Source organism: Bos indicus x Bos taurus, chromosome 14 (genome assembly GCF_003369695.1).
Source record: "Bos indicus x Bos taurus breed Angus x Brahman F1 hybrid chromosome 14, Bos_hybrid_MaternalHap_v2.0, whole genome shotgun sequence".
NCBI lineage: Eukaryota > Metazoa > Chordata > Mammalia > Artiodactyla > Bovidae > Bos > Bos indicus x Bos taurus.
The window spans coordinates 24,548,234-24,836,591 of NC_040089.1; the positions used below are offsets into that span (position 1 = coordinate 24,548,234).

At 43.4% G+C, this 288,358-nt stretch overlaps 2 protein-coding genes across 4 annotated transcripts; both read left to right on the forward strand.

Moving 5' to 3' along the window:
• Nucleotides 1-4,442: 4,442 nt before the first annotated feature.
• LOC113904189 (non-histone chromosomal protein HMG-14) lies at nt 4,443-5,674 on the forward strand. Its single transcript, XM_027561021.1, has one exon. It carries the CDS (start codon nt 4,567-4,569, stop codon nt 4,870-4,872), a length of 306 nt encoding a protein of 101 aa, XP_027416822.1. The 5' UTR covers nt 4,443-4,566; the 3' UTR covers nt 4,873-5,674.
• Nucleotides 5,675-56,002: 50,328 nt separating this feature from the next.
• FAM110B (family with sequence similarity 110 member B) lies at nt 56,003-198,216 on the forward strand. 3 transcript variants are annotated; one of them, XM_027561022.1, is made up of 5 exons: nt 72,029-72,135; nt 74,618-74,759; nt 88,500-88,595; nt 130,131-130,219; nt 195,342-198,216. In XM_027561022.1, exons 2-5 carry the CDS (start codon nt 74,753-74,755, stop codon nt 196,794-196,796), a joined length of 1,647 nt encoding a protein of 548 aa, XP_027416823.1. In that variant the 5' UTR covers nt 72,029-72,135; nt 74,618-74,752; the 3' UTR covers nt 196,797-198,216. The 3 variants fall into 3 exon arrangements, with proteins under 3 accessions (XP_027416824.1, XP_027416823.1, XP_027416825.1); XM_027561023.1 differs by lacking the exons at nt 72,029-72,135; nt 74,618-74,759 and adding an exon at nt 56,003-56,263; XM_027561024.1 differs by lacking the exons at nt 72,029-72,135; nt 74,618-74,759; nt 88,500-88,595 and adding an exon at nt 125,673-125,874.
• The last annotated feature ends 90,142 nt before the right edge of the window (nt 198,217-288,358 follow it).

Here is a 288,358-nt window from a genome sequence, read left to right on the forward strand (position 1 = left end):
AATTTTCTCAGGAAAATGGTAATGTAAGAATTTTGTTTACTTGCTTTTCAAACTTTAAACTTTTTATTTTGTATCAGGGTAGAGTCAATTAACAATGTTGTGATAGTTTCAGGTGAACAGTGGAAGGACACAGCCATACGTATACTCATATCCATTTTCCCCAAGCCCCCCTCGCATCCAGGCTGGCACCTAACATTGAGCACAGTGCCACGTGCCATAGAGTAACTTTCTGTTAGTTATCCATTTTGAATATAGCAGTGTGTACATGATCTTCCCAAAGCCCCTAACTCTCCCTTCCCTCCGGCAACCATAAGTTCATTTCCTAAATCTTTTAAAAAATTAGGATTCTTTAAGGGACTTCCCTGGTGGTCCAGTGGCTAACACCCCATGCTCCCAATGCTGGGGGGGGGGGCCAGGTTCAATCCCTGGTCAGGAAACTAGATCCCATATGCCACAACTAAGACTGGTTCAGCCAAATAAACAAATAATTACTTTTAAAAGTAAAAACTAGGATTCTTTAAAATGAGAATTAATTAGCACACAATGCTTTGTGTGCATGTGGACCAGGAGCGGGACCATTAGTGAGCAGAGCTTCCTGGAGGAGGCCAATCGTTAGCCAATTCTTGAATCGGCAGAAGCATTTATGAAAATAATATATATGGTTTTTGTTTAGTTGCTAAGTTATGTCCAACTCTTTTTCGACCCCATGGACTGTAGACCACCAGGCTCCTCTATCCATCGGATTTCCCAGGCAAGAATACTGGAGCGGGTTGCCATTCCCTTCTCCAGGGGATCTTTCCTAGAGTATGCTAAATAAATCACCTGCCCACTGCTACTTAACTTGACTGCAAATTTCAAGCTGTACTTCCTGCCACTATCCAACTATGAGCCTAATTCAGTCTGTAAATGGGACTCTAAAAAAGAAATTAGTTCAGAATTCAGCATTGCATCAGCCCAACTGCCATGCCTCAGGAAATAATTTGTCGTATATCCTTCTAAAAGTGCTTCTAAAGCAATTTTTCTTTCCTTCTTCTGCTGCTATAAAAATGAAAATAAGAAATTTCCTATATGCCAGGTGTTAGAAAGATAAGAGTAAATTAAGCAACGTGAACACATACACACTCAACACCCATCTTAATTCTTGCAATAGTATTCGCATTTTAGCACAGTTGAGTGGGTAAGAGGTATGGTTCATGTGTAATTTCTGTCTCAGTCTGCTGCCTCTAGTTATGACTGTCAACTAAGTCACATGCTTGGAGGTCAGTCTCCCGGAGAGAAGGGAAAGGCTTTCTTTCTGGCTCCTGGGCTACACTTTCTAGGGAAGGAAAAATGCCTTCTCGTTTAAGTCCATGTCAGGCAGTCACCTCTTTCTGTGTTGGTCTTGCCCACACTAGACGATGAACCTCTCCAGGGCAGGGCTGAATTCCCCACAGAGAGATAAAGGAGAGACTGTCTCTGGGACTTCCATGGTGGTCCAGTGGCTAAGAATCTGTGCTTCCAATGCAAGGGACCCAGGTTTCAGCCCTGGTTGGGGGAACTAAGATCCCACATGGCATGCAGTGTGGCCAAAGAAACCAAAACAAACAAGCCAAAATAAGAGAGAGAGAGAGAGAAAAAGAGAGTGGATCGGGGGGCTAACACCCCTACACAGTTTATTTGCCTGCTTATATCACTTTCTTTCCTTGGCAAAGTCAAACCTTTAACTTTAAAGCTTTTGGCTTTAAGGCAGCCATAGTGGCATAGAGCATAGAGAGCATTGCTCTCTAGTCTAACATCAGCTTCGTTTGCTTCACTCCTGAAATCAGCGAAACAGCCCCAGCACTCTCCTGTTGTGTGTCTGTGTGGTTACTGAACACAATACACTCAGTGCATGATCTTCAAAACTCACTAAATCTGATATCTCCAGTTTACCAGCATTTGGGGAATAAATACCCTTGACAGCTGTGTTTGAGCTGGGTTTTGATGATGAACTAGGCCAGAATGAGCCTGCCTTTGAGGTAGGACATGTGGTCCCATCTGTTTAAGGCTGATGTTGAAAAACTGATAATGAGTGACCAGACTTGAGTAATGCACTGATAACAAGACTGTTTGGAACAGCAAATACCACTTTAAAAAAACATATTGAGATAAATGATATCTCCTTGAATGCCTGGTCTAGTACTTAGGGGCTTGTTTACATTTTTCCAATTAGAGTGATTCATTCTCGGTTATGGCTTCCCTGGTATCTCAGCAGTAAAGAATCTGCCTGCAATCTAAGAGACATGGGTTCAATCCTTGGGTTGGGAAGATCATCTGGAGAAGGAAATGGCAACCCATGCCAATATTCTTCCCTGGGAAATCCCATGGACAGAGAAGCCTGGTGGGCTACACTCCATGGGGTCTCAAAGAGACTTAGCAAATGAACAACAATATTTCTTGGTTATATTAGTGGCAAGAAAAAAAGGGACAACACTTTAGAAAGAAGAGCTAATCTTCCAGGGTAAAGATATTTTAAGTATAAACAATGATTTGGGGGGCAAGAGTAAATACATAATCACTTTCTCTCTAACTTCAATGTTGAAATACTGATGATCATGAAATACAGTTCAAGTACAGAGAAAAAGGAAGGTTGGAAGGACAAAGGAGCTTTGCAATCTTTCAGCTTTACTAGGCAGTCTTTTATTCCTCAACACTATAGCTGTATTGGAGAAGGCAATGGCACCCCACTCCAGTACTCTTGCCTGGAAAATCCCATGGATGGCGCAGCCTGGTGTGCTGCAGTCCATGGGGTCTCGAAAAGTCGGACACAACTCAGGGACTTCATTTTCACTTTTCACTTTCATGCATTGGAGAAGGAAATGGCAACCCACTCCAGTTTTCTTGCCTGGAGAATCCCACGGACGGGGGAGCCTGGTGGGCTGCCATCTATGGGGTCGCATAGAGTCGGACACGACTGAAGCGACTTAGCAGCAGCAGCATAGCTGTATTATTAAAAATGTAGAATAAAAACCCACATGTACTAAGACATGCTCATTATTGCACACAGCAACCCAGATCTGAAGAGAAAAATTAATAAAAACTAGTTATGACACAGAAATAGAATGATAATTAGAACTTGTTTCTCTCGGTAGTCAATTATATTTTTACCAGCCTTAGAAACTAAAAGGGAAAAATCCAAAATCAACTAAACCAAGTAATTGATGGGAATGTCTTTTAAAGATCAGTTTAGATCAGTCACTCAGTCGTGTCTGACTCTTTGCGACCCCATGGACTTCAGCATGCCAGGCTTCCCTGTCTATCACCAACTCCCAGAGCTTACTCAAACTCATGTCCTTTGAGTTGATGATGCCATCCAATCATCTCATCCTCTGTCATCCCCTTCTTCTCCTGCCTTAAATCTTTCCCAACATCAGGGTCTTTTCTAATGAGTCAGTTCTTCGCCTCAGGTGGCCAAAGTATTGGCGTTTCAGCTACAGCAGTGAATTTAAACTTTCTGCACACAGTTTTAACTGTAGTGTTGTTTCTCCCCAACATTTCCAAAATCTGTGGCTTTGAGCCTGGCCCCTTTTTGTCAGTCTACCTTAGCACAACTTGATGAAGGGAAGATGGGAACCACTGCTCCCTGAACTATATTATAGGGGTTTCTAATACAGTGCCTGTTATTTTATTTAGTCATGTCTGACTCTTCCACCACCCCATGGACTGTAGTTCCTCTGTCAAGCAAGGATATTGGAGCAGGTTGCCATTTCCTTCTCCAGGACTGGGGCTTCCTAGTAGAGAATGGCTCAGTGATAAAGAATCTGCCTGACAATGCAGGAGACACAAGAGATGCAGTTTCCAACCCTGGGTTGGGAAGGTCCCCTGGAGAAGGAAATAGCAGCCCACTCCAGTATTCTTGCCTGGGAAATCCTATGGACAGAGGACTCTGGTGGGCTCCAGGCCATGGGGTTGCAAAGAGCTGGACATGATTCAGTGACTAAACAACAACGAAACGCAGTGCCTGAGTATGGGCTCAGTATCTTAGTATTAACACTCAATTTAGAAACCTCTTTGAAGCTTTGCGTTAGGACCATCAATATAATAATTTGGCAGCACTTTTACCCCTTGGTAATAAAATGTGATTCTTTTTTTGGTAATTCTTAGCATTAACCCCCACAAAAAACAAAACACACACAAGGGGATTCAAATATCTCCAACATAAGTTTTAGTTCAAAGATACTTGTTTTCTTATACATATTTAAAAATGTGAATATCCATTAGCCTCATAAATGTCACCATTATCATTTCATTTATCATTAATCTCATATGAATACTGAGGATGAAGGAATTGAAGTATAAATCACTTTGAAATCATCTGTGTCAACAGACTCTAGCTAAAACCAGTTAAATGTAATTTTTGGTTTCTGAAGAGTCCATGGACTATGAAAAATAAATTAGTCATTAAGACATCCAAGATGGACCCCCGCCGCGGGTCCCAGCAGCTCGGGCGGCGGGAGGAGCGGCAGCGGTCAGGCTACTCAGCTTCGCGAAGGCTCTCGGCGCGCCGCGGCCCTCAGGCACCCGGCTCTCGCCCGCCCCGTCGCCACGATGCCCAAGAGGAAGGTCAGCTCCGCCGAGGGGGCGGCGAAGGAGGAGCCCAAGAGGAGGTCGGCGAGGTTGTCAGCTAAACCGGCTCCTGCAAAAGTGGAAACGAAGCCAAAAAAGGCGGCGGGAAAGGATAAATCTTCAGACAAAAAAGTGCAAACAAAAGGGAAAAGAGGAGCAAAGGGAAAACAGGCGGAAGTGGCCAACCAGGAGACTAAAGAAGACTTACCTGCAGAAAATGGAGAGACTAAAAACGAGGAGAGCCCAGCCTCTGATGAAGCAGAAGAGAAAGAAGCCAAGTCTGATTAATAACCACATACCGAGTCCTGTCAGTGGTCCCTGTTTCCCTTCTTGTACAATCCAGAGGAATATTTTTATCAACTATTTTGTAAATGCAAGTTTTTTAGTAGCTCTAGAAACATTTTTAAAAAGGAGGGAATCCCACCTCATCCCATTTTTTAAGTGTAAATGCTTTTTTTTAAGAGGTGAAATCATTTGCTGGTTGTTTATTTTTTGGTACAACCAGAAAATAGTGGGATATTGGATACGGGAGGCTTTGATTGTCTTGGGTGTCAGCTTAACATTCCATAGATGGGGGGTAGCTTTTATATCCTGTAACACAAAAGCATACTAAATGGCAGTTTGGAGTCAGTTGTGCATTTAATGTCTTGAACACTTTAAATTACTTCTCTTCCCATATCGTTTTGGTAGAATTATTTCATACAGCAAACCACTTTTTGATCTTGGCTCTCCTGGTCAGAATTTTGTGCACTATACTATAACATCTTTGGTCGTGGTAGTCCAGTTTTCCTAGTAACTTGGTTAATGTGCTGTGAACGATTGACAGTTTGGGTATGTAGTGTATATGATATTAAATTGTGAATCAGTGGGACTTATGATGTAACAACATATCAATATTTGAAGATATTGGTACTTGATATCCTGTTAAGGAAAGTTTGCTCCAAATTTTAAGCTGGAAAGTCACTGGAATAACTGTTATGAATCACAACTACATATTTTAGATTTCTGGTACATATGTGAAGAATTGTGTACAAATTGAAATGTCTGTGTAGTGATCCTCAAAACAACCAATAAAATCTCAGTTATAAAAGAAAAAAAAAAAAAAAAAAAAAAGACATCCAAGATGTTGTGGGTGAGAGAAAACTTTCCAACCAAAAACACTCTGATCAAACAAACCTAGCGAACAAATTCACCATTTCCAAAGGGGAGAGGAGAGGGAGGGATAAATTAGAAGTTTGGAATGAATAGATATACACTATTGTATATATAAATAAGCAAGGACTTACTGTACAGCACAGGGTACTATCTCCAAACTCATGTAAAAACCTAATGGAAAAGAATCTGAAAAACCTGAATCATTTTGCTGCACATCTGAAAGCAGCACAGCATTGTAAATCAATACTTCAGTTTAAAAAAAAAAAAAGATAAATTAAGAATTAAATAATGACAGGGGCTGTGACATAGTGTAGAGAAGAGCAAGATGACAACAGCGACCCGCCACCCAGATCCATGACGACGAGCCAAAACAGAAGAGAAAAAAAATTGCACAATTAAAGCATCCATGACTACATACTGACATTCATGTCCACAATAGCATCTATGGTACAGAAGGCACAACCCAAATTTTTCTATTTGCTTCTTAAAATAGGTGCATTGTTAAAACTTTGCTCAGAATTGAGTTCATTTAGTAAAGCAAAAAGTCCACTTGACTGTTGAAACAGGTGCAGGCAATTGCCCAGACTAATAAAATTAGTCAGCTGTAAAAACTACAGCAAGTGTTAAATGATCACTTAAAGCTCTAATATTGTCATGGAATAATAATGATGCCATTGGAAGTCAACACAAGGGCTGTGCACTGATGTAGGTTACTGAGAAAGCACGCTTTGTTGTTCATAACTTGCTTAAACTTAAGTGAAATCAGCAATTGGAGGCTCAGTGCCAGAGTCCAGGAAGCCCAGAGGTCTGTGTTACGCTTAATGACCCCTCTTTTCAGCCATGCCTTCCATTTATTTGAGAATCCTGGGGATATCTAGCTAAATGTCACTTCCTCCAGGAAGACTTCCCTGAATTCCAGCTCTGAAAGTTCACTCTTGCCTCTCTTTCCCGTGCTTTGTTGCACAAATCCCAGCAGCTTTGGCATGCGAGACAAAGACTGACTCTTCCTATTTGAATTCTCAGCCTTTCAGAAATTAACCATAACAGTGTGTGTTAGTTGCTCAGTCCTTACATTTGACCAACCACCCAAAAGCAGTCATGGAGAGTTCCCTAAAGTCTGCTCCACGTCCTTAACAATTTATTCTTTTAGGGTGTCTGTGTGTGTGTGTATAAAAATTTAAACCTATGTAGCCTCATAAAATGCAAAGTTATTTTGAATGTTAAGACTTAGTACCAGGGACTTCCCTGGTGGTCCAGTGGTAAGAATCTGCCTTGCAATGCAGAGGATGTGGGGTTCCAAACCTGGTTGGGCAACTTAAGATCCCACGTGCCACCGAGCAACTAAGCCTGCATTCTACAACAAGAGAATCCCTGGACTGCAACGAAAGATCCCACATGACATGACAAAGATCTTGTGTGCTACAACTAATACCTGATGCAGTCAAATAAATAAGTAAATATATATATATTTTAAAAAGACTTAATATCATATTAATTCCATTCTAGGAATCTCCTGTAGCCTGGAATAAACACTCTGGGCAACCTGCCTTTTGCCAGCAAATGCAGGGCTGAGACCAATCCAAGATGTTAGTTGCTCAGTCGTGTTCAACTCTTTGCGACCCCATGGACTGTAGCCCGCCAGGCTCCTCTGTCCATGGGATTCTCCAGGCAAGAAAACTGGAGTGGGTAGCCATTTCCTTCTCCTGGGGATCTACCCAACCCAGGGACCTAACCCAGGTCTCCCAAGTTGCAGGCAGATTCCTTACTGTCTGAGCCACCAGGGAAATCTAGGGACTGAACCAGATTTCTGGTTTACTGTAGTCCCGACAGAAAAGTTGCCACTCCAGGTGGCTGTGGATATGTGTTCTCAGAAAAAAAGTAATATTCTTAGTTTCTTTTCTTTTCATTTTTTTTTTCCTTTTTGTGTCTTGGTTCTTATTTACAGGGTTGAAATGTTGTTAAATTTCTATGCAATTCTTTATCTTAGTTTTCTCTTGCTGTCTGAACAAATCACCCGAATTTAAAGGATACACATTTATCATCTCTCTGTGGGTAGGTCACAAGGCCCAGTGGGCTTAGTTGGTGTCTCAGCTCCAGGTTTCACAGAGCAGAAGTCAAGGTGTCCAGGGGCTGTGTTACTTTTCAGAGGTTCAAGAGAGAAATCTGCTCCCAGGCTCACTCGGGTGTTGGCTGTAGCACTGAGGTCTGTGGGTGTCTAGGGGCCTCCCCACACTCTGAAGCTCACAGCCCCCTTCCTCCATCTGAAAGCCCTCAAAGGTCCCTCACCCACTTGAAATCTCTCTCATCTGCCCCCTGCCCTCAACTCTGACCCTCTGCCTTCCTCTTTGTCATTTAAGATTTCATGGGATTACACTTAGTCCAAACCCATAAACCCAGATAATCTCCCTATTTTAAGGTTAGCTGATTAGTAACCTTAACTCCATCTGAAAAGTCCTTTCATAGGAGTAACTAAATTAACATTTGACTGAATGACCAGAGGACTGGAATTGTTGACCCTCAAAGTGTAAACATGAAAATGGTTCCTTGACCAGAAGTTAACCAGCAATTCAGAATGCTTGTAGGACTTCCCTGGTGGTTCAGTGGTCAGGGCTCTGCACTTCCACTGCAGGGGGCACGGGTTCGAGACCTGGTCAGGGAAATAGGATCCCACGTGCCACACGGCACAGCCAAAAATATTAAAAAAGAAAAGAAAAACCTAGTAACTCTTTAAAAGAAAAAAGAATGCTTGTATGTTTTCATTTTTTTACATGACATTCTGCATTTTCCAGCTTACTAGCTGTGGTACCTATTAGCAATAAATACATTGAAACTAGGAATTTTGTTATAATTCTAATAAAAAGATGCTTTGACCAGAGAGTAGGTTACTTCCTACAACTTCCCTTTATGATAAGCAAATGTACCAATTGAATTGAATGATATGAAGTACATGAATATGTATATTAATTTCTGGAATTTTTTACTCTCAGTAAAACTGGCTATTAAAATAATTTCAACATCAGAATTGAATTTTGCTTCAGATTTTTAAAATTTATTTCTTTTTACTTGGAGGATACTTGCTTTACAATATTTTATCGGTTTCTGCCATACATCAACATGAGCCAGCCATAAGTATACATGTGTCCCCTCCCTCTTGAACCTTCCTCACACCTCCCACTTCACCCCACCTCTAGAGGTTATCACAGACCACCGGATTTGAACTCCCTGCGTCATGCAGCAAATTTCCACTGGCTATCTTACATATGGTAATCTATATGTTTCAGTGCTACTTTCAATTCGTCCCATCTTCTTCCCACTGTTTCACATTCTATGTGCAATGGGGAAGGATCTTGGTACATAGCCTCTAGGTGTCTAATGCCTAAAGTATTCCAGAAAGACAATGTCGATCTTTCTCAAAAACCTCCCCAATTCCTCTGTTGCGTCAGACTCTCAGGGTTCACGTTTCCGCTCCTCCGACATTTCCACTGCAGCAACCAAAGGCCATTTCCTCTTGGTCTGTCAACAGTGGAAATTGAAAACAGCTGCTCTCCGGTGCTTCGGATAGTAGGTGCTCTCTGTGCGCTGGGTCACCAGGTCTTCAGGGTCACCTCCAGTACCTGGAGAGGTCACAGAGGAGGAGAGTTTTGAAGTTGCAAGGGGCCTTCATCGTTGTCTAATCCAATTTCCACCCAAGGCAGGGGTTCCATCTGTAACTTCCATCTTCCAGCCATCCTGGGCCTCTGCACAAACACTTCCAGAACAGGAAATTCACCACCCCCAAAGCCACATATTTCTAGTTTCGATTACTTGAATTGTTAGAAACGTGATTTTTATATTTAAGTGGAATCTGACTGCGGTTTCTACAGGACCTGATGAGAATTCATTCACACCTTTTCTTTTCTGCGGTAGCTCACCTATATGAGGATCTCCCCTGGTGGCTCAGTGGGAAAGAATCTGCCTGCAATGTGGGAGACCCAGGTTCGATCCCTGGGTTGGAAAGACCCCCTGGAAAAGGAAATGGCTACCCACTCCAGTATTCTTGCCTGAAGAATCCCATGGACAGAGGAGCCTAATGGGCTGCAGTCCATGGGTCACAAAGAGTAGTACAAGATTGAGCGACTAACACTTTCACACTTTCATCTGTATGAAGTGACTTCTCCTGTTCCCCTAAATGGTTTATCTGAGTTTAAACTTTATCATTTCTTTATGTGAAGCAGTTTATATTCATCTTCTCATCCATTTCATTAATTTCTGCATGCTATTTTGTGAATGCCTCTCTTTTAAAAAATTATTCAAATAGTAAAATAAGTAACCTACAATTCTAGGCAAAAATATATTTGAAACTTACAAAAAGAATACTTGGTAAAATAAGTAAGATATATTTCCATTCTTATAAATTCTTGTTGATTCAAAATCTATCTCGTTTAGGGTTGCATATATAGATAGTATAATTATAAGGAAAAGCCAGTAAACGGTTATTATAAAAGTCATCATAGCACTTACTTCTTGAGAAAAAATGGAGGTGTGATTCAGCAGGCCTTGGGCTGGGTTTATGGGACATTTTGGAGTATCAGCAGTGTTCTATTTCTCTTTTTTTTTTTTTTCATTTTTTTTAATGTGAATCATTTTTAAAGTCTTTATTGAATATGTTACAATATTGTTTCTGGGGTTTTTTATGTTTTGGTTTTTTGGCCAAGAGGCATATGGAATCTTAAACTCCCCAACCAGAGATCGAACCTGAACCCCCTGCATTGGAAGGTGAAGTCTTAAACCCTTTCATGTAATAATGATATAATAGGTAAAAAATAAAATAAAATATCCAAGTAAATTAAATATGCAAAGTTAGACTGAGTTGTTTATGATGTATGTATGTATTGATAGAAAATAAATCATTATTTTTTTCTTAATATAAAAAAATAAGATTCAAATCTGTCTGATTACATTTTTAGAAAATCTGAGAAGGCTTTTAATGAACTATTAAGATCATTTCCAGAGGTCTGAAGTGAAGGGAAGTGAAAGTCACTCAGTTGTGTCCAACTCTTTGCGACACCATGGATTGTAGCCTGCCAGGCTCCTCTGTCCATGGGATTCTCTAGGAAAGAATACTGGAGTGGGTTGTCATTTCCTTCTCCAAGTCATCTTGCCAACCCAGGAATCAAACCTGGTTCTCCTCCATCGAAGGCAGATTCTTTACCATCTGAACCACCAGGGAAATCCAGAGTTTAATATGGTTTATTTTTATTTTCTTCCTCTTTGTCATCTCTGCATTTTTTCTATAATGATATGTGCATTGTACTATTTTGAATTTAAATATTATTAAAAATAAAAATATAATGGACCTCATGGGTATAATACTCTATGTGTGCTGTGGATTCTGGGGACTCAAACTCTACACGGAGTCTGTGTGCAGCCAGTTTTGCACAGACTTTGTAGAAGCAACCATAGGACTCTGTGTGAAAAAAGAAATGGGAGGGATTTCCTTGGTAGCTCAATGGCTAAGACGTGCTCCTGATGCAGGGAACCCGGGCTCAATTCCTGGTCAGGGAACTAGATCTGACATGCTGCAACCAAGAGTTCACATGCTGCAACTAAGACCTGGCAGAGTCAAGTAAATAAATAAACATTTTTTAAAAAGAAGAAGAAGAAATGAGAATGGTCAAGTGAAATACAAGAGCAGCTGAATTCAAACCACATCTTTTTAAACTTAGGCTTTTAAAATCAAAGTCATTGAACAGCATAAAGAGTCAAGAAGACTTGTGAAAGCCGTTAGAAGAAAAGCAAGTACCAGGCTCCTTCATTCCCCTATTTTCCAGTCGCCAGATGTAACAACTCCAGCGCTTTCTGCTGACTCTTACGGTACGTGCCTCCCTATTCTAAACAGCAGGTGCGTGTGGCTTCGTCTTGTCATTTGAAGGTTTGTCTATCAACTTCCCACCACCAAAGGGAAAGATGTACCTCTTTGCACTATGACACACTGCACATTCCTGTCCTCCCGACCACACAAGATCACAGTTTGGGTTTATAAACATTTCATGTTCACATCACCATGACAAGCACACAACACAGCTGAGTCGTGTAGTATTCATCACTGAGAAAGCCTTCTTGTTGACCTTGGAGTTAATCATTGTTTTTGTTTGTTTGCTTGGTTTTCTATGTTCTTATCTTCCCCAGTCGCATAAACCCCAAACTCATCCCCCATTGTATAAACCTCCTCTCGATTCATTCGATTCATTCTCTATTGATCGGGTTAACAATTTTTTTTTTTTAAAAGGAATCTTTCTCAGAGCTCCTAACCCCCTCTTCTCAGACCTAGCTCCTCGCGCAAACATCTTTTGTCATATTGGGTATTCCTTTTATTTCTCTTTTGTGTTGATCTGTGTCCTGGATCCCATGACATTCTCTTTCTTGAAATGTTTCCTCCCATATTTTGGTGGAACACATCCCTGTGTAGCTTGCTAAACAGAGCTGCATGGAAAGTCATTTCTTTTGAGATTTCAAATGTCCCCATAGTCTTTATTCCACCTTTTCACTTAATTGATGGTTTCTGTAAGTATAGAAGCTGAAATTATTTCCCTACAGAGTTTGGAAAGCATTGCTCTGCTCTTTCCCCATTCCAGTGCTGCAATGAATAAGTCTGATATCAGTTAGATTCCTGAATTTTTGCATGTCGTCTTGAGTTCTTCAGTTTTGGAAGAGTCTTGAATCCCTTCTTTAGTAATGTTTCTGCCTCTATTTTCATATGTCTTTTTCCCTGAGACCTCTCTTACTGAAATGCTGAAATTTTCAAAAGAGGCTTAATTTCCTTATCTTTTCTATACAAAACTTTGTCTTTTGCTCTGCTTTTTGAGAATTTTGTTCATCTTCATCTCCCAAACATTCTATTGAGGTTTCCATTTCTGCTATTATAATTTTAATTTCCAAGAGCACTTATTGTGATCTGCAAATGCTCTTTTTTTTGGTAACATCCCATTCTTAGCTCATCAGTGAAATGGCTACCCTTATCTCTCTGATAATTCAGTTTCGTTTCATTTTACTTTTTTAACATTTGACATTTTCCTTCTTTTTGTATTGTCTTTGTTTCTTCCAAACTGCTTTTCTTTCCCTGCTCTTGTTTTGATCTCTTATTTTCTGTGATTCTTGGCTGGGTATCAAAAAGCTGATTGGAAGCTCTACAAAAGTGGACAGGGCTTGTCAATTATGGGTGTCACTGTAGGGCCATCTGAATGAACCAACTAGTTGGAGAAGCTCCAATGTTCATACCTTTAGACCTTTTTTCCTAGGGTTATTTGGCTTGACAGAGAAGAATTTTGTAATCTCTGCCTAAAACCAAGTGAGACCCTGCGGGGCTCCTGGGCATGGAAGCTTCACCAAGTCCCCCATTTCTTGTTTGTAGGGAACTGATTCTAGTCTCCATCACCTTCCCTGAGTTCCAAAGGGAAGATTTGGGAGAGGATGCAGAGACAAGAAAGGAACAGCCAAGGAACAAGACAGCCTTGGGGCAGGTCCTAGTCCTACATCAAGGGATACACAGAACAGTATCTTTGAGCTCTTTGTGAGAATGTGAGCTCAGTCGTGTCCAACTTTTTTAACCCTATGGACTGCAGCCTGCCAGGCTCCTCTGTCCATGGAATTCTCCAGGCAAGAATACTGGAATGGGTTGCCATTTCCTCCTCCAGGAGATCTTCTCAACCCAGGGACCTACACTGTATCTCATGCAACTCCTGCCTTGGCAGGCAGATTCTTTACCACTGTACCACATGGGAAGCCCATTGTTATAAAACTTCTCACCAGTCTTTCCAGGTTAGGATACACAGTTTTTGAGGGCATAAGTCCTCTGTGTTCCCCTTTGCCTGGCAAAGCAATAAAGCTTTTCTTTTCTACTTCTCCCAAAACTTCTAAGATTCTATTGGGCACTGGTACACAGAGGCCAAGTTTTTAGCATCATGCCTAGAATGAATAGGCCAGCATCCTAGGTCTAGCTAGGGGAAGAAGACTTGGTGGTAAGGGGATCTCCCTGTCAATATGTGCACACTGTCACATAATCCTCCTGTTTTCAATAGAGAATCCCAGCTTTCAGCTCTATCAAGAGTCCTCCGGGTCAGCCAGAGATTCAGGAGTTTACCTGCCCCAGAGACTAACATCCAGCCTTTCCCAAAGGAGGACAGAACTGGGAGCACCAATTTCTTAAAAATCTGTCTTTCAGATTCTAGCTCCCCTTTCATCCATCTTCCAGGGGCACTTGGTGCTTCCAACTCTCAGCCCTGAGGATTTTATCCAGCCAGGATCAGAGGCTTCCCAGGTTTCCCAAGACCAGCTGAGATTCAGCTTTCTTAAGTCAAGTCCACTGAGCCAGTAACCATTCATCCATCTGCTTTCTAGCTTTCCAGCTGTCCTCTTCTGTCCCTTTTCCTTGCTCCTGACGGAATATACATACATATATATATATGCTTAAATATGTACATATATATTTAAATAATCCAATAATTGTGGACTTGACATGTGCATGGATTAATAAGTGTGTCTAATTTGCCATCTTTTTTAAGGGGGATAACCTTTTTTAAACTTTTTTATTATTTATTTATTTTTGGCTGCACTGGGTCTTCATTGCTGCCCACGGGTTTTCTCTAGTTGCAGCGAGTGGGGCTTCTTTCTAGTTGCAGAGCACAGGCTCTAAGGTATGGGTTTCAGCATTTGCAGCATGTGAGCTAAGCTGCCCCTGGGCATGTAGAATCTTCTAGGACCAGGGATGAAACCTGTGTCCTCTGCATTGGCAGGCAGATTCTTAATCACTGGACCACCAAGGAAGACCTCTAAATTTGCCATCTTAATTGAAACTACTCATAGGCTTTGTCATATGAACTTCTCTCATGGCAAGTGTTTCCATATTTTATACATTCTGATATATTTCTTGAAAAAAAAAAGTAGCCTTGCATACATTCATATTTTAGTCTTGTGCTTTTTGCTCACTTTTCATGCTTTCAAGGTAATTTAAAAACTCAATCATGCAGTAGAAATGATGATAACAATGAGAGCGACTATTTTATATGTGTCCAGCACTCCACTCAATCATAGTATAGATCCCTCATAGCTCCGTGTTCTCTGCACATCTGATAACCACATTCTTTGTCTTCATTTAAGTCACGCGTTTGGAAACTACAGCCATGGCCCCAACCTGGCCCACTGCCTGTTTTTGTAGATTGTTTTATGGGAGCTCATCTGTCTACATATTGTTTGAGTTGAATAGTTGCAACTGAGAGCATATGATCTGTAAAGCGTAAAACACTTACTTCTTGGCTCTTATAGATCAAGTTTGCCAACCCCTGCTTCAGGTTATTGAGAACACATATTAAATGTGTGTGTGTGTGTGCATGCGCACACACTTTCAATTATGTCCACCTCTTTGCCAGCCTCCTCTGTCCATGGGATTTCCCAGCAAGAATACTGGACTGGGTTGCCATTTTCTCCTCCAGGGGATCTTCCTGACCCAGGGAGCCAACCCAAGTCTCCGGCATTGGCAGACGGCTTCTTTACCACTAGTGCTACCTGGAAAGCCCAAAAGTATACATACAGAAGAAAAAAAAGTTAGAAGTATGTATATACCTAGGTGGAGGAATTATGGGTGATTTTTACTCCCTTTATTTTGCTCTTCTGTATCATCTCATATTTCTATTACTACATGTAATGTCAGTGATAAAAAAGCTTGAAAGTATCTATTCATTAAAAAAGGAAAATGGCCATGTATATACTTTTCTCCTACAACAGAGTAATTTTCTTATCTTTGCATGAGAGCAAGGACAGGCTCATTCATCTCTTAACTCCCTTAATCCAGCTCTCTCCTGAGCCCAGCACGGCCTCATACCTGGTGAACTGAATTGAAATGTTACATTCACTTTGGTTTCCATCCATACCTATTGCCTGGCCTGATGTCTCTTTGAGAATCATTTAGAGCTTTCTCTGTCAATGTTCATTTTCTTAACTACTGTCCTCCACCTAGTTTTTCTAGCTCAATGAAAAATCAGAGAGGGGGAAAACTAAAATGATAAAAAAAAAAAAGATTTTACACAAGAATTATTGCAAGGGAGGAAAAGAAATCTCAGTTTAGAACTAGGCTCAACTCCAGTGGCAACAAGGAAAAGTGGGGATTTACAGCCAAGAAGCAGGGTGAGAATGACTAAGACGAAACATCCAGAGTGAAGGGGCCTCTAGCTAAACCTTCCTGACGGTATTGCTGCAGAAGGCAGACCCAGGGGATCAAATATCACCGGAATTTGATCAGATACAAGGGTAGTGGATTCTTACTCTACTGACTTAGCCAGATTCTTACTCTTGGTCTCAAGACAGCCTAGAGGAAAAAGAGTTCAGAGGAGCTTGATTCAGGTGTGGTCTTTCCCAGGTGTCTTTTCTCCTCCCACTCCAAGTTTCAAATGTTTGACCCTAGCTGGCAGGCCCTCCTTCCCTGTAGGGCATCCCTGGTGGCTCAGTGGTAAAGAATCCACTTGCTAATGCAGGAGACTCAGGTTCGATCCCTGGGTCAGGAAGATCCCCTGGAGAAGGAAATGGAAATCCCGAGGACAGAGGACCTTGGCTGCCTACAGTCCATGGGGTCACAAAGAGTCAGACACGACTTAGCGACTAAACCACTACCACCGCTATAATTCCCTGTAAGATCCATGCAGGTAACAATCCCTGGAGGAGGTCCCTGGTTGCCATGACAACCTCCTCCCAGAGCAGGGCCATTGCTCTTCCTGGGCCCTGAGCCTGCTTCCCACTGATAAGAGGACCACCCCACCCCCTGCACAAGGAGCATCACTTGTGCAGCTCCCTCCTCCTGGTCCCTTCACTTTGTGAAATCTTTTTGTTTTTTCCTCCTTAGCTGTTGCTATTGCTGTTTGATCCTTAGAGACATTCCTTCCCCTGTCTAGAAAGTTCGGTGATACTTAATCCTCGTACTTCCCCATTCCTCGGGCAGGCAGAGCAGCCTGTAATTGCAGCACAGGCCTCTGGCGTGTGCCTCCTCCAAGAGAAGATAAAGGAAGTATCTAGTCCATCCTGCACAGCACAGGAGGCTCCCCTGGGCCAGGGTGATAGTTCTGATAGATTGCATCAAGGACAATGGGTGGATTCCCAGGCAGAGGAAGTGAACCTCTAACACATCAGGAAGCCAGCCAGACACAAGGCAGCAAGCTGGCAGAGATTCCTATGTGTCTTACCATCTCGTTTCCCAGGGCTTCCTCTAGTGTGTGTGTGTGTGTGTGTGTGTGTGTATGTGTGTTTAATCACAATCTTTTAAGCATGATTTCAGCAAATCATATCAGAGAATTGCTGAAAAGGTGCCACTTTCAGAGAATGTAATCAACAGATGTGCACCCCTGCCCAGGTGTACTTCTGCTCCCGGGATGGTGTAGGGAACACCACAGAGGGAAAAAAATCCTGGTGGTGCTGAGCCCCTGATGCAGACAGGACTGAGAGCTGTAATGAGCCCTGGGCTGTGGCAACTCCTGTTCCAGTGCCTGAGAAGCGACCCAGACACATGCTTCACTGGTGGGCATGGTTGTATTGATTCTGTGTCTCCTCTAACATAATGCTCCACCTTCTGGATTCTGAATGTTTACTTTTGTGTAGAAGGAAGACAAGGAAATACAGAGTCATCTCTGTAAGGACTCCTATCCTTGCATATATAGATCACTTGCTAAATCATTTTCAATTCCTTTAGTTCTTATAGAAAAGGATGAAACTGATTTCATTTTAATGGGAAAATGCCATGGTGTTGGAAATGCTGCAGACCTCAAAAGGTCAGTGTCATGTTCAGTATTTGAAAAGAGCATCGATAAAGGAGGAAGGGGTCTTTGATGGGGAAATAAACCCTTGAATCCTGTTGTGCATGAGCATTCAGTTGTGTCCGACACTTTGGGACTGTGGCCCACCTGGCTCCTCTGTCCATGGGATTCTCCAGGCAAGAATACTGGAGTGGGTTGCCATGCCCTCCTCCAGGGGATCTTCCTGACCCAGGGATTGAACCCACATCTTCTGCACTGCAGACAGAATCTGTACTGTCTGAGTCACCAGGGTAGTCCCTGTGAATGAGTCTTCAGGGCTGAACAGAAGGTTAATGGGAGAGAGATATAGCACAATTCAAAGGTTTGAAAAATACAAGTCTCCTTTCATTCCATTGTTTGTCCTGTTTCACTTAAAGGGCAGGCTTTTTAACACACCCTTTCTATTATCAGCAAAACAGGCAAGAGCAGGAGTAGGTAAGTTAAACAGTGCTAACCAGGACTCTTTGAGACTTGGTGTGAGTCCTTCCCTTTTCAGCTCAGTGCTCCTTTGTCTGCATTGAAGGAACATGAGGTCATTAAGTGTGATCAGTGAGATTACCCTCATCAATTCTTAATTAAGTAAGAGACTGAAGGCTCTATTCCTTCTTCTGAAAACTGCCATTTTGCCTGCAATCTATGGCTTTATTAATTAAATATTTTCTAATCAGGATCTTCATTTACACAAGAACAGGAAATTCATTTATTCTAAAAAAGGAGAGAAATACAAACTCATAAATTTTAATATGAAAAAAAATGTTTAACTGCATTTTTGCTGACCAAAATGTTTCCTTGGTAGTTCTGTAAAGCAGGTTCACAATAAGGCTAGTTCTCAAGATGGATTAGGATGTCATTACATGAAAGTAAAATTTAAAAAATATATTCATTATTTACCAACTTTTATATTTTGGTCTGAACCTATTTATTGGCAGTAGAATGTGAAACAAGTTGTTCTTTAACAGTCTTTCTTGTGAAATAAAAATAAAATTATGCTTTTGAAATACTATAATTCATGTATTCCTGAAAAAACTAAAGAATATCTGAGTTTTTTCATTAAAAGTAATGAGACAAATAGGCTTGATAAGTTGACAGCTTAAATGTGCCATTTTCATTTTCATCAAATTGATGCCTTCATCCTGAGTGTATAATAAGTAGTTATTCTGGGGTTGATTGGCACCTGTTACTGGGACAGGAAAGCTTGGATACAGCTGAAGAGCCTCTGGGCTCTGGTGACAATCTGTCTAAGGGTCTAGCTTTTGGAAACAGCCAGTGACCCTGCTCACTGAGAATTTCTTGGTTCTGCTTGCAGACCAGTCAACCCACTTGAAAAACTTTTTCGGTAGGCACTGCATGAATTCAGGTGCTGCCAAATGTCCTCTAAGTGCTGCATGGAGTCGACACATAGTGGGTGTCTGGCTGAGGTGAGGTCCACCCCAAGTTCACAGCACCTTCTAGAAGGTCAGAAATGTCTGCTGAGCAAGTAGTACCTCAATTCAGTCCAACTCTTTGCGACCCCATGGACTGCAGCACACAAGGATTCCCTGTCCTTTACCAACTCCCAGAGCTTGCTCAAACTCATGTCCATTGAGTCGGTGATGCCATCAAACCATCTCATCCTCTGTCATCCCCTTCCCCTCCTGCCTTCAATATTTCCCAGCATCAGGGTCTTTTGCAGTGAGTCAGCTCTTTGTATTAGGTGGCCAAAGTATTGGAGCTTCAGCTTCAGCATCAGTCTTTCCAGTGAATATTCAGGACCGATTTCCTTTAGGGTTGACTGATTTGATCTCCCTGTAGTCCAAGGAACTCTCAAGAGTCTTCTACAATACCACAGTTCAAAAGCATCAATTCTTCAGTGCTGAGCTTTCTTTATGGTCCAACTCTCACATCCATACATGACTACTGGAAAAACCATAGCTTTGACTAGACAGGCCTCTGTAAGCAAAGTAATGTCTCTACTTCTTAATATGCTGTCTAGGTTGGTCATAGCTTCTTTTCTAATTTCATGGCTGCAGTCACCATCTGAAGTGATTTTGGAACCCACCAAAATAAAATCTATCACTGTTTCCATTTTTCCTCATCTATTTGCCATGAAGTGATGGGACTTGATGCCATGATCTTCGTTTTTTGAATGTTGATTTTTTTTTTTACCTGAATGTTGATTTTTAAGCCAACTTTTCACTCTCCTCTTTCACTTTCATCAAGAGGCTCTTTAGTTCTTCTTCACTTTCTGCCATAAGGGTGGTGTCATCTGCATATCTGAGGGTACTGATATTTCTCCTGGCAATCTTGATTCCAACTGAGCTTCATCCAGCCCAGCATTTCACATGATATACTCTGCATAGAAGTTAAAAAAACAAGGTGACAATATATAGCCTTGATGTATTCCTTTCCCAATTTGGAACCAGTCCATTGTTCCATGTCTGATTCTAACTGTTGCTTCTTGACCTGCATACAGATTTCTCAGACGGTAGGTAAGGTGGTCTGGTATTCCCATCTCTTTCAGAATTTCCCACAGTTTGTTGTGATGCACACAGTCAAAGGCTTTGGTGTAGGCAATAAACCAGAAGTAGATGTTTCTCTGGAACTCTCTTGCCTTTTCTGTGATCTAACAGATCTTGGCAACTTGATCTCTAGTTCCTCTCTCTTTTCTAAATCCAGCATGAACATTTGGAAGTTCTTGGTTCACATACTGTTGAAGCATGGCTTGGAGAATTTTGAGCATTACTTTGCTAGCATGTGAGATGAGTGCCATTGTGCAGTAGTTTGAACAGTCTTTGGCATTGCCTTTTTTTGGGATTGCAATGAAAACTGACATTTTCCAATCTTGTGACCACTGCTGAGTCTTTCAAATTTGCTGGCATATTGAGTGCAGCCCTTTCACAGCATCATCTTTTAGGATTTGAAATAGCTTACCTGGAATTCCATCACCTCCACTAGCTTTGTTCATAGTGATGCTTTCTACGGCCCACTTGACTTTGCATACCAAGATGCCTGGCTCTAGGTGAGTGATCACACCATTGTGGTCATCTGGATCATGAAGATCTTTTTCTTCTGTGTATAATTCTGTGTATAGTTCTTCTGTGTATTCTTGCCACCTCTTCTTAATATGTTCTGCTTCTGTTATGTCCATACTATTTCTGTTCTTTTGTGCCCATCTTTGCATGAAATGTTCCCTTGGTATCTCTAATTTTCTTGAAGAGATATCTAATCTTTCCCATTCTATTGTTTTCCTCTATTTCTTTGCACCGATCACTGAGGAAGGCTTTCTTATCTCTCCTTACTATTCTTTGGAACTCTGCATTCAGATGGGTATGAATCTTTCCTTTTCTCCTTTGCCTTTAGTTTCTCTTTTCTCAGCTCTTTGTAAGACCTCCTCAGACAACCATTTTGCCTTCTTGCATTTCTTTTTCTTGGGGATGATCTTGATCACGGACTCCTGTACAATGTCATGAACCTCCGTTCATAGTTCTTCAGTCACTTTGTCTATCAGATCTAATACACTTTCACTGTATAATCATAAAGGATTTGATATAGATCAAACCTGAATAGTCTAGTGGTTTTCCTTACTTTTCTTCAATTTAAACAAGTACCTACTATGGTTCAAAGATGCAATTTCTTTCTTAACTTTTTATTTTATATTGAGGTATAGCCAATTAACAAACAATGTTTTGATAGTTTCTGGTGAACAGGGAAGGGCCTCAGCCATACATGTACAAGTATGTGGACACAATTTTTAACACAGGAAGAAAGGAAACCATTATTTACCCAGGTTTCCACCTATTTTGAAAATACAAAAAATTTCCAGGCTGGTCCTTTGCTGCAGGTGTCCCCAACCTCCAGGATCTAATGCCTGATGATCTGAGGTGGGGATGATGTAATAATTCTAGACATAAAGTACACAATAAATGTAATGCACTTGAATTACCCTGAAACCATCCTCTGCCTCCTTCAGTCCATGAAAAATTGTCTTCCAAGACGCCAGCTCCTGGTGCCAAAAAGGCTGGGGACCACTGTTGTACTGGAGTTCTTCCTCTATACATCTTCTCAAAACTTGATCTATAAAAGCAGAAATTAAGTTATGGGAGGGAGCTTTAATCTGCCCTTTCCACCTGCCCCCCAACTCTCTAAGATTTCCTATGTTGTACAAACTGAGAAGAATTCATGGAAAAACTCTTACTATTATGCTTTGCACCTTTTTAAACAGGATCCAAACTGAAAAATGGAAGACAGTTTTTTGTGAAAACTTCAAAACAAAGAAAAACCCTACTTTCTTAGATCTCCGGTTGATGAATCCCAGACCTTTGCAACTCTCTTTAATCTACCATTTTTTAAAGTACTTAATTCTGGAAAAAATCATCAAGGAAAGGTTGCATTCCTCTTGAATTTAAGATAAAGGCTAGGGGTGGGGAGGAGGAAGGTACATAAATTTGAAACTTGACTGAAATTTTTCGAGAGATTCTCAGATTTTTTCCTTCCTTTTACTTCTTTATTTGAAGTGAAATTTTTTGAGACTCAAGGCTTAGTTTGTACCAGCATGTGCTGAAATGGCCATTCAGGGTTTTCTCCATTTCTCTTTCTCTTTTCCTTCTTCTTGTCCTTTGGTTCCTCCTCTGACCAACTCCATTCCAAGTCTACATCACAATAAGTTCCCTACATACAAATAAGTTCCTTTTCCAGAGCATGTTCGTAAGTCCAATTTGTTCATAAGTTCAACAAATTTAGCCTACGTATCCAAATAACACAATCAGCTATACGATATTATACTGTAATAGGTTTACTTTTCATGCAAATAATACAGAAAAAACAAACACACACACCAAAAATATTTTTAATGTTACAGTACAGTACTTTGAATAGTACATCTGTATAGTACAATAGCTGGCATACAGGAGCTGGCATTGAGTAAATAGGCAAGAATAGTAAATGACTGGAGGAGGGAGAGGAGGCAGGAGATGGTAGAGCTGAAGGGTCTTCAGCAATAGGAGATGGAGGACAAGCTGAAATATCACACGTGCCTGACCTTGATGGCACAGGTTCTGGCTCTTTACTGGTTTCAATTCTACCTACCCTTCTGAAAAAATGATCCAGTGATGCTTGGGTCCCTCCTGGGCTTGAAGTAAAGATACTGTACTACTGCACTAAAGTGTATAAAAGCACAACCCTTTGTCAAGAATGCACACACGTGACAATGTATGCCAGGCACATGAACTTACACGATTGGACACGCAAGCACATGTTCACGTTTTTTAAACTTTGCAACTTCAAAGTTCATTTGTAGGGGACTTACTGTATTTTGTTGCTAAACTATTTAGTCATTATAAATTTCCATCAGGGCCTCAGCGTTGCTTTCTCATAAGAACCCCGAGGAGCTCACCCTGCCTTCCCCAGACTCGGTGAGGAGAGTTCAGAGGACTCCTCCCGCTTCTTCTCTCATCCTCACTTTTTCTCTAGTCTGCCCCGTGAACAGAGAGACCATTGCTCCCACCCTCTTTCCAGGAAACAGAGCTGCTTCTGCAGCTCATTCTGCTGCGAGGAACTTACTCTCAGTGAAAAATGGTGGAACACACTCAAACTTGTCACCGGGCAAAACTGGTAGCTTCTGCAGATGTTTATCTGCACACAGAATCATCCCCTCCACACAAGCACCCTTGGCCACTTCCCAACTCCCACACAGACTCATAACTTAGGACTTGGAGAGTTCTGAGGGAATATCATTTACCCCACATCTTCAGGAATGCATCTAGCAATAACTTCCTCACCCCAAGGAACCAGGTCAGGCATGGTTGAACTTGGAAAATGTTCAAATCAGAACTCTCTTATTCTTAGCGGGTCTCCAAAATGGCATTGAATCAAATTTATGAATTCTCACTGACAGAAAATTCTTGTGTCCCAAATTCTGCCTTTTAAAAAAATTATTTGGATTTAATTAGATCGAGGAGGTAATACAATAATTTGCTTTCTCACAAAGTTGATGCCATTTTGTCTAATGATGTTAATAATTACTCTTCACTAGAAGTATCCATAAGTTAAACATATGTTCTGTTTTCATTCCAGTCGTTTAGTAAAAAAGAAAAATAAGTTGAGAGAGCTTGAGTTACACTCAAATAACAGAAAAAAAAATATTTTCAAGGGATTTCTTTGTAGAAATGTTGATGTACTAGTTCTTAGCTAAGAAGAATCCACTTATGAAAATACTCTTAGTGTCTATGAAACATCATTAAATTCAGGAGAACACTCCTGGGTAAAAATGAATGTATCAGATTGCAATGCTTAACTTCATTTCTATAATTGTTACTGTTCTTACCTTCAAGTCAATATTTCTATGTAAAGAAGAAAGTTGAGAGTTTATTCTATAAAGAATATAGACTATAAAGACTATAAAGAAAGCTGAGCGCCAAAGAATTGATGCTTTTGAACTGTGGTGTTGGAGAAGACTCTTGAGAGTCCCTTGGACTGCAAGGAGATCAAACCAGTCAATCCTAAAGGAAATTAGTCCTGAATATTCATTGGAAGGACTAATGCTGAAGCTGAAACTCCAATACTTGGGCCACCTGATATGAAGAACTGACTCCTTGGAAAAGACCCTGATGCTCAGAAGGATTGAAAGCAGGAAGAGAAGGGGATGACAGAGGATGAGATGGTTGGATGGCATCACCAACTCAATGGACATGAGTTTGAGCAAGCTCTGGGAGTTGGTGATAGACAGGGAATCCTGGCGTGCTACAGTCCTTGGGATCGCAAGTCAGATATGACTGAGCGACTAAACTGAACTGGACTGAACTGAAAGAAGAAAGAAGTTTCCCTGGATTATAATGCATTCTTAGGACTTAATCTTGATTATCATATCTGAATGTTATTTCCAAACCTACTGAAAGTAGATAATGACAAAGTCGTCATGACACTTCCTCTTACAGACTAAGCATTTTGTGGTGAGGTTAAAGTTTAAAATTCCTCTCCAGAGTTGTTTTTCATGGATCTTGAATCTAATGCATTTAAATGCATTTAAAGATGATGCAATTTTTTAAAGAATGGATACCAACAATACAGCCTGATTGCATGTGTGTGTGCTAAGTTGCTTCAGTCATGTCCAACTCTTTGTGACTCTAGGCTGTAGCCCACCAGGCTCCTCTGTCCATGGGATTCCCCAGGCAAGAATACTGGAGTGGGTTGCTGTGCTCTCATCCAGGGGATCTTCCTGACCCAGGGATCAAACTCGTGTCTTTTATTTCCTGCATTGGGTTCTTTACCCACTAGTGCTACCTGGGAAGCCAACAGCCTGATTAATGTCTACAAAATAATATTTTCAACTTGAAGAGTCATTAATATAGTCTGGTGAAAACTTGGAATTCAAATATAGGGATATGTCCTAAATGTGATCTCATATAAGGATGCCATGAACATACTCTGTAAATGTGAACTTAGAAATCTTTCTCAGAAAACTTTGTGCAGCTCAGTGCAATTTTGGAGCTTCTGTGATTCCCTGATTATAGCTAAAGTTCCACTTGAGCAGGGTCCTTACAAATTTCTCCATTTTGAAACTGTCTCTAGGAAATAAGGGAATGATGAATGACCTCCAAGTGGGCTGACTGACCTCCATTATGGGCCCCATCATAATCAGAATTCAGACATAGTTGTAGGGTTAATGAAATAGTTTCTTATAACTCCACCACCATGCAGATCCAATAGTGTCAGGTTAAATCAAGAGCAACAGTAACCACAAGCATGCACTTGTGAATGTCTATTCTCATTTATGGCCTGAGAAACAAACAGTAACTTGTTTTTGTGGGGCATTATTGTTTGATGTCCATTCTTTAACAGCATATTCATGATTCCTTAATACTTTGATAAAGTTACTGCACTTAAGGGCAAGGTAGTACAAGCACGTGTGTATGCTGTGTAAATTTGTAGAAATTTCTCTGGTTAATAAGTTCTAAGACTAGCAAACTAATAAACCTTGTTCTGTTCAGTCATATCAGCATCAAGGACATATATTGAAAAGCTTTATTCTATAAAGTTAAGGACCTTGAGAACTTAGTCTTTAAAACCACATTAGGGGCTACAAAAACAAACTAAATACATTGTACTAATACTATGGTCCTCAGTCATGTCCTACTCTTTGGGATCTCATGGACTGTAGCCCTCCAGGCTCCTCTGTCCATGGGATTCTCCAGGCAAGAATACTGGAGTGGGTTGCCATTTCCTACTCCAGGGGATCTTCCTGACCCAGGGATCGAATTCACAATCTCCAGCATTGACAGTTGTGTTCTTTACCACTGCGCCACTTGGGTATTCTGAGACAAATTAGAATGGTGAGCATGGTGACACACCCTCAGTTCAGTCTGGGGACAATGGAACTTTTTTCCTTCTCTGATAGGTCTTGCCATAATCTTCCCACTTCTGTTTGAGCTAGTCAAAACCCTATTCATTCACCCAACATGATATAGATATAGATAAAGATAAAGATACAGATATAGACTGCTGCTATACTGATGTGTTTCCAAATGTAGGTCTTTCTTGCCTGGAAACTGTAATAAACTGAGTTTTCTCTTTTGGCTGTTTTGTATTCTTAATATCACTTATTCAAACTAGTTAATACTAGAGGAAATCAGCCCTGGATATTCATTGCAAGAACTGTTACCGAAGCTCCAATCCCCTGGCCACCTGATGTGAAAGCCCGACTCATAGGAAAAGACTTTGATGCGGGGAAAGATTGAAGGCAAAAGGAGAAGAGGGCAGCAGAGGATAAGATGATTGGATGGCATCATCAACTCAATGGACATGAGTTTGAGCAACTTCCAGGAGATAGTGAAGGACAGGGAAGCCTGGTGTGTTGCAGCCCATGGGGTCACAAAGAGTCAGACACAACTGAGTGACTGGACAAAAAACAATGCCTGTGTCTCTGTTCATCTATGCTCTGTGTGCTTCTTCACATTCACTAATGGCTTGGGTTTGAATGGCTACTAACTCCATTCATCTCTGAATAGCTTTTGGAAATTTCTTTCCCAGTGGCTTACTCCAAGACACAAAAGTCTGATTGCCCCATCTTATTTTTTTGAAGCAGAGCTACAGTCAGAGATTATAGATTGGCTGCCCTTGAGGTTCTTGTCAGTTCCCTCCCCAGAACAGAAGAGAAAGGGTTAAGAAATGATCCTGTGGTGGGGGAAAAAATGCACCACCTGGAATGGAGATGCTGTGTGAGGAATCTCTCCCCAGGAGTGCACATGGGTGGTGGGTGATGCCCTAAACCATGTCAACCACAATCCTCAATCGGAAATCTGAGTCACTAAAAGTCAAATAACTCCTCATAAAACCAGCAGGAATGTAAATGTTAAAAATCATAAAAAGCAAAATATACCATCTGGTTGTTACATTCTAAGCATTTTACTGAGGAATGGATTTTTTAAATATAATTAATGCTCAAAATCTAATGTCATTCACAGCATATCACTCTTCTCTCTTCATCTCTATTCTCCCCAAACCTTCAATAAATTTGTTAAAAGTTCTCTTTATTTTTAGTCTTACCTTCCAGCTTCTTTTCCCGTCCACCCCATTCTCACCGATTTCCTGGATTCCAAGGACAACTGGACTCCATGGGCCTGGGAGTCCAGAGAAGGGACACATGGCTTCTTCTCTCCTACCAGGCAAGTCCTAAACAAGCTCGGTCTGAAAAAGGGACCAGATGTCCCTCTTTCTGCCTAATGGGAAAAATATTCTTAAATATTGAAGAAATGAGAAAAGGGAATTTCCAGGCAGTCCAGTAGTCAGGACTCTGTACTCTTCTTGCTGAGGGCACATGTTTGATCCCTGGTTGGGGGACTAAGGTCCCACAAGCCATGTTGCACAGCCAGAAGGAAAAAAAACTGGTGAGAAATCAGCATAGAGATAAAAATTCCAAACCAGATCAGTACCGAAGATGTCACCTGGCCAGTTTCTAAAAAAATGTGACACTGATTTTTTTTTTTGGCCCTGCAGCATGTAGGATCTTAGTTCCCTGAGTGTGTGTGTGTGAAAGTCACTCAGTCATGTCTGACTATTTGCAACCCGATGGACTGTACCCAGGCTCCTCTGTCCACGGAATTCTCCAGGCAAAAATGCTGGGAGTAGGTTGTCATTCCCTTCTCCAGGCCATCTTCCCAACCCAGGGATCGAACTCAAGTCTCCCATACTGCAGACAGATTCTTTACCATCTGGGCCACCAGTGAAGCCTTAATTCCCTGACCTGGGATCAAACTCATGCCCCCAGCATTGGAAACATGGAGTCTTAACCACTGGACCTCCAGGGAAATCACTGTGACATCGACTGTACTGAAGATGACCTTGAAGAGAATACTGACTTTCATTCACTCAGCATCACATATCAAGCCTTTCCATGAATTCAGAATAGCAGGACCTACTGAGTTAGACAGGGCAGTCCCTGGTCTTAAAGAACTTCCCCCAGCAGTTGAAAGAGCTTATTGCAGTTTAACATCCACACAGAAAAAGAAGTTTTTGCAGAGTGCAGTAGCAGCTTGGGACATCTGAGCACACAGTCCTGAGTATTCAGGAAAGGTTTCACCAAGCTGGTATCATGTTTGGTGTATGGAGGATATGGAAGAATTCCCCAGGCAGGGAACAGAGAAAAGAGAGGAAAGGAGTAATCTTGGTGCAAAGATAAATATGTATAAGAGAGCCCATGTACCTAAATACACTGATGCCTTGTAGTTTAGAAGCGTGGTGGAAATTTTAGAATGGATGACCAGGAAAGGGGTAGGAACTGCAATGGGAAGTGTGGACTGAAGCCAGATGGTAAAGGTCCCAGGTAAGCAGCAAGTGTCTACACTGACCTCGTAGTTGCTGAGAGACACAAGAGAAAGATGAACAGATTTGGGCTCAGGGAGTCCAGGACATGAGTCAATGAAAGCTGGGAAGGGTCTACCAGTGGAAAATCACATGGCAGCCTTCACATCAGTTCATGTGAGAATTCAGGGAGGCCTGAAACATGGCTCCGACCTGAGTGGGTTTCAAGGGAGAGAACTGAGACTTTGGAGGCAGAATTGAGAAACACTTTGGAGGAAGAATAAACTGGATTTTTCTCACTGGGCAAGAAGAGAAGCATGCCATCTACTTAACCTGGGTCTCCTTGCTTGATTGAACAAGCGTTAATGATGCTATTAAGTGAGTTACTTGAAGGAGAAAAAAACAGAGTTGGAAGAGGTTTGGAGAATTTGGGTTAAAGAAAGGAGCTGAGTGGGATGTGGGGGTGAAAAATCAGGCCAGACCACCTTGCGACACCACTAAAAACTTTCCTTGAGTTATACCCATAAAATGCATTAATGGTATGGTGTGCAAATTACCTCTCAATAAAGCTGAACTTCCCTGGTGGTTCAGTGATAAAGAATCCACCTGCCAATGCAGGAGACCCAGGTTTGATCCCTGGATGGAGAAGATCTCCTGGAGGAGGAAATGGCAACCCATTCCAGTATTCTTGCCTGGAGAATTCTATGGACAAAGGACTCTGGCGGGCTACAGTCCAGGGGATTGGACATGACTGAATGACTGAGCACAAAGCTGTTAAAAAAAAAAATTTAGTCAAGCCAGGAAGAATCCACAGGAGTGATAGAGCAGGGGTACCTGAGCTGGAGGCAAATACCCTGCAGATGTTTCCTTACTTTTCTTGTTTTATGATTCCTATTATTCCTTATTCTATTTCCCAGCTCTAGCTTCCTAGAGCTTTTTTAATTCCCACCAGAAAGGGCCCAAAACCCATTTTTAACAGACCTTAAATTCTGACGACTCTGAGTCAGTAATAAATCCACGTACACACATTTCTCATAAAGGGAACTTGTGCCTGGAAAGAAATGCTAATTTGTGCTTGATGGAGCCCATGCAGAATGTCACAGAGTGTAATGCACTGCAATGAAGTGCAATGTTTCATTTGCTTGATTTTTGTAAAGGATTGTGAACAGGCATATCAAGGAGTCTTCAGAGTGAAGCTTTTAATCTGATGCAGCACAAATGTATGTAAGTATTAAAATATTTGTTGATAAAAGATTCTTTATGTTGGAATTTTGTATTTTTACACCAGTAGTTGGAGAAGGAAATGGCAACCCACTCCAGTGTTCTTGCCTGGAGAATCCCAGGGACAGGGGAGCCTGGTGGGCTGCCATCTATGGGGTCGCACAGAGTCAGACACGACTGAAGCCACTTAGCAGCAGCAGCAGGTAATAAAGTACTGGTATACTAACTGATGGGCTTCGCTGATCACTCAGAAGGTAGAATCTGCCTGCAATGCAGGAGACCTGGGTTCGATCCCTGGGTTGGGGATCTTCACTTCAGTATTTTTGCCTGGAGAATCGCCATGGACATATATATATATATGTACATATACACACACATTTGACGACAGTAAGTTTTCTTCAAAAAAAAAAAAGAGTGATATTAGCACCAAAACAGTCTATTTAAAAAAAAAAAAGAACACATGGAATCAACTAATCTTTGATAAAAGTGCCAAAAATACACAAGCAAGAAAAAAAAAATCTTTCTGAGAAATGCTATTGGGAAAACTGGATATCCACATGCAATATAATGAAACTGGACCTCTGTCTTATACCACTTAGAAAAATTAATTTGAAACGAATTAAAGACTTAAATGTAAGACCTGAAACTATAAAACTCCTAAAAAGAAAACATTGGGGAAAAGCTCCTTGACATTGGTCTTAGAAAAGACTGTGTTTTGGATATGACATCAAACGCACAGGCAACAAAAGAAAAATAAACTGGACTGTATTGAAGTAAAAAGTTGCTGCCAGAGCAGAGGAAATCATCAGCAAAATGGAAAGGCTACTTACAGAGTGGCAGAAAGTATTCGCAAACTGAATATTTGATGAAGGATTAATACACAAAATATATAAGGAAATTAATATACAACTCAATAGCAAACAAAAAGCAAATAATCTGAGTGAAAAATGGACAAAAATCCAAATAGAAACATTTCCAAAGAAGCCACACAGAGCCAGCAGGTACATGAAAAGGTGCTTAGCATCACTAATCACCAAGGAAATGCAAATTAAAAAAAATATTCACATAAGTGTCAGTGAGGATGAGAGAAAAGGTAACCCTCATACACTGTTGATAGGAATGTAAATTGGTACAGCCACTAAGGAAAAAGTATGGAATTTCTTCAAAATAATTAAAAGTAAAATTAATATATGATCCAGCAATAAATGCATAATATAACTAATATAAAATACATTAATATTTACTATATAAAATAAATTAATTTAAACTTTTTGATTTAAAATTTAAGGGAAAAAAGAAGTTAATCAGAGTGATTCTATTAAAATACAGGTCAGATCATTGTCGTGACTTTCTCCTGCTGGAAGATTTCCCATCTCATCTAGAATAAAAGCCAAGGGCCTTGACCTGATCTCTGGCCCCTCCCGCCGCATTGACCTTCCTGACATCCAGTTCTCTACCCCTGCATCATCCGCTCCCATGACTCTGCTCTCCACGGACCTTGAAGATGGCACTCCTCCCGTTTGGCCCTGACTCCTGCAGTGCCCCTCCCCAGGAAGCTCTGGGGCTGGGTACCACCTGGGCAGCTCCCTCACTTCCTTCAGGTCTTGATGGCCTCGCCCCTGGTCTTCCCTGTCCTTCTCCCCTGCTCTATGCCTCCTCACAGCAACCATCCCCTCCAAGGACCACATTACTGTTTATTCGGTTTCCTGCCCTCTTTCTCATCCATGAATGATGCACCCTGGAGGCAGAGATGTGTGTTTCGTTCATTTGTGTGGCATTCACACCGAGAAGAATGCCTGTCACATAATAAGCTGTCATAAATATTTTTAAATGAATGAAAGAATTATATTCCTTAAAGTTTGGTTGATACATAGGTATCAGTAAGTATTCTGTAAGTCAATACATTCTGGAGAACTAAAAATGATTTTTCTCATTAACAAAGTTGTTGTTCAGTCGCTCAGTTGTATCTGACTTTTTGTGACCCCATGGACTGCAGCATGCCAAGCTTCCCTATCCTTCACCATCTCCCGGAGCTTGCTCAAACTCATGTCCATTCAAGAAGAGTTACAACGTTATTTTTAATTAAGATTTCATCTCTTTGAAGTGGTGAGACTTCGTTATGAATCTTAAGATTAATACTTAAGATGATATGCACTCTATAAAAGAAATGTGTGTACAAATGTGTTTTGATCCAGCCTGTGGTTCACTGCTATTAACAACCACAAATGTATCTTTAAGGAGGTAACTCAGACAGTGGTTAATACTGATATTTTATGTATATTTCTATATAAAAATAATTTCTAAATACAAATAATCTTAGTGAAGTTTCTTGAATTCTTCTGCATTGGCACATCTTTATTTAAACATTCTTATGGTTTTAGACATGGAACAACAGACTGGTTCCAAGTTGAAAAGGATTAGGCCAAGGCTGTATATTGTCACCCTGCTTATTTAACTTATATGCAGAGTACATAATCATGTGAAATGCCAGCTGTGAAGTACAAGGAGAAATATCAATCACCTCAGACATGCAGATGACACCACCCTTATGGCAGAAAGTGAAGAACTAAAGAGCCTCTTGATGAAAGTGAAAGAAGAGAGTGAAAAAGCTGGCTTAAAATTCAACATTCAAAAAGTGAAGATTATGGCATCTGGTGCCATCACTTCATGGCAAATAGGGAAAAAATGGAAAGCGCGGCAGACTTTATTTTCTTGGGTTTCAAAATCACTGCCAATGGTGACTGCAGCCATGAAATTAAAAGACACTTGCTCCTTGGAAAAAAAGCTATGACCAACCTAGATAGCATCTTAAAAAGCAGAGACATTACTTTGCCAACAAAGGTCCGTATAGTCAAAGCTATAGTTTTATGATGCGAGAGCTGAACCATAAAGAAAGTTGAGCGCCGAAGAATTGATGCATTTGAACTGTGGTGTTGGAGAAGACTCTTGAGAGTCCCTTGGACTGCAAGGAGATCAAAGCAGTCTATCCTAAAGATTAGTCCTGAGTGTTCATTGGAAGGACTGATGTTGAACGTGATGCTCCAATACTTTGGCCACCTGATGTGAAGAATTGACTCATTGAAAAAGACCCTGATGCTGGGAAAGATTGAAGGCAGAAGAGAAGGGCAGGATAGAGGATAAGATGGTTGGATGGCATCAATGACTCGATGGACATGAGTTTGAGCAAGCTCCGGAAGGTTGGTGATGGACGGGGAAGCCCAGCATTCTGACTTCCATGGGGTCGCAAAGAGTTGGACATGACTGAGCAACTGAACCGACTGACTGATGTTTTTCCTCATGTGTTGGACTGTTTGTATTGCTCCATTGTTAACCCTGAATGCAGAGAATATCTTGTTTCCCTTGTAGTATTTTCACAAGTTCTACCAAGTAAATTAAATCCAGCTCATAATGTAGGTTGCTGAATGTTTGAAAGCACATAAGGCCAAGACCGAGAAAGCACCTTTGTTCAACATTATTGGCATAGTCCCCAGATGTGATGAGTTTGACTTGCTCACAGTTATTTTGTCCAGGGCTAACTGCTTAAAGAAATAAATAAATAATAGGCAATCCTTGGCATCTATACTGTTTGAAAAAAATAAATTGCTCTAAATATAGCAGAACACATATACATATGCACATACCCATTTTTTTAAATATAAATTTATTTATTTTAATTGGAGGCTAATTACTTTACAATATTGTATTGATTTTGCCATACATCAACATGAATCTGCCACAGGTGTACTCGTGTTCCCCATCCTGAACCCCACTCCCACCTCCCTCCCCGTACCATCCCTCTGGGTCATCCCAGTGCACCAGCCCCAAGCATCCTGTATCCTGCATCGAACCTGGACTGGCAATTCATTTCATATATGATATTATACATGTTTCAATGCCATTCTCCCAAATCATCCCACCCTCACATACCCATTTTAATGAGATCTTCTATTTCAGACTCTAAAGAACATCTGGTTCATTTGGGAACATATATCATGATCTTAAGAACGTGGAGTGGTCAAGGCCCAAGAGGCTAAAATGCCATGGAAAGTATATTTAGCATTATTGGAAATGCATTTTATTGCAAAAGAGTATAAAGATTTATGACTGAGTCATGAAGATTAGCGGTACAGTTTTCTCACTTTATTTCACAAATAAATCATATCAATATTGGCTCTACAAAACACCAGCAAGATACTGTATAATTTTTAAGTTACATAATAAATAGTGACTGGAAACATTACTAAACCAATTAAAATTCACATTCAAAATTCCCTAGTAAATTTACCTATAATTATTTGAGAGGTCTGAGAAGGTTTCTATCTTGTTGACCTGAATTTAACTACCTCTTAATGTATTTTATGCACCTATGTTCAAAATTTTAAGAAGTTCCACATAGATTATTAATCATTAAGTTTTATTTTCACCCACTAGTTGAAAGGCATATGGAAGCAAGGAGAAGCAACAAAGAGTAAAAGTTTGCTATGCATTCTTCCACATCCTGAATCCAAGAGTGTAAATACTGTTCATTTAGAAATCCACTCTTTCAGGATCATCTTTCTGGGCATAAATAAGAGATGCCTGATATGATACAGACAAAGCGATCCAGCCAGCAGCAGGGCAATTAACTAAATGTCCATTATGAAAAGCAGATTTTTTTCTGACAGAATATAAGGAAGAAATATTGCAGCACTTATCACAACTATTCTGACTTCAAATTTTATTATATAATTTCTTTTTTTTATGAGTTTTAAGATCATGGGTGGAATTCTAGTGTGATTCTCAGAGCCCTGTGGTCAGTGCGGTGTCAGAAAGGTTTTTAGAACCAGTTTTAACTGCACCTTCTGCCCAACTGAGCTCTGCAAACACCATCTGTAGGCTCCTTTGCCCAAAATTAAGTCCATTTGCTCCTTTTAGGGAGGTATATAAGACTTTCAGGTTTCCCAGGTGGCTCAGTATAGAGCATCTGCCTGCAATGCAGGAGACAAGAGTTTAATCCCTGGGTTGGAAAGATCCCCTGGAGGAGGGCATGGAACCCACTCCAGTATTCTTGTCTGGAGAATCCCGTGGACAGAGAAGCCTGGTGGGCTACAGTCTAAAAGGTTGCCAACAGTCAGACATGACTGAAGTGACAAGCACACATGCATGAGACTTGCAGAAATACCATGTAGAACAGGGACAACACGTCTTCAACAATTCTAAATTCAGATAAGAATACTGTCTTACTGTGAGCATCCAATTATAAAGCCAGGACCTTCTCAGGAAAAAATATATTAAGTCCCTAAATATAAATATCCCAGGAGCAAGTTACCTCTTCCATGACTTTTCTGCCAACCTCTCAGCCTCTGTCTGACCACCACTTGGCTCCCTAGCTAGTACTGTCACGGGAAGTCACTGACCAGCAAGAAGCATCTGAGAAGCAAAAACGGAGAGGACCCTCCAAGTCTATTCTGGGAAGGTTTCCATAGGCTTTCTGTTGCTGAGATGGGTGCCCCTACTCCCAGTGAAAGTGAAAGTCGCTCAGCCGTGTCCGATGCTTTGCGACCCCATGGACTACACAGTCCATGGAATTCTCCAGGCCAGAATACGGGAGTGGGTAGTCTTTCCCCTCTCCAGAAGATCTTTCCAACCCAGGGGTCGAACCCAGATCTCCTGCATTGCAGGTGGATTCTTTACCAACTGGCCACAAGGGAAGCCCAAGAATACTGGAATAGGTAGCCTATCCCTTCTCCAGCAGATCTTCTTGACCCAGGAATTGAATCAGGGTCTCCTGCATTGCAGATGGATTCTTTACCAACTGAGCTATCAGGGAATCCCCCACCCCACTCCCAGAGTCTCACCAAATATTATTCCTCTATGTTCTGCCCTCTGACTTTTCAGAAACAAGACCAACACCACAGAGTTGATAGACTGAATACATACGGTCCCTGGGGTGATCCTGGGCTGTTTTTCTTCTCCAGAAATATCTCTCCTCTATCCCCTTAAGGCAATTGACATTTCACCATCAAAGAAAACCTCACTCATTTGTGCTCAGTTGTGTCTGACTCTTTGCAACCCTATGTACTGTAGGACTGTAGCCCGCCAGGCTCCTCTGTCCATGGGATTCTCCAGGCAAGAATACTGGAGTGGGTTACCATTTCCTACACCAGGGGATCTTCCCAATGCCAGGATCGAATCTGCATCTCTTGCATTGCAGGTGGATTCTCTACCACTGAGCCACCAGAGAAGCATTACAAATCCAACAGAGATAGGGAATAACTCATATGTTAAAAGGCCAAGTTGCCAGGCTTCTCATTGAACAAGGAAGGGCCCAAGCACCACTTGGCTCATCTCTTCCCAAATTTCCATGCATATCCCAAGATAATATCCACCAAAAAAAAAAAAAAGCATGAAATTGTATATCTTCATTTTATCAGTTTTTTTTTAATGTGGACCATCTTTTTAAAGTCTTTATCAAATTTGTTACAATATTGCTTCTGTTTTTTTGTTTTGCTTTTTTTGGCCCCAGTGCATGTGGGATCTTAACTCCTTGACCAGGGTTCGAACCCTCAACTCCTGCATTGGAAGGTGAAGTCTTAACCACTGGACCACTAGGGAAGTCCCTGCATCTGCATTTTAAACTAAGAATGACAGAACATGATATGCCAAGATTCTAGGGCAGACTTTTACTCACTACTATTAGGGCTCAGCTAAGAAAATGAATAATTGGTCACCCTACACTCAAACCAGTACAGCATGGTTGGGAGAAGCAAAAATGCGGATTTCCACTGCTTCATTCATTTTAAACGTCCATCCCTCCCACCCACCAGAAACTGAAACTTCAAGTACAAAGTACAGAGGGCATCACAGAAGGCAAACAAACTTTAAGGGGGGAAAAAAGAACATTAAAGACAAGAGAAGAGAGAAAAGACCTCAAAAGAAATGCGTGCTAAGGAAATTTTGTCCTTTGTGTACCCGGCCTGGAACAAAAAGAGATACTTTCTAAACAACAAGAAGGCGGTGGGCAAAAGAGAGTAATACACATCTCACCTCTCACCTCAGTCTAAAAGAAAGGTACTAAATAAATACTGCATCAGTCAGGACTCTTTCTGTTGGCAATGACAGAAACCTGAATCATAGTTAAGCCAGAGGGAAGTTTACTGGCTCAGATGTCTCCAGTCTAGGAAGGGCAGAGGTAAAGCTGGTTCCTGGGGGCCTGATTCCACATCTAAGCATCTCTCCCTCCCTCCCATCCTTCCCTCCTCCTCTCATTCTATCTTTCCTCCCTCCCTCTCTTCCTGTCTCCTTCTCCTCCCGCCCCAGCCCTCTTCTCTCTGCCCCTTTCTTCATCTTTCCTCACTCCACCTCAGCTTTGTCCTAAGTGCAGTCAGAAAACTCCACATACAGTGAAAACAAGCTTCCAGCAGCCCTGGGCTCATCCCAAGGGTTTTAACAGGAGAGAGAAGATGTCTTCCTGGCCAGCTCCATTTTCATCTTGAAGGACACCAAGAGGCTTGGCTTGGTGTACAGGCACATCTCGGTGACAGGGGAGACAGTAACATGACCTGCATGGCTTGGATCACATGTCTCTGTCACCATGGTGGGACTGAGAGAGAAGGAGTCACCTAAGGAGAGGGAAACGCTTTAGAAGAAAGAGTGAAAAAAATCACGCAGTGTTTAGTGCAAATGTCTGCAAAGCATCAGAACTTGTGCTAGCCTCCTCTCCAGGTATAGATTTTTTTTCATAACTTTATTGTCACATCATTGAAATATTAAATATCACATATTAAAATGCACAATTGGATCAATTTTGACATATGTATAACCCTTGAAATCATCACACAATCAAGACAATGAACATTTCTGTCATCCAAGATTTGTCATACAAAAGGGCTGCTTCCTCACTTTTGCATTCCAAATCCTACACAAAAATATCTCTTGTGGCCCACCCAGACTGGAAATATTCAGGGAAGGGAGTTCTGGGAAACAATTCAACCTGGACAAGTTGACACATTATAAAACCACACCTTGTCCACTTGCCATACACATGTCTTTAAGCCACACTTAATTTCCAAATAGAAATGATAGCAAAGTCATATTTCTACTGAACATGCGGCATACAACAAAAGCAGGGTAATCCTTTACCCAAAAATGAATGCAAAAATCCTCCTTTGTCTGATGTCAATCTCTCTTCTTAACCACCTGTCTTCTTCCAGATGACTTCCACTCCTTATTTGCTATGTAAGTAATGTAAATACTGAGCTATAAAGTAAACTACTATTATGTTAGGATATTGGGAAAGGAGAAGAAAAAATTATTGGTTAATACAAATAATTGTATTCAATTAAGGAAAAATGCTCAACTATCACAATACTCAGTTCTCTAAATAGTACATGGTCATAGCTGGCAATTACAATAAGTTCTTCTACTGTGAGTGCTAAGTCGCTTCAGTCACCCCATGGACTGTAGCTCGCCAGGCTCCTCTGTCCATGGGATTCTCCAGACAAGAATACTGGAGCGGGTTGCCATTTCCTTCTCCAGGGGATCTTCCTGACCCAGGGATCCAACCCACGTCTCTTAAGTCTCCTGCGTCGGCAGGTAGGTTCTTTACCACTAGCGCATTGATTATAACAAGTTCTACTATCAGCCAAAGTTCCCTTTGTGCCCAGGTTATGCACCACTGGTGGTGCCTGCACTCCTCTGTGTGACCCAAACCTTCACTCCCAAATGGTCTGGTCACTAGAAATCTTGCCTGAATTGGGTTTCTGTAGTTTCCACTGACTTAACTCTGAGGACAGAAAAATACTAAGAAGTGCCCCAGGGAACTGTCTGCATTACAGACACGTTCCTCCTTACCTCCTCTGTGGAGTAGAACCCAATTATTCCTTTTGGTCATGATTAATCATTCCAGCCAGTGTAGTAACTGCCTTCTTTGCCTGTTGCTTCACTGGCTAGAGCATCACAAAGTGGCCAGGTGACAGACTTGATTTCTGGTTTAGTGGAATTACTTTTGTTTCCCCTGATGCCAGTATTTCTCCCTTTGGAATTTCCATTTCCATATAAAGAGTCTACATTTGAAGAAACAGGAAGTGCATATTTTTCTCATGGATCACCACAAGTCAGACATTTCTAATCTCTGATTCCTGAATGCCCGAATCCTGGGTATGGAAGGAACAACTGATTAGGAATTTATTCTGCATCCTAGAGGAAAGTTCCCCAGCTCCCCAAAGTGCTGCTATAATATATAACTGATGCTGTGAGTTAAGTCTTCAAAAGGCCAGTTCACAAGGTGCTTCAGGATGGTGGGGACATAGTAAAACCAGTGAATTCTGTGAGCCAGGGCCCAGAAGAGCACTGCATTTGCTATGAAGTAAATTCCTTATCAGATGCAGTTGTTATGGAGTCCAATCTCGCTCTGCTCACTCTATGACAGGGCAATGAGTCAGAGAGGAGGTATTGAGGCAAGGAGTACCTCTTTAAGATGATAGCACACTGCTGCCAGAGTCCTTCGTAGATCAGAGCTGAGCAGGCAGGTGAGGAAACAAAGTAAAAAGGCCATTAATCTTGCAAACATCTCCTAGAATGCAAGCCTCAGGCAGGAACCGTGTTCTTTTCTTCCTTCCTGCCATCTACAGGTAGACAGGGTTCTAAACAAAGGCACTTTAGTTTAACAGTCTGGCAGAGGGGCAGGATTCTCTGAGGCAGGCCATTCTGTATGATTAAAACGACAAAGGCAAAGGAAAGCAAGTCAAAGGAACAGCTCCAACATGAAGTCAGAATTGGCTTTTCCCTGCAACACAATGTTATGTGAAACACCATGACGGGGAAAAGGCATTCTGTAGGTTCATGGATAGTGGTTTTGACAGAAGCACTGCACGCAGAGAAGGTAAATCTGTATCCAGAGTAAGTGCCTACTGAAGTGAGAACAAAGCCCTGCCCCTTCTGTGATGGACATACTTCAAGCAATCAAGCTGCCACCAGGTAGCTGGCTGACGACCATGGGGAATGGGCCACGACTGGTCCTCAGGGTTAGTCTCTGCCACAGGTTGGATACTAACAATGGCTGTAGTCACGCCAGTATTGGTGAACAAAAATCCTTGTTACTGAGCCCAGGCAGAACTTCCATCCCTACCACTAGGGCCATTTTGTTCATGAGCCCACTGGGTGATGAAAGTAGGGATTGGAGAATGAGCCTGACTGGTATCTACAGAATGGGTTGTCCTCTTCACCTGATTATTAAACCCCTCTCTAAGATCACCCTTTGTGAGCACTCACATATAGACGCACATTTATGCACCCATTCACAGGCCTATCCTCTCCCCCTTCCCCTTGCGGTTGGCATTTGCACCATCCTGAGAGCCAGAACCTCCCTAAATCTTGTACACCAGGCAACTCACTCACCTTGTCTTACCATCATCCTGACCCAGGCTCACATCTCCAAATTTTTGAAAGACCAAGAAAACCCTATTTTACACCTTCTAGCATATAATTTTTTAGAAATTGAGGAAAAGGGGAAAGATGCCAGAAGACTGAAGAGGAAGAACTATTGACCAATCCTGCCCACAAATTCTAGAAGTTACTGACTCACCATAACCTCTAGAGCATACCAGGCTGGGTAGTTTGGAGATTTTATGCTGAAAATAATAGACAGTCATCAAAGAGGTTTAAATTTATTTAAAAAAAAGGCTGATGTCACTAGAGTAGCCGGACACGGCTCAGTGACTAAACAACAACCACCAAAAATTCGCAGGAGCCTCCCTGATTGCAGTGTGGACCGTGGAACAAAGGGGAAAGGATTGGAAATGGAAAGACACATGCTCTTCCTGAATGAGCTTAGAAGAAGTGGTGGTCACTGTGTCTCAATAAAGTTTATCAGAAGAGAAGTAGTGGTCAGTTCTCATGCTAGCCTAGTCTAGGTTTGGGGGTAGGGGTATTGTTGGAGTAGCTGAAAGAGAAGTTGTAAAGATGAGATAATAATCGCTGAGTCCTAGACAAATATGTAGATAACTAAGAGATGAGAAAAAAGGGAAGGCAAATTCTAGGTAAAGAGTGAGCTGACAATAGATATCTAGCCTAAGAATTATCAGAGTATATACAGCCCTGTTAATATGACCCAGGACAAGATAATCTCAAGGAAAATCGGCCCCTGGGGAAGAAGTAACTCTTTTCATTGAACCCTGGGATATTCTACTGCACACAATGCCGCTCACCTATACAGCTGAGCACTAACTGTTCTATTTCATGTTGTGGGAGGAGGGCACAGCAACCCCCTCCGGTGTTCTCGCCTGGAGAATCCCATGAACAGAGGAGCCTGGTGGGCTGCGGTCCACGGGGTTGCAGAGTCAGACACGACTGAGGGACTGACACATATCGTGTTGTGGTCCCCAAGCAATTAACTCATTGAACTTCTCTGTGGCCCAGGTTTCTCTTATGCACAAAACTTTGGAGATTGTTTAGAGGACTATGTAAAATTTAACCTCATGCCTTTGTGTATTATTAATTGCTCTTAAATGGCAGTTATATTTATTATAATTATTAATAATGGCAACATGAGGAAATATATAGTCATGTAAATCTGTGAATCCCTCCCCAAAATGGATCCACTAATTAACGGATGTTATCCTGAAATAGGATTTTGAATTGATTCTTTCTTTGGGTTATACTTGGTTTGGTCCTATTCGGATTATTAGCAATACCATCAATGAAAATATAATAGAAGTCAATTAAATTTACGAAATGATATCAAGCTGGGAGATAAAGCAGGTTTGATAGTAAACCAGAATTCAAAACAGAAGCAAAAATGGTGGCAGAGTAGACCATTAGATGCAGTTTTTAGAGATTTTATTTTTTAAAAATAAGCCTACATCAATTTTCTTTTTATTCTTCAAACATGCTGACTTGATTCCTATATTATGGCCTTTGCATTGGTTTTCTCCTTGCCAGAAATGTTACACTCACTTGGTTGGCTTCAGTGTGCCATTCAGATCCCTGCTCAAAATCAACTCTTTTCTTTTCTGAACTTTTTATTTTGTATTGGAGTTTAGCCGATTAACAATGTCATGGTAGTTTCAGGTGAACAGCAAAGGGACTCAGCCATACATACACATGTATCCATTCTCCCCCAAACTCCCATCCCATCCAGGCTGCCACACAGCATTGAGCAGAGTTCCTTGTGCTATACAGTAGGTCCTTACTGGTTATGCATTTTAAATATAGCAGAGTGTACATGTCCATCCCAAACTCTGCACTATGCTGTGCGTAGTCACTCAGTCGTGTCCGACTCTTTGTGACATTATGGACCGTAGCCCGGGGGGCTCTTCTGTCCATGGAATTCTCCAGGCAAGAATACTGGAGTGGGTTGCCATGCCCTCCTCCAAGAGATCTTCCTGACCCAGGGATCAAACCCACAGCTCTTACAGTGCAGGTGGATTCTTTACCACTGAGCCACTAGGGAAGCCCCTATATTGTCTTAGGTCTTAGCTCAATTGCCATTTCCCCTTTTAGACCTTCCTGAAGACATGACCAACAACTCCACACCTTCATAGCCACTAGATTTTTCTGCTCTTTGAAACAAACACACTCACCATCATCTGAAATTATCTTACATGTTTATTATCATATTATTTGAAGATTTTTGTTTCCCACAAGAATACAGTACAAAAACTTTGTCTCCTTGCTTCCTGTTGTATTATCAGAGACAGAAACTTTGCCCTCTATGTTGGTTGAACAAACAAATGAATTAATGAATAAATGAATGAGTGAACTCTTTTTATGAAGCACCCAGACTTTCAGCATTTTCCTTGACTGCCTTCCTCCTAATTCTGACTTACTATTGTAAAAACAATATCACGTAATTTATGTTTCTGGTTTGTTGAGTATATAACCACTAAGGTCTCATCTTGCTTGGTGAGTTCTGTAACTCTACTTATATACAATCAGACAACAATTACCTTCAGCACATAAATGTTTTAGATTCTTTCCTCTTTGGTTGGTCATATTGTTATAAATGATTGGAAGGATTTGTTGTTTGAAGAAGCACCAAAGACACTTCATACTTGTTGGCTTCCAAATAACCTTATACATACCTGAAATTTCTCTTGCATAAAATATTATTCTTATCATCTCTTTTAAGAGTTTTGAAGCTTTCCTTATCACTGCAAGGAAAGAAATCCAAGTAAATTAAAAGGAACAGAAGCTGGAAATATGCAGGCATATTTGTGGCTGGAGTCATTCCACTCCTTGTACATTATGTGGTTTACCTCAGCGTGTGGAAAAATACAGTAAGTGCTTCATTGTATGGGGGGTAGTTGTATTGTGTAACTTAGACGGTTTATTCTTTCTTGGAAATATTTTATGATAAACACATAATATGCTGAAATCTTTTCTGAATAATTAATGTCTACTTGCTTAAAGAAACAATTGTTATCTTCAAAAAGTATGTTTCTGCTTGCTCTCCCTTTACTAAAAGCCTTCACTAAAAACGTTCCAATCCCATAAATGTCAGGGGAAAATGCCTTTAGGTTTAGTGAAGTCATTTATGCATAGGAATATATGGAATAAGTAAGACTTGCCCATCGAGAAAGACAAAAGGAAGAAATCTGAGTTATAAATATATTAGACTTGCTTACAACAGGAAATTTTCAACTTTTCTATTCCAGATAACATTTCTCTGCTATTATTGGGTGGGGGTAAATTAATGTGTACAATGTATACAGAGTTTTCTGTTACATGTATCACATTCTTCAATATGAACTATTTAAAAATAAAATCAGGGCCTCTCCCGGCAATCTAGAGGTTAAGACTGCTCATTCCAGTGCAGGGGTGTGGGCTCAATTCCAGGTCGGGGCACTAACATTCCATAGGCTTTGCAGCCAAAAACAGAAGCAATATTATAACAAATTCAATAAAGATTTTTAAAATAGTCCACATCAAAACCAAAAAATCTTTTAAAAAAATGATTAAAATCATGAAAATATTTGGTTTAGTTTCTGACACTCTTACTAGTGTCATCAGCTTCACTAACAAGAAAAAGAAACACTTCTTTTGTATTTAGTCTTGCGATCTACTTCTCTTCAAGATCTACTGCTTTATTTTTCTCTCCAATCTTAAGAATTTATGGGAACTTAAAAAATTCCTATGTCTGTAATATTCTGATTTAGGCATTCTAACTTAATTATAAAATTAAGAGGACTTCAGAAGCATAAACTGAAACTTCTTCTTATTCCAAATGCTCACAGTTGTTTTGTATGTACAATTTCAAAACATCTGTTTTATATAAAAATTTGTTGAATATTAAATCATATAATTATGATTCATAATACTGTATACTTCAACTAATCTTGTCTTTACTTGTACATTATAAAGTCTTATTTTATCATTTAGTCATGTTGATCAATAGAGGTCAAAGATACTCAACAATAATACTCTATATTAAAGTTAGAGATAAAGGAACAGTGCCTCTTATATGAGTATCTAGAATCTTCTGAAACACTGTTTAGAAGCAAGAAACTGTTGGTGTGTTATTTGTCATCCACTAATGATTGTTACTCTCTCACTTCCAAACTCCTTTAATAAATCTCTAATAAATCTATCATAGTCTCTTCAGAGAAGTTATCAGTTTTTTTCTAATTTATGCCTTATTTATATTATAATTGTAATTTCTCGATGAGAAAAACCCTACGCTCCTCTTCGTAATCATCCCATGATATAAAGTCCTATTAAAATTTTACTTCCTTGAAGAAACTTTTATAAACTTCCTCCATCTGATTTCTCTATAAAGCATCTGTTTGAGTTTATTTGAAACTGATCTTGCATTATATTTACTTGACCTTGCTCATCTGCTGAGTTTTTTTCATGGGTGTATTACGCTGCTTAAAGTAGTTGAAAATTACTCATGGATGGAAATCACATCTTATAATTTGCTATGACCCCTCACAGCCTGTCTATATCATATGCACAATGAATATTCTACAGTTTAGTGTGTGATTATTATAAAACTTTGTTACAACAGAACATAACTCTTGACAGGGTGCATATCCATAAGTTACGTAACTGCTTTATTCTAGTGGGACAGGGTAGAAGATGGCAACCTGTACGTACCCATCTAGCCCTCATGCAAAGGTTTATTAAAATGCCCTTTAAAATAAAATAAGTGTCTACATTTAAATAGTTGTGCCCTTGTTTAAAAGATTCTCTCATTAAAAACAGCAAAGACCGAGACTTCTCTTGGTGGTCCAGTGGCTAAGACGCTACACTCCCACTGCAGGGGGCCAGGGTTCTATCCCTGGCCAGGGAACTAGATCCCACAGCCGCAGCTAAAGAGTTCTCATGTCACAACCAGGATTGAAGATCCCATGTGCCATAACTAAGACCTCGTGCAGTCAGATAAATAAAATAAAATTTTTAAAAAGAACAGCAAAGATTTTCTTAGTGAAATTATTAATACACGTACACATAGAGACAGGCAGATAGTGATACATGCTAGTATACACAGAAAACATAAGAAGCTTATGAACAATACGTGTGTGTGTGCTCAGTCACAGTCGTGTCCAGCTCTTTGAGATCCATGGATTGTAACTCCAGGCTCCTCTGTCCATGGGATTCTCCAGACAAGAAAACTGCAGTGCGTTGCCATTTCCTCCTCCAGGGGAAATCTGACTGACCCAGGGGGTCAAACCTGCATCTCCTGCAGCACTTGCATTCATAGAAGATTAACAAGAACATTTTACGATTCATATTCCTAAGTGTGATTTTGTGGATCTTTTTAAGGGTTAGATGCTTCTGGAATGTCCAGTCCTCATTCTCTCCTGGATTCTGGTGGGTGTTACCAGGTGGGAAAGATGCTCTGCTGCTCTTGGTAGCTACACTCAGAGCTAGGACTTCTCCAGCAGGACAGCACTTCCCGTGCTCAGGACCGTGCAGGAAGGGCTGCGGTGTCCAGGCTTTCTGGGGACTGGGAGTTGATGAATATAAAGTGACATCATGATTATGCCACTATCGGAGCATCTATCTGTTTATCTCAGTGAGTGTCTGATGAAGTTCTGTCAGCTGCCTCTGCTTTTGCTAAGCAGTAGGAGAAATTTCACCTAGGGCAGGATGGGAGGACAGCTCCATCCCCTGTTCTCATGTAGCTTACAGTCTGGAGAGGTTAACTAAGGAGGAGCCACTCAACTACCATCAATTGAACAGGACAACTTATGAGCATGTAGTGAGATCTGAGTTCTGAGATATATGCAATCTAATCCAATGTAACTCAGGAAGACCTTCCAAGAACAGCACGCTTAAGATGTTGATTAGGAGCTTAGGAACCCAGCCAATCTAAAATTCATAAGCAATTATTCTGCTTTACGACTGTGAGAAAACTGTGCTGGTATTTAAAGTTTCTGGGCTTCCCTGGTGGCTCAGACTGTAAAGAATCCACCTGCAATGTGGGAGACCTGGGTTTGATCCCTGGGTCAGGAAAATCCCCTGAAGAAGGGCATGGCAACTCACTCCAGTATTCTTGCCTGGAGAATCCCCATGGACAGAGAAGCCTGACAGACTGAAGTCCGTGGGGTTGCAAAGAGTCGGACATGACTGAGCAACTAAGCACTCACACATTTAAAGTTTTCTACCTACTACCTTGAATAGAACTCTCAACTAACTTCCCTGGTGTCTCAGACGGTAAAGAATCTGCCTCTAATGTGGGACACCCGGGTTCGATCCTTGGGTTGGGAAGATCCCCTGGAGAAGGAAATGGCAACCCACTCCAGTATTCTTGCCTGGAAAAGTCCATGGACAATGGAGCCTGGCGGGCTACAGTCCATGGGGTCACAAAGAGTCAGATACAACTGAACGACTAACACAATCAGTCAACATCTAAATAGGGAGTACAGGCTATCAGAGGAAGACAAGTGCAAACTGATAAAACACCGTCATCACACGTGGACATTTTTGTAGCTGATGCTACAAAAATCCATACTTCTACTGCCATTTCCTTCTCTGGGAGATCCTCCCAACCCAAGGATCAAACCCGGGTGTCCCGCATTAGAGGCAGACTATTTACTGTCTGAGACACCAGGGAAGTTAGTTGAGAGTTTTATTCAAGGCAGTAGGTAGAAACTTTAAATGTGTGGATGCTTAGTAGCTCAGTCATGTCCAACTTTTTGCAACCCCATAGACTGCAGTCTGCCAAGCTTCTCTGTCCATGGGGATTCTCCAGGCAAGAATATTGGAGTGCGTTGCCATGCCCTTCTCCAGGATCCATACTTCTATTCTATAAGAAGCACCACAATGGCAACCTATGTTAATTTGTTGTCCCAAAAGCTATCGATAGACTGTTAGTCTTTCTGTAGATGAGTCAGCTGAGTCAGAGCTTGTTTGATTGGGTGGAATGGTGAAATGGGGAAGAGAGACACTCCTTTGGTCATCCCATTTTGTTTTTTCCCAACCTCCCTGCCTCCATGCCTCTACCTCGTCCCTGTCTTGTGACAGACTGGCTGGCGATTTGCAAGTGTTGATGTCCTCCAAAAATACCTACTTCAAAGTCTTGGCCACCGGTGGTGAAATGAGCAGAAAATTAAGGATATGTGGAATTTGTGAGTAAATAAAACAAGTTGGAATCACTGAGCTGCTGCTCAAAAGATTGAGTTTCACCAATTTTGGGAAAGGAAGAAGAGTCACAGAAAAGGTAACAAAGAACACACCTGACTGGTTGTGAAAGTAAACAGGGGAAGTTACTGTGTTGTATTGAGGGCAGGTAAGAAGTGGATGCTTAGGTGCATGAGTGAAAATATTGACAACGAGAGATTCTGTGACAGATGAGTGAGGGAAGGATGAGTGGGCGGAGAAGCTAAAAGGCATTCTGACATTTTGTTAAAACCTCCCGCAACATCCCGATCACTTGCAACTGATTTCTACAAATGTCAGAAATAGCATTGCTCATCCTGTAACACCAGGTAACTGAAAAATAGAACGCCTCCATGAAATTCTGAGTATATCTTTACCAAACACTGAGAAGCCAGAACATCTGCTTTAAAGAGTTCAGGGGAAAAATACACGTTGAACACTAAAGACTCTAGTGTTTTAAAGAGAAGAAATTGGTGATTAAGCATCGTTACCATCTGTGGTTCAGGGACCTCATGTTTCCTGACTTTTCCTTTTCTCCTTATTCTCTCTGGCTTATCTATTTTGCTCGTTAGATGCTCTATGGTATAATGGTAGAAAGGAGGAGAAAAAATCCAAATTAGTTCATTTTTTCTGGCTACTAATGAACTGATTTAATATTTGATTAGGAAGAGGCTGGAATGAAATTAGAGACTCCAGTTATTTGTTTCACCTCTGATTTTTTTATTCTGGGGAAAATAAGAATTCATGAGCTCTATACAAAATAGATGGATGATGTTTCTATTATGGAAGTAGATAAATATTCTAAGCTCACAGTTGTCAGAAATACTTTAAAAACTCTCCTTAGTACATTATTTTACCCAGTCTATGAGAATGCACAGGGCATGTATATTAGTCTAATATTTCACGTACTGCACAAGTAAATTCTGATGGCTTAACCCTTTCGAAATAGTTTAAAATCTTGAAGTAACTGGGAGTTCTGAGCCAGATGAAAATAAGAGTTCATTTATTTCAAAGAAGTGGGCACAACATCTTAGTACTGAAGCCTAGATGTTTCATAGATGGAAAGGACCTGCACAGATTCAAACCCTCTCCATCACTAATTGGTTATAGATGATATTTGGCAATCTAGCCTTCCTCAGGAAATTTTTATATGTGTTCGGTGTGAATAACAGAATAGGAAAATCAATTCAATTCAGTTCAATTAAACTGACAGCATCTGCATGTCCTAAACAGTCTCAGCTCCTGGGGGCAATCCTTGTTATTCCTGGTAATGGATCAGTTCAACAGCTCCAAATCTCAGAGGCCAATGACACCTACTTCTCCTTCATCTGTACCCTTCCCGGGAGAGTTTCCGGCTCCTGCTAAATCTAGATTGACTCACCTTCCCGTGTTTGTCCTTTCAGCTTCTCCAGCATTTTTGTGAGTGGTTCCCTGTATTCACATCCCTGTTTCCTGCCTGCCTGGATCCTGACTCATGCTTGGGGGATAATAATATCATTATTGACAGTGTAGGAAAAGACTGTTAGGGGCCCCAGAGACAACTGAGGGGAGTCAGGTACAGTAGTTGTTTGCTTGAAATGTCCAATCCATGGTAGTCTGGTATTTATGTACATACTATAGCATACAAGGGGGTTCCCTGGTAGCTCAGACAGTAAAGAATCTGCCTGCAATGCAGGAGAACTGGGCTCGAGCCCTGGGTTGAGAAGATCCCCTGGAGAAGGGGATGGCTACCCTTTCCAGCATGCTTGCCTAGAGAATTCCATGAACAGAGGAACCTGGAGGGCTACAGTCCATGGGGTCACAAAGAGTTGGACACAACTGAAGCGACTTAGCAGCAGCACAGAATACAAGATCATGTCCTAGCAATGTCAGATTGCTAGAAATGGGACTTCCCTGGTGATTTGTGGCTAAGACTCCAAGATCGCAATTCAGGGGCCCCGGGTTCCATCCCTGAGAGCTAGATCCCACATGCTGCAACGAAGAGGTCCCATGCCGCAAGCAAAAGACCTGGCACAGCCAAATAAACAACTATTGAAAAAACAAATTGCTAGATGTGTGTAACCACAGACTTCTATCTTCTAAACTCATCTTGTCTTAGAGCAGTAGCAACAATTCACAGATGCTGCCGGTCCAGAGACAAAGCAGTGTGAGTAGTACCAGTCCAGTAAAGGGCTAGAAAGAGAACTTCCCTAAGGATCAGAAAATGGGGTGGGAGTTAGAGATGAAAATTCTGCTGCTGCTGCTGCTCTAATTCGCTTCAGTCGTGTCTAACTCTGTGTGACCCCATAGACGGCAGCCCACCAGGCTCCGCCATCCGTGGGATTCTCCAAGCAAGAATACTGGAGTGGGTTGCCATTTCCTTCTCCAATGCATGAAAGTGAAAAGTGAAAGTGAAGTCGTTCAGTTGTGTCCTACTCTTAGCGACCCCATGGACTGCAGCCTACCAGGCTCCTCCGTCCATGGGCTTTTCCAGGCAAGAGTACTGGAGTGGGGTGCCATTGCCTTCTCTGGAAAATTCTGCAGTTACAGGCAAATTGATGGTAGCTGGAGATATGGAACTGGGGAAACAACCCATAGGAAGAGTGATGAGCACAAGCAGGCTGAGGGCAGAACATCACAGGCACTAGATGTAGCCAAAGGTAAGCAGACAGTCTGAGAAAAACGAGGAGCGAGGGTGGGAGCAGAAGGGCCCGTGGAGACAGAAGTGTGGGCTGGGGGCAGGCCACTTGGGTCCACTGAGGTGGGCGCCCTGCCCAGAATGCCTCAAACAGGCATTGAGTTCCATGTGCTCTGCTAATTAAGTCAGGCTGCAATGTCTGTGTATCCCTCAAATTCATACATTGAAATCATGCTCCCTGCCTTCAAAGTGACGATATTAGTAGGTGAGGCCTTGGAGGTGATCAGGTCATGAGAGTGGGGCTCTCAGGAGTGGGGTTAGTGCCCTCATAAAGGAGACCCCCAAAGAGCTCCTTGTCCCTTCCCCTGCGCCATCTGAGGACATAAGGAGAAGCTGGGCTCACATCAGGGGCTGCCTTTATCTTGGACTTCCTGGCCTCCAACACTGTGAGAAAATAAATTTCTGTGGTTTATAAGCAACTCAGTCTATGGCATTTGTGTTGTAGCAGCCCAAACAAAATAAGACACAGGCACATGAACATATGACATCATTTAGAAAACATCCCATCCAAATAGTTAACATAAAGTTGGAAGAGCTTACTTGAAAAATCTAATCACAGAGAACACTGCCTTCACTGATAAAACAAACATGAAGCGTCAGTACTGACAAGACTTTCTGGGGTGATGAGAGAAATGTTTTTTCTCTGTGCCTCCACCATGTGGCTAATGGCACTTGAAAAGTGGCTAGTGGCACTGAGAAACTGAAGCCTTCATTCAATCTAATTTTGAAATTTTAATAGCTCACATGGTTAAGGACTGTATTATTGGGCAGGTAATTCATATAACTCACAGGCAAGGTTGATTTAGAGTAAAAGATTCGTAGGTTTTGGCACCCTATGAACCAGCCTTTAAATTCCCTAATTACTAACTCCATGACCTTGGATACCTCACTCACCTTCCCTGGGCCTGAGTTTCTTCTTAATAAAATGGGGATCACAATATTTATGTTTAGGGCCATTGTGATGAATGGAAATGAGGCATGTATACCACCTAGCACAGATCTGTGAGTGCATGCTGAGTCATTTCAGTTGTGCCCAACTCTTTGCAACCCGGTGGATTGTAGCCCTCCAGGCTCCTCTGTCCATGGGATTCTCCAGACCAAAACACTGAGTGGGTTGCCCTGCCATCCTCCAGGGGACCTTCCTGACCCAGGGATTGAACCCGCGTCTCTTAAGTCTCCTGCTTTGGCAGGTGGGTTCTTTACCACTAGCACCACCTGGGAAGCACAGACCTGGTACCCAAGAAATGAGAGCTATTACTAGTATTAAATGATGTGAGTCAGTACTCCTTGGACATAACTCAACTGTTTGGATTCATCGATCATTAGCATGAACATGTAATAAACTGTGCAATGTGCAATAAAGATAACCCCTGGCTGTTACCTGTGGTGGAGTCACCTCTTCCTATAGCAACTGGTGGTGCTTTTCTACTTAGAGGTTCTCTTATCTCCGCTTTGCCATGAGCTGTGCTTTTTCAGCCTGATTGCTTCTAGCAAATCTTCCTCCTCCTAAGGAGCATCCCTCAGTGCTTCTTCTATAACCTCGGCTGTTCAGAGGAAAAGAAAAATCAAGCTTGTTCAACAATAACTATAATTTTACATACAATCCTAAATTCAAGGAGTCCTTTCCTGTGGAATGAAGAGCAGGTATTCACAGAACTTATTTACCTTCACCCTGGCTCAATATCACAATCTCCTGGGGGATTTTTTTTAGTACACAAGTCTATCCCTCTTCCCCCGACACCAGAGAGGTGGTGTCTTAGGGGCATTCAAGAGATTCTGTTTTAGGGTCTGAAAAGCAGTGATGTATGCCCTGTTCCTAGAATGGGTTCCGGACAGATGGGGTTGTTGGATCCGTGGTGAACTGAGAGTCACAGTGCTTTTGGGCAGGGAAATGGCACTGACATCACATGGATCTGATGTATGGACGTGGGAAAACTCTGGATGTTTGATTGACATTTTCACTGGGGAATCATAGCCAATCATTTGAATAAATGTCATTCACGGCTGGGCCAGGATTTCAGAACTACTCTTTCCTTTCTTCCTAAGCTACTCTGTCCCGATTCTGGAGATGGTTCACCTCCTTGTACTGTTCTTTTCTGGGGCTCAGATCTGTTTATGATGTATTACTATTTGGCTTACAGGCTTTTATACATGAAATGTCACTGGTTGTCCACACAATTGGGTGCGTACCCATGTGAAGAAAGACTGGTGAAAACTCTGAATAAGGATCAGAATTCCCGTAAGAAAATACCCTTGGAATCAGAGGTTCAAAGCAATGCCTTTGTGTGCATGCAGCCCACTCCCTCACCACCAACACTCCTATCATTCACGGATCTGTGAGTAATGGCTAAGCAACCCGCTGACTGGGGTGTGAATGCTTATAGGGTACTAGTCGAATATTGTTATCTACTTTTAGACACAAGAATCTCTGAGACAAAAGAATTTCAAGCACAGGCCAACAGCCTACTTCTCCTGATGAGTAAAATTCCAGCATGACGAACCAAAGTCAGCAGTCCCCCAGAGTTTGTAGCAGACCCTACAATTGTGATTCCAGAAAGGAAATGTTTTATATCAGCAAATACTGGGGATTATGAAGGCTCCTGTCATTGGAATAATTAAGACAAAGACATTTACTGGGATATTCTAGTTTTGAGGTGTTGTTATCCTCTTTCTCGTTTTCTAACCACATCTTTTATTAATTTTTGCTTTTGGGAAGGACAAAGTGAAAATATGGAATCTACCCTGGGCAACAGTAATGCCCTAAATGACACCCTTAGTCCTGTCTCAAGGCAAGCCTTCCTGATAAGCGACTGTCTTGTCATCTACTTTATTACGAAGGCCATTTAGGTGACAAGGAAGCTGCACTGTTTGGCTACATTCCTGATTTTCAGAGTCTAGGTCTTATGGGAATTGTTTACGGCTTTTTAAGTGAGTATTTTGGAAAGTAACGTAGCTCAAAATAGAATAAGCTAAAAAGACAATTTATTGGTGCATTTCCTCAGATGTCCAGCAGTTCTAACTGGTTTCAGAGATGGCTGCCCATGAAAAGTTAAAGTGTTAGTAGATGATTAAGTGAAGATGTCATTAGTCTGTTAGTCACTCAGTTGTGTCTGACTCTTTACAGTCCCATGTACTGTAGCCTGCAGGCTCCTCTGTCCTTGGGATCCTCCAGGCAAGAATATTGGAGTGGGTTGCCATTTCGTCCTCCAGGGGATCTTGCCGGCCCAGCAATCGAACTCCTATCTGCTGCACTGCAGATGGGTTCTTCGCCGTCTGAGCCATCAGGCTGCCCGGAGGGGCTTGTTACTGTTGTCAGGGCTCTACCTGTTTCCCTGGCTCAGGTGGTTTTCCTCTCTAATAGGTTTCCTCCAGCTGCTGCAGGTTTCCATGGCATGGTCTCAGAAGCTGCCATATCAGTTCAGAAAAAGGATCACCCCCCTCATTAGAACATGTGCCAGCCCCCCTCCACTCTGTGCCAGAGATGAGATGCACTCTGATTGACAGACCTGGGTCATGTGCTCCTGCAATGTCGATGGAGGTGTGTCATACACAAAGGCAGGAAGCAATTCCCAAAAGGAAGAGGTTGGGGTAAAGATATTAATTTTTTTTAATAGACGATTGGAGTGAGAAAGGTTGGTTCCATTTGCTATGGGAGGGATGAAAAATCACTTCATTCCACTGTTACATGACTTTGGGAGTTAATGGAGACCACAGCATAGTCTGTGATCACATGGAATGCATTAGTATGCCAGAGGAAAGTTCCATTGAAAACCCAGTATCATGTCACTTTCTTAAAATGGTTCTCTTGTAAAAAGCCAAAGACTTATTATAGGAGCCTGAGTTTTCTTTATTTGATAATTTCGGAACTTGCATGAAACAAGAGTCACATAATTCAAATATAGATGATCCTTCTGAGAAAACAGGATGAATGTGACTGCATTTCAAATGTGCTAAAGATATAAAATAAAATTTTGCTACATATTTTAGAGAAGTAATTATGTTGTGAACTCATATCTCATTCAAAATCAACCATTTTGATAAATACAGATTTTCTCTTTTAGCATTCCCAATAGTAAACGCTAAACTAGAATGGGTTTAATCTTCCTAAAACAATAAAACCCTCAAAATCCCAAACAAGTTATTAGGCAAATCAAAAGAAAAAGCATTACCAAACCATGCATTATCAGATAAATAAGGATGCACCCGGAAACAATTACTTAATTTCTAACCATCAGTTGGTCCATACTCTAGGGGTGGTACATGGTACCCTAAGATTTTTTTCCTATATTCTCTAAAGTTTTCTTCAAATATTTTTTGGAGTCTCAAAAATACCTTCAGCATGTGTGTGGAACCTAAAAAAATGGTATGGATGATCTTTTTTACAAAGCAGAGACAAAGACGCAGATGTAGAGAACAAAAGTATGGATACCAAGGAGGAAAAGGGTGGGTGGCATGAACTGGGAGACTGGGATTGACATATACACATTACTGATACTCAGTGCTTTGTGGTGACCTATATGGCAAGGAAATACAAAAAAGAGATTTATGTGTACCTTTATTGACTATGACAAAGACTTTGACTGTGTGGATCACAATAAACTGTGGGAAATTCTGAAAGAGATGGGAATATCAGACCACCTGACCTGCCTCTTGAGAAATCTGTATGCAGGTCAGGAAGCAACAGTTAGAACTGGACATGGAACAACAGACTGGTTCCAAATAGGAAAAGGAGTACGTCAAGGCTGTATATTGTCACCCTGTTTATTTAATTCATATGCAAAGTACATCATGAGAAACGCTGGGCTGGAAGAAGCACAAGCTGGAATCAAGATTGCTGGGAGAAATATCAATAACCTCAGATATGCAGATGACACCACCCTTATGGCAGAAAGTGAAGAGGAACTAAAGGGCCTCTTAATGAAAGTGAAAGTGGAGAGTGAAAAAGTTGGCTTAAAGCTCAACATTCAGAAAACGAAGATCATGGCATCTGGTCCCATCACTTCATGGCAAATAGATGGAATTTATTTTTGGGGGCTCCAAAATCACTGCAGATGGTGACTGCAGCCATGAAATTAAAAGACGCTTACTCCTTGGAAGGAAAGTTATGACCAACCTAGATAGCATATTCAAAAGCAGAGACATTACTTTGCCAACAAAGGTTCGTCTAGTCAAGGCTATGGTTTTTCCTGTGGTCATGTATGGATGTGAGAGTTGGACTGTGAAGAACGCTGAGTGCTGAAGAATTGATGCTTTTGAACTGTGGTGTTGGAGAAGACTCTTGAGAGTCCCTTGGACTGCAAGGAGATCCAACCAGTCCATTCTGAAGATCAGCCCTGGGATTTCTTTGGAAGGAATGATGCTAAAGCTGAAACTCCAGTACTTTGGCCACCTCATACGAAGAGTTGACTCATTGGAAAAGACTCTGATGCTGGGAGGGATTGGGGGCAGGAGGAGAAGGGGACGACACAAGATGAGATGGCTGGATGGCATCACTGACTGGATGGATGTGAGTCTGAGTGAACTCCGGGAGTTGGTGATGGACAGGGAGGCCTGGTGTGCTGCGATTCATGGGGTCTCAAAGAGTCGGACACAACTGAGCGACTGAACTGAACTGAACTGATAGCTGATTCACTTTGCTGTAGAGCAGAAACTAATAGAACATTATGAAGAACCTATGTATTGAGATCTTCCCAGGTGGCTCAGTGGGAAAGAATCCGCCTGCCAATGCAGGAGACACAGGAGATGCAACCACACTCAAATAAAAATTAAATAAAAAAATTAAAAAAGCAAAACAAAACCAACCAACAAACCAAAAAAAAAAGCCTCCAGAAATTTAGTTTACAAATATTGAGAGGGTGTATCTGAGTAGATGAAAGTTAGTCAATAGAGAATGTTGTCAGGCACCAACATCTAGGTAGGTGGACTGGCGAGTTCTCACACTCACAGAACAGGCTCCAGGTTTGGGGTTTCCTGGCAGTTAAGATCCAGCGCTTCTCCAACCCGGAGGGAGTGGGGGGCCAATGCAGGAGCGCTTTGGAGGCGGAGCGTGGGGGGGGGGGGGCGCTGAGATGGGAGTGAGGGGTGGGGATGATCTGGGGGAGGTGCTAGAGGGGGGGGTTGCGGGAGGGGTGGGGCCGGGGGCGGGGCGCTCGGGGGCGTGCACACCGGCGGGGACACGCGCTCCCGGCCGCGGCAAGTCGCTCCAAGTTCCCTCCCTCGCTCCCTGGCGCTGGCAGCCGGAGCCCTCCCACTCGGCTCAGACCGAGCCGCCGCGGCCGCCGCCAGCTCGGCCCCCCAACGCCTCGCGCCCCGGACCCCGTGGCCTTCCCAGTCCCTCGCTCTGCCCTCCGGTGGCCCCGGCGGCCCGGCCCCCGTCCCTCGCGGGCCTCGACTCCTTCTCCCCGCCGTCCCCGGAGCCCGGTGCCCGGCTCGAGCCGCACAGGGGAGCGCGGCCGAGGTAAGGCTGGGCCGGGGGCCGAGTTGGGGGGCAGAGCCGCGCCCCGATCGCGCACAACGCCGAAGCTGCGCGCGGCCGCGGAGCAGCTGGGTCCGCCCCTGCAGCTCCCGCCAAGCCTGGGTCTCGGTTCAACGGGGCGCGCGGGCCGCGTGGCCCGGACCGACCCCGGCCGGCGTTCCGGGCCGCGAGCTCGCCGCGCGCCGGGGGTTGGCTGGAGGCCGGAGCCGGGGCCCGGCGAGCTGGGCGCGCGGGTAGGCGCTCCTCCCGGGACCCCCTCGTCCAGGGCCCCCCCGCTCGGCCTCTCATCTCTGGTCCTGAGTACTTTGCGAGTATCGGTCTCTTTTCCTCGTGGGCTGGGAATTCCTGCAAGATATGCAGATTCCGAGGCCCCGAAAGTTTGTTTTGGGGGACCCCCTCGGGCCCCATTCGTGGTCTCAATTGTCTGGACTTTCTTTGAAAGCGTTCAGATCTGAAATAGAATTAAGTGACCCCTGGCGCGCTGGCTCCCCATCACCCGCGGAGCTGGGAGCCCGGCTGCCGAGCGCGCTTCCTAGGGGCTCTGCTGCTGGTGGTGGGGGACCCGGGCGGTGACAGCTCTCCTGCAGGGTGCAGGCTGGGAGGGAAGCGAGGGAACTTCGCCGTGAGCTCAAATCCCTCCGCAGAGCGGAAAGCGAGCACCTGATGCCCGGTTTTTTAACCCTTAAGAGCTGGTGTTCAGCTTTATTGAGCCGCAAAAAGTAAGCAGGCTTTCTTTCCCGCCCGAGATAGGAGCTAACTTTGTGTTTTTCCTGCCGGCCACGTCCTGTTCACAACCTCGCACACAAATGTAACAACACTGCGTGGCTGGTATGGTCAGGGCTGCGCGCTGGTCTGATTTTGAGGAGGCGGATAGTAGAGTAAGCATTTTTTGCAGTATAAATAGTAAATGACTGTAAACGACTTCCATTTTCTTCATTTCCCCTGTTGGAGTTCAAGTTATTTATTTAGCCTTTTCCTTCCAATTTACACTTAGAGTCGTTCCATGGAAAATACCCGAATTAACTTGTACTTATTTTGCGACGTCACCACTCCTAGTCATTCCAATGAGCTATTTCTTAAGTACAGTTATTCTGACATAGGGTTTTATGGTAAGCCAGCCTTCTTCCTTGAGTTAACACTCCATCGACTTGCCCTATGGTATTTAATCTGTACCATTACTATAGATGGTATTTTGACAACCTGATAATCTGTAAAGAGCTTAGCATTGTGCCCTCCGGGACGTGGTGCTAGGGAAGTGTCAGCTGGTTTTATTTATAATTTTTATTATCAGTCGATATGTTTTTTTCTCTATGGAAAATGGTTGTTTTAATTCCCGATCTTTTAATTTATGGTCTGTTTTATGTCTGCGGTTTAGTTTTAGATCAGGATTGAGGTTGGGTTGTTGTTTTGCTTATGACAGGCTGTTGTATGTGTTCTTATACATGAGATATAGCAGATCTCAGAATGAGAACACAGTTCTGCACATGCTCATATACAGGCACACTTCATGAGACCTCATTATCCTTAAGGGCCTCCTTGTCTAGGGAGAAGCCTAGACATTAGGAGAAACCTGGGCTCTGATCCCCATCCTGAACCCCCTTGTTCTGTAGGTTTAGAATCATACTTTCAATTCCTTGTGGCTGCTACCACAGCAGTTAGGTGGTTCGCACTGTGTCAAAAGGTAATAAAGATAAATACGTGTACCCTTTATATCTACATCAGCCAGAATACATAATTCTTATCCGTGCTTTAAAATCTGTGGAGTAAAATCTGCTAGTGTAACTAGCAAAGAAAAATCAAAGTGGCTTAATGATCATGTGTTCATAACAGAAAGATGATGTCTGTTACCTAGATATTTGAAAAGATTGTTAGGAGTTAACCCTCATTTTGGGGTTTCCCCCCCTACTCACCACTTTTAACTTTGAAGTGACATCTTTTTCATTCCTAAATAGTTTTCTTAGCTTAAGCCAAGCTCAATGGGGCCTGCAGAGCTGGGCTGCTGTGGGGACCATGTGGCAGTAGATGGTGCTGTGACTGGTGCTGGTGGGCTGACGTGTGTGATCCAATGCAGTTGGAGGAGGGATTCCTTTCTCAGTTTTGTTTCTCGTCCTCTCCCCAAAATACACTCTTTCTGCACTGATACCTTCTAACAATCTTCTTAGGAATGGACTTTTAAGAAAAGTTTGGTCTTTGCTTTTTCAGCTTTTTACAACTATTGGCCAAATTTTTCTCTCTGAAAAATTCCAGGTGTTAAGAATAATTCTAGGTATTCCAGGTGTTAAGACAAACATTGTCGGCCAAAATTTGATTTAGTTGACTGTACCCTGGACCCCTCTTTTCCCCTAACAGAGGAAGATTGATCATTCTGAGCCTAGAGGATCTCTCAGCAAACCTGGGCTTTTTTCTTTTTCTCCTCAACACTCAACTCCTAGGAGAGAAAAACAAATAAGAAACCTACTCACTTACTGACTTTAAGACAGCCACTTACTAGAGTGAATTCTCGTGTATTCTGGTTTTTACTGTCATTCTGCCACTCCATACAATGCTGCAAGAATTGAAATTCAGGCTGAAGCCTCTGGAGCTCTGCAAAGGCATGACTCATCCACGAAAAATATATTCACTCCACTTAGTACAGCACCGAGCAGAGGAGGTAGCGCAGGTACGAGGGGGTTCTGGATTGTAATGAGGATTATCTCTCTGGCCAGCGTGGGGACTGGCTGAGTTCCAGGCAAATGACGCTGCATCCTCTAAACTCCCGCAGCACAGGGTCCTTGCTGTTATCTCCTTGCTTCAGGTGAGGCTAAGTGACCTGGCTGAGTCATGGAGCTCCGGAGAAGCAAAGCTGCAGTTTTAACCCAGGTGTGCCTGTGTCCTGGTGGCTCAGTGGTAAAGAATCCACCTGCCAATGCAAGTAGGTTCAATCCCTGGGTTGCGAAGATCATCTGGAGAAGGCAATGGCAACCCACTTCAGTATTCTTGCTTGGGAAATATGGACAGAGAGCCTGGCGGGCTACAGTCCATGAGGTCTGAAAGAGTCAGAGACAACTACGCACGCATGCATACACATAAATGTAGTATTGATTCTAAATTTTGTTGGGATAAGCTATGGAGTGATTTGTGTGGAAGATTTTGGTGAACAGTAGTAAGGAAATTTAGCGTTTTGTTGTTCATAGATGTCATGGTCCAAACAATTAGTTCAAGTCATTAGATACCAGCGAGGAAATGTATTGCAGAATACACTTTCGTTGTTTTTAAACCCAGGTTTGTTTCTGGTCTGTCTTTATGTGATACAAAATTCTTGAAGTTAAATCATACATCTTCTCTCTTATTCTGACATGTTTGATTCCCTCCTGCTTGTGAGAAAGGCCTGGGAGTGATTTTCACATTTTTAACTTTTTGCAGTTTGAGTCCCCTAAGGATAATCACGTAAGAACACAGCATTTAAAGACATGAGACTTGTTTTTAATTTTTTTTTAAGGAAACATTAGTAGGTGAAGCAAATTGCTTCCTTTTTCCAGTATGATTAAACAATTCTAAAGTGGAACTGGCACTAAAGATGGAATTTGAACATTATAAACACTTTAGGGAGAAGTTCAAAGGTGAAAACTCAGCCCAAGGAAACAATACGTCATTTGGCAAACAGATTTCTAGAAAAATTATAAGAATTCTGTGCTGTGTTTTATACATCAGAGCAAGATCAGTGGGTTTTGAAATTGTCCATTTCCAGGTAAAGCTTTTAAAATTACAGTTTGGAAGCATATGGGAAATTTTGGAGTAGTTAGGTTGTAATGCAAAGCATTTCCCGCCCCGCTCAGGGCCCTGTTAGAAGTTACTTTCATCTTTTTTGTCTTTTTCAGGAAGAATCACTGATACTTTTCAAAATAGCTCTTCTTGGCAGCATTTTTTTGGTCCCATTGACTGGAAGGTAATGAAAATAAAGTAATTATGTGAAATAATGTAGTTTAGTAATTTCTTCTATTATGATTGCTATATTAAACAGATATTTATAGAGGGTTCTTTGTGTGGCAGGTCCTGGAGATAAGTAGTGCCCAGGAAAGACAAGGTCCCTGCCTCATTGAGGGATTCTGGTGTAAAGTGGGACAAAATAGATGAAGTAAACAAGTAACTGAAAAGCTAATTTGAAGCAGTAATAATTGCAGTCAAGACTGAGAGTGGCATTCATATCTGAGGACCTCATGGAGGCTGATTGAGTGGAGACATTATGTGAGAAAAAGAAGCAACCTCTGGAAGGTCTCTGGGCCGAGAAGACAGACAGCCTGTGCAAAGGCCCCGTGACCTTTGTGAGGAACAGGGGACAGTAGCAGAGGAGGTGAGCAGGGCCTTCCTTGAGGACCCAGGGTGAGGGAGGGGGGGGTTTCTCTGTATTCTGTATGCAGTGGGTCCTGCTGGAGGGTGAGACTCGCTCTCATTCTCAGGTTGGCAGCTCAGTGTGCCCACCTCGTGGTGACCAGTACCAACTGGGCTGCAAGGAAAGCAGAGGAGATACGTTGAATTTCTGCTCACCTGACACACTGTTCCCTGGTGGCTCAGATGGTAATCTGCCTGCAGCATGGGAGACCAGGGTTCAATTCCTGGGTTGGGAAGATCCCCTGGAGAAGGGAATGGCTATCCACTCCAGTATTCTTGCCTGGAGAATCCCACAGACAGAGGAGCCTGGTGGGCTACAGTCCACCAGGTCGCAACGAGTCAGACACGACTGAACGGTTAACACTTTGACACAGTATTGCTCTAAGATGTGTCACTGCTGTGTACACCATTGAGAAAGAAAGCAAACTTCCCATTGAGCTCTGCCTGTAAGGACCCGCTGTGATGTGGATCCTCATTTCAGATGTCAACACTGGAAAATAGAGTTGCCTTAGATTTGGTGAAATCTGGTCTTTTCTGGAGACCAGGCTGAGAGGGCCTGCTGGTTTGTATTTCAGTTTTATTTGCGCCTGCATAATATGAGTTGAATTCTGTTATTTGGAAGGACCTGGGGGGAGGGGCTGTGTAGAGGGATCTCCTACCTCTGGATTGGAAGCTGGTGTAGAAAACTGCATCCCTTGTAAGTGACTTTCTGCTGCTTCACAACCGCGTGAGAAGGCATTTGCAGATAATGTTCCCACAGGTGGACTGCAGACTGTGGATGTCAGAGAATCAAGGGAACTGGGACAGTCAGGATCTGCCAAGCTCAAGGGGACACACAGACACTGTGTGCTCATTCAGAGTGGGCAGCACATCCCCTGGGAGCTCTGAGCTTTGTTTCTCTCTGTCACTGGGAGCAGGGCGGGGCGAGGCTTGGATAACCAGCCAGCAAACCAGTAAGCGGGTCCCGGAGAGGCTGGGAGAGGGCGCCTTGCTCACGGACCCCGTGTGGGTTTAAAGATTGGCTCTATGGGCTGAGCAGGTTCCTCAGGCTTCGGGAACCTCAGTTTCCTGATCTATCAGATGAGAAACTGTGGGACCCACTTCAGAGGATCATTGAGGGGTTTAAGGAGGATGGTGCTGGCAGACTAGCCAGCTGTCCGTGGAGCTTGGTTGGTGTCGGGGGTTACCACCTCTTGGATGTCATCTGTCCCTGCATCCGTCTTGAGGGTTCTCATTACACAAGTCACAGCGTGAGAGTCTCTTTTTGAGAGGCTCACCCCGACTGCTGAAGCTAAGGTCCCTCCTTCTCCAGCCACTCTCTGGCCCCCAGTCTCGTGGTATTTTCTTCAGCTCATTCCTAAGGGAAATTGTGTATGTGTTGTTGTTGTTATTATAAGCGTGTTTCTCCAGGTTGAGCAGGTCACTGTTGCAAGGACTGCTGTGTCCACAGGGCCTGGGACGAGGCTTATTTACCTACTGGCTGTGCAGGTGACACTACTGACAACGGGTCCTTCCTATGGGACCCAAAGGATAGCAGGGCTCTTCTCTGACTGTTTTTTTGGCTGCAATGATGGGCCTTCCAGACCAGGGGTAGAATTCTGGGATCCAGCAAGCAGGCTCCAAGCCAGCCTTCAGAGAGGACTTTGGGGATGGAAGTTGGGGAAGAGGGAAAATTTCTATCTGGAAATACGGGTTTCTTGGAACTGTGGGACTGCTTGTGGTTTTGCATTTCAGAGGGTGTCACCTGCTTCATCTTCCAGTAAATGTCACCAGAGGCTGATTACTTAATACCTGATATACCAGCTTATAGGCACCCTTCTTCTTCTATAAAGCACACCAGGAAATGTGGTGGGGAAGTGTGCCTGCTATACAAGGGACCGGGCTGTCACACGTCACACTGCTCTGCCCCCTGGGAAGCTGGCATTGGAATCAGGGTGGAGCTGGCAGCCTGGTGAACCTGCCCGGTCAGCCCTCTGGATCATGGGTTATTCCTCCCATTTCTAAGTCATATTTTGTTACTGGTGATGCTGTATCCATTATAATGGCTTTTGTTGCTTCACTGATTTTGATGCTATGTTTTTGTATTTTTTTGAAAAGGAAATCATTTTGGAAATAAGAATATTTGTTATTTTCTTCTCTAGGCTTTCATCTTTCCCAGTGTTTGCTTGTTGACTATAGTCTTTGGGTGAAGTTTAGCACATAAAATGCAAGGATATTTTCAAATTCTCGTGCAAACCCTCCAACCATCCTAGATGGGTGAGCCTGTTTACTCACCCACGTGAAAACTATTAATCATCTTCCAATCCCTGGCTCTCAGGGGGCCACCGTTTCCATCAGAAATGGACAGTTGGAAACTGGGAACTCAGTGGTGTTGGGAAATACCAGTGACCCCTGACAGCGCTTCTGTTTTGACTACATAGTTAGAACAAGGTGAGTTGGGAGGTTCTCTGTACACTTGACTATGAGTTGGGGATTTTTAAAATCCTTTTAGTCTATCCCTGGCCAGTGCTCACTCAAATGATCACTGATTGGAACGTTGTGATTTTAAGAATCAGACGTTTTTTCTTCCCGGTGAGTTTTGTTCTTGTTCAGTGACCTTGAAGGAAGAAGAGAAATCATTGTGGTGGTCTGGAATTCAGCTGGGTGCTCTTCCCAGCTCCTGTAGGCTTTGTTTTAACCTACAATAAGACTCGATGTCTAATCAGCCTTCTTACAGTTTTTGGTCAAAGTGGCCACCATCTTTCAGGGGATAGACTGGCTGTCTCATAACTTAGTTCTGTAATTTAACGGAGATTATTTTTCTAATCCTTGTTAGTGAATTTATATTTACAACTTTTGTAGGGGAGAGTATTACAGAGTCATATAAAATCTATCTTTTGGGGGAAGTTGAAATATTCTGTTAGGTCATGCTGGAGGATATGTGCAGTCTACCTGCGTTGTTTGGAATTTTTTTTTTTGGCTGTGGTGGGTCTTTGTTGCTGTACGGGTGCTTTCTCTGGTTGTGGTGTGCAGACTGCTCACTGTGGTGGCTTCTCTCGCTGCAGAGCCTAGAGCCTGCAGTAGTTACAGGCTCAGCAGCTGCAGTTCTCGGGCTCTAGAGCACAGGCTCAGTAGTTGTGGCACACGGGCTTTGCTGCTCACGGCATGTGGAACCTTCCCAGTCTAGGGATCAAACTGGTATCCCTTGCCTTGCAAGGCAGATTCTTATCCCTGGACCGTCAGGGAAGTCCTTGGAATTTGGTTTTAAGCGAATTTTCCATACAAGTGATGGGAGGCCCATGCATGGGTGTGTGCGTGCTCAGTCATGTCTGACTCTTTGTGACCCCATGCACTGTAGCCCACCAGGCTCCTCTGTTGCAGGGATTTCCCAATCAAGACTACTGGAGTGGGTTGCCATTTCCTCCTCCAGGGGATCTTCCTGACTCAGGGCTCAAACCCGTTTCTCCTGTGTCTCCTGCATTGGCAGACAGATTCTTTACCACTGGGCCACCTGGGAAGCCCCCGGAGTCCTATGCATGGCAGGTAGTCTGAGTGGGGTTACACTTCTCCAGCTGTAACCCCCGTGCTCAGCATGAGCTTTGCAGCAGCCACGTTTCCCCAGGTAGGAGCTGCCCTGCCCTCACCGCAGCATGAAGGGTTCCAGCTCACCTGGTCAGGTGTGCTTATTGGATTTCTCCCACAGGAATTTTTCCTTTCAGAATCCACAGACACACATCTGAACCTCTTCGGTTGTTAATCCTCCATTGCTATTTCCGTGTGCCTTTTCCAGTAGAATCTCAGCGCAAAGCATTCAGCTTTTGAAAAGCTCTGTAGTTTCTCTGGCTCTTTTCCAAAAGGTGTTGAAGTGAGTTGAGTTCATGATCAAGAGACCACACCCTAAGGCCTTTTAATTAAGCAAACCAAAACGTTATCACATGTTCTTATACATTTTGTCTCAGGAATACTTAAGGATCTTCATTTTATTTATGTATTTATTTAGATGAGAAAAAGAGCGTCTATTAGCTCGCAATTTAAAATATAAAGCCCTTATCCCTCAGTGGCTTAAAATGGAACAATATCTTATACCTGAGGACAAGAGGAAGGGGTGCTCTCAGTTAGATGAACAGCTCTCCTGCCCCCAAAGTTTTATATTTATCACTGAAATTTACCTTTCTGATTTTATTTAATTTTTAACTTTTTATTTTGCACTGGAATATAGCTGATTAACAAATAATGTTGTGATGCTTTCAGGTGAACAGCATAGGGACTCAGCCATACGTTTACATGTACCCATTCTCCCACAAACTCCCCTTCCATCCAGGCTGCCACATGACATTGAGTGGAGTTCCCTGTGCTGTACATTAGGTCTTAAGGACCTTCACATTACTTTGGATTTTTCATTTTACCAGACAGTACTGACTATTCATGTATACCTTATATTGATCTGGGTTCTCCACAGAAGCAGAACCAATAGGATCTCAATCTTGATCTCAACGAAGTTTATTGTAATAAATTGGCTCTTGGGATTTTGCAGGCTGAGAAGTTTTAGAATGTTTTGTTTGCAGCAGGAACCGTAGCAGAGACAAGGGATCAGCCCCCGTGGGAGGGTGGGGGAGACTGGGTCTCAGCTCAGCCAGGTACAGAGAGATCGCATCCCCTCACCCGCCTTGTGGGATTCAGGTCCTCCACCAATGAGACGAGGCCACCTACATTGGGGGGGGGCAACAACTGATCAGTCGCATATAACCAAAACATACTCATTTCTCCCAGAGCTCACATTTAGATCAACTCATTTAAAATGGTCTGGGCTTCCCTGAGGTTCCTTATCTGCTCCTGTCTGAATCATGAGTTGGTTTGAAACTAGAAATGACCACAGCAGCACTTTGGTACCAAGCCTGGGAACCTTGACTGTGGTGGGTAGCCCTTGCAATCAGGTGGTGCAGCCTTAGCAGATTCCAGTAGGTTGACTTTAGGGTCTTTATGAAACTCCAGAAAAGAGTTTTGTCTAGAATCCTAATCCCCTTAGATGAGACTGGCTGAGGCCAAAGGTAAATAGAGCTAAAATCTTTTCTCCTTCCATGTTCCACCATTAGGACCTGGATGCCAGGCCTTACTGAGCTGTTTTCCAAAACCAGTGCTCAGATTTTGGCTAACTGATACAGTACCGGCGTACCAGGTGGTGCTGGGGTAACAAACCCACCTGCCAATGCAGGAGACGCAAGAGATGTGGGTTCGATCCCAGGGTCAGAAGACCTGGAATCCACTGGAGAAGGAAGCGTAGTGGAGGCAGAAAAGGGAAGAAGGCCCAGGCAGGGATATCAGCTGGAGAGGAAGAGCAGACTAAGACCTGAGCTGCGGTGGAAGGCACACCAGGAGCAGGGGAGATATTCCAGAATCAGATGGAGGGGGAAACCCAGAGAGGATGTCAAAGGGGGCTGGAGTCGTCACTGCAGGATCGGGGTGATGGTGAGCTCCAAGCATCACCTGGCTTGGGTGTATTCTTGCCTGGAAAATCCCATGGATAGAGGAGCCTGGCTGGCGACAGTTCATGGGGTTACAAAGAGTCAGATGCGACTGATGTGGTAACCAGTGGTGTCAATAGTGACGGACACCACTTCATTTCTTTGTAGCCCTTGGAATCCAGTGGTGTGGCACCCATTCTCATGTATGCTTGAGTGCCTGCTGTTTACCAGGGACCATGGATGCTCCCTGGGGGGGTGGATTTCACTTGTCTTGCTTGAAGCTCTAGTGGCTCTGAGCCTCTGGGCCACCTCCTATAGAGCTTCATCTTCATCTCAGCCGTCTCTTAGAACTTCCTTTCCCTAGTTCTGCCTCCAAGTTCCTGCCCATCGTGGGAGAACTGACGTGACCTCTTCCAGCCGTGTCCATCATCTGAAATGCCCCTGTTGTCCTCGTAGAAAGTGTCCATGTGACTGGGGTCACACGCATCACAGTGTTGCTCACTTCGCATGGGGGATGCAGCATCCACAAAGCACAGATTCGTCTTTACAAGAGAAAAAAGTAAAGCTTTGTCCCTTTTTCTTTTCACAGTTACTTTTTGACCCCTCCATCCCCTCTTTGAACAAAAAGTAATACCGAGGGAATATTGTATCAAAAGCTATTTTTTTCTTGCATTTTGAAAAGTAGCAAAACTCCCTTAAGAAACTTCCCTCTGCTGTTAAGAGGGTAAATTCCTCAAACCTAAAATAGCAAACCTAGTAGTAAGCAAGACAGCTTTTGTCTGTGCTCATAGATGTTTAATGCTTTGTGATCTAATGAAGCGACAGTGTGAGAGCCACGAAAAGCTCGCCTTTGGGAAGGGGTGACTTCTCCCCTCCATTTCCTGCCCCCCACTGCATCTGAGCTGAGGCTGCGCCTGACCGGAGTCCCCCGCTCAGCTGAGCGGGAGAGGCCTCCGGACTGAGGGCGGAAGTCTGGCCAGTATTCTTCAGCCCATCCATGTTCCTGCCAGCTGATGCTTGGAGCTCACCATCACCCTGATCCTGCAGTGAGGACCCTAGTCCCCTCTGACATCCTCTCTGGGTTTCCCCCTCCATCTGACTCTGAGATAATCTCCCCTGCTCCTGGTGTGCCTTCCCCCACAGCTTAGACCTTGGTCCTCTTTTCCTCTCTGACTGATGGCCCCGCCTCCACCGTCTTCCCTTTCCTGCCTCCACTGTGCTCCCTCTGAATCAGCTGTGTCACTGGCTTGTCACATTGCCTGGCTACCCTAGGCCCCACTCAAGTGCCTAGGACAAAGTCTTGTTAACCCACCATCCAGGGCTGCCCTGCCTTGGCCCTGGGGCCTCTGCAGCCACTTCCCTGGGCTTTGCCTGGCACTGTATCTGCTGCTTCCTCTCTCTACTTTATGCCTTCCTGATCATCCTAAAAGGCTCTGTTATGTCTCATCTTTAGTTATTTTCCTTGACCTCATGTGGTCTAAATAAAAAAACAGAATAAACAATCACACCTTTTGTGATGTTCAAGTAACTTGAATGCACGCATTCGTACTCAGTCGTGTCTGACTCTCTGCCACTCTATGGACTGCAGCCCGCCAGACTCCTCTGTCTGTGGGATTTCCTGGCAAGAATACTGGAGTGGGTTGCCATTTCCTTCTCCAGGGGATCTTCCCAACCCAGGAACTGAACCCAAATCTCGGGTCTCCTGCCTTAGCAGGCAGGTTATTCACTGCTGAGCCCCCTCGGAAGCCCAAGTAACTTGAATGCAAAGGCGTAAAAGTATGTCTCTGCCTTATCGCTACTGTAGGATTCAGTGGAGGGACAGGAATTGTATCTCACAGCTTTATGTGAGTATCTGCTTGTGTCCGAGTCCACTCTGCTGCCCTGAGGGTGGTTTGCATCTCAAGATCAAGGCCAAGGGCCTCTCCGGTGCAGGGGAAATTTGAACATAGGATGAAGACACCACTATTGATAATATCCTGAGACCTTATGGAGAAGACAAGAGATGCCAGAATTAAATGCCCCGATTCTTCAGAAAATGCCAAGAGATTCTAGCCCTGCACTGTCCAGTGTGTTGACCGCTGGTCGCACGTGACTTCTGGGTACTGGCTTGGTGGCTGGCCTCAATCGTGATATCCTCCAAGCATAAAATATCACATTTTGAAGATTTGCTTGGAAAAAACATGTAAAATAGTTCATGAATAATTTTTATATTACATGTTTATGTGATACTATTTTGGACAGATAATATATTATCGTTAAAATATATTATCAAGCTTATAAATAAAATATATTGTCAAAATAATTTCACCTGTTTTGGATTGCTAATATAGTATTATTAAAATATATTATCAATTTTATAAGTAAAATAGATTATCAAAATGATTTCACCTTTTTTTTTTTTTTTAATTTTTGCTATAGCCACAAGAAGTGGCGCTAGTGGTAAAGAACCTGCCTGCTAATGCAGGAGACATAGGAGACACAGGTTCAATCCCTGGGTCAGAAAGATCCCCTAGAGAAGGAAATGGCAACCCACTCCAGTATTCTTCCCTAGAGAATCCCATGGACAGAGGAGCCTGGAGAGCTACAGTCCATAGGGTCACAGAGTCAGATACGACTGAAACAACTTAGCATGTTACCCACAAGAAAATGTAAAAGGACATACATGGTTAGCGTTTGTGACTTGCATTGCATTTTCCTGGGAGGATGCTGTCTTAGACTCTACGATTCATGGCTTTTCCTTCACATCCTTGGCAGCATTCTACAGCATAGTGTGGAGCAGATGGCTGGGCACTCGTAGGAAAGGAAGTAGTGAGAACTAAAGGCAAGATAGTTTTGCTAAGAACAGATCGTGCCAAGTGAACCTCATTTGGTTTTTTGTAAGGTTACAAGGCTAGAAGATCAGACAAGTTCTCCTCTGATAAGCTTGAGGACAGTTTAGGGAGCATGAAGTTGTTTTAATGGTGTGGCTGCCTCTGTGGCTGGTTGAACTCAGTTCCCAGAATAACTTGTGTTGATGGTTGTGTTGAGAACAGGCTGGGAGATGCTCTTGGGCTTCCCATAGTGCTTGTTTCATAAATGAGAGTCATTTGTTAAGAGGTCGAGTTCGGTCAGGTTTGGGTAGTCTGGAAAAGGTTACCCACGCCAGCCGTGGTTGGCAGCTCATTCATCCATCACATGTGTTGAGGGTGTGTTTGCTCAGGCACCATGCTGACTGGGTGCTGGGCGTGAGGACTAATGATACATTCTCCCTGACCTCTAGAGTGACCTTCAAGCTACTGTTTTTGAAAGATCATTCTGGCTTTGCCCACTGGGTCCCTGTTTGGCTGCATCCATATAGAAGTGGATGATTCTGCATCTGGTCAGCCTTTTTTGAACTTTGGTTGAAAATTATGGACCTTCTGGGCCTTCCCAGGTGGCTCTGGTAAAGAACCCACCTGCCAATGCCTGGAGACATAAGAGACCGATTTGATCTCTGGGTCAGAAAAGTCCCTTGGAGTAAGAAATGGCAACCTGCTCCAGGATTCTTGCCTGGAGAATCCCATGGACTGAGGAGCCTGGTGGGCTGCAGTCCATGGGGTCTCAAAGAGTCTGACATGACTGAGTGACTGAGTATGCACACATGCATGGATCTTCTGAGCTCTTAGCAATCTAAGAGGCTTGTGGGAAATTCTTTTCAGGGTTGATGCAGCCCATCCATAGCCCTGCTTCCCTCACCTTTGATATTCCATGTGTGTGGGAAGCGGGCGCAGGCCACATTCAGGTGGCGTGGAGTTATCTTAGACTCTGCTTAGATCATTTTCCTGAGGCAGCAGTCCCCCTGTCTGTCCTGCTCTTCAGCTGGGTTGCAGGATATTCCAGAAGCAGCCATATGACATCGCTGCCTGTGTTTTGGGGGAGGTGTAGTCAGTATGTCCTGCGTTATTACTCTCTGTACTTGACACTTGACATGCTTACAGATTTGTCAGAAACACAAAAGACAAATAATTTGATGACAATCAATAAACTTTAGGCAGAAATGAAGCTCAACTATAGCAACTTAGAAGAAATTTATGTCTGGTTTCTTCTATATTTTGCCCTGTTTCTATGCTTTAATTTTCTCTAAGTCCTGAAGTTTTTAATTTTCTGTTTGTCTCTGATTTTATTTTCTTTTTCTTAAAGGTATCTCACATCTTTTGGGGAAAGAAGGCCAATTTAAAGTAAAACTAGAGGCTTTCTTAATGTTTGGTTTAGATGTTGGTTTTTTGAACTCTTTACCTTGGGAAGCTAGGAGTTTTATATTTGACCTTAGCAAAGCTTTCATATTAAATACTTAGATCAGCGATGAGCAGCTTTCCGTTTATTTATGTATTTTTTTGTAGATGAGAAAAAAAATTAGAGGTTACTTTTTTTTCTGTTCAAAATTACAAGACTTGTTGAGTCCTATGTAAAGGGGGATGAGGCCGATTTTTACAATTTAGTTATCTCTTGGGTAGAATATCTCAAAGAGGGGTTTGATTAGATTTCTGGGCCATGAACAAGGTGCTCTCTGGGCATATTTGGGTGGTCACGCTACCCGGCAGGCAGGCCTCTGGGCTCCTGTGCCTGTGGAGAGCTGCTCAGGGTCCCCTGGGGTTACCTCATTTCTTTCTCAGAACAGCCTGCAGGGTGGTGTTACTACGGTCCCGTGTAATGTGGTCGTCAGGAGCTGAGATGGCCTCTTTGAGGTGTTGGCAAGGGGAAGAGCTGGTCTGGTGCCTGTACTCAGGGAGCCAGGGTGGCTGCCTCAACTCTGAGCAGTCAGAGAGGCCCCCACTGCCCTCCTGGCCTGGCCTCCCCTTTCTTGGGGTCATGCTGTTCACCACTCCCACACAACCCGGGGGCAGGATGGAGTCAGCCTCCCCATCTTTGTCTTCCCAGCTGGAGATCTCTGCCCATGGCTTCTCCCAAGATGTCCTGGGGTATCCCTCTGGGGTGTCCCTCTGCCCCCCCGCCCCCCCCCAAGCCTCGAGGAGCTGTTGGTGGGTCAGGCAAGCAGAGGTCCAGAAGGGGTTGTGGACACTCAATGCTCTGTCCCCCACGCTGAGCCCAGAGTGTTCCAACCCTGACTTCTGTCCACCTCACCCATAACCTGCCTTTGTGGTTGCCGTTTCCAGTTCCATCTTTTCTTTTCTTTTTTTTTTACTTCTCATCTTGGGTCCGTTGCCTCCTGCTCAGAAGCTCAGAGTCAGCTCCAGCTCCACGGTAGATTTAACAGAATCTATTCAGGGCCCCGTCTCAGCAGCGCATCGTTGTTGGAAAACAAGGTCATACCTCTCTTTAACACCAAAATAAACTGATAAATGCCTGTGAATGGAGAAGGAGTGGAGCGAAGTGGCTGGCCTTCAATCCTGGAGTGTTTGTTACCAGCTGGAAAGGAGGCCAGGCCCTGTGTCTCTTGGGGACGGGCGTATCTGTGAATTGAGATCCTGGCCTCCTGGCTGCAGGGCGACACTTTTGTCTTCTGTCTGGCTTGGCAGAGAGTCAAGCAGAATGGGAGCTCTCAGGGTGAACTTGGTGTCACAGTTCTTCCTTGAAAGGCCCTTCGGGTCACCTGCTCCAGTGGTCCGCACCGTGGAACCCGTTACACACCTGGGATTCTGGAGCATCCGAGTGGAAACTGGGTGGGGGGCTGCCCATGTGGTCTCCGGGGTGACAGTGATGCAGAGGTGGCTTTAGGAGCCCTGTGTCTGGGCCATGATTCTCAGACTCTAGCTCATCAGTCGCCTGAAGGGTTAAATAGTTGCTGGTCTCTTCCCAGAGTTTCTGATTCACTGAGTTTTGGAATGCCTGAGAATTTGCATTAAAAAAAAAAACTATTAATTTTTATTTATTTTGTCTGCACAGGGTCTTAGTTGCAACATGTGGGATCTAGGGCCCTGACTGGGGATTGAACTCAGGCCCTCTGCATTGGGAGCATGGAGTCTTAGCCACTGGACCACCAGAGAAGTCCCTGAGAATTTGCATTTTTAACACAGTCCCTGCTGTTATTAAACCACTGATCTGGGCAAAGTCCTCTTTTTTTCTTTTGTGAGTAAACAAATATCATTGAAAAAAATTTTAATACTACCGTGATATCTTTAGTGAATTAAATTATTTTGCATTGAGTGTTTCCTTAGCAGTTCTTAATCGAGAACCTGTGATAATCACAAGTGACTATTCAAAGGTTTGGGTATTCTATTTTGGCTAATATAATTTCATCACGATTAAGTTCAGTGTACTAAATAATGTCAAAATCTGTTAACTTTTGAAAACCATGATTTACAAAAAATACAAGTAGAAGTATATATATATAAATAGGAAATCCTGCTTGGGCAAATCGAAATGAAGACCTCAGTCCATTCAGTTAATAGTCAGTCAATTGTACAGTTTTCAAAGCCAAATGATGGCTTCCCAGTGTTCATCTCAGTTATAAGAAAGGAAAACATACGATTTCTGGATTCAGTTAACGTGTGTATTTTAGATTCCAAATTCCTTTAACAGTAGCATTTTTGAAAAAATCAAATGATATAATACCTGAGGGCCTTCCCAGGTGGCTCAGTGGTAAAGAATCTGCCTGCCAATGCAAGAGACACTGGAGATTTGGGTTTGATCCCTGGGTTGGGAAGCTCCCCTGGAGGAGGGCATGGCAACCCACTCCAGTATTCTTGGCCGGGAAATCCCATGAACAGAGGAGCCTGGTGGACTACATAGTCCGTGGGGTTGCAAAGAGTTACATATGGCTGAGCGACTGAGCATGCTCACAGACACACAGATACACAGATACATACCACCTGAAGCATTTAATCTAAAGGTTGCCAGTTGCTTCATTTGAGATTCTCTAGGTACCACACACGGAGAAGGCAATGGCACCCCACTCCAGTAATCTTGCCTGGAAAATTCCATGGATGGAGGAGCCTGATAGGCTGCAGTCCATGGTATCACTAAGAGTCAGACACGACTGAGCGACTTCATTTTCACTTTTCACTTTCATACATTGGAGAAGGAAATGGCAACCCACTCCAGTGTTTTTGCCTGGAGAATCCCAGGGACGGGGGAGCCTGGTGGGCTGCCGTTTATGGGGTTGCACAGAGTCGGACACAACTGAAGTGACTTAGTAGTAGTAGGTACCACACAACTTTGTGGGGTCCTGGAGGGTTGGTGATTGAGGTTGGGTGTCTTGTAGGGAAAATGCTGCGAAGACAGAAAGGGTTATAAAAGCTCTCCCTGGGGCAGGGGAGATGACCTGTGTGTCACAGGCTCTAACTTTCTCGCCATGAATCTGAAACAAAGTGGATAACTTTTAATATAACACTGCTGTTTAATAAGCTGTGGACGTGTATGTTCTTCTCTAAGCATTTTGCATTTGTCTTTAGTCTGTGTGCATTTTCATTGTTAAAATATCAATTCAGTTATGATTTGCTTTTGGGGGTGCCATTTAGTAAACGTTTTAAGGCCTTCAAAAGCAAAACTACGATCTTCATATTTTATTTATGATTATAATGAAAATATGTTCTTGAACATATTCAGAGTTCATAAAATATTTTAAAATGTATTCAGTATAAGATGTCTTTGTTAATTAACATCAAGACTCTGGGCCATGAAAATGTACTTATTGCCTTAGATTTAAAAAACGTTTTTCTGAAATAACATCCTTGTCTTGTGTGCTAAGTCAGTCAGTCATGTCCCACTCTTTGCAAACCCATGGACTGTAGCCTGCCAGGCTCCTCTGTCCGTGGGGATTCTCCAGGCAAGAATACTAGAGTGGGTTGCCATTTCTTCCTCCAGGGGATCTTCCTGATCCAGGGATCAAACCCTCGTCTTTTTTGTCTCCTGCATTGGCAGGGGGGTTCTTTACCACTAGCACCACCCGGGAAGCGCCAAATTTGGGGGCTTTTAATTTTTTTAGCTGAGTTAATGCTGTTCCTCCTTTCAGACAGCTTGGCTGTTTTTAAAAACTGTTTTAGGGTACATAAAGTTTACATTCTTGGAACACTTTTTCTTATTTCAACAAAAGTCAGTTAGATGCTATTAAATTGATTAAATTTAAATAAATAGACTGAAGGTAGTTTCTAAATTTAGTCTCAGGTCCTTAAGTAAAATTGCCCTCAGTGAGCTGAAACTTTTTTTTTTTCCAAGTTACAAGGATTTAAAGTGACATCTAGTAAAATGTGTATTCTATAATTAAAATAAGTCCCATTTGGAAATAAATTTGACTCATAGAAAGTTGAACTATTTCTTATTATATCATTCAATTCATTCTATTTTTACGGTTTAATTATATAGTTGACCCATTTAATCTAAATACCTCACAAAATAGAAACTAGGGTATCTTTTAAACAATTTTAGAATCTGAGCTATCCGCCTTCTCTTTGGTGAGTGGGGCCAGAGAGAACCAGAACAGGTATTCTCTGTGCCTTTTTGATGATCTTTTTATCTACGAAATAGATACTTTTAGATAAATGATTGCCCTGGGCACAAAGAACACTGGGAGTTGACATGCAATCTGTTTTGTCTACTGTTGCATAACCAGTGACCCCAAAATGTAGTGGCCCCAAAGGATAAAGGTTTCCCACTGCTGCATTTCTCTGGGAATTCAAGAGTCTTGGAGGCTGCAGTCAATTGTTGCTAGGACCACAGTCACCTGGAGGAACTGCATCCAAGGTGGATGGCAGGTGGGTTGATGCTGCTGTTGGTGGGTTAGGGGGAGCTCAGTTCACCCTCCCCAGGGGCCTTTCCCGATACTCTTTGTTTTGGTTAGAGGTCAGCTTCTTGTCCAGGGAAGCGCCAGAAGGGTGATCCTTCAGTGTCTCAGACTGGCTCACTGCCCAACTCCAGGGAGTTTGTCCTGAGATGCCTCCTGGTGCCAGGATGTGCCAGGTGCCAGCTTCTGGGCCCCCAGGAGATGTGGATGCCATGAGCAGACACACAGGTGCAGGGCATAGGGAGAGGTGACATGCTCAAGGAGGCTTTCCTGAAGAGGGTCCCACCTGAGTGCAGTCCGATCTTCCTTCCTCTTGGGGAAAGGTGGGTGTTGGTAGGCGAAGGGATGGGCTGGCCATGGGGAGCTGGTCAGGGAGAGATTTGGACAGAACTTCTAGCCAGGTGGGCAGGACCAGGTCGAGGGACTGAGTCCTCTACCTTCTTCCCATCTTTTGTAGGCTTGTTATATATTTTACTTCTACATGTATTATTATGTGGGCTTCCCAGGTGGCTCACTGGTAAAGAACCCACCTGTCAGTTCAGGAGATATAAAAGACACACGTTCCATCCCTGGTTGGGCAAGATCCCCTGGAGGAGGGCTTGGCAACCCACTCCGGTATTCTTGCCTGGAGAGTCCTGTGGACAGAGGAACCTGGCATGCTACAGTCCATAGGGTCGCAAAGAGTCAGATGTGACTGAAGCGACTTAGCACACAGGCACGCATGCATATTATTATACATTGCTTTACAGCCAGATACCTTTTTAAATAATATTTTGTTTCACTTGGGAGTGCAAGCTCTTTCTTCCGATGGAGATCAGGGTGGAGTAAGAAGTGGACATTCAGATCTCTCAAAATGGAGCTAAAGTCTGAGTTACACTTGTAACTTTAAAAAAAAAATTTTTTTTAAGATACCTTTAAAAACATTTATCCCCACATTTATCTTTTCTGTGCTCTTCATCCCTTCCTGTATTTTTCAGTTTTTCCATTTGGTACTATTTCCCTTCAACCTCAAGGACTTTCTCTGTCATTTAGTGCAGTGTGGGTCTGCTAGGAACAGAGTGTTCAGCTTTTATTTAACTGGAAACTTCATTCATTTGCCTCCATTTTTGAGGGATACTTCTGCCAGATATAGGATTCTAGATTGGCAGCATTATTTTTCCTCTTAGCACTTCAGCTATGCTATTCCATTCCTTGTTTTTTAAAGATTTTTTTTAATGTGAACAATTTTTGAAGTCTTTATTGAATTTGTTACAATACTGCTTCTGTTTTATCTTTTGTTTTTTTGGCCATGAGGCATGTGGGACCTTATTTCCCTGCTGCTGCTGCTAAGTCACTTCAGTCGTGTCTGACTCTGTGCGACCCCATAGACGGCAGCCCACCAGGCTCCACCGTCCCTGGGATTCTCCAGGCAAGAACACTGGAGTGGGTTGCCATTTCCTTCTCCAATGCATGAAAGTGAAAAGTGAAAGTGAAGTCGCTCAGTCGTGTCCAACTCTTAGCGACCCCATGGACTGCAGCCTACCAGGCTCCTCTGTCCATAGGATTTTTCAGGTAAGAGTACTGGAGTGGGGTGCCATTGCCAGGGGTCAAACCCACAACCTTGCATTGGAAGGTGGAGGCCTAACCATTGGACCAGCTGGCAAGCCCTCTGCTGTTCCACTCTTTCCCTGGGCCCTGATGAGAAGTTGAGCGTCATTATTTTTGTTCTGCTGTGTGTCTTTTTTTTTCCTCCTTGCTTTTTAAAAGTTGTTTCTGTGTTTTATTTTTAGCAGTTAGACTATCCTATAGATGGGTCTAGTTTTCCTGGTATTTACCTGTTTGGGATTTATTGAGCTGCTTGGGTTGGTGGGATGACTTTTGCAAATTTAGTACATTTTATTCATAGTTCTTGAAATATTTTAATCCTATTGTTCTCTTTTCTCTTCCCTAATTACTGTACTTGTTATCTCAGTAAATGATATGAATTCTCAAATCATTGATACTTAGTTCTTTTTCTCCTGTCCTTTTTCTCTGTTTAATTTGGAGAATGTAAGGTTACTGACCTGTTCTTTTGCAGTGTCCAATTAACAAACCCACTCAGTAAATTTATTTCAAATGTTGTATTTTTAGCCCTAGATTTTTATTTAGTTCTATTTTAGAGTTTCTATTCTGTCCTAAAATAACCAATCTCTTCTCCCATTATATATTTATTTTCCTATAAATTCTCTAACATATGTATATTTTATATATATTTATATATATATATATTTATTATAGTTAAAGTCCCCAACTACTCATTTCATTAATGGAGTAGAGATTCTCTTTTTCTTAACTGTTCATTCTTAATTATGGATCACAGTTTCTTATTTCTTTATATATTTTGTAATTTGAAAAATTGTATTCCAGGAGTCATGAATAAAATAGTAGATTGAAGTATAATATTTTGTTTGTTTCACTTCTTGGAGAGTGCAGTCTCCTCCTTTTTTTAATATTAATTTTTATTGGAGTATAGTTGCTTTTCAATGTTGTGTTAGTTTCTGTTGTACAGCAAAGTGACTCAGCCACGCAATACATATATCCCCTCTTCCTTGGATTTCCTTCTTATTTAGATCACTATAGAGCATTTAGTAGAGTTCTCTGTCCTTATAGCAGGTTCTCATTAGTTATCTATTTTATACATAGTATCAATAGTGTGTGTGTGTGTGTGTGTATGTGTTTGTATGCTCAGTCATGTCCAACTTTTGTGGCCCTGTGGACTGTAGCCTGCCAGGCTCTTCTGTCCATTGAATTTTCCGGGCAAAAATACTGGAGTGGGTTGTCATTTCCTTCTTCCAGGGATCTTCCCAACCCAGGGATCAAACTCACATCTCCTGTGTCTTCTGCATTGGCAGGTGGATTCTTTACCACTGAGCTACCAGGGGAACCCATATATATGCATTCTTAAAGTAAATGCCTGAAACTGAGAAGTCAATCAGTGAGTTCCCTTGCCCTCTGGCCCTGGATTGACTGGAAAGCACTGGCAGATGATCAGTGCCCAGTTGAGTGTATGAGTGACATTCTTCTAATTTTTCCTTTTCCCAAGACTGAAATTTGTGATACCTGTGCTATTCAAATGAGCCACCGCTGGTTACTGATACCTGCCAACAGAACAAGATATCTGAAAGTGAATAAAAAGTAAAATGAAGCATTGTTCTCTCAAACTTGCCCTGAGACAAACTCCTTTTCCTTTATGAAACTGACTAATCAAATGTAGGTCAGAGAACAGTAAGAGTTAAAGACTCAGAGATAAAGTGCATTCATAGCTTTGTGGTTGCTTTGAGGGGCTCCTCAGACAGTAAGAAATAGAATAGATCTATTTATCATAGATCTGAGGACTATGAAGTCCAAGGTCAAGGTGTAGGCAGATTCCATGTACCATGAGTGCTAGCTTCTGGTTCATGACAACACTTCTTGTTTCTGAGTTCTTGCTTAGCAGAAGGTGCAAGGAAGCTCTCTAGGGTCTCTTTTATAAGGGCACTAATCCTGTTCCTGAGGGCCCCATCCTCGTGACTTAACCACCTCCCAATATCATCACATTGGGGTTCAGGATTTCAACATATTAATTTTGAGGGAAGACATTCAGTCCATTGCAATGGCATTCCTAGTACTAATGGCTGAAAGGTGTTTTATTATTTACCATCTTTCAGGTTCCAAATCACTGGTGTTAAATGTATTGCCATTTAATTCAGAACAACCCCAAGCAGAACTGAGATCCAAATCTTGATGGTTTGACTATAAAACAGACACCTTTAACCACCAAGCTATAAATACTACCTGATTCAAACACTTCTTTGATGATGAATCAATTTATTTTTTATGTGTTAGATTGTTTTATCAATCACTTCTTGCTCAACCAGTAATATTTTATCTAACATCTACTTTATTGTGGACATTGATTTCAGAGTAGAACATGATAGACATAAAAGAATTCAAAGACTGTTTGTGAAACATGCAATTTAGCTGAAAAGTAAGGCTTACATAAAAGAGCCAAACAGCCAAAAAAATGCTACAAAAGATCATACAGTAAATGCTCTGTTTTATGGAGCAAGCTATATTTCTTACCATGCAATTTAGTATTACCATTAAGAGAGCAGAACTGCCTTAAATGTAATAGAGCCATTAATTTGATGTTTACTCATAGTGTCAATCTTTCCCTGCCAGTCCTTTATACTGACATTAATTTCCCAAAGGTCTAAAGATATTAATAGCCTACAGGAGACATTGAATATAAAAAGTCCTCAAAAAAAAAAAGTTAAGTCCTCTACGAAACTGCACCCTGACTTATTTTAGAGACATGCCACTAGCCTGGCTCAGAGCTCCCCTTGCTCATGTGCTAGGGGGCCAGCATTGACAGTTTCAGGGGTGTACCAGGGAGAGAGGGACTGAGAGCAGCTTTCTGCAGGGCTGGTGATGCTCGTTTTTCTGGAGGTGGCCAGTGCGGTCAGGCTCTTTTTGTTGTAAACACAGTGATGTATATTTTTTTGTTGTTTATTAGTCACTAAGTCATGTCAGACTCCTGTGAACCCGTGATCTGTTGCCTGCCAGGCTCCTCTCTCCATGGGATTTCCCAGGCAAGAATACTGGAGTGGGTTGCCATTTCCTCCTCCATGGAATCTTCCTGACCCAGGGATCAAACCCACATCTTCTGCATCAGCAGATGTATTTTTTACCATTGAGTCACTAGGAAGCCCAATGTATATTCAGCCCCTCCATTTTTGTGGCCTTGCTGAGTGAGAAGCACCTGGCTGTACATTTCCATCCTGAAGGCCATTTTCCTGTGACGTGAAAAGTAAGAAGTGCCCAGTAGACACCTGCTACCCCCTGAATGAACCCAGAGGACATAGTGCTGAGTGGAGTAAGCCAGTCAGAAAAGGAGCTCTACTGCATCCTCCTGCTTACAGGAAGTACTTAGAGGAGTCAGAGTCCTTGAGTAGTGGTTGTTAGGGGCAGGGGAGAGAGGGACTATCCTGCTGGCTCAGATGGTAAAGAACCCTTCTGCACTGCAGGAGACCAGGTTCCATCCCTGGGTCAGGAAGATCTCCTGGAGAAGGAAATGACAACTCAGTCTCGTATTCTTGCCTGGAGAATCCCATGGACAGAGGAGCCTGGCGGGCTATACTGTCCATGGGGTTGCAAAGAGTCAGACACGACTAAGCGCACACACAAGGAGAGAGGGGAATGGACTTTAATACTTAATGGGTACAGAATTTCAGTTTTTTGAGATGAAGCAGTCTGGAAATGTTTGGTGGTGATGGTCACACAACAGTGTGAAGGTACCTAATGTCACTGAACCATATCTTTAAAAACAGTTGCAATTGTAAATTCTGTGTTGTGCATATTTTCCCACAATTAAAAAAGTGTAAAATTATAAAACATGATGCCTCAATAAAGCTTGTGTTTAAGTGTTAACAAAAAAGTGCCCAGTAAATTATATTACATTTTATTAACATCATGCTGAATTGTTGTAGAAGAGCAGAAAATACCAGTGTTCTTGGCACTGTTCTCCACATGCTTATTAATGAGAAGAATAGCTTTTTTTTTTAAGAGGAAGCTGAAAGTAGAGATCCTTTGGCCTGAAATCATTGCCACCTGCTCTGGAAAGTCCTTGAAGGAGACTCCAGTTATATTGCTCACCTAGACCGGAGAGCCCAAACCTCAGGGTTGTGAAACAGGTCTGTTTTCCTAAGGATAAAAAAAAATAATAATAATAATGTGGGAAAACTGAACCCACATTCTCAATGAACATAAGGAGTGTCTGCCTTTCAAACAACTTGTGATTCTTGGAGCTCCTGTAGTCCAACATTGACTATATCGTGTAGACTAATTTTTTTTTTATCATGTAGACTAATTTTTTAAGGAAAAAAAAAGAGATTTAAATCTCATCAACAGTATCTGTTACTTGGTATTTATAGATGCCCAGGAGGATGGAAGTCTGCCAGTTTATAATCAAAGCAGAAAACAGAAATTTGTTGACATAATTTTTTGGCATGATATACTAGGATTATTTAAATAGTATTACATAATTTCTATTTTTGGTTTTCAAGGAACATAGTGACTTATTTAATAGATAGTCATTTAAAAATTAAAATTTATAGAAGTAGAATCATCATATGACCCAGTAATTCCACTTCTGAGTATATACGCAAAAGAATCCAAAGCAAAGTCTAGAAGAGATTTTTGTTTCAATACACCCGTGTTCACAGCAGCAGTATTCACAACTGCTAAAATGCGGAGGCAATTCGTGTCCATCAAACGATGAATGACTACTCAGAATGTGGTTGGTACACAATGCAGTACTATTTAGTCTTAAAAAGGGAAGAAACTCTGACATATGCTACAACATGGATGAACCTCGAGGACATTATGCTAATTGGAATAAGCCCATCACAAAAAGATGTACAGTATGATTCCACTCATATGAAATACCCAGGCAAATCATGGAGACAGAAATTAGAATGGTGGTTGCCAGAGGCTGGGGAAGGGGGAATGGGGAGTTATTGTTTAATGGGTCTGGGCTGCAGTTCTACAAGATAAAAGGTGTTCTGGAGATGGATGGTGGTGATGTGTACAGCATTGCGATGTGTTTAATACCACTGAACTGTACACTTAAAGACAGTTAAGACGGCAAGTTTTATGTATTGTGTATTTTACCATAGTAGAAAAAATGAAAGAAAATTTAAATATCAGCCTCCAGAAAAGATAAATGCTTTCTATCTTAGGTTTTAATGGGTTCCTTATCCCTGTTTTTTTTCTTGATAGAAATATTTTTCACAATGTAGGTTAGCAAGAGATTTTGCACATAAAAATTTGAGTAACTACAAAATACATGTTTTCTACAATAGGTTCTGGCTGGATGAAGAAGTACAGAGTAATTTGTGTTTTTTTCAGTGTTTTGAGGAACCTTCACACTGCTTTCCACAGTGACTGAACCAGTTTAAATTCCCACCAGCAGTGTTCAAGTCTTTCTTTTTCTCTACATCCTCAGCAACTTTTGTTATTTACAGTCTGTTTGACGACAGTCATTCTGACAGGTGTGGGCTAATAGCTTATTGTGGTTTTGCTTTGTTTCTCTCTGATGATTAGTGATGGTGAGCACCTTTACATGTGCCTGTTGGCCATCTGTGTGTCTTCTTTGGAAAAACACTTATTCATTCACATCCTCTGCCCACTGTTTAATTGTGTTGTTTGTTATTTTGATACTGATATTTTGTGTGAACTCCTTATGTATTTTAGATATTAACTCCTTATCAGATGTATCATTTGCAAATATTATCTCCCATTCAGGAAGTTGTCTTTTTGTTTTGTCGATGGTTTCCTTTGCTGTGCAAAAGCTTTTAAATTTAATTAGGCCCCAATTGTTTATTTTTGCTTTTATTTCCTTTGCCGGAGGAGACAGATACAAGAAAATATTGTTACAAGTCATGTCAAAGAGTGTTTTGCTTTCGTTGTCTTCCAGGAGTTTTATGGTTTCCGATCTTTTATTTAGGTCTTTAATCCAATTTGAGTTTATTTTTGTAAATCAAGTGAGATTGTAAATACAGTGACTTTGGAAGAACCGTGTTGACCAAAAAGAAAATCTCTCTTAGTTTATTTTGGATTTGGGAAGTCTCTGGTGTTGTACAAGTTTAAAATTTTTGAAGGAAAGAAGCTCCTCTGTTCCTTCTTTCCAGATTAGCATATTAGCCCCACAGAATATGTCAAGATCATTCTGGTTTATATTCACGTTCATGCGTCTAAATAACCGTCCCACCCATCTCGGCTGGTGCTTAGTCAGGGAACCACTATAAACTCCATTTGTTTTGTTATTTTATTAATCTCTTCTAAATGAGCTATTATTTCCAGCTGTGTGTGTTAGTCGCTCAGTTGTGTCCAACTCTTTGTGTCCCCAAAGACTGTGCCTGCCGGGGTCCTCTGTTCATGGAATTCTCCAGGCAAGAATACTGGAATGGGTACCCATTTCCTTCTCCAGGAGAGCTTCGCAACCCAGGGATAAAAGCTGGGTCTCCCACATTGCACTTTCCATCTGAGTCACCAGGGAAGTCATTTCCAGCTACTGACTCAGAATCATTAAAACCCTGGAAAATGACAATGTATATAATTGGATTGCAAGCAATTAATAACTGTGCTAGGTTTAAAAAATGTATTTGTATAATAAGCTGTGTGTCAGAGTACCATTTTGAAGAGTGTTAAGAATGAACAGTTGAGATGGGCAACATTTGTTTTAATATATTATTTGAAACTAGGTGCATGTATCTTTAAAAATATTTTTGTGACATTGACATTAGAGGAAACATTTTACAGGTTTTCCATTGTGACATTCTTCAGAAAATTCTATCTTGGATATTTATGGGTTTGCTAAGTGTTACTATATGTAGAGAATCAGTGAACAGAACACATCTGAGTGAATTTATTGAAACTTTTCATATGCTTCTTTTTTTGTCAAGTCTAGAGAAATAGATCTATTTCAACTCAGTCCAAAGAAATTAATTGTTGGAACACATGAAAGCCCTCTTTTTAAGGTGAGTTCACAGCATGTGAGGAGCCTGACAGTGAGGTGATTATGGTCTTTTTAGTTTGAATCTCAAGAAGATGTCTCTAGCTGTATGATCCTGCCTTTTGGGAAATACAAGTTAATTTTCCAGAATGTTTAGAAATCAGTGATTCATAATCGAGTCACTCTTGTGTGCCTGGCATCTTCACATGTTTTTACTGAAACATCTAACTCCAAAGTAGGGACTGTTTCCATTTGTTGATTAAAAGTGGGCAGAAGGAGGTGGTTCAGCTATGAGGCCCCATGCAGTGAGTGAACGCGTCTTTAGCTACTTCCTTTGCGATCTGTTGGCATTTAATCTTCAAGATGACCTGTGAGGTCCTGGCTGTAGTTATCTCCATCTCCAGACCAGGAAATCTGGCCTCTGAGAGGTTTACTCACTCAAGGTCACATGGTTAGTTAAGGTGTGAAAGCAGGATTGAACTCAGCTGATGGAAGAATACTCAAGAGTCTCCATCAGGTAAATATTTTGGTTCCAGTGCTGTAGTCCAGCTTCGACTGCCTGGATTACTTAGGGAGTCACCACCTTTATATTCTGTAGCTCCAGGGTGATGGAACATTTGCCCTGACTTAGGGCTTCCCTGGTGGCTCAGATAGTAGAGAATCTGCCTGGGATGCAAAGAGATGCAGGTTCAATCCCTGGGTTGGGAAGATCTCTGGAGAAGGGAATGGCAACCCCCTCCAGTATTCTTGCCTGGAGAATCCCTGTGGACAGAGGAGCCTGGTGGGCTACAGTCCATAGTGTCACAAAAGAGTCAAATACGACTGAGCGACTAACACCCCCATCCCCATACAAACACATTGTATGAAACTCCCAGTTGTTCCGTATCCATGCAAAACACTTGATGTTTTTATGCTTGTAACTTTAGCCATTCTCATGACTATACAGCGGCATCTCATTGAGGTTTTAGTTTGCATTTCCTACTGACTAATTATGTAGCAGAGCTCTTGTGCTCCCTTGGCATTGGTTTTCTTTGTTGAAAATTTGTGTTCCGATCCTGTCTATTTTTTTGGTTGTGCTGGATCTTCGTTGCTACATCTGTGCTTTTTTTGGTTGTGGAGAGGAGCTGTGGGCCTCTCACTGCAGAGCCTTCTCTTGTTGAAGGATCATGGGCTCTAGAGCGTGAGGGCTTCACTAGTGGTGGCTCACAGGCTTAATTGCTCAGAGGCATATGGGATCTTAGTTCCTGACCAGGAATCGAACCCGTGCCCCCTGCACTGGAAGGTGGGTTCTTACCACTGGACCACCAGGAAAGTCCTCTCTCTCTCTCTTTTTTTTTATGTTGTTGTCTTTCTCTGAGTTTTAATACCATTAATGAGGTAATGTGGAGAATTATAAAGAAAGTATTTTATTGCTGACATATTTTCAGGAAAGGAATATCTTTAATGGACATTTTATTTCCTACACCATTTTTTTTTCTTTTTTTGCGGGGCATGTATAGCAGGAACTGCCTGTCATCTCTTGGCTTGTTGTAATTTACCTTGCCTTGCTTTGCTACATGTACTTTTTACTGACTCTGTCAACTCATAATCTCTGGGGAAACCACTTGTGAAGGTACTAATTATGCCTCTAAACACACATGCACACATATCCATCCATCACAGGCAAACCTTGACTCCCCTACCACTGTGAGGGCACCCTAGTGATTCCAGTGGGCACTCTGCAGTGGGCACAACATCCTCTCCTGCTTTCTGGTTCCCCTGCACCCACCGCTGTTCAGTGTAAATTACTGGGGAGTCAACAAGTGACTGTTAGTGATGATAAGCTGCTGACTGGGGTAGGTTTAAGTACTCTTGAATGACTCCAGTTTTAGAGAACAAGAGATCTTCTTTTTTTTTTTTTTAATTTTATTTTATTTTTAAACTTTACATAATTGTATTAGTTTTGCCAAATCTTCTAAACTGATGGATGTAGTTGTAAATTAGTTTGAAATCCTCACTTTAAAAACTGCTTGTGTAAGCTTTAGAATACCGAGATTTTGCCTGATGGCTAGCTATAAAATCTACTTGGAAAAAAGTATTGTAGCAAAACTGTGATTGTGATTTGGCTATGAGTTGTTGTTGTTTGATCGCTTGACCCCATGGACTGCAGCATACCAGGCTGCCCTGTCCTCCACTATCTCCCAGAGCGTATCATCCAAGCATCTCATCCTCTGTTCTCTCTTTCTCCTCCTGCCCTCAATCTTTCCCAGCATCTGGATCTTTTCCAGTGAGTCAGCTCTTCACATCAGGTGGCCAAAGTATTGGAGCTTCAGCTTCAACATCAGTCCTTCTGATGAATAGTCAGGGTTGATTTCCTTAAGAATGGACTGATTTGATCTCCTTGAAGTCCAAGGGGCCTATGAACAAGACAGGGTAATTCTATTTTTATTTTGTAAAATAATTAAATTAATGTAATTACTTTTGACTGTGCTCAGTCTCTGTTGCTGCGTATGGGGTTTCTCTAGTTGGGGTGAGCGGAGGCTACTCTCAAGTTGTGGCCCGCAGGCTTAGTTTCCTTGCGGCATGTGGGGTCTTCCTGGACCACAGATCAAACCTGTGTCTGAGTCCCCTGTATTGCCAGATGGATTCTTAACCTCTGGACCACCAAGGAAGTCCAGTAATTCTGTTTTTAGAGTCGATGTTTCTAGGTTAGGCAACCTAAGAGTATTTCATGGCCTTTAGTGGTTTATTCTAGCTGTGTCTGTGGACCAAAGGCAGAATATGTTCTTGATCATTGTGAGCCGTGTTTTGTATTAATATGGGATTCCCTGGTGGCTCAGACAGTAAGGAATCTGCCTGTTAATGCAGGAGACAGAGGTTTCTATCCCTGGATTGGGAAGATCCCCAGAAAAAGGAAATGGCAACCCACTCCAGTATTCTTGCCTGGGAAATCCTATGAACAGAGGGGCTTGGCAGGCTACAGTCCACGGGGTCTCAAAGAGTCGTACACGACTGAGCAACTAACACTTGTATTAATATACACTTGAGTTGATTCATCAAGAGGTGTCCATGCTGTGTAAGATAATGAATGAGTAGAAAAGCTGATGAAATTGTGAGCTCATGGGGGGTTGCTTTTGAAATTTATGATCTGATAGAGCACTGGATTGGCACCTAGCAGATCTGAGATCTAGGACCAGCTTTGCTGTGTGACTTTGGAGAGGTCACTTGGCCACTCTGGGCTTTCCTCTGCTCTGAAATGAGTCAGTTGAAAGACTTGTGCTGTGAATTATTTTTGTTACGATGGTTTTGAGGTCACATGACAACTTTGAAAATAATTCCAGTCTTGAAGTTCTTCATCTGTGGTGTTATTCCTCATTCCAGTCATAATTGCATGGCTTTTCTGTCTTTATTGCTTTCTCTTTGTTATTCTCTATTACTTTCTCTCTTCCAAAGTAAGAGAAGGAAAAGGTAAAAATAATAGTAAAGATGAAAAGGAATTTTTGATACAATATTAGAACAAAACAAAAGCCTGTTTTCGAAATAGTAAAATGCAAAACTTTTTACTTTGTTATTATGGGTCACAGTCAATTCAAATTGGGCCCAAAGGTGTTTTGGATTAAAATTTCTCTAATGTCCTCATAAATGTTTGTGATTTTATTCATTTAAATTTTTGGTGTCCCTTATATTTCAGCAAGCAAATAAAATCTTAAACTGCAGGTAGTAAGCAATCAAAAAGAGCCCGTAGAACTTGGGGTTTATGTTTCTGTTTTAATTTAGTGCTAATTCTGACTTTATGTTCTTGTTGAGTAGTGAGACAAAGAAAAAGTAGATTATTTTGAAAGTTTTGAATGTGAGAGTGGGAATTATCAGTGTTAGTTATTGAAATAGACATTTTCAGGCTTGCTTTTTACTTTTTCTGAAGCTATTCAAAATCTAGGTCAAGATTTGCAGCCTTACTCATGAACTCCTGGCACACTGTTCACTACATATTGCTCCAGAAAGGAACTAATAATGGTGGGGGAACTGGCGTCCACCTTAATGAAGTGGTTCTCAGGCATCATCTGTTGAAGTCCCAAGTGCCTCCTTAAAAAATCATACTGTTGATTACTCCTGTAGCCGTGCAAAACATGGAATAAATCTCAATAAAAAAAGGTGTCTATGACAGAGCATCTTCCTTCCCTGTTGGCTGGCTCCCACTGTCAAGTAAAGATGTCATTATCTGGGCTGACGGCACCAGACGAAAGCAGATGCTAGAGGAAAAGATGGTTAAGTTTTCCATCACATTTTCTTGAGCTGCTAGCTGTCCTCATAACAACCACTTTCATGATTCATCCAAGTGTCTCCAAATAGAGTAAGAACATTTACAGAAATGGCAACCCACTCCATGTATTCTTGCCTGGGAAATCCCATCGACAGAGGAGCCTGGCGGGCTATAGTCCATGGGGTTGTGAAAGAGTCAGACAAGACTCAGTGACTAAACAACAGACCTAAGAACACGACTTTCCTCCAAAAAGTTTCTTTGCACGTTTCTTTCCACATTTGTAAAGTGGAGTCACATTGTTTCTGGACCTGAGTACGTGCCCAGTCAGTGTTAATTATTTCCTTCCTAAAAATGAAATACTCAAAAACTGGGATAGTGTCGCCTCCAAGAGCTGACCTTGCATCAGGAGAATAAAGAAAACCCAGAACAATGAGGCACATGTTTGTGAGCTCTGGTAGGAACTGCGTTTGGAGGACAAGATAAGAAAAAATGCTGACTTGTAATATTTTATTCCGTTGCAAACATTAACAGAGTTTCTGCAGTACAAACAACATATCTCTCTTCTCCCCAGTTATACAGTTTCTTGTGAGGAGGCGACATCATTTCCTGCTCGGTTTTGTGAATTACAAGGATGCTGTGTCCTGCTGGGGATGCTGGGCTTGGAATGAGGCAGAGGGAGGCTCACAGGGATCTCCAGGCTAGTGGCAGCCCACAGGCTCTTTAAGTTGTTTTCCTTTAAGGGCACAAGCAAAGCCCGCCTTATAGTTGACTTTTGTCTTTTTCCCAAATCGAGCAGCTCTATAAAAAAGAGGCTTTGGACCCAGGTTTTCCCCAGGTAGATTAGTAAATACACACTCTCTGTTACACAGTGAAAATCAGTTTCTCTTGAATGATACTTGAAAAACTCATCACTTTTCTTCTCCAGAATAATCATAATCATCTCTGCTCTTTTATTTTAGCTGTCTCCAACTGGATATCCAGGGCACCTCTCCTGTTCTTTTTGACTCTTGAATTGGAAGCTAACAAGACTCTACAGCCTGGAAAGGAAGTAAAAGGTAATACATGTTAAAAACTGTGGTATTAAATTCATGTGTACATCTGATGATCACAAAGTAATGGCAGCGCCTTATTTGTCGAGCGGAGTTTGGGTGTCCTTCCCTGTTTTCCCACCGTCTTCCTCCTGTCCCTCCCCCCACACCACCCCCTCCCCTGCCCACCACCACCCAAGCCCTCCTTGTCATCTTCTCTCTCTGTCTCCTCCTTCCCTTCTCCTTCCTCTCCCTTCTTCACACATATTCACTCAACAAACGAGTGTGTGGAGTCTGTCCTGTGGGGTCACTGGCAGGAGTGGGAGGGACAGCCTCTGAAAAGGACCTCCCCCCAGCTCTGTGCTGGCAGGTCTGAATGAGAGGCAGTCTTGCTTCTGGCTGTGCCCAGAGCACTCCCTCGCCAGCCACCTGGGCCCTGAAACATGTGCACTTCCCTGGCTCTCTTTGAGGTTCCCCGGGTGTTTGCTTGCTGCTGCTTTTTCTGCAAATTCTGGGGCTCTTCGAGGCTTAGCCCCTCGTGGAGATGCAGAAAGTAGCGTCAGGGGACTGCCACCCGACAGATGAATTTGTGAACACTCTCACTTGCTGTGAGACCTGCTATATTTTCTCCAATCACTAACAGAACATGTAACATGCGAAAAATCTAAATGACCCCGATCCATAACATAGAATGTGACTGGTCTCTCCCAAAGCCTGGAGTTAACACTAGCTAAATTTGGGTGCACATGCTTTAATCGTTTTCTTCTCTGCACAGACTCATGTTGTTAGTAAACGTGCTTAGTCTGTAATAAGAGCCCTAATCCAACAGGGTAGGATTCTATGGGAAAAGGTGGTTTCCTAATTTCTGCTGGTCGTCACGCCTTGTTTCTTCCTTGCGTGTGGCCCTTGCTAATGCAGATGGTGGGTTTTGTGAGCTGGGGACCATGGGTGCTCCCTTGTGCCTGTTCATTTTGGTGGCTTCTGCCCTCATTTAGTAGCCAAACTGAAGTTTACCCACCGCCTCTTGCCTTGATAATACATTAGTCACGCCAAGATTCTGGGGAGAACTGGGACTCAGGTGCTGCAAGCCTGCACATCCTTGTCCCGGATGCTGGGTGGGAACGGTGAGCTCCTCCCTTGGCTGAAATCCTCCTTCGTGGTACACCCCCGCCAGCCTGGCTCTGGAGACACTGTTGCATCTCTGCTTGGCGCCTCTGTCTGTCCTTAAGGAGCCAGCAGTCTCCCTCCTCGTGAGACTGCCCTCACCTGACTTTCTGCCTCCCTCCTGGAGAGCAGGAGCCTCATCTCGCTTCTGAGACACCCAGCTCCTGCCTCCTTCTTCAGCCTTGGTCACCTTCTCAAATACCCTCTGACTCTACCCCATCCCCACCTGATACCTGCCTCAACTGAATATTCGAAAGCAACTGGCCACATTCCACAGCCTTTGGTCCACCGTTCTCCCGGGTGTCTGTCTGTCTCCATGCATTGTCAGCAGCTGAGGGGGTCCTTGGCCTGTTCAGTTCAGTAACCAAGAAAGCCTGTTGTGGTCCAGCACATGGTTGACTGTAGGAACTAAGCGATGGATGAGTGTTGGGTGGACATCGGGCATCGTCCCTACCCGGGCTCTTTATCTTGGGATGTGGGCACTGCCTGTATCCCGTGGGATGCCGTGTATGCTGGTCAGATGCTCCGGGGGCCGTGGAGCAGTGCCAGCTTTGAGGCAAGGCATATTTTCCTGACTGTGAGTTCTTCTAGGAAACTTGAGATGGTCCCCAGTTAGATTTATGAGTTGGCTTATGGGTGGGGGGGCTCCAGCTCTGGGCAGCCCAGCTGTGGTCCCCTCTCATCTGCTGTTGGAGCTCTTCTCATAGGTGGACAGAGCCAGAACTTCCTGGGGCTGGTGGCTTTGGTGAGAGTGGGCTCTGGGTCAGCATCTGGACTCAGCCACGTGCAGTGTGCATGATGTTGGAAAGCTGTTCACTTTCTGTGCCTCAGTTTCTTCACCTGTCACGTCAGGATACAGGCAGTGTCCACATCATAGGCTCCTTGTGAGCATCGAAGGATAAGTTGCTGTGTAGCCTGTGGGTGCACAGGAGGTGTATAATCCATGGTAGAGCTTCTGTTCTATTGTCTTCTGCAGAACAGAGGTGACAATACCTATTTCTCGTGGTTACTGTAAGCATTAAATGAGGTGGTGCCCATAAAATGGGGCCTCTCAGGTGGCTCAGTGGTAAAGAATCTGCCTGCTGAGCAGGAGATGCAGATTTGATCCCTGGGTCAGGAAGATCTCCTGGAGAAGGAAATGGCAACTCATTCCAGTATTCTTGCCTGGAGAATCACATGGACAGAGGGGCCAGGTGGGCTACAGTCCATGGGGTTGCAAAGAGTCGGACATGACTGAGAGACCAATCAACAATTATGCTGGCTTTTTTTTTAATTTGCATAACTTAAAAAATTCGACTTGGTTACATGGTTGCACATGAGTGGTCCTGAGATTAAACAAGTGAAAATAATACAGCTGCTTCTCAAAATTTGTAGCAGTGCCTTTGGAAAGTTTCTGTAAACCACAGAGAAGTTGAGTTGTTGCTCCAAACAGAGAGGTTCATCCCCTGCAGAGGTGACCTTTGGTTTCAACTCTCATTGAGTTTCCTTCCTTATTTGCTTTTGGCATTGATCTGACCTGAGTACCACCTAAGAGCAAAGCAAACCATTTAAGCAGGAATATGTTTCAATATTTAATGATACTCAGTTCTTCAAACCCTTCACTACCTAAGAACTTGTACTGAGTGACCTGTCTCTTTAAGATTCTGTAATATTCACTTAGATTTTCCTAGACTGGATTTCTCTGATTAATATGCAACCATATTTTCCCTTGGGTTTCCCAGGTAGTTCAGTGTTAAAGAATCCGCCTGCCAATACAGGAGCTGCAAGAGACTTGGGTTCAATCTCTGGGTCGGAAAGATCTCCTAGAGAAGGAAATGACGACGCTCACTCCAGTATTCTTGCCTGGGAAGTCCCATGGACAGAGGAGCTTGGTGGGCCACACAGTCTGTGGAGTAGCAAAGAGTCAGACAAGACTGAGCACATACTTTTACTTTTATTTTTTAACCTTGTTTTATTGTTTAGTTAAAGGAGAAAAACAGCCGATGGTAGGTTTTGGGATTTGAGGATTTTTTTGAGATCCTTAAGTTAATTGATAGACCTCCTATGTATTCGTGGCATGAAGGTACAAGTATGTTAAAAAATATTTCCAGTTTGGTCTCTAATCCTAGGCTCTGATTAACCTTCTGCAAAGCCTGTTATCTGCAGTAAATGATTCTAATTGGTACATATGCTACTTTGTAAAAAACAAACAAAACACAATACTTAGCACTTTTTCCGGGTTTTGTACACAAATGTGTAATTTGGCTTTCCTTCTCCAAAGGAAAATTTGGGTCTTTTATGGACTGAAAATGTTTCAAATTCAAGGTGCACACTTCAGTCATAAAGATGAAGTTCCATCTTAAGGAGGAGTGCTGTTTATAGTCTTCTAAATTTTTTTACTAGCATCTCTTTTTCAAGGAGTACTGTCTGGGCTGTGTTTTCTGACTTGTTTTCTGAGTTAATTAGAGTTGGAAAGCAGACGTTTCTTTTTTCTCTTTCTTACCGTCTGGTGTTCAGGGCCACCAAGCCTTGTTATCTTTGGTTATGTCCCCTGTGTCCACCCTGCAGTTTGCATGTCATTTCAGAGAACCTCTTCCTTCTTTGGCCTCTGTCTGAGCAGATAAGCATCACCAGAACTTGACGCAAGCAGTGATGCAGGCTGTAGGGGACCCAGTGAATTCTAGATTGTTCTGACCTAGTAAGTCACCCAATTTGTGTTTCTTAGTCTTCAAAAGGTCCTTGTAGGAGGATAATTGCACCTATTGAAAAAGCATGTCATTCTTCTCTCATGAGTAATTGCTGACGGCGTATAAATGTGTCCTAGCCTTTTCTCACTTAATTTTTTTTCCTTAAATTTATCTTTAATTGGAGGATGATTGAGGTACAATGTTGTGTTAGTTTCTGCTGTACAGCAACACGAATCAGCCTTAAGTATACATATATCCCCTCCCTCTTGGACCTCTCTCCCACCCCTCCCATCCCAGTCCTCTAGCTCATCTCAGAGCTTTGAGCTGAGCTCCCTGTGCTCTACAGCAGCTTCCCACTTGCTATCTGTTTTACATGTGATAATACATATGTTTAAGTGCTACTCTCTGAGTTCATCCTACCCTCTCCTTCCCCACCTGAGTCCACAAGTCCGTTTCCTATGTCTGCGTCTATATCCTCCCTGCAGATAGGTTCAAGAGCACCATTTTTCTAGATTTCAAATATATACATTAATATATGATATTTGTTTTTCTCTCTCTGACCTACTTCACTTTGTGTAACAGGCTTCTGGGTTTATCCACCTCAGTTCAACGGACTCAAATTCATTCTTTTTTATGGCTGAATAATTTTCTATTGGGTATATGTACCACAGCTTCGTCATCCATTCATCTGTCGATGGCCATCTAAGCTGCTTGCATGTCCTGGCTATTGTAAATAATGCTGCAGTGAATCTCAGCATTGCTCCCCCCGGATCCGGTGCCACCAGCACTCCCCATCAACCCTAGGACATCATCGATGTCTGTGCTCTTTTCTCAGAACTGTGCTGTACTTTCCGTATGAAATCCTGAAATGTTTAAGATGGAGATGGTGCAAGTTCAATTCCTTATTTTACAGAGGAGAAAATTGAGACCTTTTGACAGTTACTTTCATTTAATATATTTATAAGAATTCAGCAAAGATATCCTTTTCTATTATTATAAGAATATAGGTATTCTTCATGTAATTAAAATATTTACAGAAAGTACTAATAATTAGTGTATTAAATCATACTGCAAGACTTCTCCAGCGGTTCGGTGATTAAGACTTCACCTTCTAATGCAGCTGAGGCAGGTTCCATCCCTGATCAGGGAAGCTAAGATCCAAAAAGACCAAAACATAAAATAGAAACAATATTGTAAGAAATTCAATGAAGACTTTTAAAAAATCATATTGAACATGGTCAGCCTTTGGTACACTCCCCAGGAAAGGACAGCTGTGCTTCACCTGGGGCTCTGGGGGCAGAACTGGTACCCAGGAGTGTCCTAAGTGGCCACGTGGTTGCATTTGCTCTTTAACAGTTCACTTAACACATATGTCCTGGCATCCATGCTACCATGTGGGAAGGCAGGCCCCCTGCTCTTGAGAAGTGCACAAATTACCGTCCCCAAAGCAAATTCATCTGTGTTCTGAGGTGATTTATTGACTGTCTCGCAAGCAAAAGCAGTTTGTTTTCCCCTGAGCATTTCATTTTACCAGTATCCAAAATAACACTCTTAAAGAGTGACTCATGTGCACACACTTAACAGACCAGACCAGGTGTTCCTGGGCTGTGGGTCCTCGAGGGTCTCCCCCAGATCAAGACCAGCATTTGGTAAGCTCTGTTTTAATGAGGCTATAAATGTCCACTTACAACTTTTCCTTTCTCCATCATCCTTGTTTCAGCAACTTTGTTGGCATAGGGTTTATTAGTAAAATAAATTTTAGTGACAAAAAAGTGAAAGTCGCTCAGTCATGTCTGACTGTTTGAGAACCCATGAACTATACACTCCATGGAGGCCAGAATACTGGAGTAGGTAGCTGTTCCCTTCTCCAGGGGATCTTCCCAACCCAGAGATTGAACCCGGGTCTCCTGCATTGCAGGTGGATCCTTTACCAGCTGAGCCACCAGGGAAACCCTTTAGTGACAAATGCACATGCTTTTTGTTTTGTTTTGTTTTTAAAGAAGGGTTTAGAAAAGGGAAAATCTTTTTTCTAGGGTACAGTATAATGTAAGCACATTAAAAAAATATTAAGTGAAAATGATCATTTTAGTAAAAAAATAGGACTACCCTTTTAATCTGAAACGTGGCACTGTTTCCCACTCTTCTCCTTTTTTATCCTTTCCCCCATACGCAAAACATCCTGTCATGATTAAGGATTTCAGTGTTCCCTATCGCTTCATTGATGGTGACATTTCAACCACATGTTTGCAAGTGTTCTTTCAGGATTTGGTGCCTCCTCTTCCCGCATAGTGACTTGTCATTGTTCTGTTGCTTCTGCCTGTTTGGGGTCTCGGGGGGGCACGATCCGAGGAAGTCCCAGCAGGTGTGCCATTAGCGCCAGGAAGGGGAGCTGAGGGCATTACCCTGGGGGTGAAATTCACTCATCGTAGTGGTCACCGGCTGTCACAAACGTGTGGCGTCAGGGTTTTGGCAGGACAACACTGGCTGAAATGACCCGTCCGGTAAATGAGGACATCCCTAAACCGGTGTATACACCAGCCCCCTCTCAGTTTCAGTTGCAGGACTCCGCAATCCTTTTGTGACTTGACCACATGGTTGACAGCTAGCTTCTGCAGTAAGCCAGGGAACATCACTAAAGATTAAACTTATTTCCTGGTACCTGGTTCCGTCTTGTGTGGAATAAGCAGAGGTCAGCTTGAGTCTTTGGCAGGATTTGGCCTCAGATAAGCTATGAAAAGTCTCCAATCCTTTGTTTCCTCACATTTATCTTAAAGAGAGAGTGCTTCCGATTTCTCTGTTTCCATAAGACATCGTGGGTTTTTTTTTTTTAGTTTTAGATAAATATTGAAAGTTTATTACCAATGTATAAGAAATGTTTATGTAAATACAGTCATTCTTAAGTTAATTTTTATTGGAGTATAACTGCTTTACAGTGTTGTATCAGTTTCTGCTGTACAGCAAAGTGAATCAGCTATGAGGACATCATTTCTGATTGGACTCATAATCAGGCAGTGAGTAAGAACAGGTAATGCTATTAGACTGAAAATAATGTTATTCCTACTTTTCAGGTACTGTACTCTGCTTGATCCAGAATATTACACTAATTACATTTATGATGAAGACATTTGAGAATCATAGATGTTCGTTGATTTAAAAATAGAACATATGCATTTGTATTAAGCTGTTGAAAAACAGGGTTTGGGTGCTTTCCCCTGCTTTTCTATCTCAATGAAACAGTGATGGGAATTGTGGGTGAGATGTTGATGTCACTCAGAGATGATGCCCTGTGACCCTTTTGGGGTTTGGCTGCCTTTTACACAGATTGTCTTATACAGCATACCTGTTCGCTCCTGGCTTCTTCAGACTTTGGTTTACCTGGACTTTTTGATATACAGACTTAAGTTTTGCCCAGTGTAATCTCCCTATATCATTTCATGTTTTGAATTTATTTATTTATTTTTGGCTGTGCTGGGTCTCCATTGCCATGCACAGGCTTTCTCTATTTGCAGTGAGCCAGACGTGAGTCTGGGTGAACTCCGGGAGTTGGAGATGGACAGGGAGGCCTGGCGTGCTGTGATTCATGGGGTCGCAAAGAGTCGGACACGACTGAGCGACTGAACTGAACTGAAGGGTTTCTCTTTGTTGTGGTGTGTGTGCTTCTCACTGCGGCAGTTTTTCTTGTTGCAGAGCACAGGCTCCAGGGTGTGAGGGCTTCGGTGGTTGCAGCTCCCGGGCTGTAGAGCACAGGCTCAGCAGTTGTGGTGCATGGGCTTAGTTGCCCAGCATCATGTGGTATCTTCCCGGACCAGGGATCGAATCTGTGTCCCCTGCATTGGCAGGCGGATTCTTAAGCACTGGACCACCAGGGAAGCCCTCCCCATATCATTTCTTAAGAGAGTGGTACTAGTTGGGTGATGATCACACAGACTCTGGAGGGCAGTCTAAGATGTGGGTGCTCTGGACGACTTTGGAACAGCTGGACTGTGTGCGCAAGGCCTGTGTGCAGTTCTCTAGGCAGAACCACACCTTTCTCCTGCACTAGATGGAGGTTCTGAGGAAGACCTGCTTTCCTGTGGATGTTGTTTTCCATTATCTCAGAGCTGTAATCTACATCCAAATCAGTTATCAACTCTCCCTGGACCCTTGTTGGGAATTTGAAGTAGATAAAAAGCACCTGCTCGTTAACACGTCAGCTCTTTTCTGATTTCTGGCTGTTCCACTTCACACGGTGGAAAAAGCCTGGCTCCCTCAGGGCACTAGGCAGGGACACTGTTTGCACTGAAATGAGTGAGATGATTTTCCAAGGTGGGAGCGGAACACAGTGGGGATTGGTTGATATTTAAAGAGCATGAATGAAAGCAGGAGGCCCCTCACCTGGAAGAGATGCCAGGGCTTTTTGACACTGATTCTCTTCTAAGATTTGAAGTCTTGTCGATGGCTGATGGTGTACACTGGACTTGTTTGTCCACTGGGTATTCCCCTTCCCACAAGGAGAGGCAACTACTCAACGTCAGCTCAGGTGGCCGGTGAGGGATGCCCCATGTCATCATCAGAGCCCTGACGTGCACAGGAATTTGCTTTTCAGACCCACATATGACTTCATGTTGTAGGCTTTACCTTTTCAGAAAGTTGGTCTCAGGGAAACTCTTATAGATTTCATTTTCATTCTGGAATAAATCGCTGACGAATTCTAAAACCCATGACAAGCTATTCGGTCTCTTTTGGCTTTGATTTTCTTACCAAAACGATAATACTGTACAATAGTGCACCACATCTGAATGGTTGAAGAGTGGTTATATTGTCAGGCCCTGTCTAGATACTTTACATGTATCACCTCATTTAATCTTCATCACATCTCTGGGTTGAGTTATCTCCATTTTACAGATGAAGAAACTGAGGCCTAAAGAGGTGAAATAGCTTGTCCAGGGTTACGCAGCTAGGCAGTAGTGAATTCGAACCCAGTCAGACTGGCTCTAGAATTTCATTCTCAAAGACATGTGGCTCTGTCTCTCCAAAAAAGTAACATACTGCCTGATTCCTTCGTATTCTGGTTTGATTGTGTGAACATACACGTGCCCTTTCCTGGGAGGGGTGTGGACCGGTGAATATGACGGCCCTTGGTCTGGTACTGACACAGGTTTGGGGGGCTTGCTTGAAGTCCTGTCTGTGATACTTGGGGGTTACTTCCTGCAGTAACCTATGGAGACTTTCATGCGCTCAGAGACCCCATGTGCGCTTACCAGAGTGAATGGCATGTGGTCCTGAGCACCACTCACAAGGACCACCGTGGTCATGACATCTCCCAGGGTGTGTAGTTCATAGCAGCCTGTCCCACTGGCTGCCCAGCCCTCTGTAAACTGACTGATAGCCTTGTTTATAGAGACGCGGATGTGAACAACAGACTTGTGGATACAGGAGGGGAAAGAGAGGGTAGAGTGAATTGAGCCAGTAGCACTGATGTATGTATACTACCATGTGTAAAACAGCTAGCTAGTGGGAAGCGGCTATATCGAAGCTCGGTGCTCTGTAGTGACGTAGACGGATGGGATGGGAGGGCGGCGGGAGAGAGACTCTAGAGTGAGGACATAGACGTATACATATGGATGGTTCACACTTGCACAGCAGAAACTAACATAACATTGTCAAGCAATTATACTCTTAAAAAAAAAATTTCATGACCATACAGTGAATGAATATACTGTACCTATGATAAGAGTTCATGCTTTATAAGCTCACCTGAGTACATCAAAGCTCCCTTTCAGTTAAACATGTATGAATGAAAAAAATCAATATTTTATGTAGCAAACTTTCATATGCTAAAACTCCTGTATGAAAACAACAGCTACTAGGAGAATAAAACTGCCGGGACTGCACCAGAAGGATCAAAATAAGTCCCTGTGCTCATTTCTAAAGTAGATGGAGTTGGCCAGGCTGTGGATATTATACTTACAAAATAATCGGCTTAGTAATTTTGGAAATTATAGACCTCACGCAATAGAGGCACAAAATAAAAGCCAGTTTGAAATATTTTGGCCGTCGTGTAGCTGCAGGCCAACAAAACTCACTCACGCTTTAGAATTGGGGATTCATGGATACTCTTTAGGAAAGTGCTGGTTCTGGTTAAAATCTGGCAGCACTTGGAAATTCTCGTAAAACAGGGACAAAAGACCGTTTGGATGAATTGAAACAAAGCCTGCAAACTGCTTTATCAATTAAATATGTTCAGCATTAAATAGAATGGATAGCATGTACATTTGGACTGCAAGGAGATCAAACCAGTCAATCCTAAAGGGAATCAACCCTGAATATTCATTGGAAGGACTGATGCTCAAGCTGAAGCTCCAGCACTTTGGCCACCTGATGAGAAGAGTCTACTCATTAGAAAAGACCCTGATGCTGGGAAAGATCAAGGGCAGGAGGAGATGTGGGTGGCAGAGGATGAAATGATTGGATGGCATCACCGACTCGGTGGACGTGAGTTTGAGCAGAGTCTGGGAGATGGTGAAGGACAGGGAAGCCTGGTGTGCCGCAGTCCACAGGGTCACAAGGAATCCGACACGACTTAGCAGTTTACTGAGCAGCAACAAGTTTGTATGTGATTTAGTTTTAGGAAATAATGAGTTAACGGCTAAAATAAAAAGCTTTTTTTTTTTAAAGACAGCTTTAATTCATTGAAAGTCTGAGTTTAATAGTCTGTTGAAGGGTTGCTTTAAAAATCAGTAAAGTGACATTAATCGTCATCTGACAGTAAGTGGGTGAGTACAGGTCCGTGTGCGGTGAGCTGACTGTTGCCATGTTTATTCCAGGAGGAAGCCTATCACTGCGTCTACCACATGTGTGGTTCAGGGCACTAGAACTGCGTTCTCCTTCTCTCTTTTTAATGTGTTCTTTTCCCTTATGTTGGTGGTAATTTTTTAAATTGACAATTAGTTGATTGGGGGCTTCCCAGATAGCGCTAGGAGTAAAGAACCCACTTGCCAATGCAGGAGACGTCAGAGACTCTGGTTCGATCCCTGGGTCAGGAAGATCCCCTGGAGGAGGGCATGGAAACCCACTCCAGTATTCTTGCCTGGAGAATTCCATGGACAGAGGAGCCTGGTGGGCTACAGTCCGTGGGGTCACAAGGAGTTGGACGCGACTGAAGTGACTTAGCACACACACACATATAGTTGATTTAAATGTTGTGTCAGTTTCTGCTATATACAAAGTGATTCAGTTATACATATGTATACATTCTTGTTCATATTCTTTTCCACTGTGGTTTATCACAGGATGTTGAACTGAGTTCCCTGTGTCCCACAGGAGGACCTTGTTTTTTGTCCATGGATTGTGTTCCCTCAGCCACTCTGAGCGACCCTGGGTGTGTCACATCCTCACGGCTGCAGTGTGTCCCTGTGCCTGACGACGTGATCATGCTCTCCCTGGCTGCTGCATCACTCTTCATTTAGAAAGTTGACAGATAGATCTGGGAGGCAGTAAGTTCCAGGCAGGTAGGGAGTTCTGTGTGTCTGTAATAGCTCTGTGCTCAGGGTCTGGAGCAGTGCCCGACCCCAAGTGGGTGCTCCAGTGAATGGACTGACCTGCTTGCTCCCCTGCCCGGGTGCCCTCTATGCTCAGAAGACCAGGGTCTCTCGGGTTTCCATGAACGGCTGTATTTCATGTGAGGCCTTGTAATGCAATTCCAGCTGCTTCTATTGATTACAGTTCACTGGCCACCTGTGCAAACTATCGCAGTAGTTGAACACACAAACCAAGGATTCTTTTCATCTTATTTAAAGGAATTGTATTAAGATTGTCATACCAAGGACTTCCCTGGTGGTCTAGTGGTCATGACTCCATGCTCCCACATTGGCATATACACTAGCATGTGTGAAATTGATAGCTAGTGGAAAGCTGCTCTGTAGCACAGGGAGTTCAGCTTTGTGCTCTGTGATGACCTAGAGGGATGAGACAGGGGTGGGGAGGAAGGCGCAAAAGGGAGGGGATATATGTCTACATATAGATGATTCACATATTTGTACAACAGAAACTAACTTAACATTATAAAGCAATTATACTCCAATAAAAAAACAGACTCTGTGCTTCCAATGCAGGGGGCATGGATTCCATCCTTCACTAGGCATGATGACCAAATTTAGCATTATCAGATGAACTATAGCTGGATTTTCATATTTTCTGCAATGAAATTGTCAGAACTAGTCCCTACTGTGTATAAATACACAACAGCTGGTAAAGCATCTGCCTGCAATGCCGGAGACCTGGGTTTGATCCCTGGGTTGGGAAGATACCCTGGAGAAGGGAAGCGCTACCCACTCCAGTATTCTGGCCTGGAGAATTCCATGGACAGAAGAGCCTGGCAGGCTACAGTCCATAGGGACGCAAAGAGTCGGACACGACTGAGCGACTTTTCACTTCACTTCATAAACTTTAAAATAAAATATAAGTAGCTCAGTCTTCTAGATTCTCAGAAGTGATTTGCTGTTCTGTGGCAGTTCTGGAGTGCCCACTTCATAGGTGAGGAAACTGAAGCACAGTTTGTAGGACCCCAAGCATTAACTGTCAGATATAACCTACAGCCTCATCATCCCATGTATCATGTTCTTCCTGTTGTACTGTATATACCAAAAAACTCTCACTAAGTGCAAGTTACTCTTTAAGGAATCAGAAAACCAGGATGTCTTAGTACCACTTCTACATATGTAATTTCTTCCCTTTTGGTTCATCTTTAGGAACTCCATAGATTTAAGGATTTGAAGAAGGAAATCTTTGTGTACATTTTGCCATTTCTTAGTCTTAAGCCTGTATTACCTAATCACTTTCACTTAAAAAAAAAAAAAAGCTAATTTCTTTATTTATTTGACTGCACTGGGTCTTAGTTGCCCCATGGCTTGTGGGATCTTAGATCCCTGACCAGGGATTGAACCCATGTTCCCTGCTTTGGAAGATGGATTCTTAACCACTGGACTACCAGGGAAGTCCCCACATTCACTTTTGTAGAAGAGTGATTGATGCCAAGTCAGGCAAGCATTAGTTGTGACTTGTAAACTCTCTGTCCACATGCTTATGCTCGACTGTGCCATTCTACCTGAGGATGGCTGTGGGGCACCGTTTCCTGGGTTGATAGTTGAACCAAGGAGCCTGTTCAGATTTCTAGAGCTATTGATGACAGCCATCATGTCAACATACTTTCAAAGCAAAAGAAAGTTGGATGGAAGTTACAAAGAGAAAATACTGGTGATGCAGGGAGCATTTTCAGACAATCCTGAAATAGTGTTCCATGCATGACCTTGATTAGGTGGCAAATGGAGACTCGATAGATTTCCCCTCCTATGAAACTGTGCAAGAAGAATGAGCTACTTTACATTTTGGGGGAGCAGATATGTAAACATTCTGTAGGATTCCAAGTGGTAACATCGCTCTTACGTGACTCTGTAGAGAAGAGGTCAGTGTTAATGACCTGAGTGTTAGCATCATGGTTTCTGTATTCTGTGTTTGGGTAGGTTGCTTATAGTGGTGTGAGGACCAGGGAGTGTATTCATGGGCTCTCACCCTATGTGGCTGGATCTGGAGGCTGCTGTTTTCCCCTCTCCCCATCACCTAGACTTGTAACTGGAAGCTGCAAAGCCTGGGATGTGGTTAACCAGAGAGAGACCTCATGGGACTGTTGTTATTATCCTCTTTTCCTTTCTTTCTCTCTTCTTTCAAAACCAACATTAATCAAGCAAGATGCTTAGTAAGGATTTGAAGAGGTTGTTTCCTATCAAACAGTAATGGAGGAAGTCTGTCTCTGTGAGGTTTATACTTGTTTTGCTGAATGACTGCTCTCTTGTAAAACTTGAGAGACTACTTAATGTGTGTAATGAATATTGAGATTTTAGTGTCTTTAAAAATAGGTTCTTCACGTAGGAGGTTAGTGTGCTAGGCGACCGATTTGAGAATTTTGAACAGAAATCGTTTTAATGTCAAAGGAAGACTTAAACTTCAGTTTCTTTCTTTAACCTCTCTTTCAACTTCTCCTGAACAGTTATTAGCATAAAAGCTTAATGGATTCACATTCCTTGGATTACATCTGCACTGTAGAAATTCAGTGTTGATTCTAAACACTTGCCTAATAATCCTTCAAGCCAGCCTGAGGCTCTCCAGTGCTTGAACCTAGTTCATTATCACAGAGTCAATCAGCAGTGAATTGTTTAATAAACAATATTTTGCAGTAGATTTTCTCTAACTTAGTCTCTTTCAGAAGCACCTGCAAGTTCTTTTCAGGAAAATTTTCTGTTCATAGTTTGAGGATAAAAATAGAAGCCTTGAGTGTTCCTTTAGTGCAGGTTTGGTGGGGATGATTTTGGTAGTGCTGAATATATGTATTTTTTTATTTTAAAGGGGATGTTGGCATTGACTGATGTAAGATTCGGTATTAATTTCACTCTTCTCGCCTTCTGAGCCTGGATGCCCTGACTCTCATGACAGTGTCCCCTTCAGGACCCATCCTGTCTGTGGTCATCCTCCTCCTTCCTCCCCTTCCCGCTTCCCCAGCTCTGCTTCAGTTTTGTCTTCTCTCTCTCTGCTCTTGATTTGATGTATAAATCAGGGACGTGCTTGGTTCATTCCTCCTCCCCTGCCCTCAGGACCTCATGACTGCTTTTCCGTCCTCCCAACTCAGAGTCTCTCATCTTCTCCCTGCCCGCTCTGTCCATCCACGTCCTGTGACTTAAGTGTGCCCCCCACCAGGGTTCAGGCTCAGTCACTGGGTCACCTACACCCAGAACATCACACCCACACCTGTGCTTCTCCACTGATGAGCTCAACCTTTACACCACTTGCTAGACCCGTATCATCAACACTCCACTCCAGGCTCAAGTTCATGATGTCATGAATGACTCCTGATCTTCCTGTTAAGTCAGCATCCTCTTCTGACTGCTCTCCTAGTACCATTGAGCCTCCATCACCAAGGAAGCATCTTTGGAAAACCTCAGAGTATCCTCTCATTAAGTATTTTTGTTCTTTCATGTTTGTCCTTTTCTTTCTGTTTTACCTGTTCCAGTGTTAGTCGCTCAGTTGTGTCCGACTCTTTGTGACCCCCTGGACTATAGCCCACCAGGCTCTTCTGTCTGTGGGATTTTCTAGGCAAGAATACTGGAGTGAGTTGCCATGCCCTTCTCCAGGGGTCTTCCTGATGCAGGGATCGAACCCAGGTCTCTCGCATTGCAGGCGGATTCTTTACCATCTGAGCCATGTCCCAGTTACTACCTGTTGCAAGATAACAGATATTGCTGAAGCCTCCTCTGACCAGTCTCTCTGCCGCCTATCTGCTCCCTTTTCAGTCTTCCTTGAGTGTTGCCTGTTGGTGGATCTCAATGAAATTAGTATCTCTTTTCACCTTCATTCTTTAAAGCCTCGTCCTAACTCTCCTGGGCCATGGGAGTAAAAGTTATGAATGTGGGAGGCTGGCCACTCAGCTACAGCCACATCGAGTTCAGATTTACATCCCAGCCATTCCTGCTGTCCTCCCTGGAATCCCTCCCAGCTGTACTGGTCTACTTGTGATCTGGAAGGCTTTTTACAAACCCTACTCTTTCCTTTGCTTGAAATCCTCTGCCCCCTTTCTCACTCAGCCAAGGAATGACGATACATGCCATCTGTTAAGCACTGTGTGCCTTGTAAAATGCTGATCATCACAGCACACCGTCTTCACGTAATCCTCACAACCACCCTATCATGCTGGCCCCATTCTGTTATTCTTTCTAGATTATTCTCCTGGCTCCTGCTTCAAAAGGTTCTGATAAGAATTATATGAGATGCCCCTGAGGAGCGCTTAGTGCAGTGCTGGGGCCGAGGTGCCCTTCATACAAGCTGTCACTGTCCCTTTCATTGGCCCCCTCGGGCAGATGGGACACCGAGATTCGATGTCCATTGTGAGGCTGTGGGTCTGTGTGACCAAGGCTGCAGGTTTCCCAGAGCTGTGCCAGGATCTCCTCCAAACCTGGCTCTGAGCTCCTTCAGTAGATCTCACCAGAACAGGCTGGTGGCCTTTAGGCTTTTGCTTTTACTCAAGAATAAATTTGTTTGTTCAGTTGCTAAGGCATGTCCAATTGTTTGCAACCCCATGGACTACAGCATGCCAGGCTTCTCTGTCCTTCACCATCTCCTGGAGTTTGCACAAACTTATGTCCACTGAGTCACTGATACTATCCAACCATCTCATCTTTTGCTGCCCACTTCTTCTCCTGCATCAGGGTCTTTTCCAGTGAGTCAGCTCTTCGCATCAGATGGCCAAAGTTTTGGAGCTTCAGCTTCAGCATCAGTCCTTCCAGTGAATATTCAGAGTTGATTTCCTGTAGGATTGACCAGCTCAATGTCCTTGCTGTCCAAGAGACTCGCAAGAATCTTCTCTAGCACCACAGTTGGAAAGCATCAATTCGTTGGTGCTCAGCCTTCTTTATGGTCCAGTTCTCACATCCATCCATGACTACTGGAAAAACTAACTCATTAGCCACTGAGTTAAAGAAAGCAAAATTCAATATTCATAATCCAAGAGGCCTCGTCCCACCCCCAGTGCAACTTTATGCAGCAGGATACCGGGGGACCATGTGGTGGGTGGGCCGATTGCCTTTTGGGATGGAGCCCATCAGCAGGAATCCTCTATTCCAGGTATTCCCCTCCTGGTCCTCTTGTCTTTATGTATTATTGCTTTTTAAAGTCTTGCACGTTTATTAACCAGATCTCCGCAGACAGTGTATAAATGCCTCTATGGCTGGGGTCACGATTTGTCGGTTTCACTGCATCCCACCCCTGCATTATTTATGTGCCTATGATTTCTAAGCACCGTGTTTTGCATCCTTGACTTTGTCTAATGCACAGCAGATGTTAAACATCTGACGGCTGAGCCTAAGAAAGTTCTTTCAGGAATAATTTTAAGTGGTGGAATTTGAAAACAGCTTGTGCGAAAAGTCACAGCTCATCCTTTTAAAAATAAACGCCAAATAAGACAAGCATTATCGCAGGGAAATTTCTCACTTAAGAAAAACCACGGTAGAATGATGGGGATTAAGATTTTCATTTCCTCCCAGCAGGACTGGTAGAATAGATACTGTGTGTGTGTGTTCATAAACTGTAATGTTCAGTATTTTCTACTGTAATCACTCTATCCCTCCCAGAATACAGTTATTGTCATTTTACATTGCTGGGTTAGGGGTGAAATGTTTGGTTTGATTTAGGTCCCAAACTCTCATATGCTCTGTTTCTGGGGAGTCAGCATGATTTTAATATAACTTTCTATTTGGGGAATTTTAGAGGTTAGTGAACAAAATAATGGTCCCTTACTCAGACTGTCATATTAGAGATGTGTACACTTAATTGTGACAGATTAAGAACTATAAGCCATCTTTCATATTAAACAATGGATAGATGCAGCCATGAAATTAAAAGACACTTGCTCCTTGGAAGGAAAGCTTTGACAAACCTGGACAGCATATTAAAGAGCAGAGACATCCCTTTGCTGACAAAGGTCCGTGTAGTCAAAACTATGGTTTTTCCAGTAGTCATGTGTGGATGTGAGAGCTGGACCATAAAGAAGGCTGAGCACTGAAGAATCGATGCTTTCAAATTGTGGTGCTGGAGAAGACTCTTGAGAGTCACTTGGACTACAAGGAGATCAAACCAGTCAATCCTAAAGGAAATCAACCCTGATTCATTGGAAGGACTGATGCTGAAGCTGAAGCTCCGGTACTTTGGCCATCTAATGCAAAGAGCTGACTCATTTGAAAAGACCCTGATGCTAGGAAAAATTGAAGGTAGAGGGAGAAGGAGACGACAGAGGATGAGATGGTTGGATGGCATCACAGGCTCAATGGACATGAATCTGAGCAGACCCCAGGAGAGAGTGAAGGACAAGGAGCCTGGCGTGCTGCAGTCCATGGGGTCTCAAAGAGTTGGACACGACTTAGCGACTGAACAATAACAACAGATGTATTTTATGAAAAGCTAGTTCTCCTTCATTAAAAATACGTAGTTGATCACAGTCCTTAGGCACACAACAAATGTCAGAACAGCCCTTAATTCAGTCAATTGTTTCTGTTTAACTCATGAGCGTCTTGGATGGATGGACAGATGGAAATACACACTGTCTTAATTGACAGCTCAGCATCATTGTGGGCTTCCCCGATGGCTCGGTGGTAAAGAATCTGCCTGCCAGTGCAGGAAATGCAAGAGATACAGCTTAAATCCCTGAGTCAGGGAAGATACCCTGGAGGAGGAAATGGCAACTTGATCCAGTATTCTTGCCTGAGAAATCCCGTGGACAGAGGAGCCGGTGGGCTGCAGTCCATGGGGTCACAAAGAATCAGACTTGACTGAGCAAGCATGCTTGCACAGCACCATTGCACCAAGATTACATAATTCACAGGTAACACTGCATCTTAAGCAGTCCCCATACTACTAATATCCTACTGATTGAAATTGCTTGTTTCAATTCTTTATAGACATGTTTCTCTTAACAGACTCTGGATAACTGGAAATCAGGGACTGACTTACTATCTTATGTTTTTTTTGGTGCCTAGCAGGGAGCCTGGCATGGGGTAGAAATGATACAAATATCTATAAATTAATTAGGATTGCTTATAGAAGCAAAACGAAATGCAGAATATGTGTATTTTAGTGACTACTGGTTACTCTTAAGAAAAGCAGTGGGCAAACATCCTCTAATATTTACTTTTTCGTGTATAATATATAGATGGCATGTATTTCTTAGCCTTTCTTGGAACTAGACAATAAGCACTTACAAAGGATACTGTGTAAAGTAGATAATCAATTATTCTTTTGATGAATAAAAGATGAGCACCTTTCCTATTTATTATGGAAACCTGAATAAATTATAATGTTCATTATGCCATTGGTGATCATGTTTGTAAAATATCACGGAAGGGCTGGTTCCTCTTCTGACATTTCTGAGAAGTCCTACTCATACATGATGATCTTTAGAATAGGCCTGTGTGTGTGTGTGTGTGCGTGCACACGCGTGAGTGTGTGTTAGTCACTCAGTTGTGTCCCACTCTTTGTGACCCCATGGATTATAGCCCGCCAGGCTCCCCTGTCCATGGGATTCTCCAGGGAAGAACACTAGAATAGGTTGTCATTTCCTTTTCTAGGGAATCTTCCCCACCCAGGGTTTGAACCCAGGTCTCCTGCATTGCAGGCAGATTCTTTACCATCTGAGCTACCAGGGAAGCCCCCAGAGTAGGCACGATCATTAAAGATTTGTATATTCTGCTTGGTCCCAAATGTCTTGGTTTTGTAGGAAAGATAAGTGATTTCCTGGAAGAGCTCTTATGCTTTTGTCCTCTTTCACTTGTTGGCTATACATTTCTGCCCATGAGGACAGTTTTCAGTACTGGGAGGTGCTTTTACAATGTTATTTTCTATGAACAGATAGAAGCTGAGCTTAGAAAAAAGAGCGTTGGTTTTCTTTTGCTGCAGGATATTTCCAAAGTTGTTTCTCAGCTTAGGGTCCAGTGATCACAAGTCCTTCCCGGCTGGACTAAATCTGCTCAGGATCTCACACTCAAAGTTTGGCCAGCTGTGTTCTAGATCGAGGCTCTGGGGAGGACTCAGTTTCTAAGCTCATTCAGGTTGTAGCAAGACCGAAGCTGAGGGCTGCCATTAGTTCCTAAAAGTTCCTAGAAACCACTCATAGTTCCTTATCCTGGGCCCTCTCACAGAGCAGCATCCATGTCAGAGCCCCCTCAGCTCACAGTCTCTACAGTCTCTTAATTTTCTCCTCTATGACGAGCCAAGGAAAGCTCTCTGCTTTTAAAGGGTGAAGAGAGTAAAGAGTCCACCCAGTCAGTCCCCATTCCCGAAGTTGTACATGCATACCTGCTCAGTCACTTCAGTCATGTCCAACTCTTTGTGATCCCTTGGATTGTAGCTCACTTCTGTCCATGGGATTCTCCAGGCAAGAATACTGGAGTGGGTTGCCATGCCCTTCTTCAGGGGATCTTCCTGAACCAGGAATTGAACCCACGTCTCCTGCATCAGCTACATTGGCAGGTGGGTTCTTTACCCACAGAGCAACCTGGGAAGTCCTTGCTGAGGTTAATGTGCCTTATAACATTGCTTATCCCAGGAGTGAAATCCATTGTGTTTACCATCCTATGATTGGGCAGAGCTGTGCCCCAAGGTGCTGGGAATTCTGGGGCCACTGTTGGCATTCTGCCTTCACAGAAAGCTCAGTTAAGATGCTTGGGAAATGCCAAATTTACCTCCATATACTTTCCTTTTTTAAAAAATATTTATTTATTTGGCTTCACAGGGTCCTAGTTCTAGCAGGCAGAATATTTAGTTGCAGCATGTGGGATCTAGTTCCCTGATCAAGGATCAAACCCGGACCCCCTGCTTTGGGAATGTGGAGTCTTAACCACTGGACCACCAGGGAAGTCCCCATAATGTCATGCTTTCACTTTGAGATACTGGAGACTGTGTTTCACGGACTTTCTTCTTTCTTAACCTTACTGTGTTTCTAAGAGTCAGAGAAGTCTGTCTTCCATGTGAAGAGATGTTTCTACAGTCAGTAGGACTTAGGGTTTGATATTAGTGATTTTCATTCATTTGATCTGTATTTTTTTAACCAGTCATCCTGAGGCCAGTGGTGGCCAGATCAAGATGGAGTCAAGTGGTCAGAGTCTTGCGGTTAACATAGAAACCAGGCCGATCCAGGCTACATCCTAACCTAGGTGAGGAATTTAACAAGCGAGGTCCTAGGGAGAACCATGAACTTGAGGAGCGAGGCTGTAGGGAGCCACCCTGTATTCATAACCAGAGGAGAGACTTGCCAGAATCACTATTTGGGGCAGATTAAACCATATATATGGTTAGAGGAGAGAAGGCAGAAGAGAAACCAGCCAGGGATGCAGGAGTGAATGCTCATTTATCATTGGCAAGGGAGATTTAAAAATTTATTGTATTCCTTGAATTGCATTAGTAGTAGTAGCGCTAGTAAAATAAACGAGAGTAGGGAAAGTCAAACAAGATGAAAGAGACAATCTACCTGCCTGACCTGTGATCAGCTGAGTGCTCTTCGGTTACTTTTAGTGGAAGCTGTACTTACGTTAAGAGCTTCTCAGTGGTGTTAGTGGTAAAGAACCTGCCTGCCAATGCAGGAGACATAAGAGATGCAGGTTTAATCCCTGGGTTGGGAAGATCCCTTGGAGCAGGAAATGACAACCCACTCCAGGACTCTTGCCTGGAGAATCTCATGGACAGAGGAGCCTGGCAGGCTAGAGTCCATGGGGTCCCAAAGTTGGACATGCCTGAAGTGACTTAGCACACACATCCGTATGTAAGAGGTTTTTAGTCTGGACGTCAGGAAAAGTCTGCAGTCAGATACAGATTTCACAGTTGTGTTCACTGCCTGCAAACACCGTACTTCTGTTTTGTTTCAGTCACGGACTTAGTCACATACTTGTGGTTTTCTTGGAGTCAGTGTTCAAAGGACCTTGGTTTTTACTTCCTATTTTCTCCACTGTTTGACCAAAGATTATTTTTAAGATTAAAAAACAAACAAACAGAAGTCATCTCTGATCCTGGGAACCGGACATTAAACATATCTGTTTTCACACAAGCTTAAAAATGGTGGTTTTTGCATATATTTAGTGTGGCATTCTCACCACATAGTTGGCTGATAAAACTATAAATAAAATACCACTATATAGCTTTGCAGCTGTGGAAAAGATAACGTTTAGCTTGATCTTTTGTGGCTAAAAGTTCTGATGTAAGGCAACTAACTATAGTGGGAAAAGGTTGCAGAAATCTGTGCTTAGGAGTAAAATTGGAGATGTTGAGATGCTGACGTTTCTCAGGCAATCCTAGGTAGTAAACCATTTATTCATGCAATAAATATTTGCTGATAAGTTGCTCTGAGCCAGGTGGTAGTCTTCTGCAAGCTGGGGATATAGTAGTAAAGAAAAACGGACCAAACGTTCTGTCCTCGTGAGGCTTACATTTCAGTGAGATGAAGCTGAAATACGGAAGATAAATATATCAAATATTTGTTATTTCAACTGTTAAGTACTACAGAGGAAAATAAAGCAGGGAGATGAGTAGATGTGTGTGTTGTGGGAGTGGGTGCTGGCATTTTAGGGGGCATGGTTGGCAGAGTTCTGAGATGACCCCTGTGCTGGGTGGGTGGGGCTAATGGCATACAGTGAGAGGATGAATAACACTGCTGTGACTACTGGGTTATCTCATGTAAGACTCTGTCTTGGCAATAGAGATCCTCCTCTTGGTCTTGGAGAAGGGAGCTGTGAGCTGCATCTTGGAGGAAAGGATGGCCCTCCCAGCCAGTAGGAAAGCTGGGGCCTCAGTGCTCCAGCCTCCAGGGACTGAATTCTGCCAGCAACCATGGAACTTGAAGGAGGCCCCTGAGCTTTGCAGAGGAAGGCTGCCCAGACCACACTTTGACGGCAGCCTTGGGAGACGCAGCTAAGCCACGCCTCGACAGAGACTGTGCAATAGGAGGTGGGTGGGTGCTTGTTACACGGCAACAGAAACTGATGCAGACGGGGACCAGGGAGGGCCTCGCCACGGGGGAAGACCTGGAGGTGCTGTACTTGGCAATCCTGAGGTCAGGGGAGGAGGTGAACTGGAGATGGACACGTGGAGCCGGGCACACACATGGGACTTCCACGCGATCCCTAGGACAGCGACCTCAGAGAGGCAGGACAAGGGCTCCCAACAGTGGGCTTGGTGCTCCAGGAAAATATTTTCAATTATTGCATCTCAGGGAGTTTTATGCTTTATTATAAATGTTTGTTCAATATTTGGCCTGACTTAAAATATTTTTCTCTCCCTCTCCAGAACTTCAACTCAGTTTAAAAATATTTCTGTTTGGTTTCAATATACACTATTGGATGTGAGACCTGAGGAGTTGGGGAGTGAAACTGGATGTAAAAGTCATCTTACTACCTCCTGGGTCTTCACTGGTGGCTCAGTGGTAAAGAATCTGTCTACTGTGAGGGAGACACAGGAGACATGGATTCAATCCCTGGGTCAGGAAGATCCCCTGAGAAAGGAATTGGCAACCCTCTCCAGTATTCTTACCTAGAGAATTCCATGGAAGAGGAGCCAGGTGGGCTACAGTCCATGGGATCGCAAAGAGTCAGACATGACTGAGTATACACACAAACAGGTACAATATTAAATGAGTAAACTTTAACTGTCGTTTAAAATCATGAAGAATAGAGTCATCATTATTTTCTCAGTGTATACACAGCATACTATACATACACATAAATGAGATATTGAACGGTTCAAAAGAATTTGAAATGTAATTTCATTAGGATGTCAAGTCAATAATAAACCTTTTTCAAAACTTGGTAGCAAGACTATATTTTTAATACAATATGGGGTTTTGGGAGGTAAATTCTAAACAGATCTCCCTTTTCCACTCTGGGAAAAATTATTATTCTATTTTGTCACCATAAATTAGTCTTCAGTTCAGTTCAGTCACTCATTCGTGTCCAACTCTTTGCAACCCAATGGAAAGCAGCACACCAGGCCTCCCTGTCCATCACCAACTCCCAGAGCTTACTCAGATTCATGTCCATCGAGTTGGTAATGCCACCCAACCATCTCATCCTCTGTGGTCCCCTTCTCCTCCCACCTTTAATCTTTACCACTGTCAGGGTCTTTTCAAATGACTAAGTTCTTCGCATCAGGTGGCCAAAATATTGGAGTTTCAGCTTCAGCATCAGTCCTTCCAGTGCATATTCAGGACTGATTTCCTTTAGAATGACTCGTTGGATCTTCTTGCAGTCCTAGGGACTCTCAAGAGTCTTCTCCAACACCACAGTTCAAAAGCATCAATTCTTCGGCGCTCAGCTTTCTTCACAGTCCAACTCTCACATCCATACATGACCACTGAAAAAACCATAACCTTGACTAGACGAACCTTTGTTGGCAAAGTAATGTCTCTGCTTTTCAATATGCTATCTGGGTTGGTCATAGCTTTTCTTCCAAGGAGCAAGCGTCTTTTAATTTCATGGCTGCAGTCACCATCTGCAGTGATTTTGGAGCCCCAAAAAATAAAGTCTGACACTGTTTCCACTGTTTCCCCATCTATTTCCCATGAAGTGATGGGACCAGATGCCATGATCTTCATTTTCTGAATGTTGAGCTTTAAGCCAAGTACATTAGTCTTATGTGTTTTTAAATTGACGTAGATGGAATCATCCAGTGCATACCCTTCATACTAGTCCCTTTCATCCCAGAACATGTCAAGATTCATCATGTCTTTGAAGTTCATCCTTTTTGTATCAGTAGCTGAGTAATATTTATTTCATTATGTCCTGCAATTTGTTTATCTGTTCTTCTGTTACTGAGCATTTGGATTGTTTCCAGTTGGACGTTTTGAGTAAAGTTACCTGAACATTGTTGAATGAGTCTTTTTATGGATATTTATTTTCTTCTACCTTTGATAATACCCCTGAGTGAAATTGATGGATAATCAGGATCAGTGTTTGGTTAATTCAGACTTTCTTGTTAGCAGTGTGTGACAGTCTGTTTGTTCCATATTCTTGCCAACATTTGCTATTGTCTTTTATTTTTAGTAAGTTAAGTGACTATGGAATAGTGTATTATTATGGGTTTAATTTGTATTTCCCTCATGACTGATGTCTTTGACCAACTTTTCATGTACTCCCAGGTCTTTTGTGTATCTTCTTGGCAAAGAGTTTGTTCAAGTGTTTGCCTTTTTTAAGCATTTTGATTGTCCTTTGTTATTGATTAGTTGTTCTTTAATATTTTTCTGGCTAAAAGTTCTTTTACATTTATGTAAAGGATATATTTTCTCTCATTTTGCCTTTTCATTTTCTTCACATTGTCTTGATGAGATGAGCAGAAGTTGAAAAAACTTTTTAAAGACCATTTGATAAGTTTTTTCTTTTACAGTCAGTGTTTTTTTGTGACTCTAGGAAATTTTTACCTACCCCAAAGTTGCAAAAATATTCCCTTATGTCCTTTTCTAGAGGGGTTATAGTTTTAGTTTTTAACTTTTAGGTCTCTGAGCTATCTTAGGTCAATATTTATGGGTATCTGGCTGTCCCATCATCATTTGTTAAAAGGGCTTTTCATCCTTCATTGAATTGTCTGGGTTCCTTTGTGAAAAGTCAGTTGTAATTTTGTGGGTCTGTTTCTGAGCTCTCTCTCCTTTCTGCCTTGTTGATCTAACTTGTTCATTCTCATTAAATGACACTATTGGAATTTCAGCATCTTTAGTAGCTTCCCATCCTTTTCTGGGAGGATGATCCTTTCTTATCAGTTGGAATTCAGGGCAATTACGCTGTGGGTTCATCACTGTGGCATACATTTCCACCAAATGCAGAATATCACTGATGGATGACTGACAGGAATTTTGCAGGTGGACTGTGTTTTGCAGTTGGATGACTTCAGTTTGTTCAGACATGAGAAATTTGGTGTCATACATTCCATTTCACTGCAATTTAGGTCATAGAGTCATGCTGAAAAGAAACACATATGAAGGCATGAGTGAGCACCGACTACAGAGCAGCCCCAAAACTAGTAAATTGGGAAGAACAGTAGATTGACTGAAATTCCAATTATTTCACACGACTGAGCCTCACTGTTGTTTAAAATAGCAGTGCTTTAGGATTGCTTTTTCTTGGTTCCCCACAGAGGCTTGTTTTGTTTGGTTGTTTGTTTGATCCTCCCGAAAGGTACACAGCATCAGCATCTTTGGGGAAGACAGAAATTAAGTTATTTTTCAAAATGAAAATAATAGAAAAAAATTCTGTATATGTTCCATTGCTGAGAATTAGGACATTTTAAGAAAAGTTGTAATAACACATCAAAAAGATGTTCCTTCTCTCTCCTTCCTCACCTGGCCTGTCCCAGGGCAGGGTTTGGGGCAGAAGGTCTTTCCTTCATCTCTATGGGACCCTGGCTCTCAACCAGAGCATCTCCATAGGCTCAAGTATTGATTCTCCTCAGTTGGACCATCCATCCCACTGATGGAAGAGCAAGGCCTATAAGGTTTCCTGTGTATCTCACCCAGACCAGCCAGGATCCACTCTTTCATGTGGATGAGCCGTGCTCATTGTAGACAAAATAAAATGAACTAAGAACCACCCACTTCTCCTCCACCCCCCACTCTCAGGATAAGGGAACACCAGGTACCATCTTAAAGCCAGGTACTAACTTGCATCACATATTCAAATTATTCTTGTTCTTAAACAACACCGAAAGCAAATTTGAAGATTATGCTTGCCCCTTTGGAGGAAGATGATTAAAACTTCCAAAGTTTCTTTAACCTATACAAGGTGCAAAATACCATCAAGATATCAGGTGGGCAGTTCCTGTTGCTGCCCTGTAGACCCCTATAGTGCTTTCACACTAATCTGTCAGGAGCTTTATGCCATTTATTCCTATGGCAGAACATTTCTGCGATATTCATTTAAAAGCCTTCTATATAATTTAGTACAAGAAAGCCAATTGTGTAGTCTTGACTCAGACTTTGTGTTAAAAAGCATTCATCATGTGCGCTTCCATGTAAGAGGAATTTAAACTCTCCTCTTCGTTAGGAGACCTGCCTGCAGTAGAATTAAAATAGCTTCTCCCTGAATGGGAACACTGACTTGGCAAAGATCAGGAGCAGTCATTCAAGAGGAATGTAATCAGAATACTTGAAATTTAAATTAGCTTGTAATCTGACTTTGAAAATAAAGTGAAAGAAAAGCCCAAGAAAGTTTCCTTTAAGGGGAATTAATGTCCTTCAAATCACTTCCAGTTTCAAAGCTAATAACATACACATGATAAAGGTAGTATGCAGTGAAGCTTATCTTTTCCAGGTGCTTGTTCTACCCGATACACTGATACTGGGCTTAGGAAAGGTGCCCTGCATAGACAGAACCCACACCTGAAGAAATGACTTTCAAGCATCACCAGAAATTTACAGACTCTTCAGTTCTCTTGGGAGGGACAGCAGTTTCCTTTATTGTGTCGATAAAGCGCACACTGTCAACCCAAGCAAGAACCTTAAATAAGTGACACAGATTTTCGATTTTACTTAGAAACTATTCAGATGGTCATATTTTCAAAGGATTCTTTCACTTCAAATAAGTTCTTCCTCATTCTTGAAGAACATAGTATTTTTTCTGCTCAAATCACTGAGTGGTAAACTTTCCAGGAAAATGCATGCGTGCTCAGTTGCTTCAGTCGTATCCAACTCTTTGCGACCCCATGGACCATAGCCCACCAGTCTCCTCTGTCCATGGGATTCTCCAGGCAAGAATACTGAACTGAGTTGCCATTTCCTCTTCCAGGGGATCTTCCCGACCCAGAGATTGAACCAGCATCTCCTGTGTCTCCTGCATTGCAGGTGGATTCTTTACCGCTGAGCCACTGGGGAAGCCTTTCCAGGAGAATAACACTTGTTAAATGAAAAAGCTTCCCTAAGTATTATCCCTGCCTTGAACAGGATTACGTAATGAAAAGTTGATTCTTTGCTGTAAAAGGAAATTTAGAAAAGATCCCTACGTATGAAAATAGAAATAAGAGGAATCTAGGCAATCTAGATTCAGAAAACCAGTCACCATTTATGAAGAACTTCACAGTCAAAAAGAAACTGGGAGGTGATTATTTTCAGTAAGGAAAAAAAAAGTCTTGACTTTTGACATACAGGTAATTACACACTTAACAGTATAGGTAGAACAGAGCTCACTTTGCTTCAAGGCAAATTTCTGTTAAGTAAATCCCATTTGCACTTTAATTTCTATTGTAGAACTTTAAAAATTGGTCCCCAGATATAACAAAATTGCCTGTAAAATCTACACACATAAATGGAAATATCTTTCTAACAAAACCTTGGAACCATTGTCTGTTAATGATACTGAGCTGTGATTTGCAAGACTTTTTAAACTGTGAGGGTAAAAATAGTCAGTTTAGGCACATACTGAAAGGTGACTGCTTTGCTTTCAAAGTGAGTCACTCACTTTGTCCGACTCTGCGACCCCAAGGACTGTAGCCTGCCAGGTTCCTCTGTCCATGGAATTCTCCAGGCAAGAATACTAGAGTGGGTTGCCACGCCCTTCTCCAGGGGATCTTCCCAACCCAGGGACTGAACCCAGGTCTCCTGCATTGCAGGCAGATTCTTGACATTTTGAGCTATCTAAGAGGCCCCTGCTTTGCTCTACCTTATTTTAAACTTAATTCTCACTGGAGGAGTGGCAGTCCATGCTTCCAAAACCTGCCAGAGTTCTGGTCAATCTTCAGTGATGCTAATGTTTCTGCCTTTATATCCAAAGAAATTCTTTTCTTTTTTCTCCATCACTGAACCTTCCTGGCTTCTTTCCAGGCATTTGAACCTGGACATATCTTTTAAGTACATAAGGGTGCCTTTAGGTAAAAGGAGAGAATTATCCAGATGACTTAGGAAAGGAATATCTGAGTCGTAGTGAGCAGTGAGTCCTTGCTCCAGCGTCAGCTGAGGCTCTAATGCCTAATAAGCATCAACAGATTGACAATCCAGGCTGAACCTTTGGTTCCCACTCTACTGGTTTGACTTCTGGCTCAGAACAATTAGCACATCAGAATCATGGTCACTGAAGTTGCTACTTGCTAGCTGGTTAGCAAAGCTGAGTTGTATCCTATATACTGCCAGGAGAACAGAGTCACTGACCCTGGGGAGGCAGCGGGCACCTCAGAGCCTGAGATGTTAGAGGAACCACTCCTTAAAAACTTGTTTCCTGTCATTTTTTCTTTTTCTTGGGTAGGAGTTGGGAAAAATATCAAGTTTTAATTGAAAATTTATGTTCAAAGACTTCCCTGATGGTCCTGTGGTTGAGACTTCGTGCTTCCACTTCAGGGGGCCTGGGTTCCATCCCTGGTCAGGGAACTAAGATCCTACATGCTGTGTGGTACAGCCGAAAAAAAAAAATTAAAATGGTATTTAAATTTAATAAAATTGCAAAAAGAATAAGTTATGTTCAACATTAGTAAGAGCACTGCTCCTGCTGCTGCTGCTAAGTCGCTTCACTAGTGTCTGACTCTGTGCGACCCCATAGACGGCAGCCCACCAGACTCAGCCGTCCCTGGGATTCTCCAGGCAGGAACACTGGAGTGGGTTGCCATTTCCTTCTCTAACACATGAAAGTGAAAAGTGAAAGTGAAGTCACTCAGTCATGTCCGACTCTTAGCGACCTCATGGACTGCAACCTACCAGGTTCCTCCATCCATGGGATTTTCCAGGAAAGAGTACTGAAGTGGGCTGCCATTGCCTTCTCCGAGTAAGAGCACAGTAGAAGCATTTTAAAGTTCAGGCAAGTTGACCATGCAAAGATAAAAACTACTCTCACTCTCACATTTGCCCCTAGACTTTTTCTCCATATATAGTCACAGAAATTTGTGCATATATACACAGAAATAATTTTAACAAAAGTAGGATAATATACATCGATTCAACTTTCACTTAAACTTCAACGATTCACTTTCACTTAGTCAGCTATATTTCCACTTAATAAATATTCCTCTGGAGTATAACTTTGAAATAGCTTTGAAATGAAATATTCCATTCATTTTATTTATACACCATCATTTATGTAATGGCTCTTGTTGAATGATCTTTTCTTTTTGCTCTATAATAAAGGATACTATGATAAATTCTTTACTTGCATTTATTTGCACATATCCTGAATGGTTTGTAATTTAGCACTTGATCCCAACTATTTCTTTAGAATGAGTTTCTCAAAGTGAGTGGCCAGGGGTAAATGTATACACATTTGTAAAATTTTCAAGAAGTTTTTTCAGATTATCCCAGAAAAAAAGTTACGCCTGTATAAGGTTCATAATTTCTAGATGTTATTAATAAACTCTTAACAGTATAGCATTTCCCATCTGTGTTGTATTCAGGGTATATGGTTATTTGTTTTTATTATCTAGTCCTTTTTCTTAAGAGGGTCAGCTTTTCTAATTATGTTAATACCATTTGGCCTGGATGTTTTAATTTTGCCATCAGCCAAGTGGAGAGAACTTAAATAATGTTTGCAATACGCTGAGCATTCCCTACATGTTTTCTGTGTATATTAACTCATTTTATTACACAGCATCATCATACTTACGGTACAGATGAGAAAATTCAAGCCTGAGGGACTTAAGTAACTTATCTAAGGTTGCCAGCTGGAAGGTGGCTGCTGTTGTTTAGTCGATAAGTTATGTCCTACTCTCTTCGCCTCATGTACTGTAGCCCTCCAGGCTCCTCTGTCCGTTTTCCAGGTAAGAATACTGGAGTGAGTTGCCATTTCCTTCTCCAGGGAATCTTCCCAACCCAGGGATTGAAGCCACGTCTCCTGTGTTGGCAGATAGGCTCTTTAGCACTGGTTCCTGGGAAGCCCGGAAGATGGCTAGACTGGGATAAAAAATAATGAGACAAAAGGTGAGAAGCATATGATGGTATTATTCTAGCAATGTAATTCTCCCAAGGAGTATCCTTCAGGATGTAACCTCTGAGATTCTGCTGTGGCCCTTTTCAAGACAGCTACTCTTTGACCTCTGTCGTTATTGTAATTCAGTCGCTCAGTCATATCCAACTGTTTGCAACTCCATGCACTGCAGCACTCCAGGCTTCCTGTCCTTCATTATCTCCTGGAGTTTACTCAAATTCATTCTTTGGTCTCTACTGACTTTAAAAGTTTCATAAAGACCCCAAATGAATTTCATACCAAATTATTTTCTGTAGTTACACTTTTGTTTGGATAAAAGTCTAATCTTTCAAAGTTAGTCATGTTAAAATATATTTATGAACATTCATGCCATGCATACTTGAAGTTCTTCTATGAAGCTCTTGCTTAAAATAGTAAAAGCCTTACTGATGCAAGATTATATGTCTTGATTTTGGACAATACACATAGAATTGAATTCCAGAACTGGTACTGATACTTTATAGAACTGTTTACAACGGTAGAAAACTGCTTTTGACTGAAATGTGTAGGCATTCCACTTCAAGAGACAGAGCTGATATTTAGGACATTAATCCACTTATTGTAATTGAAGGTTTTGTAGGAATTATCCCATGGTCAGTAGAGGGAGTCTAATCTTGGGTCCTTTTGGGAGGATGGAGATTACCAATGAGGAAAACACATTCGAAACCTAAAAATGCCTGGTGGAGTTCAGGAAACTTGGTATGATCTGAGAATGGAAGGGAAGCTTTTAAGCTCAAGACAACTTCTGCCACCTAATTCATAGCTCTTATTAGATAATAATGTCTAAGTATTATTATTATATCTAATTATTGTTTGTTGTTATGTAGTCACTAAGTCATGTCCGACTCTTTTGTGACCCCATGGACTGTAGCCCGCCAGGCTCCTCTGTCCATGGGATTCTCCAGGCAAGAATACTGGAGTGGGTTGCCATTTCTTTCCCATCTAAGTATTAGATTATAATAATTATTGTATATCTAATTATATATCCATGGATTAAAATTAATAATTCATTTTGTGTATGTGTAGGACCAACCATGCTGTTGCTGTTGTTTAGGTTCTAAGGCATGTCCTACTCTCTGTGACCTGATGGATTGCGGCACACCAGGCCTCCCTGTCCTTCACTATCTCTGGTGTTTGCTCAAACTCATGTCCATTGAGTCAGTGATGCCATCCAACCATCTCATTCTCTGTCGTCCCCTTCTCTTGTCCTCAGTCTTTCCCAGCATCAGGGTCTGTTCCAGTGGGTCAGCTCTTTGCATCAAGTGACCAAAGTATTGGAGGTTCAGCTTCAAGCGTCAGTCCTTCCAATGAATATTCAGGGTTGATTTCCTTTAGGTGACTGGTTTGATTTCCTTGCTGTCCATAGGACTCTTAGAGTCTTCTCCAGCACCACAGTTTGAAAGCATCAGTTCTTTGGTGCTAAGCCTTCTTGATGTTACAGCTCTCACATCCATACATGACTACTGGATAAACCATAGCTTTGACATGGTTTTAGTGAAAAGAGGAGCAAAATGGAATCACCAAGCTGTTGGCACTCGGGCTTTCCACACGCTGGCCCCAGGTGCTAGAGGCCAGAAGGAATGAATGAGACACAGCAGATGTGAATTATGTGTGTAAGTCTTTTGAGGACTTCCCTGGTGACTCAGATGGTAAAGAATCTGCCTGCAATGTGGGAGACCTGGATTCAATGCCTGGGTTGGGAAGTTCCCCTGGAGAAGAGAATGGCAACCTACTCCAGTATTCTTGCCTGGGGAATCCCAGGGACTGAGGAGCCTGGCAGGCTACAGTCCACAGGATCCCAAAGAATTGGACACGACTGAGTGACTAACAAATCTTTTTGAGGATTAGTCCTACACTTAAGGGCTTCCCAGGTGGCACTAGTGGTCAAGACCGCCTGGCGATGTAGGAGACAGAAGGGACACAGGTTCGATCTTTGGGTTGAGAAGGTCCCTTGGAGGAGGACATGGCAACCCCCTCCAGTATTCTTGCCTGGAGAATTGCATGGACAGAGGAGCCTGGCGGGCTATAGTCCATGGGGTCGCAAAGTGTCGGACACGACTGAAGCACACACAAATGCACGTGGGCCTCCACATAAAAACTTTTTCATTCTTCTTCCACCATGTGATCCCTTACTCTGAGGCCTGAGAAGCAGGCTCACTCACAGGGAAACAGGCATCCCTGGGCTGATCCAGTGAAAAACTGACCTGTGATAAAGCCATTTCAAAGTCCAGAGTACTGCCCTCTTTGGCCTACTGGGCGGGCTGGAGTGACAAATGGCCCGAGAGGTTGGGACCATGTAAATCTGTACTAGGAGGATACGGCAGACAGGCCCCAGGAAATGGGGAGGGGGTCCTTGGGAGACCACCCACCATCTTGGCACTGTGGTCAGGCATCGCTGACTCATGCCGTCCACCATGCCAGGCCGGTGGGTCCTAGGAAGTCCCTCCCCAAGCAGCTATGAGCTGCCCTAGATCGTCAGCATAGAGACGGTAGAGTGTGTTTCAGATCTTTGTACGGGGGTACCCAAGGCTTCTGTACCTTAATGTGGTGACAGCTACCGCCCAGGCAAAGCAAGCCTCGTGTCAGTATCTCCAGAACTGGCCTCCTTGCAGGACTCCTTCCTGAATCCTTATGTCTCCTTGCTCCCTGCTATTTCATCTCATTTCACCAGTCCTACGAAATGAGGACCATTGGAAGAAAATGCTCTAGGTTCCCCCAGAAGAGTGCTAATAAGAATGATCAGCAGGGCTTCCCTGGTGGTCCACTGGTTAAGAATCTGCCTGCCACTGCAGGGGACCCAGGTTTGACTCGTGGTCTGGGAAGATCCCACATGCCACAGAGCAACACGCACCATGCACCACAACTGCTAAAGCCCAAGGGCCCTGGTGCCTGTGTGCCCCAACAAGAGAAGCCACCGCAGTGAGAAGCCTGTGCCCCACGGCTAGAGAGCAGACCCTGCTCACCGCATCTAGAGAAAAGCCTTCACGCAGCAGCGACGACCCAGCACAGCCAAAAATTAAAGAAAGAATGATCGGCAATTAATTGTTACCCAGTTTAGAACTAATATATGGGCTCTCAGTGTTGAAAGATAAGACCTAAGAAGGGATTATTGCTTCTTTCTCTTACAAAGTGTGTTTAATGTCTTACACCAAACAGGCATGAGACAAATTAATCGAACAGCTTTTTAAAAGTGCCCCTTTTTGAGCCAGCAGTCTGTTCCATGAAGAGGAAGGCAGAGCTGTTGGCATTCCCAGATGAATGCCTGCGAGTGGTACCAGGCTGGATGCTGGCAGCCTCCAGGGATCTGTGCCTTAGGCCAAATCACTGAAGCCAATTCCTCTTGGAGTTTTAGCTCCTGATAATGATGATGGCACTTTGATAATCCATGCAGGCGCTGCTGCAAAGTAGCACCTGGGACAGTCATTTAAAGAAATTTGTGTCTGTCATATTTTCTCACGGTTGGTGTCTATATTTGCATTTCCACAGTTTTTCACTCTTTGATATATAGACCAGGAGTCTCTGTGCTTTGCTCTGACATTTATGGGCCATGCTGTTCCTTCCCTTGGATTATTCTCATACAGTTTGTGGTACCCAAAGAGGGAAGGATGAAGGATGCCCCATAGTAATTTTTTTCCCCCACAGCTACTAATTAATCTCTGGGAGGATTTGGTTCCTCACAGCAAATCATAATGCCAGGTGGCGCTAGTGGTAAAGAACCCGCCTAACAACGCAGAAGATGTAAGAAAAGCAGGTTGGATCATTGGATCGGGAAGATCCCCTGGAGAAGGAAATGGCAACCCACTCCAGTATTCTTACCTGGGAAATCCCATGGACAGAGGAGACTGGCGGGCTACAGTCCAAGGGGTCACAATGAGTCAGACATGACTGAGCACACACGTACTACTGCTACACCTCACAAACATTATGCATGTGCTAAAGGCAGGTGGAGCATGTCAGTGTTTTGTAAAAGTTTTCAAAGAAAAACCAAAACACAGCAAAGTTACAAAAATGAGAAGTTTGCATGTTATCATTGGATTGGAACTTGGATTGGTAGAACATATACCGATTTGGGGGAGTTACAAAAAAGAAGTTTTAAGAGATTTGATTAATATGATTGAAGACTGTTAATTTTGAGGAACATATTGGAAGAAAAAAATGACTTGAAGGGAAAACAAATAAATAAATATATACAAGGATAAAAGTTGCATTTGACTAGCTAACCTCTCCGCTGTGAGCCCTTTTCACATAAATGTGTCATTTAAAATTTAATCAGTCTCCTCATTACAAACCTCAACTTATATTCCATTGAAAATACTTTTTCAGATGTATGTGGCTAGTCATTCAGTCATATCCAACTTTGTGACTTCATGGAGGCCCACGAGCCTCCTCTGTCCATAGGATTCTCTAAGCAGGAATACTGGAGTGGATTGCCATTCCCTTCTCCTGGGGACCTTCCCCACCCAGGGATTGAACCCAGGTCTTCTGCATTGCAGGCAGGTTCCTTACCATCTCAGCCACCCATGAAGCCCTTTTCAGATTTATAATAGCATTTAATCTATATTACAAATCATTCACAAAATGAAATTATAAACCCTCATTTCCCAACAATTCCTTTTGAGATTGGTTCATATAGAGTCAGCTGAGGTTAGTGAATAGTACATATCCAAAAAGAAGTAGGGGAAATAATGTTTGTTAGTACAGTGAATACCAGTAATGGTTCTGTCTGCTATCAAGTCTGCTCTTGGCTTGTCACCATTGATTACTTCTTTTTTAAATTTATTTTTAATTGAAAGATAATTGCTTTAGAATATTGCTTTGGTTTCTGCCATACATCAACATGAATTATACACAGGTATACATATGTCCCCTCTCTTAAACCTCCCTCCCACCCCCTACCCTTCCCACCCCTCTAGATTGTTACAGAGCCTTGGTTTGAGTTCCCCAAGGCATACAGCAAATTTCCGCCGGCTATCTATTTTACATACGGTAGTGTATATGCTTCCATGCTACTCTCGCCATTCGTCCCACCCTCTCCTTCCTCCCCCCACCATGTCTGTAGTCTGTTCTCTGTGTCTGTGTCTCCGTTACTGCCCTGCAAATTGTTTCATCAGTACCATCTTTATAGATTCTGTTCCCATTGATTATTTCTTTTTTTTTTTTTTTTTTTTCCCATTGATTATTTCTAAATGGTGTTTCTGACAAAGCTGTGCCCTGGAGAAGTTTAGATACTTCTTTTTAGAGTAGTCTGGTACCAGGAAAGGAGGGAGACACCGTGGTGTTGTGAAAAGATAGCTGCTATGAATAACAGCTTAATTTATAACTCGCTCTGTGCCAGGGTCCACGCTGAGCGCTGAGTGCTCACAGCTCCCAGCAATGATGCTGAAGATACTTCCCGCTATTGCCTCTGAGACTCAGAGACATCCAGTCACTTGCCCCATGTCACACAGCAGGGAATAGCGGATCCCAATAGCCTGGTTGTTGGAAACCGTGCATTTCTCCTATGCCTCTCACGAGATTCAGTTTCTGAAGCTATTTTTACCAAGAAATTGTGCTGTGGGCAGATTTCTTTAATTTTTTATTTTACAGTGACTTCTGGTCCCCCTTTTCCATATCTTGTGCTTCTGAATTATTATTCATCACTGTAGTCAAATTGATGATTTTTGACACCTTGATTAGTACATTCTCAGGATAGGTGGGAATTTACATGGTATTTCAAGCTATATTGAGAGACTAGTTAGCACTTTAGGACAAATAAATGGCAAATTGCTTATCAAGGTAAATAAAAACTCCAATTTTATACCACTACCACTAATATTGTCGTACTACTGAATTTATTATTTATTCCTCCGTGCTAAAATCTGTGTTTATTTTTTTTTAATTTATTTCACTGAAGTATGGCTCAGATGGTCAAGAATCTGCCTGCAATGCAGGAGACCAGGGTTCAATCCCTGGGTCAGGAAGATCCCCTGGAGAAGAGAATGGCTATCCACTCCAGCATTCTTGCCTGGAGAATCCCATGGACAGAGGAGCCTAGCGGGCTGCAGTCCATGGGGCCGCAGAGAGTCATACATGACTGAGCGACTTAACGCACTTACAGTTGATTTGCAATGTTGTGTTAATTTCTACTGTATAGCAAAGAGATTCAGTTATACATAAATATACACTTAATTTTTCATATCCTTTGGAATCTGTTAAGTTTATTTTTAAATTTTATTTTATTGAAGTATAGCTGATTTACAGTGTCATGTTAATTTCAACTGTACCAAAGTGGTTGTTATACATAAATATACATCTTCTTTTTCATATTGTTTGGAATATAAGTTTTTTTTTAATTTATTTTGTTGAAGTATAGTTGATTTACCGTGTCATGTTAATTTCTACTGTACAGCAAAGCGATTCAGTTATACCTATATATATACACATTCTTTTTCATATTCTCTGAAATCTGTTAAGTTGAAGGAAGCTGGTCATACCATACATTGATTTAACCACTCTTTGTTTCTCTAGATTGGAAGAAAAACAAGAATGCACTTTAAAAACCACTTCTGGTTTATAAGGTGACCCATCAATCCTCACAGTGACAGGAATCAAGATGATTTTGTCTGCAGGGTTTCATTTATTAAAATTTAATTTGCTCCTGCGCTTGGCTCTGGTCGCTCTGTGCTAGCAAACTAGCTATAATTAGATTAGCAGCCTGCTAAACGCTGGTGACAGCTGAGCCTCAGAGAGCATGTGCCGGATTCCGCCCCAGCCGCTCCTCATTGGTTGCCAGCCGTGCTGCTCGCCGGTTTGATAGGTTTCCACAGAACTCTTTATGCTGCATTGGAGACACGGATACAGAAATACTCCGCTGCGTCCTGGCCACGGCCGAGGTGCTTAGCTGGTAACGTTACAGGAGGAATCGGGCACCCAGGAGAAGGCGGTCGTCTTTGTTGTGAGAGCAGGGCAGTCACCGGCTGCTGAAAGGGCTCAGGGAAAAAGTTTCAGCTCATGGTAATTACTTTGCATCTTTATCTCGCCTGCAAAACACGGCCATGCATGAAATGAAGCGTGCTCATCATGTCATCTGCTTAATTTGATCTTGCTTTTGTTAATATCACGCACCCCTCCAGCGTTCCGTCTCAAATATGCTCTCCCGGAGAAGGCTGAACTGGTAAACAACCAGCTTCTTCGTGCGGGAATCTTGTTTTTACCTGGATGCTAGAGTGCAAGTGCTGGGGAGCAAATCTTACTGATTTCTCTGCTGTTTGGGGGAGCCCGACGCTGCATCCATTTAGGTGTCTCTGGAGGTGCGTTTTGGTACCCGGGCGACTTTGTTTGCACGGGTCCGGACTCTCCTGAATAATGAGCCCTGGAGGAGAGTTCGGAGAATCACACTTTAATTAGGACAGAGCCGTGGCCCTCCTGGTGTCAGCGCAGGGTCTCAGCTTCAGAAGTAACCTCTATTGTTTCTTCAAAGATCTGTGCAGCCTTCATTTGGATGGGTTCTCTTTGTTTCCCCTTCTGTAGTTTTCATGAAGCCTCTTTCTTGTAGAGGATGTTTGCATATCCCATTCTTTCAGAGACACTGCAAGGTGTGTATTTGCCCTGTGCCAGACAGAATTTTTGACTCAGGCTTTGTTTAACAGGGATGTTGTTATGGGGAGTTGACATCACAGAAGGTGGGGTTCTTGCCACTTTGATGTTTGACAACATTTAAAAATTTCTGTTTGTGGTTGCCTGGATGATTTTGCAAATCAAACAGTAAATAATCTTGAATTCTGTAATAAAGATGTTGCATTGGGAAGGAGGAAATATTTAAACAGCCAAGGCTGAGCTTAAAGAAACGCAAGCAAATGCACTCCAAGTGTTTGCTTTTCAGCGTATCTAGAGTACAGCTACTCTGTGGAGTTCTATTTTACTGGGAAAGAGCCCCCTTGCCACTGTTTAGCCCCCAGACTTAAAAATTGATGTCCTCACTGTATCAGACGGTGGAGACCACAGAAACTTGTGTATTGAGTCACCAGTCACACGGCTGGCTGACTGCCACCATGCGTCTAGGATCGGTGGAGAACCCTGCTGGTATCTGAAAGCCGTCAAGAATTATCTCCCTACTCCTGAAAAGCCAGACATTGCCATTTAAGAATCTGGTTAAAATAATTGCTTTGAATTGAAGCTGTAATCTGGCTCAAGGCGTTCAGTGTGTTCTTTGGTGGAGGACAACTTCAGAATACTAACTGTGGTTTCCTCCCCACCCATACCTCCCAGCCCCTGCAAATTCCCTCCCTAATCCTTTCCTGGGGCATACTCTTTCTCCCACATAATGGTTTGTAAAAAAGAACAAGGAATATTGGGAAAGTTTGTCGTTTGTGGTGATAGGGTGTTGTCTGTAATAAGTTGGATGCGGTTCCTTGTCATCTGGCACCTCAGTTTTGAGATACTGTGTCTGGTGAGATGGTCAGTGGAGGAGTCCCCCTGCAGCCAGCTCTGACTTCCTCTTCGGACGCCCCGATAATGGAAACCACACCCCTGGTCACATCTCACCAGGTTGCGTAGAGGGGGCAGAGGGCATGGTCCAGTTCCTGGCTTTGCTCTTCCTCGCCTGCCTCTTCATTTTTGCCTGACCTGCTCCCTGTGCAGATGTGGAAAGTAACCTCCTACCCACAGACGGGCTTGGACCGACACTTGGGGAGGAATTAATTGATGTGATCCCATCCTTGTCTCTCCCCTTTCCTTCTCTGAATCTCATAAAACACTTCCTAAATTACCTTGGCCTTAGAGCATTCTAAGAAGTTGACTGTCTTAAAAGTAAATTATTGTTGCCCAACGTACTCCCTGTGAACCTCCCTGCGAGCATCTCGTTAGGCTCTGCATCACAGGAAGCCAAGGGAGGTGGTTCTGGCTGATGCTGACTCTCAGGCTTGGATCCTGAGACTTGCTGTGTCTAGAAGGAACTTATTAAAGATGTAAACATCAATATAACAGTGTGTGAATATTGTGTAGTGATTTACTATGATATCCTAGAAGATCTTTTAACATACACTAAAGGGGCATTTTTCTTTTCTGATAGCACCAAATAAATTGTTATTTGTGTTGTTGCAAAGTAACAAAATCTGCACTTTATCTTCAGATGAATCACATCTTAAGTTTTTTTAACTACAAGAAGGGAAATCTATGTATTTCTGAGATAAAGAAGTAAAAATTAGTGTCTGAGGCACTTGAACATTTTGTTCTTATAATTCTATAGCTCTTTATTGATGATTGACATTTCTGACCTACCAAAAATAGGTCTGTGAGCATGAACTAGAGTATAAAACATATAGTAATTTAAAAGTAAAGCATTATCTTATATAAGTGATGCTTTGTAACTTTTTCTTTTAGAGTTTTATAATCACAGTAGGAAAAATGATAATCAGATTAAAAGTGAAAAGTCCTTCCATGTAAAACTTGATGTTCCACAAAGAAGCTGAGGTGAACAGGGTCTGAAAGTTCTAGTGGAAAGAAAGGAGGAATGGTCAGTCGACACCGTGAAGTGAAGAGCTGCAGAGTTGTACCTGCAGGTGGCTTTCTGGCTGGTTCCCTGGGCAACTCTGGTATCAGAAGCACTGAGGGAGGGACTTCCCTGGTGGTCCTAGGGTTGAGACTGTGTCTTGCAATGCACAGGACTTGGATTCAGTCCCTGGTTGGGGAACTCGGATGCCACGTGCCACAGAGCCACCAAGACCCAACACAGCTAAATTAAATAAATAAATATTTTTTTTAAAAAAAAAGCACTGAAGGGAGTCTGGCATTATATTGCAGGGTTGACACTCCAAAACCTGCCTGGGCTGTGAAAATGATTTTGGAGACATTAGGCCTCTTCTAAGGGCTTCCCAGTTGGCACTAATGGTAAAGAACCTGCCTGCAGATGCAGGAGACAAAAGAGATGTGGGTTCGATCCCTGGGTTGGGAAGATTCTCTGAAGGAGGGCATGGCAACCCACTCCAGTATTCTTGCCTACGAAATCCCATGGACAGAGGAGCCTGGTAGGCTGTGGTCCATAGGGTTGCAAAGAGTCAGACTCGACTGAAGCAACTCAGCACGCATGTGTGCACTCAGTATCACTTGTGGTCTTATTTGTGGTCTGTAATAAATGTCATAAATAGAAAGTATCATGTCTTTTCTTCCTCCTATTTTTGCTTCTCAGAATGCACACTAGATTGTTGCATGAAAGTATTTTTATTTTGATAGATTTATATCATGTGGGATTCTAAAAAAAAGTTTTAATATATCCAGTAATTTAAAAATGCATCCTTGGGAGTTCTGTGGTGGTCCAGTGGTTAAGACTTTGCCTTACAATGGAGGGGGTGTGGGTTCGATCCCTGGTCAGTTAGCTAAGATACCATATGCCTTATGGCCAAAAAAACAAAACATAAAAAACAAGCAATATTGTAACAAACTCAATAAAGACTTTAAAAATAGTCCACATGAAAAAAATCTTTTAGAAAATAAAGAAATAGAAATGCTTCTTAAAGGAATCTCAAAATACCTTCCTAACTGTTGTGCTCTTAGTAATTCAGGGATAGCTTTTGAAACTGCCTGCATTGCCAGGAGTCATCATCTGCTATTGGATGCCTGTTGGTTCTTTTATTTGTTTAATTAGCTCTTTTATATACTTCAATCATTTATTTTGTATGTGGTCATTAAAGAGAAGCCCGTAAAACCTGGGCTTGGAATATAACACTTCTGTTTGACCTTACTATGATTAAGGCCTTCTGCTCTCCTTTTACATTTGACGGAATTTAGACAGATTTTCGGGGCTTCCCTGGTGGCTCAGTGGTAAAGAATCCACCTGCCAGTGCAGGAGATGTGTGTTTGATCTCTGGTCTGGGAAGATCCCCTGAAGAAGAAAATGGCAACCCACTCTATATTCTTGCCTGGAGAATCCCATGGACAGAGGAGACTGGCGGGCTACAGTCCACGGGGTTGCAAAGAGCTGGACACGACTTAGGGACTAAACAACAACCACCACCACCTTTATACTTGCTGTCTGTGGTTAAATATGTCCTTGCAAAAGTTGTCAAAGCAAGAACACTGAGCTTGTAAATGAAATGGTTATAGAAGAACTAGCGCAGTTAGGTTTACCTCCCTGTTTGTTACTGTTTTCTTTCAAGGTTATTGACCAAGTTTTAAAAGAATTGTCGTTTTCTGTTATTGTGTACAGTTAATAGCCTGCTTATTTTTGTCAAATAGAAAAGCAATAGCCGTCTCTTTTTTGCCTCTATTTTTAGCTATTTCGTGCAGTGGAGAGTACTTGAAGGGAGCAAGGATTCCCTGCGATTCCTGCCTGCAACTGGGCAAACACTTATTCCCCTCTCAGGTAAGTCAACTGCTTTGTTTTGATCCATTCTGAGCAGAAGATATTGATTCTCTCTGAAACCCATGTCAGTATGGCACTAAGACAGAGAGACAGAGGTTTCAGATACTTTGCTATCTGGCAAAAAAAAAAAAAAAAAAAAAAGGCATTCCGCTATTGAGGTCCTGCAGGACCAAAAATATTGATAAGAGTAATGATGACTTCCTTTCCCAGGGGTTTCCATGTTGTTGTTGACATGTCTTCTGGCAGTTACAGTCTTTTAAGGGCTGTGTCATATTAATAGTTACTAGTAATCTCCCTCATATCTGGAAGTACATGAATTTGAAGACAAAATGAAATGAATGAACAGTGAGAAGCACTATGTACTTGGGGAATGAGGTGCTGCTTTCTGGCTGGCCTAATGCTGTGGGGCTAGCAGCAAGTACCCTGGGGTTTGGGACACAGAGATCTCTGTGGGACAGCCTCCCACGGGAAGTCACGTCTAGAGGGCAGAACCTCGATGCCAACCAGGGGACAGGCCGAGAGGGTGGGGCAGGTATTGGAGGATGGAATGTTTGTGTCCATCCTGGGAAAGACTGAAACCAAAAGGAGAAGAGGGCGGCAGAGGATGAGATGGTTGGATGGCGTCACTGACTCAATGGACATGAGTTTGAGAAAGCTCCAGGAGATGGTGAAGGACAGGGAAGCCTGGCGTGCTGCAGTCCATTGGGTTGCAGAATCAGACATGACTGAGCAACTGAAGAATAACACAACAACATAAAGGACATTGCTGGGTGCTTTGTCCCACGGCCACACCACTACCAGATTCCTTCCTGATGGTGAGCGTGGAAGCTTCCTATATCCAGACACATCTTCTCATGATGGAGCTGAGGAAGTGGCTGAGCAGAGATCAGTGTCTAGGGGCTTCCTCCGCTTTGACAGAGGGACTGAGATCCCAGCGTCACCAAATGAGGTTGGGGATATTTAGGAAAGAGAGGCAGCTCTCTGGTTAACACAGGTCTGCAGGGACCTGACAGGTGGTGAAAGCAACCCTTATGAAATCACTAAGTTTGAGCCTTGGTGTCCATGTCTCCGAGTGACCACGTGCTTTGGTTTCATTGCCAGCCTTCCTCCAGCCTCTTTGCCAGCATTCATATGTAACACACCTTTTTACCTGGACAGCATACCATGCATTTTATAGTTGTTTATTATTGCATCATGCAGAACTTTATTGGGTAGATGGTGTTGGCCTCCAGCAGTCTCAGCATCTAACTCAGGCTGACAGATAAGAATCAGCTCCTGCCTAGTGGAATTCTACAATGTGTGGAAAGAGAGATTCAAGAAAAAGCCAACAACACGTATCAGTGATCTACCCTGAAATCCATCAATGTTATCACCATGTCACCTTATCCCAGATGTGAGAAGCTCTGACATGAAAGCCTTGGGCTCCTTTTGGCTGGAGGAAACTCAGCGTCTCCTGTTCCCAGCCCCGAGGTCATAGAAAGGCACCTGGTCACAGGTGGGTTTTATGGAGGTTGCCTCCAACAGAACCTGTCTTCCCAACTCCACTTGTTCTAGGAACCCACCCCTCTTGATTTGCACTCAAGTGCAGAGTTTTCTGGAATATGAGACTTTCAAGTGCTAAAAGCAGGACAAGTCCCCAGCAACAAGGGGCGTCTTCATCCCTCTTATGATTCCCTGTACCATCCCTCTCCCCTCCACCCAACAGCTGGCTCCTGACAGTAAGGGAATTGGCTGCCCAGGTGACGCAAGTGGTAAACAACCTGCCTGCCAGTGCAGGAGACAGAAGAGATGTGGATTTGATCCCTGGGTCGGAAGATCCCCTGGAGGAGGAAATGGCCGTACCCTTTAGTATTCTTGCCTGGAGAATCCCATGGAGGAGCCTGGAGGGCTGCAGTCCATAGAGTTGCAAAGAGTCAGACACGACTGAACACACATGCACAGTAACCAGGAAAGTACCGGGCGTGGGAGGCAGAGTAGACACAGGTGTAACAGCTCCTCCGCTTACTGGCCCTGCCAGTGGCTTTCACCTCAAGCCTCAGTTACCCACATCACAAGTAAGAATACAGATACACTCCTAAGGATTTGGAGAAGGTCACATGGCAGCCACGGGAAGTGTCAGGGCACGTGTAGGCCTGGAAGAGTAGGGCCACTCTTCCTGCCTCCTGGGTAGGCTGCCTGGAGGAGATAGTGAGTTACCTTCACAGACATCATTGTCTTTAGCTTTGTCAGTATTACTGTTTGGCCAGATCTTGCATCGGAGAGATGAGAAAGGAGTCAACCCTGTCAGTCATTAACACGGTGTCGCCAGGTTGTAAGCTCTGGCTCTGGGCCCCTGTGTCTAATTCTCAAATAATGCCAAGTCACTGTGTGCTGCTGCTGCTGCTGCTAAGTCGCTTCAGTCGTGTCCGACTCTGTGCGACCCCATAGAAGGCAGCCCACGAGGCTCCCCCGTCCCTGGGATTCTCCAGGCAAGAACACTGGAGTGGGTTGCTATTTCCTTCTCCAATGCATGAAAGTGAAAAGTGAAAGTGAAGTCGCTCAGTCGTGTCTGACTCTTCACAACCCCATGGACTGCAGCCCACCAGGCTCCTCTGTCCATGGGATTTTCCAGGCAAGAGTACTGGAGTGGGGTGCCATTGCCTTCTCCCATTGTGTGCTAGTTACTTTAAATTGTTTTTGTATCAGTTTTCTCTTAGCTAAGCTAGAAACAGACAAAAAGTACTCTAGAGATTGCTATGAAAAGCATAGTTTCTGTCTTATTGTACAAATGTTTTCAGTTGTTTTAGGCTATTGTCACTTGTAAAGTTTGTTAAAACTTTGTTCTTTTCTGAGTTTACAAATGCCAAATAAGTCGCCTTATGAAGAATATGTATTATTATTGTCATTAACATTTCTCACCACTCCTCGATGGGTTCATTTAAGATTATTATGTTTTAAAAGTACAAGATGGGTCTTTTTTTTTTGAAAATGGTCCCTTCTTTAAGGAAACTAAAAGAGAAAAGGCAGGCATAAAATGACCTTATCATGTTCTTTGGGTCAAACTGTTGAGTGTTTTCAGCCTAGAAGCTCAGTGCTCCTGTGTAATGTGTATGTGAGTCACTTTTCTGGGGACACACAGCCACCAACCTTTGTGCGTTATTCATGTGATTGAATTTCAGGAAGTAAGTTATAATGTTCCCTTTGGTTGTAGTTGCTTGTTATCTTAATCAAACTTAAGTAATTGATAAAGTCAGTCTTCTCCCAGAAAGTCACCTTTCTCAAAACCTCTCGGGATGGAGTTTCGTTCCTTTAGAGCGTGAGTGCTGGGGACTTGAGATTGCTGGCAGCAGAAACAACCTTGCACGTTTGTTTGTGTGTTAAATGGCCCTGACCGGGCATACCTGCTAGCTTTCCACATCACTTCTTCTCCATCTCAGTGTCTCACGAAGCTGGTCATCTGCAGAAAGGAATCTAGTTCTTGTCCCTGACTCATCTACCTTTCATGCCCTCATCTCTGACTTCTGCCTTTTCCCACATCAGCTCTCTGCCAGGCGAGTGACTCCGACCGAGCTCAGGTTACACCAGGCCTGTCGGGTGGCTCCTCGAAACTGGCAAGGCTGACCTTGAGCAGGTCTACTGGGGCCAGGGAGAGCCAGCCGCCAACAAGAACCTGACCTGGCTCACTGCCTTTTAGAAAAGAAGAGGGAGATGGGGAGAACCTCTGGAAATAGCAGCTGGGATTTCAGTTGTTTTATTCCTCTCATAAAAATTGTATAGACTTTTGGGAGAATAGAAATAGGGATATTCCCCTCTCCAAAATAAAACTCTAGGACTTCCCTGGTGGCCCAGTGCTTAAGACGTCACCTTCCAATGCAGTGGGTGCAAGTTCCATCCCTGGTCAGGGAGCTAAGATCCCCCATGCCTTGTGGCCAAAATAAAAAACATAAAACACGAGCAATATGGTAACAAATTCAATAACGACTTTAAAAATGGTCCACATAAAAAAATCTTTAAAAAAATATATAAATAAATAAAGTTTATATATATAAAGTTTATTAAAAAATCCTCTATTTGTGAGGATTTAGCACACATTTCGGAGAAGGCAATGGCACCCCACTCCAGTACTCTTGCCTGGAAAATCCCATGGACAGAGGAGCCTGGTGGGCTGCAGTCCATGGGGTCACAAAGAGTCAGACACGACTGAGCGACTTCACTTTCACTTTTCACTTTCATGCCTTGGAGAAGGAAATGGCAATGCACTCCAGTGTTCTTGCCTGGAGAATCCCAGGGAAGGGGGAGCCTGGTGGGCTGCTGTCTGTGGGGTCGCACAGAGTCAGAAATGACTGAAGCGACTTAGCAGCAGCAGCACACATTTATTATGAAATTCAAGAAGCCACTATTGATTGCAATTTAAATTATTAAATTACCAATTAAGTGATTTGGCATACTTAAAATGCTCTTTTCTTAAATGAAAGACATATTCTGTAGGTTGCTGTGTATATAGTTTGTTGTTCATTATTAATGTCTGTTACATTGTAAGTCAGTTCATTGTCAATGTAGTTTTTTTCTGCAAGGAGTAGCAGAAAAGTTAAGGCTGTTGTCTATGGAAGGCCTGCTCTGGAGCGGGGGTCACAGCCCCCCTGCAGTCTTCACATGTCCTGTAGATTAGTCTTTGTGGTTTAGACAATGGCACAAGAATCAAAGAGGTTAACCTCATACAGAGGGTGACCATGTGACCAGACACACGCTGGATATAACACCCAGGTCCACCTTGACTCTTTTGTCAGACCCCAGACCTGAATATCATTGCTTACTGATAGAGTCATAAATGGAATGGGAAGATTGGTTGAGGAAAATTGGGCTATGGGGAAAGGAGTGGGAAAGTTTCCAGAGAACACAGCTGCCTGGTGGAATATTATGAGACCTTAGAAGCCAGAGGCTTCCCTGGAGGCTCAGTGGTAAAGAATTCACCTGCAGTGCAGAAGATGCAGGTTCGATCCCTGGATTGAGAAGATCTCCTGGAGTAGGAAATGGCAACCCACTTCAGTATTCTTACCTGAAAAATTCCATGGACAAAGGACCCTGGCATGGGCTACATTCCATGGGGTTACAAAAGGGTCAGAGATTACTGAATGACTGAGCATACATGCTGGAAACCAGGCCAAGTTCTCAATGAATAACAAAAGGGAAGAGGCCAAAAAGTCAAGTGATAAAGAGGGCGTCAGAGCAGGTGCATGAGAGAGAGAGGAAGACACCTTCAGAGTGATCAGACCCTCCTGTCTGGTCTGTTCTCCAGCCTGCTGGGTGTCTGCTGCATCACTGTGATTGAGAAAGCATTTGTGTGTTTTGAATACTGACATTCAAAACCACATGACACTGCTCAGGACTGTGTGATCCTTGAGCACTGGAGTATCCTCTCCATGCTGGTCTTTCTTCAGTAGCCCAATGCTGTGGTCTCAGTGGGTGTGTGTCCCTCCCCAGATTCCTACGCTGAACTCTGGGTGGCTCCTGTGATGGTGTTAGGAGCTGGGGCCTCCAGGCAGTGCTGGAGTCCTGAGGGTGGGGCCCTCCTGAATGAGATTAGTGCCCTCTACAGAAAACGCTCCAAGGAGAAGCCCCACCACTTCTGCCATGTGAGGACACAGTGGGGAGGCTGCAGCCAAGAAGAGATCCCCACCGGAACACAACCATGCTGGCCCCGTGATCCTGGATGTCCAGCCTCCACAACTATGGGAAATAAACATTTGTTGTTCATAAGCCACCCAGTCTATGGCATTTGATATATATATAATATATACATATTATATATATAGTAGCCAAAACATAAGTAAGACACCTAGGATAAAGGTAGTTGCTATATAATACAGGGAGCCCAGCCTGCCACTCTGATGGCCTAGAGGTGTGGGGTAGGGGGAGGGGAGGGAAGCTTAACAGGGAGGGGATACATATGTATAATTATGTCTCAATCACATTGCTGTACAGCAGAAAACAACACAACACTGTAAAGTAATTTTCCTCCAATTAAAAACTAAATTTAAATGGATAAGAAAGCTATGGTACATATACACAATGGAGTATTACTCAGCCATTAAAAAGAAAACATTTGAATCAGTTCTAATGAGGTGGATGAAACTGGAGCCTATTATACAGAGTGAAGTAAGCCAGAAGGAAAAACACCAATACAGTATACTAACGCGTATATATGGAATTTAGAAAGATGGTAACAATAACCCTATGTACAAGACAGCAAAAGAGACACTGATGTATAGAACAGTCTTATGGACTCTAGGGGAGAGGGAGAGGGTGGGAAGATTTGGGAGAATGGCATTGAAACATGTAAAATATCATGTATGAAATGAGATGCCAGTCCAGGTTCGATGCATGATACTGGATGCTTGGGGCTAGTGCACTGGGACGACCCAGAGGGATGGTATGGGGAGGGAGGAGGGAGGAGGGTTCAGGATGGGGAACACATGTATACCTGTGGCGGATTCATTTTGATATTTGGCAAAACTAATACAATTATGTAAAGCTTAAAAATTAAAAAAAAAAAGATGTAGTTAAATATTCATTTCTGTTATTTTGTTAGGTGCTGGGTTCACAGATAAAACAGAAAACCTGAAAATCCTCCTAATCTGAGTTTCTTCTTTGGGGACTTCCTCCTATTTGGCAGAGGAGGTGAAATTCTTTCTTGCACCTGGTCTTTTTGGGTGTTTGGACAGACTTACTCTTGTAGGTTCATCCGAGCCTAAGATGTTGGATCTCTTGCTTTTACTTGAGTCTCATGGGCCTGATGCTCCGAAAGACAGACTTAGAGCTGGGCTCAGCAACATCCTTTGTCAAAGAGAAGCAGCTTTGACTAGGACAGTCAGTGGAAGGACCCTCCTCTGGACCAACGGAACTCATGGTTCTTTACCCCATGTGCACACAGAGGCATCAAACCTTGCCTCCCTGTGTCCCGAGCATTGGTATTGTCATCTCTTTGTCACCAAACAGCTCCATTCCTAACTTTGCCATTTGCTTGTCAGCTTGCCTTAGTCTTTGCTCTCAGACCAGTCCACTTAGTAAGCAGAAAATTCTGAAGCCCTGTTTTCTTCTTGTTACTTCCTGCTCCAAAATCCTGTTTCTTTCTGGTTGTTGTTGTTTAGTCACTAAGTCATATCTGACTCTTTTGCCACCCCATGGACCCTAACCTGCCGGCTCCCCTGTCCATGGGATTTTCCAGGCAATAATACAGGAGAGGGTTGCCATTTCCTCCTCCAGCGGATCTTCCCAACCCAGAGATCAAACCCAAATCGCCTGCATTGGCAGGTGGATTCTTTGCCGCTGAGTCACCAGGGAAGCCCTTCTTTCTGGTTACCTTTCTGGTTACCTCTGACGTTACCTATAAATGTCAGAGTGAAAGTGAAAATCCCTCAGTCGTGTCCAATTCTTTGTAACCCGATGGACTGTAGCCTGTCAGGCTCCTCTGTCCATGGAATTCTCCAGGCAAGAATACTGGAGTGGGTAGCCTATCCCTTTTCCAGGGGATCTTCCCAACCCAGAAGTCGAACTGGGGTCTCCTGCATTGCAGGCAGATTCTTCACCAGCTGAGCTACCAGGAAGCTTGGTAATTAAAGCCACTTCTCAACCGGGCTACCCACCTTCATCTAAAGTCAATGTCCATCTCTCTCCTCCTGTTCCCCACACATTTTGCTCATCAGAGTTTGTGAGCTTTTCCTTGCCTGGAATTCCTTATCAATTCCTGTCTCCCAGAGTCTGGGAATTACTTTGAGGCCCATTGTAAAACTTACTTTTTCCATTAAAAAAAAAAAAAGAGGCTTTTGAGCAAAATCCAAGAATTTTTGCCAGTCATTCATTCAAATTTTTTCACAATTAAATATATACCAGGTACATTTATGAATAGTCTTGAAATTATTTTTTTGCTTGAAGTATTTATATGATTCTCAAGTTCCATGGCAAATTGATATAAAATTTTATATCAATTTGCCCCTTAATGCAAAGACTTCCCAAGCTGTAAGTAAGAAAGTGAAAAACAAGTAAATCAGAAAGAGAAAAACAAATATCATATATTAACACATATATATGGAATCTATAAAGATAATGCTGATGAAACAATTTGCAGGGCAGCAATGGAGACGCGAACATAGAGAAGAGACTTGTGGACACGGCGGGCAGGGAAGGAGAGGGTGGAACAAATTGAGAGAGTAGCATGGAAACATAGACATTACCATATGTAAAATAGATAGTCAGGGGGAAATCGCTGTGTGACTCGGGGAGCTCAAACCAGTGGCTGAGACAACCTGGAGGGGTGAGATGGGGTGGGAGGTGGAAGGGAGATTCAAGAGCGAGGGGACATAGGTATATCTATGGGTGATTCATGTTGGTATATGGCAGAGAACAACACAATATTGTAAAGCAATTATCCTTCAATTAAAAATAAATAAATAACACTGCCCAGGCTCTCAGTTGTTTGCTGTTTATTAAGAGCAGTGCCATACAAGCCACCCCTGGTGTCCACATGGCACATCGGGAGGACGTGGGCTGGGGCTGAAATCCGAGAAGAGACTGCAGGTTGTTTTTGCTGCATTAGTGGAGTTCTGTGTCCTGATGAACTTCCTGGAGAGGGAAGAAGCTATTTATCAACCCAGGAAGCCTGCCACGAAAATAACAATTTTATTCACCAACACAAAATGGAAAGCAATTGTCAGTTCTTAAATGTCCATAATAGACTGACATCTAAATAGACATGTGGAAACACAATCAAGAGAAAGATTACAGCATCTCCTCTGAGAGGTAAAACAGACCCACTGAAAGCAAGAAGCTCAAGTAGAAACTGGATCAAGATCCCACTCACTGTGGGGCCCGGATCAGCGTTCCTCTCCTGTATGGAGGCCCTTCTTATCCCTAAATCTGCTTCTATTCACAACTTATATTCCGTGTACTCATGGTGCCTCAATCTGTGAGTGCAGGCAGGTCCTTTTCTCATTCTTTGAGGACGTGTTGTTATTGTTGCTTTGCTGTTAAGTCTCGTCTGACTCTTTGCCACCCCTGTAGGCCACCAGGCTCCTGTATCCATGGGATTTCCCAGGTGAGAATACTGGAATGAGTTGCCATTTCTTCCTCCAGGGATCTTCCCAACCCAGGGATCGAACCCATGTCTCTTGCATTGGCAGGCAGATTCTTTTACCATTGAGCCACCAGGGATGCCCACCTGAGGACATAAGAGTGCTTATTGATCTGGTTTGTGTTACAGGAAGTTGCCTCTACTAGTTTCTCATAGATTATAAGAGGTGTAAGGGTGGGAATTCTGTGTTAACTCAGTGTGTCTTTAGAACCCAGCACAGCCTCTAACATGATAGAGGCCTGAGAACAGTTTGTGGGCTTTAACAGAACTAAGGATGTTCTGCACGTGTAGAGGGTGGTTGTAGGTTTCTCGTCTGCTGCTGTGCGAATGTGACGTGTCTACAGATATAGGCCGTGGCCACGTGGGGGTTAGCAGGGCCAGCGGCCCAGGACCTATGTCTGTTATGTAACGTGCCGCATTCTGCTTTTGTGCAGCTGTTTATTCCTCGCTGCATTCCTTGAGCTGCTGCTGGTTTGCACACATGGCGTTGGTGTCCGTCAGTTGTGTACAGGGCTCACTTCACTGCAGGACATGCCGCCCATCTAAGGTGGCCTCCAGGAGTGAGAGTGGAGTCTGGTGCCTCATTTGGGGCCTTGGAGAGCAGCTCTTTTATTCTAAACATTCTGCAGTCACTAAGCATTCGAGGAAGAGATACTCAGTACGATTGAGAAAAACTATATAAACCCGTGACCTTAAATCTCCCATTAAGAAGCAGGAATTGAAGAAGACACTTTATGCCAGCTCTGCAGCATTTTAGGGTTTCTCATTGTACTATATTAATGACACTTGACATTATGTGTGTTTGCAGTGTGTCTTATTAATCTTAAGTACGACTATGTTTCAGAGCACTTTTTGATAATTAGACATTTGCATCCAATCGATCTCTTATTTTTAGTGCTATTGAAACCCACTTTGGAAGTGCTACGTGAAGTGTTCTTAAATTTTAAACTAATAAGTAGTGACTTTATTGGCACTTAGCCATGTCTGTGAGTAGGACGGCCGTGTGGTTCTGAGGGTGTGTCGTGGAGAGTGCGACTTCTGTTTTCTGCTTGTGCCTTGTTGCCGTGATGTATACAAACGGCCTCCAGATTCCAGTCTCCTCCCGGGTCAGTAAGGTGATGACCTTACCAAGGACCAAAGAGAGTGAAGTTCTCGAACGCGTTTTGGAGCCAGAGCATTTCGCAGTGAAGACACGGGCTTGCTAATGGAAGGAAAGCTGCAGAGTGTAAGGAAGTACATGACGTGGCACAAGTAGGAGACTGTGGAGCTGGGGCTGTGCCTGGCATCTACCCAGCACTTCCCAGCGGCCAGGCGTGGTGCTAAGTCCCTCGTATGCATCACCTCCTGAGGTTCTCACAACACATAGTTGTTGAACAAAGCAGGTAGATTCCAACCCTGGTTTGGCTGCAGATCCATCCTTCTCTCTCGATTGTGCTCACTTGTGTCCAACTCTTTGCAACCCCATGGACTGTAGCCCACCAGGCTCCTCTGTCCATTGGATTCTCCAGGCAAGAACACTGGAGTGGGTTGCCGTTTCCTTCTCCAGGGGATCTTCCCAACCCAGTGATCAAACCCACGTCTTCTATATTGGCAGGGGAATTCTTTACCACTGTGCTACCTGAGAAGCCCCATCCTTACCGACGTGCCAAAGTGTGTCACGTGTGATGTTTTTGCTGTGCTCGGTGTTTCTCAGACTTTGGAAGCAAATGTGTTTTTCCTTCTTAGGAAGCATATTCTTTTAGCAGATTAGATGTACTGAAGGCTTCTCTGACCACAGAATCCCCTTCAGGCGAGTTTATCATGTGGTAGCCCTGAAGACACAGTGCTGTCCCTCAGCTCTGTCCTCACTGTAGGGCCAGAATGCCGCTCCTGTCCCCCACCAGGGATACGAGCCATGGGCTTTGTTCCCAGCCCTCTGACTGCAGGCTCCTGATCAGCAGTAGCCATTTGCTTTCTTCATACAGACTTACACATTTTACCAAGCACTTTCACTTCATCCGCTTGGCGATGGGGGAACTGTTATCCTAGCATTTCGAACGAGGAGGCAGACGCCTGAGAGACAGTGACACTTCAGAGTAGCCTGTCTCACTCAGAAAGAGCCAGGATACAAGCCCTTCTGTCTCCTGCTCCATCCTGGCTCCAAGACCAGACCTCAGACCTCTGCTGAGACCAGCACCTCCTGAGTCCATCGTAGAATGACTTCACCTTCGTCAGTGGTTTTCGAACTCTGTTTCTTCAAGTACTGGGAATATGAGGCTCTGCTCCAGCCCAGACCCTCTGCGTCTGCCTGTGTTACATATTGATGCCCCAGTGATCTCAGCTTGAGGAAAGCTGCAGCTGAAAACTGCCTCAAAGACAGCTGAGTCCCAAAGTTCTTACTACACCCAAAGTTCTGGTCTCTAGGAGCCAGTGCCAATTTTTTGAAATATCAATGAAGTTGATATAAACATGAATAAATTATCAATAGTAAAATGTTGGGCTTCCCTGGTGTCTCAGACAGTAAAGAATCTGCCTGCCGGTGCAGGGGACATAAAAGACACAGATTTGATCCCTGGGTCAGGAAGATCCCCTGGAGGAGGACATGGTAACCCACTCTAGTATTCTTGCTTGGAAAATCCCATGGATAGAGGAGCCTGGCAGGCTACAGTCCATGGGGTTGAAAAGGGTGGAACATGACTGAGCAATTAACACTTTCACTTTCACTTGCTTTATACCTGGTAGAGTATGCTAGGATTACAAATAATTTCATAATTAATAGTAAGGGATAATCACAACTTTCTGTTATTCCATTAAAACGTTTTGCCTGCATATGTATGTTCAGAGTCTGTATGAAAGGCCAGATTTTCTCACCTCCCCAGGGTCACTCCATGGCTGTCTTCATTATTTTACTCACTTGCTGTATTCCCAGTCCCTTCAGGACCCAAATGATGCTTTCAAGTCATATATCTAGTTTAGAACTCCTCTAATAAAATGACATTTCCAGACAGAATGTGCCATCCTTCACAGTTCACTTTTGAATTCGATGAAATGGTCCCCTTTCTTTCCATAATGCATTGTGTCCTCTTTAGTCTTAGAAGAGATTTGAGGAGAGGGACTATATATACTTCTTTTTATAGGGCTTCCCTGATGGCTCAGACAATAAAGAATCTGCCTGCAATGAGGAGACCTGGATTTGATCCTTGGGTCAGGAAGATCCCCTGGAGAAGGAAGGCAACTCACTCCAGTATTCTTGCCTGGAGAATTCCTCGGACAGAGGAGCCTGGCAGGCAGGCTACAGTCCATGGAGTCGCAAAGAGTCAGACATGACTGAGCCACTAACATATTCATTTTCATGAATACGAACACTTACTTTAATAAACCAATTTCTATTTCTCCCATTTCTCAGATTTTAGAAAGGTTTAAACATGATTCTCTCTTGATTGCGTGCACTGAAATTTGTGTGGAAGTTTCAAGAACACTGAAGCCAGTTCTGAGTTAGGCCCTCGTCCTTGGCCAGCCCCCTCCTTGGAGTGTGAGGAGGGGCTGCAGGAGGGGAAGTGATATTTTGTCCCCAGAACCATGAAGGACAGATTTTTTGGCCTTCACGCTAGGTCTTGGATCAGAGGGCTCCCAAGGTGAAACCCAGGCACATCCACTCGCTGCCTTGTAAATTTGATTGCTTGTAAATCTGTGACATTTCCCCTTGTAACAACAGTTTTATCTTCTCATGGACATAAATACTGTCTCTGATAGCGGCGGAGTCTGGTGCCATGAATATTCCTTTAGCAATGGTGAAAACTCTGTAATAAAGCTCTGAGGTTTTAGGATGACAATGAAATGCTCCAACAAAGGGCAAGGACAAGCTGAAGTAAAACCTTCACAGACGAGTGGTTTTATTTCACATCAACTCTCTGGTTCCGATGCTGCCATCGGAGGCTGCCTCCCTGCCTTGTCCCCGTGAAGCTGGGGGCTTCAGCAGGCAAGGATCGTGAAGGATTTCATCACTTGAAGGTCATTGGTGGCTAAGCTGTGATTTCTGCAGTTCTGAGAACTTAGAGATCTCTCTCAACCTGGTCCTTTGTGTAGGGCATGTATTTAGTTGTTTAAGGGTTATATTTGACTGCTGCCTCCCTCGGCAGTGGTGCTGAAAACATGGTGTCTTAGATTCACAGTCATTTAGTTTTGTGACTTGATTTACTTTGGGGTGTCTTGATTTTATGGTTTTACCCTTCCTCAAAAAAGACATAGTAGAATCTGAGCTCAAAGCCATAATCTTCTACTACTCAAGATACATTTCTTTCCCTGGTCATTTTTATTTTTATTAGCACTTGTGATCACACTTGGCAGTTATTCTATTTGGTGTGATAAATGGATTACAACCAAAATAAGAACCAAAATAACTGTGTTACCTTGAAAAGACACTCGCTTGGAGCAACACTGTAAACCTGCTAACATTGTAATGATATGACACAGCGTTAGAGAAACAGGTGTAATATGGAGACATTGATAATAACTTTTACTTCTGAATGAAAGTTATTCATTTTAAAAGTCACATGGCCCTTATTTATTTTTAGATCAGGAGATCATCTTTTAGAAAAAAAATATATTTCATAAAAGTAAAATACTATTGAAACAATTTTTTTTTTACTTTAGAAACGTAACATTTCTAAAATTGTGATTGATCTTTTAGAAATTTTTGTTTGTTATACCTGATGTATGATTCTGACCTTTTCCCAAAATGTGTCACAGTTTAGCAAGATTCAGCTGCAGTGAACTTGTTTTGTTCAAAAGAAAGGCTGAGGTCTGTGCACACTCTTAGAAAGTCAGTGTTTTCCTCTCATCATTTATGTAAGGTTGACTTGAGTTCTTCCTCACATGGCCTAGCAGAGGACATGGCCTGATTTGAAAAACATTAACAATACTAACAACAGCTGTGCATTCTGCCTCCTTTTAAGGCTCTACCTGGATTTTCTCACTTGATCCACACCATGTGGTTCAGATCCCTGTATCAGGAGGAAAATGAGACACACAGGTCCTGTCCCCATGGGACTGCTTTCCCCTTGGGTCCATGACTGTAGGTCTGGTTGGACCCTTGTCCCGCAAGTAAACACTGCTTTTGGGTGGACCTCTGCAGAGGGTTAGAGCAGCGCCCGTCTAGAAGTGAGCTCCAGAAGAGAAGAGAGGGGTATTTTCATACTCACCTCTTTCATACTCACCTCTCCAGCCAGAACTGCCAGTGAAACAAAGCAAGTGGAGGCCTTTCTTTCTAGCACCATCCCTCATGGAGACGCCCTAGGTCAGGGATTGCTGATGGCCTACGTCAGGTCACGGGCATCCATACATCTTTTGGCAGTCGGGGTGTAAGCGGACCCTCATCCTCTCTGCTCCCTCCTTCTCATGACCACTTGGCCGTTTGTCATGGCTCAGTTGTCCAGCTGGTGTGCATGGAGCCCCTGCTGGACAGTGGCCACCCATGCACTTGGTCTCCTTGAAGGCTGTTGGAAGGTCCTTCCTTTCAGCTCAGCCTGTCCTATCTCTGGGGACTCAGCATCAAGACTGGATAAGCAGGTGCTGTAAATCATAGCAGGAAGCAAAGGGAAATCTGTGGGTGACTTTGTCACCCCCACTGACCATCAGAGCACCCTCTCACGTTGTGTTATCCACACCCTGGAGAAGAGGAGCAGTTGAAGCCTCGGCAGCTTCTAAGTATGAATGCTGTATGCATCCTCATAAGGATAAAAATCCTGCCAAAGTTACCATGGATGGTGACCCTGAAAAGCCAAAATGCAGATCTCTGTCTTGCCCTTGAGCTCGCTAGGTTTTAGGGATGTGTGATCTCTCCACAGCGAAGCGGTCTGTTACCATGGAAACGCACTTACTAGTCTCTAAGCCCTTCCGGGTAGTTCCAGGAACATTAACTCTCTACTAGTATTTTTAAAAATGTATCCAAGATTACTATCTGACTTTTGAATAGTTATAATGATTGAAAGTAAAGCATTCCTTTCAAATTACAGATAGACACGTCTCATCTGAGAAGTATTACATTCGATGTGATTAATAATCATACTTCATTCAGGCAGAGTAACCCCTGCCAGGACACTCACCTTCTCTTTGAAATCTCAACTTCCTAATGGAGGGGCTGTCCCTACTCAGACAGGATGATTAATTGTTCAAAATCTTCTCTGTGCAATGTCTGTATTCCTGCAAATTTCTTGGTTTAAACTGGGAATAGCATCTAAAGGAATGTGCAGAACTATTCAAGGTTATACATTAATAGTAGTGTTAATTGTGATATACTTAAATATTTTAATATAGCTTTTAAAATGAATATTTAATAAGTTTAAAAAATTAAACACAAATAATTTTGAGTATTTAAATGTTTTTCAAACTCTGAGAAAAGTGTGTATTTTTATCATATTTATTTATATGTGATTTTTCTATCATGTAGTATATGGTATTACATGGAGGAGGGACTAATGAAGGCTGTGTGTTTTACATGGTTATTTTCATTTTTAAAAATTTTGTTGATTTCTGTCCACCCCTTCATTCTCTTTCCTGCTTGCTGATCGTTCAAAAATGCCACTCCTTTGTTCAGTGTCCCAGTCATGTTTTGTGAATTTGTCCAGGCTTTCTGCCTCTACAGCGTGCTCCCACGATGCTGTCTGGCTAAACCTTTCCCTGCCCTAACCTCTGTCCCTTTCTCCCTTCTCTTCTCTTGTAACTCAGAGTCTAGGAAAATCTTTTGGAATTCAGGGAAGGTAAAAAGCCTCTCTCCTGGTTCTGTGTAGTACTCAATCACATACACATTCACAGACAGCATATTCCGAACCGACACTTCTTAATCTGGTGTTTTCTTAGTAACTTTGGAAAAAATAGTCACTAGTTCAATTGATGGGTACGGGTTGTAGTTTAGTTTCGTAAGATTGTCATTCCCTGTGAAGGTAGGTAGACGCCTTCACAGAGGGCAGTATGTAGGTGTCATATATTGATTCTGTTCTCTGTTGAGTGTATTTCACGTATTGTATTCATTTCCTAGGGCTGCCTAATGTAGTATGCAAGCGTGCCAAGTCACTTTAGTCATGTAACTCTGTGACCCCATAGCCTGTAGTCTGCCAGGCTCCTGTGTCTATGGGATTTTTCAGGCAAGAATACTGGAGTGAGTTGCCATTTCCTCCTCCAGGAGATCTTCCCAGCCTAGAAATTCAACTGTGTCTCTTACATCTCCTGCATTGGCTGGTGGGGTCTTTACCACTGGTGCCACCTGGGAAGCCCAATCAGTGTGGCTGCATTTAAAGTGGAGTCCTGAGCATTCCTGACGCAGCAGCTCCACTGAACACTCTGCTTGTTCATGACCTTGCGGGTCCACTTATTCCTAATTATACCAGCTTAACCTTGTTTAAAGAATAAATTAATTGTATCTAAACTTGTGCCAGCAATTGTTACTCCCAAATGGCAATGAAATCACTATAAACATCTTTCTAACCTTTTCACCAAGTGATAATTTCATTTTAATCCCAAAGTAGCCATGACTATAATGAGTATTTAGTCAGAATAAACCACAAGATATTATTAATTAGAGCTATATTGATTTCCAATCTAGGTATACTGACTTCCTCCAAAATCTAATATTTTCCATATTTTAGGAGTTGATTTCTCGATGGTGTGCTGCTGAACTTCAATTTAATCATGGTGGATTTATATTACCAGCAGCAAGATAGCCAGGTTCTAAATGGTATCTGGAGGTTCACCAGCGTTTGTATCTCTTGGTACCCATTTCCTTGATCCTGCAAGTCTGGGCCCACCAGCCAGGAGGCGAAGTAACTGTCTTAACAATCCCAGGCCACGTGTTTTATTTCCCCAGGGCAGACGCTACAGCAAAAAGCTGGAGTTTGCTAACTCAAATATATTCCATTTAAGTGGTCTTAGGCCCTGTATCTAAAACATGAAAGGAAAGGAAACCTTTTGTATTAACATTGCTTAGTTATTTTCTAGACCAGCTCATCTTACTTTTCCTTTCTCTCAACAATGCTGGCTTCTTCACCAACGCTTTTCAAGAATGTGTTTACATGGAAGCAGAGTGAGAATAACAGAAGCAGATGGCAGATGACTTTGCCACTGCTTCAGTGGAACTCAGAGTGAGTTCCTCTGCCTCTGATCCACAGAACTGGGAAAAGATGACACAGAGCTGCAAAGGATATTCCCACAAATCCATTCACTTCTGTTTTAGAGTGAGTCTACAGCCTGCATGCTGCTAAGTGACTTCAGTCATGTCTGACCCTATGGACTGTGGCCCGCCAGGCTCCTCTGTTCATGGGATTCTCCATGTAAGAATACCGGAATGAGTTGCTATGCCCTCCTCCAGGGGATCCAACCCAAGGATCAAACCCACTTCTCTCAAACCTCCTGCGTTGGCAAGCAGGTTCTTTACTACTAGTACCACCTGGGAAGCCTGTATCTACAGTGTGTGTGTGTGTGTGTGTGTGTGTGTGTGTGTGTACTTAGTCATTCAGTCGTGTCCAACTCTTTGAGGCACTATGGACTGTAGCCCGCCAGCCTCCTCTGTTCATGGGGATTCTCCAGGCAAGAAAACTGGAGTGGGTTGCCATGCCCTCCTCCAGGGGATCTTCCCAACCCAAAGATCAAACCCAGTCTCCCGCATCGCAGGCGGATTCTTTACCATCTGACCAAGCCAGTTTCTTATTGTATAATTTGATTATAATACTAGAGGCTTACCATGGTTTACATAATTTGATCTTCTATAAAATTATATATACTTCATGTCTGATTTTTGCTTCTGATTGTGTCTAAATTAACTAATTAACTAGTTTTATTTAAATTAAACTAGTTTAATAAATTTAATTTATTTAATTAAACTAGTTTTATTCCATAACTGAAACCATGTATTCTGGTTTAAAGCAGTTGGCTACTTTAAACCAGAATACATGGTTTCAGTTATGGAAAGAAATTTGGGCAAAGATGACTGTCATATTATCGACTGGATTTCTGTACTAGCAAGTGCGTACAGAAAGAGAAGTCTGCCTTTGCTTTGCCTTTCCTGGGAGATGAGAGCCTCCTCGGATGGGTGCAGCCCAGAGCTGTAACCTGCAGAACCAGGTGCCCTGGGACAGGGAGGAGGGGATGGTTTCAAAGACTTTGGCCATTTTCATAAAATCGCTTCGGGCTGCATGTTACCTAAAGTTGGAAAACAAGTTTTGGTGCTGGATACACCTGGGTTTCATCACAGCTCTACTGCCTGATGGGTGGTTACTTTTCAGAATGTTTCATTTTTCCTAGATTCAGATGTCTTTTTCACCTCTGAATGTTCATGCAAACCTTAGGAACTTGACAGCTGCCCCAGCTTAAACAAATAGGAAATACTCTGTCGTAGCCCATGGAGTTGGAAGAAAGCTGATGCATTTGAATTCTACCCCCATGTACATGGTTCCACTCTGCATGAATTTCCGTTACATGTTTTAGCTGAATAAAACCAGTTGCTTAAAGCCACAGCCCACATTTCAGTTACTGCAGTATATTAGCTGTAGTTACATGAACTATAAACCTCATAGCTAGCTCTTCAGTCTGTAAATCTCTAAGTAAATAGCAGGGGGTCAGCTTGACCTATGACCAGTCACATCGCTTTATTTGGAGTCTGCCATTGATAAGTCACTGCGCAGGTACTGGTCAGTTCACCCACAGACAGGAAGCATGGAGCTGTGCTTCCTCCTTGTTTTGAGGTGGTAACTTACGACATTTTATAAACATGGATACTTCCAAGAGAATTGGTCCAGACAGATGGACATGCAGCAGAGCCGTGAACATGATGATGCTGAAGTGAGAATCCCATCAGACGTCAGTAGAAGATGCTCTGACTGTAGGGAAGGTAATGCTGCCGCCAGCCCAGATGCCCCAGAGGTGCAGACAAAAGCCAAGCAAAGAGAGATGAGGAAAGTGACCGAGACAACAAGAATGAAGACGTCCCAGAGGAAATGACTTCACCAGAAATGTCACTTGAAAGGAATTCTCAGAGATATGCCGACTTTGGAGGCACAAAGGACTAAAGATTGGAAGCCCATCCAAACTTAGAAGAGTGACAGTTCTCCAGGTATGGAAAAGATGCTCACCCCTTTCATAAGCAGTGGGGTGAAATAAGGAAGGCAGGCCTGGATTATGCAAACTTCTCTAGATAAACTTACAAAGAAAGAAAAAGTTCTCAATGTGATTATGTTGCCAATTCAAATATGTTAAGTTACAGCATTCATTTCCCTGTACATTTATAACCAACAACAAAAGTTTTAAAGTTTTGGCCAAAAATTGTTAAAAGGGCAGAGAACCATCATTTTTGCTGTTGATTATTGAGTACACATGCCTGGTTTCAGCCCTTTTGGTTCTTTTGACAGTCCTAACCTTGCAAATGAGTCTTTTCCAATGAGTCAGCTCTTCGCATGAGGTGGCCAAAGTACTGGAGTTTCAGCTTCAGCATCATTCCCTCCAAAGAAATCCCAGGGCTGATCTCCTTCAGAATGGACTGGCAGGATCTCCTTGCAGTCCAAGGGACTCTCAAGAGTCTTCTCCAACACCACAGTTCAAAAGCATCAATTCTTTGGCGCTCAGCCTTCTTCACAGTCCAACTCTCTGATGCTGGGGGGTATTGGGGGCAGGAGGAGAAGGGGACGCCAGAGGATGAGATGGCTGGATGGCATCACTGACTCAATAGACTTGAGTCTGAGTGAACTCCGGGAGTTTGTGATGGACAGGGAGGCCTGGTGTGCTGCGATTCACGGGGTCGTAAAGAGTCGGACACAACTGAGCGACTGAACTGAACTGAACTGAACTGAACCTTGCAAAGCAAGGGACTATCTGTAGTGACAACTAGTCAAACCAACCCTGTTGCCATTTGGATTGCCTGTTACTGAAGATTGGTTCACACATTCATTTTAATATCATCAGTATCTGCAAGTATTTTCCTAGCCTTTTGAAGGCAGTTCATATCGTCAAAGACACCGTAGTGCTGCTAGAACTTCTCTGACTTTCTGTTATTTGTGACTTTTAATTTTCAAAGAGTCCAAAAGTTCATATTCAGAGACTTACATTTTAGTGATAATTTTAGCGAAATATTTTTGTACCATAAAATTTCTTTAGTGAAATATTTAGTAGTTTTAGGAAATATTTTTGTACTAAAAAAGTTTGTTTGTTTTCATTGTACAGGAGGGCCCCACTGGTATGCCCCATGGGCCAACGGCCAAGTCACTGGATCACACATAGTGCGTTGTACTGTCAGTTCCAGACTGATCACTAGATTTACGGTTTATATTTGCCATCTCTTGGGGGGTGAGAAGCAGTCTTGTTTGCTCATTAAATCAACAAGCAGTGGGGCTTCATTGTGTACTTTGTGGTATGCAGGCAGAATGTTTTGACTTTAAAATGTCTCAAATAATTAAAACTGTCTTGCATCATTCAACCTTGTAAAAAATACCTATAATTTAAAGGCTCCAAATTGTTTGCTTTTGAAAGATGTTAGTATCATGAATAATAGCAAGAGCCTCTGGGTTGTGTGAATGCGTCAGATCCAGTGCTATGGTCTGTGGAGGAGAAAGCACCCTTGATTACAGTTTTGGAGAAGGTCCCCTGTGCCCCCAGCATGCCTGTGATGTTGTGCCCGTCCTCACGGGGCCTCACACTGACAGCCTGCTGGGCCACATATGGGCACCAAAAGCCTTGGGCGGGGATGGTTTGTGCTTTAAACATTGGTTTAATAGTGTTTAGGAAATTAAGCTGATTTAAACACAGAGTAAATCTGTGGGTGGAAAGAGTGACTTCTTTGTTGTCTTTTGCAACTTATAGCAAAGTGGTCATACAGCAAGGTGACTCATTGATTTTGTTCCTTTATGGATCTGTCCTTCTTATATACAAGTCTCCCTGGCGGCTCAGATGGTAAAGAATCCGCCTGTAATGCAGGAGACCTGGGTTTGATCCCTGGGTTGGGAAGGTCCCATGGAGTAGGAAGTAACAACCCACTCCAGTATTCTTGCCTGGAAAACAGGGACAGAGGATCCTGGTGGGCTACAGTCCATAGGGGTTGCAAAGAGTTGGACATGACTGAGCAACTAACACTTTCTCCATTTCTTATATACATAGATTTTCATATAGTTTTTCATGTGATTTATTTCATAATATTCATCACCTTTATAAAGAAAAAAAATTAAAATTTTTACTCCAAAACACTTTGGTCTGAACCTGAGGTGAAGATTCGCTCGAGAAGCAGCAAGAAGCTGCTGTTACGGGACTTCCCTGGTGGTCCACTGGCTAAGACTCCACGGCCCCGATACAGTGGGCCCAAGGTCATGCGGGAACTAGATCCCACATGCCACGACTAAGACCCGGCACAGCCAAATAACTATTTAATAATAAGAAAAGTTGCTGGTGACAGTAAAGAATTAGAAGTGATAATTTTGTATATAAGCAGCTCCTACAGCTAAATTCCAAAAAAATAAATGACCCAATCAAAAAATGGGCCAAAGAACTTAACAGACATTTCTCCAAAGAAGACATATAAATGGGTAACAAACACATGAAAAGATGCTCAACATCACTCATTATCAGAGAAATGCAAATCAAAACCACAGTGAGGTACCATCTCACACCAGTCAGAATTGCTGCTATCAAAAAGTCTACAAACAAATGCTGGAGAGGGTGTGGAGAAAAAGGAATGCTCTTACACTGTTGGTGGGAATGCAAACTAGTACAGCCACTATGGAGAACAGTGTGGTGATTCCTTAAAACACTGGAAATAGAACTGCCATATCACCCAGCAGTCCCACTGCTGGGCATACACACCGAGGAAACCAGAATTGAAAGAGGCATGTGTACCCCAGTGTTCATTGCAGCACTGTTTACAATAACCGGGACATGGAAGCAACCTAGATGTCCATCAGCAGATGAATGGATAAGAAAGCTGTGGTACATATACACAATGGAGTATTACTCAGCCTTTAAAAAGAATGCATTTGAATCAGTTCTAATGAAGTGGATGAAACTGGAGCCTATTATACAGAGTGAAATAAGCCAGAAAGAAAAACACCAATACAGTATACTAATGCATATATGCGGAATTTAGAAAGATGGTAACGAAGACCCTATATGCGAGACAGCAGAAGAGACACAGATGTAAAGAACAGTCTTTTGGGCTCTGTGGGAGAAGGCAAGGGTGGGATGATTTGAGAGGGTAATGTTGAAACGTGTATATTATCATATGTGAAGTGGATCGCCGGTCCAGGTTCCATGCATGAGACAGGGTGCTCAGGGCTGGAGCACTGCAATGACCCCGGGGGATGGGATGGGGAGGGAGACAGGAGGCGGGTTCTGGATGGGGGATACATGTGTGCCAGTGGCTGATTCATGTCGATGTATGGCAAAAACCACTACAATATTGTAAAGTAATTAGCCTCCAATTAAATAGATTAATTTTTTTTAAAGTGGTGATTTTGAAAACCCTTTCCTACTTCTCAGATTGTGGATGTTTATTTATTTACTAAAATCTGTAAACAAAGGCAATTTCAGGAATAGGGAAATGTGGACTATTCGACCCTGAACCAGCGCCATCGAGGGGAAACCTTCAGAGTAGGTGCAGGACCCCCGAGGCAACCCCAGGGCCCCCTCTAGGCAGGCCCTCACTTCAGGCTTGATGAGAAAAATTCTATGAAGCCTCTGCTCTGCTGTAGTCCTGTGTGAGCTTTCTGGCACTTTCAGGAAAACAGGTGACTTGAAATTGGCCGCTGGTCCTCTTCAGCCCCCTGGCCTATAGTGTCCCCTCCTGGGGACGCCAGCTGCCCCGGGAAGCCGCCAGCTCCTACCAGGCCCTTCGTCACCACCTACATCAGCAGTGAATGCCCACCCTCCTTGGTTTGGCTTTTGATGGGTCACGACTTGACTCAGACTCTTCCTTCTGTGGAGGGTGCCTGCCCCTTCTCCTGCTTTGTGGTTCGGTGAACTGCAGTGAAAACACAGAGCAATTTTTCCTCACCCTTCCCGGGAACTACACACCTCCTTCACCTGGGTCCATCCGGAAGTAATTTATTCTTCCCACCCTTTCATTTTGTTTTGTTGCTAAGTCATGTCTGACTCTTTGCGAGCCCCTTGGACTGTACCCCCAGGCTCCTCTGTCTGTGGATTTTCAGAATACTGGAGTGGGGGCTGCATCTTCTTCTCCATGGGATCTTCTGGACCCAGGGATCGAACGTGCATCTCCTGCATTGGCAGGCGGATTCTTTACTTCTGAGCCACCAGGGAAGCCCTCTGCCGACCCTGTACCTCCTTTTTATCAGGTACCTGTTTTGCTCCAAGGCACCTGACGTGCAGGATCTCAGTCCCTCAGCGACCCTCTCTAACCCTGTTACAGACACTGCAGGAGGTGGAAGTGGCCACCTGGTTCAGGAAGTTGCCAGGAAAGAGCAGCATTTGGGTACAGCACTGTCCTCTTGTATAGCACATCACACTCCACACATCACAGGACCGTGGTCCGCCTACTTCGTTTCTATCTTCCCCACTAGACTGTGAGGTCCTCTGCCTTATCTGTTTATCATCACTTCTGTCTCCACCCTACACATCCAGCCCCACGGTTGGCTCATTCTATAAATGAAGTTTATCAAAGGACCAGATGAGAGATTGAATGGAAGCTTGATCAGTTCCCAAGGAGCCTCACAGTCAGAACAGAATCAGCAAGAAAGACTAAAATCCAGTTTCATGAAATTAACATAAAATGTGCAGGAATCATTTTCTGCTATTCAGGTTTGGCGCTGGTGAGAGGCTTTGTAAATAGAACTCTCCCAAGCCCCAGGGCTAAATTTACTTATTGGTCTCAAACAAAGACACAGTAGCTGTTTCTGTGAAGGGTGCTTACAAAAATGATGATTGTAGTGTTTTCTGCAGTACTGAGCCTGGGCAGGCCCCTTTTCTGGTCACTGGCCAGGCAGTACATGAGGGCAATTCGGGGACAAGCGTTTGTCAGTGTCTCGAGTGGCTTCTCCCCCCTTCCCCAGCTTTGTGCCCCACTGCCACGGTTGAAGGACAGTCAGGAAAATGAGGTCAGCTATCCTGGACAGTGGCAAGGTGCCCAGACACTGATGGGGAAGCCAGAGGGCCAGCCCGCTGGCCTCAGAAGCAGAAGGTTGTGGGGTTGCCAGAGTGGCCTTTTGAGCCGGTGCAGTCCAGCCGACCGTGGCAGTTGACCTTAGATTAATAACACCCTGCTGCCCTTCTGTGCAACTAATTTATTATGGGAGTGAGTCAGGCCAGAAGAAAAAATTCTACTGTAATGTATTCAGTTTACTCATTCAAAGGCTGTAGTAGTGAGAGGCTCAGAGTCAGGGACAAATAAAAAATTCAGGACATCATACTTCTGTGTTTATTCTGTTGCTTTTTCTCTTCCATGACTAGTGATCAAATGGCACAAGAAAACAGAATTCTCTGAGAAACGGACATACAAGACAGCACAAAGGTCTGAAGCGTCCATGCAAAAGAAGTAATCTTTTTCAGGCTAACAGAAATTAAATTTGCTATCTTCCTAATATGGGCTTCCCCAGTGGTTCAGACCATTAAAAAGTCAGCCTGCAATGCAGGAGATCCAGGTTTGATCCCTGGGTCAGGAAGATACTCTGGAGGAGGGAATGGCAGTCCACTCCAGTATAGTAACCTGGAAAATTCCATGGAGAGAGGTGCCTGGTGGGCTACAGTCCATGGAGTTGCAAGGAGCTGGACACAACTGAGTACACACATCTCCTTACATTTTTTACATTTGGACTGTTCAGAGTTATTTATCCAAGAAAGTCTTCTGTGCAGGTATTATCATACTTGTCTAGAAGAGGAATTGTTCTTATTAGAATCATTTGCCCCAAACCAGAAAGTAGTATTAAATGCATGATTAGAAAAAAGAAAAAGAAACTTATGTTTATTTATTTATGAAATGTATTTATGACATTATTATGCACTTTAATTTGCAGAGGACAAAAAGGAAAGGAGCTGTTAAGACAGTTAAAATTTAAATTTCTCCATCAGAGAATCAATGAAGAAATAAATAATAAACGGTCACTTGGAAAGATTACATTGATACATATATAATAAAAATGTAATTCAGTTTTAAGTTAAGGTAACAGTATTTCAAGTGTATTTTGCCTGCTGGCATTATTTTTCTTATTTCTTTTTTTATTGGTGTATAATCGCTTTACAACGTCAAGTTAGTTTCTGCTGTACAGCTAAATGAATCTGTTATATGTATACATATATCCACTCCCTCTTGAACCTCACATCCCACCCCCATTCCAGCTTATCATTTCTTTCTTTACCATAAATCAGAGCTCCTGACCAAGGATCCTTTTTATTCTGGAAAAATTACATCAAAACTTGATCTGGACTGTGTTACGGGCTAAGTGTTAAATGTCCGTTTTTATTTCAAATACAGACCAACAGAGGGAAGAAAATCTGATTAAAACAAGTGCTTTTCTTTTTCAGTTTTTGAGAAAATTTCCACAGAAAGTCAATTATGTATTAAGTGTTTGAGTGTGTCACTTCAACAATACCGTGAAATAGTGCCAAGCGCTGTGAGGAATGACACAGGAGGAAAACACTAGTGGTGATTGTTCCGCAAATGAAAGGTTCCTCTTTAAACAACTGGACAAGATGCTCCAGGAAAATCAGTTCCAAATTATAATAGGCCAAATAGAAAATCTCTTCTAAATGTTATTTTGGAACTTTACTTTCCTGAAGGTAGCTTTACTTCTAATTCGATAAAATAGATTTGATTGGATATTGTTACTTGATAATAGCAATTCATAAATTTTAGGTTAGGAAAAATACTGGACTTCTGAATTATGTGAATTTGTTAATCTTTGTAAAACTGATTTTATGTTTTGTATTTACTTGCCATTCTCTGTATCTCTTTTTGCAAACAGAAAGCAACAGTCTAAATACACATGTTGAGATTGTACCAGACCCATCCCTCATCTACCCATAAATTAATTTAAAAATAATTCTATGTTCAGAAAATGGCTCTATCAGTATAATGCCATGAAAATACACTCACCACTCCTAAACTGTCCCTCCAGTGCCTGATTGACTTATAGTTAATGTAGATTTTTAAAATTTGAATTCAAGTAGATCAGAAGAAGGAATTGTGAAGAGGTTGGGAGACTTCCGGACACAAAAATGATGACAAGACAGTTCATAACTAACGGCCTGGTTCTGGGGAGAGCACCAGAAATCTGGAAAAGCTAACACCTACAGACCCTGCTTACATGTACTGTAGTCATGTGATAGCCGTGAATTAGCAATAAACCGGTATGCATGCATGCGTGCTAAGTCAGTTCAGTTGTGTCTGACTCTGTGCGACCCTATGGACAGAAGCCTACCAGACTCCTCCGTCCACAGGATTCTCTAGGCAAGAATACTGGAGTGGGTTGCCATTGCCTTCTCCAATAAACAGGTATAGAAGTTCATAAACTACTTTTGAAGGGTCCCATCACAAATGCTTCTTTAAATAAAATGTTTCAATTCAGTTCAGTTCAGTTGCTCAGTCATGTCCAACTCTTTGTGACCCCATGAATCACGGCACGCCAGGCCTCCCTGTCCATCACCAACTCCCAGAGTTCACTCAAACTCATGTCCATCGAGTCAATGATGCCATCCAGCCATCTCATCCTCTGTCGTCCACTTCTCCTCCTGCCCCAAATCCCTCCCAGCATCAGGGTCTTTTCTAATGAGTCAACTCTTCACATGAGGTAGCCAAAGTATTGGAGTTTCAGCTTCAGCATCAGTCCTTCCAATGAACACCCAGGACTGATCTCCTTTAGGATGGACTGGTTGGATCTCCTTGGAGTCCAAGGGACTCTCAAGAGTCTTCTCCAACACCACAGTTCAAAAGCATCAATTCTTCGGCGCTCAGCTTTCTTCACAGACCAACTCTCACATCCGTACTTGACCACTGGAAAAACCATAGCCTTGACTAGACGGACCTTTGTTGGCAAAGTAATATCTCCACTTTTCAATATGCTATCTAGGTTGGTCATAACTTTCCTTCCAAGGAGTAAGCATCTTTTAATTTCATGGCTGCAGTCACCATCTGCAGTGATTTTGGAGCCCAGAAAAATAAAGTCTGACACTGTTTCCACTGTTTCCCCATCTATTTCCCATGAAGTGATGGGACCAGATGCCATGATCTTCATTTTCTGAATGTTGAGCTCTAAGCCAACTTTTTCACTCTCCTCTTTCACTTTCATCAAGAGGCTCTTTAGTTCTCCTTCACTTTCTGCCATAAGGGTGGTGTCATCTGCATATCTGAGGTTATTGATATTTCTCCCAGCAATCTTGATTCCAGCTTGTGCTTCTTCCAGCCCAGCGTTTCTCATGATGTACTCTGTATATAAGTTAAATAAGCAAGGTGACAATATACAGCCTTGACGTACTCCTTTTCCTATTTAGAGCCATAAATATGGGGAGAGTCAGTAGAAGGGCTTCTCTTCTCTGTGACCCCCAAGTGTGCACAGGCCCCTCATTCCCTGACTCTAGGAGCTAATTGAGGAATTAATACCACATTCTCTCAGCCCTTCATTAAGGCCAGGCTCATCCCTAGCCTCATGCTAGGCACTTTGTGTCTTATTTAACTAAGAATCAAATTTAGCCATGGATATCAGATAGCCATCACTTGGATTAGTTACACTGGCAAAAGGCCAGTGTAGTTATGTGGCACAAGGCCATGAGTAAAAGATATAACTCTCTTTTGGGTTGTTTTTTAGTACAATTTAAAATTATAACAATATTAAAATTTAAGATTAGTATCTTCACTTCAGGGGCTCCCCCTGTGGCTTAGTGATAAAGAATATGCCTGCAATGCAGGAGACACAGGATTGATCCTTGGGTCTGGAAGATCAACTGGAGAAGAAACTGGCAACCTACTCCAGTATTCTTGCCTGGAAAATCTGATGGACAGAGGAGCCTGGCAGGCTATAGTCCATGGGATCACAAAGAGTCAGACACAACTGACTGACTGAGCACATGCACACACATGAATCTTTACTTCAGTAGCTTACTTAGTCATTTTTATAAGTTCTAATTCATTTTTGCCTGGAAAATCCTGACTGTCCTCGGGTGTAAGCTAGGCTTGCAAGGTCTGATTGTCACAGTCTGTCCTCGAGCATTTGTTTGTGTCGTTCATAACACCCCCCCAGGCATCCTGCGGGTTCACCTTACTGCCAGGACCGCACTGTGCGGAGCAGGTGGTGCTGAGAACCCCCTGGCCTGAGCCCGGGCTCCTGCTGGGGTTGTAGCCCCAACTCCTGGTCACCCAGCCCCCTCCTGGTCCCACCTGCTTCCAGATGAGCGCTGATTCCCATCAAACCAGGAAACAATTTCTAGCAGTGTGTTCCCAAGAACGTTCCCGAAGGAACTATCATCTGGTTTTATGGCTTTCAGGGATCTTTTAAAGTTTCCTGCAAAAGAAGGAAACAGATCTCTGATGGAGAGTGATTCATAAATACAGCAGGGCCTCTGGGTACAAATCTTTCCCCATGTTTCATAGGCATTTGTATCCACAGCCGCTTTGGACTCGGGTCTTGGCTAAAACTCAGCAAGCAAAGGAAGAAGGTAGATGTCAGAGGAGACTCCCAGTGACTCTCCATCATTTCTTAAAGGCTCACGCTCACTCCTGGGCTTCCCAGGTGACACTAACGATAAAGAATCCACCTGCCAGCTAGATGCAAGAGACTGCAGGTTCGGTCCCTGGGTCAGGAAGAGCCCCTAGAGAAGGAAATGACAACCACTCCAGTGTTCTTGCCTGGAAAACTCTATGGGCTGAGGACCCCAGTGGGCTACAGTCCATGGGGTCACAAAGAGTCGGACACGACTGAGCACATTACACATTTACGCACTCACTCCTAGCCTCTTTATTTGGATATTCTATGTTTTAAAAGTAACTGACATCCTGCCCGGCTTTTAAAGTAATCTATGAACTTAATAAGTTTGCTCTCGCCTGCCCTCTGGGTCTTTAATAAGCCATCCCTGCCCCTTCAGAAGGGAAGGACTGACTAATAACTCCAAGGCTAATATTTGTACAGGGAGACACCATTTTCCCAGATTATTGCCGTGATGTGAGGTGGCCTCAGAAGTCCTGATAGATTCTGTCTGAGATTTGGTCACCTTTCCACGATAAGGGATATTATCAGTCTGGGAGGATTCTCCCAGAAGTCACAGTGGCTGGGCCTAGAGTCATACAGATTTGTATTTAATAATCATTTATTATGATAAGATGAGAGTAAATTACCTATTTCTAAGAATTCTCAGGACTTTCCTTGAATGCTGTAATTAAGCATAATAGTCAGAAGAGATACTGGCACTGTCCCCACGTGTGTCCATACCCGGCCCCAGGGTCCCCTCGTCCTCGCCAGCCTCACACTGGCCTCATGGTTTCTGTTCTTCATCATGAATCTCCAGGGACTTCCCTGATGGCCCAGTGGTTAAGACTTTGCCTTCCAGCGCAGGGGTCGAGGGTTCAATCCCTGATGGGGGAACTAGCATCCCACATGTCACCAGGTGTGGCCGAAATTTTTTTTTTTTTAAATAACAATAGTAAAGATAATGAGACTCCTCTTTCATCTCTCTTGAACCCCAGGAGGGGGACGCCAGGCTTCTCTTCCTAGACTCACACATCAAAGGCAGTTTCTTTTCTTAGTTACCTGGAGGGGTGGGGAAGGTGTTAGATGCATTGCTGGCAATGAGGTGAGAGATAGACCTCCAGAAAGGGTTAATTATCCAGGTGAGCAACGCTGTCTTCTAGACACTTTGCATATGTTAGTTTATTTCCCCCTGATTTCATGGCCTTAGGAGATGGGTCATATCTCTTTACTGATGAGCAGATTGAGACACAGGGAATTGAAGCACTGATCTGTTGCCAAAGGATGGTTAGCTGGTGAGGTGGAGGCCTTATCTAAACCTCGCAGGTGCCTCTCCAGACTCGATGCTGTGCTGTCCTCAGACTTCAGGCAGCAGGAAAAATGGTCTTAAGTGGCATCAGGGGCTTTCCTGGTGGCTCAGTGGTTGAGAATCCACCTGCCAATGCAGGGCACACAGGTTCAATAGCCAGTCCGGGAAGATTCCACATGCCACAGAGCAACTAAGCCTGTGGGCCATGACTACTGAGCCTGGGCTCTAGAACAAAAGAAGCCCCCACAATGAGAGAAGCCTGAGCACCACAACTCGCCACAATTAGAGAAAATACATCACAGCTACAAAGACCCAGAACAGCCAGAAATAAATAAAAATAATTTAAAAAAAAGAAGTGACATCAGACTCTGGAGTGGCCGAGTGCTCTGGGGTCACCTGTGCCTCTTGCGGAATGCTCGCTGTTGTTGTTTTCATCTGTGAGTTGTATCACTGTAAATTCTGGGGACATCCGTCTTCCTAAGAACGTGTGAGTCATGTGGATGAACACTACTGTTTTCTGAACTATTCCGTTGCTCACTTACTCGTGTCCATTCCTGTGCCCCACTCCAGCCAGTCTCTTAAAGTGACTTTCCTGCCTCATTTTCCATTTTCTCTACAACTCCAGAAAGGAATTCCCCCGCATGTCCTCGTAATGTTCTGCCTGCAGTGCTAGCAGAAGCAGAATAACACAGTGATTATGAGCTGGGGCTTGGAAGTGAGACAGACCTGGGCTGGGATCCTAGTGCAGCCACTCAGCAGCACTTGGAACTTGGGCAGGTTCAGGTTCATTCACTGGTTGAACGGGTTTCTGTGGGCTCCTGTGTGCCAGGCACTGTTCTGGGCTCCAGAGATGCAGAGAACAAAGGCTGCTCCAGTGAACTGCACACGAGTGTGGGAGACAGACAGTGAATAAAGGAAGCTACAGTATTCTTGTTGGCTCCATCTTTAATGAATATCCAGAAATGGACCAGTTCTCCCCACCCCACTACTGTCTCCAAGCTCCAGAACCCTGGGATCATTGTGCCATCCTGCTTGCCCCTACTTCTGTCCTGGCCCCTGAAGCCTCTTCTCAGCAGAGCATCAGAGAGCCCCCCACCTCCTGAGTCCAGGCCCTCACTCCGGTGGCACCTGCTCTGCACAGGGAGCATCGTGGTCCTGCTGCAGCCCCCATCACCTGTCTTCTTCCTCCCTTCTCCCTCCCAGCCACACAGGTACCTCCAGGCCTCTGCTCTAGTCTCCCCAGCATCTCTGTGGTCTCTCCCTCACCACCTTCAAGCTTTGCTGAGACATCCCCTTTCCAGTGAGTCTCTCTTTGTCTGGCACATAGAACCTTGCCGGGATGTCTTAAAAGGAGGAGGTGATTCAGTCACTGGACATGCGAATATGCCCGTCCTAAAATTCAGACCACATCAGATGTGTTCTGTCCCATTTCCGGTTGTTCTGTGACCCGTCCGTAGAACACATCAGCCCATTTCAAAGATCTGGAAAGTCCTCCTTCTCCAAGACACAGAGATTTGGATGTGCCATGACATTTAATGCAGAGATGTTGAATGAATGAACATTCAGCCTGTTTGGAAGAGATCAGGAAGAAAACAAGTAAATGATCATATTCTTGGGCAGAACTGAATTGATTGCATTTCAGGCTTGTGATTCTGGATTCCAGAGGCTGGAGGATAGAATGAACTGGAATGCATCTGGAATGGTTTGTTCACCCCAGACCATGCTGAGATTCTCCTTACTGTGCTGCATGTGGCATTTGGGGACTGCCTCTAGGATTCGAAGCCTAGCAGCTCCTCACGACCTAAAGAAAGACAACTAAGAAGGCCAGAAAGCATGCATCTGAGGACCCCAGGGGATGGCTTAATGCACAGAGCCTCTTTTATAGCAGGTTTATTTTCTAGCATTTTTGTGCAGCTCCATCCAGAATCCTTTAAGAAGAAAAATAAAATCAATTGTAGGTACACCAATTAGGGAATCAGTGCAGCCATTTCTCTGAGTCTAACAAAGCAGAAGGCAAGCCAACTCCAGGAGCAGATTTGATAGGATGCTGTGTGGCACTTTCCTGGTGGCAACCGGATTCGGAGTCAGGAGCAAAGAGCGATTTGGTCAAGTTCACCCCTGAAGCCGGACAACCCATGGACCAACGTTCAGGAAAAGAGTGGGGGAAACTTAGAGAGGGGAAAGGCACAGAGGCCTCAGAAGCTCAGAGAGAGCTATTGCAGAGAGTAGGGGGCAGGTTTGGGGGTGTCCTTAAGCTCTCAGCACCTTGGTTTCTTCATCAGGCAGATGTGATCATGGCCCCATGTGGTCCCGTTCATGTTCCAGTTCCATTTTTTCTAGTTGAAGGGAGAGTGAGTATTTTCTTGGACAAATTATCGAGCATCTTGACATCCTGGGGCCTTGGTTTCTTCATTTATAAAAGGAAGGCTCATACTAGCTCCTGCCTAACAGAGATGTTGTGGGAGTTGATGTCTGAGTATCTGTGAAGCCCTTTCCTGCAGGCTTGGTGCAGTAACACCAGCCAGGGTGGTATCTCTCATCACTGCTGCAGGCAGTATGTTACCAGTGTATATGTCTTGTTAATAAACACAGTCCTCAGCTTCGTGGTGGCTCAGTGGTAATCCACCTGCCAATGCAGGAGACACGGGTTCAATCCCTGGTCCAGGAGGATTCCACAGGCCATGGAGCAACTAAGCTTGGGTGCCACAGCTTTTGAGCCTGTGCTCTGGAGCACAGAAGCTACAACTACTGAAGCCCACGTGCCTAGAGCCCTTGCTCCAAGACAGGAGGAGCCACCATAGTAAGAATCTCAACCGGAGAGTAGCCCCTGCTTGGCAGAGCTAGAGAAAGCCGGCACAGCAGCAAAGACACAGCACAGGCCAAAATAAATAAATATATAAAATTTAAAAATAAACACAGTCCATCTTTATAACCAGAAGGCATTTTTGCAGTTTCCTTATTTAATCTGCATTAAAGAGACTCGGGTTTCCTGTTTCATTTGAAAACAAAAGGAGGTTAAATTCAGGACAGCCTTTTAAAAATCAAAAAGTATCTGTCTTTATAAATACTTATCTGTATTGTGAAATCTCTCGTCCTCCAGATACGTGAGTATCAGGAAGATTCTGGAGTGGGCTCCTTAGATATACAAAGTATATATCCTGTGTGCACAAGTGTCATTAAGTTTTCAAAATGTTTCCCAGTTATCACCAATCTCTTTACTGATAATAATGTCGTTTCCATAATCCCAAGGGACTTAGCTGGACATATTCCTTTTCTCTTTCCTCCTCTCTGCACTGACCTCGTTCTGTGGCATCATTTCCACGTCTTTGATGAATGAGCTCATTCTCTTGTGGAAATGCTGATCCCACTAGCGGGGGCTGTGTGGGTTTGATAAAACCAAAAAGCAGGTATCAGTATCTGGAGACTCACTGACGATGAGAAGGGAAAGCGGCCTCACACTCCAGGGCGTTCAGGTTTCAAACGCTCTTCCCATCCAGAAACTGGCCATCTCGTTTTTCAGGACTGAGTGGCTTATCAGGGTGCTGTATCAGAAGGTCCGCACTGGGAGGTTCAGTAGGCGGCTGGCTGGGGTGGAAAGCTTCATCACAAATGATTACTTCTAAGCAGGGGATCTTCAAGGAGGAGGTACAGCCGTGGTACAGGAGCCCAGAAGCTTCTAGAGAGGCTGCACTGAGGAGGTATTGATTCAGCATGCTCTTATTTCCAGCTGCAAACCAGCAGACTCTGCATCAGCTTCAGTTGTGAATGTCTTCCAGACACTGAGGTTAAAAACTCTGAAAGTTCACTCTTGAACCCTAAAAGTGTAGTTTGAAAAGTGCCTTTTTAAATAGCTGTATCTGCAAACGTGAATTTGGCCCATCCAGGGAATACCATCTCCCTTTGCTATTCTAAAACAAGTAACAATAATAGTAATAATGATACATTTTAAAAACCACTCAACTGTATTTGCACTTCTAGCCTTACAGTAATCTCATCTTTCGATTCTCATTTTAACATTGCCTATAGACATTATTCTTATATATTACTTTAAACATTCAGAGGTAATGTTATTCATGATTTTTCTGAACAAGTAGGATAATGGTATCCTCTAGTCAACAAAAACCACAACATTTCCTTCCACATGGCTGCTGAACTACACCCGAGATGGAGGAATAAAGATCAGACAGCATTGTTGAAGAAAGTTCTGTTGTTGTTTAGTCGCTAAGTCGTGTCTGACTCTTTGTGACCTTGTGGACTGTAGCCTGTCCTCTGTCCATGGGATTTCCCAGGCAAGAATCATGGAGTAGGTACCCATTGTTTTCTCCAGGGGATCCTCCTGACCCAGGAATCAAACCTGCGTCTCCTACATAGCAGGTGGATTCTTTTCAGCCACCAGGGAAGCCCAAAGAAAGTTAATGTTTCTATTAATTTGAGTTTGAGTGGGAAATATAGAATGTCAGTTTCTCATTGGGATAGAAGAGCTAACACACCAAACGACTTGCTTCTCATTTGGCAAGGTTTTGAAAAATTGGCTGAAATAGACTCCTTACTTTTCTTGTGGGTCCTTGTAGCCTTCTTGTGGCACTGCCCATAGAAAGTGTTCAGACAACTCTGAAGGCCCTGGTCCCTCCTGATAACCTGTCCATAGACCCTTCAGGCTGCCCTTGGGTAAGCGGGTGGCCACAGCTCTGATCCCCAAGGCTCTGGTGTGGACTGTGCCCAGCATTCTGCTGAGTGCTCTGTACCTGTCACCTTATTTTCAGCCCATAGGCATCTGGTAAGGCATCTTAAGTGTCCCATTCTTTCACTGTCAAGAAAGTCGAGGCTCAGTGTAGGTTAATAACCTGCTTCGGGGACGTGTGGCCAATAAGCAGTGGAGCCCAAGGTTAAGCCAAGTTCATATATACATTGAGTCAGCATTTGTCCTGTCACCGAACACAGGAGCAAAACATCCTGCCTCCCACACTTGCGTCCCTGACTCCAAGGGCACCTTCTGCCAGAGCATGTGGTTTCTGATAGGATGAGGATGGAGGAAAGGCGTGTGGCCTGAGAGCATTTACAGAAGATAACCAAACTCTGTGCACCTGTAAATATGTTCTCATTATGCAGGCCACCCTGAACGTAGCATGCTGCCTTCCTTCCCGGATGGCTTTGGGAAATCTTGATTAGGTGTCACTTTTTCTGGGTGCTTCCCTTTTGTTCTTTCTGATCTAGGTCTCCTGGTCTGAATTATCCTGTTAACTGTTTAATAGTGAAGAGTGATGGAAAATGTAGGAAAAAGAGAATGGCCCACTGAATTATCCTGTTAACTGTTTAATGGTGGAGAGTGATGGGGATGTAAGAAAAAGAGAATAACCCACTGATACTCATCTGGCAGCAGAAATCCCAGGCCAGATGCCTCAGGAAGGGCACTGATATTTCCACAGGTAACTTCTTTCTCTGTCATTTCTGAATCAGAACATGTGCTTACAGATGACCGGATTGCATCCAAAAGTAGCTGCCCCTTTGCTGTAGCCCAGGTTCAGTGGTGGAAAACTCAAAACAGCAGTAACAGGAATACCAGCCTATACTGTTGACATTTTCATTTATCTACCCAAGAACGGGGCTTCCCTGGTGGCACAGTGGTAAAGAATCTGTCTGCAATGCAGGAGACTCAGGTTTGATCCCTGAGTCAGGAAGATCCCCTGGAGAAGGGAATGGTAACCCACTCCAGTGTTCTTGCCTGGAGAATCCCATGGACAGGGGAACCTGGCAGACCATGGGGTCACAAGGAGTCGGACACAAGTGAGCAACTAACACACATACGCACACAAAACATAGCCACAAACTCTGCTGTGTACACAGTTTATATACTGCAACCGTGTCTTTTGAAAAACTGTCTGATTTCACTGAGTTACTCATGGCCTCCTTTTGTCTTTAATGTCACTTTCTGATCCACCTAGAGGCAGTCTGAATCCCACATGTTCCAGCATCTGAATAGTGTTTCACCAATACGCACACATCTCCTCCTAGAGCTTTTTATCCCGGGGTCACTCCAGCCCCAGTTGCTCTGAGCTGCTCAGCAGCTGCTGGTACTTCTCATTGACAGAACCGGAGAAACACCCTTGGATACTTTTCATTTTTTTGCTGGGGTGGGGGTGTGCTGCTCTTTTCATGGGTCTCTGTAGCTTTTCTTTCCAGGTTGATCCCCACCCCCACCATCTGACAAAGCACAGCCTCTGTGAGCTTCACCGTCTGGGAGGTCCACTTTTATATCCTTACATGTCTGAAAAGTGTCTTTATTCTTGTCCTTGTGCTTGAAGAAGGATTGTGTTGTTGTTGTTCATTCGCTCAGTCGTGTCCAACTCTTTACGACCCCCTGGACTGCAGCATGCCAGGCTTTCCTGTCCTTCACCATCTCCCAGAGTTTGCTCAGAATCAAGTCCATTGAGTCGGTGATGGTGTCTAAGCATCTCATCCTTACCTGGGCATGTAATTGTAGGTTAAGAAGCACTGTCCCTCCCTAGGAAAGACTGTGCCATTGTTTTCTGGAATCTAGTGCTGCCTTAAGAAGTCCAGTGCACTCAGGCATCTTAGGTGTCCTGCTTTATGAGATCTCTTTATCCTGATGATTTCCTTTCACAGTGACGTGACTCTTACTGTGGATTTTGTTTGTTTGCTTCTTTTTTCTTTGGACTGCTCTTTCTAGATCTGAATCTCTGGACCTTTCCATCAGACTAACTTTTTTTAGTATTATTTCTTTTTTTTTTTTTAATTGGAATTTTTTTTTTTAATTTTATTTTATTTTTAAACTTTACAATATTGTATTAGTTTTGCCAAATATCTCCCTTCCCTCATTCTTTGTTTTCTTTGCCTGGGGTTTTTAACTGTTTGGCCATTGGACCCTCTGGATGGATCCTCTCATTTTTATCATCTTTGCCTTCCTGTTTTCTAACTTTTGTTCTTTTCCTCTACTTTCTGAGAGATTTCCTTGATTTTCCTTCCAATCCTCCTATGGAAGAAGTCTTTATTTCAATTAAATATTTCATTTCCAACTCTTGTTTTTGCCTCTTTTAAAAAAATTTTTAAGGTTTTTATTTTAGGGCTTCCATACATAGCCTCACTTATTTTTTCTAGATGATTTCCTAGACCTTTTGAAGTTTTCTTCAAATGTCCTTTGAATTTCTCATTTTCCTCCCAGTTCTTTTTTTTTTTTTCTTATTTGATTACTTGAGTCTCTGGCTTTTATGTTAGGTGCTTGGCTGCCCATTAACACTTAAAAGGGAGCTGCTGAGCATTGGGTGGACAACTCAGTTTGTGAAGGTGAGGGCTGTTGATGGTGGGAAGCACTGGCTGGGATCACAGGCTGAGCTGGCTTTCTCCAGGTGCCCCAAGCCCTGTCCCAACACACACACACACACACACACACACACACTCCCCTAGGCAAGGCTGATCATTTTTTTCAGAGGGAGATAAGCTGCCTCCTGAAAAGCACCCTCTGACCCACTACTGGCACTGGGAGGGCTCAGGGGAGGAGGTAGGCATCGGTATAACTCAGTCCTGCCTTCAGCTGGTTTCTGCCCACCTGAGGGTCCTGTGGCCCCAGCAGAGGTGCATGGGGGGCTAGCCTCGGCGCCATGGCACAGTGGGGTCTCAGGCCAGCCAGTACTGAGCTTGGAGCTTCATAAGCTCCATGTTCTCAGCTTGGTTTCTAACCCCCAGCTCTGGGCCTGTCCTGCTCCGGGGGTCCTGGCACTTTGTGCGGGGTGGGGTGTCAGGATGCCAGGAAAATACAGTCACTTTTCCCTGGGATTTCCCACTAGACACTTAGCATTTAGGAGAAGGCAATGGCACCCCACTCCAGAACTCTTGCCTGGAAAATCCCATAGACGGAGGAGCCTGGTAGGCTGCAGTCCATGGGGTCACTAAGAGTTGGACTCGACTGAGGGACTTCACTTTCACTTTTCACTTTCATGCATTGGAGAAGGAAATGGCAACCCACTCCAGTGTTTTTGCCTGGAGAATCCCAGGGACGGGGAAGCCTGGTGGGCTGCTGTCTATGGGGTCGCACAGAGTCAGACACGACTGAAGTGACTTAGCACTTAGCATTTAACTTCCCAGGCCCATTAGGTTAGTTACTACTCGTCTATCCGCTTTGTCTCTCGTGCTCTTTCTAGCTTTTTACTATTGTCTTCTCCTTTAACAAGGTCTGGGGAACGAAAGGAGATAAACAAAAGAAGCCACAGTACTGTTTTGAACCAAAAGTAACCTTTGGGATTTTGTTCACTTTTCTTATGTATATTTCACATTATTCAAATTAGAGCCAGTCAGTTTCTAAGCTAATAATAGTCCCCATAAGATGCTTCCATGTTTAGAAACCATTTTGCAGAAAAAGCTAGATTCTGTAACACATCCACATGACACAGTGAAGATTTTATACAGTTAGCAATTGTAAATTATTGGATTATTAACATAACTCCTGCTTTATCAAGATTAATTGAGAAAGAATTTGTTGGTTGTGCCAGACTTGGCTTTGTTTCTGTCCTGATTATAGATTCTGAGAAACAGTTTCCTCCTATACAGATGTCCGTTGGAAGACAGAATAAAAGCAGATTTCTGAGTTAATTAATAGTGTTTGTGACAGGGATTCAGTTTTATTCTTGTTTCCATGGGAAATGTGTTATTCTGATTCCTTACAAATGAGGAGGATTTGGTATCCATATAGGAAAATGTTTTTCAATTTTATATCCTCTTTTACATCTCTATTAATCTACTTTATCTTAGCTCTTTTTTATCTATTTCAGTTTTTTATTTTATTTTGGGGAGGGGCAGTGGAGTGGTCCCTGGTTAATTACTAAAAGTATTAACCTGGAGAAATTGGTAATGGAAGCATTCAGCCCTTGAAAAAAAAAAAAAAAAGACTGGGTTCCCCAGTAACGTATTCTTGGCCACAGGTCTAATAATTGTTGTTGCTTAGTCGCTAAGTTGCGTCTGACTCTGTGACTCCAGGGACTGTAGCCCACCAGGCTTTTTGATCTATGGGATTTCCCAGGCAAGAATACTGGAGTAGGTTCCCATTTCCTTCTCCAGAAATCACAGCATAGTGGACTTGTAATGGATCCATTCTTGGATTGCTTTGTCTACCAGAAAAATTTCATCCTCCAAGCCAAACAGATCTAACAGGCTACCTTAAATAGAGACTGGAATTCCATATGACACTGCACAAGTCATTTTTCTGATTAGATCTTTTGATTAATTTTGCTGACACTCTTTGACTCTCAGAAAAGCCATTAGAGCCTATACCTTAGTAACTTGTGTCCAGAGAGGTGGAAAATGATAAGGATGCATCCTGAACTGGCCAAAATTTAAAACACAAAACTCTTCACAATGGCTCAAAAAAATGAAATACTTAAGTGTACACCCAACAAAGTTGGGCTTTCCAGGTGGCTCAGTGATAAAGAATCTGCTTGCCAATGCAGGAGACGGACGGGTTCAATCCTTGGGTTGGAAAGATCCCCTAGAGAAGGAAATGGCAACATACTCCATCCAGTATTCCTGCCTGGAGAATCCCATGGACAGAGGAGCCTGGTGGGCTGTAGTTCATGGGATCCCAAAGACTCAGACACGACTGAGCACACACACATGCACACCTAACAAGACCCATTATAGGAGTCATATGCTGAACACTAGAACTCAGATGAAAGCAATCAGAGAAGATCCACATCACTGGAGAGACATCCCGTGTTGATCAACTGGAGACTTAGTCTAGTAAAGATGTCAGTTCCTCCCCCATTTGTAACGCCTGGCAAAATCCCAGAAAGATTTTTTGTAGATACAGGTCCTGTTTTGATGCATTTCTTTTTTTTACAAGAACATCTGGAATTTCTGTGTGACTTGAAAACGATGAATTGACCAGGGAAATGATTTTTCAAGTGACACCAGGCACTTTCAATGCTTTCAGTCATGTTACTGTGAAAATTCATTGTCTGCCTTCTGTGGGCTGGGTCGCAGGCTGAGAGCCTTCCATTCTGTACCCTGTCATCTTCACAGCCACCCTGTGAGGAAGGCGCTGTTATGATCCACACATAACAGATGGGAAAATGGAAGCACCAAGTGGGAATTGACTTGCCCAGGGCCACAGAGCTTGAGGACACAGAAGCAGGATTCAAACGCCGACCCCCCTAGAGTCCAAAACCTGATCTGCACCCTGTGTTCCTGCCCCTCTGGGGGTCTCAGGCCACGTCCCTCTGAGATAATCCTGTTCTTTGACAATCCCTATAATCCTTCCATCACTTCACTGCCTAGTTCCCCTCGAGGGTCTGTCCTGGGTGCTCCCAGTCTAACATTCTGGTTCAGGTTAAAGAGGCGAAGACGAACACTGTTCCAGATTGCTGAACTTGAAGAGAAGATGTGATCTTTTTCAGAGTAACTCTTTTCTTGAGATTTTTACTTAGAAGAGACTTTCCCACCTGTCAGAGCAGGGTGACTGTAGAAGTATCATCGCTTCCCGTGCACGTAGGAGAAATAGATTTTGGAATGACACGTCACTTTTCTCAGGTATCAGGGGAAATAGGTCACTTTAGAGTGTTTATCATAACATTTGAAAAAAGCTGGCATTGAGAAATGAGAAGTTGAATATTGAGTGGTTCTTCCTGCAATGACTGGAAATGGGCTGCTGAGATATTTTTTGAGATAGACAATAGGTTTCTTCTGTGGTTTCTTTTTTCCAGTGTCTCTCTGAGATAAATTTCATTTTAATGGTCAATTGTAAGTTGATAAAAGGAGCAATTCAGTCTTTATATTATACATATTGGCTTCATTTATCAAAATGTCTTTCTAGATACACTTGTAAACACAGGGAAGCTCTAACTCCTTGAGTTTAGAAGCAGCAGTTGGAGTGATCTGGAGGACCTTAGTGAGTAAAGGTCCTTAGGGCTTCCCAGGTGGTAAAGAACCCACCTGCTAATTCAGGAGATGTAAGAGATGCTGGTTCAGTCCCTGGTCAGGAAGATCCCCTGGAGCAGGAAGTGGCAACCCACTCCAGTATTGATGCCTGGAGAACCCCATGGACAGAGGAGACTGGAAGGCTATTGTCCACGGAGTCACAAAGGGTCGGACAGGACTGACACAACTTAGCACACACACAGTGAGTAAATAGATGAACATGAACATTTAAAAGCCTCCATCTACCTTTAAGGCTATTAAACAAAAGAGAAGAATCCCATTCCCTCCCTGTAGAAATCAATAAAGAACGTCCCAGGAGAGTCGGATCCCCTCTAAGCTAATGGAAGAGGAAATTACATGAATCCAAATGTTCAACTAGAGACATTGGCGTCGCATCTGAAGTAGTTTCTGGCAGCATCTCTCCGTTCGGAGCCTGTGCCTTCATTTTGCAGACATATGAGGTCCTGACTGCAGAATTTCATAACTTGGTTACTAAATTCCAGTTGCTGGCTGAATGTTTTCTGAAGAACTTGGGGTGACGTGATGGCAAACCCAGGCTGACATGTTACACACCAGCTTAGCTGCTGTTGGCACATGTTTACTCCAGTGAGCATCCCACTCCTGGTAACTGTAAAAGCTGCTTCTGACCTCCAGGCACCAGCCCACCTTCCTGGCTCCTGGTCATCACCCCACTGCCTAGTAAACAGCTCCTAATGTGGATTTCCTCCATCAGACTGTAGACTCACAGGCAGTTTCAGAGCCTGTGTCCTGCTTAAAGCATTCTGCACGTTCTGTGTATAGAAACATGCTGTGTAAGAATTAAAAGATGCTTCCTCCTTGGAAGAAAAGCTATGACAAACCAAGACAGCATATTGAAAAGAAGAGACATCACTTTGCCAACAAAGGTCCTTCTAGTTAAAGCGTTGGTTTTCCAGTAATCATGTATGGATGTGAGATTTGGACCATAAAGAAAGATGAGCACTGAAGAATTGATGCTTTTGAACTGTGGTAGTGGAGAAGACTCTTGAGAGTCCCTTGGACTCTTAAGGAGATCCAACCAGCCCATCCTAAAGGAGATCAGTCCTGAATATTTATTGGAAGGACTGATGCTGAAGCTGAAGCTCCAATACTTTGGTCACCTGATGAGACGAGCTGACTCATTGGAAAAGACCCTGATCCTGGGGAAGACAGAAGGCAGGAGGAGAAGAAAGTGACAGAGGGTGAGATGGTTGGATGAAATCACTGACTCGATTGATGTGAGTTTGAGCAAATTCCCGGGAGTTGATGATGGACAGGGAGGCCTGGTGTGCTGCAGTCCATGGGGTCAAAAAGAGTCAGACAAGACTTAGCAACTAAACCACCACCACTGTGCTCTGGAGGATTCAGGCCCAATCCTCCAGGCAAGTGCAGTGCAACTGTGCATGCATGAATAGTTGTGTCCGACTTCATGACCCCATAGACTGTAGCCCGCCAGGCTTCTCTGTTCATGGGAGTCTCCAAGCAAGAATACTGGAGTGGGTTGCCTTTTCCTTCTCCAGGGGATCTTCCTGACTTGAGGATCGAACCCACGTCTTTTATATCTCCTGCACTGGCAGGCAAATTCTGTATCACTGGGGCCACCAGGCAAGCACAGGGAAGTCTGGTTTTTATCTTATCAAGTGAGGACTAGAGTGTGATATTTCTGTTGTTCAGAAGATATTCTCATTTCCTGAGCAAGCTATTAGGATAATCATTTTCTCCCATCAAGGGTGCAGTGAGAGCCCCATAGAGAATCTTATCAAAGAGCTTCTATTATCACTGCCACTAACTGGGTTTGTGGTAGTGGTGGTTTAGTTGCCAAGTCATGTCCAGCTCTTTGTGGCCCTATGGACTGTAGCCCACCAGGCTCCTCTGTCCACAGAATTCCCCAGGCAAGAATACTGAAGTTGGTAGCCATTCCCTTCTCCAGGGAATCTTTCTGACCCAGGATCGAACCTGTGTCTCCTGCATTGCAGGCGGATTCTTTACCGACTGAGCCACCAGCGAAGCCAGTCTAATCGGGTTTAGGGGGCTTATAAGAATGCTTCTCCTCGCAAAGTTTGCAGAACATCCTCCTGCCTCTTACCCACCCTCCCCACGGCTTTAACCTCAGGCACAGCGAGTCCTGTGGACTGCAGCTTCTCCCAGCAGTGGGCACACAGATCTGCCACAAGCAGGACAGGGACTTTGTTCTGGAAGCAGCCTGAGGTCTGGCATCCTCCAGGCTGGGGGTGGGGACGGAGCCTGCGAACACTGTTTCCTCCCTTCCTGCCTTCTGGGCTCACATCCAAACCCGGCCGCTCTTCACTCCTGGCAGCCTGGGACGTCTCCATAACTGTTGAGGGCTGTATGAGGGCACATGCTTTTAGAAATCAGATGACCTGGGTTTGCTCCTTCAACTGATCAGCTTTAGGCAAGCCACTTAGACCTTCTGAGCCTCGGTGTCCCCACCTGCTAAGCAGATTCTAAGGTGTCCATCTATCTGGCATGACGTGTCACAGAAGGATGGTTCCCCATGAATGACTTTCACTGCTGTTTTCCCCTTTGAGTTCAGTGGTGACGCCCGTTCAGACACCTGGAAGCTCTGAACATCAACAACCACCTTTTGCCCCAAGCAAAGTAATTCTTTTTCTTGTTAAAAAAAGAAAAACTGCATTTCTCTCTAAACATATTTAAACAATGCCAGCGACTAAAGCTTAAAAGCCAAATCCCATTTTTTCACTTTGGATGAGTCATTTTTCTTTAGTAAAGAGGAATGAGAAACTCACAGTTAATCAAGGTAGAGGCAGATAGTTTCATTTGAAAAGAAAAGTGTTAAGGAATAGTGTTAGAAAAGCATATTGCATTTGAATGAATATTGAAGGTAGAGTTTTCAGATCTCATGAAAGGTTTTTGTCCATCCAGCACTGTGTATAGTTTTCGAGGTATTTATCAGATTACTTTTCATATAGATTTTTAAAAAAATTATCATCATCCTTAGAAAGCCTCTTCAGTGAGCTGGCTTTGTTTGTTTTGGCAGCAGGAGTAGGGAGGTGGAGAGGTATAAGCAAAGCCTTTTTGATAGTTTTAGCTTTTTATTCTTTTTTTTTCAGCTGCACCACACAGCACATGGGATCTTAGTTCCTCCACCGGGGATCAGGCCCATGCTGCTGCCTTGCAAAGCAGCTTCTTAACCACTGGATGGCCAGGGAAGTCCCTTAGCTTTATCACATCCTGTGCTGGACACGAGTCAAACAAGGAGACTCTGATCTCTACTGTCCTGCATGGTCCAGAGCTGCGCTGGGTGGACCAGCGCGGGCAGCCTGCCCCCAGGTTTCTGTGGCTGGGGGAGGGGCACTACCCCACTCCACAGTAAGGACTGGAAGGGGAGCACCAGAGAGGTGGGATGGGACACAGAATGAAAGGTCAGAAAAGGCTTGGCAGTGGGCTTGGGGACGCTTGCAAGGCTCTGGTAGAGGAGGGCTTGGAGAAGCAAGGGCAGGGAGCAGAAAGGGCAGGCAGGCATCAGAGAGCATGCCTGGGAGGAGGGGATCCTGGGGCAGGTGAGGATGGACAGGCAGAGCACGTAGCAGTTTGGCCACCTGCCTGCTGCTGTCATTCCAGTCAGCTAGGAGCAGAGCCAGAGCGGGCCTGGGCATGGTGGGATGCCCACATCAGCCGTCCCCAAGCACCTTGTCACTGGACCCAGAGTAACATTTCAGGTGCAGACTGTGGTGAAGCCTTACCCGGTGCCGTTCTAGGCTTAAACATAGTTTATATGAGACATGTCAGGCGCTAAAGATTAAAATACGAGCTGCAGAAATAGGTGCTAGACTCACATGTCTTACTTTGAAAAGTATTTGTCTCACCATTCCGTCTGAATCCTTAATGAAAAAATACTGCTTGTCTTTTCTGAGTACACTTGAGACAAGGAACTAGTTATTCTAACAACTGCTGAACTTTTCCAGAACCAAAAATGATTCCAGAGATGGAAAATAATTCTAAGTGTTGTTTTACGTATGAGATCCGCCATACTCACTCTTGTTCTTAAGTGAACCTACTGGTTTCGCTGTAAAACTCAACCTCGTGTTGACTTCCCTTTGGAGCATATTTGCATTCTAAGCACAGTTCAGTTCAATCCCTCAGTCGTGTCCGACTCTTTGTGACCCCATGAATCGCAGCACACCAGGCCTCCCTGTGCATCACCAACTCCCGGAATTCACTCAAACTCATGTCCATCGAGTCGGTGATACCATCCAGCCATCTCATCCTCTGTCGTCCCCTTTTCCTCCTGCCACCAATCCCTCCCAGCATCAGAGTCTTTTCCAATGAGTCAACTCTTCGCATGAGGTGGCCAAAGTACTGGAATTTCAGCTTTCACATCATTCCTTCTAAAGAACACCCAGGGCTGATCTCCTTTAGGATGGACTGGTTGGATCTCCTTGCAGTCCAAGGGACTCTCAAGAGTCTTCTCCAACACCACAGTTCAAAAGCATCAATTCTTCGGCGCTCAGCTTTCTTCACAGTCCAACTCTCACATCCATACATGACCACTGGAAAAACCATAGCCTTGACTAGACAGACATTTGTTGGCAAAGTAATGTCTCTGCTTTTCAATATGCTGTCTAGGTTGATCATAAGTTTCCTTCCAAGGAGTAAGCATCTTTTAATTTCATGGCAGCAGTTCTTGCCTGGAGAATCCCAGGGATGGGGGAGCCTGGTGGGCTGCCGTCTATGGGGTCACACAGAGTCGGACACGACTGAAGCGACTTAGCAGTCACCATCTGCAGTGATTTTGGAGCCCCAAAAAATAAAGTCTGACACTGTTTTCACTGTTTCCCCATCCATTTCCCATGAAGTGATGGGACCAGATGCCATGATCTTAGTTTTCCGAATGTTGAGCTTTAAGCCAACCTTTTCACTCTCCTCTTCTAAGCACAGTTCAGGGCTAATGGGCCCACTACGTTGTGAGAAAACAGTTCCAGTGCATTTCTGGGCTGGTGCCTCTAGCTCTCTAATCGGAAGAAGGCACTTGTAATGTTGTTTCAAATTTGTAAACAGTGTGTCCTGAGGTTCACCTCCCAGCCTTTTTATTTGAGGCTATCCTGTGTGTGTGTGTGTGTGTGTGTGTGTGTGTGGGCGCACACGCGCGCTCAGTCGTGTCCCACTCTTTGCGACCCCATGGACTGTAGCCTGCTAGGTTCTCTGTCTATGGAATTTTGAGCCTTTACTATACAAAACGATGAGCTCACTAGTCTACTGAAGTGAAAGAGTTGCTCAGTCATCTCTGATTCTTTGCAGCCCCATGGACTATAGTCCACCAGGCTCCTCTGTCCACGGGGTTTCCCAGGCAAGAATACTGGACTGGGTAGTGGTTCCTTTCTTCAAAGGATCTTCCCAACCCAGGGACTGAACCCAGGTCTCCTGCACTGGGGGCAGATTCTTTGCCATCTGAGCCATCAGGGAAGCTATGCATTTTAGGTTTTAGTTCAGCTGGTGTCCATTTTAGTGAGCGCCTTCTGTGTGCCCCGCTGGGGGCTTTGGTAGAACTGGCCGTGAAAAGCAAGTTCCCCTTGCTCTCCAAATGCTCCGTGTCATGCACAGAATGAAACATGGTCTCTGTTCCCATTGTTCTTTTCAGTCTCATTATTTTCATCTGAGTTTGGCTAACTTTAGTGGATCTGCAGTCACTGGTGTCAAGAAAGAAATGCATGGAACTCAGTTATTAAACATTTCACCTTCTCTGCATGCACATTTACACTGTGAGCGAGTAACAGGATTATTTGATTTAACAAGTTTAAACGATTTCTTATCTTCTTCCTGCTGGGGAAAGAAGCTGGTTCTTAGCAGTGAGTGGCCAAAAGAGTAGGTCTTAGATCTTAGGAAGTAGAATATCATCAGTGTGACTTCCTAATGTAAATATACTCACGGTATTTAAATGTAAACCATTTAGAATTACATCACATGTATTTTTTTGAGAGCTGGAGTGATGCTGTGACCTGGGAAGAAGGGCCAGGGTATAGGCATAGAGATAGGTGTGGAACCCACAGCCGCCCGGTAGTCTCGCAGACAACGTTGTTGCTGTCTTTGGACATCAGTTTCCTCATCTATGCATGTGCTTAGCTGCTAAGTTACGTCCAACTCTTTGCAACCCCATGGACTGTAGCCCACCCGGCTCCTCTGTCCATGGGATTCTCTAGGTAAGACTACTGGAGAGGGTTGCCATGCTCTCTTCCAGGGGATCTTCCTGACCCAGGGATGGAACCTGCGTCTCCTGTGTCTCTTCTTTACTGCGAAGCCACCTGGGAAGCCTCGTCTGTAAACTGGGGATAATAACACTTGCTTTAGAGATCTTGGTGGGATTGAATTTTAAAACCTAGAAAACACATTAGTACAGTTCTCTGTACATTAAGACATGTGTGTGTGTATTAGTCGCTCGGTCATGTCCAACTCTTTGCGACCCCATGGACTGTAGCCCACCAGGCTCCTCTGTCCATGGAATTTTTCCAGGCAAGATTACTGGAGTGGGTAGCCATTCCCTCCTCCAGGGGGTCTTCCCAACCCAGGGATCAAACCCAGGTCTCCTCCATTGCAGGCAGATTCTTTACCATCTGAGCCACCAGGAAAGTCCCTACATTAAATACATGGTACATGGTGGCTTAGATGGTAAAGTGTCTGCCTACAATGTGGGAGACCCGGGTTCGATCCCTGGGTCAGGAAGATCCGCTGGAGAAGGAAATGGCACCCCACTCCAGTACTCTTGCCTGGAAAGTCCCATGGATGGAGGAGTGTGGTAGGCTACAGTCAGTGGGGTTGCAAAGAATCGGACACGACTGAGCGACTGAGCGACTTCACTTTCACGTGCTTAATGAGAAATGGTCATTATGAACAGGTTAATTTTTAAACATAATTAGATAGCGATTTTCCTAATACCTTCTTGGTGAATTTGGTCCACTCCCCCCAAATCACTGATTTACTTTTTCTTCTTTCAAGTTGATATGTGGCACTGTTTTAACTCATTTATTTCACAGTACTTACACACATATTTAACACATATTTATTTCCTTTACCCCAAGGCTATTCATTAGAAATTGAAAATATTTTCACAAAGAAAGTTTCTGTCTGAATTGCCACTCTGCTACAATTGTCATAGAGTATGTACAGATTTACAGCCAAATAAAAACCCAACCTACAGTCCATGTCAGTGGGATAACCGGATGCAGGGTCCCCAGAGCCACACAGCCCTGGATTCTGGGCTGGGTACCACTTACAAGGATTTACTCTCTTGCTGGTATAGGGGGATCAGACCCCTCATAAGGGGGTGATGGTGAGGATGGATGAGATGGCGAATAAGAGCCCAAAAGTGGAGTCTTTGTGTGTGTGCTCAGTCACTCAGTGTGTCCGACTCTGCCACCCCATGGACTGTAGCCCACCAGGCTCCTCTGTCCATGAAATTCTCCAGGCAAGAATACTGGAGTGGGTTGCCATTCCCTATTCCAAGGGAACTTCCTGACCCAGGGATTGCACCTGTGTCTCTGCATCTCCTGCATTGCAGGCAGATTAGATCCCCATGCCGCCTGGGAGGCCCAGGGTTTCCATAAGCTGCTACTAACGTTCACAATACTTGAGTTTGTTGAGATATCGTTGCTGCTGCTAGGTGTTGCTCCTGGTCTGCCTAACTGAGGAGCCAGTTAACTCTCGCTTGCACGCTCAGTCGCTCAGTCACATCCAGCTCTTTTTGATGCCACGGTCCACTGCCTTCCAGGCTCCTCTGACTATGAGATTCTCCAGGCAAGAATACTGGAGTGGGTTGCCATTTCCTTTTCCAGGAGATCTTCCCCACTCAGGGATCAAACCCAAGTCTCCTGCATTGGCAGGTGGATTCTGTACCACTGAGCCACCTGGGAAGCCCCTCAGCTAATGCCGAGCCTCACCTTAATTAGCTGGTCTCCTGAAACCTGAGACCCGAGGGTGCTGGTGTGTGGACAGGGCCAGGGCCCTGCTGGACTTTGCACTCATAAAACGTCTGGTGTGCCTCGCATGTTCTCGCAGCCAGACAGAGACCACGTGAAGCACCTCTGGGAGAGGACAAAAGAGGCTGAAGATAGAATCATTTTATGTTTCTGTGGATAAGGCCAGCAGTCTTATTGGGCTGTCATTAGGAATTCAGTTGCCCTGCTTTTTAGTTACTTGTCTTTTTTCTTTTTTTTTCTATTGAGGAAGTCATTGTATTTCCAAGCAATTTTTGGTGCTGGTTCCATGCAGCCCCAACTTCTGACATCTCAGGTGCTGGGCAGGACCCCCTTGCCCCCCACATCCATGCAAGTTGGTGGCCCTGTTAGAGCAAAGCTTTCTTTGCCTTTGGTTAAGACTGGTGAACCAGAAATACAATTTTTCTTCTGATTGTTGATTTCATTTTAATTGTCTTAAATAAGAGAAGGGCATTTTAAAAGAAACTCATAACGTTTTCTTTTTTAGAGTGGACTCACAAATGAAGCCTGTGAACAAGTTTTCTAAGTGACCTTGGAGAATGACATTAAAGTCAAGGCTCCATTCTGGACTGAGATTTAACCAGCTGCTTTTCTCCTATCAATTTTAGATTTGATTTCATTTTTAATAATGGTTTTATTATTTACTCTAGGCTGTTTCACTTGCACAACTGTTTGTTTTGAAATCTAAAACCACATATTTTCGTTGAAACTCAAATAAAAATGGGGTCACACCAGTGACCTTGTAGACAGAAACTGCCTAGTCAACCCACTTTGACAGAAAGAGCACCCACGCTATCTCCTGAGAGCAATGGAATTGTTTTAAGACAGAAGATCATTCAGTTACCATAAAGCTTGAAATGTAATGATGGGGGCGACGGTGCCAAGTTGAGGACATGGGGGCGAAATTTAATAACAGCTCGTGTTGCCTGAACAGACGGGCTGCCCCACCTGACCCTTTCATCGCACTCCCTCACAGAATTCTCACCACAGCCCTGGGACATGTAGGCATCATTACGGTCAGCGTGTCTTCAGGAGGAAACTGAGGCATCCTGAACTTGGTAAATGTGCCCAGGGTCACAGAGCTGTTAAGTACTGGACTCCAGAGTAAACAAGGTTGACCTTAAACCCTGGACCTGGCTCTGAACTGAGGGGCTCGGCATCAACAAGCCAACAGATGCCACCTGGACCCTTTCTACTGTCCGGCCTGGATTCATGAGGGATGAATGGGAAGTGAGTGTCCTCTTTTCTCAGGCCCCAAGAATGCACCCTGAATTCTCCTCTCCGCCTCTGGGATGAAATCTCAGACACCACCCATAGCCTCTTCAGTTAATCTTCAATAATTCAGAGTCCTTAGATCAGTTTCAGGCGTGAAAGACTGAAAACCTCCAGCCTCTCTCATTCCTGTTTGGGCCGCCTCTGTTTCCCAGCTCAGGCCTTCTATTGGCTTGGAAATCTCAGTGAAGGCAGGAGCTTCGCAAACCTGTGGATTTTCCCTCTTCCCCCTTTCCAGCTCTTTATTAGGTGTCACTCCTAACCTGGCCTTCCCTGGTGGCTCAGACAGTAAAGAATCTGCCCGCAATGCAGGAGACCCAGGTTCCATCCCTGGGTGGGAAATATCCCCTGGAGAAAGAAACAGCTACCCACTCTAGTAATCTTGCCTGGAGAATTCTTTGATTCTCAGAGAAGCTTGGCAGGCTACAGTCCATGGGGTCGCAAAGAGTGGGACACGACGGAGAAACTTTCACTTTCACTTTTCTAACCTAGGGGCAGGCCCATGTGGGTCTGTGAAGATGGCAGGGTCCTCTCCTTGGCTGTGTCACCTGGTGTCCCTGCACGTGGGGGAGCCTGGAGCTGGATCTCTTTGGGAGCTTTTGGGTTCCCTGGGGGGCAGCCACATGTCTCCCAACTCTGGCGGTGCTCACAGCCTCCCCTCAGTGCAGGGCTCTCTGGCCTCAGTTCCTTTAAGATAACCCTAGACTGGGACTTCCCTGGTGATCCAGTGGTTAAGACTTTGCCTTCCAATGCAAGGGGTGTGGGTTCGATCCGTGGCTGAGGAGCTAAGATCTCACATGCCTTGCAGCCAACAAACCAAAATATAAAACAGAAGCAATATTGCAACAAATTAATAAAGACTTTAAGAATAGTCCACATTAAAAAAAATTTTTTTTTCTTTTTTTAAGATAACCCTGGTGAGTGACTTGACTTTCACTTTTCACTTTCATGCATTGGAGAAGGAAATGGCAACCCACTCCAGTGTTCTTGCCTGGAGAATCCCAGGGATGGGGAGCCTGGTTGGCTGCCGTCTATGGGGTCACACAGAGTTGGACACGACTGAAGCGACTTAGCAGCAGCAGTGCTCCTTTCCCCCAAGTGCTCATGTGGCCCAGAAAACCAGCACTTTGTACTGGTGGAAACGCAGATTCCTCTGGCCTGTGTCCTGGGGTGGAGGGTCCAGCACAGACCCTGTGTCTAGCCCTCTCAAGACTCCATCAGCTCTGTGTTGGGCTTTCTGGATGGGTGAGGGGTCCTGAGTCCAGCCTCAGCCTATTTGCGATGGGGGTGGGCACAGGCCATGGTCAAAGCCACCTCTCTAAGCAGAGAGCCAAGGCGGCCTGATACCGGCTCCTTAGGTGATGTCTTCCACTCCTCCTTTGCCCTGACATCACGCCAAAGTGAAAGTGAAAGTCGCTCAGTCATGTCTCTTTGTGACCCCATGGACTATACAGTCCATGAAATTCTCTAGGCCAAAATACTGCAGTGGGTAGCCTCCCAACCCAGGGATCAAACCCAGGTCTCCCATAATCCATTGTGGGTGGATTATTTACAAGCTGAGCCACCAGGGAAGCCCAGTACTGGAGTGGGTAGCCTATCCCTTCTCCAGCGGGGTCTTCCCAACCCAGAAACCGAACCAGGGTCTCCTGCATTGCAGGTGGATTCTTTTACCAGCTGAGCTACCAGGGAAGCCTGGAATGGACATCACACCAAAGCTGCTGGGTAACAAGTTGTACCCTCTCCCCTCCTCCCTGCAGACTCGCTCAGGTCACAGCGCCACCTGGAGACTGTTGCCGTAATGCAGTACATGACTGTCTAATTTTCACACATTGATCCAAATACCAGTGCAAGTGTGTGCTGACCAACCGGGTGCCCAGCACACCCTAGGAGAGCCCAAGGGTGGGCTCTACTCCTTGGTCCACACCCATGAAGGTCTGAGAAGGCAGAATTGGCCTCTTGGCATCTCTTCAGTATTCCAACCTGTGTTTCTATCCTCCAGTTGCACAGAATGGATGTCAGAAGAAACAAGGCTTAAAGGACCTGCTGAAAAGTAGAGAAATGGTTTACCCAACAGGTGGAAAGTGAATACAAAGTAATAAAAACACAGGGGCAAGGATTCTTTTATTATGTAGCACGTGAAGACTCTTTCCAGCCAACTGAAAGAGTAAGCTAAAAACTGGGATACTGGAATCAAAAGCTGAAATGTTATTAGGACAACTCCATGGTTTCTGAGAATATTCAGAGTGAGGAGGTTTTTGGCAGAAGACGATTTCATTTACAGCTTGGAGCTGATTGCTGATGGCAACGCTGAGGTCAGAAGAGAGAAGATCCAGCCACCAGGAGCTGAGGAATTGCAGCAGGCGATAAGCAAGGAGGCACGTCACTCAGGAATTGAAAAAGTACAGGTCCCGCCGAAAGGGTGGTGGTTTGGACTTAATGCTTCCAGATGTCTGGGCCTCTCATTTCTTAGTTTCCATTTGATTTATCTTGTGCAAATTCAGTCTCTTTTGGATACGTGCTTTTGTTACTCCAACGTTTACCTTTTCAGTTTTATAATTCTCCTATTGCACTCTTTACAAGTTATTTTCACAGCATAGGAGGAGTTAACTAAAGTGAACGGCATTGGAAGGGGAAGGAAAAGGGGGAGACAAACATGGCATATTCATATTAAAATGGGCAGGTTCATGTCCTCCAAACGCAGTGTCATGGCTCCCTCTAACCCATGGAACTAAGCGTTGAATTTAGGAATACATTTTGCTTCTAAGTATAATTTTGTGATGCCCACAGTATCGTTGGCTATCTGCGATACGAATGAGGGAGAGGATGAGTTTCCTGAAATCCCGCTGGTTGGGGCCATCTCAGCAGAGGGAGGGCAGGTGTGTGGCTGTGCACAGCTGGTTCCGTTCTTGTGGGCTCAGGCCTGGGGTACAGAGAAGGGAAGGAGAAAAGGCTAGACTAGTGTGTGCTTCCCACAGACACTTGTCAGCAGTGGAGCAGGAAGCCCAGAATCATCCTCCGCCGCCCCTCACCCTCACAGCCAGACCGATGCCACGTGCAGATGTGATGGGATACATTCAGGGTAGTTTGGCCGTAGACCCAACGCCATGTTCAGACCAGTGCAGGTCTTAAAACATCTCTTGAAATTGTCCGGTCTTCCCTCCAACCCCAGAGACACCCACCTCATGAGGGTGACGTGGATGAGAAGAGCCTCTGTGCCTTTATTTAACGTTCTCAATTCCCTGAGTAGGTAGTATCACTGTGCCCATTTTAGAGATGGGAAACCTGAGACCCTGGATGGAGAAGTGACCTGCCCATGGCTGCTCAGCCCTTCCAGGGCAGAGACAGCATCCAGACCTAAAGGTTGTGCCCTGGGGGTCACCCCTTAGAGCCTCTCCCTCCCCAGGCCAGCTCTGCCCAGCCTCCCTGCTCTGCTCCCCTTCATCCTGGCCCCTCCCCGCAGCCCCTCCCTCCCAACGACACACCTGACCCTGTTGCTAATGCATCATCACCCTGTGAGGCTCCCCCGTTATGCTGCCTGAAATGCAGAGTCTGTCCATCCTGTTCTCACGCGCGCAGGTCGGTCACCATGCACCCCTCTCCCCCCAGCTCAGCACTCTGCACTGACCACTGGGTGTGTTTTAAGTTTCTCGGATGAACCATGAACTCGGTGGAGAGCTACCCTGAGGATAGACGCCCCATCCAGTTCTCCTCTCCTCCTCTGTCTTCTGACTCCGGAGAAGTGGCGGGCAGGGCAGCGCTCTGACAGTTCTGCCACACTGATCAACATTATTCAATTAATAGTCATAGTATGTGTTTTGAATCTTTTTTCTAAATTGTCAAGACTTTCCCGTTTCTTTACATCTTACACATAATTGTGCAGTCACTAGGTACTAATGGATTGATTCAACCCAGCCCACGGTTCCATAAGCACCATTAGATTTTGAGTGCTTTTCTCTTGCATTTATAAAGAATTCAAAAGTTGACGCTGTTATGGGAGACTGTATTCTTATTTCAGTGAGGCTTCTCTGCTCTTATATGGAAAAAAACCCAAGATTACAGTTATGAAAGTGGCCCCAGTCAAGTTGGAATCTTAACAGCTGATGTCAGTGGGCTCAGATGCTGTTACCAGAAAACCAGGAAGCAACATGGGACACGTTTACTTGGATTGTAAACGTTTTGTGATCTGACCTTTAGGAAGCTAAAAGAGTCACTCTTCCAGAACTCTTTTTAACCTCAAAGGTAAACTGCTTCTTTGCTCTTTGCCTCCAAGAATGTTTGTTGTTCAGTCGCTAAGTCGTGTCCAACTCTTTGCAACCCCATGGACTGCAGCACGCCAGGCTTCCCAGTCCTTCACTGTCTCCCAGAGCTTGCTCAAACTCACGTCCATTAAGTCAGTGGTGCCATCAAACCATCTCATCCTCTGTCGTTCTCTTCTCCTGCCTTCAATCTTTTCCAGCATCAGGGTGTTTTTCAGTGAGTTGGCTCTTCACTTCAGGGCCCAAAATCCTGGAACTTCAGCTTCAGCATCGGTCCTTCCAATGAATATTCAGGATTGATTTTCTTTAGCATTGACTAGTTTGCTCTTGCAGTCCAAGGGACTCTCAAGAGTCTTCTCTAGCACCACAATTCAAAATTATCAATTCTTCAGCACTCAGACTTGGCTAGATCCAGCTCTCACATCCGTACATGACTACTGAGAAAACCATAGCTTTGACTATACGGACCTTTGTTGGTAAAGTGATGTCTCTGCTTTTTAATATACTGTCTGAATATTTGAACAGAAGGCATTTTCAAGCTCGCCGAATTCAACACATTTTCGTTTTCATAGATACGATCCAGACACTGAGATGTGAGGTGACTCAGAGTGGAATTAGTCAGACTCCCTCTTTAAAGCTGTTTCCACCTTTCTTCTGCCATAACACACATGAGAAATGACCAGTGTTCACGTACTGAAGGAGCTTCTACTCATAAATCAAGGCTTGTGGTCCACCCCAGGATCCTTGCTGCATCTCCAGGACTTTGTTCTCACCTAAAGTTTAACGATCAGTTAGGTGTTAACTGTCTGGTTCTCTTTACTTACCAGGAGCACATGGCCTATGATTGAATTTTAAAATAAAGAGCTATCACTCAGAGATCTGGGTTTGCTGCATCAACAATGAAGGCCATTCCCCGTGGCAGCCCCGTAGCTGGAGACCCCTCCACAGAGGCCACAGTCACCGTGACCTGCCTGACCTCAGTGTCACGGGATTCACATTGCCTGGGTTACAGGAATTTGGCTTTATGCATTCTTCACATAAACTGTGTGGACATCAGCTCACTTTCTATCCCTCGCTGCCTCCCAGGCTGTAAATGCTCTGAAACCAGTGTACTGGGTCTCCCCAATGTCCCATCCATCAGCTCAGATGCTGGTCTTTACCTAACCATCTGGTGAGGAGCTGGCAGATGTGAAGTTAGAAGGATCCAGGTCACTCTGGTTTTAGAAGTTTCAGTTTGCTCGGATGGCTGTTTCCACGCCTCCTAAGCCATAGATTTTTACTCTGTGAGAGACCAGAAAGCCGGGCTCACACCCTCTGTGCCAGTATCTAGGACGTACTCATGCTCACCCATACAGGACTCAGAGTCCTTCCCATTCCTCTTCCACCCAAAGGCTGGACCCGTTTCCCAGATACTATCTGGGGTGTGGTGAGAAAGGCAGAACCTGAGGTTCACCTCAACCTGCTGAGTCAGACTCAAGGTGTCGGGCAGACCCCCAGAAGCACAGGCACAGCTAACTCTGAGAGGCATTGCTGGAGCCGGCAGGGAGCCACTTAGTCTTCCTCCCTGTGTCCTCTGTCCCCAGCTGGTTCTGCACCCCTTCAGCTCTCCCCACACAGATAACGTGGCCCCTCCAGCCCCCGTCCTCTCCATCAGGAAGGAGCAGGCAGGGAGGGCTGTGCCCACCATGCCCCCCGGGCTGGGCTGCTGTTGAGTTCACGTTCCCCTGACTCAAAGAACTGCCCTAAGCTCTAGTTCTGTGACATTTTCTCCTCCAGTTCTTTTTATGCTTTCATGACATTCTCAATGAATATTCAGTGGAGTAGAATGTAGGCAAAATGGTCTGTGAATGGGAGTTTCCCTCAGGCTGCTATTCTGTCTCCTTAGCCATCCACCAGGGATCAAGCAGGACTGGATAATTATTGATACTTTAGTCGATGAAGCCCTCCTTGGCTGAGATCAGATTTTCCTCCCCTGAAACAAGATGAAGAGGTAAAGAGCCCCCTCCGGGTCTGCTTCCACCAGTGCCCAGGCACTCCTGCAGGCCTGTCTTGACATCAGGGTCAAATGAGCCTGCCATCAGCAGAGGGTCTTATGCCTGGTCACAGCTCATGAACACAGGCCATGGTTATCACATCTGTGACATCACAGTGTAACTCCAGGTTTCCAGGTGTCTTGAATGTGAGTCTACACTGCAAAACACCCGGTGGTCTACAGCACTCTGTGCCAGCAAGCACTGCTGAAGCACCAAGCAGTGAAAAAGCAGAATCAAGGGCTATGACACGATTAAGAGAAGGCGCACTCTTTGCCACCTTCATTATTTTTGAAGTAGGTTCAGTGTGTCAACTAAAATAGGCAGGAAACATCAATTGTGCCATATGGGGCTTCCCAGGTGGCGCTAGTCATAAAGAATCCACCTGCCAATGCAGGAAATACGAGAGACGTGGATTTGATCCCTGGGTTGGGAAGATCCTCTGGAGGAGGAAATGGCAACCTATTCCAGTATTCTTGCCGGAAGAACCCCACGGACAGAGGAGCCTGGCAAGCTACAGTCCATGGGGTCACAAAGAGTCGGACACAACTGAGCACATTATCCTATACCCAACCAGTTCCTACAGCTTTTTCTGTGGCTTTTAAGGCTTCTTATAAGATGCTTTCCCCCTATCCCCAGTGGCACCCCATTCCAGTACTCTTGCCTGGAAAATCCCATGGACGGGGGAGCCTGGTGGGCTGCAGTCCATGGGGTCGCTGAGGGTTGGACGTGACTGAGCGACTTCACTTTCACTTTTCATTTTCATGCCTTGGAGAAGGAAATGGCAACCCACTCCAGTGTTCTTGCCTGGAGAATCCCAGGGACGGGGGAGCCTGGTGGGCTGCCGTCTATGGGGTCGCACAGAGTCGGACACGACTGAAGTGACTTAGCAGCCCTATCCCCAAAGAGTTTAAATTAAAACTTTTCAACTGTGACCACAGTCATCTCTAGACATCATCAGTGTGTTGACTATTATTAGGGAAATTGGGAATGACAGGAAAGACAGAAGAGGGGCTAGAAACATAAAGGAAATGGAGTGTAAACTGGTTACAAATAATAACTGTTTACCTAACGCAAATCTCTCAGGCTGGTTTTATGTCTGCTAACGGCTACCCTCACACACCCCACCCCAGCCCTATGCATGCCTGGAGGAACCCTCCTCAGGCTGTCTGCCTCTGTTCACCCATTCTCAGGGTTTCTGTTACATGAAGACAGAAAGTAGGGTGGAAGGAAAACAAGCTTTCTGGGGAATGCTTCCTAGAACACAGCCTGGGAGTCCTGGGACCTCAGTCCTGAGAGTGCAGAGGGATGAATCTCATTTAGTTTGAATGGTACCAAAGCCCCCTGGACGGACAGGTGGGCATGCTGGAAAGTCAGTTGGGGTGGACATTTTGGGGGTTCCAGTCCAAATATGGTGGACTTAGAAAAGAACACTATTGTGTAGGCCAGGGTGAGCTCTAGTGCCAGTGGACGCTATGTGATAACCACAGCTCATCCTCCGAAAAACCTTCCCATAAGAACAGTATGTGCTGGAATCATAGAACAGTCTGGTCACAGGCCAGTATTCCCATGGGCCCTTTTTGAAACTGGAAATAACTCACTCATTCTTGGGCTTCCCAGTTCACACTAGTGGTAAAGAACCTACCTACCAATGAAGGAGACTTAAGAGACATGGGTTTGAAAGCTGGGTGAGAAAGATCCCCTGAAGGAGGAAATGGCAACCCACTCCAGTATTCTTGCCTGGAGAGTCCATGGACAGAGGAGCCTGGTGGGCTTCAGTCCATGGGGTCACACAAGAGTTGGACATGACTGAAGTGATTACTCACGCACTCATTCTTGGCTGCTCAGAACCTCGTGTTTTTAGAGGGAAAAGGACTAGTGGGGATCTCATCCAAGCACTGTCACAGACGAGGAGACAAAGCCCCAGGGGAAAGGGCCCAGGCTCTGCCCCCATCACCCGATGGGCAATCTTGCCACTTGCTGGAGGTTTGCAGTGGTTCTTAGCCACAAAGGTGATGGGCATAGATGTCCATCAGCTCCTTCACTCTGCCCCTGAACCTTCCAGCACTGTCCCTTCCACGGACACGTGTTGGAAGCTGCAGTGGTAAGCGGTGAAAATGTTATACATGCTCAGGAGAAACAAGGCCTCTCCTGGGGGCCCTCAGGTTCCCTGGGGGCAGTCCTGTGGGGTTGCTTCTGAGCCCAGACTCTGCTCCTACTCTGGCTCCCCACCCCGTCTATGGAGGACTGGCTCCATGGGGGAGGTGCACCCAGGCAGTGAATGAGTGGACCCATAGGCTCTGAGGAGGAATCCTCACTCCTCTGGCATTTCATTCAAAATATGTTCAAAGAAACAATCCTACTTCATCTTCATGAGAGGAGATCGTTTTCTAAAAACTAAATTGAAGTATCATAATAGCACCACACAATTAAAGGAAATCATTAGGAGGAATTGCCTTTGGGCTTCTTAAATCTTGCACAGGAAAATATTTTTATTAGAATGAATCCATTTGCAGATTACTGAAATGGTCTCTAACAAAACATGACGATGAGTGTTCTTAGAGACAGAGTTTTCAAAGATGTTAAGGAAAACTATCAGCCCCTGCCCAAGCTTATTTTAATAGACACTCTTTTCTTACCATAAGAGCAGATGATTTTATACTCAGTTCAGTTCAGTTCAGTCACTCAGTTGTGTCCAACTCTTTGCAACCCCATGAATCGCAGCACGCCAGGCATCCCTGTCCATCACCAACACCCGGAGTCTACCCAAACTCATGTCCATCGAGTCGGTGATGCCATCCAGCCATCTCATCCGCTGTCGTCCACTTCTCCTCCTGCCCCCAATCCCTCCCAGCATCAGGGTCTTTTCCAGTGAGTCAACTCTTGACATGAGGTGACCAAAGTACTGGAGTTTCAGCTTCAGCATCAGTCCCTCCACTGAACACCCAGGACTGATCTCCTTTAGGATGGACTCGTTGAATCTCCTTTCAGGCCAAGATATTCTCAAGAGTCTTCTCCAAAACCACAGTTCAAAAGCATCAATTCTTCAGCGCTCAGCTTTCTTCACAGTCCTACTCTCACATCCATACATGACCACTGGAAAAACCGTAGCCTTGACTAGACGGACCTTTGTTGGCAAAGTAATGTCTCTGCTTTTGAATATGCTATCTAGGTTGGTCATAACTTTCCTTCAAAGGAGTAAGCATCTTTTAATTTCATGGCTGCAGTCACCATCTGCAGTGATTTTGGAGCCCAGAAAAATAAAGTCTGACACTGTTTCCTCATCTGTTTGCCATGAAGTGATGGGACCAGATGCCATGACCTTAGTTTTCTGAATGTTGAGCTTTAAGCCAACTTTTTCACTCTCCTCTTTCACTTTGATCAAGAGGCTTTTTAGTTCCTCTTCACTTTCTGCCATAAGGGTGGTGTCATCTGCATATCTGAGGTTATTGATATTTCTCCCGGCAATCTTGATTCCAGCTTGTGTTTCTTGCAGCCCAGCATTTCTCATGATGTACTCTGCATATAAGTTAAATAAGCAGGGTGACAATATGCAGCCTTGATGTACTCCTTTTCCTATTTGGAACCAGTCTGTTGTTCTATGTCCAGTTCTAACTGTTGCTTCTTGACCTGCATATAGGCTTCTCAAGAGGCAGGTCAGGTGGTCTGGTATTCCCATCTCTTTCAGACTTTTCCACAGTTTATTGTGATCCACACAATCAAAGGCATTGGCATAGTCAATAAAGCAGAATTAGATGTTTTTCTGGAACTCTCTTGCTTTTTCCATGATCCAGCAGATGTTGGCAATTTGATTTCTGGTTTCTCTGCCTTTTCTAAAACCAGATTGAACATCTGGAAGTTCACAGTTCACGTATTGCTAAAGCCTGGCTTGGAGAATTTTGAGCACAACTTTACTAGCGTGTGAGATGAATGCAATTGTGTAGTAGTTTGAGCATTCTTTGGCATTGCCTTTCTTTGGGATTGGAATGAAAACTGACCTTTTCCAGTCCTGTGGCCACCGCTGCGTTTTCCAAATTTGCTGGCATATTGAGTGCATCACTTTCACAGCATCATCTTTCAGGATTTGAAATAGCTCAACTGGAATTCCATCACCTGCACTAGCTTTGTTCGTAGTGATGCTTTCTAAGGCCCACTTGACTTCACATTCCAGGATGTCTGGTTCTAGGTGAGTGATCACACCATTGTGATTATCTGGGTCATGAAGATCTTTTTTGTACAGTTCTTCTATGTATTCTTGCCACCTTTTCTTAATATCTTCTGCTTTTGTTACATCCATACCATTTCTGTCCTTTATCGAGCCCATCTTTGCATGAAATGTTTCCTTGGTATCTCTAATTTTCTTGAAGAGATCTCTAGTCTTTCCCATTCTGTTGTTTTCCTCTATTTCCTTGCATTGATCGCTGAGGAAGACTTTCTTATCTCTACTTGCTATTCTTTGGAACTCTGCATTTCAGATGCTTATATCTTTACTTTTCTCCTTTTCTTTTTGCTTCACTTCTTTTCACAGCTATTTGTAAGGCCTCCCCAGACAGCCATTTTGCTTTTCTGCATTTCTTTTCCATGGGGATGTTCTTGCTCCCTGTCTCCTGTACAATGGCATGAACCTCCATCCATAGGTCATCAGGCTGGTTCACACTGTCTATCAGATCTAGTCCCTTAAATCTAGTTCTCACTTCCACTGTATAATCATAAGGGATTTGATTTAGGTCATACCTGAATGGTCTAATGGTTTTCCCTATTTTCTTCAGTTTAAGTCTGAATTTGGCAATAAGGAGTTCATGATCTGAGCCACAGTCAGCTCCCAGTCTTGTTTTTGCTGACTGTATAGAGCTTTTCCATCTTTGGCTGCAAAGAATATAATCAATCTGATTTCGGTGTTGACCATCTGGTGATGTCCATGTGTAGAGTCTTCTCTTGTGTTATTGGAAGAGGGTGTTTGCTATGACCAGTGTGTTCTCTTGGCAAAATTGTATTAGCCTTTGCCCTGCTTCATTCTTTACTCCAAGGCCAAATTTTCCTGTTACTCCAGGTGTTTCTTGACTTCCTACTTTTGCATTCCAGTCCCCTATAATGAAAAGAACATCTTTTTTGGGTGTTAGTTCTAAAAGGTCTTGTAGGTCTTCATAGAACCATTCCACTTCAGCTTCTTCAGTGTTATTGGTTGGGGCATAGGCTTGGATTACCATGATATTGAATGGTTTGCCTTGGAAATGAACAGAGATCATTCTGTCGTTTTTGAGATTGCATCCAAGTACTGCATTTCAGACTCTTTTGTTGACTATGATAGCTACTTCATTTCTTCTAAGGGATTCCTGCCCACAGTAGTAGATATAATGGTCATCTGAGTTAAATTCACCCATTCCAGTCTATTTCAATTCGCTGATTCCTAGAATGTCGACGTTCAGTCTTGTCATCTCCTGTTTGACCACTTCCAATTTGCCTTGATTCATGGACCTAATATTCCAGGTTCCTATGCAATATTGCTCTTTACAGCATCAGACCTTGCTTCTATCACCAGTCACATCCACAACTGGGTGTTGTTTTTGCTTTGGCTCCATCCCTTCATTCTTTCTGCAGTTATTTCTCCACTGATCTCCAGTAGCATATTGGGCACCTACTGACCTGGGGAGTTCCTCTTTCAGTATCCTATCATTTTGCCTTTTCATACTGTTCATGGGGTTCTCAAGGCAAGAATACTGAAGTGGCTTGCCATTCCCTTCTCCAGTGGACCACATTCTGTCAGACCTCTCCACCATGACCCATCCGTCTTGGGTGGCCCCACACAGCATGGCTTGGTTTCAATGAGTTAGACAAGGCTGTGGTCCATGCAATCAGATTGGCCAGCTTTGTGTGATTATGGTTTCAGTGTGTCTGCCCTCTGATGCCCTCTCACAACACCTACCGTCTTACTTGGGTTTCTCTTACCTTGGACGTGGAGTATCTCTTCACGGCTGCTCCAGCAAAGCACAGCTGCTGCTCCTTATCTTGGACGAGGTCGCCCTTCCTGACCTTGAACGTGGAGTAGTTCCTCTCTCCTGCGCCTGCGCAGCTACCATTCCTCGGACATGGGGTAGTTCCTCTCAGCGGCCGCCCCTAACCTTGGACGTGGGGTAGCTCTGATTTTTTTTATACTAATACCACTTTATTTATTTTGTAAATTAGTTACTGGATATGTTAGTTGAATCAGTTCAGTTCAGTCGCTTAGTCGTGTCCGACTCTTTGTGACCCCATGGACTGCAGCACGCCAGGCCTCCCTGTTCATCACCAACTCCCAGAGTTTACTCAGACACATGCCCATTGAGTCGGTGATGCCATCCAACCATCTCATCCTCTGTCGTCCCCTTCTCCTCCCGCCTTCAATCTTCCCCAGCATCAGGGTCTTTTCAAATCAGTCAGTTTTCGAATCAGGTGACCAAAGTACTGGAGTTTCAACTTCAGTATGTTAGTTAAATACTTATTCTCTTAATACTCCTAATTATAACCAATGATGCTAAGTCTGAACCCTTTTTTGGAATGCTGATGCGCTCACTCATCAGTGTTCTCTGCCAGCAGCGACAGAGGTGTTCAGAGGGCTGCAGAGATAAATGTGACACTGTATCATGTGCTAAGTAGTAGTTAGCACACTAAGTCATGTCTGACTCTTTGCCACCCCATGAACTGCAGCACGCCAGGCTTCCCTGTCCTCCACTATCTCCCAGAGTTTGCTCAAATTCAGTCAATTGAATCGGTGATGCCATCCAACCATCTGGCCCTCTGTCACCTCATTCTCCTGCCCTCAGTCTTTCCCAGCATCAGGGTCTTTTCCAATAAGTCAGCTCTTTGCTTCAGATGCCCAAAGTACTAGAGCTTCAGCTTCATCATCACTCCTTCCAATGAATATTCAGGATTGATTTCCTTTAGGATGGACTAATTTGATCACCTTCAACTCTCAAGAGTCTTCTCCAGCACCACCACACTTTGAAAGCATTGATTCTTCTGTGCTCAGCCTTCTTTATGGTCCAAGTCTCATGTCCATACATGACTACTGGAAAAACTATAGCTTTGACTAGATGGACCTTTGACAGCAAAATGATGTCTCTGCTTTTTAATATGCTGTCCAGGTTTGTCATAGCTTTCCTTCCAAGGGACAAGTGTCTTTTAAGTTCATGGCTGCAGTCACCATCTGCAGTGATTGTGAAGCCCGAGAAAATAAAATGTCACTGCTTCCACTCTTTCCCTTTCTGTTTGCCATGAAGTGATGGAAGCCAATGCCATTATCTTAGTTTTTTCTAATATTGAGTTTCAAGCTAGCTTTCTCAGTCCCTCATCAAGAGGCTCTTTAGTTCTTCAGTTTCTGCCATTAGATTGGTATCATTTGCATATCTGAGGTTGTTGATGTTTCCCCTGGCAAGCTTGATTCCAGCTTGTGATTCATCCAGCTGGGCATTTCACATGATGCACTCTGCATATAAATTAAATAAGCAGGGTGACAAGACATAGGCTTGTCATATTTCTTTCCCAATTTTGAACCAGTCAGTTGTTCCATGTCTGGTTCTAACTGTTGCTTCCTGACTCATGTACAGGTTTCTCAGGAGACAGGTAAGTGGTCTGTTACTCCCATCGCTTTAAGTAGAATGATTTATCTTGGGAGTATTAATAAGTGTTTCACTGTAGTGGTCTTGGTTGAGGGGTGGGGGAGTCAAGTTTTTCAGAAGGTCATAAATAAGACCCATGAATGCTTAACTGTTATACAAGTTTTCTATAAAGTAACATATTTAAGTATGATTTACACCTTGTCTTCTTAGTTCTCTGGGGGACTTGGAAAAATACATTAAAAAAACTTGATTTCTGCCCATTGTGTGAAAAATTATGGAGCATTTATAATCAGAATATCTTTTTATATGGTTGATCTAGAAGTATTTCTAGGGGTGTTTTTGTCTGGTGCTTGGTTAGTTTTAAAAAAGCTTGTATTTAATGAGATGAACTTAGTACACATTTCGTTTACAGGAGATGGTGTTTTCAAATACACTGGTTAGCGAAAATAAGATAAACATGTTGACTTTTTTAAAACCGTTTTGTGATTACTGTCGTTTCTTGCCATCTTTTAAGTTTTTGAAGCGTTAGGTGCTTGTTAGAGTGATAGAAGTCAAAAGTTTTGCATCATTGCAAAACAGGCATCTTAGAAGTCACCGAGACTGTAGCCTAAGCAGATAAGAGAGCCACAGGAATCCAGTGGCATGTCATGAACTGGGAACCGGGCTTTGCGGACCAACATTTCTACTGTCATCTCGTGTTTCCTGGGTTTGGGTTTAAGTGATGCCGGGGCCGGGCGTGATCGGGAGGCGGGTCTCTCTGATGGGGAGGCGCCAGGAGGAGTTGGCGCGTGGGAACCCTCCGTCGCTCTTCTTCCGGAGCCGCGCCGGCCTCCCAGCGCCGGGCGCGGGCGGCGGGGCCCCATGCAGCCGCCGGGATCACCTCCCTCCCGGGCTGGCGGGGGGCGCCCCGGGGCGGGGGCGGCAGGGCGGGGGCGCACGGCTTCGCTGTTGCTACAGCCGTGATGTCACTCGCCCATCCTAACCCGCGGTTGGTTGTTGTGTGTTTCAGCTCTGCCTGCAGTTGAACACAAAGACCTGGAGGAGACTCCCACATCCTTCGGGGAGGAGAAAGGAGCGGCGAGGCCCGATTAAAGGAACTTGGAGGCTGGTGGCCTCTCCGCACCGGCCGGCCGGCGAGGGGGCGAGGGGATTAGAGTCCCGGGGCAGTGACCGAGCAGGAGATGAGGCGCTGCCGCCGCCGCTGACCCTCGGTTCCGGACCATCCGCTGCGCTTTGTGCCGCCCGCACATGTGTCTGCCCGGCGCATCCGGAGGCGCGCACACGAGCATCCACCACGGCCGCCGGGGAGAGAGTGCCCGCCATGCCCACGGAGAGCCTACAGACAGGTAGCATGGTGAAGCCGGTCAGCCCCGCCGGCACCTTCACGTCGGCCGTGCCCCTGCGCATCCTCAACAAGGGGCCCGACTACTTTCGCCGCCAGGCGGAGCCCAACCCCAAGAGACTCAGCGCCGTGGAGCGGCTGGAGGCCGACAAGGCCAAGTACGTCAAGAGCCAGGAGGTCATCAACGCCAAGCAGGAGCCCGTGAAGCCGGCGGTGCTGGCCAAGCCCCCCGTCTGCCCCGCCGCCAAGCGCGCGCTCGGCAGCCCCACGCTCAAGGGCTTCGGCGGCGGCGGCGGCGGAGCCAAGAGCGAGGGGGGCGCGCCTCGCGAGACCCTGAAGCTGGAGATCCTCAAGAACATCCTCAACAGCTCCGAAGGCTCGAGCACGGGCTCGGGCCACAAGCACAGTGCGCGGAACTGGCCGGCGCCCCGGGCTGACGCGGCCGAGCTGCACCGGCACTCGTTCGCCGAGTCGCTGCGCGCGCGCCCCGCGCCGGGCCGGGGCAGCCCCCAGGAGGGCGGCTCGCACGTGGGCCGCCGGCCGCCCGAGCCCACCTCTTCCGCCGCCGCCGCCGCCGACGCCTTTCTGCACGTGTCGCACAGCTCCTCGGACATCCGCCAGGGGCCCGGGGCCAGGCCCCTGAAGGCCATCCTCCCCTGCAGCAGTTCCGCCCCGCCGCTGCCCCCCAAGCCCAAGGTGGCCGCCCCGGCCGCAGTGAAGTCCCCCGAGGCCGAGGCGGCCGAGCCGGCTGGCGGGGTGGGCCGGAGACCCTCGCTGCAGCGCTCCAAGTCAGACTTGAGCGATAGGTATTTCCGCGTGGACGCCGACGTGGAGCGCTTCTTCAACTACTGCGGACTGGATCCAGAGGAGCTGGAGAACCTGGGCATGGAGAACTTCGCGCGGGCCAACTCGGACATCATCTCGCTCAACTTCCGCAGCGCCAGCATGATCAGCTCGGACTGCGAACAGTCTCAGGACAGTAACAGTGACCTTAGGAACGATGACAGTGCCAATGACCGGGTGCCCTACGGCATCTCCGCCATCGAGAGGAACGCGCGCATCATCAAGTGGTTGTACAGCATCAAACAGGCCAGGGAGTCGCAGAAGGTGTCCCACGTGTAAGAGGCAGCAGCGCGCCCGGAGGGAGGCAGGGGGGTCTCTGTCCGCGCCTCGGCACTTGTGAAGGTTGTGAGGTCTCCTTGAAGTGTTGTGAGCTTCTCCACTCTCTTTGTGTTGCTTGTTGTGCAATGTCTTTCCAGTTGCATGCCCGCCAACACGGGGACTGACCTGGCGTCCTCGGCTACCATCGCTGCAGAGCCTGGCCGGTCGCGCGTCACCCGCCCCAAAGTGTCAGGCCACATCCTAATTTAGGGCTTCAATCTTTGGCAAAACTGTTTACACGGAAAACGGTATACAACTTCTTCAATATTTATGTGGTTCTAGTGTTTTTATATCCCGCGCTATGGTGTCTTAATTAAAGGTTTTATCAACTGGCTTTTAAGTTGGGAGTAACATCTTTTTGAATTAAAAAAAAAAAAAAAAGCCTATTTGCCTACATGTGAGATCCTAACGGGAAAATAAATGGGCTCTGCTATCAAACAGATAGTGAGGGATCCCAGAGAGACCCGGGCTGGGCTTTCTGAGAAAGAAAGTGGGGAATCCGATGTCAGTCATTTATTATTGACAGTCCTCTTGCCATTTACACAAGTAATGGTTGGGGACACGTATGTTCTGTGTCTGATTTGGTGTATAAACTTTGATGGTTCTGTGTAATACTGACCCCAAGGAAAGACAATCAAATACAATGAAGGGGATTAAATCAGGAGGTTGGGTGTTAAGAGGGGCTTGTTGCTATTGATCTGATTTGGGTTGATTTAGAAATTTTGACTATCAATCATTTGACAGAACTGGCCACCCTAGAGCTGATACTGAATTTTTTTTTTTTAAGTTAGTTTTTTGGTTGAGAACTCTAAGTGGATTCTCCTCCCTCCCTTTGTTGTAATTGTTTTATCTGGGAGAGGGGAATGGGGCTTGGGTGGTGGGAACTACCTGAAGACCACCGAACACAAATGGAAATGCCAGCCATATCAGTTTAGAGCCTTCTCTTCAGAAGTCAGTACCTTTGGTAGCTGAACCAGATCTGGGCAGCATGACTATGTCCTCATGCATATGTTAACCTGTGAGGCTGCAGGGAACTTGAAACATGACTCTGTGTAGCTTTTCAACCCGAAGATCCGTAGGGCTGCATATCAGCTTGTTCCCCCATAACCTGTCCTACAGGTGGTCTAGTTGGCTGTCCCTCAGCTGACAGTCATCCTGCAGTAGCCAAGGGGTCCACCTGGGATGCTCGGCTTCCTCGCTCTTATAGAAATGCCCTGGAGCTCCCAGCAGCACTGCCTTAGCCTTCATCAGCTCATAGGACACTTTTTATGCTGTAAATGCTGTAAGACTTTGTACATACTTCAGTTGTTTATGAAATCTTTAAGAAGAAGAAAAAACAAAGAAACATTACTCTAATAAATAGCTCTGGTGCAGGCTTTCATGGTGGTGGTTTCTCTTTGTCTTTTCCTTCACTCCCTCCACACAAGTTTCACTTTGGACTGTGAGCCAGAAGGAGACTTTTGAGGGTCTTGAAGAAACAGCATTTCATTAAGTTATTTTCACCATATCACAATTATTCTGAACAGCTGTATTCTTCATTGTAGCTAGATCAGTGTGCTTTTTTGCTAAAATAGTTTCACCGGGGTTCCTAAAATCTGCTGCTGCTGCTTAGTTCACAACTTTCAGTTTTTTATCTTTTCTTAAAATCAGGATTTTTTACATCTTCCACCAAACTCTTAAGTTGTAATTACTTGTTACAACTTCTGACAGTTGAGTTCTGACAGTGGAGACATACCTTTGAAATTTATAGCCTCGTTCTTAATTGAACAAACTCAGGATCCTTAATGTTACATTTGTTTATATAGTAGTCCACTCATTCATTCATTCCTTCCTCTATCAAAAGGGTATATGATGAGTGATTCCGTTTTCAGGCCTTACCATCGACCCAAGACTGCTGTGGTCAACAACACAGTATCTGCCTCAAGGAACTTAGATTTTCACTTGAATTTTCATTCTAGTGAAGTATCATTCCTCCCAGTGGACCTGTCTTATCTCCTGTTACTAATAGGACAGTGAGTATTCAACAGCTATTTAATGAATCAAGTTATTTGAAGATTAACATTTTTTAAAAGTTCCGTATAACATGTAAAAGAGGATTATTTTTAAAGTTTCAGAAACAATATGATTTCCAACTTTTACACTCACCAACATTTTCCTTTGAAAATCAGACTTGGTTCTTTAACTCTCTACTGGTTTTGAATTTTTCTGGTTCTCTTCTTAATTTTAGTTCAACTAGAACTCTACTTGCCCGAAGAGTCTGAAATACTGCTATGAGTGGTGATGGTAGAATGGATTAAAGATAATAGGATGAAAGCTTAATATTTTTATATACACACACATTTTCTTCCTTCATCATTTGGATAGAAATGAAGCCATTTAAAATATTCATGGCTTTAGTATTTATATACCCATCTCTTTCTGGGGCTATTGAAATACCAAAGATAGATGTTACTTTCCTAAAGTAACTGGTGTTGGGAGATGAGGGCTTGGCAAATTTAATATCACTGACTATGCTGTTTTAGTTATAGATTTTGTTTCAGTTCTTCCAGTGCTTCAAAACCACCTTAACCTGTGTTCCAACAAACCTATAACTCACCCCACTATTGTTCAGTCTAATCGTCTGTGGCCTTTATACCATGAACAAATGTGAGGCTTTGGGTTCTTATGGAACTTGGGAAGTCCTTATTTTCTTTTTGTCCTTGAAATTAGAGCTTCTATAAAAGCTGATTTCAAATGCTTCACATTAAATCCAAGAGTAAGCCATTTCCTAATTGTGAAGTCCTTTTTGCAAAATGCTCACTTTTTTTTAGCTCATGGGTGTAAGTATATTGATAGTGTGTGTGCATGGGTGATGATACTGTTGGTGTGAATATAGAGCTGTAATATAGTTCAGCCCACTTTTATTCCCCCACACAGTGTAGAGTGACGCAGGATTGCACTAGCTGGCCCTAGAGACTACTTGTTTCTTTCTGCAAAGCAGCATCTTTTCCGACAATCCTCCCATACCCACCTCCTCTATCATTGACTCTGTTCAGGCTCTCTTCTTCTCTTGACTGCCCTGTTATTCCTACAACTTTCTAACTGGAGGTCCCCCTCTATCCAGTCAGCCTCTACCCATCTCATTTCTTGCCCAGGATATTGTAATCAACTCTGTTCGTGTCATTCTTCTAAGTAGAAACATCCTTCCACTTAAACAAGTTGCTAATAGGATTAATCCTAACTTCTTAACAAGATTGTCAGGCATCTCGCTATCAGGCCTCATGTTCTGTGTCCCTTTTAGCCACCAAGCCTAGGCCTCTGGGCTCCAACCAAACGGAAGTTTTCACTGGGGACTTTTTAACCACTGCATCAGTGATCTATCTATACCTATGTGGTGGTAATGGTGACTCAGACAGTAGAGAATCTGCCTGCCATGCAGGTGACCCGGGTTCAATCCCTGGGTTGGAAAGATCCCCAGGAAAAGGGAATGGCTACCCATTCCAGTATTCTTGCCTGCGAAATACCATGGACAGAGGACCCTAGTGGGTTACAGTCCATGGGGGTCACAAAGAGTCAGCTAAGACTGAGCAATTAACACACTCAGTGATCTATGGCTGCTAACAAATTTCCCCACTATTCAGCAACTTAAGACAATAAGTATTTGTTATCTTGGTTTCTGTAGATCAGGGATCCTGGCAAGGCTTAGACAGATGGTTCTGGCCCAAGCTGTCTAATCAGGCTGCAGAGAGGTGTCAGCCAGGGCTGCATCATCTGAAGGCTTGAACCAAGGCTGGATGATCAGCTTCTAAGAGAGGTCACATGGTATCAGCAGGAGTCCTTACAGCGTGACAGCTGGCTCTCCACTCTCCCCAAGGGAGTGACCTGGGCAGGAAGAAGCCAAGTCACATAGCTCCACCATGCCCAGTTCATCAGGAGAGTATCACCAAACACAGCCCACACTCATGAGGAGGAGGAGGAGGCTCCACTGTTCTAAAAGAAGGAAGATCAAAGAATTTGTGGGCTTTTTTTTTTTTTTTTAAGTTTTTAAAAATGTGGACTATTTTTAAAGTCTTTATTGAATGTGTTACAGTATTGCTTCTTGTTTCAGTTTCTTGGCTCAGACCTATGTGGGATCTTAGTTCCCTGCCCGGGAATCAAACCTGCACCCCTGCCCTAGAAGATGAAGTCCTAACCATTCAACCACTGGGGATGTCCCTGTGGACTTACTTTAATAAATATCACCACTACGGCTACGCCAGGGACATCCCTGTGGACTTACTTTCATAAATATCACCACTACTGCTGAGTTCCTGGGACTCTTCATTCTGTGAGGAATGCCTTCCTTTCCCTCCTTGGCCTTGTAGACTCAGCTATCAAGCAGTGAGGTTGTTTTTTTGTTTTTTGTTTTTGGTTTTTTTTGAGTTTCAGAATTGCCTTTTCCTGTTAGACATGACTTTTGTCATGACCACCATGGCCCCAGCCTTTGCTGGACTACATGAGTGCCTTTCTGTGAATTTTGAGACAGTATACTTTCCCCAGAATATATTATTTTCTGCCTGGGGACAGAGGTGGAACCTCCTAATAAATTCACAAATCTCTGATGGTTATGATGTGAACTGTGGCCCCAGAATTGGGCATAGAAGCCCAGGGTGTGAAGCAGATCTCATTAAGTGTTGGCTTGATACTTTTAAGCTATCACATTTAAGTTATATACTGCTTACATAAATGTTATGAATGTTACAATGAACCCAAGGTGCTAGTTACTGTCCCATTTTAGAGGTGATGAACATCAGATCCATGGAGATTAAGCTCCTTAAGCAAGATCCCAGAGGAAGTAAGTGACAGAGGAAACTGGAACTCAATTCTGTGATTCTGCTCTGCGCTCCTTACAGCCCAGCTCAGGACCAGGACAGGCAGACTGGGTGTGTTGTACTTATAAACCAAAGCACCCTTACATTTATCTTGGTAATTTTATCTGCCGCCTGTGTGTACAAGCATGTCTCAAACAGTCAGATTTTCAGCAATTTCACTCTTACCAAATGGTAACCGATAATTTTTTTTTAAAGACTTCAGTCCACTGAGTTCAAAGAGACGAAGCTATAGAGTCACATTCTTTCAGCTCTGAGTGAGCCGTTTTGAAGCCCCATCCTTCTTTTTTGGTCAAGGACTTGAAGAAGGGCAAACAGTGGAGGGAAATGTCTGGCCGTGATTCAAGGATCAGGAGACACATTTGGATGACAGGGTGATTTGGCATCGTTCCCCTGTCCCAGCCTCAGGGATGCACAGTGTACACTGACCAGGAGGTGCCCCAGGAAGGAATGAACAGGAAAAGGCGTTCCAGAAGAAAGGAGAGTCTTCACTTAGAAAACATAACTCATCTCACCGTGATTTTTGAAGTGTCCAACCTGCCTTGTCCACTTAGCCCTGGAGGATGATGGGAGGTTCCACGGACTTTCCCTTTGCTGTCTGAGAGCTGCTGGGTCAGGGGTCAGAGGCTGGGCAGCTGCAGGCTTGGCTCTGAACAAGTCAGCTGCACAGAGAGCTTCTTGGGTGTTTAGCTTGTCCCCTTGCTTTGGCAGAAACAAAGAAGAAGGAAAGTCCAGAGGGCGAGGGACATCCGCAGCCCTTTGGAACCCCTACCTTCAATACCTGAGACCCATCTGGCTAAGTTTGCCTCTACTCCCTCATCTGTGAAGTGGGAGGAAACCAGCTGATGTGTGTGTTCCTTGGCCTCGGGGCTTTGTGACAGCACTGAGAGCTGTTTGGGAAGCACCAGGATGAGGTGCGAGGAGTGAAAATTCAGAGATGACTGGGGTCCTCTTTCTCCTGGCAGGCAGGAAAGCAGGCAAGGCCTGATGGGGACCCAGACCCATTACTGAAGGGCATTTGCTGCACCGGCCGCCTGAGCCTGTTTTAGTTGGGCAAAGAAAGAAAGTCTGTAAAAGGCTTCTTCTCTGAATAGAAGGAATCTCCAGCAACTGTCTAGGTTGTCAGAAGCTGATAGAATCAAGTGTGACTGGGTACAGACCAGACACAAAGCTACAGAGTGTGTTAGTCACTCAGTCATGCCCGACTCTTTGCAACCCCATGGACTGTAGCCTGCCAGGCTCTTCTGTCCATGGAATTATTCAGGAAAGAATATTGGAGTGTGTTGCCATGCCCTCCTCCAGGGGATCTTCCCAACCCAGGGATCAAACGCTGGTCTCCTGCATTGCAGGCAGACTCTTTATCATCTGAGCCACCAACCACAACAAAGCTACAAGGATGACATAATGATGATACAGTCTTTCACAAGCTGGGCATTTAATTCATTTCACATTCATGAAGCAACCATCAGGATGTCTTCGATGCAATGCTAAAATAAGCCAGTTGTCACATTATCTCATTACTCTCACAAGCACCTTGGAAATAAATTAGAATCCATTTTGCCAATGAGAGATCTGAAGATTAAACAACTTCTCGAAGCCATACATCCAGTAAGTGGAAGAAGTAAAATGCAAACCCAAGTTAATAAAGTATGTCCTAAGACTCATTCCACAATGAGTTTTTAGCATGTAGGCTGGTATGAGCCATTTTTGCTTCTTTGTGGTAAGCTGTCTTGCAGAATATTTCTCAGAAGCTTAAAATACCACTGTGTATCTTGGTTTGTGATTTCTCACACAGGGAATGACTCAAAACTCATCATCATACCTGACCACATCAAGATGGAAGTTTCTCAGTTCTTCTGAGAGAGACCATAGTGATCCATTGTCTCTTTCCAGCTTATTTTACGGAGGAAGAAAGAGATGCACAGAAATGAGGTGATGGGTTTCAGCCAGGGTTGAAGAGTAGATGGAGGTAGAGCCAAGTGCCCTGTGGCACACCCCAAACCAGTATGTCCCAGACTCGGAAGACCCAGTACCACTAACAATTCCATCACATGACGTGATTAGCATAGACTCTGTTATTCCTACACTGTGTCCCTTGCCTCATGAACTATCAGATATTTAAAGAAACTTCAATTAGGAGACTCTCTGTTAATATACATTACTATACTACTACTGGAGAAGGAAATGGCAACCCAGTCCAGTATTCTTGACTGGAGAATCCCATGGACAGAGGAGCCTGGTGGGCTACAGTCCATGGGGCCACAAAGAGCTGGATATGACTGAGTGACCAGGAATCAAACCTATGTCTCTTCCACCTCCTGGATTGGCAGGCAGATTCTTTACCACCAGCACCACCTGGGAAGCTCTAATATACATGAACTATCTTTCAATTAACCCTAGCAGGTATAAAATACTTTTAAAAATTAAGAAATTTCTCTAGGGACAATGTTGGCAATTCTGGAAATGATGACCGCTATTTTCATATTATTGTAGTGCCTCCACCATCCATGGGTGTCCAGAACTCCTTGAGAGCTTAGGTACCATTTTTCCAGGCCTGATGCCTCTGCCTCCTGCATTCCCCAGGGCAGACATTGCCACTGTTTCCAGTATCCAGTCCCTCTCCTCTTGGCTCACAAGTAGTTTGCATTCTCACACCCCACATTATTAGGTGTGGCCAATGAACCATGAGTAGAAGTGACCAGAGTTACAGCTCAGACATCTAGTCCCAGATCTGCCATCATTTTTCGCCTCAAACATGGCAGCCAATAAAATTCCTCAGAGCAGCAAAATTTCAGAGCCACCAGGACCCTGAATAAGGACAAGGTTGAAGACAGCCCTCTGCCCCCTGACCCAGGGGGTGAACTTTGACCTTGTAAATAACCAAGAGTTTGAAGATTGCTTTTTTTCCTGTAGCACAATCTAGCCCGTTGTGACTATTGTCTCAGAAGAAAAGCAAGCAATATAGACATAGCAGCACGTACATAGAAGACCACGTGGCAGAACCAAATGGCCAGGCTTAACACGCTGTTTCTCAAAGTGTGCCCTCAAAACCCGCTTGAATTCCTTGAGGTTCTCACTAAATTCTGGGCTCTGCTCCAGGCCCAGGAATCTGCTTTTTTAACTAGTGCCCCACAAAAGATTCTGAGATGTTCAAATTCGGATCTCAGCTTCCATCTTACCAGAATGCCCTTCCTTCCACTCAGTGTGTTCATGGGATTTTTCTTAGCTCCTTAGTGTTCATCTCCATCCCAGCCTCTTCCCTTCTTGGCACTGACCACAATCAGATATCCTGTCATTCATTACATTATTGTCTGTCATGGGCACTTTTTATCCCCTCTATGTGTTGCAGCACCCAGCACAAGGACAGTGAATAACATGCATCTTTGGGATGAATGCATGAACCCCGGTCATGCCCCTCCACTAATCCCACCCCCACGACCTGTCCTCCCACCCATCCTGTTCCCATCAGTGACACCATCTGGCTAGAAGTGGGGACTAGGACTGGCATTGAAGACTTTCTTTCCCTAGTTTTTATTTTTGGAAAATGAACAAATGGCACATTTAAGGTAAGAGGAGTTCACACTATAGACCTCTCTGTATAAAGGGATTTGATGAGTGTTTCTTACACAACCACCTTACAAGGAAGGTGATGTCTCCTTCTCAGTGATTACTATAGTTCAAAGGCAGTAAGGGACTTTCCTGGCCCATCCAGTGGTTAAGACTCCGCATCTCCAGTGGAGGAGGCGCTGGTTCCATCCCTGACTGGGGAACTAAGATCCCACATGCCTCACAGTCAATGAATAAATAAAACCAAACAGTAACAAAGGCAATGAGAAGTACCACTTATTGAGGTGGGGGAGGAAGGGGGAACGAAACTCTAAATCTGCAGACAGACTTTTATCTTGCACCCCTCATTTGTCCCGAAGGTCAAGGAGTAGCATACATACCTTTTCTTTGCCAGGCTACAAAACTTACCCTTAACAGTATTAAAATCCATACGGTAGGTAGCGCTGCTGTAGTAACCATCGAAGGTCTTCTGCCCAACAGTCTCCAAGGCACAGCTGATGCAGAAACACCTCCCACCTCAGCCTTCCCACGTGTGTGTGCTGACCTCTCAGTCACGGGTTCACCAGCCTGTTGTTCTCTGAAAATTCTGCTCACTGGGAAAGATTAAAAAAAAAAAAGCAAACCACACACGAGTGCAATTGCTCCCTCCACTGAATCAAACCACAGTGGCTGGTAATTAAGAACATATGGAGTTTCAACGGGGGCAGGAAAGATGGAAGGGGGGACCCTCACAGTACCACCTCTGAGGATGCTTGAGTTTGCAGGTTTTGCCTTTCTAAGTGTAAATAAGTTGGAAGTGTTCAAGGATTTCTAGGCAACCTTAATCTTTCCTGGTTGTTTCTTCTCTTTTATGACAGATGGAGAAGAACAGCCAGGTGAGTTATTTATGTGCGTCACAAACTCAGCTCTGTCAGACAGGCTTCCGAATGTTTCAGCCACATCCCTTTCCTCTTATTGAGCCCTAGAGCATTTAAGGACTTAAACTACTGAGCATTTTATTTTGGTGGAAAATGATGAAATACTCATTTAGTAATTTCGTGATCATGTGGTTATTTCACAAGAGTCTTTTTCTGTTTTCTTCCAATGAACTGACAGCTGTATATGGTCTATGAGGGCTTCCCAGGTGGTGCTAGTGGTCAAGAACCTGCCTGCCAATACAGGAGAACTAAGAGACATGGGCTTCTATCCCTGGATCCAGAAGATCCCCTGGAGGAGGGCATGGCAACCCACTCCAGTATTCTTGCCTGGAGAATCCTATTGACAGAGGAGCCTGACAGGATACAGTCCATAGGGTCACACAGAGTTGGACACGACTGAAGCGACTTAGCACACACACACATGGTTTAAGAATGTGGGACTCATGTCTGTGGCTGCAGAAGAATCACTCCGCTGGGCCTGGACAAAGGCTGGATGTGTTTTGTCCATGTTTCGAATTTCCCAGAGCACCTCAGTGTACAAGCATCCGATATAAAACCAACCTCCTTCCCTAAAGACGTCCTGTCTGAGTTACAGATTTTCATCCATCTACTGAGAGTTCTCTAGTTGAAATAATCTGTGAATTGAGATTTAGACAGCATTTTGGGTTCCCAAGGTTTTGTTTTCACCATCAAATTCACCACCTGATGCCTTTTAAATCCAGTTTAATAGCTGAAATGGATTTCTGTATTTTCTGCACTTAAATGATTATGTGTTCATATGCATGCACACGTTGGATTTCTTAAAGAATTTATTCCAGACAAATGTGCCGAGGGTCACATTACATCACAGTTATTTCTTAAATTAGAACCCTAGTGATTTGGGGAGGTCTGTTCAGAGAGATTTGAAATTCTATGCAGCCCAGCAGAGAGTGAGGCTGATTTCAAGCTAAAAATGAAATAAAAAGCATCTTCTCTTCTTTAGCACTGATTTGCTCTTAACTCTTTTTTTCCTGGTGATTGAGCTGCTTTTTCACCCATTCAGTTTTAAGGGGGAAAAAAAATGGAGAGCAAACATCTTGCTTAGTGAGAAGGCAACGCATGCATGCTCAATCGTGTCTGATTCTTTGCAACCCCATGGACTATAGCCCACCAGGCTCCTCTGCTCATGGGATCTGCCGGGCAGAAATACTGGAGTGGGTTGCCATTTCCTTCTCCAGGGAATCTTCCTGACCCAGGGATCGAATCCACATCTCCTGCATTGGCAAGTGGATTCTTTACCATTGAGCCATTGGGTGCGGGAAGCCCCTCCTCTACTTTTTTCCCCACAACTGGGTCACCACTCTCTGGTTAACTGTCTGATGTGTACTGTGTGCAGATGCTTAAGGCTTGTTGGATGAATGTAGGATAGAGAGAGGCCAAGATCACTTTGAGAGTCTAATCTGAGGGGATGACCAGAAAGGCTCCCAACAGGTTGCTCCCCATCCACTGTGTCCACTCCCTTCACTGGGCTCCCCAATCGTAATTACACATGGTTAGTCCTTCCTGCAGTCCCAGTGACATTAGTGATAACGAACTCACCTGTCAATGCAGGAGATGTAAGAGACGAGTTTGATTCCTGAGTCGAGAAGATCCCCTGGAGGAGGGAATATGTATACACTCCAGTATTCTTGTCTGGAGAATCCCACAGAGAGAGGAGCCTGGAGGGCTATAGTCCATGTGGTCTCAAAGAGTTAGGCACAACTGAAGTGACTTAGCACGTACACAGCCTCTTCCACCTCATTCCTCTTCAAGGAGTCACTCTCCTGCTCCAGACCCTGCCCTGATCTAGGCTCGAGGCCTGGAGCTACAGCAGGGAGCCCCCTAGCCACCTGCAAGGAGCTCTGGTCGTCTTAAAGAGTAAGTCAAATAAGTCAGATGCATAGACTGTTAGACAGAGTCACATGCTTAGGAAGAAGGAAGAAAACGGGGATGAGGGCTAGAAGTGGCTTCACTCAGGGTGTCAGGTAAGCAAAGACTGAAGAAAGTGAGGGGGGAAGCTTGCAGACACCTGGAGAAAGCAGACCAGCTGCAGACCCTGCAAATACACGTGGGGAAGCTGGCCCCCAGGGCTGAAGGGGATGAAGGGAGATCGGGTAGGGCCTGTTCGGTATTTAGTGGTGAGCATCAAAGAAAGAAAAATGTTCTAGAAATCAAATGCTACTTAGGGGAAAGTCCAGGTTAAGTAAACTTAAGCTGTTTCTCTGGGATCTTTATCAGAGCCATTAATCTCCAAAAGACGGTTTTAGTGCCAACTGTTCCCTAAGTGTATGTGAGTCTGGAACCACTTTTTGGGCAACTCAGATCTGTAGAGATCACAGAAGCAAGCTGAGGGGTGGGGGTGGGGGCTTTGGGGCTGACTTCAGGGCCACCTGCTGTGTCCCAGGGTATCCTAACCAGCTGGAGACATTCAAAATCCAAGAAAATGGAGAAGGAATAAAGGGAACTGCTGTGTCAGGTGACAGAAAGAATAGTATCAAAATATTCCATTTTCTTCACACACAAAATTCCTTACTGCCAATTGCCACCATTAGCCAGTCCTATTTTTATCTTGTTTATTAACAACAGCATTTGTGTAACAGAAAAGTAAATAACATAGAATAATATAATTTCAAATAGACACCTTTTTTATATCTTATAGTAAAGTAATAATACATATGTGTATAATTATATTTTTTTCTTAACTTTTTTTAATTTAAATTTATTTATTTTAATTAGAGGCTAATTACTTTACAATATTGTATTGGTTTTGCCATACATCAACATGAATCCGCCACGGGTGTACATAGATAGTGGGCACACGGTATTTTTACATACATAACATACATTTACTTAAATATATAGTCTTCCCTGGTGGCTCAAATGGTAAAGAATCTGCCTGCAATGCAGGAGAACTGGGTTTGATCCCTGGGTCAGGAAGATGAGATCCCTTGGAGAAGGGAATGGTTACCTACTCTAGTATTCTTGCCTGGAGAATCCCATGGACTGAGGAGCCTGGTGGGCTACAGTCCTTGGGACTGCAGAGTCAGACACGACTGAGTGACTAACACTTTCACATGAGTATATATAATTATATACATGAGTACATACTATACTTATATATGTAGGTAACATACATACATATACTATATATACACATGTTATCAGTTCAGTTGCTCAGTCGTGTCCAAGTCTTTGCAACTCCATGGACTGCAGCACGCCAGGCTTCCTGTCGATCACCAATTCCCAGAACTTACTCAAACTCATGTCCATCAAGTCAGTGATGCCATCCAACAATCTCACCCTCTGTTGTCCCCTTCTCCTCCTGCCTTCAATCTTTCTCAGCATCAGGGTCTTTTCCAATGAGTCAGGTTTTTGCATCAGGTGGCCAAAGTATTGGAACTTCAGCATCAGTCCCTCCAATGAATATTCAGGATTGATTTCCTTTAGGATTGATTGGTTTGATCTCATTGCAGTCCAAGGGACCCTCAAGAGTCTTCTCCAACACCACATATTATAACCTATGCTAAATGTTCATACATAATATACATACATGTACTCAGTTCAGTTCAGTTCTGTCGCTCAGCCATGTCCAACTCTTTGCGACCCCATGAATTGCAGCACGCCAGGCCACCCTGTCCATCACCAACTCCCAGAATTCACTCAAATTCACACCCATCGAGTCGGTGATACCATCCAGCCATCTCATCCTCTGTCATCCCCTTTTCCTCCTGCCTCCAACCCCTCCCAGCATCAGAGTCTTTTCCAATGAGTCAACTCTTCGCATGAGGTGGCCAAAGTACTGAAAGTAAAGTTTCAGCTTTAGCATCAGTCCTTCCAAAGAACACCCAGGACTGATCTCCTTTAGAATGGACTGGTTGGATCTCCTTGCAGTCCAAGGGACTCTCAAGAGTCTTCTCCAACACCACACTTCAAAAGCATCAATTCTTCGGTGTTCAACTTTCTTCACAGTCCAACTCTCACATCCATACATGACTACTGGAAAAACCATAGCCTTGACTAGATGGACCTTTGTTGGCAAAGTAATGTCTCTGCTTTTGAATATGCTATCTAGGTTGGTCATAACTTTCCTTCCATAGATATATTTATAAATATATGTATAAATGGTATACATACAATATGTATCTGCATATGTGTATGCGTCTGTGTGTATGTGTGTGCATGGGCAGTATATGTGCGTCTGAGTTTGTGTGTGTATATGTAATAGTAGGTCCTCCTTCTTGAGCTCAGAGCTCCGTGGTGAGCTGGAAAAGGCCACCAGCCCCATCTGGAGAAGAAAGACAACAGAAACCAGAAAAACCATGGAGATCGGCAGACATTCACAGGGTCAAGTCTCCTAGAGCAGGAAGTCAGCGACCTAGGTCGGCCATGGGGCTGGGGTACTTCCAAGCATCCATGTCTCCTGCCCGTGGAGACATTCCCACCCTCCAACCTGCTCCTGGCTGGCCAGGCCCTCTTTCCTCCTCCATCCCAGGGGGAGGCAGCAGAGGGATTGGAGGAGCCCAATCCCAGTTCCTTCTCCCCCTCCAGCAACTCATTCACATCTGTCGAGCCTCAGTTTCCTCACCTGTGAAGTGGACACACTATTGCCTCCTCCTCGGCAGGTGCCAGTGTTAAATTCATGTGTGCAGCAGAAGAGGGGCCGGTGCCTCCCCTCCTCCTCCCTGTGGTGCTCTTTCCTTCCATGTTGGACGTGTGCACTAAGACTTTTTGCGACCATTATGGACTGTAGCCCACCAGGCTCCTCTGTCCATGGGGATTCTCCAGGCAAGAATACTAGAGTGGGTTTCTGTGCCCTCCTCCAGGGGATCTTTCCAACCCAGGGATCAAACCCATATCTCTTGTGTCTCCTTCACTGACAGGTGGGTTCTTTACCACTAGCGTCACCTGGGAAGCCCAAAGTGTTAGTCACTCAATTGTGTCCGACTCCTTGTGACTCCATGGACTGTACCCGGCAAGATTCCTCTGTTCATGGGATTCCCCAGGCAAGAATACTAGAGTGGATAGCCATTCCCTTCTCCATGCAAGACTGGCAGAATGTATTGTCAGGACAAAGGATCCAACTTTAGGACAGGATCAGCCAAGGGAAAGTGTCTCTCTCGTTCATTTACATAAGAATTACTGCTGCTGGCCAGGAGAGTCTAAAACCCAGAGAAGTCCTGACAGGTAAGCAGAAGACAGAGCAGGGCATCCATGTTTGGAGCTCCACCCACCTCTCCCCAACTCTCAGCCCCTATCCTGTGAAACCTAAATTGAAGGACCTCCTGTCCAGCGCTTCACATCTTGTCCCCGCAGCCTCACACACACCCACTTTTCCCACCAGGAAGTGGCCTCACTTCTACACTTGCTCATGACAATTACTCATTGCAGTGAACATCTGGCAATAAATCATGAGTGGCCCCATGGCATGTCTTCAGTCCTGTTTCAATTTGTCGTTAAAAATTGTTATTTAAATGTTACTTTAGTCTATTTAACTTTTCCCACTGAGACGGCAATGGGAAAACCCACCCATGGAACTGTTCACAGTATGGCTTCATCTGGGAAAACCCACTTTGCTTACGCTCTGCCCGGCTTTAATTCCAATGCAAATTGACTTCCTAAGACTTTCTGGTTTGGCTTTATCTATAAAAATAACAGTAGTCCTAAAAATTGTGGTTCCAATGGAGTGTAGAGATGTGTAGACACAGGCAGTTAATTAAAGACCTAGAGAGACCATCCACGTTCTGAATTGAACATGGCCATTCCTGTCACTGAGAATACCTGCAGTCCAATACCATTTAATTGCTTTAAATTAGGTTTTCCATTGTGCTGCTTTGTTACACTAATAGGAACTTCAGTTGGGGTGGAGGGGAGAGAGGAAAACCAAGGAGAGAGAGAGAGGTTCTCCTGAAACCTGTAAACTATTGTGAACTTTTTAGTCGCTCAGTCTACTGAGCAACCCCATGGACTGCAGCACACCAGGCTTCCCTGTCCTTCACTATCTTCTGGAGTTTGCTCAAACTCGTGCTCATTGAGTCAACCATGCCATCCAACCATCTTAATCCTCTTTTGCCCCTTTCTCTTCCTACCCCCAATCTTTCCCAGCATCAGGGTCTTTTCCAATGAGTCAACTCTTTGCATGAAGTAGCCAAAGTATTAGAGCTTCAGCATCAAAATAAGGTTTTCTAAAAAGTTATTTGGCTGCACCAGGTCTTAGCTGCACCATGTGGGATCCTTTCAGTTGCTGCAGGTGGGCTCTTTAGTTGTGGCTGCCAGGATCTCGTTCCCTGAACAGGAATCAAACACAGGCCCCCTGCATTGGGAGCTTGGAATCTTCACCACTGGACCAAGAGGGAAGTTCCTGGAATTTTAAAGCTTTCTGTAGAACTCATTTGGTATTATAACTCTGCAGTATGCCATACCTTACCTAATAGATGAGCATTTATACCTGCTCACCGAGTTGGGGCTCAGCTGTGTGACGCTGTTATAGCCCTGAACTTTGAAGTAGAAGGAGGCAGTTGGCTGGAAAACAGACCAAGTGTGGGAAGCCCTGAGTGAAAACCACCCGATTTACAGAGCTCCTTGGACCGAGACCTTTGGTGTGTACATCTCTCACTGCTAGTTCAGGAGGGCTGAGGGGCTGCAAGACCACTAACAGGATGGAGCTATGTTCTAGGTACTGTCGGAAAGTGAACACTAGAAGGCTTTACATCAAATGGATTTTGCATGTGTGTGTGTGTGTTCACACTTTGATTAGAGAAGCTGTGCTCTATAATTTAGGGATTGGAAAGTGTGAATAGAGGGAACAGGACTCTGTCCTGTGAATTTGTTTGCTGCTTGCTCTGTCTGAGCCGATATTTTAGGCACACTGATCTCGTTTCTACCCTTAGACCTTGCAGATAAGATGATGTGACTGCAGATAAGACACAAGGCTGCCCAGGGAGCTGCAGACACCCTCCCGGGACTGTTCCCTATACACCAGCCACTTGGCAACCAGCAGAAACAAAGGCCTCGTCTCTCCAAAGAGCACACGGTGTCCAGCACAGCCCGTACGTCTCCAGCATCACTGACCTCTGTGTGAGGCAGCATCTCTTATGTGACCAGAATTGGTGAACTAGGTAGAGGATGCTGCACCCAAGGATGCTGAAGATGGGGTGCTGTGCTCCCTGTGGGACAGAGGGGAAAGTCTGTTTCAAGGGGCAGAAGGAGTGAGCAGAGGACTCGCCACCCAAGAAATTCAGACAAAAATGGGGGAGCATGGCAAGCCAAGGCCACTTCCAGGACTGGAGGTCTAAGTGGGTCAGGTAATGACCCTGGCCTCAGCCTGGCTGTGGTCCTGATTCATACGTGCTCAGGGCACTTGGCTTTGGAGTCAGATGTGTATTGTCTTGTCTTGGAGATTTACTAGGCTTGTGAGCTTCAATAAAGGTCTGATGCAATTATTTCATCTACTGGATTCTGTTCTCCCAAGATGCCCAAGACAAAGGAGTCTTCTTTCCACCCAAAGCATTGAAGCTCAGCTGTACGGTGGCTTTCCTTGACCCTCATTCCAAGACAGGGAGTGTCCTCGTTGGTGTGTGAGCTTGAACCTGGGCCCACAGACCTGAAATAAAATACATTTCCTTTGTATTTATAAATTGGACTCATCTTGGGGAACAACCAAAGGAGTATAATAGGAATGATTTATTTTTATTTTAGAATTTATTATTTTTATTTTAGAAAAAGATAAATAGTAAATGAAGGAAAGTTATGACCAACCTAGATAGCATATTAAAAAGCAGAGACATTACTTTGTCCACAAAGGTCTGTCTAATCAAGCCTACGGTTTTTCCAGTAGTAATGTATGGATGTGAGAGTTGGACTATAAAGAAAGCTGAGCACCAAAGAATTGATGCTTTTGAAGTGTGGTGTTGGAGAAGACTCTTGAGAGTCTCTTGGACTGCAAGGAGATCCAGCCAGTCCATCCTAAGGCAGATCAGTCTTGGGTGTTCGTTGGAAGGACTAATGTTGAAGCTGAAACTCCAATACTTTGGCCACCTGATGCAAACAGCTGATTCATTTGAAAAGACTCTGATGCTGGGAAAGATTGAGGGCAGGAGGAGAAGGGGATGACACAGGATGCGATGGTTGGATAGCATCACCCACTCAGTGGACATGGGTTTGGGTGAACTCCGGGACTTGGTGATTGACAGGGAGGCCTGGCATGCTGCGGTTCATGGGGTCACAAAGAGTCGGACACAACTGAGCCACTGAACTCAACTGAACTGAAATGATACATTGATGATTCTTAGGCAATTTTTCAAAATGAACCTTAGAAACAGTCCAAAAACAGAGCTCTGCAGTATTTTAAGAAATGACACCTGTATGAGGATGCATAGGGCATCTCCCACAGTGACTACTCAGAAGTTAAGCCTCATTTAGATGTATGAGTTCCAGCCAGTTTACTGAAAAGCATCTGTGTTCATCATAACACCATACGCCTGCGATCACTCCAGAAACACCATCACCTTAGTTTGGAAACAGGTCATATTGTTTGTCTGGGGTCACGTCCCTCTCACTGTCACAGAGATTTATTGTCTAAGAGGCTTGGGGGCACATTCCTAATAAATATGGGGTTTGTCATGCGCCAACCCAAACAGCCTGGTGACCCCTGCTCAGCCCCAGGTGTGGAACGGACTACAGGGAACAATCAGATCAGATCAGATCAGATCAGTTGCTCAGTTGTGTCCGACTCTTTGCAACCCCATGAATCACAGCACACCAGGTCTCCCTGTCCAACACCAACTCCTGGAGTTCACTGAGACTCACGTCCATCGAGTCAGTGATGCCATCCAGCCATCTCATCCTCTGTCATCCCCTTCTCCTCCTGCCACCTATCCCTCCCAGCATCAGAGTCTTTTCCAATGAGTCAACTCTTCGCATGAGGTGGCCAAAGTACTGGAGTTTCAGCTTTAGCATTATTCCTTCCAAAGAAATCCCAGGGCTGATCTCCTTCAGAATGGACTGGTTGGATCTCCTAGCAGTCCAAGGGACTCTCAAGAGTCTTCTCCAACACCACTGTTCAAAAGCATCAATTCTTCGGCACTCAGCCTTCTTCACAGTCCAACTCTCACATCCATACATGACCACAGGAAAAACCATAGCCTTGACTAGATGGACCTTTGTTGGCAAAGTAATGTCTCCACTTTTGAATATGCTATCTAGGTTGGTCATAACTTTCCTTCCAAGGAGTAAGTGTCTTTTAATTTCATGGCTGCAGTCACCATCTGCAGTGATTTTGGAGCCCAGAAAAATAAAGTCTGACACTGTTTCCACTGTTTCCCCATCTATTTCCCATGAAGTGATGGGAACAATGGTCAGGCTTTTATGAAAAGCCCACCTAGAATCATTAGTAATGAGGGGCAACCTCATTGTCTCCTGCATTGGCAGACAGGTTCGTTACCACTAGTGCCACCTGGGAAGCCCAAAGTCTTATTCACTGTTTTATTATGTGTTCAATTCAGGCAATGAATGAATGTGGAAACAATAATGGATTAGAATTTCACCATTTTACCACCAACACAGCAATAATTGATTCAGGCAAGAGTCATCAATGGATGACTCTAAGACTCACGGATGCATGCATGCCTCGTGAGGAAGGAGGATTTATGTAATGTCCAAGAATCTCCCCACGAATTCCTAGTTCATTACAAAGGGACAAATAATAACCTTCCAGTGGAAAACCTCGTGAACACCAACATAACCAGTGGATCCAAGTTAACATCACCAGCGTTGCGACAAACCAACCTCACGTGATTCCTGGTAAGAGACAATGAAGGGACAGAGCATCATCTCCATAAAGCCCATGTGCAATAGGAACTGGGGTGGAGAAGGAGCAGAAAGACTCTTGCTTGGTTCTTATTACAAGCTCAGGGACGCAGGAACCCAGGGCTTATAGGAGAGGCTTGTTCCTGTATTATAAACAAGGATGTAGATTCAGTGCAGGCTGATGGTTTGGCAACAGTCAACGCAAGAAAGTGTCAGAGCAGGGCCTCTCACTGGACACCCAGCTTCAGCCCAAGTCTTTACTTCCTGCTGCCTCTCCCAGGCCTCGAACATACAAGGAAGGTAGTGAGTGGCTCCAACAAGGGGAAGGAAGCCTAGTGGTGAGAGCACACAGCGGAATAGTGCAGACCTGGGCTCCTGCCCCGCCCTGGCCGCCAGACATGGGTAAAAATGCTGGGAGGAGGGATCCTTTGTGGAAAAGGCAGTTCCTGCCTCATCTATGATTCTAGGAAGTAGATCTTTCTGCCTGAAGTCTTGTTTCATAGTCTTGGCAACCGTTCATTTGCAGTGTGATTTGAAAACTTGTTCTGAATGTTGTAAGAGAAGCAATTTCCTTCAGAGTCAGATGTTTTGACAAAATGACTACATTATCTTAGATTTGAGACAGGGAAAAAGAAGCCCTACGCCACTAGGCAAACTGTTCCAAGTGTAATAAAAAATGAAGCAAAACTCCCAGTGTCTCCCCACAGCAGGTCAAAATCATTAATTAATTGAATCATTTACTAGTTGAACCATATTTTCAAAAGCCATATCTTCAACAACAACAACAAATCCTCAATATATAAAATTTTTCTAGTGCTTAGAAACCTAAGTCTTGATGGGCTGAACTGAACAACAAAATGACAGGATGCCCCCATCCTGAAGAGGAAGGAGGTTTTGCTTAAATGTCTTTATTGCGAGACATTTAATGAACACCTATTGTGTGCAAGGCGTCATGCTTTGGGATACTAAGGAAGGTTTAATGTAGGACATGAATGAGGGGGGAATAAATGATGGGTAGACTTTGTTCATGTGGACTTGGAAGGTAGGGGCTCTACAAGCACCAGGGGTGGGAAGGATGGGCCTTATAGGAAGGATGGAGTTTATATAAAGGACCTAAGGACCACTGCCTCGATGTTGGAAAGGTAGATAAGGGTTAAAGAATCTGAACTCTGCAGGAGACATAAGAGACTTGCAGTTCAATCCCTGAGTTGGGAAGATCCCCTGGAGGAGGGCATGGCAACCCACTCCAGTATTCTTGCTTGGAGAATTCCCATGGACAGAGGAGCCTGGCTGGTTATGGTCCATGGGGTAGAAAAGAGTTGGACACAACTGAGTGACTAAGAACTCTTGCATGAACTCCTTCAGGAGGAACCAGGATCTGCTGTCTCCACATCCCCTCCCTTCCTTGATTAGCAGCTCTTTGGAAGGCTTCTGTGCCCAGGAACCCCACAGGACCCTGCACACTCATCCATACCCCTGCATGCCTCCCACCAACCTACACTCTTCCTATCCCGATCTTCCACAGTGAAGAGGCCCCAGAAAGGGGGCACAGGATTTGAAGACGGAGAGTGAGGGAGCCCCCCTGAGCTACTGAATCTGGGTGGGGAGGAGGCGGGTGTTCAGAATGAGATTTGAGCCTTAGAGGATAAAGGCACACAGAGTCTGATGGGGAAGGAGACAGGCTCCTCTTCCCCAGGGAACAAGAGGGAGGGAGGTGATCTTGTTACATACTCCTCCACTAGCTGCTGGAGGCTGGGGGGACCCAAGCTGCTTTGTTGCCCCCTGCCTGCTACACAGAGCAGCCAAGAGGTGGTCAGAGGCAGTGGGGGTCATACTGGGGTGCAGCAAGTGGGCTGGAGGTTTTATGGGACTTCTGCTGGGTCTTGGACACACGTTCCAGCCTGGGTTGTTTAGAAAGAGCTGAGGGCAAAGATCCATTCAGCTTGTGTAGGAACGACTTGAGAACCCAGAAGCTGACAGGAGCCAAACAACCCATAATATCTGATGCTCAGGCAGAAGCTCTGGTCTGGGTTTTCAGTGAACTTTATCGACATCTTGGGAGCCCCTGAAGGCACTCATGCCAGGCTCATCTCCTCTGTGGTCCAGGAGACTCCAGGCTGTGGTCTCTGGCTGGAAGCATGTCTGGTCTACAGGATTCTTGGCAGCCTCCCTGAAGCACACCAGAGTTTTCTTTGGAGTTTGGAATTGGCCTAACACTAGACTCTACTGCTCAGACAGTAGAGAATCTGCCTGCAAAGGAGACCTGGGTTCGATCCCTGCATTTGGAAGATCCCCTGGAGAAGGGAAGTACTCTTGCTTGGAGAATCCCAAGGACAGAGGAGCCTGGAAGGCTACAATCCATGGGGTTGCAAAGAGTCGGACACAACTAAGCAACTAACACTTTCGCTTTCTTACACTTAACACTAGACTCATGTATCTGCATTTGAAGCAGCCTCTGTTGTGTTTTTACAAGAAAACTTGTCTTTGAAGAACAGCAAGGACAGATTATGGGAGAAAGCCACTGATAAGATAAATAATGGTTTGGCCCATTGGCCCTGAGTACCTGGAAGGCTCTGAAGGATGCATCTGCTGATCTGCCTCCTTCACTTGGCAAAGACGTCAGGAGGAAACTCACTTGACACCCAGAAGCCCTATTCGAGGGGCAGGGGTGGGAAGCAGTTGGTCTGGGAAGCAGTGTGGATCTACAGGATGCTCATTCACAGATACATGTGGGAAAAAGGAGTCAATGTTCAGAAACGTTTCTGGCGACTTGACGTGGCTGCAACAGCCAAGCATTGGATCAGGAACTCTGTATCACTGGGCAGATAAAACACTGGTCTGCAACAGACTGGAAATGAAAGCAACAACAATGAACACAAACAAAAAGCCAAAGAGATCCTTCACCACAGCCCATTTTAACAGCGGTGCTATGGGGAGCTCAGTGGGGAGGGGACTGGGTTTCAGCGATTTGTCATCAGCATGCATTGAGTGCCACCTGAGTGGCAGAATCCTAGGAAGGAGGGGTCAGTCTTGTCCTTAAGGAGCTTTTCGGGCCCTTGGGAACATAGATGGGCCAACAGATGCCAGGAGCCCAAATGGATAGACGTGCAATGTCAGGATAGAGCTTACTCTAGTTCACCGCCCAGCACCTCTGAAACAAGGATGCTCTTCTTGGCCACCGGGGGTGCCTGGTGTTGATGATAAGAGTGCCCATGGCTCAGATGGTAAAGAATATGTCTGCAATGGAGGATACCCAGGTTCTTCGATCCCAGGAAGAGCCCCTGAAGGACAGAATGGCTACCCGCTCCAGTATTCTTGCCTGGAGAATTCCATGGACAGAGGAGCCTGGTGGGCTATATAGTCCATGGGTCCTACAGTCCATGGGTTGCAAGAGTCGGACATGTCTGAGCAATTATCACTTTCACTTTACATGGCACCAGATCCTAAGTTTAAAACTTTATATGCATTATTTATTTAATCCCCACAAGAACCCTCTGGGATGGTACCTTATTGTCACTTACAATTTACAGATGTGGAAATTGGGGCTCAGAGAGGATAAAAGAAATCTTGTTTTGATCATATATTTAATAAATGGAGCAACCAGGACTTCCCTGGTGGTACAGTGGATAAGAGTTTAACCAGGGTTTGCTCCCTGGTCTGGGAAGATCCTGTATGCCATGAGACAAGTGAGTTTGAGTGCCACAACTACAGAGCCTGTGCTCTAGAGTCCAGGAGCCACATCTACTGAGCTCCTGTACTGCAGCTACTGAAGCCAGAGTGTTTTAGAGCCCATGCTCCTCAACAAGAGGAGCCACCACAATGAGAAGCCTGAGTACTGCAACTAGAGTAGCCTCTGCTCAACGCAACTAGAGAAAGCCCACACAGCAACAAAGACCCAGAGCAGCCAAAAATAAATAAATAAATAGAGCGACCAGAGTTCACAGACTGCCTGACTTCAGAGCTCAAATTCTTAATCCCTCTTCCACGGTCTTCAATCAATCCTGTTATCTCTGCTATTTAGTAGGCGGTAAAGACAGACTCCAGAGAAGGCGATGGCACCCCACTCCAGTACTCTTGCCTGGAAAATCCCATGGATGGAGGAGCCTGGTAGGCTGCAGTCCATGGGGTTGCTAAGAGTCGGACACGACTGAGCAACTTCACTTTCACTTTTCACTTTCATGCATTGGAGAAGGAAATGACAACCCACTCCAGTGTTCTTGCCTGGAGAATCCCAGGGACAGGGGAGCCTGGTAGGCTGCCATCTATGGGGTCACACAGAGTCGGACACGACTGAAGTGACAGCATAGCATAGCATAGGAAAGACAGACTCTGGAAGCCACTGCCTCTTTAGCATCTCACAATAGTTGGCACACAGTAGGCTCTTGTGATAGAGGAGATGATTGTTCAGCAGATATTCAACCCCTCCCTCCCCAGCCAGACTCCAAGGAAGACACGTACCTCCACCCTCACGGATGAGCATGGCCGTGTGACTTGTCTGGCTCATAGAATGTGCCAGCATGCCAGCTCTGACCGCAAAACACCGTGTTTCATCCCACCCTTCTTGTGCTTCTGCCAATCCTTGGATATCCCATAAGCTAAAGAAGATGGAAAGTAAATGAAGCGAATCCAGATCCATTTCATAACTGAGAACCAAGCTTAACACAGCCAGCCTCCATCAGCCAACACCCACCTAACAAGCAGATGAGTGAATATGGAACAAAAGGGTATTGTTGTCTGTCACTGAGGCTTTATAATTGTGACTGTTCATTTGGTAGCAGTGCCTGATGATTGAAATGTTCAAGAAATATTTGTTGAATAATGAATCTGGTACCTTGGGGGCAGAGAAAAAGGTACTGAGTCAATGGAAGGGGGAAAAAAAGGAATTCTCCCAGGGGAGCACCTCCTTGAGTTAGTTATTTATCCATGTTATTTATCCAAGTTTATCCGTGAATAGGGGCTTCCCAGGTGGTTCTAGAGGTAAAGAACCTGCCTGCAATACAGGAGACATAAGAGACTGGGGTTCTATCCCGGGGTCAGGAAGATCCCCTGGAGGAGGAAATGGCAACCCACTCCAGTACTCTTGCCTGGAGAATCCCATGGATAGAGGAGCCTGTCAGGCTACAGTCCATAGGGTCACAAGAGTCGAGCATGACTGAGCAACTGAGCATACATTCTTGAATGGATTCCCAGTGCTTCATCCAGCACCCAGAACCAAGCAGGAGGATTATCATCAACTAGATGAATGAAATCCAAAACATAGATTCATATAAAATGATGTATATGAACTAGAAAAGAGTTTTTAATCTAAAGGAGTAAAGTTATTTTTTTAATTAATTTATTTTAATTGAAGGATAATTACAATATTGTAGTGGTTTTTGCCTTACATTGACATGAATCAGCCATGGGTGTACCTGTGTTTCCCATCCTGAACCCCTCTCCCACCTCCCTCCCCACCCCATATACTAAAATCTACAGCTTATAAGCCTGGTGTCCTTAAATCTTATCACAGTCCAGTGTCTCAGATCTGAGATGGGCACAGCTGTCCCTCCATCCCTGTGCATCTGTCGGCGTCACGTGCTGAAAGTGCAGTTCTTCCTTTCCATGTTGACTCGGGTACCTGCTTCTCTCCTTTGCTGACAGGGCTCAAAGGAGAAGTGATGACATGCCAGAAGGTAGACGATGTACCTGGGATTGCTAGTGTGAAAGAAAGCCAGTGGTGCCAGCAAACGTCCTTAAAAAGCCTGCTCTCAAAAGATCCTGGCTGGGTTTTTGCAGAGGCAAGAGGTTTAAATAAACATCCCAATTTTCATATGCTTATCAAGACTGAACCTCTGAACCTGTCACCCAGAGAAAGATCTAAAGCGAGAGAGTAAGAAAGACTCAGGGAGCTCATGAATACAGATTATATTTAACTGAAAATGCCCTCTTGCTCCTGCTGGTTCCCACAGAAGGGGGAGAGACAGTATTTTGAAAAGATCACTCAGAATCATCAGTGTTCATAGGTTACATCTAAAACAAAGTAAACAGTGTGTGATGTCCTCTCAACAGACACAAACCTGATGACAAAATGTAGATTTGCCTGGTGTAGTTCATCTAGAATATCAGAGATTTTTTTTTTCTCTGAAGAGTGTATTATCACTTGATTTCCATAAATATTTGATATATTCATATTCCCAAGTTTTCATTTGTCCACTGCCTAAGCAGATGGCTAATAGTATAAAAACTTGGAACTTATTAAAATTTCTGAATCCCGAGCCATTTTGCTTTATTTTGAAGAGCAAATTGAGTATTTGAGTGTTTTAAGTCTAAGTGTGTAATTCTTTCCACCTTGATTAGATATTTAAATTCTGTTCTAGATGAACTAGTGAAATCACAATCATGGAAAAGTTAAGAAAGAAGGCAAGATCGGGCCTTTTAAAGAAAAAAGTCACTTATGCCTCAGGAGGAGGTAAGAAAATCTATGCAAATCCCTTGTACACTGTTCATTTATATAATATACATTATAAAGGAATCTTATTTTTTCCATGTCACTCAAAATAGCTTATTTTATTGTGCATTAAAACTAGTCAGCCTGTTGGTTTCAAAAATCACTGGACATGTCCAAGTTTCATTAGCTTTACCTGCATTTTTTAGTGACATTGTCTTCCCTGCTACCTGCTAAGCAATTCATTTCTTCTGAGTGGCTTCCCAAATTATTTGATAAAGATACTGTCAATTAATTCACATCGTTATATCTGATGACTATTCAGGCAGGGCCAGAGGATCAAGCCCACACCTCTGCGCACCGTGGGAAATAAAGCAGGAAGGCCAGCCTCCACCCCCTCCCAGCTCGGGCCAGTGTTGCTCCCATTGCCGGAGGACGTGGTTCCTGGGGTCCCTGAGGCTTCAGGCCCTCCCTTCTGTGTGGTCCCGCCTCTCAGCAATTCATCCTGTTTCAGAACCCCTGAAGTTAAAAGCAGCACCAAACTAACAGACCTCCTGCTGGAATGATCCAGAGCCTCAAAGTTACTCTGCCTCATTCTCCATCTCTTTCTACCCAGAGCCAGACTTCTCAAGGCATGAGTAGGGAGGGGACACAAGAAAGATGAGTAAGTATGTCACCTCCTTTAGCTCAGGCCTGTGGCTCAAGGATGTTGATGGGAGGCAAAAACCTGGAGCTTCTCCAGGGTGGGCTACATATCTCTCTGTGTGAGCTGAAAATGGGCTCATAGGGGCCTGGGGCCAATTGCGACCAATGACAGCATCCATGTCACCTCACCTGCATCAAGGTAGCTCATCTACTTTCAAGGAGAGACCTTGTACCCAGATTTTCTCAAAGATAAGGGTACAGACTAATCTCTCAAAAATTCTGTTTCATAGGAAAATGATATCATTTCTGTAACTATAGTAATAATCTTAAATTAACCCTGCCTTTACTTGTAATAGCCAGATTATTTAGCTAGAATTAATGCATAAACTTGTAATTTTGCTAGAAAACAATTATAAAATTTCTTAGGCCAATTTTAAATAAACTATCAAAATACTTCACATAACTGTGTGAACAATATGTGAACTATATATGAACAGTAAATAAATATATAATTCTTAAAATTCTGGGTTTACTGCATTACTAAGGATGATATTTAATATTCATAATATTTAGACACATAATGCATTACTCGTCTCTATCATTTACCTATCTCTATCATCTTGTTTTCTAATATCTTTTAGCTCTGCTCAATAACAACCTTTGGGTTATATTAGTGTTTGTCATAAATCAGAGATGTTCTGACTTTAGATACTCATGAAGTTTTATTGACAATCTATTTGCTTGAATTCAGTAACAGAAGAAATAGAATAGAGTTGCAAATGGATTCTTCAGTACCAGCGGCTGTTTGAAACATACTTAATTTGAATTTTTCATGTACACAGCTGGTTTTATTTGCTCTGAGGTATTATTGCAAAAAGGATTGAAGCAGCACATGTGTTACACTAAGCTCAAGGCTCACTTGAACATTTTATCTTCCAAATCCTGAACTATGATTGACCCTTTCAAAATTCAGGTTTATACTTACTCCTAAAATTATTCCAATTCCTGTTATTAGAAATGAAGTATTGAGAATAAAAAAATCTCTCTCAGAATCTATTAAATAATTATAAATGGAATTAAATTATTAATATTTCTTAAATAACTCAGTTAAACATTCACAAGTAAACCAATTCCATATTTGCTAGTATTCCATTTGTCTAAAATATTATTGATATTCATTCCTATTTCTCTATTATCTAGACTCCCGACTCCAGAAAGTCAGGCACAAAAGGCCTCTTGAATATGTCCCATTTTCTAATATTAGGAGCCTTACCTATGAACTTTACGTTTAGCGATGACTTTTTATGGTATTAATATCTATTATAAAGCTACTAGAAAGGGCTTCCCAGGTGATGCGAGTGTTAAAGAATCTGGCTGCCAATTCTTGTGGAGACACAAGAGACATGGTTTCAGTCCCTGGGTTGGAAGGTCCCCTGGAGAAGGAAATGGCAGCCTGCTCCATTATTTTTGCTTGGAAAATTCCATGGACAGAGGAGCTTGGTGGGGTTTCAGAAAGTTGGACACAACTGAGTGACTGAGCATACATACACAGAAAAGAATGTAATGGGACCATAAAGCCTACATACAACACATCATGTCAAGGATTTTATATTAACCTTAAGGCTAAAAGCTACTGCAAGGAGGGACTTCCTGAGGTAATAAATTGTCTCTTTGAATATCATACTTTTTATCTAGTTTCGTTTTAGGAAGATGAAATGCAGTGTTTGTAGAAATGCTGGGTTTTCACCCGCATCCCCAAAGGCACAGTAGGTTCCCTGTGGAAACAGAAAATAGGTCTTCAGCAAACTTTAGAGGTGAACACTAATTTGCACCAACATTAAGTGTTAGCCATAATAATCACTCCCTTGGCTGAATAATCCATCACACCCTTGGAGAATGTGATGAGGAAGTTAAGGAGGAAGATGACTGATGTCACAGTAATGGTAGGACCAAGGATATGAACACAGAAGAGCCTGGGAGACATTTGGGAAAGGGTGTGATCACTGACCTAGAGCCAGACATCCTGGAATGTGAAGTCAAGTGGGCCTTGGAGAGCATCACTACGAACAAAGCTAGTGGAGGTGATGGAATTCCAGTTGAGCTATTCCAAATCCTGAAAGATGATGCTGTGAAAGTGCTGCATTCAATATGCCAGCAAATTTGGAAAACTCTGCAGTGGCCACAGGAATGGAAAAGGTCAGTTTTCATTCCGATCCCAAAGAAAGGCAATGCCAAAGAATGCTCAAACTACCACACAATTGCACTCATCTCACATGCTAGTAAAGTAATGCTCAAAATTCTCCAAGCCAGGCTTCAGCAATACATGAACTGTGAACTTCCTGATGTTCAATCTGGTTTTAGAAAAGGCAGAGGAACCAGAGATCAAATTGCCAACATCTGCTGGATCATGGAAAAAGCAAGAGAGTTCCAGAAAAACATCTATTTCTGCTTTATTGATTATGCCAAAGCCTTTGACTATGTGGATCACAATAAACTGGAAAATTCTGAAAGAGATGGGAATAGCAGACCACCTGATGTGCCTCTTGAGAAATCTGTATGCAGGTCAGGAAGCAACAGTTAGAACTGGACATAGAACAACAGACTGGTTCCAAATAGGAAAAGGAGTTTGTCAAGGCTGTATATTGTCACCCTGTTTATTTAACCTATATGCAGAGTACATCATGAGAAACGCTGGACTGGAAGAAACACAAGCTGGAATCAAGATTGCCGGGAGAAATACCAATAACCTCAGATATGCAGATGACACCACCCTTATGGCAGAAAGTGAAAAGGAACTAAAAAGCCTCTTGATGAAAGTGAAAGTGGAGAGTGAAAAAGTTGGCTTAAAGCTCAACATTCAGAAAACGAAGATCATGGCATCCGGTCCCACCACTTCATGGGAAATAGATGGGGAAACAGTGGAAACAGTGTCAGACTTTATTTTTCTGGGCTCCAAAATCACTGCAGATGGTGACTGCAGCCATGAAATTAAAAGACACTTACTCCTTGGAAGGAAAGTTATGACCAACCTAGATAGCATATTCAAAAGCAGAGACATTACTTTGCCAACAAATGTTAGTCTAGTCAAGGCTATGGTTTTTCCTGTGGTCGTGTATGGATGTGAGAGTTGGACTGTGAAGAAGGCTGAGTGCCGAAGAATTGATGCTTTTGAACTGTGGTGTTGGAGAAGACTCTTGAGAGTCCCTTGGACTGCTAGGAGATCCAACCAGTCCATTCTGAAGGAGATCAGCCCTGGGATTTCTTTGGAAGGAATGATGCTAAAGCTGAAACTCCAGTACTTTGGCCATCTCATGCAAAGAGTTGACTCATTGGAAAAGCTTCTGATGCTGGGAGGGATTGAGGGCAGGAGGAGAAGGGGATGACAGAGGATGAGATGGCTGGATGGCATCACTGACTCAGTGAGTCTCAGTGAACTCCGGGAGTTGGTGATGGACAGGGAGGCCTGGCACGCTGCAATTCATGGGGTCGCAAGAGTCGGACACGACTGAGTGACTGATCTGGTCTGATCTGATCTGATGAACTTCTGCAGTAGGACCCCTGAAGAGCAGCCCCAGTGATCAGATACAAGGACAAAGGATCAGGCAAAACTTGAAGACAGAAAAGAAGGACTTTTCTTTGTATGCAATCAGTTCAGTTCAGTCACTCAGTCGTGTCTGACTCTTTGTGACCTCATGTACTGCAGCACACCAGGCTTCCCTGTCCATCACCAACTCCCAGAGCTTACTCAAATTCATGTCCATCGAGTCAGTGATGCCATCCAACCATCTCATCCTCTGTCGTCCCCTTCTTCTCCTGCCTTCAATCTTTCCCAGCATCAGGATCTTTTCTAATGAGTCAATTTTTCATATCAGGTGGCCAAAGTATTGAAGTTTCAGCTTCAGTCCTTCCAATGAATATTCAGGGCTGATTTCTTTAAGATTGACTGGTTGGATCTCCTTGCAGTCCAAGGGACTCTCAAGCATCTTCTCCAACACCACAGTTCAAAAGCATCAATTCTTCGGCGCTCAGCTTTCTTTATAGTCCAGCTCTCACAGTTTGTTAATTGACTATACCCTAATACAAAACAAAAAGCTTAAAAAAAGAGAAATAGTGTGTCTAGAAAGTACTCATCTAGACACAGCAATATACATTAACTGAAGGCCTTTTACATTTTCATTCCTTAAAAATAAAACCTTTGTTCCTAACAAAAATATTACTTAGCTCTGAAAGTCATGATACACTGGAGCCAGCTCACACAAGTGCACAAGAACCAACTGTTAAATTTCTAGGAAATTTTCAAACTAGTTGTTAAATAGTTATTAAAAATCACATAATTTGTATTACTACATAATATTATGTTGTTATATTCTATAAAAAGGTATAAACACTTTAAACTCAACACTAACTATTTAATTGCATCTTACTCTGCTCTATCCTCTTGAGTAAAGTTTCTTAATTTTTATTTGTATCCAGATGGTAGAAACACTCTCTAATGGTGGCCAATATACATCTCTCCCCAGCTCCACAATCTGTGGGATCATGTTGGTACTCTGAAATCAGCCATGGTGGGTTTATTTACACCAAGAGTATAGCTGAACACTACAAGTCACTCCAACCCTCCAACCCTCAACCCCAAGAACTGCTTGTTTAACATCCGCATAGCGACTTCCCTGGTGGTCCAGTGGTTAGGACTTCGCCTTCCAGTGCAGGGGGTGAAGGTTCAGTCCCTGATCGGGGAGCTGGGGTCCCACATGCCTCACAGCTACAAAACTTAGGCACAGAACAAAAGTAATATTGCAACAAATTCAACGAAGACTTTAAAAATGGTCCACATCAAAAGATTCTTTAAAAAAATTCCTATAGATACTCTGTCACATCATCTGTAGATTTTGCGGTAAGAATTAATTAAGGGGGTGGCCCGTATATTTACTATAATGCAAACCAGTCATCATAGGAATTGTTAATCACAAATTACAGTCAGTTGTTAAATGTTTCTGTGAGGCTCCTTTGTAGAATTATACTCTCCAGAGAGAACATCATATTAACACTCACTGCACAAAGCAACTGTTTTAGGAACTGCCTGGCCATCTAGTTAGCTGAAAGCATCATTAATTTTTACTTCTTGACCACGCTGCATGGCCACGTGGGATCTTAGTTCCCTGACCAGGTATGGAACCTGAGCTCCCTGAATTGGAAGTTGGAGTCTCAACCACAGGACCACCAGGGAAGTCCCTGAAAGCATTTTTTAAACCAATATTTCTCTGGGGAAAAACTTTTTTACTCTAGTAATCATATATTAAGACTAAAAAAAAAAATCCCACATAGAACCCCAGCTTGGGCACTACTCTGTATCAGAAAATACAGCTTTTGTTCTGTATTCCTGGATTATAGGTGATAAATCTCAATTTTCCGGAAACTGGCTTGTTCCTATCCTCATCGTACCCTCACAGACTGACTTGGTTCTGTTGACTTCTTTGTATGAGTTTCCCACTTATGTTTACTGCCTTATCACTTCAGTGATTCCTTTTCTTGATAAAAACATAACAGAGAAAGCTTACTTTTAAAACTCAAATTAATTCATTTCCAACCACATTAGTTTTACCGTAACTTAATCATGTGCTCGAGCAAATGAACTTACTATTTAATTTTTCTAACCAATGAATGTAGATGAGATTTCAATAGCAGGGGCCTCAGTGTTGGCCCCAGGAGAAGAAGGCCAAGACTATCTAAGACCCCAGAATCTCAAGGAGTTGCTAGTCAGCTGATCAGGATGGGGGACACGTGTACGCCCGTGGTGGATTCATGTTGATGTGTGGCAGAACCAATACAATATTGTAAAGTAATTAGCCTCCAATTAAAATAAATAAACTTTAAAAAAAATAACCTGACAGCAGCTCTTTTTTGTTGTTGATTTGTTTGTGCTGGTGTAGCTTTCACTGAGACCTCTTTATCAGACTGGATAACCTAACAACAACTGGAAAGTTTGACTTAACTTTCTTCTCCTTCTACCTGTAGTGAGAGGCTTCTAGGGGCCTTGCGTGCCTAAGAGGTAAATACACTTTAATTAATAAACCATACAATAGGTTTTACTATATTGAATTCAGAAGATCAAGAAGAAAAACAATTTACACATGGCATCTATGATGCAGTGTTATTTGAGACATAGGTGCGATTTAATATAATAAGTTTAGCCATTATTTGTAGGCATCATCCTCCCCTTGATGTATGGAACCAAATAGGAAGACGTGATTCTAATGACTCCTTCCAAAACATCATCTTAACTGTGTGGGCACGTTCAGGGATCTCCTCCCAGGAAGAGATGCATGTATGAAATTCTAGAAGATCTTAGTATACTATTTAAGTCCTCACTACTGTTGGGCTTCCCAGGTGGCACTAGTGGTAAAGAACCCGCCTGCCAATGCAGGAGACAAAAAGAGATGTGGGTTTGATCCCTAGGTCAGGAAGATCTCCTGGAGGAGGAAATGGCAACCCACTCCAGTATTCTTGCCTTGGAAATCCCATGGACAGAGGAGCCTGGCAGGAGCCTCTTTGTGTCCATAGGGTTGCAGAGAGTGGGATACGACTGAGTAACTGAGCATGCATTCTCCAAAGACACTGCAGTAATAAATCTTACAGGTGTGTACACTCTTTAACAGATGACAAGTATATACTAAGAGATAGACACATTTATATGAATGTACATAACTGGCCCCATTTCTTTTGGATATCAATGAATATCTGATGGCAATGCAGGCATCTAAGCTAACATTTGTTCTTCTCTATTTTTAAATTTCCTCCCTGCACTCACCACAAACCATATGACCACTTACCCCAGATGAAGAAAGTTGTCAGTGGAGGAATGCATAAATGTCCAGGCAAGAGCATAGGCCAACCTTGGGCACCAATTTACGGGCTCTGTCTTTATCCGTCACTTCCTTGGGAGTGTCACTGCTTTATACACTGTTTCGATAAGAAGCCTCCTAGAAGAAGCATCTTAAGTGTGATGCATATGGAAGCACTTGCCAGTGCCCACCCACAGGCAGAGAGCTGCTGTCAGTAAACCAGGCTCCTTCTTTTGTCCGTTTCATGTTGCTAAGGAAAAATCAGCACTGAAGCATGAGTCATCTAGAATATGTTTTTCAACTTGGAAAGCAGCAAAATATACATCTGAGGATCTGAGACTAGCTCCGGGCATTAAATAGGAGGTTTCTGAGTCTGGAAATTTGATTTAAGGGATCATTTTTACACAGAGAGATTTATATTTGCATTTTCAGGTAAATATGAACAGTGTATCATTGATTTCATATGTAACCTTCCAGCAAAAAATGGTGGTGGGGGTCGACTGGATGAGGAGAGTTCGGGGAAATTATAGGAAGACAACTCTTGAAATAAAATGATGTGATGTAAGTTGTAGTCTGGCATTTTGGGGGGCAGTCTGGGTCTTTGTTGTGCCACGTGGCCTTTTTCTCTAGTTGTGACGTAAGGGGGCTTCTCTCGTTGCAGAGCATGGGCTCTAAAGCATGGGCTCAGTAGTTGAGACCCACAGGCTCAGCAGTTGCGGTGCACTGGCTCAGTTGCTCCAGGGCATGTGGATCTTAGTTCCTTGGCCAGGGATTGAACCCATGTCCCTGCACTGGGAGGCAGATTCTTAACCATTGCACCACCAGGGAAGTCCCATAGTCTGGCTTTTTTTTCTCTCTTTCTCTGATTTAGACAATGAGGAAAGAAAATTATAAATACTTTCAGTAATGAACTTGAGTTCCATGCAACTGACAGTAGAAGTGAGATTGGCGTCTATTTTGATTGACATTAGCAGTCTATTCCTGTTCATTTAACTCTGAGTTGCCATTTATTTTGGTATTAAGGTAATAGAGAGGGAAAAGACATACCATCTTGTCAAGCTATGCAGAGAAATAGATCTGATTTCCTACTGGGAAATTATAAACATCTCTTCTTTCCTGTTGGGATAAAATCAGAACCGTAGTTCATTTCCTATTGGCCTGATACTGGCTGCCTCTGTGTCATTGTTAATGCAGAAGGGATGAGATGGTTTGTGTGTCTGAATCACAATGGTGAAAAGTATCTGTGCACAGAAAGCGTGCAAAGGGCAGCCTGGAGACGAGGAATATGAGATAATCAGATGCATGTGTTGGTTTTTTAACTATTTTCAAAGTAAAATTGTGAATTGCATAATTAACATATGCTTTTCTTCAGATGCCTGGGTCTTTTTCTCACCTGAATATGTCATTTTTTGTTTTAGCTCAATAAGTATTTATTAAAAGTCTTTTATTTTATTGAAACTATCAGTGGACTCTTTTTTTGTTACATGCAATTACATGCTTATCAGAAGCAGGAGATGAAAACCATTTAGGATGGCTGGTCCATAGGGCAAAGGAAGACCACAGAGGCTTCTTATAAAGGGAAGTCTACCTCCGTGAATTATTAATAGAATGTGATGGGGATGAGAAGTTCCGAGGGGCTTTTCACTCCCCTAGTGGATGTTTGAGAGAAATTACATTCTTGAAAAAGGAACAGACTGTCGGCAAGTGTCACCACCACTAGACCTGGGATAAGGCGTGGAATCACGTCCATGTATCCTGAGTAACCCCATTCTCCCCTCTGCCTTATGCAGTGCAGGTCAGTTCACCAAATCTCCAACTGTCCTTCCTGCCTCCTTCCTAACATAAGCCCTGGTCAAGTCCTCTGGTATCTACAAACACAATCAGGGGAAGGATCTCAGCCTCACCCCAAGGGCCTCAATGGAGAACCCAAAGTAAAAGTAACATGTACAGATTTAACGGGCCTTTAGTAGAACATCATTAAGTCACTGATAGAACTACAAGTTCAGTGTTTCACAGAGTGGAAACGTTTCTTCCCTGGTCCACCTTTAAGTGTGCAGAAGTTTGTTCCTTTCCTTATAATGATTACAAGGACGTGAAATTAGATATGGCTTGCTTTGCAGCCACACAATGTTTGTCACAACTACTCAGCTCATCACTTTAGTGCAAAAGCAGCTGCAGACAATATCTCAATTAAAGGGGAGGATGGCTGTGTTCCAACTCAACACTATTTATAAAACCTGTTTGTGGGCTATTTGGACTGAAGGGCTTAGCTCACTGACCCATTGTCTAGGGCATTGAGAGCATATCCAAGAGATCTATCATAGTGATGAACCATGGGCTCGAAGCTGGAAATGGATGAAGTGGATACACAAAGGATGTGATCGATTGCAAATGGCTTGGAGGGCCCATGGGATCAGTGAACAACCAGAATGTGGGTGCCGGTGAACATAACTGGAGAGAGAGAATTGAGCGCCAGTGTGTTCGCTACTTGACATCTAGTTGTTAGATGGGATGCCCTTTGGGGTAAGAGCCCTATGAGGATGGGAACCTGGAGCCTTGGAGCTTTGTGGGCATCCTTTAAACGTCCCAGGGCTGAGTCTAGGTGAGAGGAAGGAGGATTGCACCGAGAGCAAGGAAAATGCTCTCAAATCGGGACCCCTGGAGTTTTTCTAAGTCTCCTTTATAGATTGTCATGAGCAGCAAGGTGGGCTGACTTTATAGGCTTCAGGTGATGCTAAGTGCTCAGTCGTATCCAACTCTTTGTGACCCCATGGACTGTAACCTACCAGGTTCCTCTGTCCATGGGATCTCCCAGGCAAGAATACTGGGGTGGGTCACCAGTCCCTCATCTAAGGGATCTTTCCAACCCAGGGATCGAACACAGGTCCCCCTATTGCAAGCAGATTCTTTACCACTGAGTCACCTACTTCTAGCACATCTGGTACCATATCCTTTCCAGATCATTATTTCCTAATATTTTATGGGGGGCCGAGGGAGACACAGTTTTATTCTTGCACAATCACCTTAGTTGATAACTTTCACCCAACAACATTCTTGCTGTGTCTTTCTCAAGTGATCTAGTATTTATGTTGTATATCTTCTCATTAGGAAAATTTAATGGTCATTACAGATATGAAATGTTATTATTGATAGCCAGTTTCCCAAATTAACTCATCTGTTTATTCACTCATCTTATATGTTAGTCAGATAAAAATACTTAAGGCATAGTCTCTGCCCTTAAGATACTGAGTCTGGAATTGGAGTGGATGATTAAATAAATAATTGCAAGACACTGAATTGCTACAATGAAGCAAAAAGAGCAACCATTTATGATGCATCACAAGTTTCTTTTTTGCTGCTTTCTACATGCCAGGCAGAGAAAAATACATAAGATATTTTCTTTGCTGTCAAGGTGCTTAGAGGCTAGGTGTGGATATATAAACAAGCAATTGCAAGACACCACTTATTGCTACAATAACAGATATGAATAAGCTACAATGATAACACAAAGGAAGGAAAATCACTTTGTTTGGGAAGCTAAGAAAGTTTTCACAAAAGAGAAAACTTCTGAACTGGATCCTAAAAGATGACTAGGTTATCAACAAAAGTAGAGGAGGCTTCCCAGGTGACCCGTTGGTAAAGAGTCCATCTGTGAATGCAGGAGAGCTGGGTTCAATGCCTGGGTCAGTAAGATCCCCTGGAGAAGGAAATGGAAAACCCACTCCAGTATTCTTGTCTGGAGAATTCCACGGACAGAGGAGCCTGGCAGGCTAGAGTTCAGGGAGTCACAAAGAGTCAAACGTGATTAAGCACACACATGCAAGAGCAGAGGAGCATTCTAGGGCAATTGGCAAATATGTGAGGTTTGAGTTTGGCTGGAGATCTAGGACAAGAAAAGTGAGTAACAGGCCAGGATGGCAAGTTAGGAGGGTGAGAGAAGAATATGCCAGGAGAGACTGAGACCTTGTCAGTCAGGCAGGTGATGGGAGACCCATGGGAGTTTCATTAGGAAGATAAAATCAAGTTTGTGTCTCAGAGAGATGGAGGAAAATGGACTAAAGGAAGGTTCAGAATGGAGACAAAATTTTTCTAGTTTATTTTTCTTCATTTAAAAACGTTTTCAACACAACATTGTAAAGCAATTATCCTTCAATTAAAAATAAATGTTTTCAAAATGGAGAAAAAAAATTTTGGTTATGACCAAATAAATTGACATAATCACTCATGGGCTGACTTATGAAACACAAAAACTCAGGAGTGGGATGTTTCACCAGGTACCTCGTCATTTTCACCTGAGCTGGGTTAGGTCCCCTCCTCTGCATTCAGGACTTGGAACCTGCCCACACCAGGTCATGTGGTAAATATCCATACATGGGTACTTCTCTGACACCAAACTGGGAATTCCTTGAGAATGAGGAACAAGACTTATTTACCTTAGTGCACATCTGCCTAAGGTCTCCCTGTACGAGCTCAAGGATCACTGAACTGCGCCAAACACTTAATGCTTTCTATTCAATAATTGTTGCATGATTGGAGTTGAGACCCTGATGCTGGAAAACACTGAGGGAAAGAGGAGAAGGGGACAACAGGATGCAATGGTTGGATGGCATCATCAACTCAATGGACATGAGTTTGAACAAACTCCAGGAGATAGTGAAGGACAGGGAAGCCCGGCATGCTGCAGTCCATGGGGTTGCAGAGTCGAACATGACTGAGTGACTGAGCAACAACAAAGCAATCTTCTTGGTAACCTGAAGCCATACCTAACAATGAAAACAAGGTGACATGCTCACTTTACAAAATAGAGCTTAGCTGACATTGCAAATTTAAATAATCTAAAAGAAAAAAGGGACCTCTACTGGGTTTAACATGATTCTAAAGTCTTTAAGTTAGATTTTTAAAATCTCCTTATAATTTACTTCCTAAGATGGTTCCAGCAAATTTGGAAAACTCTGCAGTGGCCACAGGACTGGAAAAGGTCAGTTTTCATTCCAATCCCAAAGAAAGGCAATGCCAAAGAATGCTCAAACTACCGCACAATTGCACTCATCTCACACGCTAGTAAAGTAATGCTCAAAATTCTCCAAGCCAGGCTTCAGCAATACGTGAACCATGAATTTCCAGATGTTCAAGCTGGAACATCTTTTAGAAAAGGCAGAGGAACCAGACATCAAATTGCCAATATCTGCTGGATTATTGAAAAAGCAAGAGAGTTTCAGAAAAACATCTATTTCTGCTTTATTGACTATGCCAAAGCCTTTGACTGTGTGGATCACAATAAACTGTGGGAAATTCTGAAAGAGATGGGAATACCAGACCACCTGACCTGCCTCCTGAGAAACCTGTATGCAGGTCAAGACGCAACAGTTAGAACTGGACATGGAACAACAGACGGGTTCCAAATAGGAAAAGGAGTACGTCAAGGCTGTATATTGTCACCCAGCTTATTTAACTTCTACTCAGAGTACATCATGAGAAATGCTGGGCTGGAAGAAGCACAAGCTGGAATCAAGATCGCCAGGAGAAATATCAATAACCTCAGATATGCAGATGACACCATCCTTATGGCAGAAAGTGAAGAAGAACTAAAGAGTCTCTTGATGAAAATGAAAGAGGAGAGTGAAAAAGTTGGCTTAAAGCTCAACATTCAGAAAACTAAGATCACGCATCCAGTCTCATCACTTCATGGCAAATAGATGGGGAAACAGTGGAAACAATGGCTGACCTTTTTTCTGGGCTCCAAAATCACTGCAGATGGTGACCACAGCCACGAAATTAAAAGACTCTTACTCCTTGGAAGGAAAGTCATGACCAACCTAGACAGCATATTGAAAAGCAGAGACATTACTTTGTCAACAAAGGTCTGTCTAGCAAAGGCTATGGTTTTTCCAGTGGTCATGTATGGATATGAGAGTTGGACTATAAAGAAAGCTGAGCACCGAAGAACTGATGCTTTTGAATTGTGGTGTTGGAGAAGACTCTTGAGAGTCCCTTGGACTGCAAGGAGATCCAACCAGTCCATCCTAAAGGAGATCAGTCCTGGGTGTTCATTGGTAGGACTGATGTTGAAGCTGAAACTCCAATACTTTGGTCACCTGATGCGAAGAACTGACTCATTTGAAGAGACCCTGATGCTGGGAAAGATTGAGGGCAGGAGGAGAAGGGGACGACAGAGGATGAGATGGTTGGATGGCATCACCAACTCAATGGACATGGGCTTGGGTGAACTCCGGGAGCTGGTGATGGACAGGGAGGCCTGGCGTGTTACAGTTCATGGGGTCGCAAAGAGTCAGACACGACTGAGAGACTGAACTGAAGATGGTTCCTCATTGTACAACACATGAACATGAAATAAAAGCAATTTTTGAGGTAATATTAGAAAATACTAGTTAGGTTCTAACTCAAAAGGATTATCAAAAGCAGACACAGAAGATGATGTTGTACACAGATAAACAGCTTTTTAGGACTCTATTGAGGTCTGCGGCTTAAGACACTGTTATCTCTTTAGTTTTATCACTTCACTTGCTCCATTGTACCAACAAAAGAGCTATTTTAGTTGACTTTATTTTTTTATTTCCCCCCTAAACGTTGCCTAACACAACTTGATGGTTGTGAGAGTATTTCAGTACTGTATTAGCCATTAGATAAGATATAACTTCAAAGATGAATTCCATGTTGTATTATTTCTATTAACAGTATAATTTAAAATATACTGATCCCCTTCAGCACTATGGAATAGATGAAACAGCTCTGTCTAGAAGTCCTAAGATGCTGTTTGGATCTTCAAAGTTGTTATTTTAAAAGAATGGTGGCAAATAAATTTTTTACAGGTCAAAAAAGAAAATAATCCTTGGGTAACGTACAGGAGGGCTACCCAGTGGTAGCCCTCTGGGTAGCCCAGTGGTAAAGAATTGCTCCAGTGGTAAAGAATCTTCCTGCCTATGCAGGAGCCGCAAGAGACGTGGGTTTGATCCCTGGGTTGGGAAGATCCCCTGGAGGAGGAGGAAATGGCAACCCGCTCCAGTATTCTTGCCTGGAGAATCCCATGGACAGAGGAGCCTGGTGGGCTTCAGTCCATGGGGTTGCAAAGAGTTGGACACGACTAATCGAGTAGCACTTCACTTCAACCTGCAGTAATGGGAGAGGCAATATGCCTAAATGTTACCGGGTTGAGATGTCTGGTTATGATTTTAAGCATGGGTGTGTCCTAGAGTACATGACATTTACAACTTAATGCTAGAACTCCTGCATATATGGAGATGTAAATACAAAGGTGCGTTCTCAAAGAGGGTTTGTTTTTCTTCTTCTAGGCAAGGAAGACCCCCAACTTTATAGGTCTTATCTTGCCACAGTGACAATAGTAACACTTAGCATCTATACAATAGACAAATATGCTTTAAAAGATTTCGCATTGCTATGGTTTATGTCTTGCGGCATTACTTAATTTTTTAAACTTATTTTTAATTGGAGGATAATTGCTTTACAATGTTATGTTGGCTTCTGCCATACATGAATCAGTGAAAGTATACATATGCCCCCTCCTTCTTAATCCTCCCTCTTGAACCTCCCTCCTAACCTCCCCATCCCACCCCTATTTAATTTTTATAGCTGAGATATCACTGATGATGAACAGGTGGTTTGACTTTCCAAGGTGGAGCAGGGAGACAGCAGGAGGCATTCTTCAGCGACGAATCTCACCATGTGGTCACGTTGGTTGGTAGTCTATTTATTACTGAATTTCTTCATCTAAAAGTGAATAAGTAATCAGGAATTTCCAGCCCTACAAAATGTACTGAATCAGTCTTAAATGACCACTTATCCACTTGGTAACTGCCAGAAACCATGGAGAGCCTTTCATCACAAAACCCTACAGACAGCACACTTTACTCTGCCCCAGGCATCACCTTCAGTCTCATTTTCGTTCTTCACATCAGGCCCTTTGTACACCATGACACTTCCATGCATGCGAAGTTTCAGAAGATTTAGGTATGAAAAGCAAGAATGATTTGAACTAAATAAGTAAATCGAAATGAGTCACTGAGGGAGACTGTCAAATCACTTTCATTCTGCCGTGTCTGAGCTGTCTGGGATTTAATCCTAGAAAGTAGATGTGATGTTTATGTTGTATGTTAATGAGGAGAGTGTATGGGGTGAGATTATTTAAATCAGTGAACTTTGAGTAAGCAGAATGCCATCTATAATGTGAATGGATCTTATCCAATCTATTGAGGGCCTGAATAGAAAACAAAAAGACCAGCCTTCCCATGTCAGGGGGAATTCTCCAGCAAATGCCTTCTGTTGGGTTCATCAGCACCATCGAGTCTCCTTGATTTCCAGTGGCCCCTTCAGACTGGAACCTCATCAGTTTTCCTGGGTCTCAAGCCTGCCAGCCTCACCCCTGCAGATTGGGACTTACTAGTCTCCATAACCATGTGATCCAACTCCTTATAACTAGTCTCTTTTTATATATACATATCCTATTGGTTCTGTTTCTCTTGAGAACCCTAATAAGTATGATATTCATCAATAGGCCATTCATCAATAGCCTTATGGAACACAGAACGAATATTGATTGGTCTCTGGCTAGGTGGCTCAGGGGTAAAGAATCCTCCTGCCAATACAAGATACACAGGAGACGAGGGTTAGATCCTCTGGAGAAGGAAATGGCAACCCACTCCAGTATTTATACCTGGAGAATCCCATGGACAGAGGCACCTGGTGGGCTACAGTCCATGGTGTCACCAAGTCGGACACAACTGCACAAGCACGCATGCACACTAGGCCACACTAACAATGACTGCTCTGGGAGGTATGCTTTGTCGTCACTCTCTGGCTTACTTGTCACTCGTCGAATTTCTTCACAATCCAGTGAAGGGCAGATCTAGGTCCCCAAGCCTGTAGCTACAATTTCCCAGACAAGATAACTGACCAGGGAGTTAAGAGGGTGGCTAACCCAGGTTTGCTTGCTCACCCACTGCCAGTACTGATCTGTGGCCTGGGGGTTGAGGACTCCTGCTCTAAAGCATGGAGCCCAGGGCAGGAATTTCTCTGATCTGGGTCAAAGGATGGTATTGACGTAAGGGTTCTGTCCTGTCCAGAGACAAAAGTCTGCTACTGATGGTGATGGAAGCAAGCAAAAGGAGTGATACAAACAGAAAAAGGGTAAAGATATTAATAATTGGGAGTCCATTCAATTCACCTGCAGGAAAGAGAAAGAATAGTATAAAAGTTGAAATGGGGAATGGGGTACAAACTCAGGAGGAGAAATGTGAACAGATTATTCCAGATTATTACACTCAGAAGTATGGACAAAATATAGCCAGGTTTAGAGCTGGATTGTGAAGAGACAAAATACAGAAGAGATTTAGCTCATGGAATTCTAGTAGTTTTGTTTGTTTGTTTTTGGTGTCGTTTAAGGACAAGGTGGTTGGATGGCATCACCAACTCAATGGACATGAGTTTGAGCAAGCTCTGGGAGATGGTGAAGGACAGGGAAGCCTGGCGTGCTGCAGTCCATGGGGCCGCAAAGAGTCAGACATGACAGAGCAATTGAACAACAACAAGAAATATTTAGCACTGACAAAAATTAGATTTGGTCAGTAGGAGAGGAGTCTTCCAAACCAAGAGGGAAGGTTGGCGATGAGACGGTGTGGAAGGCAGGCTATACAGTGGGAGTGCTGGGTGGGTGAGAGGGGATCTGAGAGACAGGGGACTTCCTTGGTAGTCTAGTGGCTAAGACTCCGACTTCCCAAATGCAAGGGGCCCAGCTTTGATCCCTAGACAGGGAAATAGACTCCACATGCCACAACAAAGACCCGGCACAACCAAATTAATTAATTCTTTTCTTTTTTTAAAGAGGAAAGCTGAGAGGCAGAAATGGTCCTCCTTTCATCCTACAAGAAAGAGCTGTGAAGCTGGGTGGGGCAGGGGCTGGAGAAGTAGGTCCCATTACAGGTTGTCATAGAACAGCATTGTTACTTTGCTACTGCTAAGTCACTTCAGTCGTGTCGGACTCTGTGCGACCCCACAGACGGCAGCCCACCAGGCTCCGCCGTCCCTGGGATTCTCCAGGCAAGAACACTGGAGTGGGTTGCCATTTCCTTCTCCAATGCATGAAAGTGAAAAGTGAAAGTGAAAGTGAAGTCGCTCAGTCGTATCCAACTCTTAGCGACCCCATGGACTGCAGCCTACCAGGATCCTCCATCCATGGGACGGCCAGGCATTCTTACTTTAAATAGCATCAAAAACAAATGGGTATTTTTGCTCTAAGGTTCATCCTCTTCCCACGCTTGCACACTCAATTGTTCAGTCGTGTCTCACTCTTTGTGACTTCACAGACTATACCCACCAGGCTCCTCTGTCCATGGGATTCTCCAGGCAAGAACACTGGAGTGGATTGCCATATCCTCCTTTAGGGTATCTTCCTGACCCAGGGATCAAACCCACGCCTCTTACTATAGGGGCATGCAAGGAAAACTTTATTTCAGTGTATTTCTGTCACTCCAAATCCTCAAGAATCCAAAGTATCATTTCTCATAACAAGACTAAACTATAAAAATGCCTAACCATTTACAGTGGAAATTTTCTTCAGTAGACACAGCCTGGAAGGCTATCTTAGAAAATGACTTTTGCTGTGAATGGAAAATTTCTCTCCTAAGAAGTCATTTCCTAGTCATCTTCATTAATAAAGTATGATAAATTACAGTTTTATTTTTAATTGTTACATATACCACTGGTTATTTTAAACCTTAAGCTCTGTTGAATTTAAGGCAAATATGCATTTTCTCTGAGGACAGTGTTTAATTGATGATATTCAGAGTTTAGAAAAAAGAAAAGATAAATTTTGTACACAAAAGCAGAGACTAGAAAATTTCTTCTTTTATTGCAGCTGGATATTCTACATGATAGAAAAAATTAAATGGGGATTTAGAGACTCTTTCTTATATTGTAGAGTGGAGAGCATTTATGATTTTACTTTAATTACCTTCAGATTTTTATTTGTTGTCTAAATTAATGAATGAAAGTTCTTTTGTCTTGCATTTATTATTATCATATCTCTTGAGCAAACTTATTTTCTTTGTTTCAGAGATAGACCAAGGAAAAAGAATTTTCAAAAATAAGATAGTGCAATTATATTTTCTAAATTCTCTAGAACACTGATATTCATTAGCTATCCAGTGTAACAGTCAATACAGGTATTTAAATGATGACAATGAGTATATTTCAGGGTAATCCATGATCCTAACTGTTTCAGATTTCCCAAATATTTGTCTCCATCCTCTACTTTGTATATCCATGGGCATGTATTTGGTTGGCACTTTTCCAGAGAGACAAAGAAGTTTGTAATGCTGCAGATGAATTAGCCCTGGATTTTAGCAGATGGGGGCTTCCCTGGTAGCTCAGATGGTAAAGGATCTGCCTGCGATGCAGAAGACGCAGGTTTAATCTCTGGGTTGGAAAGATCCCCTGGAGAAGGGAATAGCTACCTACTCCAGTATTCTTGTCTGGAGAATCCCATGAACAGAGGAGCCTGGCAGGCTACAGTCCCTAGGGTCACAAAGAGTTGGACACACGGAGAGACTAACACTTTCACTTTCAAAGAGCAAATAATCCATTGTGGAACTTGGAGAATCCATTATCATAGAGGTCTTGGATTCAAACTCTGTGGCTGAATTTGGAACAAGATCAAATCATCTGATCAACAATAATAAACAATATACAAAAATCTGCATCATGAGAATAAAGAACTCAAATCCCATGCACAATAAAAGCAATGACAGGTATATCGAACCTGGGCTGGCTGTGGCGGATTCATTTTGATATTTGGCAAAACTAATACAATTATGTAAAGTTTAAAAATAAAATAAAATTAAAAAAAAAAAAAAGCAATGACAGAAGAGATACACAACTGGCTAGGAATTTGGAGAGTGATGCGTTTTTGTTGTGCCTTATCCTGGGGGTATCTTTTTCTCTCAGAATCAGGTTATAGCTGCTTCTGAAGACAGAATGTCCGAGTCAGAAACAAGCGAACGTGTCTCACTGATCTTTATTGCCTGTCTCCCTGGTGGTAACAGCAAGAGTTCAGGCTTATGGTTTTTTGAACTGAGCAGGATGCCTGATCTGAAAAACTTGCCAAGGTTTTTGAAGATGCTTTAAAATGGTGGTTCAGATTCAGTCTTGAGGAGTAAAAACTCAGTTGACCACAATAAAGCACCATCAGAGAGAGGGCAGAGAAGTATAGAAGTTTCGTGATTATCATGAAATTAATTTTAATAATGCATTTTATTTAACGTAATATACCCAAAATATGATCATTTCAACATGAATAAATGTCAATTCATAAAACTACTGACATACTATATATAGATTTTTCATGCTAAGTCTTTGAATCCAGTGTATATAGAACATTTGAACTTGTATACAGCACATTTGACCAGCCAGGTTTCCCCATTCATGTGCTCAGCAGCCACTAGGGGCTATCAGTCATGTATCTTCCACATTAGACGGTACAGTTTTAACACAAAAGTCCTGCTTTTGGAATCAGATCAATTTTTATTCAAAATATGATGTACTCTTATTAGCTATGTGGCCTTAGGCCAGAGACTTAACTTTCTCTCTTTCCTTTTTTCCTATAAAATGAAATGAATAATATCTAACTCCTGGAGTTTGGTGACAATTAAAATAAATGCTGAATGTAAAACTGTCCACAGTGCCTGTCCTGTGGTCACACCAATGAATGCTCACATTTAGAGTCAATGACTGCAGTGCAGATATAGTTTTTAGGCCAGTTAAAAACAATTATCCTAATGGAGTATCCGCTACATTCCAGATAAAGATAAGACATGCCCAGACTGTGCCAGGCTATGTCACCAGCCCGATTGTAAATATGAAGCACGTGACTTCCTCCGGGTAGGTTTTGAAACGTGTATATGTTTTGGAGATTGGACTTTTCTGAAGCTCATATTAGGAACTGTCAGTGGGAAACCTTTTGGCATTCAAGGATGCGATCTCTGTAATAACAAAAACCAAATGAGCCTCTCCAAGACCAATTGTTTACATTACTGCTAAGTCTCTGAGGAGCTAAGGCCAGTGCTCAGCCAAGTGATTTGAATGAATTCTCAGAGGCCCTGATATCATTTAGTCAATTTCACTGTCTACAAAATACTTTCATTTAATGTTTTGGAAGAAGTTACTGTCCTTGCTTGATTCCCAAAGAATGGCTAATGGTCACTGGCTTCTCAAAGAGTACTAGTGGTCCCAGGACTAGTACTTAATAGCTTGCTCATGATGTCAATGATAAAGATGCTTATTGAACCCTCTGGTATGGTGGCTCTAGTAGTAAAGAATCTGCCTATCAATGCAGGAGACCTACAATATTCGGGTCTGATCCCAGGGTCGGGAAGACTCCCTAGAGAAGGGCATGGCAATCCATGCCACTATTCTTGCCAAGAGAAACCCATGGATAGAGGAGCCTGGCAGTCTTCAATCCATAGTGTTTCAAAGAGTTGGACACAAGTGAACCAACTTAGCATGCATGCACGGTACCCCCTGAACTATTACTGACCCTCGTTAAACCCAGCCATCTCTGACCCTAAGGAATTTATCGTCTGCATTCCAAAAGTGGATGGTTTGGTGATTCTTTGTTTATTTACACTGTGAAATCATGGTTATCAAGATCTCTGCACCCTGGCTAATCAGTAATTTTTGATCAAAAAGACACAACCCTAGGAACTTCCCTGGAAGTCCAGTAGTTAAGAATCCACCTGGCAATGCAGAGGATGTGGGTTCAATCCCTGGTTGGGGAACTAAAATTTCTTATACAGGTGAGCAACAAAAGCCCACGCCCTCTGTAGCCCAGGAGCCACAACTAGAGAATCCTTGCACCACAGTGAAAGATCTCACGTGACACAAGATCAAGGTGCTGTGTGCCACAGCTAAGACCTGGTGCAGTCAAGTTAATTTATGAAAGACAGAACCCTAGAATGTCACAGTAGTTCATCTTTATGGCTGAGCTGGCTCTCAGAGAATGGCAGTCACAAGGTGGAAAGGTTTATAAACACCCTCACTGAGAGTTTATAATAAAGTCACATATGAGAAAGTCTTTTCTCAAGATATCCTGTGCTTTGGGGGTGGGGAGGAGGGGGCGGGAAGAATGGGGCAGGACCCCATGATGACGAAAGCAATCATTTTTCTTTTTATTTTCCCAGCTCTGCAACACAGGGCTAAAACGTCCACAACACAGAGCTCAAACCTCCACAGTCATCTGAATAGACTTGCCATGACTAAAGAACCCTCTCTGATTTTCACTACTCAGCAGCTACAGCAACCCAGAATTTTGAGCACGCAGAGGAGCTCAGCTGAGCTGAACAGCTGAGTCGATGCTTTTCATAAAAAGCCCCTTTCAGACAAAACCAAGGGAATCAATATCGCGATCCATATTAGTTACACAGCTGAGGATTTTAAAAGGTTCATTTAAGTAAATAAGACTGGGCACAAAAGAGCAATGCCTCCCTTGATGGGGGTAGGGAGGCTTGGGAAGTGAAATAAGTGCTGTTAGCCATCCTCTCGTGGAGGGACGATGGTCATGAAACATCGAAGGCTAAAGTCTGGTCTGACATAAAGTAGTGAAGCTAAAAAGCAGACAGAAGAAAGATCACTTCTCTCTGAGTTGGAGAGAAGAAACTTCCGTCCCTGCTCTGTACCATCTGGGGAAAGTGCACTGAGCACAGACAGCGTAGGCTATAAATCCACAACCTTGTCTGAAGGAACAACATTTCATCACTTTTCCAACTGCAGGGCTAGGTGTTTTCCTGTCTTACAAGATGCGCTGCCTCTGTATAAATCAGTGTAGCCAGGTTGCCTCACATGTCTAGTCCTTGCTCATCAAGAGACTTGAACCCAAGAACTGCAAATTCCAGCAGCACACAATCCATTCAAAATAGCCAGAAACCCATAAGGTTTTGTTTACAGGCTCCTGTGAAGATCATGCATGCATGCTAAGTTGCTTCGGTTGTGTCCGACCCTTTGTGACCCCATGGACTGTGGCCTGCCAGGCTCCTCTGTCCATGGGGATTCTCCAGGCAAGAGAATGGAGAAGATTGTCATGCTCTCCTAAAGGGGATCTTCCCAAATCAGAGCTTGAACCCTCATCTCTTATGTTTCCTGCATTGGCAGGAGGGTTCTTTACCACTAGCACCACCTGGGAAGCCCTGTGAAGATAATATTTAAACATAAATGAGCAATCCTGAAATTTTCCCTCATCACTGCCTCCCTGATGGGTCTGCAGGGGGAATGAAGAACCTTTCTTGGATGATCTGTGTGCAAACATGACACATTGAGATACTCCTTATCAAGGAATAAACAGCAAGGAAAAAGCTTAAAGGCAAAACTTCTATTTCTGATTCTACATGCTGTTGGCACAAGGACAAGATGCAGATAAGTGGTTTGTTAAACTATTAGGAGGAATTACTAATTAATTTGGTTGTAAAATACTTATGATTATAAAATGGCTATGGAAAGTTCTAGAAGTTCAAGAAAATAATACAAAATTATGCTCTTACTATAAAATATAAAAGTCTCTTTAAAATATACATTTTCATATTGCCTGTAATTTATTTTATACCCATTCTCAAAGTCTTAGACTATGCATATCACAACAAACTGGAAAATTCTTCAAGAGATGGGAATGCCAGACCACCTGACCTGCCTCCTGAGAAATCTGTATGCAGGTCAAGAAGCAACAGTTAGAACTGGACATGGAACAACAGACTGGTTCCAAATAGGAAAAGGAGTACATCAAGGCTGCATATTGTCACCCTGCTTATTTAACTTATATGCAGAGTACGTCATGTGAAATGCCAGGCTGGATGAAGCACAAGCTGGAATCAAAATTGCCAGGAGAAATATCAATAACCTCAGATATGCAGATGAAACCACCCTTATGGCAGAAAGTGAAGAACTAAAGAGCCTCTTGATGAAAGTGAAAGAAGAGAGTGAAAAAGCTGGCTTGAAACTCAACATTCAGAAAACTAAGATCATGGCATCTGGTCCCATCACTTGATGGCAAATAGATGGGGAAACAATGGAAACCATGAGAGACTTTAATTTGGGGGGCTCCAAAATCACTATAGATGGTGACTGCAGCCATTAAATTAAAAGATGCTTACTCCTTGGAAGAAAAGTTATGACCAGTCTAGATGGCATATTAAAAAGCAGAGACATTACTTTGCCACCAAAGGTCAGTTTAGTCAAGGCTTTCCAGGAGTCATGTATAGATGTGAGAGTTGGACTATAAAGAAAGCTGAGTGCCGAAGAATTGATGCTTTTGAACTGTGGTGTTGGAGAAGATTCTTGAAGATTCATTTCAGTCCCTTGAAATGCAAGGAGATCCAACCAGTCAATCCTAAAGGAAATCAGTCCTGAATACTCATTGGAAGGACTGATGCTAAAACTGAAACTCCAATAGTTTGGCCACCTGATGTGAAGAACTGACTCACTGGAAAAGACCCTAATGCTGGGAAAGATTGAAGACAGGAGAAGAAGGCGATGACAGAGGATGATATGATTGGATGGCATCACCAATTCGATGGACATGAGTTTGAGCAAGCTCTGGGAGTTGATGATGGACAGGGAGGCCTGGCGTGTTGCAGTTCATGGGGTCGCAAAGAGTCAGACACTACTGAGTGACTGAACTGAAGAGTGTTGGAACCATCTCAGACAAAAATTGAGGAAACAAGCTTAAAATATGTGGCTTTAAAAATACAAAAAATGTGGCTGGAATAAGCTGCTATTTTACAGGATACACAGGCTTGCAAAGGGAGGGTTCAAATGCGTTTGCCGTTACCCAATCCCTGTTCATTGTGAGGGGTATGGAATAAAGGGCATAGTCACACTCCCATGGCTCAGATGATGTCTCTGTCAAGTTGGATAAACATCCTGGAAGGATCCTGGAGAGCCTAAGAGGTAGGCACAGCTCTTCAGAAAACATCAGGCAGCTCTTGGGGCCTTAGAAGGTAGGGAAAGGGTGTCTTCCAGCTGATATTCTCCCATGGCTCTGGGCACTCAGGCTCTTAATGCCAGAACATTCTTGAAGGGCCTCATCCACTTCTGATGCTTCAGGTCCCAAGAGATCTGATGGGAACATTTGAAGAGAGTGTGATTGCATTATTGAAGCCCAGAGAAAAGAATGTTCTAGGGTGAAAGCACTCACCATGTGAGTAAATGAGAATTATTTTTAGAGATGTTCAGAGTTGGGTCAATAATAAGCACGTGGAGAATTGAAAATGAAATGTTCTATGCCTTGTGGAATTCATCTGGGCCATGGCCAAAGGAGGATCTTTCATTTTTCAGGTGAGATGTGGTTCTTAGGTTATGATTAATGGCCCATGAACATTTTTTACAAAGGTAAGTACTCTTGACATGTACTGGTGAAAATCCAATACAGCGATTTTGTCTCTTCCATTTCCCTCCAGAGGTAAATGTGGGGATGATATTCTCTGCCGATTTCTTTCTCTGTGCTCTTGGATAATCTTGAACACTTGGAAACTCATTGTATTTCTAAATGTTCCTACATAGGCCATGTCTAGTTAAGCCTTTTCAAGGGGAAGAGAAGTGAATAAAGAATTAAAGTCAAAGAAGACCTCATTAACATTAAAACAAATCTCCACTTCTTTCTATTTATCAACTGGATGCTGTCTGCTTTTCTTTAATCAAAAGATCTATATTGTGATAGCGTCCTTCCACATTATACCAGGACTTGTTTGTGACTCAGATGGTAAAGAATCCACCTGCAATGCAGGAGATGCAGGTTCAATCCCTGGACTGGGAAGATTCCCTGGAGGAAATGGCAACCCACTCCAGTATTCCTGCCTGGAAAATCCCATGGACAGAGGAGCCTGGCGGACTGCAATCCATGCGGTCACAAAGAGTTGGACATGACTGAGCACACATGTAACATAAAAGACGAAAGGAGACAATTACTTACAAATTCCGCACATTTCCTTAGCAGAATAGAGACCTACCGGACCTAAAGCAAGTTGCTGAATGAACTGCCTCGAGAACATTTGAAAATACAGAGTTAAGGCGCACTTCAGGAACTGCCATTTTTTTAATGTGTTTTTGACATCTTCAGAGAGTTAATGGAAACTGAATTCTATTTAAAGCTATATAAGAGAAAAATCCTTTTTCCTCAGAGTTGAGTTCTCAAAAGAATTTCTAACGCTAAGCACTTCAGCATCAAGATTCTAAGTACATACAATTAATTTTATTACAGCTTTCCCCATTTTGCATTTATGCTGTAGGAAAAGGCAGATTTTGCAATAAGCAGTTTCCTTTCAACTCATTTTGTGCACAGTGAGCCAGAGTCTCTCTGGTATCAGCGGGCCAGACCATGCTGAACAAAGAGATGAAAAGTCAAAAGCTGGACATTGTTTATCTGAGACGTGAAATGGGCTGAACCATTAAGTGACAGTACATTCACAAAAGGGACAATGGCGTCACACTGAGGCTTTTCCTTAGCTGTGACATTTCTTTAGGTTCTTTTTTGGCATAAAAATTTGGGACTTTTGTGAAAAAGTAGAAACTCCTCACAATGAAAATCTCATTTTGAGGTGAAGATTAGAGGTTTTTACTCTCAAAGCTGCACACAGGGTCTTTAAAGAGCTCACTGTTCAAACTTTTCCATCCAAATTTAAGAGGAAAATGTACAGGCAGTGGCACAAAGGTCAAGGTGTTCTGAAGGCGAATTGACAGAGGACCATTGAAACTTGTCTTCTCTGAGCTCCTGACAGGGTCCCTGACAGCAGAAGAGGGCTCTTCTTGAGAAAGAATCCTGGAGGCTGAAGGAATGAACGGTGATGATGTGAACACAGGAATGAAACCTAGTATCAGGCTTGCCAGGAAGATGGTAGAGAAAAACAGAATGAACTGGGTGGCCAACCCCCTGATACTGGCAAAGATTGAGGGCAGGAGGAGAAGGGAGGGGGCAACAGAGGATGAGATGGTTGGATGGCATCACTGACTCCATGGACATGAGTTTGAGCAAACTCCGGGTGACAGGGAAGGACAGGGAAGCCTGGTGTGCTGCGGTCCATGGGGTCGCAAAAAGTCGGGACACAACTTAGCGGCTGAACAACAACAATAAAATGTCAATTTTCTGGGGTTTCCCCTGTGGCTCAGCTGGTAAAGAATCTGCCTGCAATGTGGGAGACCTGGGTTTGATCCCTGGGTTAGGAAGATCCCCTGGAGAAGGGAAAGGCTACCCACTCCAGTATTCTGGCCTGGAGAATTCCATGGACTTGTATAGTCCATGGGGTTACAAAGAGTCGGACACGACTGAGCAACCTTCATTTTTTTTTTTTTTTTTTTTTGCTTCCCTGGTGGCTCAGACGGTAAAGTGTCTGCCTGCGATGCCTGGGTTCGATCCCTGGGTTGGGAAGATCCCCTGGAGAAGGAAATGGCAGAAGCCTGGTGTGCTGTGGTCCATGGGGTCGCAAAGAGTTGGACACAACTTAGCGACTGAACAACAACAACAATAAAGTGTCAATTTTCTAAGTCCAATTTCTAAGTCCAAATTTTAGGGAACCAGAAAAGACTGATGCTAGGAAAGACTGAAGGCAAAAGGAGAAGGAGATGACAGAGGATGAGATGGTTGGATGGCATCGCTGACTCAGTGGACATGAATCTGAGCAAGCTCTGGGACAGAGGAGCCTGGTGTTGCTGCAGTCCATGGGGTCACAAAGAGTTTGACACAACTGAGCGACTGAACAACAACAACAAAGAGACCAAACACACACAATGGGACAGTGGAAAAGAAAAAAGAGAAATGCTTAAGAACAACTTTTTCAACTTTTACTGTACAGTGTTTCCCTAAGAAAATGGGAAAATGTGACTTTGACTCAGTCCATACCCCCTGCCCCAAAATGTTACATGACTGTGTAGTGTCTTTTTTCTTCTTAATTTTACTCAAAAGTGCAACCTTGAATGAAAGATTAGGCTTAACAAAATAGGTTGGTTGGCTTTAGCTCTGACACGTAATGAGCTAAGAAGTTTGTCACTCCTGCTCTGAATATAAAGAATGTCAGAAAGGGAATGTCTTTACTGGGACTCATCAGAGAACTGGAGTTGCAGAGCAAACTCCACCCTGAAATCTGGAAAAACAGGAGGATCCAGGGAGTCACACTTGCCCTGAGCAGAAGCTGCAGGAGCCACACGCTGGTAAAGCAGTTAAATGGTAGCTTGGGTAAGTTACTGAGGCCTAGAATGGGTAAGTACGAGCCTGAGCCACTGTGCGTGTGTGTGTGTGTGTGTGTGTGTGTGTGTGTGTGCTTGGTCACTCAGTCACGTCTGACTCTTTGCCACCCCATGGACTGTAGCTCACCAGGCTCCTCTGTCCATTGGATTCTCCAGCCAAGAATAATGGAGTGGGTTGCCATTTTCCTTCCCAAGAGGATCTTCCTGACTCAGGGATCAAACTTGCATCTCCTGCTTGGCAGGCGGATGGGGCAGGGAGTTTAATCCAGAAATGTCAGCAGGATCTCCAGGTGAAGATCCAGGAATGATGCAGATGGCGGAAAGGAGTCACCACTGTGAAATCTCAGGAGCTCCTCGAGAAAAGGCCCCTCTTCAGGGAAAGGTCATCACCAGAGCCTTGTCTTAATGGATGCTGAGAGGGAATCACCCAACTCCAGCCCCCTCTGGTCTTCCGGTCTCACCCAAGGGGAATTTGTTTTTAATTTTAGAAACACTTGTGAAAGTATTAACCCACAGATGCAAGCCCACAAAAATCTAAAGTTTAATTATAAGATTACAGAACATTGCCCCTCCTCCATAGGATCTTCCCAAAGCAGGGACTGAACCCACATCTTCTGACTCTCCGGTATTTAGAGGCATATTCTTTACTATGGAGCCACCTGAGAAGCCTCAAGGAAGGGGACTTAGGGAAGCCCAAAGAGTACCTGGCACCTATGGGTATAACAACATTAACCATAACCCATCTCCTGGCTGGATTAACATAAGACCTCACATTAAAGTTCTATTTACCTCAGTTCCCATGACCTGATACAGCACATCTAGATTTCAACAACAAAAAAAATCTTAAGACATGCTAAAGTTTGAGAAGGAACACAGTCTGAAGGTACAAAGCAAACATAAAACCAGACTCAGATATGACATAAAGTCTGGCATTATCATATAGGGAATTTAAAATAACCATGATCGATACGAAGAGGGCTCTTATGAAAGAAGTAGGCAACATGCAAGATAACATAGTTATGTAAGCAGAAAAATTGGAACTCTAGGAAAGTATCAAGGAAATGCTTAATTAATTAAATTAATGAATGAATTAAATTAATTAATTAATGAAAATTGCCTTAGATGGGCTCATTGGTAGGCTGTATGCCACCCAAGAAAGAACCAGTGAGCATGAAGATAGGTCAATAGAAATTTCCTAAACTGAAATGAAAATTTTAAAAGAATGAGTCAAACAGACAGGACATCTAATTACCAGAAGATTTTTAAAGTATAACTTACATGCAATGGAAATACCAACATAGAAGAAAGAGCAAATGGAGCAAAAAATATTTTAACAAATAATGGCCAAGAATTTTACAAAATTAAAGATAAAAAACAAGTCAAAACTTCAGCAAGCTCAGAGAACACCCAGAAAAATAAATACAAAAAAGCAGTACCTCGGCTGCTGCTGCTGCTAAGTCTCTTCAGTTCAGTTCAGTTCAGTTCAGTCGCTTACTTGTGTCCGACTCTTTGTGACCCCATGAATCGCAGCACGCCAGGACTCCCTGTCCATCACCAACTCCCGGAGTTCACTCAAACTCACATCCATCGAGTCTGTGATGCCATCCAGCCATCTCATCCTCTGTCGTCCCCTTTTCCTCCTGCCACCAATCCCTCCCAGCATGAGTCTTTTCCAGTGAGTCAACTCTTTGCATGAGGTGGCCAGAGTTTCAGCTTTAGCATCATTCCTTCCAAAGAACACCCAGGACTGATCTCCTTTAGAATGGACTGGTTGGATCTCCTTGCAGTCCATGGGACTCTCAAGAGTCTTCTCCAACACCACAGTTCAAAAGCATCAATTCTTTGGCACTCAGCTTTCTTCACAGTCCAACTCTCACATCCATACATGACTACTGGAAAAACCATAACCTTGACTAGATGGACCTTTGTTGGCAATGTCTCTGCTTTTGAATATGCTATCTAGGTTGGTCATAACTTTCCTTCCAAGGAGTAAGTGTCTTTTAATTTCATGGCTGCAATAACCATCTGCAGTGATTTTGGAGCCCCAAAAAATAAATTCTGACACTGTTTCCACTGTCTCCCCATCTATTTGCCATGAATTGATGGGACCATATGCCATGATCTTCATTTTCTGAACGTTGAGCCTTAAGCCAACTTTTTCACTCTCCTCTTTCACTTTCATCAAGAGGCTCTTTAGTTCTTCTTCACTTTTTGCCATAAGGGTGGTGTCATCTGCATATCTGAGGTTATTGATATTTCTCCTGGCAATCTTGATTCCAGCATGTGCTTCTTCCAGCCCAGCATTTCTCATGATGTACTCTGCATTGAAGTTAAATAAGCAGGGTGACAATATACAGCCTTGACGTACTCCTTTTCCTATTTGGAACCAGTCTGTTGTTCCATGTCCAGTTCTAACTGTTGCTTCCTGACCTGCATATAGGTTTCTCAAGAGGCAGGTCAGGTGGTCTGGTATTCCCATCTCTTTCAGAATTTTCCACAGTTTATTGTGGAAATAAAGCAGAAATAGATGTTTTTCTGGAACTCTTGTGCTTTTTCCATAATCCAGCAGATGTTGGCAATTTGATCTCTGGTTCCTCTGCCTTTTCTAAAACCATCTTGAATATCTGGAAGTTCACGGTTCACGTATTGCTGAAGCCTGGCTTGGAGAATTTTGAGCTTTACTTTACTAGTGTGTGAGATGAGTGCAATTGTGCGGTAGTTTGAGCATTCTTTGGCATTGCCTTTCAAAGGTCAGTTTTCATTCCAATCCCAAAGAAAGGCAATGTCAAAGAATGCTCAAGCTAAGTTGCTTCAGTCGTGTCCAACTCTTCTCGACCCCATAGACGGCAGCCCACCAGGCTCCCCCATCCCTGGGATTCTTCAGGCAAGAACACTGGAGTGGATTGCCATTTCCTTCTCCGATGCACGAAAGTGAAAAGTGAAAGTGAAGTCACTCAGTCGTGTCCGACTCTTCATGACCCCATGGACTGCGGCCTACCAGGCTCCTCCGTCCATGGGAATTTCCAGGCAAGAGTACTGGAGTGGGGTGCCATTGCCTTATCCTCGGCACATCAAACTTAAACTGGAGAAAACCAAAAATAAAGAAAAAAAACCTGAAAGAAGCTAGGGAAAATAAAACACTTTACCTACAGAGAAACAAAGATGGGGATGACAACAGTCTTCTCATCAGAATCAATAATCACTTTAAACATGAGTGGTCTAAATACACCAACTAGGGACTTCTCTGGTGCTCTGGTGGTTAAGAATCTACCTTCCAAGGCAGGAGACACAGGTTCGATCCCTGGTCTGGGAACTAAGATCCCACGTCCTGCAGGGCAACTAAGCCTGCATGTGTTGCAACTAGAGAAGCTCCTGCGCCACGACAAAGACCCAGAGCAATCAAAAAACTTTTAATTTAAAAAATAAATACACAAAACACAGAGGTTGTCAGAGTGGATTCAAAAACAAGACCCCAAGGGACACTCATATGGGAACTATGAACCTACAAAACTATACATTTTTTAAAAAAATAACTTTTAAGTACCTATATAAGTAATATCTTTAAGCAATTTTTATTCTCTTTTTTTTTTAAGCGGTAAAAAAAGTAATCTTATTGCTAGTGTGTCTCCATTTACACTGTCTGACATCCTGTTCAGACCATTTTAGTACTAGGTACAAATCTAAATTTTGTCTCTTGTATTTATTAATTGTCATTTTTTTTTTAATGCCAGATGTTAATTTAATACTAAATGTTTCTTGGGTCATACGAATCCGAAATCCATTTAGCTTAGTTTCTGTTACATTTAGACATGTTTAATTTGTAAGCACTTTTTTTTTTAATTTTATTTTATTTTTAAACTTTACATAATTGTATTAGTTTTGCCAAATATCAAAATGAATCCATCACAGGTATACATGTGCTCCCCATCCTGAACCCTCCTCCCTCCTCCCTTAGATCAATTTATTTTACTCTGTCATCTTTCACAACAACATAGCTCAAGAATGCCACTGAGCTTTAAAAAAAGAAAAAAATAATGTGAAATGTAAAATTCTTATTTAACTGGATAAACGTAGACATGAATACATGTATTAATGCACTTGTAATTCTCCACTTTCCTTAGAAGGATTTTTAAAATCTTTTTTGTGTTAGCTCTTTTATTCATCATTTCGTGTGTTTTTTAATTTTTTTTATTTTTTGGCTTCCTGTCTCTCTGACCAAGATGATTTCAAATTTAATCATTCTCACAGTAATTTACTTCAAAATGGTTTTCACGCAAAAAGTAAAAGGAACTGCAACTGATGTGCAAATGTTAAATCCCTCAGGTTCTGAGCCTCGGACTCCATCTCAAGAGTGAGTCTTTGCTGATTTGCTGAGTGTCTCTATTGAATGGTCGCTCTGTCCCTCTACCACGCTTCTCCTCTCTTCTCAGATTGCTACCTACCAACCTGAAATTGTCTGCCTGTGACCAAAAAGACGAGAGTCAACTTCAGGTTTCTTAAGCAAAAGAACATTAATAACCTCAAAATTATTATCCAACCAGTCAATTCTAAAGAAAATCAGTCCTGAATATTCATTGGAAGGACTGCTGCTGAAGCTGAAACTCCAATGCTTTAGCCATCTGATGCGAGGAACTGACTCACTGGAAAAGGCCCTGATGCTGGGAAAGAGTAAAGGCAGGAGAAGAAGGGGACGACAGAACATGAGATGATTGGACGGCATCACTGACTCAATGGACATGAGTCTGAGCAAGCTCCAGGAGTTGGTGATGGACAGGGAAGCTTGGCATGCTACGGTTCATGGGGTTGCAAAGAGTAGGACATGACTGAGTGACTGAACTGAACTGAACCTCAAAACATAGCACATGAAACAGTCCCTTGGTGCCCTGAGACCTTCCCTAAGCACTTTTTAATTTTCTCTAGTTCCACAGAATAAGAAGGCACCCTGTCTCTCTAGGGTTCCAGTTCCTTGGCTGTGTAAAACAGTCTATGATTCAGGGACGGTGAATAGAATTCAACACTCTGTATTGCCTAGAGTCCTTAAAAACTATAAGTTCATTTCATTTTTGCATGTTTCTTAATTGAAAGACAATTCAAAGGGGGAAAAAAAAAATGTTGGAAAGGGCTTGGCTTGCCAATGGGTGAGCTGTACCTCTGCTTTCATGGCATAGCAAGAGAATGCTGGGGGCCTTACCTGGTTCTGCCATTTTGCTATCAAAAAATAAATCCCATTCTGTTCAGTTTGCAAAATAATCAAACAAAGTCATTCGTTTCTTAATTTTTTTTCAGTTTCATGGGAACAGAAATAAGTTATCCAGATTTTCTTTCACTAAAGTTCAGGATTTTCTTTTCTTCCCCAATGTTTTCCATGGACTGCCTCCCCCCACCCCACGCTGGTCCCTTCTTTGGGAGTTAGGCACAAAGCAATAGAGACATACTGGACATATTGATCACCAAGTAAAACGGTTTCCCTGGCAACCATAACTCAATGAAGCCCATAGAATTGCCTTCCTTTTGCATATGAATTTTTTTCTAATAATTTCCAACACCACAGATGGCAGAAACTGATACAAAAGTACCTGTTCAAACTGTATTGTTGCAAAAATAAAGCTGATTTGGCAAGAGATACTTTTCTGTGTTCTGTGGTTAGCTAATGTATTTCTGATTTTAGTATAATTCCTCCATAATTATGAAATGAATTCATTCCTTTGTGTGTTGCAGTATGTGAATGGATTAGTTTTATTACTGCCACAATAAATCACCACAAACTTAGTGCTTAGAATAACAAGCACTTATTATCTTAGAGTTGTACAGGTTAGAAGTCTGACACATGTTTAAGTGGGCTAAAATAAGGTGCCAGCAGGACCCCATACCTCCCAGGGGCTCAAAGGAGGCTCAAAGGGAGAGAGCATTGTCTTGCCTTTTTCGGTTTCTAGAAGACACCTGCATTCCTTCACTCAGCTCCCCCACCACCTCCCTTTTTAAGCCAGAACCATCACATCTCTCTGGTCCTTCTTCCATCACTTTACAGTCAGTAGAGATTCTTGCTTTTAAAGACTCTTCTGATTATACTGGGGCCACCTGGATAATCCAGAATAGTCTCCCCATCTCAAGGCCACCCCTGAACCACAACTGCAAAGTTCCCTCGGCCATATTCACCTGTCCTGAGGATTAGGCCACAGGGTTCTTTAAAGGACCACTGTACTGCCTGCCACAATGACTTCTTGTCTGGCACATTGACCAAAAAAACCCAAGATGCTTCTCAAAACATTGATAACCAGTAAAGCACTCACTCTGAACTGCTTCTTTTAAGTACTGGTGATTATTTCACATTGATTTAAAGCAGAGGTCAGCAAACTTTTTCTGTAAGGAGAAGATCCGATATATATTTGGCTTTGCCAACCATGCATTCTTTGTTACAACTACTCAATTCTGCCATCGTTGTGTGAAAGCAACTATTGACAATACATAGATGAATGACCTTGGCTGTGTTCCAATAACAATTCCTATACAAAAGCAGGCACTGGGCCAGATTTGGTCTGTGGGCCATTACGAATTTGCCGATTCATAAACCAGAGTTGTGAAATCTCTAATCTGATAACTAAAATTTGACCCATGTTTTCAAAACTGAGATCTCTTTTTTTGATATATAACTCTTCACTTGAACTCTTTAGCAATATAATGAAGAATAATAAGCATCTTCATTATTGTAAAACCTTGGTTGAGTGCTAGTGACAGGAATAAGACCACAAAGAAGTAGAAGACCAAGAGGGCCTTCAGTGGGCTTGTAATTGGATAGGGGACACATGTTCATTAAAGGGTAATAACGTCATTTTTATCTATATATTTCATTGAATACATTATTTAACCTCCAAAAATACCATCTTTAAAAGTTATATAATGGAAGTTCCCCTCTGGAGAGTTCCACTTCTGGTAACGGCAAAGGACTTTTTATTGAACCAATCCATCTGCAGACAACAATGATAAATTTGGGACAAAGTATTTTAAAAAATAAGTATATGTAGGCAGTAGGGACTGACCAAAAGCACACAGAACCTGGAGAGGAGTATGTCCTTGGAAGAAAATAATTTCTCTGGATAAAACTTTGTGCTCGTATGACTTTTTGTTGAAGGGCACACCCCAGTCTGTGTGGCAAGAGGTGGACGAACTAGAATAGAAACCTGTTCTCACTGGCTTAACAAGTCAGAGGATGGATTTGGGAGATGTTAGAGAGCAGAGGGAATAAGTAAGAAATTCCAGAAATTAGGATCACAGAAGAGGAATCCTCAAAACCACATATGATTCTGTCTAAACCTTTGGCTGAACCCTGAACTTTGTATACACTGGAGCAACACCAAGATTTCCTGTGAAAAGCAACAGCTGGAAGGTTGCAATAACTGAGCATTTTCAGCTGCTATTCAATCCAGGGGAGCTGGAGATTGAGGTTTGCTTCCAATATTATTAATACAGTTAAGTTATGGCTACAACAAAAATCTACACTTATACGAGAGGAAACAAAGTTACTCTGAATCACTATTTTCACAAATCAATGTTATCACTCAAAATGTCCAGTGCTCTATAAAGCATGGGAAGAAACAGGAAAATTGAACAATTGCTAAAAGAAAGGTAGTAGTAGTAACAGATTTTAAGATAACACAGATATTATAATTAGAAGGCAAAGACTGTGTTTTTTAGTTGCTAAGTGGTGTCCGGCTCATTTTCAACCCCACGGACTGTAGCCCATCAGACTCCTCTGTTCATAGGATTTCCCAGGCAAGAATACTGGAGTGGATTGCCATTTCCTTCTCCAGGGGGTCTTCCCGACCCAGGGATGGAACCCACCTATCCTGCACTGCAAGCAGATTCTTTACTGCTAAGCCACCAGGGAAGCCCAGCAAGGACTTTAGATGTGGTCTAATAAATATATCAGTGACTTAAAGAAGAACATGATCATCATAAATTAACAGAAGGAAAAAACCAACAGAGCAATGGAAACTATAAAAAGAGAACCAAATGGAAACTTTAGCAGAGAAAAAATAAGATGTATATAATTAAAAATATTTATTGTGTAGGCTTATCAGCTTACTGGAGATAGCCAAAGAAAATGTTAGTGAACTTGAAGATAAATGGGAAGAAAAGGAGATAAACAATTGAAGAGAGTGTGAACGCTCTTAGTGGTAGGTACAACAGCAAATGATTAACATAAGTAAATTGGAGGAACAGAAGGAGAGGAATAAGGTGTGGCACAACAAAATTGATGAAATAATGACCAGAAGGTTTTCACATGTAGTGAAAAGAAGATATAGACCTCAAGAAGCTCTGCAAACCTCAGAGAGAAAGAGGGAATGAAGGAAGAAAGACAAAAGGAAGAGAAAAAAAAAGGAGAGAAAGAAAAATAAAGAGAAAGAAAGTAGGGGGAGGAAGGAGGAAGTAAATACATAACACGTTAATTACATTGCCAAACACTGAAGAGTAAATAGTAAATCTGGAAAGCACACAGAGAAAATTGTCATCTTATACGTAAGGAAGCAATAACATAATTAATGGCTGATTTCTCATCAGAAACAATAATGGCTGGACTACTATGTCTGGCAAAAATATAAAAAGTGACATTGGAAGAAAATCATCTTTAGATAGTTCCACCAGAAAACCTGCAGAATATGAAATACTAATAGAACTCCTTTACTAAGAAGGTAAAAATGACACCAGATTAAAAACTGGGTTTCTACAGGAAGAAACAGAGTGTCACAAGTGGGTACATATATAAGACTCCTTTTTGCTCTTTTTTTATCTCTCTCTCCATGTATTTTTTGTTTTTCTTAATTTATTTAAAAGCCATGACTGAGCACAGCACATGGCAGTGATATATGTTTGATAAATAGCCTAAAGGAATAGATCCATTCTTATATGATCAACTGATTATTTTAGCCAAGAGATTAAATTAATATGGTGGGAAAATTAAAGTCTTTTCAACAAATTGTGATAAAAAAAAAAAAAAAAACTGGTTGAAAGTAATACACAATGGAGTATTACTCAGCCATTAAAAAGAATACATTTGAATCAGTTCTAATGAGGTGGATGAAACTGGAGCCTATTATACAGAGTGAAGTAAGCCAGAAGGAAAAACATAAATACAGTATACTAACGCATATATATGGAATTTAGAAAGATGGTAACAATAACCCGGTGTACGAGACAGCAAGAGAGACACTGATGTATAGAACAGTCTTATGGACTCTGTGGGAGAGGGAGAGGGTGGGAAGATTTGGGAGAATGACATTGAAACATGTAAAATATCATGTAAGAAACGAGTTGCCAGTCCAGGTTCGATGCACGATACTGGATGCTTGGGGCTAGTGCACTGGGACGACCCAGAGGGATGGTATGGGGAGGGAGGAGGGAGGAGGGTTCAGGATGGGGAACACATGTATACCTGTGGCGGATTCATTTCGATATTTGGCAAAACTAATACAATTATGTAAAGTTTAAAAATAAAATAAAGTTAAAAAAAAAAAGAAAGTAATTCAGCTGTGTCACAGAGATAAAAATAAACCTAAAAGTTTTAAGAAACATCTAGAAGGCCTTATAAATAGTTGAGAAAAGAGGAGAAGAAAAAGGCAGAAGAGAAATGAAAGATATAACCATCTGAATGTAGAGTTCCAAAGAACAGCACGGAGAGATAAGAAAACCTTCCTAAGTGAACAATGCAAAGAAATAGAGGAAAACAATAGACTGGGAAAGACTAGAGATCCCTTCAAGAAAATTAGAGATACCAAGGGAACATTTCATGCAGAGATGGGCTCGATAAAGGACAGAAATGGTATGGACCTAACAGAAGCAGAAGATATTAAGAAGAGGTGGCAAGAATACACAGAAGAACTATACAAAAAGATCTTCACGACCCAGATAATCATGATGGTGTGATCACTCAACTAGAACCAGACATCCTGGAATGTGAAGCCAAGTGGGCCTTAGGAAGCATCACTATGAACAAAGCTAGTGGAGGTGATGGAATTCCAGTTGAGCTATTTCAAATCCTTAAAAATGATGCTATGAAAGTACTGCACTCAATATGCCAGCAAATTTGGAAAACGCAGCTGTGGCCACAGGACTGGAAAAGGTTAGTTTTCATTCCAATCCCAAAGAAAGGCAATGCCAAAGAATGTTCAAACTACTGAATTATTGTACTCATTTTACAAGCAGGCAAAGTAATGCTCAAAATTCTACAATCTAGGCTTAAACTTTATGTGAACCAAGAGCTTCCAGATGTTCAAGTTGGATTTAGAAAAGGCAGAGGAAACAGAGATCAAATTGCCAATATCCACCGGATCATAAAAAAAGCAAGAGAATTCCAGAAAAACATCTACTTCTGCTTCATTGACTACTCTAAAGCCTTTGACGGTGTGGATCACAACAAACTGTGGAAAATTATTCAAGAGATGGGAATACCAGAACACCTTACCTGCCTCCTGAGAAACCTGTATGCAGGTCAAGAAGCAACAGTTAGAACTGAACATGGAAAAACGGACTGGTTCCAAATTGGGAAAGGAGTACGTCAAGGCTATCTATTATCACCCTGCTTATTTAACTTATATGCAGAGTACATCATGTGAAATGCCAGGCTGGATGAAGCACAAGCTGGAATCAAGACTGCCAGGAAAGAGATCAATAACCTCAGATATGCAGATGACACGATCCTAACGGCAGAAAACAAAGAGGAACTAAAAAGCCTCTCGATGAAAGTAAAAGGGGAGAGTGAAAAAGCTGGTTTCAAGCTCAACACTCAAAAAAACGAAGATTATGGCATCCAGTCCCATCAGTTCAGTTCAGTTCAGTCTCTCAGTCGTGTCCGACTCTTTGTGACCCCACGAACTGCAGCACGCCAGGCCTCCCTGTTCATCACCAACTCCCGGAGTTCACTCAAACTCATGTTCATCAAGTCGGTGACACCATCCAGCCATCTCATCCTCTGTCATCCCCTTCTCCTCCTGCCCCCAATCCCGCCCAGCATCAGTCTTTTCCAATGAGTCAACTCTTTCCAGGAGGTAGCCAAAGTATTGGAGTTTCAGCTTTAGCATCAGTCCTTCCAAAGAACACCCAGGACTGATCTCCTTTAGGATGGACTGGTTGGATCTCCTTGCAGTCCATGGGACTCTCAAGAGTCTTCTCCAACACCACAGTTCAAAAGCATCAATTCTTTGGTGCTCAGCTTTCTTCACAATCCAACTCTCACATCCATACATGACCACTGGAAAAACCATAGCCCTGACTAGACAGACCTTTGTTGGCAAAGTAATATCTCTGGTTTTCAATATGGTATCTAGGTTAGTCATAACTTTCCTTTCAAGGAGTAAGCGTCTTTTAATTTCATGGCTGCAATCACCATCTGCAGTGATTTTGGAGCCCCAAAAAAGAAAGTCTGACACTGTTTCCACTGTTTCCCCATCTACTTCCCATGAAGGGATGGGACCAGATGCCATGATCTTTGTTTTCTGAATGTTGAGCTTTAAGCCAACTTTTTCATTCTCTTCTTTCACTTTCATCAAGAGGCTTTTTAGTTCCTCTTCACTTTCTGCCATAAGAGTGGTGTCATCTACATATCTGAGGTTATTGATATTTCTCCTGGCAATCTTGATTCCAGCTTGTGCTTCTTCCAGCCCAGAGTTTCTCATGATGTACTCTGCACAGAAGTTAAATAAGCAGGGTGACAATATACAGCCTTGACATACTCCTTTTCCTATTTGGAACCAGTCTGTTGTTCCATGTCCAGTTCTAATGGTTGCTTCCTGACCTGCATATAGGTTTCTCAAGAGGCAGGTCAGGTGGTCTGGTATTCCCTTCTCTTTCAGAATTTCCCACAGTTGATTGTGATCCACACAGTCAAAGGCTTTGGCAAAGTCAATAAAGCAGAAATAGATGTTTTTCTGGAACTCTCTTGCTTTTGCAATGATTCAGCAGATGTTGGCAATTTGATCTCTGGTTCCTCTGCTTTTTCTAAAACCAGCTTGAACATCTGGAAGTTCACGATGCACGTATTGCTGAAGCCTGGCTTGGAGAATTTTGAGCATTACTTTACTAGCGTGTGAGATGAGTGCAATTGTGTGGTAGTCTGAGCATTCTTTGGCATTGCCTTTCTTTGGGATTGGAATAAAAACTGACCTTTTCCATTCCTGTGGCCACTGCTGAGTTTTCCAAATTTGCTGGCATATTGAGTGCATCACTTTCACACCATCATCTTTCAGGATTTGAAATAACTCAACTGGAATTCCATCACCTCCACTAGCTTTGTTGGTAGTGATGCTTTCTAAGGCCCACTTGACTTCACATTCCAGGATGTCTGGCTCTAGGTGAGTGATCACACCATCATGATTATCTGGGTCGTGAAGATCTTTTTCGTACAGTTCTTCTGTGTATTCTTGCCACCTCTTCTTAATATCTTCTGCTTTTGTTAGGTCCATACCATTTCTGTCCTTCATCGAGCCCATCTTTGCATGAAATGTTCCCTTGGTATCTCTAATTTTCTTGAAGAGATCTCTAGTTTTTCCCATTCTGTTGTTTTCCTCTATTTCTTTGCATTGATAGATGAGGAAGGCTTTCTTATCTCTCCTTGCTATTCTTTGGAACTCTGAACTCAGATGTTTATATCATGTAAATTTTTATCAGTGCTAGCTAGGAAACCAGAGCAGTCATGTGACTTGCTTTAATTTGACACTCATTTTATTGTGGTTGTCTGGAATGGAACCCACAAAATTTCTAAGGTATTCCTGTAGGCCCTTTTGGAGAAAGGTTTGGCAACTTATTTAATTTTAATTAAATGTTTTACCTTGCCTGTTTTACCTTACCTTTACCGGGTGTCACCAGTGTAGGAGCTCAGGGTTTGACCCCTGGGCCGGGAAGATCCCCTGGAGAAGAAAACGGCAACCCACTCCAGTACTCTTGCCTGGAAAATCCCATGGACAGAGAAACCTGGGGGGCTACAGTCCATGGAGTGGCCAAGAGTCGGACACAACTGATCATGCACCCACGCCTGGTTACCTACCCTATCAACAAGAAATTTCACTCCCGATATTACTCAAGGGAATAAAATTTATTATCTGTTCCAACCATACTCAAAGTCATTTACTTATAACAGCCTTAACTTGGAATCGTGACAAATGCTCATCCATAGAAACACAGGTAAACAACTTCTGTGCTGTATCATACAATGAAATGCTACATAACAACAACAAAAAGGAATGAACTACCAACGGAGGAAAACATGTCGTGGGCATCACGTATCAACACATCGATCGCTGGCTGCTGGCTGAGATGCTCGGGGATCTGACAGACAGCCAGCTAAAGGTGTGGATGAGCAAGTACGGCTGGAGCCGTACTTAATCCCATAAAAACTATGTGTGAAAGAAGCTAGTCACAAAGGCACCTACCCAGTGCTCTTGCCTGGGGAATCCCATGGACAGAGGAGCCTGGTGGGCTGCAGTCCATGGGGTCCCTAAGAGTCGGACACGACTGAGCGACTTCACTTTCACTTTTCTCTTTCATGCATTGGAGAAGGAAATGGCAACCCACTCCAGGGTTCTTGCCAGGAGAATCCCAGGGACAGGGAAGCCTGGTGGGCTGCCGTCTATGGGGTCGCAGAGTCGGACACGACTGAAGCGACTTAGCAGCAGCAGCAGCAGGTGGTTCAGTATACAGAATGTTCTAGAACAGGCAAAACTCATTTGTGTCTAAAAAAGCCAGAAAAACTGTTGCCTTTGTAGGGGGAAGGGGATTCATCTGGAGGTGATGTGACAGAACTCTTTAAGGTGATGGAGATATTCTAGTTCTGGATAAAGCATTAGGCAGGTGTATGTATCAGTTAAATGCATCAAATTGTGCACTTAATACTTGTGCATGTCATTATATATAAATTTTATCTTAAAAGAAACCCTGTAAAGAAAAATTAAACTCTAGTTACTAAGTTTGCTTTCCACACTTGCAAAGCACTGAGAGAGACAGAACATCACTTCTGTGCTATATCTGACAATATACATTACTGGAATCTAATGAAGGAGAAATAGCCAAACCCCAGATGAAGAAGAGTCTGTAAAATAATGCCTCTTTTCCTTTAAAATGGCAATGTCCAAAAGATTTTTTAAAGGCTGATGGATTGTTGGGGATAAAATAGTCTAAAATTAGCATGACAAAAAAGCATTTGTAATCCTGGATTACATGCTACATGAGAAAATAAAATTAGTTATAAAGCCCATGATTAGGATAACTGACACTTCTGCCCGTGTGGATCAGATCACAGTTATGTATCAATGTTAAATTCACCTTTTTAAATAAACTGGACTGTTATTATGTAGGATAATATCCTTGTTTTTGGGAAATATACTTTGAAATATTTAGAAATCAAAAGGACTCATTGTCTTTACATTACCAAAGGCTCAGAAAAACATGCAGATATAAATAAACACATAGTGAGAGAATGATAGGTCAAATGAGACAAATGTAAATGGTTGGTGAATTTGGATAACTGGTTAAGGGAATTCCAACACTATTCTTGGAATGATACGTTTAAAATTATCATAAAATCAAAAAGTTACAAAAAGCAAAATAAAACATAAGTAAAGGAAAGCTGTGGTGCAAAGATTGCATTTGTGGGGCTTCTCTGGTGGCTCAGAGGTAAAGAATCCACCTGCCAATGGAAGATACACGGGTTCGATCCCTGATCCAGGAGGATCCCGCATGTCATGGAACAACTAAGCCTGTGCACCACAACTGCTGACCCTGTGCTCTAGAGCCCAGGAGCTGCAACTACCAAAGCTCACGAGCCACAGCCACTGAGCCTGAGCGCCCCAGGGCCCATGATCTGCAACAAGAGAAGCCAGGCAATGAAAAGCTCATGCACTGCAGAGAGAGGCCTTGGCTGGCTGGAACTAGAGAAAAGCCTGTGCAGTAACAAAGACCCAGAACAGCCAAAAATAAATAAATAGGATAATAAATTAAAAAAAAATAAAACCATTTAAAGGAAGATTGCATTTGTAGTAATAACCACATGGGTATAATGAAAACAGAAAGGTTTGGGGTATATTTCCATGAAAAACAATCAACAAACAGACTAAAGATAAACAGTTAAGACAAAGCTGCCTTTTACATTCTGCCTTGTTGTTCCAGGTTAACTAGAACATGAACCAGGAATTTTGTTTCCTGATCCTGAAAAACTTTGTTGTCTGTCTTCTTTCCATGTTCCTGCTTTGCTTTCCAGCCTCTCATGTCTGGAATTCTCCAAATCATGGGTTGCACTTGGATCATTTTCCACAAATGGTTTCAGAGTTAAAGAATTATCTCTTTGTATAAACCCCCAACAGAAAGAAATCAAATATTTACTATAGCTAAATAACAGAATATTCCACATGGGAAAATGCCAACTAGGTCCCAGGTTTTCCTGAGTGGCTTTAGATATTGTAGCCTATGTAATTTTAGAAGGAAATCCCATCTCAAATTAGTAAATAAATGATAGAAGGCATATTTTATTTGTAAGGAGCCACTAAAATTGGACTTGAAAAAAAGGGAGGGAAGACATGATTATATTACTCTTTTGTTTAACTGGAGAGAAAAGGGATGTACCTAAATTTATAATGTGGGTTGAACTTTTCCTATTTGTAAAGAAATTTATTGTGGAAATAAATGGGTTGTATGTGGTTTTTGCTTACTTCTCCCCCTCCACCCCTGAGTTCCCCAATAATTTTTTTTTCCAAAGCTGCAATTACTGAGATTACAAATAATGTGAAGCCTCACAGCTGGTCCTGGCGTGTCTCCAGCACATAATCACCTGTCGTGTGTACTAATTCCTGCTATGATTAAGCCCCTCTATTCACATGAGGGTCTGACAGTTCTATTGTTCCAAATGTCATCAGTAATAGAACAGGCATATAGTTTCCTTGCATGTTTACTATGTCAGCTCAGTTAAGCTGCTGTTTTGTGTATCTGATGAGTGATCACTTTTCCTGGAGCCTAGCATTGTCAGTAAAAGACTAATGATATGTGGTACCACAGCTTAGTTAGAGATAAACATGGGTTCAAACAAAGTATTCTAGAAAACATTAGAAAGCAAGTTTCTTGGGTTCCAGACTGAAGCAGTAGCCACAGAATGGTCTTAGTTTCTTTTAAGATAAAATGCCAGGACTTAAATATAACAATAATAACAGTTTCCTTTGTTTTGAGAAAATAAGCTTATGGCTAAATCTCTGGAAATTTTCCATTTAAAATATATGTTTAATATATTTCTCAGTATATATGTTCAATTTGTTTTTAACATATTACTGACAATGAAGGGAATGTTTTTGAAAGCATTTTATTCTTTCTCAAAAACTCAACTCTAAATAATAATTAAATGTGGCAAATATTATGAAACAGATAACAGAGCTAAAAAGCTCACTTCAACTAAAAGAAAAATCCATTCTATAGGTGATCGTGAAAAATGGAAAATTACCAGTGCTTATTCTGTTGTTTGAACTGAAAATTGTGTGTGATTCTGAAAAGCTCCATTGAGAAAAATTGGCACAGTGGTGAAGTGACCCAAATGGTGATGCCAAGAAGAATAAGGAGGCTTTGTGTTAATGCGTAGGTTCCATCTCCTGATGATATCTTATTCAAATTCATGCAGGCTTTGCTAATATCTTTCACCTGCTACCATTCGCATTTGTGGTTGCAACTAGATTCCTCCGGTCGTTAATCAAACATCAGCTTCACTCTGCTTCTGTAGGTCAGTAGTCACGTCTGTACTGTTCTGTACTCTGACATTCGCCTGAAGTAGGGTCCAAGACCACAGGAGGTTACTCTGATTGTGCAGAGATACATCTGCAAAGAATGCCTTTCCCAGATCCATCTGAGCCACTAGCTGCAAAGATAGATGGGTAGGCAGGCACGTACATAGATAATAGATGGTAGACAGATAGACAGATGATAGACAGACATAGATAGATGATGGAGAGATGATAGATAGATAGATAGATGGAACATAGATAGAGCTTCCCTGGTGGCTCTAATGGTAAAGAATCTGTCTGCAGTGCAAGAGACCTAGGTTCAATCCTTGGGTTGGGAAGATGCCCTGGAGAAGAGAATGACTACCCACTCCAGTATTCTTGCCTGGAGAATTCCATGGACAGAGGAGATTGGCAGAGTTCATGGGATCGCAAAGAGTTGCACACAACTGAGTGACTAACACTTTCACTTTTTTAAGATACATAGATGATAGATAGATAATAGAGAGATGATTGATGATAGATAAAGATAATAGATGATAGATAGAGAAACCAGAACTCCCAACTCCAACATTTCCAGCCTCTAACCACGCTCACAGCACTTCTGATCCTTGCCTCAAGACCTTCACTGCTTGTCATGTTTTATCACCAGGTCCCTTGGACTGCAAGAAGATCCAACCAGTCCATCCTAAAGGAGATCGTTCCTGGGTGTTCATTGGAAGGACTGATGCTGAAGCTGAGACTCCAATACTTTGGCCACCTGATGTGAAAAAAGTCCCTGATGCTGGGAAAGATTGAGGGCAGGAGGAGAAAGGGATGACAGAGGATGAGATGGCTGGATGGCATCACTGACTCGATGGACTTGAGTCTGAGTGAACTCTAGGAGTTGGTGATAGACAGGGAGGCCTGGAGCGCTGCGATTCATGGGGTCTCAAGGAGTTGGACACGACTGAGTAACTGAACTGAACTGAACTGAACTGATCACCAAATCCCAACCCTTCCCTTACATATAGTGAAGACTGAAGACTTTATTCCTAATGGATCAAAGAACTTGAAAGGTAGTCAAAAGTTATCAACCCAGTTAACAGCAAGTAAAAAAAAAAAAAAAACCTTAAAAAATATTGATGTGGTGTCCCTAAGTCAACCTCCTACTGATCTAGAGGAAGAGAAGGTTTGAGTTGGAGGGCCTCTGGCAATCTTCCAAGACACTCTGAAAAGAATGAATACTTTGGGAACAAGATTTTAAGAGTGGGGGATTCTAAACACAGTTTCCGAATCCCATCCTTCGATCAGCACAATACAAAGCTCTCTGATGTGGTGTGCTTTCATTCCAAAAAGCATGTAAATGAATGAATACATAGGGTAGGAGGCTTTGTCCTGGGCAAGTTATTGCCTTCCTCTCCTCCTCCTGAATGAAATCCCAGTGTGCTGCCAAGGGGCAACCTCTGTGAGGACAGATAAATCTCATTACTGTAGAAAACAGTCAAACATGTAGACAACAGCATAAATTGGTACTTAGGCTCTGCCATGTTACTAAAAATAACAACAGAAACAATTACCCCTGAAACTGCTTGATAAAATGCTTTCAAAAATAATAGTTAGGAATGCTACTGAATCATCAATTATTTTTTAAAGTCACCTGTTAATTGCCATAGCACCCTCTTTGTTGATATAACTTTCTGCAGTTATTCAATCTGTTACAGATATAACAATTTTTACACAATTTGGGTGGGAAGCATATTAGTTTTATTTTGTAAATGGAATAATATTTTAAATATGCTGGGAGAGCTTTTTATCTGAAAAAGAAGTCCATACCAAGTCCATGTGAAAAGAGGAACAAAATCTATTCCAAATAAAAATTGCCTACTTTATCTTCTCAATATATTTCAGGATTTTACTTTTTAGAATTTCTTAAAGCATGTGCTAGTGCTTAGTCATTCAGTCATGTCCAATTCTTTGAGACTCAAGGACTGTAGCCTGCCAGGCTCCTCTGTCCATGGGATTCTCGAGGCAAGAAATACTGAAGTGGGTTGCCATTGTCTTCTCTAGGAGATCTTCCTGACCCAGGGATTGAACCTGGGTCTCCTGCATTGCAGGCAGATTCTTTACTCTCTGAGCCACCAGGGAAGCCCTTCTTAAAGCTAGTTACCGTATAGAAAATAGCATAACCTCACAAGGATGCATATATACATTGCACACATATATAATACACTTATTAGAGTCTGCATATATAAAGTATGCATATCTATATATATTCCAAGTCAGGTCATATTTCCCTACACACAGGAAGTAAATATGCTATATATACAGATTGGGGAAAGGTGATACAGGTTGAAGCAGTAAAAAAAATCTTTAAGAGCATGGGCCCTGCAGTCAGCTATATTTGATTCCTACCTCTACAGGAGCCTTGGGAAAATTGCTTATACATTCTAAGACTCAGTTTCCCCACCTGTAAAATTGTTGTTCAGTTGCTCAGTCGTGTCCAACTCTTTTCGATTCCATGGACTGCACCATGCCAGGCTTCCCTGTCCTTCATTATCTCCTAGAATTTGTTCAGACTCAGTTGGATGGCATCCACTGAGTCAGTGATGCCATCCAACCATCTCATTCTCTGTTGTCCTCTTTTCCTCCTGCCCTCAATCTTTCCCAGCATCAGGGTCTTTTCCAATGAGTCAGTTCTTCGCATCATGAGGCCAAATTACTGGAGCTTCAACTTCAGCATCACTCCTTCGAATGAATATTCAGGATTGATTTCCTTTAGGATTGATTGGTTTGATCTCCTTGCTGTCCCAAGGACTCTCAAGAGCCTTCTCCAGAACCACACTTCAAAAGTACCAATTTTTCAGTGCTCAGCCTTCTTTATGGTCCAACTTTCACATCCTCACATGACTAGTGGAAAAATCATGAAGTGAAGTGTTAGTCACTTAGTCGTATATGACTCTTTGTGACCCTCTGGACTGAAGCTCACCAGGCTTCTCTGTCCATGGAATTCTCCAGGCAAGAATACTGGAATGGGTAGCCATTCCCTCCTCCAAGGTATCTTCTTGACCCAGGGATCAAACCCAGGTCTCCTGCATTGCAGGCAGATTCTTTACCAACTGACCCACCAGGGAAGCCTACAGCTTTGACTATACAGAACTTTGTTGGCAAAGTATGTCTCTGCTCTTTAATACACTGTGTAGTTTTTCTTCCAAGAAGCCTAGACTGATGGACAGTGAAATCTGTGTGCATATAACTATAACATATGCATACATAACCATAAATACACATACATATATATGTACATCTATACACATACATATATACATACATTACATACAGGGAAAGAATTGTTTTCACTCAACGGAGAAGGCTATTATGAGATTATTTTGTGCTTGTGTTACTGCACTATGTCCTGGGCCACATTTCATCTTAATGGCCAAGCAGCAAAGAGGACTTGGAAGGCACATGCAGATGGCAGTTCTGCTGTGTGTCCAGATGGCTTCTCTACAGTCTTAGTGGAGCCAGCTTCTGGATTCACCTTGAGGAGTGTACACTGTCATATTTCTCTTGGCAGTGCAATGACCTGAGAGCATGAGGAGACTCTGCAAAACCACCACTTTGATGTAGCTAGTGCCTGGTTGGGGATCAGTGCAAAGAAATAGAGGAAAACAATAGAAAGGGAAAGACTAGAGATCTCTTCAAGAAAATTAGAGATACCAAGGGAACATTTCATGAAAAATGTGCACAATAAAATTGGACAGAAATCATATGGACCTAACAGAAGCAGAAGATATCAAGAAGAGGTGGCAAAAACACACAGAAAAACTATACAAAAACAATCCTCATGACACAGATAACCACAATGGTGTGATCACTTACCTAGAGCCAGACATCCTGGAATGTGAAGTGAAGTGGGGCTTAGGAAGCATCACTATAAACAAAGCTAGTGGAGGTGATAGAATTCCAGGTGAGCTATTTCAACTAAAAGATGATGGTGTGAAAGTGATGCACTCAATATGCCAGCAAATTTGGAAAACTCAGCAGTGGCCACAGGACTGGAAAAGGTCAGTTTTCATTCCAATCCCAAAGTAAAGCAGTGCCAAAGAATATTCAAACTACTGCACAATTGCACTCATCTCACATGCTAATAAAGTAATACTCAAAATTCTCCAAGCCAGGCTTCAACAGTACATGAACCGTGAACTTCCAGATATTCAAGCTGGTTTTAGAAAAGGCAGAGGAAGCAGAGGTCAAATTGCCAACATCTGCTGGATCATGGAAAAAGCAAGAGAGTTCCAGAAAAACATTTATTTCTGCTTTATTGACTATGCCAAAGCCTTTGACTGTGTGGATCACAACAAACTGTGGAAAAGTCTGAAAGAGATGGCAGCCCACCTGACCTGCCCCTTGAGAAATCTGTATGCAGGTCAAGAAGCAACAGTTAAAACTGGACAACAGACTGGTTTCAAATTGGGAAAGGAGTACGTCAAGGCTGTATATCGTCACCCTGCTTATTTAACTTATATGCAGAGTACATCATTAGAAACGCTGGACTGGAAGAAGCACAAGCTGGAATCAAGATTGCCAGGAGAAATATCAATATCCTCAGATATGCAGATGACACCACCCTTATGGCAGAAAGTGAAGAGGAACTCAAAAGCCTCTTGATGAAAGTGAAAGAGGAGAGTGAAAAGGTTGGCTTAAAGCTCAACATTCAGAAAACTAAGATCTTGGCATCCAGTCCCATCACTTCATGGCAAATAGATGGGGAAATACTGGAAACAGTGGCTGACTTTTATTTTTTCCAATTTTTCCAATTTTCCAATATTTTTCCAGATTATTTCCAAAATCACTGCAGATGGTGACTGCAGCCATGAAATTAAAAGAAGCTTACTCCTTGGAAGAAAATTTATGACAAACCTAGACAGCATATTAAAAGGTAGAGACATTATTTTGCCAACAAAGGTCTGTCTAGTCAAGGCTATGGTTTTTCCAGTAGTCACATATGGATGTGAGAGTAAGACTCTGAAGAAAGCTGAGTGCCAAAGAATTGATGCTTTTCAACTGTGGTGTTGGAGAAGACTCTTGAGAGTCCCTTGGACTGCAAGGAGATCCAACCAGTCCAGCCTAAAGGAGATCAGTCTTGAGTGTTCATTGAAAGGACTGATGTTGAGGCTGAAACTCCAATACTTTGGCCACCTGATGCAAAGAGCTGACTCATTGGAAAAGACCCTGATTCTGGGAAAGATTGAGGGCAGGAGGAGAAGGGGATGACAGAGGATGATGGTTGGATGGCATCACCAACTCAATGGACATGAGTTTGAGTAAACTCCAGGAGTTGGTGATGGACAGGGAGGCCTGGCATGCTGCAGTCCACAGGGTGGCAAAGATTTGGACATGACTGAGCAATTGAACTGAACTGAACTGAATGTCTGGGGAAACTGAAAGCAATTAGTGGATGGGGGATAGATTTGTCCAGTATATTGCCTGTTCTATGAGTTTGAATAGGCTCTGGGAGTTGGTGACAGGGAAGCCTGGCATGCTGCAGTCCGTAGGATCGCAGATTCGGACATGACTGAGCTACTGAACTGAACTGGTGGGGGAACACTATAGATCGGTGCTGGAATATAGTCATGGTTGCTGTCTGTGTTACAGCTCCATATGTTACAACCCCTAGCGACAGAATTACATTTCTCTTTACACAGGACAATTGTTTCCAAAGAGACTGGAAGGAAAAGGGTGGTCTTTTGCATCATCACCCAGATATTCATCATTTCTAGTGCTCTTCTTTTTCTCCCCTGAGGATCCAACTTTCCATCTGCTATCATTTGCATTCAGCCTAAAGAATATCCTTTAGCTTTTATCGTAATGCTACATGGTCTTCTGATGACAAATTATTTTAATTTTCTTTTATTTGAAAATGCCTTTTTTGCTCTCATTTTTGGAAAACCTGTGTGTGAGGAATAGAGATGAGGATGATTCCTGAAGCCTTCACTTGCAGGACTTTTTACACTTCTTCATGAGGCAGCATGCTTAATTAAAATGGTATTGTGCTCTGCATATGCTCTTTTTTTAATACAATAAGCAATTTCTCCTCTCTCCTCCCCTTCTTTGAGTGGAAATGCTCACACTCTGACATACAATATCAAATGTCTTCTCTTCTGAGAAGTCTTCCTTTATTATCTGAAGAAGAGTTTGCTGAGTTGCTCACTGTGCTAGCCAGAGAAGTGCTGATACTTAGTCTTTATAGTTATATAATTCATATTAAATCCCAAGAAGAAAAAGAACAGATCACAAGCTCAGAAGATGAGGATGTCTTATCTGAGCATTTCTTTCTACTTCCGATTCCATTTACCCTCCACTGAGAAATTCAAATAAAAAATATATTTTTCAAATATCATATATTAATGCATATATATATATATATATATATATATGGAATCTAGAAAATGGTACTAATGAACCAGTTTGTAGGGCAGGAATAGAGACTCAGACGTAGAGAACAGACTTATGGACACAGCGGGGGCAGGAGAGAGTGGGACAAATTGAGAATTGAGAGAGTATCACTGAAATATATACACTGCTATGTGTAAAACAGCTAGCTAATGGGAAGTTGCTGTACAACAGTGAGTTCAACCTGCTGACCTGTGACAACTGAGCGGGTGGGAGGGAGGCTCAAGAGGGAGGGAACAAATGTATAGCTATGGCTGATTCGTGTTGATGTATGGCAGAAACCAACACAACAGTGTAAAGCAATTAACCTCCAATTAAAAATAAATAAAATTTTTTAAAGCTATGTTTTTTTTTATTGATCCAATTATGTGGTGTCCTTCACTAATGAATTTTTTGTGTGATTTCCCACTGCTGTCACCATGAGATCTTTGACTGCAGGCTGCATTCTCTTATCTTTCCTATATTTACATAACATAGTCCTGTCTCTTCTCTTCTTCGGGTTAGTACTGAATAGTTCATTTGGTCCTTCACCCACAACAGTGGGAATAAACACAAGGTCCAACAGAACTGGAAACTCGAGAGAGTTCCAGAACTCTTTCTGATTATCCCTGAAACAATGTCTGGCTCTGGTCCCAGGAACAAGGCTATGCAAAGAGGGTGAGTGAACACAGCACTATTCTGGGAAGTTGCCATCATTCTTAAATAACACTTTTCAAAGGATACACAATTCTGGGTTGACAGCTGTTCTTTCTGCATTTTCAAAAGGTTATTCCATTCTTTTCTGTCCTTCATGGCTCCTGATGAGAAGGTGGCTATTAATCATCATTGTTCCTCTGTAGGCAATGTGTCAGCATTCAAGACTTACTCTTATCTTTGACTTTTAACAATTTACCACGATGTAACTTAGCCTTGGGGTTGCCCTGCTCATTGTGGTTTTGTTTGCATGGCATTTTGTATCCAAAACATTTCTAACTTTCACCAAATTTGGAAAACATTCAGCTATTATTTCTTCAGGTACTTTTTTTCTGCTCTGTTCTCTCTCCTCTCCTTCTCATAATAAAGTGAAATTGTTCAGACGTGTCCAAATCTTTGAGACTGTTTCTGATACTCCTATTATATGTTTGATTATTTTATCCAGTCCAACAAGACATTGTTCATTTTCCGCAATCTTTTTTCTGCTTTTCACCTTGGACAAATTTCTATTCCTTTATCTTTGAGTTCAGTTCCTCTTTCCCCTGTCGTATCTATTTGACTATTAAGTTTTCCCAGTGACTATTTTTATCATAACTCTAATTTCAGTTCTATAACTTCCATGTGCTTCTCATTTTGTTGTTTTTATTTCTCCGCTGAGATCTCCCATTCCTCTGCTGAGGTTCTCATTCACTGAAAACGTTCTGTTTTACTTCATTGGCTGTTGCTATAATATACTTATCTGTTAGTTCCAGCATCTGGTTCATCTTCAGGTCAGACACAACTCATTTTCTTTTCTCTTGAGAATGTTTCCATTTTCTTGGATCTCTGTATGTTGGATAATTTTGACTGTATCTCAGACATTATGAGTGTTAACAGATCCGGGATACTGTTATTTTCTCTGATAGTGTTGTTTTCTTTGTTTTAGAAGGTAATTTTCTTGGCTGGTCTTGAAGTGAAAATTGTTTCCTGGGCAGAAGCTCAGTCTCACTCTGGATCTCTTGTCTTTAGCTGAGCTGCATTGAGTCTGTTCCACGCATATCTGGGGTCCAGCAGAGATGTTGTGGATGGAGACTGGGGATCCATGCTCTGACTCTTTCCTTCCAGGATTACCCCTATTCTCTCCAGCATTCAGTTTTCTGGCTTCACTATACTTTCTCAGATCAGAAAAACTGAGTTTTTCTATAAGCGCCCCTGCCACTGCTGAGTGAGTCAGGCAGTCCACACTTAAGTCCCAGACCAAAAGCCACGATGATGGAAACTTACTTCTACAGACCACATCTCTCTCTCCCTGTGAGCACACGTGCCCTGGCCAGCATGGTGTGTCTGCTTCTGCTCACTGTCTAGAATTTCATTCTTTTACGTTCAGTTTTCACAGTTGGTTTCTGCCAGGAAAGGGAATCCTACAGGAAGGTCTCAGTCTTTCAGATCCATAAATGGAAGTTTCTGCCTAAGTTTATTTTTAAAATAATTTTGTACCCAGATGAAAAGCTTCTACATAAGTATTTTTAAAAAAATACTTTTTAGAGCCTATTATACAGAGTGAAGTAAGCCAGAAAGAAAAACACCAATACAGTATACTAACGCATATATATGGAATTTAGAAAGATGGTAACGATAACCCTGTATGCAAGACAGTAAAAGAGACACAGATGTATAGAACAGTCTTTTGGACTCTGTGGGAGAGGGCAAGGGTGGGATGATTTGGGAGAATGGCATTGAAACATGTATAATATCATATGTGAAACGAACTGCCAGTCCAGGTTCGATGCATGATACAGGATGCTCGGGGCTGGTGCACTGGGATGACCCAGAGGGATTGTATGGGGAGGGAGGTGGGAGGGGGGTTCAGGATAGGGAACACGTGTACACCCGTGGCGGATTCATGTTGATGTATGGCAAAACCAATACAATATTGTAAACTAATTAGCCTCCAATTAAAATAAATAAATTTATATTTTAAATAAATAAATAACTTTGTAATCTAAAGTGTGTAAGTGTTAGTTGCTCAGTCATGTCCAACTCTCTGCAACCCCATAGGCTCTTCTGTCCATGGCATTCTCCAGGCAAGAATACTGGATTGGGTTTCCATTTCCTTTTCCAGGGGATCTTCCTGACCCAGGGATCGAACCCAGGTCTCCCACATTGCATTGCAGGCAGATTCTTTACCATCTGAGCCACCAGGGAAGCCCAATTTAAATATAATGAAGGTGTTAAAAAAGCCATCTTATTCACTTGCTGAAATAAATGCCTAGAGATGCCCAGTCAATCAATAAATGTCTGAGAGGTAAAGCCTCTCTAATCCTCAAGGTGAAAGCAGAGTGGAATAATTTTTAATACAGCAAATATTTACAGAGTGCTTATATTTACTCTTCAGAATGCCAAGATGATTAAGGTTCTACAGTCACGCCTGTTTTAAGACAGAGAAAACAGAGGCACGGGAATTTCAGTAAGTTGACAAGCTCTTGGCGTGAAGGAGCCTTGAAGTAAAAGGACCCCATGAGCAACCCAGGCCTCCTCCAGACTGGACTCGGAGAGCCCAACCTGTCAGAGCCCCAGCACAGGCCACACCCAACAAGCAGAGTCAAAGGGAAAGTGAGCTTGGAGAGATGGGTACCGTGGAGTTGGTGGAAGCTGCCATCCACTCTGACTTACCCCCCACTTCCCGCCCAAGAGAGGAGGCACAGAAGCCACTGGAAGAGGCCTGGGGTGGGTGGGGAGCTGCAGAGCATGGGCCTCCCCATCTGAGGCTGGGGGAACACAGTCAGCAGGGGCAGCAGAGCAAGGCTCCAAGCGTGCAGAAGACACTGACCACACCTCAGTGGACCCCGGAACAAGACGCCCAGAAGAGGCAGCGCTCCTTCTCCTCCCGCCACTAACCCTCCTCCACTCAGAGGCCATCAGGAAGAGAAGACCCTGGGGGAGAACCTTGAGAGACGGCTCTGAACAGAGTTTGAGCTTTGCATTGACAGACAAGAGGCTGATGCATTTAGTGTGTGTGTGTGTGTTTGTGTGTGTGTGTGTTAGTTGCTCAGTCATGTCCAACACTTTGCGACCCCCCATGGACTGTAGCCCACCAGGCTCCTCTGTCCATGGGATTCTCCAGGCAAGAATACTGGAGCTGGTAGCCATTTCCTTCTCTGGGGATCTTCCCGGCCCAGAGATAGAACCTGCCTCTCTTGTATCTCCTGCATTGGCAGACAGATTCTTTACCGTCTGAGCCACCAGGGAAGCCCATAAAGAGAATGACCAGTGGTATGATAGATACTCTCACCAGGCGGCACACTAATAGTAAAGAATCTGCCTGCTAATGTAGGAAACATCATGAGACATTAAGTCTGATCCCTGGGTTGGGAAGACCCCTGGAGTAAGGCATGGCAACCCACTCCAGTACTGTTATCTGCAGAATCCCATGGACAGAGAAGCCTGGTTGGCTATGGCCCATGGGGGCCACAAAGAGTTGGACATGACTGAAGCAACTTAGAATGCACATGCATCACAAACACATTGTCAGCTCACAAAAAAGTAAACATAAAAACTCTTCAAAGAAAAGCATGATAATGTGTTCGGTCGCACTTATAAGAAGGGCAGTTCAGCTTAGCACTCCCAGACACAGCCCACTCACTCTGCAGGTGGACAAAAGTCACAGGCTGGAGCCCCGCTGGAAGACACTGGGCCTCCTCAGGGCAGTGAGACCCAGGCTGGTCTGCAAGAAGTCAGTCACAGAAAATTCCTAAACTAGCAGCTCTTGAGGCAGGGATTTTATTGTGTTTATTTTTTACTCCCCTAGGACACTGTATCAGAGAAGGCAATGGCACCCCACTCCAGTACTCTTGCCTGGAAAATCCCATGGATGGAGGAGCCTGGAAGGCTGAAGTCCATGGGGTCGCTGAGGGTTGGATACCACTGAGCGACTTCACTTTCACTTTTCACTTTCATGCCTTGGAGAAGGAAATGGCAACCCACTCCAGTGTTCTTGCCTGGAGAATCCCAGGGATGGGGGAGCCTGGTGGGCTGCCATCTATGGGGTCGCACAGAGTTGGACACGACTGAAGTGACTTAGCAACAGTAGCAGGACACTGTATACTGCTGCTGCTCAGACACTGAGTTGTATCTGACTCTCTGCGATCCCATAGACTATAGCCTGCCAGACTCTGCTGTCCATGGGATTCTCCAGCAAAGAGTACTAGAGTGGGATGCCATTTCCTTCTCCAGGGGATCTTGCCAATCCAGGGATTGAACCCACATCTCTTGAGTTTCCTGCATTGGCAGGCGGATTCCTAACCACTAGTGCCACCTAGGAAGCCCAGGACACTGAATATAGCACATAGGAAATGCTCAATAATTTGTAGTAAAATGGAGCCCAAATTTCCATATTCATTATACACTCTATTTATTGGCATGAAAGGGAAGAGGGGAGCAAGGTAGAAGGGGGCTACTGCAGTAAAATAATTCTATTTTACCCTGAAATGACTGCTATTAACATGCAATGCCAGCATATTGTATTCTTCTCTATGGCATTGCAGCAACTAACATACGCCAAACAACACAATGATACATGAAGAATGAAAATTCATGTTTCCAAATAAACGTTTCAAGGGAAAAGGACTTCTCTTTCAGAAAGACTTTGTTTATTACTGGTGCATTCCAGAGAAACAAATTTGTAATCTGGACAGGATGTGCTTATGAGCTAATACATTCATTTTTCTGCCCCCCCCCCCCCACAAATAAAAATGTCTATCATCTAGTATGCAATTCAGAAAATGGAAATTGGCCCAGGAACTAATTACAGCTCACAAAGAAAAAAAATATGCCATTTTGATGAATATGTTTTCCTAGCATTTTTGTTATTTCCATTGGTAATTGCAGAAAATAGTTTTAGTGGGCACAATTGTTATGGTTCTCTATGTATTTCTATTCTAAGTTATGAATTAGGCAGTGTTCCTTGCAAGTATTTTGGGATCCATCTGGAGAGAGGGAGCAACGAAAACCAGAAGATGAGTTTTCTTGTTGCAATGTCTTATTTTGAACTGTTTGTTAAATAAAAAATATATATACAATGTGTAGTATGAGACAAAAACTTACACTTCTACTTTCAGTGTTGAACGGACAAAAATTCATAGAGTACTTGAGTATCTATTTGAACTCACACACAAAACTAGAAAACTGTGCACTCTGGGTTTGCTGGATGCAGGTTAGAATCAACCAGCTGTTTCTCTCTGGAGGACACTGGGGACACTTTTTGGCAGATTGTGTTTTGAAATGTTTTAAACATTCTATTCCAGGATATCATATAGTCCCAGAACTACTGCTGCCCCAGCTGTTAAGATGAGGAATTTGATGGGGGCAAGGAATGTGAAAACAGAAGAATTACTACATGAAAGAGAGACCTGTTTTAAAACAGCCTGAAAGTGCCAGTGTTTTATAGGATTATAACCATGAATTTTCAAATAAATTTCATAATTTATTCTACAATGACTTAAAAATCCTGCTTACTACTGGCATGAATTTCAAATTTAAAACACATTTTGCCATTCAATTAAAGTAATAAGTGATGTCTGGGACCTCAAGGGAGCCCTAAGACCCTTGACCAATCATAGAGTTGTCAAAATACTGCATATTTTAAGTGAAACAAAAATAGGACAAAATGAAAAATTAAATTTGTATTTGAGATAGATTATCTTAAAGGCTGGTTTTTAGATGGAAATAAATTAATCAGAAGTAGTAAAACAGATCAGTAAGAAAATGATGAGGATCTATTTCATCAATTATGAAGACTTTAAAGTGTTTCCCTTCCTAATTTTTTTATGAATTTCCAGTCCCTTAACCTAGATGAATCATCACTGATATCCTTATAATGCTGGGTGCTGTACTTAGTCCAACTCTTTGAGATCCTATGGACTGTAGCCTGCCAGGCAGGAATCCTCCAGTAGGAGTGGATTGCCGTGCCATCCTCCAGGGGATGTTCCCAACCCAGGAATCAAACCCAGGTCTCCAGCATTGCAGGCAGATTCTTTACCATCTGAGCCAACATCCTTATAGCAAGGTTGTGGAAAAATGAGATTTTTCTCAAGTAAGGGCACAAATTGGAAAGGAAGGGTGGGATTAAAGAGTATATATGTAAATATGGAAGTAAGGTAAAAGTTATGTAAGTAAGCTCAGTTGTGTCCAACTCTTTGCAACTCCATGGACTGTAGCCCACCAGGCTTCTCTGTCCACGGGATTTTCCAGGTAAGAATACTTGAGTGGGTTGCCATTTCCTCCCAGCCCAACCCAAGGATCCAACCTGCAACTCTAACATTGGCAGGCAGATTCTTTACCACTGCTCCACCTGGAAAGCCCTAGGAGAAGTAAAGCCTTCCATGAAATAACTTGAATTGATGGCAGAACCCAAAGTGGAAGCACCAGTAGGCATGATCCCTTCAGAGAAGAGAGGAGCCCACCATCCACCTACTGGTGAAGGGACACGAAGAGTATTTGTGGTGCTTAGCACTAACACGGGACTAGGGCTCTCCATCCAGCCTGGCATGTAGCAGGGGCTCACACATACCTGTGAAAAAAGTGAGTGAACAAATGAATGGACAAACAAGTTCTGAACCCTGGGAGAGTTTGCATCTTCACATGCATGCATACCTCCCTGGCTACACAATCACAGAGGTCGGCAGGGGAGGCCAGTCAAGGAAACACAGGAAGACTCTCCTGCCCAGAGTGCCCAGGCTCCTTTCCACCAGCCCTCGGGAATACACCTCAGGCCTGGGCTGTGCACTTTCCCTCAGCCCTACTTCTCTTCCGCTCCAGGCTCTAAAAGGATACTTCTGAGGTTTATCCTTGTCCTTGAAGGTGAGCTAGAAAGGCACTGAAGGGTCAATGGCGACCCTTCCAAGAGGTCATGGCGAGAACTGACCCCTGAGCCCTTTGGGGCTGAGAGAGAATGATTGAGTGCATCATGGTTAATATTTTAAAGTCTTCTAATTTTTACAGTCTTGCTAGTAGGCAGGCTTCCCAGATGGCACTAGTGGTAAAGAATCCACCTGCCAATGCAGGTAGACTTAAGAGAAACAGATTCATCCCTCGGTCGGGAAGATCTCCTGGAGGAGGGCACGGTAACCCACTCCAGTATTCTTGCCTGGAGAATCCCATGGACAGAGGAGCCTGGAGAACCACAATCCATGGGGTTGCAGGAGTCGGACATAACTGAAGCAACTTAGCATACACACTAATAGGAATGAGCTTTTATTTGATTTGTAAGAAGAGCTCTAGTGGAACCATTTTTCTGAGAAGCAACTTAAGACAAGATATGGCCAAGTGACCTGCTTGTGGTTAGTAAGTGATAGAGCCAGGACCAGGAGCCGAAGAGTCTGATTACAAGGTCGTCGCTCTGGCTACCAGTTAATAATTAGTGAGGCAACATCTATGTCAGTCCAGGTTTTCATTACACACAGAGCGTCAGGCTAAGCCTGGGTCTCAGCTCCTGTAGCCCTTGTTCTCTCACAGCTGAGACCCCTTAAACTCTAACTGTAAACTTGACCTTGCCCTGGATCATCACACTGCCATCAGCCCACAGTTGAGGCTTGTCTTGGTCTCCAGTCCCAGTGATCTCCAGGCCAGGTCACCCTGGCCATGCTGTGGGCGGCTCCCTCCCAGTGATCCTGATACAGGGGCTCCTGTTTCCCCATGTCCCAATCTTGGGCTCATGACCTGCCTCCACTCTGACCTTCCACGTTCCTCCCCATGGACACTGATCACTAAGTCTCTGCACCCATATTAACGGCATTAATTCAGCATGGACTTGAGGGGCAGCCACAGGTCAGTTGTGAACATTTGGCAATAAGAAAAATTAAAGCCCTGCCCTCGTGAGGCTCACCATCTCTCCTGTGTGACTGTCACTGGACAGGAATGACAAATCTGATGATTGCCCTAAAAAGAGGGCTATGAGATTCGAATTGAGCTAATTGAGACTGGGGAACAGAGGTCAGCCAAGGCCAACAGACAAACTTTTGGATGACATTGCCATGTGCATATCAGATTGGAATTTACAACCCTGGAAGCTGGATCTTGTGTGGCTCTGGCCTATCCCCTTCCACTCTCTGTAGTAAAAAAATCACAGACTGCTCTCATGTCAGGATAGGGCAAAAACAATGTCTCTTATAAACACGTTCCCTATTTGTAGTGTATTATTCATTTAAATTGAGTCACTTTTTTTTCCATTTTTCTCCTCTAATTCATACATTTATAATTACACATGCCCCTTAATCAAAGACAGTCTACTAGAAATGGGCTTGGTGGCAGTGAGTCATGCCAGCAGCAGATGGGCACGTAAGGCTTCAGTTCAGTTCAGTTCAGTCGCTCAGTCGTGTCCAACTCTTTGCGACCCCATGAACTGCAGCACGGCAGGCCCCCCTGTCCATCACGAACTCCTGGAGTTCACTCAGACTCATGTCCGTTGATGCCATCCAGCCATCTCGTCCTCTGTCGTCCCCTTCTCCTCCTGCCCCCAATCCCTCCCAGCATCAGAGTCTTTTCCAATGAGTCAACTCTTTGCATGAGGTGGCCAAAGTATTGGAGTTCCAGCTTTAGCATCAGTCCTTCCAAAGAACACCCAGGACTGATCTCCTTTAGAATGGACTGGTTGGATCTCCTTGCAGTCCAAGGGACTCTCAAGAGTCTTATCCAACACCAAAGTTCAAAAGCATCAATTATTCGGTGCTCAGCTTTCATCACAGTCCAACTCTCATATCCATTCATGACTACTGGAAAAACCATAGCCTTGACTAGATGGACCTTTGTTGGCAAAGTAATGTCTCTGCTTTTGAATATGCTATCTAGGTTGGTCATTAACTTTCCTTCCAAAGAGTAAGTGTCTTTTAATTTCCAATGGTAATTTCCAATCACCATCTGCAGTGATTTTGGAGCCCAAAAAATAAAGTCTGCCACTGTTTCCACTGTATCCCCATCTATTTCCCATGAAGTGATGGGACCAGATGCCATGATCTTCGTTTTCTGAATGTTGAGCTTTAAGCCAACTTTTTCCACTCTCCTCTTTCACTTTCATCAAGAGGCTTTTTAGTTCCTCTTCACTTTCTGCCATAAGGGTGGTATCATCTGCATATCTGAGGTTATTGATATTTCTCCCAGCAATCTTGATTCCAGTTTGTGCTTCTTCCAGCCCAGCATTTCTCATGATGTACTCTGCATATAAGTTAAATGAGCAGGGTGACAATCTATAGCCTTGACGTACTCCTTTTCCTATTTAGAACCAGTCTGTTGTTCCACGTCCAGTTCTAACCGTTGCTTCCTGACCTGCATATAGGTTTCTTAAGAGGTAGGTCAGGTGGTCTGGTATTCCCATCTCTTTCAGAATTTTCCACAGATTATTGTGATTACCAGAGCATAAAAGAAAGCATGCATGTGTACATGCTCAGCCACGTCTGACTCTTCTCGATCCCATGGACTGTAGCCTGCCAGGTTCCTCTGCCCATGGGATTCTCCAAGCAAGAATACTGGAGTGGGTTGCCATTTCCTCCTCCAGGGGGTCTTCCTGACCCAGAGATTGAACCTCTGTCTCCTGAGTCTCTTGCAATGGCAGGCAGATTCTTTACCACTGAACCACCTGGGAAGCCCAAAAGAAAGTATACAAGGATATATTCAGAGATGTAGTACATATATACAATGGAATATCACTCAGTTATTAAAAGGACTGAAACTGGGTCATTTGTAGTGATGTGAATGGATCCAGAGTCTGCAATAGAGTGAAGTAAGTCATACAGAAAAACCAACATTGTATATTAACTCCTATATAAGAAATCTAAAAAGACGGTATAGATGAGCCTGTTGGCAGGGCAGGAATAGAGACCCAGATATAGAGAATGGACATTCAGACAAAGGAGTTGAGGGGAAGTGGAGGGTGGGATGAACTGGGATATCAGCACTGACACACACATACTATCATGTGTAACATGGGCTTCCCTGGTGGCTCAGTGGTGAAGACTCCGCCTGCCAATGCAGGACACGCAGGAGACCTGGTTCAGTCCCTGGCTTGGGAAAGTCCCCTGGAGAAGGAAATGGCTACCCACTTCAGTATTCTTGTCTGGAGAATCCCATGGACAGAGGAGCCTGGTAGGCTATAGTCCATGGGGTTCCAAAGAGTCGAACATGACTGAGCACTCACATGAATGGACGGATGTGTAAAACAGATAGCTAGTGACAAGCTTCTACATGGCACAGGGAGCTCAGCCTGGTGCTCTGTGATGACCTAGTGTGGTGGGATTTGGGGGATGGGATGGAGGTCCAAGAGGGAGGGGATATATGTACACACATAGCTGATTCACTTTGTTGTACAGCAGAAGCTAACAAAACACTGTAAAGCAATTGTATAAAAAATAATAAAAATAAAAACTACAGTAGCAAAAACAAGAAAATATTCAGAAATATACAACTATCTGTTAACTCAATTTTTGAGGTGTGGTTTGCCCACCTGAACTTTGTTTCAGCTTAAGTTCATTCATGGACTTTTGAGAGGCATTTAAGGCATCCCAAGTCCATCCTCGACCCATCAGACAAGGTGAGTTTCCACTTCCAGGGCACCCAGTTCCCTCTGTGACTCAGAAGCAGCTGGAGACCCTAGCTGGTCATGTAAGGGCATGATGAGGGGACATCTCTGCACATCCCCGCATGCTCCTGCCAGGAGGAGGGGTCACCGTGGGTCAAGCTCAGGCAGGGGTAGAGAATAGAACCTGAGCGACAGTGCAAAGTTGAGTCCTGGGTTTCAGCCAAAGACAAGAATGAGCCTGATTATATTACATATTTAAGATTCTCTTTCAAAATGAGGAGGCAAGAACTTCTCTTTGTCACAAGAAATCAATTTCTTAGCTACCATTTCGTCTCAGCACAAATATTCCCCTGCTAGGTCCTTTAAAATGCCATTTGTTACAGCGATTACAGAATGAATTCCAGTCCCTATTTAATTCTTTCAAAAATCATCTTTTGCTTTTAAAGGATATAAAAAAGCATATGGATGAGCATATTAATCACAGCTCCTATTTCCAGGGCCTGAGTGAATAGAAGCGTTTATGTTAATGGTGTATGTGGCTGAGCATATAAGTCTGGGAATAGTCCCGATTACCAAAATTATCTCTTCTACTGCAACAAGAAGATGACTGAAAGAATAAATTACTGTCACAGCGTACCCCATCCAGGCTACCTTGTGGAGGTTAAACTGTTGCTCTTTGAATTGAGGTTACAGAATTTATATTCTGTAACACTGCCAGTCACAACACTTAAGCCATGACAGAATCAGCCAAAATGTTGAGCCACCTTCTTTGGCTCTGGTTCTGAATTAATTCAGAAAGTCCCAATTGCATCTACTGTGGCCCCCTGGAGAATCAAACCTTATAAAACTATCCCTTGTTTACTTACACTGAAATCTCTTGCAATCAGTTCCTTAGTGGAAAATTGGCACCGGTTATTCACAGGACAACACATATCTCTCACACATGGGCCACCAAGACACTGGATGTGAACACTGAGCAGATGTAAATATAACAAATCAGGTTGGGGATGGGGGAGAGCTACTGCACACTTCGATGGCCTGGGTCCCTGAAGACTATTTAGAGCTAAAGAAGGGGAAGCCGTCTTGGGATTGACAAACTAGTCAGTGTTATGTATCAATGTATCAAAGTCACATTCATCAGGACAAGAACAACTGTCTCCAATTTCCTGTCTACTGTTTTCCCTTCCATGAGGTAGGACAGACTCTTTTCATCATGAGCAAAAAGGATGCTTGGATCTATATACCATTTCCAGAGAGGAAGAAAGTCCCATTCCAGAGAGGAAGAAACTCTGAATTACCATCACGAAAACAACCAACTTTTTTAAGCCAGTTTTAAAAACACTGTGAACAACTCACTTGTTTTTTCTACCAGTAAAAAATAAACAAACTAACACCTAATTGGGCTTTCGTGGTGGCTCAGACAGTAAAGAAGCTGCCTGCAATGCAGGAGACCTGGGTTTGATCCCTGGGTTGGGAATATTCCCTGGAGAAGAGAATGGCGACTCACTCCAGTATTCTTGCCTGGAGAATCCCATGGACAATGGGGTCACAAACAGTCGAACACGACTGAGCATGCACGCACAAAATACCTAATCATCTATGAATGCCAGATTAAGACCATGAGAGCCTAAAAGTGAACAGAACCTGGACAACAGTTTCCGCCAGGTTTTTATCTGAGGAACAAGAGTTAGGAAAGGCTTCTGAGATGAGAAGCGTAGCCTGTAACATGGGGAGCTGAGGTCTCACCACATTATGGCATATTTCTTCAACTTATCAGAACAAAATGGTGGTAAGCACAGAGACCCAAATACAACACATTAAATTGCTAAATGGGGCTTTTTTATATAATAGGAAATTCTTTTCTAAAATGTCTTGGATTTGGTAGCATATCATCGAAATAAGTTGTCTTTTTTTTGCAACCTTGAGACGACACCCATCCTTCTACTTTGCAGTAGATTGACTCTGCTCAGCGCAGACACACGTTTAACCAAATGAGCAGAAAGAACCCGCTTCACGTGAAAGGTTGAAGATGACAAGCAATGGGGACCTGTGTCCCTGAAAACCCCTTCATGACCCCGAGTTCATTCAGACTTACGGAGAAAAGGAAAAGGAGTGATGATTTCATACGAGAAGGTTTTCTTAGTTGAGAGACTCCATAGATTCTTCCCTTTCCCCCCAGGGTCTGAATACAAAGAAATGAGCTTGCATTAAAACCAGACAGATTTCCACTGAATATAAGGAAGAACTTTTCACCCATTATGATGATGAAACACTAGAATAAAGTTCTCTGTGAAGTGTTCAAGTTAAATCTCTTTCCCAGAAATATTAAAGAAGAAAATAAAAACTATCCATCATGAATGATTTAGACATCCCTCTGGATGAAAACAGCAATTTCTCAGGGTCCTTCCATGGCCCAAATCTCCTATGTGCCTTAGTCATCCTTCCCTCCTCCTAGCTACAGAGGGAAATGCCTTCCAAGGACAGTGGAAGTAACAGGGGCATTACTAACAAGTGTTCACATTTATGCCTCTTGTCTCTGCAACACTACAAGGTAAGCATCATTATTTCCAGTTTATAGGTTCTGAGGCTCAGGGAAGTCAAGAAGCTTATCAAAGATCACACAGAAAATAAATAACAGTCAGCATCCTAACCCAGGGGCTTCACTTACAGGAAAATCTCTTGCAATCAGTTCCTTGGTGGAAAATTGGCACCAGTTATTCATAAAACAACACACGTCACACACTTGAGGTACCAAGGCACTAGATGCCGAATACTTAGCAGATGTAAATATAATAAGGGGCTTCCCAGGTGGCTCAGTGGTAAACAATCCACCTGCCAATGCAGGAGATACAAGAGACCTGGGTTCAATCCCTGGGTCTGGAAGATTCCCTGGAGTAGGGCATGGCAACCCACTCTAGTATTCTTGCCTGGAAAATTCCATGGACAGAGGAGCCTGGCAGGCTACAGCCCACAGGGCTGAAAAGAGCTGGACATAGCTGAGTGACTGAACACACACACACATCCTAACCCAGGGCTATCTATGAACAACTCTGCATGACCCCATGGATAAGCCATGCCTTACTCTTCCAGCATGCTGCCTTATAGTGCATGACCCCATGGATAAGCCATGCCTTACTCTTCCAGCATGCTGCCTTATAGTAACCACTGGAGGCTGACCCCTCCACCCATGAAAACTCTCCAGGACACCCTCCAAATGTGCCACTTCTAATCCATACAATATAACACGGCATGCCTGGAAAACTAGCAAACAAGTATAAGACCACGAATAAAAAGAGAAAGATAACTGATAAAGACAGATTAAAAAAATAGAAGTGAAAGATCAATGAACACACACTATACCACATCCTCTACTACCCGAGATCTCATGAAATCACAAAGAATTCACTAGGTTCACAAACTAATGTGAAAGGAGAAATAAATGGTACAGCCCTAGCAAAGCCTGAGAAAATTGCCCCATGATTTCTGCAATGAGAACGTGTGAAACTGAACAACTGTGCTAGGGCATTGTTCTATTTCTTCCGCTCAAAGAAACAGGGCCCTCCAAAGATACAGTCCCGTCTGTTTCTCTGAGGCATTGGGTTACCACGGCTTGATAACTAAAGATTCTTTATCACTCCCTTGTCATTAACCATTTGCATTTGAGGTCAGGGAAGGAGGGAGCAGATCCCTTTAACACGGACGCCCCACAGGGATAATCCCACCTGTTATGAGCATTAACTAAGCGTGGGCTTGGTAACTTTCCCAAGAAACATGGCTCCCTGACACCTCCCCA

Excerpts from the sequence above, each read along its gene's own strand:
- LOC113904189 (XM_027561021.1), top strand. The coding sequence starts at position 4,567 with ATGCCCAAGAGGAAGGTCAGCTCCGCCGAGGGGGCGGCGAAGGAGGAG.
- FAM110B (XM_027561022.1), top strand. Across the intron at positions 88,596-130,130 it reads GCCTGGAAAGGAAGTAAAAG|CTATTTCGTGCAGTGGAGAG; the intron begins GTAATACATGTT and ends CTCTATTTTTAG. Across the intron at positions 130,220-195,341 it reads AACACTTATTCCCCTCTCAG|CTCTGCCTGCAGTTGAACAC; the intron begins GTAAGTCAACTG and ends TGTGTGTTTCAG.